The following is a 243,793-nucleotide window of genomic DNA, read 5'->3' on the forward strand; positions in this document are numbered from 1 at the left end:
CTTTACATTTTCCTGTCTATCATCTGCTAGTTTCTTCACCTTAGAATACATATGGCTGTAATCTTATTGCTGCACCAAAATCTATCTAGTTTGGTTTATGAGACAAAAACACTTTCTCTTTTCATCTTTGTGACTAAATCAATAACTTTGTGTTTTCACGTTTTTGTTATTCATACATCATCCACAAGTTATAGTGTTCTCTAAACTTTGGTTCGTTACATAATACATATACATATAGAATACATACGAGTTATCATTCCTTTCTGTTAAATAATGGAAGCTAACTTCCAATTTCCCATATGTTAAAAATTACCCCGTGTCAATTGAATCAGAACTAAAAATTAGTATTTTCACAACTATTTATTATTGCTGTTACCAGAAATAAAAACAGCAGACAAACAAGAATGCCATGATATTACTTGCTGTTTTTGTTTGTCTATAAAACGGAAACTCTATTTGTTTGTCCGTTTGTTGATGCTTGACGTGTGGGGTGTGATGTGGTGGTACATGTGTATGCGCGTGTGTAGCATGACATGTATGAGGTCTGTTGGGTATGTGTGTGTGTACATGTGTACGTGTGTAATATATAGACTTTGTCCAGACAAAAAGGCCTTCATAGAAGTATAGACAAACACATACATTCATGAGGTATTTTAATTGCTGACTCTACAATATTCTATTTAGCGCCAAATATGGGCTGTTTTCATATCTTTAGTAAAGCTAAAAATGAAAGTTTTTCAACATGCAGTTTTTAGTAATATTTAAAGACGCTTGATAAAAACAAGACAGAAATCCAGCCAGTATTGAACTTAACTGACTGACATTGTATAAAAAGGTAACTAAAGGGCTTGAAGAGATTGCACGCTGCAGATACCATAATGCTGCATTTATGCACTCAGTCCATTTTATGTGCACTATGTAGAGCTTTTTATTAGCATTAGTAATGATCAACAAAATGATGTTTTTATTGCATGACAAACCAATAATAAAAAATACAAATCAGGAATTATTGAGTAAGTTGAACAAAAGTGCCTTAGGAGATGATAATCTAGTAGTATTGTGGAGGAGCCAAAAGAGTGAATTGAAAGCCGTTGTGACAGAAAGTTCATCAGTTGTAACATATGATGGCGGGTGTAGTATGTTGGTGTAACTAAATAGAAAACAATGTCATATATATGAAAGAATAAATACAAATATTTTGAGCATAGTTTACACAGAATTTTGAAACGTAACACAAATGCAGAAGCGAGCAAGTTTGGAATAAGGCAATATGTTCAAAGATTTTGTATTGTGATTGATAGAAGTGTAGTGAGCTGTAATACGTGATCCATAGGTTGCATTGAGTATTATATTTAGTCCAGTCAATAGTCTACTGGACTAAATATACCAAACAGTCTTTCCTTGTGTTGTTGACCTACATACAGCTTGTGTGCAAGTGTGTCAAATGCATTTGAGTAGGTTCATGAGAACATTACTCTAAATTACACTAAAGTTGTGAGCTCCATAATAATTTTTTGCTCAATGCATAGACCTTATGATGGTGGATGTAGTTGGGGTCACGGAAGAGAAAACCATGTCATATGTATGAAAGGATAAATATAATTATTTCGAGCATAGTTTACGGAATATTTTGAAGCGAGCAAGTTTAGGATAAGGTAATATGTTCATAGATTTAGTGATGTGATTGGTGGAAGTGTGGTGAGCTGGAATACATGATCCATAGGTTGTAGAACTACAGGAATACATGATCCATAGGTTGTAGAACTACAGGAATACATGATCCATAGGTTGTAGAACTACAGGAATACATGATCCATAGGTTGTAGAACTACAGGAATACATGATCCATAGGTTGTAGAACTACAGGAATACATGATCCTGTAGTTTGTAGAACTACAGGAATACATGATCCTGTAGTTTGTATTGAGTATTATAGTTAGTCCAGTCGATAGTCTACTACATAACTATAACAATCAGTCTTCCCTTGTATCATTGACCTACATACTGCTTATGTGTAAATGCGTCAAATACATTTAAATCAGTTCATAAGAACAATACTCTAGAATACATTAAAGTTGTCTGCCTCCATTGTTATTTTTGCACTATGCATACTCTCCTGCTAATCCTTGTTTCAATAGGAAATGAGGCTATGAGGGAAACATGACAAATTGTAATATTAATGACATTTTCAGTTCAGTTATTGTTATACATGTATATGCTGCACCTTGTAGCAGTAAAAGCAGGATACATGCAGTCCTTGACAAACTAAGTTGAACAAATACTCTATTGCACTCCAGCAGGCATGATAAATGTCAGTTGGGAGTTGTCTTCTACCAATCACAAGAAACATACAAATGTGCGTGATACCGTGTGCCATGCAGATCTGTAGCGTTGTGACTGAACGGCTGGCAATGACATATATACTAAGTTTTTACACAGCGATAGATGGTGTAACGGCTCCTAAGCACACCGGGGTCAAAGGGCTATGCTGGGCCGACAAGCCGCTCATGTTTTATACAGCCCTGTAGTAGAGTGATGCCTTCTGTCAAGGCATATGAAGCAACAGAAAACCAAGACCTATGCTAATGCACAAGTTCAACGCCGTTGGTCGCTGAGGCCGTTTCCATGGCGAAAAGATGCCGCATCTTGCGGATGTTTAGTTTCCAAACAGCAACACTGAATCACAACTAAATGAGAACAACATGGCTGTTTCCACGTTGGCATTGCAGTGCCACATGGGGGAAGATCGCTACTCTATTGCTGTGTGAAAACTTATGTAATACCAAACTTCTTAGTAGAATTTTTGTATTTTGCAAAGAAATACAAATTTTTAAAAGCAATCATAATTACATTGTCGAATCCTAAGGTTGCCTTATTATTGCTACTTGCTTCATCTTCTTTTCTAACAATCATACTTCATTGAGGTTATTATTGATGGAGTTGTTTCCTCTCTTATGTGGTTGGATTAGTATAAGCATAAAAGCTATTGGCTTACAGCATCTGTGACTCTATTATGTCATTTATTGCAATACTTGGCTCGGCCTTATGAATGTAAGGTTAGACTAAGTACCAGCGTCATGATAACAATGGAACTGGGAGTGGGTGCTCTCCTAACAATAAATTTATGTTTACATGACTAAAAAACCTTTTCATAAGCTCTTGTGCCAGTGATGGAATGTTAGCCATTCCTACATACTGAGAAAAAGTTTTAGCAACAAAGACTTTCCTTGACAAGGGGAAGGGTTTGCAAATATACCCGAAAGATGAAAGGAGAACTAAGAAGGTTCCTCAGGTTAAAATGGTTTCTTTACCGATATTAAATTCATGATAGTAGCTAAACCAAAATCCATTAGATTAAAATCCTAAAGCTAATGAGTAGCCAACTCCAAATGTAAAGGAGAAGGTATTCAACAGTGCGGGCCATTGGAGGATGAAATGTGCTAGAGAATAGTTATAGCACTATATTAGACATCTACCAATAACAACAGTTGTCATATTTTGGTGGGTTACGCTGACTGATATCTAGACAGCAAAAATAAGAAAGATAACGCTTCTTGGGACAGCATACTAACTGGAAAAGCCCTCTTTACAAGTCAAACAGTATCAACAACTCAAAAAACACTGAAGTCTAAACAACAAAAGTCTAAAAACATGACACCACTATTTAGCCCAATTATAATATTTATATAAATATAATTGACTGTGAATAGAAACTACATATTGTTCTTAATCCATTTTGACTTCTATAAAAATCTACTAAACTAAAACATCCAGGTTACCAGTATTACTCAGAGGCACACCTGCAACACGTGTCATTGCTGAATGTCACCAGAGTCTTGGAGTTACTCATGGTGGTCGCAAATGAATTCAGTGTTAATCCAAGCTATTTACCGCGGCATCTTTTTGCCAACTTTGTGTAGTGTAGCTTTTTTCTTTGACGAGTTAGGATTCTCGGTGACCAACTTATACATTTTGGACATTTAAAACAAATCACATGACTGCAGCCAGTCCCAAGCAATAAAGCGAAACAGGGTTAGTTTGTATGTTTCTGTGAGTAGGTGAGCTGCTATTGATTGGGTGCATGCGTCATTTACTCCGCTCTTTTACCTAGTAAGTAGGTTGAGTGACTATACAACCCTTACCTGAATCAATCATTCACGCAGCCCAAATACTAGCGACAGCGAGCATCTAAAACTCAAGGTTTGAAAGTTGCTATGAAAGTCAGGTTGCTATACATACAATGATACCTTAGCCTTAATGTTTCGGGAAAATATTTGATGAAGAAAGTTCCAAGGAGTATTTGAAGATTTTGTAAGTATATAAGCCAACTATTGTAGAGTAAAAACTCTCTCTTGAACAAACTAGTACAACACTAAGATGAAGGAACACTAGGCTGTTCAGTATACTGATCGTTAACTTGATCTAGAAGCTTCTAAACATGATTTACAACAGCAAAAGCAGTGAGCTGAAGAAAAAGATATTGCGCAGAATTTCTTTGTGTGTTTTTAGTTTTCTGGGAGGTGGGGTGTATGATCTTGTGAAAAATAACTCTGCTTCCTGGCAAAATCATACTTAGTAAAATGTTATAGTTGTAGCGTTGCGTCGACACACTGAAAGCTGATTTTATTGAGCACTGCCCGAGAGGAAGTACTTGTGCCGACCTGTAGGTACCTTGTAAGTAAGGTCATATGTTCCAAAGGTGATAATATAAACTATACACTAGGCTGATAAGGTAGGGAGTTGTCCCAGCTAAGCAGGCTGATGCATGTCTACATCTGCCAGTCTTGACAGACCTGTGGAAAGGGGAAATTATGGAGACTTTCTGACCAAAGATTTTTGAATCAAAATTTCAGGTGCGCCTCATACTCACGCACCGTGTACTAAGTTTCCATACAGTAATAGTGTAGCGACACCTGGGTGCGCCGGTGCTGAGGCGTTACGTTGGACCGACAAACAAACCATGTTTCTATGGAGCGCTACAGTAGAGCGACGGTTGTGTGACTAGATTAGAGCATTTTAACATATGAAGCGACAGGAAAGCAAGACCTATGCACACGAGTACGACGCCATTGGTCGCTAGGACAGTTTATATGACACGAAGATGGTTGCTCGCGAATGTTTCACTTCCAAACAGCTACTCTGAATATGACAAAATGAGAGTGACACGGCTGTTTCTATGATGTCATTGCAGCGCCATATGGGGCTGTATCGTTGTGCTATCTCTATATGGAAACTTAGTAATTGGGAACTAAGAATTCCCCCTGGAGACATCAGTTTGAAGGTTTGAAGGTTCTCGCATAGATTCACAAAAATCCTTCGAGACTATTCGGAGAAGACAGCAGCAGGAAAGTTATATATTTTGTCAACAATCATGCAGTTTCACCTGTTAGCTGCAGCTATTCCTATGAGATGTGCAAAAACTAATTGTGAACAAGGAGAGGTGGTGTAGAAGGGATGAAGCTCGCTATCAAAGAGAGACCTTATTTGTTTGAAACCATTTCTGTAGAAATCTCCACCGGAGACACAACCTTAACTACTGTTCGAGGTTTTACTTCATCGCTTATCAGTTTAACAAGATTGGCCTCATAGCCTGAGTAGCTCAAACTTGTTTATTGAACGAGTAGTAGGCAACTAGTGTATCTAACAGGCAGTAGAAAACCAGTCTATCATATAAGCAGTAAGAGCCTGTGTATTGTACAAGCAGTAGAAAACCAGTCTATTATAGAGGCAGCATAACCACAGCAGCACCAAGAATAATGACAGCTATGATTCTGTTTGGGGAGAGCTTTTTGTTTTTGCCCAAAGTTCTATCTACAACAATTGAATGCAAATGATTTGGTGTGAAAAGGTATTGCGCTCCAGTTGACAGTCTTTCATTGAGGTAAGCAAGCTAGTCGCTTCGGGACATGGCATTATTACTGGCCCTTATCTGTAAACACTGAGCCATCGATAAGTTACGCAAGCATACATACTAATAGCATTTGTTAACAAGACTGATAAAGAACAAACGGGCAAGGGCTTTACGTCCTTTTCACATACGCTTTTGGGGTCTCCGATGACAATGGCGATTGCATGCATCAGTTGTGCGCAGTTTGTCGCTGGTCACTCGACATTAGGATGTTTATCTAGATATGCGCCTTATTTGTAACTAGTCCACTGGGTACTTGATGTCCTGCTTTTGATTCAGTTATCTCCTCTACAAGCTTGTCAGCAATCTTTACTATAATAAGAGCCGTGTACTAAACTTCATCTGTCCGAAGTTACGCTTGGAGGTTAGAAAAAAGAATGTTTTCAACTGGATTCGAACTCACAACTTTTCGGCTTGCAGACACTGTAACATCTGTCCCAATTAATTGCCTTACTACATTTTGGAATAATTGTATGGTTAATTATTACACCTGGCAATCTTTCATGGTGCATGGAACTACCAGTGTAGTAGTACCAATAACTTTCATTTCTTTGCCAAGCAGATTCCTTCAAGTTGTAACTGGAAGACATGTTCCTAGTTCCTGTTGATCAGCTCACCCCTTGTTGTTGGTATGCATGCTAATAAACTGAGTTTCGTTCGAGGTCATGGTCGGTCATACTATGATAAAAGGGCAAAACAAGAAACTGGACTCTAGTTTTTGTAGCATTAACTGTTCTATCATGCTTCGAATGGGTTCGAAATTGCTTGCTGCCGACAGATTTGCACCTTACCATTTCAATGAATCGGAGTTGTGTGAGCGTTTCTATGATGTCAAAGTAATCTCACAGCATATGCCTTCACACAAATTCAGCAGAGCGAAGTGTCGAATGCTTTGGATTTTACCATTTTTATGATTTGGAGTGGAAACAACTCCGAACTCATTCGAAACATGGAAACACGGTGATTGAGTTTTGCTGTTTTTTTGAGTCGACACAATTGAGCTGTTAGGTTCTTAGTTTTTAGTATAGTTATTGCCACAACCTACACTCTTGTCAATAGACAACATACACCTATCTACACCAAGTTTACAATTTATCCTCTATGCTTTATGGCAAAAACCTCCTTTTTCCCATATTTTTAAAAGTAGTTTCTATTCTAGTTTTTTATGGACAAGTTTGCTTCCTTAAAAAAAAAGGAAACTGATGATAACTGGTAAAGAGTGGCTCCTAGTTACGGTATTATGTCAAGGAAATTACTGGCAGCAGTCGGAAAGTTCGGCAGCTAGTCAGTGCCGAGGCACCATAATATGGCAGATAATAGCAGTGTAGAAGGAGTTGTTCTTGTTGTAATATTATTATTACTAATACTCTGGCAGTCCGATGATAGTGAGATCATCGGAACAAAACAGAACATCAGCAGCTGTAATAAATAAGTGAACAACTATTCAGACATGCAGTAAGGCAGTTGATTGGTGCAAATGGTTTAGTGTTGGTTTACCAAGCTAAAAGCTTTGAGTTTTAATCCCGATAAAAGCAATTTTTTTCCTAATCTCTAACCAACAAACAGACAGATAGACAAACATGGCTCTTATCATAGTAAAGAGGAGTACCCTGACAGTCTCTTGGGCTGTGAGAGATCATCATGTGTAATAAATATCTCCACAATTATTCGACAATGTAGTAAAGTGGGGCAGGTGAGGTGTGCCTGGTTGCCAAGTCGAATATGGGAGTTTGATTCCAACGCAACCGATGCATTCTTCTCCTAACCTCTTGGCATGGCTTTGGACAGACAGACAGATACGACTCTAAAGGTTGTGTATGACTAAAACCCTCCTCTATATCTGCGCTCCTCCTATACCTACCGTATATATTCTGACACTGGTGGATCGAATGTTTCGAATGGTTCGAAAGTCAAAATTTTCTATTTATTTAGGTCATAAGGTTAGGCCTACAGAAATCTTTTCTTGATTCGCATTCCATGCATTCCATTTGTACTATCGGATGGGGATGGTTGGTTAGACACACTAACAACTTCTGTTGGTTTGATGGTTATTAATATACTTTTTCTACTCATGTTTAAAAATAGAAATATGTTTAGAATTTTTATCACAACAAAATTAATGATCAGCAGTTTTGTAATAGCTTTCTCATCATACTTCTTTCCTAGCCCTTCCTAATCTTTTGTGTTAGAGGTCTTGTTCTCAGCCTGGGTACCAATGGGAAAGGACCTGAGTTTATAAAGTTTTCGATTGTCAATATTATTCGCAATTGCATATAGAGTATGTGCTAAACATCACGTCACAATGTTCAGATCCCGTCACTTCCAGTTTAGCTAAAATTACGATTGCTTGGGATATGTCTTTAGTTTAATTCCAAAGTTTCATCAATAGTATGGCAGTACTAATTTTTGAGATGTTGCCAAAATACTGAAGGCAAGCGAGCCGAGAAATGATAAATGGCTGTTGACAGGACATTAGTATCTGACAACACTCAGATTGAGGCTCTTCGTAAAGAAGAATAAAACATAGACTGGGTTAAAAAGCTTCTCAGAAATGAGAGCTTTACACTAAAACTATTTGTTTTTCAGTTCAGAAAAACACCATCGACTCAGTGTACTACAATAGGTGTGTCTCAGCGGTTACCTCTAAAACATCACCTTTTGATAGAGTGTGAAATAAGAACAAGTCACTCTATTTGAGTTTTGTTTTCGTTTTTTGTTTTCTACAAACTTGAAGCATCGAAAGGATATTTACAGTAGTTCGAAAGAAATTGTGCGCGTCTAACTGCTTTCGCTCCAGCAATCACACCGTGTTTATAGAAACTGGCGAGTGGCAAGCATTTCCTGATGTTATTTTGCTGGAGGAGTAAAAGAGCTAACTTGGACAGAAAATGCTAAGATATATTAGTTTATACACCAAAGACATTTTTGTGGCTCTCCATGACAGAGCTGTCAGTCTGAATACCTCATTAGCATATACGCATAGCAAATAGACAGGTTGAGCACTTGAAGTACACAATACTCCTGAAATAGAACAGCCAGTTAGAACTTAGGAACTATCATTAGCCATGAGCTCCTGTAAGGTGTGCTGGAGATAGAACCGTAAAGTCATGTATAACAACTTATCAAAGTTGTTATCAAATGTCCAGCTGCTATTCAAAACCTACATAGTTATGATTTTCTCTATTAAAATACTGTGACATCCTGTTTCCTCTCTGATTTCCAGTTGTACTCAGCTATCACAGGGAAGCTTTATACAAGTCAAAAGATGAGCGAACAATGGCATACAGTCATACTTCCTTGTGTTTGAACATGCCGTAATTGTCCTCTCTTGCCAGTTTCTTTCACAAAGAATTAGCTCATGTTACATGTAGTGATAGGATTACTATAAACATCCAGCTGATAATATAGTCAGCCACTTCCTTGACTAACGACATGTATATGATTTGCTTAGCAAGTTTTTTCTCATCATTCCAACAGTGTCCCCTTTACGGCAGCTGTTCTTAACCTTTGTTCGGTCGGACCTAAAGGGTTCAGAGAGACCTTCTCAAGAGCTCGGCGAATGTAGCACATTCTATTTACTTACACAATATAATATTGTATAGCTTCAAATATAAAGGGTTTGATGGCTGTATATGTGACATTGGTAAAGGTCAGCGCAAGGTTGGGATACGTGCAATGCTGCCTGTTCTATAAGCCGTAGGTTCAAGCCTCCCCAGATGCACTATTTCATTCCTAAAGTTTCAGTGAAATGTTACCCTATGTTTTAGAAATGTAATTCTGAACAAGATATAACAGCAGCTGATAGAGCAAGCAAAACATGACAGAACATCAGCAGAGCTCATCCAACCTGGTAGTTGAGAGACATTATGTACCAAGGAGTGCACCACGACCCACAGCGAGGAGCAGGTCCAATATAAGTCAGCCAAGGGAACAGTCGCAGGTGACAAATCAAGAGCTAGTCAGCCCTGGATTGTCTTCCCTCAATTCTAACACACCAAATGGTTATACAGCAGATAACTCCATTTCTGAAGTAAGAATCTGTCATGCTCTCTCTTATTGTCTTTCAGTATTAATTAAATTTGGACCAATGGTGGTCATGCTTTTGTGTTGATCCGTTGATATATAGTAGAACAAATGCAATCTTACTGAAAATTTATGCAGGCATTTGGCATCACAGACAATTTACATTGCTACTTACAAGATGTGATGCCAAGAATCATTTTTTCATTATTTGTTTCCAAATTGAGACATGAAAAGTGACCTATGTATCCTCTAGTCATAGGGCTGTCTACGGAACTTGTTTGAAGGTCTGCTTGATCCATATTTCTAATAATATATTATATTTGATAATTTGATTTAGACATTTGGAGAACAATTCATGAATTTTCCTGTTATTACCCAGCCCTGATTATTAAGAGGTAGAGATGTCCTGATCTTGGTATCGGTACAAATATAGAAATCAAATACATGCACCTGAATCAGGACTGACTGATATCTTCTTAAATAAATTTAAAGCTTGAGACATTTTTACCTCTACATATCCACTACTGATCGTGGTAATAGAATCTTATCTGGGCAGCATATCTGACAAGCTCAGCGTACAACTTTTTTGTTTCATTTAGGATATAGATTAAATGTTTTGTATTTCCGTAATTAGAGTGATAAAAATAATTCCAACCAATCAAAAGCAAAAAATTTTTTGTAATACTTTTCTTTATTAGCATTATGTAATTAAATAAATTTAACTATTTATTCTTTCATAAATACTAACGAATGAAAGAATTTATACTTTATTTATATTTTATGTGATAAAATATAAAAATAAAGTTTACATATGTAATATTTGTATTAAAATAACCATCCAATCGTGCAACACAGAATATCTGTACCAGGGTAGGTTTTTGAGCGTCAGTGGATCGGATAATTATCGAAATCAGCTTCTATATGTTTAACTCAGACATCTTCATCAGGAACAAAACATCCCACTGTAGCTAGTTAAGACTCTCACTGTAACTAGTTGCTACAGTGACAGTGAATTGCACTGTAGCTAGTGCGAAATCAGCTTCTATATTTTTAACTCAGACATCTTCATCAGGAACAAAACGTCCCTAACTCTCACTGTAGCTAGTTAAGACTGTGTCTGGGGCGTATATCAGCGAGGATCACAGGTCATGTAACTTGACAGATGTTGAGCCCACAGTATCCCTCAAAAGTTACACTAACTTATTGAGGTAAAAACTAGGAATATAGGAGGGGCTGACACAAATAATATTGCATCATGAAATCCTATGCATGGGATAAAACCATCTCACGCTTGGGTCACCAAATTGTTTAATTGGGGTCTTGTTTAATTGGCGTCGTAAGGTCACAGGCTATCTGCGATGGAAAAGTTCTTATATTTTCTAATGAATTCCACTTTTATTTTTGTTATGAAGTCATTATCCTGTATAGCTAGTCTATTATCCTGTATAGCTAGTCTATTATCCTGTATTATCCTTTATAGCTAGTCTATTATCAGGTATTATCCTGTATAGCTAGTCTATTATCCTGTATTATCCTGTATTATCCTGTATAGCTATTCTGTATTATCCTGTATAGCTAGTCTCTTGTCCTGTATTATTCTGTATAGCTAGTCTCTTGTCCTGTATTATCCTGTATAGCTATTCTGTATTATCCTGTATAGCTAGTCTCTTGTCCTGTATTATTCTGTATAGCTAGTCTATTATCCTGTATTATCCTGTATAGATATGGTCTATACTAATCCTATCATTATCCTGCATAGCTGTTACTATTTTGTGTTCAGTTATTGTTTAGTCAGTCAAATGTACACACATACGCATCCTGAACTCTCACCTGTCTTATATATAATACATACTACAAACAACTTAACAATCTCCGAATTATTAGCAGCAGTAACTAGCTCATGGTTCTCTAGACTCCCTCAACTGGTATAGCTACTAGTCAACCATGATGCTAGAAACCAATACGAAGGGTTTTATTTTAACACAAACGATGAAGTGGTAAATATACTAGTATTTATCCAGTCTGCAGATGTGTCTGAAATGAATATTCATGCTAAGAATGTGTGTTTCCATATATTTGGCATCAACGCGAATCAGCAATGCTTAGCACAGCCTATGGCTTAGCCAAACAACACCAAAGCATCCTACTAACAACATGGTGTCTAACATTAGTATAAAACTTGAAAAAATTCAAAAGGGCTTTTCATACATCGACCAGCAATGAAGGAGCATCTTTAGCTATAACACTGTCAGAAATTGTTTCAAATCATTACAGAAAAGATAACTCCTTAGAATAATTATAAAAATGTGGGGAATTCTTGAAATTATGCTATTTCTCATTTTTGTCTCTTTCTTACAGAGCTTTATGTATGAAAGGAGCATGTTTGCCTCAAAACAAGGCAAACATACAACTAATCTAGTGAGCATACGTAGAGTGACCAACAGAGAATATCCATCATACACAATCTCCACTATAACATTTTTTTAGATATCATCTTTGGCAGAAAGCGTAAGTTCCATGCCACACCTACTAGACCCCAGTAAACTTCCATATCACCAGCGCTTTATGCCAGAGAGTGACTCAGGAATGTACAGCGGAAGGGCAAGGTATACTGGCTCAACCACGAGCTATGGTGACACAGACAGAGAGTCTATAGCAGGTGAAAGTGACAGCCGATATCGAGGAGAGCTATTTCAGCCACAAGCTCCTCCACGTATCGTGCAGCGGCAAGTGAGACAAATGTATGGAGAGGTACATCCAAAAAATTTAGCGAGTGACGATCTTCCAACGCCCTCCAGTGGCGATGAACTCGAAACGATGAGCGAAGCTTCCATTCCGTCATTCACAGATGCTCCGCGAGTTCGACCCAGAGCAAGCCTACGAAGGAAAAAACTTGCTGAAATAAATGGTGGCTTTGTGAGTGAAGACGACTCCAGTATAGCTAGTCCAATTGATAGAAGCAAATCTATGCCGCGAAGCATCCTGAAAAGTCAAAACACTGACATATCTGACGCTGAATCGCTCGCTACGAGCGGAAACTTTCGACGAACTGCAAGTGGAAGAACAGTACGCTTCGAACACAATGACAAATCAAGGTCAATTCCTAAAAAAGTGATAGACTATGAAAAATTAGACAGTGCGGACAGCGGTTCAAGCAGAAAAAAGAAAGGATCGACTTCTGATCCGTTTTCTATAGTGAAACCAGTAGGAATAAAACCAGCGAGAAATGACAAACGACGGTCTTCAGGCAGGAGTAGCCAGAGAGGAAGTCAGAGAGGAAGTCAGGGAAGACAGAGTCGTTCTTCATCCTTTGATCGATCAAGGTGAGACAAGACTTATTCTAAGAGCAGCGTTAAGTACAAATTATCACACTGCAGCAACAGGAAGCATTGTGATAAGCAAATTAGGATGTAAGACCCTGGTGTGTGACATAGAAAGGTAATTTATTTCAAGAAAAAAGCCTTTTGCTATAATTTTAAGGGTATATAACTCCAAACAACGTGAATATATACATACAAAACTCAATGTCAAGGGAAAATAATTTTGAAGTTCAAAACAGTCTGCACAGTTGTGGTAAGAAAAAGCTACAGTTAATGGGAGCTTACCAAGCAACATGGGAGTATCGTGTTTTACAGATCGACTGTATGCATCCCATGATAAAGCAGCAATACTCAGTTGTCTTCTCTTTATTTGAACCCTACATGTAATTACAGATCTCCAGCACGACGATCAAGCAGTAATACATCTGACAAGGGCAGGCCACGGTCCAGTAGTAGAACTAGGCAGTCCCCTACAGCGCAGAAGAAACCTGAGCCATCCGTGGCAGTGAAGGGCGAGGACGTTAAAATCCAGGTAAACTTCTCAAGTAATACCATCTGCAGTGTCTTGTTTTCCGAAAAGTTGCATATATTTTTTGACTATTCAGAGTTGATAGCTTACAACATATCGGACAGTGAGACATCGTGAAATGCTGGTTCCTACTATTCTGTTTAATTTTTCTAGGAAGTTTGGCTCATCTTTAAAATATTACTATAATTTTATAATGCTCCACTGGTGACATGTGTCATATTGACAGATGTGTCAGATGATGCGTGTGACAGGTGACATGTGTGACAGGCGGCACATAAGCTTTAGTTTGAGATGAACCTTGTTGTGATTGGACAATATGTTATACATAAAATTTATGGAGCAGAATGTCATTCTATGTACTTGTCTACAGATGCCATTCTATGTACTTGTCTACAGATGCCATTCTATGTACTTGTCTACAGATGCCAGATCGTAGATCTGATGGTGTAACAAAAGACCTAACCAAGATGGCTGATAAGGCAGATAAACAGAAGATACTCAAGTGGTGCCTGATAGTCGGTGTCCCTGTGGTGCTGATCGTTATTATTACAATCGTAGTTGCTGTGTCAATACGAGGGTAGCGTATAACACGCACCTTGCTCTACAATTTATAATAACTACGCAAGCAGTTCACTCAACATTTACACTGTATAACTGTGATTAACATGCATTCCAAGATATTTTTTGTCTATTCAGCTTATAAGATGTTAACAGATATGCTATGGTCTGCCAGTAAGATACGGTTTATAAACTATATTGCAGATATGACGGGTCAAAGTGATGTACAAAAGCATTTGTTTGTTTATAATATATAAGCACATTCTTATGAGCGAATATAATTAAAAGCAATAATATAATACCGTAATACAAATTAAAAGTTATTAAAGGAATCAGTTATTTTATCCAGCCATCTCTGTTCCATTAAAAATGTGATCTCATCAAATTCTAGTAGATTTTATCCGAAAGTATAGATATTTTTCCATCATTTAAAATTTTGCTTGTGACTTTAGGTGTTCTAACTGTCAGGATGTTTCAAGGTGTTCTAACTGTCAGAATGTTTCAAGATTAAAATTGACAAAACTTGATCATGGTAAGAATGCTCAGAAACAAAGGCACGCCCAAAAATGGCCTAATCGGTCTCCTCAGCATCAGGTACATGATTACACAGCACTCAGAGGAAAATAATGGGTCAAATCTTAACCAAGCTATTTGTAAATCACTTGACACGTCTATCGAAATGTCTCTGAGAGTATATCTGAAGTTTTATTCTACAATCATGAGAATATGCTAAATAAAATATATGTTAAGAGAGACGTGTAACATTGTAACTTGAACGCAATAGCCTATGTCAATAACGAGAGGAACAGGCAGCCGCGCAACTATTGATGTCATTTTGCAAAAAGTCTGAGCACATCGTTTTCTCCTGAATGTTTAACAGTGATCAAAGTGTCGATACTAATCTTTAACCATCCTGGCAGTTAGACCCCGTGAAATATCAAACAAAATCTCAAATGATAGAAAAATATCTATACTTTTTAATAAAGATCTAGAATTCGATGTGATCGCACCTTTAAGCAAGCATTGCCCTGAGTCTCACCTCTGGAGGAGGCGTCTGACTATTGGAGTTTATCAGAGAAAACATAATCAAGGAGGACATCGTGTTCACTTGTGGGTACCTGCTCTTGTATCTGTTCCGCGAAGGACAAGGCTATTGTGATGGGGTAGCGGTCCAGAAGCTTCTTGTGTCGCAGAAGATACGTGTCATAGTAGCCTTTGCCCCTGCCTAATCTTTTCCCTGATTGTGTGAAGGCGAGTCCTGGCATGAGCACCAAATCTAAACCACCTAAAAGTACAGAATGCGTTTATAGAGGTGGAGAAGTTTATTGAGGTAGAGTTTAGGTGTCTGTAAGCGAGGTGATGATTGTGTTGCTATGCAATGCACTGAACATATAATAATTGCATTAATTATTGAGTGGCCGAGGCCTAGTGATCTAGGTCTAGAACACCTGACCCTGCCATCAACAGGTTAGGGTTTGATTCCCAAAAAAGGTCACTGGTGACAGGAATGACGTCCAACCATAAATTGCTATCTCCAACTGCCCGTGTCTCCAGTCATTAAGGTTCCCTTGACACCAGACTCAGACATGTTCAGTCAAGACCACAGAGCTATTGTTTGTGTAATGTTACTCTTAAAAACACGCACAACCTCTGCTTGCGGTTAGCTAAACCGCACCATACTCGACCTTCGAAGGATTGCTCACACATTTAATACAAAATTATATCTGTACAGTGTACACTAACATCTACCCAATCTGACACCGATGTGAACTTCACTCATTAACTCTAACTTACGTGAAAAATAAGTTTAAATCTCATCTAATCAGTGTGTTTGTTAACAACGTGACAGCAGAAGAAAACTCCCAAATGTTGCCTCAGCTGCTGAGAGACACACGTACGAGTTCTAGTCAACAGGAGGCACTAACCAGACTTCTTCAAGGTCTACTCCTAAATCTAATTTTTATCAACAATAATAGAGTACCTAAACCTAGTGAAATACTGCAAGCCAACTGAACCTTGTGCTCAGGTGAAATTTGGAACACCAGTTAATTCCAATATCCAGCCATTAATTATGGTAAGACAACTCCTGAACCAACAATAAACAAATACGTGCAGAGCCTATAAATGCATGGTAAATAAGGTGATGAGCTGATAAAGCTTTAAAAATAGAAACTCCAAAAAGCTGGTCGGTTAACAAAGATTTCATTAGCTAAATTCAGTTTAAGGCAAATGTTGCTCCAATTTCATGTCAAAATCCTATAGCACAACTGAAGAAGGAACCAAAATCTTTCCATGTATGAAGTTTTATAAATAGACTGTTATTACTCTCTTCTGGTAAATTCCTTTTTGTGACTAATGTGCATTGTTTATTTAGCAGAGGAACAAATTTAAGGTTGGATGAGTTTCCTGTCACCACAAGTGGTTTTTTCAAGGATTAAAGCCAGCCCATTGTTTACAGATAAGGCGATTTCACGCCATCAAGGACCATCGCAGTTCCCTATAAAATCAACTTTACTACTGCACAATAAATAATCACAACATACTTGAACTTAGTACAGTCGATCCGCGCTTCTTCGAGATTAACTTTCCCAAATTTTCAACTTGTACAGACAATCTCTGCAATTCGAACAATTATCCATCGTGTCTGTCCAAAAAATAACACCGTTGACTGGCTCGGTGTCTCGCGTGACAGATGACGAGAACAACGCACATGCCTGAGTGTTGTACTGTATGTCTCCTTTATTACTATTACTGCTATTAATTATTTAGAGAGGATATTTATTTTCGGAGTTTCCCTCCATGGTCAAATTTGTAGCCTAGTGTCCGAGATAATATAGAATGTGCAATGTACAGTACAGCACTAAACTTTCAATGTCCGGACATAGCCCATTCTGCATTAGTCTGAACAAATGATGGTCGACCGTAATGTAATAAATACTACTTGCCAGACAATCTGGAACAATCTAGAATCTACCCACCAGACTCGAGAGCATTTTCACGTGTATCAGCATCTTCCTCTGGCTGCGGGATATTCCACTTGGTTTTGGGAAGGGCAGCGAGGTCGGCCATCGAGTACAACTGCAGCATCTCCATATCTCTGCTGCCACTATCATACCTTGGAATGAAGCAGGTTTTATCGCTGTCAAAAATGTCCTTGAGTAAGTAGGTGGTATCCACCTCATCTGGCATCGGCACATAGACAGCTACCCTTTTACTCTTTGCATACAGTTCACTCGCCTTCACCTACCAATTGCGCATGAGAAAGTAACTCCAAAATATGCAATGCACTACAGTGAATTAGGGCAGATTTACTTTAAATTCCAACAACTCACGAAACATCAAAGTAATGGCTGCCATTACCAGTACCAAGACTCTGAGTATAAGTAGTTAGTACTAGTTACTGACAGAAGCAAAAAAATTTGTCGGCATTAAAAATAGCATTCTCACCTTAAGAGTAAAATGTTTCTGCCTATGATATGCCAATCACATTACCATGTGATAGCTCACCAAATTTCTACATGAACCATTTCGGTTTTTTAGAGTAGCGAACTCCACCACACAAGCAGACCTTGCTTAACACTTAAAAATTGAGCTCACTGAGAGAGCAAACCCCACGCTAGCAACAAATAAGTTGCAAGGAAAAAACTAGTTTATTATTGAGTATATGAGTTATAAAGTATGCAGCTTGTGAAAGTTATGGCACCAATGTAAAATAGCACAAAAAGGTTCACTCTAAAGTATAACACACACATTGTTGAGTTTTCCAATTGTGACAATTTCAACTGTAACTACCCTTTAGATTTTATTTTAAAAAATTACCTTTTCTGTGATGTCTTTAGATTTTTCTTCTCTAAGGGTTGCTGGTATACCTTTCAGAGCAAGTTTCATCTGCTTTCTTAACACCTGCTTCGCCTGTACTGACATGACAGCAGCAGGATCTTTATCTGATTCTACCAAAGAAAGAAACAAGTAAAATCATGAAATGTGGATAAGCTAGAAACGAGGTGGTGAGATGAGGTGGAGAGACAAGGTGGAAAGACAAGGTAGAAAGACAAGATGGAGAGACGAGGTCGAGAGACGAGGTCGAGAGACAAGATGGAAAAACGAGGTGGAGGAACGAGGTGGAGAGACGAGGTGGAGGAACCAGGTGAAAAGACGAGGTAGAAAGACAGAATGGAGAGACAAGCTAAAGAAACAAGGTGGAGAAACGAGGTGGTGAGATGAGGTGGAGAGACAAGGTGAAAAGACAAGATGGAGAGACGAGGTGGAGAGACGAGGTGGAGAGAAAAGATGGTGAGATGAGGTGGAGAGACAAGGTGGAAAGACAAGATGGAGAGACGAGGTCGAGAGACGAGGTCGAGAGACAAAATGGAGAGACGAGGTGGAGAGACGAGATCGAGAGACAAGATGGAAAAACGAGGTGGAGGAACGAGGTGGAGAGACGAGGTGGAGGAACCAGGTGAAAAGACGAGGTAGAAAGACAGAATGGAGAGACAAGCTAAAGAAACAAGGTGGAGAGACGAGATGGAGAGACGAGGTGGAGAAACGAGGTGGAGAAACGAGGTGGAGAGACGAGGTGGAGAGACAAGGTGGAGAGACGAGGTGAAAAGACAGGATGGAGAGACGAAATGGAGAGACGAGATGGAGAGACAAGATGGAGAAACGAGGTGGAGGTGAATGGGAAATAATCGCTAATAATTTCAACTAGAGCAAGCACCAGGTGAAAGAATAAAAGTCTACCTATATATAGGCCTACCTCGAGCAACCTAATCTGGTTAGTAATAGATAATTTCATACTCCATTAATGATCTCCATGGCTATAGGGAAACACTAAAACAATGATGTTATCAATTAAAATTTGTACAGCTATAAAATAGAGTGCCACCCTTTTATTGAATGCCACCTCATCTGACTGTCACTGACAATCTTTGATCTTTACGAACCCATAATATCAAGTGATCATTAGAAAGGTGTCCACAAAACCATATTGTTAAGTAATCGTTTATATCAATAACATTTCATTCTCTCATTGACCAACTTCAAAGCTTTTCATCTTTTTTTCGTTAGAACTTTGAAACCAACACCATAGAAATAATTAATAACGGTCTCAGGCTAATAGTAGTTCCTTGTTTAGTGTGGTTTTGATACTTCCTAGTACATGTATATAAAATGGTTTACATTTACGATAGTAGATGAACAACTAGTTTAAGGCTAAAGGTTGGGTTTAGCGAGCAAAACCTTTACCTGCTGCACTTGTACTAATACCACAAAATGTTTGGATGCTAATATCGACTAGTTCAAGAGCGCAGTAGAAAGGTTGAGGTCAGAAGACATTGTGGAAGGTATTGGACAACCAAAAGATGTTCATTCCATTGAAAGCAACAATCAGAATGCAGATGACTGAACAACCGATGCAAATATTTTTGTTTTAAAAACATTACTTTTTGTTTCTGTATGTAATATAAGTATGGTTCATTTATGCCACTTGTTTGTGAATATAAATTTGTAGCATTTGATAAATTATCATTACATAACTTATAAATTTGCAGATTTATAGCAAATTATTTGATAGCATCATCTGATCTTACAATGAATCGACTAGTTGAATAGACAATAAAAAGCTAGTTTTGGCTGCAAACTGTAGCAAACATGTCAATGGGTGCAATGAACTTTAATGCAACATTGTTAAATAGAGATATAAAAGAAAATATGCCTTCAAATTTAGAATGAAATAAAAATTGAATGCTCCAACAAATTGCAAAGCAGAATACAGGCTATAATATCATCACAGGTTAATTTCAAGCAATAGATATCAGCTGGTACACATATTTCTCGGTTTCTCAATGCATATTTATCAAAAGATCTTTGACAAAGTGGAGGTAACTTAGCAGATTGATTGCATCCAAAAGGCTTAATATCACTCCATTGATAGAGAGGGCAAAATATAGGCAACATTCGCTTTACCTGTCAAAGGTCCAAATTTATTTTCCCGAAATTCTGATGAGCCATTTGAAAAATACAATGCCAGCCTCTATTTGAACGCCACCTCCATTTGACCGCCACTATATAAGAAAGGTTGAAAAATAGACTGCCACGGCGCTCAATTAGAGGTTTTACAGTATATATTACTAGCACAGCTTCACACTCTTAAACTATGCTGAAAGAAGTTATTTCTGACAGGTGTCTTAAGATCCATGAGAAGATATCACTAAGCAGAAGATCTGAAAACTTAAACTACTCTCTAATATCCCAATGCAATTCCTGAAGGGAAGAGACAATTTAAAAATATTTTCTCATATAAAATAATGAAAGAGATAGATGGCTGGGCTTATGAACTTAAATGAGACTATTTAATAAAGCCCACTATTCTACTCGTACTGGAGTCAGAGGCTACTTAACAAAGCGTAGTCACTGTTCATCGGTCTTAGGAACCTTACTATCTATAATTATCATGTTATTCTCGAAAACATATATTTGCGTAAAAAGTATAGAGCTGCATCGCGCTACATCTTTTCAGGATATATTTTAGGTAAGCTCTGAATACCGACCAGATATTCAAGTTCTTTATACCGTGCACCCCATCATACAGCGTTAATCCCTTTCAGTGTGTTGGCATCGTGAAATGAAAATTTCACTAAAGGGGTATAGAAACCCATAATAATTATTTTATGCAAACACCCTTTGGTAGAAACATCCAAATTGTATATATGTACTGTACATATTAAAAATTAATAACAAATTAGTATATTAATCTTAGTAACTATAGTTACCTACAGTAACTTTAGTGTATTTAGTGGTTAGAATCTGCAGTAAAATGTAACATGGCTAGGTACAGTACTGTGCGAAGCTCTTACCTTCAAGGCAGACGTATAACACAAAGTTTGAATGAAACTTAAATGAATTTAGCTTACTAAACACACACTTGAAGCTAAATTTTAGTATGTATTTTACCAAATTAATTGTTAATTTTGTCATTATCTCAATCTCTATTACTTGTTTCCGATCTCATTTTCACTATAGCTTATAACGAGTAATGCTGAATTGAGGAGGAGAGGGAGCATCGTATCTCTTTCAGGCATGTGGGAAGGATTTCGGTGGATAGCATATCAACATCTTCGCTATTATGATGTGTGCAGCACACTGACCGCAAAATTTGTATTTTGAGCAAAACTTTTGTTGATGTCGCATATCGAAAAATTTTTGTATGAAGGGGACGAAAAAACATTGTGTTTCACATCGAAAGGCGAAAAAACTGTAAAACAGAAACGTCTAAACCAGGGGTAGACTCTTCCTGCTTTGGGGTCTGATGAAGCATGGTGAAATCACCAGAATACTTTGATTTCACTAATGTATTACGGTAATGTAAGTGCTCACTATAAGGGTTCCCCATTCTAATTGTGTGCTCACCACGAGAGCTGGCCACTCAGAGTAAACCGTTCAGCGAACCCAGCACCAGGTATCCAGGAATAATGAGATATATTATTTACATTCGATTAGAACTCGAACTCATATGCTGCAACCTAGCCAATCTCACAACCTTACCAAGGAATAAGAATACTCAAATGAATATATGCACTATTTGTACCTAATGCAGGTCAACCAATAACTATTGATCTCAAACACCCATATTTTCACCTTGTTCCTATTACTGTGTTTATCTATAAACTTCCTTTGCTAATCAGACCTTCCTGCAAATAAAAACAACGCCTTCGTTTGTTCAAATAAAAGATAGCTGTATTTGCATGTATTTGCATATCTATCTGTTTTTGGCTCGCAGTACGGCTTGCTTAATAGAAAACCATGGCAAGCAATCAAGTAACTTAAATGTAGCAACAACAGTTGTGCATAGAAGCTATTCTCGTTCAGGATAAAGCTTACATGCTTGTTCTAATCAAATTACGAGTGACTAGTGACAAAAAATGTGTTTCTTGTTTACTAATGGACGAATTGGTTTTTATTAAAAATTCTCACTCAATATAATCTTATTTGTCTTGCAAATGCACTAATACTGTATGAAAATTCATAAAACACGTCTAAATATTAAATAATAGCATTTTTATTTTTATATTACATCGCGTTCAATTACGAAGGATTATCTCGCAACTGCAACTTAGGAGTACATGGAGCGGCTACAACAACTGTAATTTTGTAAAACCAAAATACATGTACGCAGCTTACGTCTCGTCTCTTAGGCCAAGTTCTAGACTACATCGCTCGCCTCAAGGTACAGCATGCCTCCAGTAAATATACGAACATCCCTGACAATAGCAGTAAAGAAGAAAAGAGATACATAGGGTATTAAATCGATGAAGGGTTCTTTTTATTTTGTATTCACACGATTTTCGTTTCGAGTGATAGATGACATCTTATCAGGAGTATATTTTTCAACCAATGTTCAGTGAAAACACCACTATTGCATTATTATTTACCTTTTGTATTCCATTATCTCTTCATTGATCTATCAGTATGCACAAATTCATACCTGCCAACTCTCACGCATTGGGCGTGAGACTCACGCAATCACCCCAAAGAAAAAATGAAAATGCGTGAGAAACGCGTGAGATTTTTGCCCCATTTTCCACATTTTATATATACTATCATTGATACATCAATTGCCCCAAAACCAAATCTCACGCATTGCCCCACTTTTGGGTTGGCAGGTCTGTGCACAATCTCCATAACTGTAGACGTAATTTCCAGGAATTATAGACGTGAAGTAAATTCTACTCGACAAGGATAGACAACTCCCAACTCAAGAGCGAGTTCACACAACTTGATGAGTCAATAAACAGACTTGTGGGTGAGCCGATAAACAGACTCGAGCGTGAGCCGATAAACAGACTCGAGAGTGAGCCGATAAGCAGACTCGAGAGTGAGCCGATAAACAGACTCGCGGGTGAGCCGATAAACAGACTCGCGAGTGAGCCGATAAACAGACTCGATGGTGAGCTGATAACAGACTCGATGGTGAGCCGATAAACAGACTCGATGGTGAGCCGATAAACAGACTCGATGGTGAGCCGATAAACAGACTCGATGGTGAGCCGATAAACAGACTCGATGGTGAGCCGATAAACAGACTCGATGGTGAGCCGATAAACAGACTCGATGGTGAGCCGATAAACAGACTCGAGAGTGAGCCGATAAACAGACTCGATGGTGAGCCGATAAACAGACTCGATGGTGAGCCGATAAACAGACTCGATGGTGAGCCGATAAACAGACTCGATGGTGAGCCGATAAACAGACTCGATGGTGAGCCGATAAACAGACTCGATGGTGACTTTTCTCAACTATTACACCCTAGCAAGCCAAGCGCAATAATTCTTGATGTTCGGTCAATAGCACTTATAGTGAATGCAGCTATGATACGCTGGCTAATATCACAATGCTAAAGTCAGAAACAGTGACAAGAATGTTATACCTATTTGCTTTTCAACTCAAGCAGAGCTTGTTTGTAAAGAACGCAGTATCTTTATTGGTGTTATATCTCTCAGTACCAAGCAGTAACACAACAACATTGATCAAACTGGCAGGTTATATAGCAATCCCAAGAAAAATCCACAAATTGATTGGCTGCACAGTAATCAGGTCAACCAATTCCACAATAACATATTTCGAATACAAAAACGATAACATTTGTCACTAACTAATCACGCAATACGAGTATTAATAATTTTTTGTTGTGTCTGTATAGTAACATGCAAATCTTAGAACAATATGGTAATAAATGGTTAACATAAAAAAAAATTGCTAGTATCACACATACATACACTCTACATTGAACAAGTGTTAAGCGTGCGCCTTATAAATGACTATTCAAATTTGTCTGAATTGCGATGAACGTAATATAGATCCGTTGAGTTAGCAATTTGAAGCTGCCGGATTATAGGCTTAGAAAAGACGTCATCAACTCTTGCGCATTCTGACGTCTACAATTACGGGTACACACTGATTGACAGCTCATTCGCTTTTACAAGCATGAAGTCGGGTCTAAGACCATTTGCCCATCGGTAGATCCTATCGGGGACGACAGTGACCCTCTCGGGCTACCAGTCAAAATCGATTTTTGAGTGCCAGTAGTCTCACCAACCACCTCAGCCCTTTTTAGGGCTATCATTTCCGTTTTAAGGGTTTTGTTCTGCGACGACAATGGTGGAAACTCGGTGTCGTAATTGTCATCCACTTTTTTTATTACACTGTCCCCTCCTAAGGCAGAATTCTGTCCCAGAATGGCTGATAGCTTATCATTGTCTGTTTGCATTTTGTTGAGCCAATAATTTTGTAGATGCATTGGCTTCTTTCTTACCCTAGAAGGTCGCTGCTTTACGTCAGGGTTGGTTGGCTTCACTGACGTTTCCGCGGCAGGGGGTTCGGGCTCAAAACTAGTTGCTACCTCTTCTGCACTTCCCACAAAGCTTGGTCTGCGAGCCCGAGCATTCTCTCCCGGAGGAGCGCTTGTACCAGCTTCCTGGTACAGTTTAATCCGGCCTTCGTGCTGTACAGACAATTTTCCGTTTCGCTCCATTTCGTACGTTTGATAGGGCAGAGATTTTGTAATGCGGTAAGGCCCAACATACTTGGGTTGAAGTTTTGTTCCTCTACCTTTTGTCTTAAAGTATGATTTGAGCCAGATTTGATCACCTTTGACAAATTTTGGCTCTTCTTCACTGTCATCCGTCCGAGGTTTGCATTTTTGATGCTGTCGTAGTTTTATGTATGCGGTCTGCATGTCTTTTTGTAGTTGTGCAGCATACTCGTCCTCTGTAAAATCCAACCCGGTTGGGTAGTTGACCAGGAGGTCATGCGGCAGTCGGACATTTCGCCCTAGCATCAATGAGTTGGGCGTCTCTCCAGTGCTTCGATGTGGCGTAGCCCGTATGATCCGCATGATTTGGGGCACTAGGCGATCCCATTCCTGGTGTTCTGACTCGGCCAGCATAGCCCTCAAGGAATTTCCCAGTGTCCGGTTCAATCTTTCCACTATCGAATTTCCCTGGGGATGATAGGGAGCGCAACGGGTTTTCTTGCAGTTCCATAATTCACAGCAGGCCCTAAATAGAGCTGACTCAAACTGTGCTCCTTGGTCCGTGTGTATTGTTTCAGGGATCCCAAAGTAGCTAAACACTCGCTCATCTAGAACCTTAGCTACTGTTGAGGCCTGCCCATCACGGATTAGAATGGCGTCGTACCATCTGGTGAAATGATCTGCGAGGACTAAAATCTGGGTGTTACCGTCAGTAGTCTCTGGCAGGGGCCCACATAAATCTACCGCAATAACCTGCCAGGGTCTTCCGGCCCCCAGCTTGTTTTGGGGATCAGAGTGTCGGTGGCGTGCTGGTTTTGCTTTCTGACAAGCAACACATCCATTCACCCACTTCCTGACATAACTCGTCATGCCAGGCCAAAACCAATTTTGGCGGATTATGGCCAGGGTCTTATTAAAACCAAGATGGGCAGATTGGTGCGCGGTCTGTGTTACCTCTGCTTGTTTAACACGGGGACATATCACCCTTGAGACTCGTCTACTTTGATAAGGCAACTCTACGTGCAGCACACCAGATTCGTTTAATTTTAGGTGCTCCCATAATTTAACTAGCTTTTCTGCCTGCCATCCCAGGTACCGGTCTGAAGGGGGTTTCTGTTCCCGGACCCCATGATACACATCGCCAATGTGCTCATCCAACTCCTGAGCCTTGGCCAAATCAATTTGCTGTCCCGCTAGATGAGTGGATACTGCATCAATGCGTACTGGCTGCATTTGGGATGCTTCGGGAACAAGGTAGCGTTGGCATTGCTTGCAATCTTGGCAGATCTGCCGACTTAGTCCGTCTGCATTATTATGTTTCAGCCCCTTGCGGTGCTTCAAGGTAAATTCGAATTCCGAGAGTACCTCGAACCATCGGGCTAGCTGACCTGTCGGCGTTGAAGCTCGCAGTAACCATGGCAAGCTGGCATGGTCAGTGCGTATCTCAAATCTCCGTCCATATAGTTGCGGACGGAAATGTTTTAGGGCCTTCACAATAGCCAGTAGCTCCAGCCGCGTCACACAATAGTTCGCTTCTTCCGGTGAGTGCATCTTAGAATAGTATGCAATTACTCTCTCTTGACCACCTTGTTCTTGTGCCAGGACTGCTCCAGAAGCCACTTGGCTTGCGTCTGTATCTAGAATGAATGGTTTCGAGTAGTCCGGATAGGCCAGCACCGGCGCAGTTGTCAGATGATTCTTGAGAGTCTGAAAGGCATGCTGACACTCGTTGTCCCAGCAAAATTCTGCTCGGGTAGAACACAACTGGCTGAGTGGTCGAGATAACTCTGCATAATTTGCAATGAACCTGCGGTAATACCCACAAGTGCCCAGAAAGGCCCTGACATCAGACTTATGCTTGGGCAAGGGCCATTCGCTAACAGCTTCAATTTTGGTCGCATCGGTTTCCACCCCATCAGCGCTCACCACATGCCCCAGGTAATGTACCCTCTCCCCGAAAAGCGTGCATTTAGATGGCTTCAGCTTTAATCCGGCAGCCTGGAGTCTGTGAAAGACCTCTTCTAAGCGTTCTAGGTGAGTGTCAAAATCGGCAGAGAACACAATTATGTCATCTAGGTAGATCAACAGTGTGCGCCAATGCAAGCCCCGTAGAACTGTTTCCATTAATCGTTTGAATGTAGATGGTGCTGAGGTAAGGCCAAAAGGAAGAACTTGCCACTCCCAAAGACCGGATCTAGTAGTAAAAGCGGCAGCTTCCTTGGCAGAACTTTCTAGCTCCACTTGCCAATAGCCACTGGCAAGATCTAGAGTACTGAACCACTTGCTACCACCCAAGGCATCCAAGCTATCATCAATTCTAGGGAGAGGGTATGCATCCTTGGTGGTGAGTTCGTTCAGCTTACGGTAGTCCACACAGAAGCGCCAGCTGCCGTCTTTCTTTTTCACCAACACAACTGGGGAGCTCCAAGCGCCATGGCCCTCCTTGACTAAGCCATGTTCCTTGAGCTCTTGCACTTGCTTTTCGATTTCTGCCTCTTGAACCGGGCCATGCCGATAAGGCCTTTGTTTGATGGGTCGTGCATCTCTAACCAAAGGAATGGTATGCTGGACAACAGCTGTCCTTCCAAGATCATACTTGCCTGTACTGAAAATTGACTGATTTTTCTGCAATAACCCCATTGCCCTTTTTACTTGGTTATCGTCCAACCTATGGCACCATTGTTGAAAAGCATTCTCAAGGTCTTCCGGAAGCGCTCCGTTGGTCGGCCCCACGTTTGGGTTATCTTCCACCGCCCCAACTATGGAACAGCTTGCGATGACCTGTCCCGACTTCAGCTCAATTTCCGCATCTGAATAGTTCATTATGCGTATACAGACATCTTGATTTTTCGGTTGATGTATGGATGAGGCCACTACTAGCCCTGGCAGCCCACCAGTGTGCTCTATACACGCTGCCCCATGCCTCCAAACGCGATTCAACCTAGCTTGAACGAGCTTCTCACTACGGGGTGGAATGGATGTAGTGTATTTGGCCTGGACCTTGACCTGCAAGGGCTCTCCGTTGGCAGCGCAGCAATCGATCTTCTGTCCTTGGCAGACCAGCTGATTGTTCTTGAAATCAATCTGGCAGTTAAAGTTCTTGAAGAAGTCAAAACCCAGCAGGATATGGTTATCTATTTCGGCAATGATGAAGTTCGTTACAAATACTTCATTGCCCAACTTCAATGTGACTTTTGTTGTCCCTTCCAATGGAATTCGTTGGCCATCTGCAAGCACACCCTGGCCTTCAACAGGTAGGGGGTGGGTGAAGGAAGACGGGGGTAGCTGTTGTAGGACTCTTTTAGGAATTATGGATCGGGAACAACCACTATCGAGAAGAAGCGTAAATTTTGTCTTTCCCACCTGAGCCCGAACATAATACGATGTGGCCTCGGAAGGTTGACAGAAACTAACTAGTGTGTCACCCCTTAGGTTTGGTTCAGCTTGTCCGGGGCCTATGACTGCTGAACTGATTCGTTTCCCGCCTTCTTTTGTCTGCAGTCACGAGAAATATGTCCTAAACCCTGGCAATTGTAGCAGCGTATGTCCTTGGTGGTTCGAGGCCTCCGGTTAGCCGCCAGTCCATTTAACAGCTCACGCTGGGAGGTTGCCAACTATCTTTGTGATTCCACCAATTTCTGGGTTAGTTCCATTTGCATGGAAGCAAATTTATCCAGCATTTCCTTTTGAGAGTTGCGAAACTCTTCAGCCTGCAGCTCTATTTGCTTCTTCAGGTCTTGGACGTCCTCTGTCTCTAACCGGTGGATCCCTACATCGGCAGTTGTCATTGAGCGATATTTATGAATGATATCGACTGCCTCTGCGAGAGAACTTGGTGGTGACAACCGTAATGTCCATGCCAATTGTGGCATTGTTGACACTGCACACAGAACTTCCTGTTTCGCTTGTTGATCCTGTTGATCAGTCGTTAAATTTGGGTACGCCTTTTTCACCAATGTCATTACTTTTTCCCCAAATTTATGAACGCTTTCTTTAGGTTTTAACTTCAACCCCCGCAAAAGAGTATTTGCCATATCTGTAGTGAGTCCATACTGCGATTGTAGCTTATCGTACACTTCCTCACATGAGTCGCCATTAGTTCCCATTGTAGCAGGGCCCTTTAGGGATAGCCGAAGACGTAGCTTCTTCTCAGCATCACTCCATCTATTATGTTTAGCAATGGCTTCATAGCTAGTGATGAATGTGTCTACATCTTCTGTTCCATCAAATGTGGGTGCGGGGATTGGATGATGTGGTGGGACAGCTGCCTTCATGTGTGGTCGCCCTATTTCTTCCTCATCACCACTGTAATGGTCACGACACCCCCGTTCCATTTCTAGCCTCTCTTTCTCTAACCTTTCCTTTTCTAACCTCTGTCGTCGAGTGCGTGTAGGCATTCTGGGTTCGTCTAGATTGCTCTAGCAGAAATATCCCACCGCTGCCACCAGTGAAGTAAATTCTACTCGACAAGGATAGACAACTCCCAACTCAAGAGCGAGTTCACACAACTTGATGAGTCAATAAACAGACTTGTGGGTGAGCCGATAAACAGACTCGAAAGTGAGCCGATAAACAGACTCGAGAGTGAGCCGATAAGCAGACTCGAGAGTGAGCCAATAAACAGACTCGCGGGTGAGCCGATAAACAGACTCGCGGGTGAGCCGATAAACAGACTCGATGGTGAGCCGATAACAGACTCGATGGTGAGCCGATAAACAGACTCGATGGTGAGCCGATAAACAGACTCGATGGTGAGCCGATAAACAGACTCGATGGTGAGCCGATAAACAGACTCGATGGTGAGCCGATAAACAGACTCGATGGTGAGCCGATAAACAGACTCGATGGTGAGCCGATAAACAGACTCGAGAGTGAGCCGATAAACAGACTCGATGGTGAGCCGATAAACAGACTCGATGGTGAGCCGATAAACAGACTCGATGGTGAGCCGATAAACAGACTCGATGGTGAGCCGATAAACAGACTCGATGGTGAGCCGATAAACAGACTCGATGGTGACTTTTCTCAACTATTACACCCTAGCAAGCCAAGCGCAATAATTCTTGATGTTCGGTCAATAGCACTTATAGTGAATGCAGCTATGATACGCTGGCTAATATCACAATGCTAAAGTCAGAAACAGTGACAAGAATGTTATACCTATTTGCTTTTCAACTCAAGCAGAGCTTGTTTGTAAAGAACGCAGTATCTTTATTGGTGTTATATCTCTCAGTACCAAGCAGTAACACAACAACAATGATCAAACTGGCAGGTTATATAGCAATCCCAAGAAAAATCCACAAATTGATTGGCTGCACAGTAATCAGGTCAACCAATTCCACAATAACATATTTCGAATACAAAAACGATAACATTTGTCACTAACTAATCACGCAATACGAGTATTAATAATTTTTTTTGTGTCTGTATAGTAACATGCAAATCTTAGAACAATATGGTAATAAATGGTTAACATAAAAAAAAATTGCTAGTATCACACATACATACACTCTACATTGAACAAGTGTTAAGCGTGCGCCTTATAAATGACTATTCAAATTTGTCTGAATTGCGATGAACGTAATATAGATCCGTTGAGTTAGCAATTTGAAGCTGCCGGATTATAGGCTTAGAAAAGACGTCATCAACTCTTGCGCATTCTGACGTCTACAATTACGGGTACACACTGATTGACAGCTCATTCGCTTTTACAAGCATGAAGTCGGGTCTAAGACCATTCGCCCATCGGTAGATCCTATCGGGGACGACAGTGACCCTCTCGGGCTACCAGTCAAAATCGATTTTTGAGTGCCAGTAGTCTCACCAACCACCTCAGCCCTTTTTAGGGCTATCATTTCCGTTTTAAGGGTTTTGTTCTGCGACGACAATGGTGGAAACTCGGTGTCGTAATTGTCATCCACTTTTTTTATTACAGACGTAACCTTTCATCAATCGTATAACTTTCGCATAGCCAAATAAACCTCTTGCAGCCAAATCATCTTGTAGGCAAAATCTCTCAAACCCTTACAAAGTGATTTGCCGTTAGTGATCTTTGTTTATGATATGAAAATAAATGGCCTCTATTTGCAGGCACATTTGTTACAACATAGAGTAAAAATATAACGCATACTTATAGATATACTAGCTGTGCTGCTTGGTGTTGCCTGGGTATTAAAAATCAGCTTATAAACAATGAGCAGTAATAAGAGTTGCCTGCCACTTGTTATTAGCCTGGCAGATTGCCAATGGAAAATTTTAGTAAGCTAACAAATGACAATCACTTACGTAAGCACCCTGCGTAGTACGCAAAGCTATTGAGTATTTGCTCCCATATAGCGACTTATATCGGCTAGCTATCAAATCAATCTTTGGGGCCTAATAGTTGCGGTGTCGGATTGGTGAACAGTAGGGTTCGAGATCAAATTTTCTTCAGTACAGGTTCTAAATTCCAAGATTTTAATAGCTATTGCTCGAGGGACACACATACATACACCGATACTTTGAAAAAAAAAAATATATATAGATGGAAAGTAACCGCATGAAACATACACACTGGCTAGAACATTGGCGCATGAAAGCAAACTGTTCCAAGACAGATACAATTTGGTTCAACTGCAACTCAAACCAACTTCAAGTCAGCGAAGAAAACAAACATTACCAATTCTACTAAAGCTTTAGGTCTGACCCTAGACTCTAAGTTAGCATTCAACACACAAAAAGAAGAATCAAAAGCGATATTGGCTAAAAAATGGAGACTACTTCACTCGTTCATCAATGCAGGGTTAAAGCCATACTATTCTAAAAAGATACTACAATCAATCATAATGTCCAAAGTGTGTTACAATACAGTCATACTTCAACTTACGAGCTTAATGCGTTCCGAGACTGAGCTCGTATGTCAATTTACTCGCATGTTGGTGCAATTTATTTATATATAGAACAATTAAATATATATTTATTGGTTTCCATACTCGGAAAAATGCAAATAAAACACTCAAAACAAGATATTGTAACAAATAGAACATGTTGGTTATTTTCCTAACTTACCACTTGCTTTCAAAAAGCAACAAATAAAAAATAATGCAAGGAAATGTGTTATATTAAAATGTAAAATTAAATACATACAATAGCAGCTAACGCTAGCATTTGCCAGAGAGAGATATATAAGCTATCCTTCATTACAACAGTTGACTTTGATAAATTTAGATTTTATCAAAGTCTTAAAAGACAAACTTGGAAGCAAATCTAAAAGCAAACTTTCATTTTTAACTTAACGTAATTCAAATTTCTTCGGCGTTCATAGTTTGAAGTTTCTCGCTAGTTAGCTAATTTTTCCTTTGTTCCGCTTTCACGACTAGCCGGCCGTTTTAAGATGAACCTATCTAAGGACGTTTGCCTTTGTCGCCCTTTCAACATGTTGCGATTAGGACGAACCCAGGTGTTGTCACAAAGGTTTAATGCACGACCACGAGCCAACTTGTCCGAATGTCTATTTTTATAGTTTTGATAGATAGCAACGGCCTTTTTAAATAGCGTCGTTTCAGTTACGCTGTCACCGGCCAATTGTTTATCTTATATCCAATGGCTGAGCGGTCTCTCCATCAGCATTGGTTAAGATCGCCGCGCCGTTTAGAAACTACGGTTAGTACTTTTGCGAGCTAAATGCCCTGAATATAATCCTTCTGTTTGATGATTGTGGATGTATTTCTGTCATATTGCTGAGCTAGCTCAATCATGCATACACATTTCGCATATTTTTCAATAACTTTCCGTTTAATATCAATTTTTATCATTTGCTTTTTCTTTGCATTATTTTTCATTTTACTGGCAAACTTTCGGTCTACACACAGTACTTTTAATTCACATAACTCTGCACTAAAAAGCGTGCACAAAAACACGGTACAAAAGTATAACCTGAGCAGTTGAAAAATACAGATTGATGCTGTTGTCATAAAACACCTCCGGCATACTTGGCAACTGGCTCACGTGCTCGTATCTCAAATATGGCTCGTATGTTAGTGCTAAAACTTGCTTAAAAGCTGGCTCGTATTTCAAGTTTCTCGTACGTTGGAGCACTCGTAAGTTGAAGTATTACTGTAGTTTTATATGGGATCAAAAAGCTGACATCTCTCTCCACAGTTGTTTGAAAGACATACTAGGAGCAAAGACTAATCCCTCGATAGAAGCACTCCACCATATCACAAACATACCTACTGCTGAGTCTCTAAGCTTCAGAGACATATACACATACTGTAGAATGGCAGTAGGACAGAGTTATTTCGCAAAAACTATGTTATCAAAAAGAGCCAATTTCAAAAGAAGATATATTTTCACATTGAAAGCCTAAATGGTAGAAACACAACTGTAGCAGATATGTCAGCAAGTCATTTTAGAAGATCCACTATTCAAAAGCAACTAAATAATGATCGATAAAACTCATCTGATAACAGGACACTGCCCCACTGGTTTATTAAAGGGCCTAGAAACAGATCATCTGGAGAAAAACCCTATTCCACTTATATTACCAAGGAGACAAATATCAATTTCAACCCGGCTCTTCACAGGTCACACAACCTTACAATATCACTTATACAAACTCAATTTAACATTTACACCAACATGCACATGCCTGGATGAAGATAAAACAGTAGACCATTACTTATACAGATGCAACAATTACACCAACCTAAGAAATAGAATATTTCCTAACCCTCAAAACTATCAACACCTGCTAGAATTTATACATGAAAGCTACGATTCAATTAAAAACATAATTAACCCGCTGCAGATAGACCATAAAAGTAAACATCAATGATACTCACACAGTCAGATAATACAGACCATATTCCAATTATTAAATAACTATCGATCTCGCCACAAACAATACTCATAGAGAATCTAGTCATCAGACATGAACACTTGTATATAGTATCAATCAATTTATTTTTGTATAAGTTATCCCGCATAACTTACTTGAAGTCATCCTCTCATGTCAATTTTTTTTTACACAAATCATCTCAAACTAAACATGAATTTTTCACTACTATCTTGTATTCAGGATACTTTTACAGTTTCCATTTTATTTGATAATATACCTGCAAATAGAGGCTTTTTGCTATTTTGTTATTAGCAAAATGAAAGATTACTAGCGAACTTTCTCCCCTGTGTCTATTAGTTAATAGCCTTCAACATCTTAGCGGAGGGAAAACAACTAAAACTTTAACGCGACTTCGGCAATTACCATTACATGTTTATGTGCTTCTATTCGGTCTCTGGACGAGGGAGACAACCTGCTCTTCAGGAGCAACCTACCAAGCAATGAACTGAACTTGGTGGTGCTGGTGCAACATTAACCACTGATGCAATAATCTGAAAAGTTTTGTTGATGCAAATGTGTTTATGCCTTTTATGATTGCGTTATATTGAATACTGTTATGAGTGGTTTGGTAGAAATTATGGAATGTATAACTACTGTAATCCAAACCTGCACACACCCTCAGTGTTGAACTTGCTTTGTCATCTTATTCTATTTAGACTATGTCTAGTTTGTGCAGGTTTGCTTGTGTTAACTAAATTGATTGTTACTGCTTCAGGTACTAGTGACTGGTGTTAAGCTATTATAAGCAGTACTGATATTTACTAGTAAATCTTCACTTACCACCTCTAAGTCGAGATCAAGTTTTTAGTGATGTTGACAACTTCTCATATAATTGTAGGTAATGTTTTAAAAATTAAATCAACTTTCTAGATATTTTACAAAGGTCTTTGGCGTGTCCATCTTCTCTTTTGACAATCAAAAGTGTCTAGGCGCTCACAGCCTGACATAGGTATTTGACCTTGACCTTTATAGCTGGATAAACTGACTAACATCCTGCAACAAACATTATTGATTAGAGTTATGTATACAGACCTTCATCAAGTTCAACTAAGATTGTGGAGTTATCTGCTCTATCAACCTGTTTTGGAAGCTCTTGAAAAGTTGCAAATGGGGTCTATCAGTTGGTTCGCCAATGATCATCGCTTTACGCTGGCTAGTTGGCTTGTCAATGTTATTTGTTGACAGATTATAAACGACCTATTATCAGCACACTGTGAAGGAAAAGAAGGCCAATTAGCGGAAACAAACGAACTCTGATGGCTCTAGGGTCATATTCTCCAACTAGCAGCTATGCAAGCGACGGCAGTTTCTATAGTGTCAGGAGTGAGATCATCAGCGGACTAAATCTGTAAGTTGCTTTTCTTATCTTTTTATGACAAAATTTGCACTAACAGTATTTTAAAATCATAATATTATTGACAAAAAGGCTAAAACAGCCAATAAATGTTACTCAAATGGTTGTCTATGTTCGTTAGCTGAGTCCCGTATGCTCGACTCTCGACAGTCAATCGAGAGTGCTAGTCATATTTCTATAGTCTAGTCATATGCTAGTCTATAGTCTTATGCTAGTCTATAGTCTAGTCATATGCTAGTCTATAGTCTAGTCATATGCTAGTCTATAGATATCGAGGTTCAGCAATTGATATAGTGAAGGAGAAGAGGCTAAGCTGATGATGGGAGAAGAGGCTCCAAATGTAGAGAAAAAGGCTCTGAAGATGCGAGGGGAAGAGAGCTCAGCAGGTGGTAGGGAAAAGGCTTCACACGCAGAGGAGAAAGAAGCTCCACAGGCAGAAGAAAGAGCCTCAGCCAGCAGAGGGAAGAGAGTCTCAACAGGCCTTAGGGGAAAGAGACTGAGTCATTGAAGCTGTTCTCTTTTATAGATGTATAGCATGTAGGAAGGCCAGCCTGTGGGGTGTAGGTTAAGTGTTAAGGCTCAATGCTTTATGTCAAGTGTGTGGAGATATCTTGTTTGCTCCAGCTGATGTACACGATGTAAACATGAGGAAGCTTGTAACTTACTCCTGGTATTCCTTGTAACGTACTCCAGATCTTTATACATTTGATTAGTCTCCGATATCTCTAGTGGTTTTTTGGCAGGGCGACCGATTGGTCTTATGAGATGGATTTCATCAACATTGGAGTTTCTAATTTGTCTGTGGTTGCATTTCTAATTACTGGATCCTGTGATGTTTTGGGTGTCATTTGGTTTGTGGGCATTGTATGTACATCTTGTGGTCTGTCTTCACTCCCTGTTCAAATAGATCAGCTTGGCTATTTCGTTTTGGGATATTTTCATACCACATAAAGTCTGCTGCTGCATTCAGATTACTTTTTGTTCCTGTAGAGTGATGAGAGAGAGAGTTTAGTGTGTGTTCCTTATATTGTGCACCATACTAATCGTGAGGCATAATTGCAGGTGCAGTGCGACTGCTATGGACTGAGAGGGGGCCAAACAGCTAGAATACTCAGTAACAAAAGCCACGTGTCATAGATTCTGGGCTTAGCTGTGCATATCTGCATATCTAGTGCATGTAGATGTGCATGTAGTTATATTATTATTATTATCCGCCTTTGCTATTGTTTCTGATAATTCTATTGTGTGTGGCTATCACTTTGTGTTATTTGCGTTCATATAGATTAGTTTACTTTGACTACTGCATAGTTTATTCGAATATGCTCTGTGCATGATCACTGCATGACTCATCATGTATTTCTCATGTTTGCTCAATTGATGTAGAACGCATATGTCCATTCAAAAATTTTGTAGAAGTTTTGCTCTGTTTATAAGCAGGCAGCATTCTGCAGCGAGACTCATTGTTATTTCCAAAGTTATTCGATCAGGTTAGTTAATATTGTGATGAGAGGCACATAAATAAACTTACTTTTATTTCAATGACAGATCGACGATCATCTTATCTACCTGGTGACTCATTGCATCAGCAGATGTTTACGGCTCACTTTTGATTTTTGAATTGCTTTGGTAATTGCCTCAGCATATTGTTATGTATATGTTATGTGATGAATTTAAATAAATGAGTTAACAATGAAAAAAACCTTCGAAATTTATCCAATATGTTTTGGATAATTTTTGCAAAAACATTTCAACTGTTTGCAAATATTTTCAAAATGTCAAACTAAAATAAATAACAAAACTATTTAAAAAACATTAAAGCTTAATCAGAATATCTTTCACTTGTTCAAGTGGGTAAGGCTTTGCAAAACTAACTCCTATCTTACTTTAGGAGTTGCCTTTCTTTGCTTAGATAATTAACTCTTGCTAATACAGAATGTGAGAATAGTAGAAAATGGAAATAGTGTTTCAAGCTTATACAAAAAGAGCCATCCACATAGAAAAACTCATAAGCATATTTCCACAGAGAACTTGTTGGTTTTTGATCACAAATAGCATTGCTAGCTCTGTTTACAACCGTCCACTTAGTATCTGTTCTCAACAGATAAAGGTATGCTAAGAGCTATATGTCAAACCATTGGATTTTATTGACTAACTTTTATTGACTTCTTTGTTGTTATGTTTTATGATTCTTGTACGGCCTAATTTGGAAAACATTTCGGTTTGAACTCAAATTATTCACAATAAAGTAATAATAATTATATACCATATTTGTATAATAGGAACTTCTAACAATATCAAGGTTAAAGTTTGTCATGTGCCTGAAGAATGCTGGACGGAGGCTCCTTTAATATAGCTGAAGCATTTACAATAGGGCACATGTTTATATATAATGCTCACTGGAAGCTTGACGAAAGGTACCTTTAGCCATGCTTCCAATGTAGACATTTGACAAGGGTTTACTTGACTTCAGTTATACATGTACTTGTAGCAATGAATTTAAGACAAGTAAGTTTAGCGTTCTTGGTAAACAAGAGCTTTTTGGATACCTGTAGTTGGTTTTGGGGTTGTGGGAAGAAAACTCCGAAGAAAAAGTATGTTTGTGTCTAAAGTTCTTGTAATAACAAGAGTTAAATATGAATTGACTGTACAAAATGTGTTTATTATATATAGCATGTAGGCTTATATATATAATTCTGTGTATATTAAATATAATATATATAATGTGTATATAATACATTTATATGTAATGTGTATATTTTATATATGTATATATATATAACTAGCTGTGCCACCCGGCGTTGCTCGTGTAATAGAAGAGTCTTTGGACTGAAAATTGATTTGTATTTAACGTATAATAACATTTGCCATTATAACTTTCAAACTTTATATCATGAGAGAAGTGTGCCGTGTAGTTGAAATAAATTAAGAGAAAAATAAAAACAACTGTAAAGGTTTTAAAACTTTGTCAAACAACTGTACCTTTCAAGCTAGTAGCCTGGCATATTGCTAATGGAAAACTCCACTAAGCTAGTTAATAAGGTTAGGCTTCCAATGACGGTAAGCCATGACTTTGAGTCAGTATTGTTGTCCGGCTCAGCTATTCTAATAATAGCTATAGCCGTATTTCCAACAGACTTTGAGAAATATATAGTAGATATGCTTAGGTATATTTATAAAAATGATTGTTTTATATCTAATGTTTACATGTTAGATATAAATGTAACATAATATATATAACACATTACAGTATACATGATATATGTGAAATATGTATACATGTACTTTATACATGTATAAATTTAAAAATGTGTATATTTTGTTTGACAGTGGAGTTAGTTGCAAATTGTGATTAAAATTATAAGGTTTCTGCAAGGGCTAGCGATATATCTATTGAAAGGTTAGTACACAGGTAAGTCAGCTTGTCTTCACCTCATAGAGGATAGCACATAGTCATGTATGCTATAGTTCTTCATGACTTTATACTAGTAGTACCAAATTGATATACAAATTTGTGGTGGCAATTATTAATAAAGTTGCTCAGTTTTTGAGTATTATTGTTTATTTATTCCTATTGCATATAGCACCAAACACGCACACTAACACCGCTATCACTGCACACAGCACTGCACACTGTGGAGTAGGCAATACCTCCACTGCACCGATAATGCAACTACGCATGAACAAATAGTTGTACTGCATGTGTTCTGTGCGCTGCGAAGCAGTAAAAAACTAAAATTTCACAATGCGATTACATTTATACTGCATGACTGTGATATGCTTATTACTACTACTACTGCACTGCTAATGCAACTACATAGACACCCGGGCAAAAACTTACTGCAACTGTGATGTATTTTACATCTGCGCATCAGTGAGTACTTATCACTGCGCAGTTATAATTTCTCCGCAATGGTCACACCCTGTTTGATGTTTATTTAATGATGATTTGTAATATTTGTATAGGTCAAGTGTAAATGTATAAGAAATATTAACAAGTCAAGTGTAAATGTATAAGAAATATTAACAAGTCAAGTGTGAATGTATAAGAAATATTAACAAGTCAAGTGTAAATGTATAAGAATGAAGACTAAACAGAAATTGTGACATGACACAATTTTTAGTTTTTTCCTGTGGCAATTGAGTTTTTTATTTCTAAAAACCTAAAAACAAAATAATCTTCAACACAACAATTCATATAAGCATGAAATAATTATCCTCCAAAAATTTTCACGTTTGATACTTTACAAAAAAATTAAAATTTGCTTTCAAATTCTAAATTTTACAATAATGACATAGCGCCAGCTAATCAGAAATGTACAATTACTACAGCAAATTTACAAATGTTTAGTATAGAATTCATCAATTTAACATTTTATTATATTGAAAGTAATTTAAACTATTTTAACAATGGCCAATCTCAAACCTGGCCATGTCTGGAATACAAGAATCAGTACCTACAAACAAGCTTACACTGCAAAGAGAGTGGCTGCAACCACTGGCCCTTATATTCACAACATAGATGCTGGTAAGACTGCCCTGTGCTCCAAAAACCCTCATATACTACTCATAACACTGTTTAAACTGCACCTAGTACCCAAGCATGTTCTCAGACTAAACTACAAGATACTATACTAATAATTAATATAGTAATTACGCAATTATACTGATACTACCACCAGTGTTACATTTACTAAGATAACAGGGTGTACGGTTAATATGATAAGGGGTTCATGCAACCTGCCCGACATACCTGTACGTTAAAAATGCTCTTGGACAATGTTTGAGAATGCTAGCTCAATTCAATTTATAGCACTAGTGACAAGCTTTGCTCCTCTGTAGTCAGGCTTGGCGAGTCTTAAATTTCAAGCAGGTTCTCTGCACACTGTTTATCCTATGTTCTACAAGCCCCTCTATCACATATTGCTAGTTTTTAAATAAGAAAGGAATTTCTTTACTTACCCATGTTTATAAATTTAAAAACCAATCTACTAAAAGTGCATGCACTCTTTATTCAACTTGAACATTAAATGCTGTCTTTCTTAAGCAGTACACGATGGAATAATTTTATTTAATTTTTTTTGCCAGAATTACGTGAAATATTAATAGGCCTACAACATTATTTATTAGCAGTAAGTCAGGGATTGCTAGGAATTTTTTTCATTTTCAATGAAAGTTGCTCCACCCTTGTCATGACAATAAACTGTGAACTCATTCATTAAGCATTCTGCAGCTTCTAATCTGATAGATTGTGGCACATTTATATGAAAAATGAAGGTTTCAACCCTTATTGTGTCGTAAGCCACTGAAATGGCTTTTAGCTTTGTGTTGCTCAAAGCCTTAAGCCATTTAAATGGCTTTCAAACACTTGATAGCTTATCATAACCTGGCCCATCAAAAGAGAGTTTCTGCGTGCTAATTGTCATTACCCAATCAAAATAGGATATTGTAGCTACTCTACAAGGAATGTGGCTAGCATGACTCATAGCCATTTTGCTGCGTAAGCGCATTCAAGTCAAGTTATGATTGCCAATTGAGTCTGGCATTGCATGACAGGCCTGCTTTGTTACATTAACTGAACCATAGGTAAGGCCCGGAGCTCTGGCAGTCTGCTCTTACGACTTTACTTTCGTGTAGAAAATTTGAACGTCATGAAACTTTTATTATAGCAAAAACTATTCTACAAATTGTGGAAGGTGATTGATTAGCAAAGGTGGTGGAGTTTTGGTCTCCCAAGCCGGATGTCATGGGTTCAAAACTTGTAGAAAGAAATTTTTTATGAAACTCTTAATTACTGCCTGCATTATTTCTTTAGTGCACTAGTTTCAAGCAAGATGAGTGTAAAATGCAATAACTCTACATGGTTTTATAGACACACAGCTGTTTGTTGTATCAGTAAAACAACAATATAGTGGTAACAGGGTAGTAGTAGTAACAGGGTGGTAGTAGCAGGGTAGTAGTAACAGGGTAGTAGTAACAGGGTAGTAGTAACAGGGTAGTAGTAACAGGGTAGTAGTAACAGGGTAGTAGTAACAGGGTAGTAGTAACAGGGTAGTAGTAACAGGGTAGTAGTAATATTGGTCGAGGATACAACTTGTTAAATTTATACCAAAATCAGCAGGAGTACTCAGGAGTTAGTCATTTTAGGTTAGGTTATAAAATGCAGCTGCCAAAGGTTACATTGTGTTACGTGCTACATCTTTTTGTTACGTTTTACATTTTTTATGCTACAATGATGCTTTATCAGGTTTGTTCTTGAAAACATAAGAAACTCTTTTGACTTCAGACAAAATGCCAACAAAATGACAAAATTAATTATGATAAGCTTAGATGTCATATCTCCATATAATATAAAAAGTATTTTTAACATATTAAATAAGCGCATAAAAGTGAGAAAAGTATTTCAGTATGGTTTATACGTTGAATGACATTACAGAGATTTTAGCGTATCCTGGACAGTATCACATTCAAGTTCCTTTTCATGCTTTACACATGCTGCATAGGTACTAACCACACCCAAGCCACACCTAAGTCTATCAATATACAAATTTTCAGTTTGGTGCTATTCTATTTGTTGGTATTTCATGTTAAACGAAATAGTATACTAGTTGAAAATACAATACAAAATTTGTAATAAAAATTAAGTTATAAGCAGACATAAACGGATCACCCACACCAATGATATACAGCCCCCCCATTTACTGTATACCTATCATTGTCCACACCATACATGTATTTTGTCTTCTTAAAAGTTGAATCATGTTGTGGTTATATGGATATCAACGTTATTTTTGCTGATCTAACCTTTACACGACATTCCAATTAATTCTTTAATCTCTTCATTAATGGCTTCACATGGTTCTGATTCACCAACACTTACAAAATTGTTTCTGTTAGCCAATAATTGGTATATTTTATGTTCAATGTCATGCAACGCAATGATGATATGTATAATAACATGATATTTACTATAAATTACACTATGTAATGTCATAATTAGACATAGGGAATAATCAAGAAGTAAAAATAGTAAGAAATACTGGGAAAATACTTAGGCTACCTATTAGGCATTAGCTTAGCCAAAATGTCGTCACCGTTTAATGAGAGTTGTCAACTCATATAATTTAAGTTTTCCGGTAACAATGGTAACTCGCAAAGCCCGCCCGCTACCTCCCGTGAGCTCTAGAGCTTTTGCGAAGCTTAACCAGGAATTATAAATAGAGATACATTAACTGACTTCAGTAAGCGCACGGCGCAATTTCGGTAGCGCCAGCGTGTTAACTATTTACTTTTGTCCTTTTAACTAATATTTATTAAGATTTACCGTAAGTACATTCAAATCTCTATCTCAATATCTTTTCTATGCTGTATTTTTTTAAATAAAATATGTTGCGTTTTGCAATTTTATCTGCTGCCAATCATGGCTCTAATTTTTACTTCTATTTTGATCTTTTGTTTTCTTGAATGTTCTTCATAGCTATTTAATTACCTCTGATCACTGGCCATCACTGGGAGCAGGTGGAGTGTCTTAGGAGGAAGCGGTGTGCTACAGCGTTATTACTTTATTACAGCGCATTTCTGTTTAGCGATTATGTATTCTGGTAGTAGGGCTACTCTCATGTTACTCATAGTCCTGGGCCAAAGGCTGTTATGAAGGATCCTGGAGGCTGTATATATACATGTATATTGATGTGAGTTCTCCACTTCAATATATTTTGATATATTGAAGTAGGCATGATATATTCAATATATATAGGCCTACTTCGATAGATAGCTCAATTGACATTCTTTTGTCTTGCGAGTATCCATCTAGACGTTTTTAGGTATTTCCACCATTCAATTGTAACCTTTTTATTTGGTACTTTTTTAATTTTCATTTTGTTTATTATTTGAAGTTATTTTGTTAGTTTATTTAGTATGCCCACGCTGAGATGAGTAAGCAACGTTTGGTGGTTTTGTTTGCTCATTATCTCATACTCTACTGATTCCTCCATTACTAATTCTATTCCTTTCTTCCTCTGATTGATCTACACTAATCTTTTACTCCTATATTCTTTGCTAGGTCGGCAGTCTTTTGGCGGTGTTCCTATGTTTGTTGTAAGGTTCTTTTCTGCTTTCTGATCATAATGGCTAGCTACATACCTTCAAATGAGATCTTGACTTGTTGGAGTTTGTCATCGTCTAGTATTTCTTCCAGGTTTTTGTGAGCAGGTGCTATTTGTAGATTTATAGTTTTGAGTTGTCACTGCTTTTTCGGCTATGAGTTCCATTGGAAAGGCTTGTTCTACAATGAGATAGCATGCAGTTTGGGACATTGGTGTACGCTTATCAGGCTGCTCTATGCGTCTAATAACCCATAACACTAATATTTTTTGAAATAAGGATAGTAGTTTAGTAGGACTGGTTTGAGGTTGTGAGACCGCTCCAGTTTTTGGTTGTTTACTGCAGTAACGCTAAGCAGTTTAGCATTTGACTCACTCAATGTGTTGCCTGTCCTTGTCTACATGATTGAAAACATTAAAAATATTTTGTGCATGATGTTGGCGGCCATTCTTTAGTTATTCCACATCTTATCTATGCCTGGACTTTCCATTCTGCATAGTTCTTGCTGTTCTTGCTGTTCTTTGGATTATTACTTTGCTAAACTTTACACTCATTGACATGAGTGTAAGGCATCATTGTTTGGTTAAAAACAAACAATAACGACTAGCATCCATCTTCGTTGGTTTTTGTTTGGTTTGTTTTTATCCTATCCTAGCTTTTATCCTTGTTCTTGAACATGCTTTTAAAGAATGGTTTTTATAATTTAAGGTGTTTCTTGACACCAGTGGCCATGAATACATCCTCTGTACTGACAATTGGTTATTGTCTTTAAAGTATTCAACCCTTCAATTGCTGCATACATTCTGTTCAAGCCATTCAAGGTCTTCAGCATTGGTCTTATCTCACTTTCTAGTTTTCTCAATCACTTTCTCAACTTTCTCTTGTTCCTGTAACTCATCCATGATCGCATTACTTTCTTACGTTAGTTCCTTTGCTTTCTGTTGTTGTAGAGTTCATTTGTTGGTATTTACTTTTGTTGTCTAGATAATCGAATGGATTTTTATTGTCATGTTTCTTTATTAGGCTTTCTTATTTCTTCCCTTTCTTATTAGGCCTTAAAGGTTGACTTGCAACAAAATTCACATTACAGTTATTTGATATCAACAAGTTCACCATGTCTTACTCTGATGTGTTGTAAGTTCAAAATATGTGGAAATGTGATTACAAGCTCTTAAAAACTCAAAAACAAACGGTTAAAAAATGGCTGTAGGTTGGAATCCCAAGTTATTTCGATGGCATACTCAACTCGAAATGGTTATTGTTTTGAGGCAAATAAAAGGCTCAATATAAAACGTCTTGTAGCACTAGTTTATGATAAACACTTCGGGTTCTACCGAAAGCCCTTATCAAATATAGATGCTCGCTACTTTACAGTTTCGTTTCAGCTAGGCCAAATCATAATCTGGTCATGTGACCCATACTTCCTGCCAAATGGCGCGAACAATTTCTGCAGCATTTTTTGACCATCACAGATGACCAGCGGGTTTTTCATGTTTATCAGAGGATGAGATGCACCCCCTCGAGCTAAGGTTAAAAAATTAAATTATTTTTTAGGCTAAGGTTTGAGATATCAGTGCTCAAAGTGAGAGTATTACGATTATAATGAAACAGACGCATAAGGACAATAGACATTGAATGCGTGAAGTATATTTGTGAAAATATTTCGACGGATGAGGTTGCATGAAAGTGTAAACAGAAGCACATCGTATTCGATTATGTCCCATTTGAGCCGTTTCGAAAAGGGATTCCAATCTACGACATTTTCGTGATGGCTGCGGTTTCCACATGTTTTGAACCTGCAACACAGCAGAGCAAAACATGGTGAACCTTTTTGGTACTAAACAACTGTAATGTAAATTTTGTTGCAAGACAACCTTAAGATTTCCCCTGCAGTTTTTTTTGAGGCTGTCACCAAAGTATTACGCATTCTCTGCTCTTGATCTTCATATACACATTTTTACATGTTCTGTCTTCACTATCAATTCTTTAAATTTTCTTTTGTTTCTTGCAGCTTTTTTATTTTATGCTTAGTCTGTTCAAGTCATAATCCCACAATGACATTCTGACTCGATGGTTATTTGCAGTTGTTCCCTTCTTGAAATCACGAATTCTACTTTGTTAATGCAGGTTGTTTATCTGCTATTTTAAGGCTCTCTTTCACATTGCTTTTTGCGCCAACTTGTCTTACAAGTGTTTGTGAGTATATACTGCGTAAGCTTCTTTTAAACGAACAGTATTTTAGTAAGTCAGCAAAAATAGGATTAGAATACTAGCAATCATATTTTCCTAAGCTCTTGCTGTATATTTTCCTATAGCGAAAGAGAAACAAACTATCACAGTTTAATGACCGTGCAAAGTATCCTTGATGTTATGTATAGGTTAGCATTTGAAAGGCTAGACAATTTTTAGTGATTGTTTCACTTCGGCGTGTTACTGACTAGGCTAATTAGGTTAATGTGAGCAAGAACACCATAGTAGGTATTGGTACTATTTTGCTGATTTTTGTTGCTTCTGCCATGGAGCCCCTGTCACCAATAGCATATTTTTGCCTGGATTTCCTTTTATTTCTCTAGCTATAAGTTTTCATCTAACGCTCTGGATTGGTGCAACATCCATGTTTCTGTTTTACTGTTCTGTACTCTTGCTTATCTCGCAGCCTTTGCTTTGAGCAGCCCATCATGTTTTTATGTGCTTCGAAGAATGGCATCGCCTCCGTAAGTCCAACAAGATCTTTAACAATTTGCAGATTGTAAACATTTGCTCTACAAGTAATTCACAACTGATGTTTTCTGTTAAGCTCTGTAAACCGCTCCCCATGCTTTAGGTCTACCATTTCATAAATTTAAAAATGTGTCCCAAGAAAGTGTGAAATGAACAATATGAGTTACGCTGCTTACTACGTGCAGCATTGATGGAACCTTCAAGATATTACCAATGTTTTATAACACACTATATAAAACCAATGTATTTGCATATATGCATCTTCTGGTCTACCATATATGATCAACCTGGTTTTTTGCAGGTACCATTTTGTTCCATTAACTTCCTTGTATCCAAGCAAGATAGGTAGAGTTTGTTACTGGTATTTTATAGAATTCTACATGTGCTACTATCTCATGCACTTCTACATCAAGTTTAAACTTGAGGTAGCTTGACCACTAAAAGATTCGATATAGTAGTTGTCAGTTAGATTAGTTGTCAGTTAGATTAGTTGTCGGTTAGATTAGTTGTCGGTTAGATTAGTTGTCGGTTAGATTAGTTGTCGTTTAGATTAGTTGTCAATCAGTTTCACCAGGTTTGTCAGTTTGATGCAATATGATTCTATTTTGACTTTCACTTTCTATTTTAATTTCCTGTTTGGATATTTAATTGAAACTTTGCAGTTATTTTTATAAATACTGGTACACCTGGCAGTCCGTTGCTCCAGGAGAAGTTGTCACCATGTACGTAATTAATTCTGAAGTGGTTAGCGAATTGGACTGTAGATTGGAGAATCTGATTTCAATTCCAATGCGATGCTTATAAGTGTGATAAGACACTTAGTGTGTTATTCTTATTATAGAAAAGCATATTAGTTGGATTCAGAGTCGTACTCTCATTCAATCTGTCACTTCCACTGTTGCTTATTTTTTAACATAGCTCAACAACTTTCATCCTTCATTTTGTGTTTGTTTGACATAATTGTATACCCTAGGACACTTATGTATTCGCCTCATCTAACTTTCGCATTTTCGCAGAGTCATCCTTTCGCGAAAATTTCATGAGTGAAACTAAACTATCATAACGAATGAGCGAAAACGCGGAATTAAATAGCTTTGTTCATTGATACTGTAGAATGGAATTTTATAACGACATTTATTTTAATGTTTTTAACGACCACTATAGCATCGTTAAAATATAAGCCAACAAAAGAATTTGACTGTCAAAATTTATTACGTTATTATTTTGCAATTAATTATGATTATTTTCCCATTAATAATGATTTATAATGATAGGAACTTGATGTCAATGCACACGCATTAGTAGCGTTATTGTTTGTTGGGGACATCAATCAATGCAGTGAGCACCGCGTATTGAAAGAAAATAAGGCACACTGACACTCACAGTACTACACAAGCAGCATGGCTCTGGAAAGGTTTGGATTCGCCACTGACACCTCTTCAATAACTTGTAATGATTCAGAAGATGAGGCAATAGAGAAAGAGTTAGCTCTGATTAATAACACTAATAAAAAAGGAAGAGAAGAAGTTATAATAACTACACACTGTGCTAGTATCTGTAGCTGTAGTATTACTAGCAGCTGTATCATGTATGTATTTGTATACAACTTGTAATTACTGTAATAAAGAAGTTCAGCAATTATTAGCAGCAGTTGAGTGTTTGGGAAAACGTTAAAATTAATACCTATACACAACACTGCTGATCGTTAAAATTAAAATACGTTAATATAAAAACAAGCTAAATTGTGACAAAAATGTTAAAATTTTCAGCGTAATTAAATTCCATTTTACAGTAGTCCAAGAAACCAATGGCAGCAAGCGATCAAATTTCATTATCGATCTCGGCCATACAATTCTACCTGCGGTTCACAATTACAAACTAGTCCCAAATTGGAATTTTTTTCTTATCGGCGAACCGAACCTGAAGAATATAATTATGTTTGTTCCACTGCATTTATTTTCACATCATTATATTTTCGCACTCACCAGAGCTGCGAAATTAAGTTGGAGCGAAATTTTACTCTGTATGCTACTCACGAAACTAAATACTAGCGAAATATAAGTGTCCTAGGGTATGCATGTGAGCTTTACGAGTTGATAGTTATAGCAGTTAAAATCTTTAAACAGTTATGCAATTTTGCATCAGAGGCAAGCACAGGTCATCTATGTGAAATCCATTATATATGTCATTGCTAACTCTTGCTGTCATTTTATAGTTGTAGGTGGTGTTTCAAGCTCAGTGTCAGCTTTGAAACATCTAACTCAGAGTGACAAGGATAGGGCAGTGTTTCGGAGGATGCCTCCTACCGGAGACCAACTCGATGGCTCTAAAGCTGCCGCGTTGGTGAAAGAGAAGATAAAAGCTCACACTCTAATGGTCTTTAGCAAATCCTATTGCCCATACTGTATCAGGGTTAGTTGTTCACTATATTATACAACTCTGATCTCGCATGAAACCACCCTACTCAATCGAAATGCTTTAGTAATAGGTTGCTTTGGGCTGGTCTCGAACTTGTCCCATTCACCTTGGGTTGCAATGCTCTACCACTTGTACTGCGTTTAAATGTTATACATGTAGAATAATTTTTAGTATGACAAGAGTGTAATATGACAAGATGTTCCATGACATTAACAAAATCTCACGCGAGGAACGAGTTGAGCAGACTCACTACAGCCCACTTCAAACAACTACAGAATCAATTGGCATATATTAGAACTTTGGTTTCCAGTATAAATGCACCATGATCTACTTGATTACAGACTCAAGAATCTGTCTTCGTATGCAATACAGTATACAGTATAATGGCAAAAAATATGATAATTGTCCTTAATGAACACGTTCATTGAGGACAATTATCTTCAAATTGCATTCAAAAGACAAATACCGAGATTTATTATCTATATATAAATCTCAGCGTTTGTCTCTTTGCCTTTCTGTTACATTTGAAAACCCTGTGTACAGTTATAAGACTTAAAATCAGCAATGAAAAATCCGCATGGCACTGGATTTGATCTTGAGACCTCCAAATATAGAGCCGGCGACCTTTATCATTAAGCTACACGTAATACTGTGGATTCATTGGGCAAGTAGTCATTACGTCGGTTAAGATACTCGTGCTTAAAGCGCCTGTTTGGGGTTTATAGCTAGCGCTGTTGACGGTTAAGCGTGGCCATTGTTAAGCTAGCCTAAAATGTGGGTAAATTGTTTTAGTAAAGATTTTTGTAAAGATCTATCTTTACAGGTGAGTTACTCAAATTCATTAAGCAGTTATTCTATTACCATTCTATTATTATGTGATTCTAGCATAACGTATCAACATATAGTGCACCCCGCTGTGACCCCGGTTATGATGTCCGTGTTATACGGGTTTTCACCTTACGATGTCACACAATGATTTTTGTCTCCTCCATATTACATCTACAAATATTTCTCTCGGAATTCAAATTTGGCAGTGTAAGTGCCGAATCCATCGTTTTTTTGACGTCATCAAATCGTTTGCACATGCGCTCGTTCACGAAAAAGCTGCCATATTTGCAAAAAACAATTGTTTTTCTTTTATTTAATAGTACTTTTTGGTGTTGTTTTGATACTATAATAAAAAATTGCGAACAAAAGCATTGTTTTCAAAAATTCATTGCAAAAGCTTCGTGTTTTTAACGATAAAATTGTCTATAAAGATGGCCGACAACGATAAAATGACGTCACGAAAAAAACAAAGGATACATCGGAATAACGAAGGTGCTGATATGCTATTTGCCAAACTCCCTCTCACAACGCCTGAAAGAGAAACGATGATCACTCTCTCTTTGTTCAACGTTATTCGTGATAAGTTATAAAGAAAATAAAACCGGAAGCAGATAGTTTATACAATTTTAGATGATGAAATAATTAGTTTAGGTAAGTAAAAGACATACTAAAACTTGGCTTTAAGTGTGTGTTTACTGTTTAGTAAGCTACATTTATCTAAGTTAAGTTCAAAGTTTATATTATAATTATGTTTCAACAGTAAGAACTATCTACCATACGTACTGCACATTGTACTTCGTAGTGTTACATTTTATTGCAGATCATAACCTCTAAATACACTACTAAAGTTACTGTAGGTAGCTATAGCTACAGCGGTTTGCGTGCTACTTTGTTACTAATGATTTTTAATATGTACTTTACATATATAAAACTTTGATGTTTTTTACTAGGGGTGTTTGCATTAGATAACTGTTATGGGTTTTTATACCCGTTTATATGACAGTTTCGTCTTTTGATGCTAACACCAGAACAAATTAATGTCATATGGCAGGATCCACTGTATAGCTGAACATATCATTCAGCATATCACAATATCGATGTTAACATAATGATGATGACAGCTGCTCTCAAATATTAACTGGGGACATTAGGATGGTCATATATACAACATACTGATAGGGAAGATAGATTGGTTATAAATCGGTCTTATCTAGAATATTCTTATCACGCAGTATTTGATGCGTGAGATTATAATTTAAAATGCAAGTCACTCTTTGTATAATAGTGCTGAGTCAAGGTTGATCTGAATCTTACACTCAGTTCAGATATGAACTTCTGCAATTGGCAAAAGTTTGATTAGACAAGAATGCTTGTGGCTTTGTCATCATTTAGCCAAGAGTGAAATGCATGTTCATTCCTTCTAGCACTCCTATTGTGATGTTGAATGGCTCGAAATTGACCCATTGAACTATAAGTAGCAGGACACGTTTTCTTATTCGTTTTCTTATTCGTATAAATTTGACAGTGTCTTATATTTCCTTGTTGTCAACCTAAATGAATATTAGCTACAGCAATTACGGTGAGCCCTACTTGCATTCTGTATTTTGTGTTAGCAAGGGCAGACACATTCTTCTATAGAACTTTGTTACCCTATGTACTGGCCACTCCTCACACATACAACATATTATCGTTGCTATAATCTGCACAGATTTTTATAACAATTGATACAAAATAAAAGAAAAACGTGAAAGGTGTCTGTACCATAGTTGTACTTTAGCATAATATTAAAAACTATGGAGATACTTGTAAGTAAGGCAGTTCAATTTGGTCACATCATTTTAGTGCTGCTAATTGTTAAAGATGATCTTGCACAAAATTCAGTAGATGTTGTCAAAAAGTATTAGCATTTTTTATATCGCTGCGATTGTTTGATGTGACCTGACAGTCAGGATGTTTGATGTGACCTGACAGTCAGGATGTTTCAATATTAAAATTGACAAAAACCTATCGCAGTTGAAACTTTCAGATCAAGCAATGGTGAGATTATGATGTCTATATGTCTGGTGTATGACATCTATAGTCGCATATGTATGATGTCTATAGTCGCAAAGAAACCGACAAAATATAGATGCGTAACGCTGCGTCTTGAACACAGTATACACAATATATACAATACACAGTATGCACAGTATACACAATACACAGTATACACAATACACAGTATACACAATACACAGTATACACAATACACAGTATACACAATACACAGTATGCCTCCTGTATACACAATACACAGTATGCCTCCTGTATGCACAATACACAGTATGCCTCCTGTATACACAATACACAGTATGCCTCCTGTATACACAATACACAGTATGCCTCCTGTATGCACAATACATAGTATGCCTCCTGTATGCACAATACACAGTATGCCTCCTGTATGCACAATACACAGTATGCCTCCTGTATGCACAATACACAGTATGCTTCCTCTATACACAATACACAGTATACCTCCTGTATGCACAATACACAGTATGCCTTCTGTATACAAAATACATAGTATGCCTCCTGTATACACAATACACAGTATGCCTCCTGTATGCACAATACATAGTATGCCTCCTGTATGCACAATACACAGTATGCCTCCTGTATGCACAATACACAGTATGCTTCCTCTATACACAATACACAGTATACCTCCTGTATGCACAATACACAGTATGCCTTCTGTATACAAAATACATAGTATGCCTCCTGTATACACAATACACAGTATGCCTCCTGTATGCGCAATACACAGTATGCCTCCTGTATGCGCAATACACAGTATGCCTCCTGTATGCACAATACACAGTATGCCTCCTGTATACACAATACACAGTATGCCTCCTGTATGCACAATACGCAGTATGCCTTCTGTATACAAAATACATAGTATGCCTCCTGTATACACAATACATAGTATGCCTCCTGTATACACAATACATAGTATGCCTCCTGTATGCACAATACACAGTATGCCTCCTGTATGCACAATACACAGTATGCCTCCTGTATGCACAATACACAGTATGCCTCCTGTATGCACAATACACAGTATGCTTCCTGTATACACAATACACAGTATACCTCCTGTATGCACAATACACAGTATGCCTCCTGTATACACAATACACAGTATGCCTCCTGTATACACAATACACAGTATGCCTCCTGTATGCACAATACACAGTATGCCTTCTGTATACAAAATACATAGTATGCCTCCTGTATACACAATACATAGTATGCCTCCTGTATGCACAATACACAGTATGCCTCCTGTATGCACAATACACAGTATGCCTCCTGTATGCACAATACACAGTATGCTTCCTGTATACACAATACACAGTATACCTCCTGTATGCACAATACACAGTATGCCTCTTGTATGCACAATACAGTCTCCGTACATTGCATAAATGAGATAGATAGTAGTAGTAGTAATACTAGAAGGTTACTCGGGAACTTAGAATGCCAAACTGAGGTATCTAAACTGGTTATGTGTATTGTATGACCTCGAAGGTATTATATTACTTGCACATATCTGATGTGATCCACATATATCTGATGTGATCCGCATATATCTGATGTGATCCGCATATATCTGATGTGATCCATATATCTGATGTGATCTACATATATCCGATATGATCCACATATCTGATGTGATCATAGATATATAACCCTAGATTGGGCAATAGGGAAAAAGCCTGTCAGGCCTATATAGCATGACGTTACATCAGTGTATTGCACCTAACGCTTGACTGCACTGTTGTTTACAATTGGAGCTAATGAGGAGAAGGTGACAAAATCACATTTATTTTCACATAAAAACTTTCTTGGACTCATAATCCAGTGAACCAAATCGATTCTGTGATAATATCTGATAACCACCATAGATGTAGATTAAAACTATAAAAGTTATCAAATATTGCACACAAATCATAAGCCATCAGGGCTTTATTTGCCACCCCTCTCCTATCCCCCTTCTCTCTTTTCCCCTTCTCCTAAGAAGAAGGGGGAAGGGGAAAAGAGAGAAGGGGGATAGGAGAGGGGTTGGCAAATAAAGCCCTGATAGCTTATGATTTGTGAGCAATATTCCATAACTTTTATAGTTTTAATCTATAGTGGTTATCAGATATTATTACAGAATTGCTTTAGTTTACTGGATTATGTATCCAAGAAGGTTTTTATGTGAAAATAAATGTGATTTTGTCACCTTCTCCTCATTAGCTCCATTGTAAACAACAGTGCAGCCAAGCATTAGGTACAATACAATGACGTAACGTCATGCTATTTAAGTCTGACAAGGCAACCAATGGGAATAGCTATTATTGGCCAATGTAGGTTTATATATCTATGAATGTGATTCACATATCTGATGTGATCCACATATATCTGATATGATCCATATATCTGATGTGACCCACATATGTTGTCTTATATGACCAAGCAGTTGCACATATATCTAGTATGACCAACATAGAGTATATTTGCTGTGAACTGTTCATGTCTGGTATGTATGTTTGTATAACTTTTTATTGCAATTAAAAATAGAATGCTGTTTTTGTTACATGCCATAAACAACAAACGAAACTACAGACATCAAGGTATTATTGAGTGATTTGTAGGAAAGTGTTTTAAAAGTCGGTAATCTAATAGTAATGTGAATGAGTATGGATAGTGAATTGAAGATGTGGTAACAAATATATATGTCCCACTTTTGTTTGGTATACCCCGCATATGTTATGTGGGGTATGTAGGTCACATACTTATGTGACCTACATATGTTTTGTGTGACCCACATATGTCTTATGTGACCCTTCTATGTCTTGTGTGACCCGCATATGTCTTATGTGACCTACATATGTTTTGTGTGACCCTCATATGTTTAATGTGACCTACATATCTTTTGTGTGACCCACATATGTCTTATGTGACACTCCTACGTCTTGTGCGACCATCATGTTTTTAATAGACTTGTGTTGTTTTTGTAGCTCAAGGAGCTTTTCAAGACCCTCAACTTGGAGTTTGAGGCTCTCGAACTTGACCTTATCAGTAAGTGTCTCTGCCATTGCTGAGGGTAATTGCCAGAGTAACTAGTGCTGCAGTTATTAACCCAAACTTCCTAAAAACATACTTGAAGGAAGTTTTAGTGTGTATTTTAATAAACTTGACTAAAATTTTATCGCTTATCAGTTTGCGAACGGTTTTTACTTTAACAGATGACCCTGAACTGAGATACAATCGACAAATTTTAATTTCGAGAAATTATTGATGATATCGTATGGCGGAAAACAAATTCACCCTAGTACGGTGAGAACGAAAAATCATGTTTCATAAAGTTAGGCGAAAATATATTTTATAACAGAGGCATCGTAACGCGTGGGGCGCAATGTATCAATTAATACGTCATTTAGCATGCGCAATCGAGAAAAGAGTATACAGTATATAAGAGGGATAGAATTCTAAGTACTGTAGTTCAGTGGTTAAACCATAACTGACATGGCTTACTCTCATATTCTCTCATAGCTTGTTAGATGATGTTTAATAGGCTGAATGCCAAGAAAAACGCTTTCTCAAAAAGTTCGATAACAACGCTAGCTTGTGATTGAATCATGCTTTTTTGAGCTCATTTTTCTCAGCGTTCAGCTTATTAAACATCTTGTAATAAGCTACGAGCAATATTAAATAGCTTATTTACCTTTCAGAAAAGACTGAGATTATTTTGAAGGCTGAATTTAGAGAATAATGGGTTTTATTTAAGACACCCATCTCTATCACTTTAGCTCAGACTAAACATACCCAACTTCCGTCCCTAAAAAGCTAGGTTACATCACATAGTTATGGGCGGAGCTTGTTGTGTCGTTTTCGAGACCGGTATCGAATTGTTGTAAAAAGTCGTCATGACTTTAAAAGTTAGTGAACCAATCTTTATTTTGAGTACAAAATTTGAATCGGCGTGTCTGCTTTACCTAGACAAAAACGATAAAGCTGTTCGTGTCAGTTATGGTTTGAATGCGTGGTTAGAAACTTGCGATTGCAACCTCGTGAGTTCAAATCCAACACGTAGTGAGCTTTTTCTTCCAAGATTCGTATAGCTGTAACTGGACACATTGATTCACAGAATCACAGACGACACACAAATTTTGAGATTTATATACATTGTAGATACTAGCATTCTACTAACTGCGTTGAACTGACCACCTTGTGGCTCTGCAGAATAGTCTTTACTGTCATAAACGCTCTGTTCTATCATAGTAAAAAATCATTATCCTGCGAAAAAGATTTATGTGTATATAACGTAAGTTATACATACACATGTACGTGTATCTGCTGTCTCAGCGTTTATCTTTTTGTTAGTTAACCCTGTGTCCAGTTATAACCCTGTGTCCAGTTATAACCCTGTGTCCAGTTATAACCCTGTGTCCAGTTATAACCCTGTGTCCAGTTATAACCCTGTGTCCAGTTATAACCCTGTGTCCAGTCATAACCCTGTGTCCAGTTATAACCCTGTGTCCAGTTATAACCCTGTGTCCAGTTATAACCCTGTGTCCAGTTATAACCCTGTGTCCAGTTATAACCCTGTGTCCAGTTATAACCCTGTGTCCAGTTATAACCGTGTGTCCGGTTATAACCGTGTGTCCGGTTATAACCGTGTGTCCAGTTATAACCGTGTGTCCAGTTATAACCGTGTGTCCAGTTATAACCGTGTGTCCAGTTATAACCCTGTGTCCAGTTATAACCCTGTGTCCAGTTATAACCGTGTGTCCAGTTATAACCGTGTGTCCAGTTATAACCCTGTGTCCAGTTATAACCGTGTGTCCAGTTATAACCGTGTGTCCAGTTATAACCGTGTGTCCAGTTATAACCCTTTGTCCAGTTATAACCCTGTGTCCAGTTATAACCCTGTGTCCAGTTATAACCCTGTGTCCAGTTATAACCCTGTGTCCAGTTATAACCCTGTGTCCAGTTATAACCCTGTGTCCAGTTATAACCCTGTGTCCAGTTATAACCGTGTGTCCAGTTATAACCGTGTGTCCAGTTATAACCGTGTGTCCAGTTATAACCGTGTGTCCAGTTATAACCCTGTGTTCAGTTATAACCCTGTGTCCAGTTATAACCCTGTGTCCAGTTATAACCCTGTGTCCAGTTATAACCCTGTGTCCAGTTATAACCCTGTGTCCAGTTATAACCCTGTGTCCAGTTATAACCCTGTGTCCAGTTATAACCCTGTGTCCAGTTATAACCCTGTGTCCAGTTATAACAATTACAATCTAGCAATGCAAAATCTGTACAGGATTGGATTTGACTTGGGAACCTCCAGATCTAGAGGTGTGAGCTTAACAAATAGACTACGAAACCCAAGTGATCAATGATTGCCATTTATTGATTATGATTGCCCATGACATTTATTACATGGGTTAAAAGAAGACTCACGCTTTAGCGTTTGGGTTTATTAATTAGCCCAGTTGATAGTTACGCATAACATAATGGTTATTGAGCTGTCTGCAAACACGCCATTGTTTTAGTAAAGGTACACGTACTAACTTACGAGGTAAGTTACTCAAATTCATTGGATAATTATTTTACCCGCGCAACACCAGGCATTCAACTAGTATATATGCGTATATGTTATGAATAGATTACTCATAGGCCTGCTAATGTATGCTCATAATTATTTAAAGGTGGAGGCTCAGAAATACAGCACGCGCTCCATGAGCTCTCCGGACAGAAAACAGTTCCTAATGTCTACATAAAGGGCAAGCACATTGGTATGTTGTCTCTCTTTGCTCCACTTATCTAGTTATTCGCATAACTACCTAAGGTGAGTTCAATATGATGCGCTCAATTCAGTTCATCACGTCATATGCTCCAAAGTCACTCGACTAACATGCTCTTATCATTGTTATCGCAGTTTGTGTGATGAGGGAAGTTGATGTAATGATAATAGTGTTTAGACCAGGGGTCGACAACCTTTTCCACTCAACAAGCCATTTGGACCCATTTTCCACAGGAAAGAACGCAGTGGAGCCACAAACCCCCTTTCATATTTTAAATTAAAAAATACATAAATACCACATGTAACTTTTTTGTTAAGCTTTTAATGTTTTTAATAACTTTTTATACAATGTTTACATCGTAAAACATAAAGTTGTGGCATGTATAATGATTTAACTGCTGAGAAAACAAATTTACACTTTTGCAAAGAACAATTAAATAATTTCGGTGGTTTTATTGGCGCATAAATTGTTATGAAGTGTACTACCTGTATTAGTGTTGTTGTTTGTCAGATATTGCAGACCTAAGTGGCTGGTCAGCCTTACGAGATTTATAATTGTTTAATTAACCCAATTCATTGACATAATATCAGAAGGTATCTCGTAGCGATTTGACCTTCCGATTTGGCCTTCCGCGCGAATCCGTAAGTACGTTTTTTTCGGTACTTTTATGTTGCAGTCACGTGACGATCATGTGATAAGGTACTAATAATACAAAATAATGTAAATAACGACGCTTAGAGAGCAACAATGTTTGATTTATCACCATACTTACCATTTTTTAAATTATATTACAAAATCTGGTGATAAAATTTCTAAATTTTCATGAATTACCTACTTGGCATATGGTAATAAAAGGAGAAAATTCCAAAGTCAGAGGGAATCGCAGCGAGGGGATGAAAGGGCCGCATGCGGCTCCGGAGCCGCAGGTTGCCGACCCCTGGTTTAGACGATACTAAGGGTTCACAAACTGCTCGCATATATGCCTGACTAAAAATCCCAATCATTTGCTTTGATGGTAGTACAGTGGAACCTATTACAGTGGAACCTCTACTGTAGACCTCTATTGTAGAAAGACTACATACGAAATTTTCACGTTGCAAAACCTCTTTTGCTAGAAATCTTGCTTCTGCTTATGAAAGGTATATCCTGATTTGAAAAGCCGAAAGGTCTTCCATATTTTAACCCATTTTTTGTTTCATGTTTTGGTCTGTTTGCTTCTTATATGTACAATGTGTTGCACTTGATTTTATTTTCTAGCAAACGTCAATAAATAGCAAGTGTTTCATTTTTATTCATTATATAATTTGGAGTTATCATGTATCACATACAGAGTAGGACGACCTTTATTTTTAGCAATTCTCACTGTGTTTTTTGTATGATGACATACCTAGTTTTCAGTTCTTGCCGATGTAAATGAATCTTTCTACCTATGTTCTTTAAAAGATTTATTCTGAGTAAAAAAGAATAACAATACACCACCTCTTCTGACGCTGTCCTCCACTTCCTCTTCACTTAGCCTCGTCTATATGGCCAATGCCAAATGGACAAAGGGACACCGGTGTAGTTGTTATTCGTTATTTTGTAGTTCTCTCTCCTTTCCATATGTAATTTTGCTATTTATTATGCAGTAATATAATTCTTACATCCATTTTTTACAGCTTTTCCCCATTAAATGTATGTATAACTTGTACAAATGTTATACCTGAGTCTATATTGGATTGGATTAGGGCATTCATATAGTAAAATCGGTTTCTACTTACATGTACAAAATGGCTTCTGAAACGAATTCATTTTGTAAGTAGAAGTTCCACTGTATATGAAAGACAAGAGTTGACTGTTATAAGAGGTGTTTTAGAGGATATCTCAGATTTTGCCATCAGTTACCAGCAATATTCGTGTTTCTTGCTACATGAGTCAAATAAAGCAAGTGTAATTGGCTTTAATTACAATAAGAGCAGTGCCCACTCATCTGTCTGACTCATCTGTCTAAAGCCGGCGTGTTTTAAAGGTTTCCCTGCACAGGAATCAAACCAGGGGCATTAGGTTCATGGGCAAGTACACTACCACAGCACCACTCAGTCACCCTACTACTTCACGGGATAATTATGCATGTACTGATACTCAAGACGATCTCTCATAGTGCGCAGTACTGGCAAGCCTCCTAGTGCCCTATAAAAATAGCTTTCGGCATGACCGTGATTGGAATTTTTCTACTACTTATACATTTCTAAGTCTAACATTTTGACGTTGTAGTGCTTTTCGGATGTTTAGAGTCTAGACATACCCACTATCAATGCGACCTCTATGAATTGGAGCTCATGTACCAGTCTATCCTAATATCTTGGCAAAAACTATGACGTTTCTCCAACAACTTTAAAAGTTCCCAAAAACCCTACACATATGCCCTACCTCTAGTAAATTGAAAAATGTCTTATTTTAATATTTTCATTCTGTTGATAGCTTTGTGATTCAGTAATGCCTTCAGCATCCACCCTTTAATTTTCTAATTAGGGGATTAAGAAGGTCCTTCCAGGAAGTATTCCAATATGAGGAAACATAATTTTAAATGCCAGCTTTTAGTTAACATGAGCCATTGGTATCTACTTCTAATCCCAAAGGTAAAGCCTTGCGCTGTTACATCAGCTTGTGCCGTTCCGTCAGCAACAATCATCGCTTGATAGGGAGCGCAAGGTCACTGTCTTTTGCTGCGAGTTCTACGTAACGGCGCTTAGCTCATGGGAACTGCTTGCTCTTGTGCACCAGGAAAGGGTGTTATCGGTCAGCGAAATCTTTCGACAGGTGGCAGCGATGATGTGACAGCTCTTCACAGGGACAACAAACTTTTACCTCTCCTTGAAGAAAGTCATGATTTCCAGTATGACGTGATCGTGATTGGCGGTGGTTCCGGAGGACTCTCGGCTGCAAAGGTATTTACTGTTTGTCTTGTTATTAAAACAATATCAATTGCTCTGAGGTAGTATCACACCACCTCCTCTGTATCGGAGTTGCCTGTTGTCTCAAGTACTGCCACATGCCAACTCACAGATGCTAAAGGTCTATATTGGTCTATATATAGGTGAGGCTCCGTAGATCATCTCAAGCTGTGGTTTACGCTCGTAAAATATAGCAGATAGTTTTTACTACCTGAACATTTTTGCTTATTGGTAAAAAGCATCAAATGACTGTTGATAGAGAAGTAGGTAAAAACATTTTTCCTCATGCAGAAACACGTTCACGAAAGAAAAATGATCGATTGTATTATTGACTTTATAATTTATTCCCTTATGTAGTCCGCAAATGTCCATATTAAAAAATTCTGATATATATTTTGCGCCAGCAACCAGTATGGTGTTAATAAATAGACGAGGAATAAATGGAGAGATATTAACCTTATTAATATATTATATATGATATTAACTTGATTTACACCGGTCAAGGTCGTTTAAAGCAAATTAGACCGTGAGAAAGCGAAAACAAAAAATAGTAAATTATGCAAGGTAAAGGTCAGTTATAAAGTGTGGAGTCTGGGTATACCAAACTTGCTAAAAAGTGTTCTGAGGTCTAATGAATATGAAAAAAATATACTTTTTTGTCTTTGTGGTGTTATAAGAAGTAATACTTCAATAACGTTTAGAATGTTGTTATAGTCAAATATATATAGTTTTATAGTCATAACTGCGAGAGAAGTTTTGTGACGAGGACCTGCGTTCTTTGGTAATATCCGTGATATTAAATTTAGCGGAAGGCAACAGAACATTATAATACCCACCAATGGAAGTTCATTAATTGGTCAATATTTGGTTCTCAGAGAAAGTTCCACGAGGAAATGGAGATTTCATGCAATTTCCTGTAAATTAATTTGTGTCTGCAGTGACTTTCTATGACACAACACGCTGATATGTACCTGTGTGATGCTCTTTTCAGCTAGCTGCGTTTGAAGTGTTTATATACATTTGAATTAGTTTGTTTTAATATTTTCATTCTGCATTGTTTAGTTGATGGCATTTTTCTAATCTTGACGTTGTTTGGCTACAGGAGGCAGCAGCTCTGGGTAGGAGGGTGGCTGTGTGTGATTTTGTAAAACCGAGTCCTGCTGGAACTACTTGGGGTGAGTGTGCCATCACAGACATCAATACTGCTTTGCCTGTGCTTTGAATGCCTTGGCTATCCTATTATCAGTTGTTTTAGAATGGAGGAGACTACCCACGCTTATGAGCAGTACATAGGCACTTGTAGGTACACTTATAGGCACAGTACATAGTACTTATAGGTTAGGTTATACTGTTAGGTTATTTTAGTTGGGATAACTAAATATATAGTTACAAGAGCACTTAATTTTTTTGTCTTCTGCTTTTTAAACTTGTCACACCGTTAGACTGCAGTTACACCGTTAGACTGCAGTTGCGCCATTATAGACTATGGTCACACCACTAGACTATGGTCACACCACTAGACTATGGTCACACCCATTGAACTTAAAACCCCTGGAATGGCAATCACGTGGCTTTTACGTTGATAATAATACGTAAACGTATGCGCCATATTGGAGAGCTAATCGAATGCTAGTTCCGTTTGTAAACAAACGGTGAAAAATGACAGAAATGTACATGTTGAATAGTTATTTTCCAGCTGGGTGTTAATGAAAGCTACTCCTACACAACGTTTGCAGTGCCCTGATAGAAGAAAACCTATTTATAACATATGGAGTAGGATATATCAAATGATAAGTAGATGTATAATAGATTTTCGTGGACCATATTACTCATACAAACTGTTGTATTACAAATGCATAAACCCAGCAAATGATATATTCAGGCAAATAACAACTGTTCCATTATATTAAAATTTATATTACATATGCATAAATGCATATGGAAAAACTTAGCACATGAAGTATTTCGATAAAAACAACACATAGGTATGCTGCCAAAACAGAAACTGTTTTCAAGATTTAAGTGATAATAGCTTATGAATGTATGATATGTATAATACAGTATCTGTAAAAGATGGAATGAACTACTGCAACAACTAAACGGAAAATAAAAACCGTTGTAATAGAGAATAATCAAAATAATGCAAACAAGGAAATGCAGGAATTAGTGTAATCAGATGATTAAACTTATACATACACGTTACAGAAACTGTGTAAAAAGAGATATGTATAGAAGTGGATATTGAGCCAAGGTGCATCAGTTTCTTAGAACTAAATTAGATTAGGAATAACAGCACAACAACAGCTGCAGATGACTATTACAGTGGTTATATTGTTACTGGCCTTTAAAAAGTACTACTTTAGTATTGTATGCCACAAAGATGCACCTTGCAGTTTGAGTGCAGGATTTTAGCATAATGATGCTGTCGGAGATCATAAAACGACCGAATAAAGTTTTTCATCAATGACGCAGTGGTTGGATATGCCATCTGCCGTATCCGTAAGGTGTTTCCCTAGGCATAACACATCACTAAACCTTACACTACTGATAAAATACACCACACAATGGAGTGGATCTGGCTTTGTATGAACACGAAAGTATTGATCTGCAACTAGCAGGATCCTGATGACATCGTCTGATGGACGCACCAATCCTCCATTGTTTTGTAGCTTGAGTAGAGTATAGAGATGTCGGTACTGGATATTTGACTTAGTGGTAACCAGCAACTGACGGCCAATGTCATGACAGCACTTTAGTTAGCTTTTGCACAATGTAGCCAGCTATATAGACTATACTGTTACCTATAACAGAAATTTGACATCTGAAATCATTGAGTTCCACAAACTGATCAACTTCTGGAGTAGCCTGTATGATGAGAATCTCGTTTTGAGCAGTAACATTACCTGTCTTACTAGCATCTGATTCTGCACCACATTTGATGATAAGTTTGTGAAGGTAGCCTTAAACTGAGTAACAGTAGGATTATTATTCCAACCCCCTAAACAAAATCATCAATTATAACAATTACATAAAATCAACAAAAATGAATGTCTTATTCACATAAACATAGTACCATTAATAAACAACCATACAAGTAATAAAATAAATGAAAATAAAACAGCTCAAAATGCTACCATATCGCTAGGTAAAATGAAAATGTAGCAATTTTCACTGGAAGTCATTCACACCCATCTTAGGCATAAAGCTTAATGGCTGACTTGCAACAAAATTCACATTACCATTATTTGATATGAAAAGATTCACCATGTCTTACCCTGTTGTGTTGTAGGCAGGGTTGTTAAAAATCGATGATTTTTTTAAATCAAAAAAATCGATTTCTGTTGTTTTATTTGATTTTTTTTAATTTAAATCGATTTTTTGATTTTGATTTTTTGTTCCAAAAAGATGTTTTGTGTTCTAAATTGCAAGTTATTGCTATCAATTTGGAATTTATGATTTGCAGGAGTATTATGTAGTTTTATTACAACAACTAGGAAATGAAAAAAACATTTACACAGTTAACATTTGATAAAAAGGACAGCATAATTTATGCGTTGGACATTAAATCCCAGAAACGAAGATGAAGAATCACAGAGAACAGATCACACAACTGCTAAGCTGCAGACATATTCATAGGCGCTTGCTGTGGCAGCTGTCACTGTTTTGGGTGCTGTTTGTGGTTTCTAATTTTTTTTTAGATATAGCTACTTTAAGTTGAGCAACCTTGCAGCACTGTGCTTGACAATATGGTTTTAAATTTAATCATTGAAAAGTATCATTCAACATTGAAAAATATTACCTTTAAATGGCTTCAGTCGAACGTTTTAACCTGCTGTTAAAACATGGATCATTGAAATGTTCGTGGCAGATAAGTGCTCAAGGATCAGGCTTATTCACTCTTCTGCGGTTGCGATACCATTGTAAATAACGAGAGTTCTCAGTTGCTTTGTTTGGAAATCTAAAAATTAAAATGAAACTGTAGTAGTTAGTTAGCAACAGTAGTAATAACAATAGTATTATTACTCTTATCTCCTTACTGCTAGCTAGATCCAGGTACAACAATAAATAATATTATAAGCACGACAAACACTTCCTTCAAATATAAATATTTAGAAATAACCTAATGGGTTGTAGTTCCAAAATATTAATATAAAAAAAATTCAAAATTTAAATAACAAAAAACCTTCGTTCTGAAGGAAGAACATTTCACTCACTAGCTTATAAATTTATCTAATCACCGACAAAATACAGTCAAACTCGTACACTCAGTAGTGACACTGATCGACTCTCACTCACCCAGTGACTAGTGTAGTAGAACTAACTAGTGGCAGTACTAACTAGTAGTAGCACAACTATTAGTAGTCGTAGACTTGAGCAATAGTAACAGAACTAGTAGTAGAAGTGACTCACTTGTGAAATGTCATGCCTTTTCCTTTAAAAGTCCATTCTTGCGGTTTTTGCAGTTCATGGAATAGCAATAGCACTGTGCACCTACACCCTTATCTCTCGTACATAAATTATTAGTAGCAATCTCAGTAGTCTGTTCCTTTGATTGAGCGGTGTATTCGTGACCTTCCATAGCTGTTAAATCTGAAATTAGATTTCTTTCTCACATTAAACACAATGAAGTTAACTTGAACATTAACTGATAATGGCGTCGACCGGATTTCCGTACTCGCGAATGACCTCTTGCCATTCCAGGGGTTTTAAGTTCAATGGTCACACCACTAGATTATGGTCACACCACTAGATTATGGTCACACCACTAGGCTATGGTCACACCGCAACTGAATCGATGCTTCTCAAGTGTCCATATCTCAGCGAAGTTCTTAAAAAGTTACCACATTCTTTAAAACCAAATTCAGGAAGTTGCTTCTACCATTTTTTTTATGGTTGCCTCATTTCATAGCCCTATTATAGATTATAATCTTATTGGAGCGATTTCACGTTGATTGGGACAAATACTTCTTTGTGAAAATCTATAGGCATATACCATATGCCGTAGGCATATATGCATATGGCTATGGTATATGCCGTAGGCATATACCATAGCCGTAGGCCTACTGAGAATTTGTGGGATAGATGATAAGGAAGTTAATAGCACATAAAAATGACAGTTTTCATAAAAGGCTAAAAACGTTTACAAAAGTTCTAACTTCATGAAAGCTATTAGGATGTGACAATTTTTGCATTGGAACTTTATAATATGCAGTATGCAACATACAATATGTAAGATATAGTACGTAATACACAGTACGTAACACACAGTACGTAACACACAGTACGTAATACACAGTACATGATACACAGTACATAGTACACAGTACATAATACACAGTAGGTAATACACAGTACGTAATACACAGTACTTAATACACAGTACGTAATACACTGTAGGTAATACACAGTACGTAATACACAGTACTTAATACACAGTATGTAATACACTGTAGGTAATACACAGTACGTAATACACAGTACTTAATACACAGTACTTAATACACAGTACGTAATACACAGTACGTAATACACAGTACGTAATACACTGTAGGTAATTAAAATATGATTATAGTGCTCAAACAGTTGCCTGTTTGTTTATGTTTTAAAACATGGAATGTTTAACGTTTATAGTAGATTAGCAAATGCAAGATTACTTGACTCACAAAGTGTCAGAGACACCATTTGGTGCCATCGAGGTTCACATCGGTTATGTGTATAAAGTTTGATCAAGCCAAACATTCAATTTGTATATACGATGGACAATCAATACGATGGACAATGCTCACACTGGAGTCAATTTGTTCATCAGCACTTGACAGTCGGAGCGCTAATAGCGTTGTGCGCTGTATAACTTTAACATGACAGAATAAGTTTGAAAATGGGCTAAAGAGCCATGAGTCCTTCCATGCTTTGAACATATCCTTCCTAGGAGTTGTCATTCCTTTGCGGAAGTAATAATACATAGCAAGAGCAGATAACTTGTAACTCCAACATTGTAATACCAAACTTATTGTGGCCTGCAAGGTACATTTGGTTTACCTGCTACATTACGGCCAAGCATATCAGGCACTGCTGTTGAGCAATTCCAGTTATTTGTTACTAATAATAGCAGTTAGCAGTTTATTTTAAGACTTTTTGCATATAATTGATTAAATTTTTATTGAATTTATTTGTTAAAACTATGGTAAATTAAGTTTTACTATGCTAAGCATATAATATCAATCGTGGAAGAATCATAAGGTTACGGATTTACATAAGTGACGGTGACATTGACTATAAGATGCTTGAGAGCTCCCTATGTGAGCTCCCTTAATGTAGCCTAGAACGAACATGTAGGGAACTCCAAAGCGTCTTATAAAGTCACTGTCACCACAAACCCTAATTCTTCAATTCTAGAAAATATCCATTCATAACAATTAGAATAACAGTTGGGTTAAACATGATACATTTCTGTTACAATCAAGCTTGTAACGAATTTATCTAATAACTGAATTGCCAGCATCATTTTACATATCTGTTGTGTCACGCTTCAGGGTGTGATTGAGCTGATAGCCCATTTTGAACTATCTGTTGACAGGCCTCGGAGGTACCTGTGTGAATGTGGGGTGCATACCAAAGAAACTGATGCATCATGCAGCCCTTTTGGGTGAGTATCTCATTTTTTATGTTATTGTTTTCAATATAGTTTAGGTTTCAATGGTGACTGCTGTTCTAGCCAGTATTTTCTCGATAAGACTGAATCCGGTGTAGCCATGACTATTTACCTAGTTGACCTATTTACTTAGTTGACCAATTATGCGCTGCTAGCCACTAGAAAAATAAAATTGCAGTTAGGAAAATGTACAAAAATGTGCTTTCACATTTTGTTACACCTTGTTTATCTATACTTAGGATTAGTGGGAGAGTTTGTGTCCAACAGCCTATGTTGGCTTGGCTACACATGCAGTGTTTTTGGAGTAATTTATTATATTCACCAGTTTCAATACGTGGATGTTTGTTAGTAGGACTTGCGCATCATTCACCCATTTTTTACTTCACTATTTCTTTCCATACTGAGTGTATTAGTGTTTCAGACAATTACTAAAGACAAAAGCATTTTTGTCACAATAAATATTTTCGCTTTTCACCTCGTACAAGTACAGAGGTGTGTGAACTAGGCTGGACTCTTTTGTTGGATAACTAAAATTCTCATTTACAATATTATTACTCAGTGTGAATTCAGTCAATAGCCATAAATTATATATTAAATTAATCGTCATTTGTTTTGATTTCAAGCATGTAGTCTAAACAGTTCTAGAATGATGTTTTTGAATTACTATGTAGGCTAACTTCTGAACATTTCATTTTGGCGGTTGAATTTTACAGTTTGTACAGTTATTATTACACCATTATATTTAAAGCTTACTTTATCGCTTATTTCAAGTCATATGCATAGTCATTCCAAAGCATAATTTCACAACTATTCGGTTTACATATTTGAAATCGAGACAAAATGAGGATTAATTTAATATATAATTTATGGCTATTGACTAAATTCACAATGAGTATCAATGTTGTAACCGAGAATTTTAGTTTTCCAACAAAGGTGTCCAGCTTACTTTGAACATCATTGTAGAAAGGGCTGACACCGACTACCTTGAATTGCTAATATCATGAGACAATATATAACCAGGGCAGTTTGCGCAAAACGTTAATTTTATATAGAGAAATAAAAATGGGCAAGACTGCTCACTCAGCGTTGGTTTACTTTATAATGTTGTCATGGTTACAACAGTGTCTCGCAAACAGGTGGGCTCCTCTCCTTCTTAAAGGCTGGTTCACACTATATCGCCGTATCTCGGCATTGCTGCCACAATACGTCAGTGATCATCGGTGCTAACGATGTTCACACAATCACAAACCTATCCACATTTGCATCAGCAAATACTCTGGGACATAGTGTTCCCATTTTTCTTTTCAATTTTTTGCCAAGAAACTTTGTTTTCGTGTGCTTGAATCAAATACCAATCTCGCAGCAACTATCATAAATGAAAATAAATAAATCAATCACGCTCTCCACCATTGCAGCTTACTATCGCTAAAATCGTTCACATTGTGCAGGCGGTTCTCGATGTTCTGCGAAATATCGGGAAGTTTGACAGCTGCAAACTTCCCTATGAGTCCGTGCTACTTCATCGATGCCATTGGTTTACGGTTCATATTGTCGATAATGAACGCTGACAACCGGCGATATACTGTGAACCAACATTTAAGGAGTCTTTGTGATAACAGCAACAGTTGCCCTCTGAACCCTCTACTTATGTAGTAGAAGTTGTTTCAATTGTCTGTAGTACACACTGTGTTTCCATTGTACAGATTCTGTGGATTTGGAGTTGTGCCCACGTTGAGTTCCCTTGCGATAAGTGCTTCAATGGACATTCACGCATTGCGGATTAACGAGGGCATTTTAATAAAGAAGGAATTTTACATCAGAGGTCATAGCACCCTCCAGTCTCGCTCAGCAGCACACTTCCGAAATAGGATACGGTTGAAGTGTAAAAATGTTTAAAATGGAATAGCTTGCGCGGCATTTTTTGCGCATCATTCGCAAGAGACGTTTACGTCTTTCGAAAATGTTAAACATTGGATACAAACTGGCGAGTAGCAAAACCCGCTTGACTCGCCGTTTCCTCGCAGATGATGCGAACTTGGGGGTTGTCTGCTCCATAGAATCATAGTAACTCGATGAATCAGATGTACATTTATGCTGCTGTATGACCACTGCAGGTCACCATCTGAAAGATGCTAGAGAATATGGATGGAATGTAGACTCGGAGACTGTCAAGCACAACTGGCAGACATTGAAGACAGCCGTGCAGGACCACATCGGGGGTTTGAATTGGGGCTACAGAGTGCAGTTGAGGGACAACAATGTGAAGTACCTCAATGCATATGCCCAGTTCCTCAGCAGCAACACTGTTAAGGTTGGCATGATTATATGAGTGATGATTTAACCTGCTAGTAAGTGTCCACCAGCCAATGAATAGAGCTGTAGGCTCCTGCAGTGACGACAGACTCGTTTAGTTGTTTGCTTGATGATGCAATCATCAACTTTTGCTGTTGATGCAATCTTTCCGTTGGCAACATCTATACATAACCAAACATTTTGCCATTAAAAGTGTCATGAGCATTCAAGGGAAGGAGACTAATGTGACTAGAGTTGGTTGACTGGTCAATGATGAAAAGTTGATAAAGATTCGTCTCACATAAACAACTAGAATATTTATAAGAAAGTTGGTACAGCTTGTAGTGGTATAAATTCATTTTAGGACAACTGTGGCTATTATAGCATCAAACCAACAGTAATCTACTAAAAACAATAAATGGTTACGTCTCGATGGTTTTTGCTTAATATGTCTCTAGTCTAATTTTCCATATATATAATCAGAGGAGTTTCATAAAATTTGTACGTTTTTTCTTTCAAGACTTTTAGGCTTAATCAAACTTTTACAGGATTCTAAGTAGGAGGATTACCATATCAGTTAGTAATCATTAGTATAGTCGTACCTTGACATACTAGCTTAACGCATTCCTGGATCGAGCTTGTTTCCCGATTCTCTCGTATCTCAAATCAATTTTTCCTATATTAAATAACTAAATACAAATTGCCGTTAAACTTCTAATTGAACGCCATGTCGGTCTTCTTTTCAACCCTTCTTCTATGGTGACAGTCAAATAAAGGTAGCGTTCAAATAGAGGCTGGCATTGAATTTTTCAGATGACTCGCCAGAATTTCTGGAAAAAAATAAAGCCCTTTTACTGGTGAAGTGAATGTCGCCTATATTTTGCACTCTTTCTTGCAGAGCCACATTAACCCTTTTAGATGCAATAAATATGCTAACTTACCCCTCCAACTTGTCAAAGATCTCTTAATGAATATTCATTGAGAAGCCGAGAAATATATCTACCAGTTAATATCTATTGCTAGCAATTATTTAACCCGTGATGAAATTATAGCTGTGTCCTGCTTTGCAATTTGTTGGAGTTTCAATTTTTATTTCATTCTAAATTTGAAAACATGTTTTATTATCTCTATATTTAATAATGTTGCTATAATAATTTTATAACTATGTTTAACAATGTTGCATAAAAGCTCATTGCACTCATTGATATGTTTAATACAGTTTGCAGCTAAAACTAGCTTTTTATGCGCAGTTGAAAAGGAATAAGAGCGTCGATCCATTGTAAGATCAGATTACTGCAATGATACTATCAAATTATATGCTATAAATCTGCAAATTTATAACTTATACAACAATAATCTATCAAATGCTACAGATGTATATTCATGAATAAGTGACGAAGACAAAACATACATACTTATAATACATGCAGAAACAATAATTAACGTTTTTGAAACAAAAATATATGCATCGTTTGCTCGGCTAGCTGCGTTCCGATTGTTGGTTTTTATGGAACGAACATCTTCAGGTTGTTTAATACCACAATGTTGTCGGACCTCAACTCATTTTATGCACTGCTGGACTAGTCAATATTAGTGTCGAAACAATTTTTTGATCAGAGCAAAACTTACGTGTTACATTTTGCACAAATGCATCGCGTAAATCTTAACCGTTTTTCACATACTTCGAATTATCATGATCGCGTTAAACCAGGAACTACTATTAGGCTTATACAGTTATTTATTTCTATGGTGTTGTTTTCAAAATTTCAACGAAAAAAAGGAAAAGCTTAGGAGTTGGACAACGAGAGAATTAATTGTTATTGATATGAACAATTCATTGTTAGTACGATTTTATGGAGAAAGATCAAATAATGTCAGTGGCGGTCAAATGGAGATGGCGTTCAGTTAGAGGGTGGGGCTCTATTTGTCAACCCTTCTCCCATAGAGGCAGCGTTCAAATAAAGGCGGCGTTCAAATAGAGGCGGCGTTCAAATTGAGGCGGCGTTCAAATAGAGGCGGCGTTCAAATAGAGGCGGCGTTCAAATAGAGGCAGCGTTCAAATAGAGGCGGCTTTCAAATAGAGGCGGCGTTCAAATAGAGGCGGCGTTCAAATAGAGGCGGCGTTCAAATAGAGGCGGCCGTCAAATAGAGGCGGCGTTCAAATAGAGGCGGCGTTCAAATAGAGGCGGTGTTCAAATAGAGGCGGCGTTCAAATAGAGGCGGCGTTAACTTAAGGTTTTACAGAAAAATTTTTAATTGTTCTAATCCGTCGCCTTCACCTACAAAGTAACTTATGTCTATGTACTGGTTATGTTCCCCAATAATATGTAACATTATTATGTACAATACTGTATGGAGTTCTGAACTTCAAGACAAATGGTATCGGCTAATGGTAGTGTGAGAGATACTTCATGGCACCACGTTCAGTACTCAACACTTTTGTGACATAACATAAACTTTAAACTTGAACTCAATTGAACTCGTCCAACTCTATACACACATGAAAATAAGTTTTAATATTACATTGCACTAAACTTAATTCTAAATTGGTTTTATTTTTATTTTTACATTTCTTCCGTCTTGGCTCTTCTTTTACTTTCAGCCGACCCATTTAAAACTTTTTCAAACTAATCCGACGAGAAAGACCGAGCAGTACTGTTCCTGTAAGCGGCCTCTCGTATACTTGGCCACCCATCAGCTGCATCAAGAACCGCTTTGTATGCTCGCATCGCAAATTTGCCTCGTATTTGAAGACCAAAATTTGCTCGCACTTTTCCTCATATCTCAAATTTCTCGTATGTTGGGGGGACATTCGTATGTCGAGATATGACTCTACTAAGTTATATAATACTAGAAATATAATTATATTCAACTTTAAAGGTTGACTTGCAACAAAATTCACATTACAGTTATTTAGTATCAAAAGATTCACCATGTCTTACTCTGCTGCGTTGTAGGTGCAAAATATATGGAAATGTGATTACAAGCTCTTAAAAAGCTCAAAAACGAACAGTTAATCGCCGTCATCACGAAACCGCCATAGATCGGAATCTCTTTCCAAAATGGCTCAAATGGGGCGTAGTTGTACAAGATGGCTTCTGTTTATACTTTCACACAACCTCATTCGTCGAAATATTTTCACAAATATACTTCACGCATTCAATAAAACCATGTCTATTGTTCTTACGTGTCTATTTTATCATCATTGTAATGCTGTCACTTTCAGCACTGATATTTTATAACCTACCGTGCAAATCCGTTTAACATTTTAACCTTAGCTCGAAGGAGTACATATCATTGTAAGATAAACATGACGAGCCTGTTGGTCACCTGTGATAATCAAAAAATGCTGCAGAAATTATTCGCCGAAGCATGGGTCACATGATCAGATTACGACTAGACAATTAGACCAAGCCGAAACAAAACTGTAAAGTAGCGAGTATCTATATTTGATACGGGGTCTTCGGTAAAAGCCGAAGTGTTTGTCATAAACTACGAGCTACGAGAAGTTTTATATTGAGCCTTTTATTGGCCTTTCAATTCACGTGAGAACATCACGTGACAAAGCCTCCTCATTTGACCAAATGTAATGACTACGTCAGAGAAATAAACTGATTCCAATCTACGGCAGCTTTTCGTTTTTGAGGTTTTAAGAGCTTGTAATCACATTTCTACATATTTTACACCTACAACACAGCAGAGTAAGACATGGTGAATCTTTTGATACCAAATAACTGTAATGTGAATTTTGTTGCAAGTCAACCTTTAAAGATGAGGTTGTGTTCTGTATTATTTTACGTGTGTTGTTTGAGATATCTTGTAGGACCTCGGCTATCTTTAGTATTCCTATCTAACGATCTGGGGGTGTACCTTGCCAGTGTGCAACAGGCACATTTTGCTGTTAGCCAGAATTATGTGTGTAACTTTCATAGGCCTAGCAACCCTCATATTAGTTAATGTGAACAGATCTGTGTCGTATGTATTAGAGTTGCCCTGACGTTGCTTTCGATTCCGATAATGTGTTAAGTAACTGAATCGGTATCGGTTGATCTTTTTTTAAAAATCTGAAACTTAAGACACTTTTTACAGATCAACTATTTAGCAGAAAACAGCATTATAACCTGCTACACTAATAAAGATCATCAGCTGCTAGTTCCGTACTCTTACCTGATGGATTCCGGACCTGCCACACTATTTATTTCACGTCTATAGCCTGATCAACATCAACACTGCTGAGGAACCTTTTTGCTTTAGTTAGGAAGTGGTCAAAAAGTGTTGTATTTCCCAATTATAGTGATGGGGTTTATTGCAGCCAACCACGAACAAGATAACAAAGGAAGGAAACAAAAATGCAGTGTAATATTTCTATTTACTAGTATTACTAAAGTAATCTGAGCAGCCGATGCATAAAGTTATCTATCGGTTTCTTGATCCTGATGATACATAGCTTGTTTGTTGGGTTGCTCTTATTTGGTTTGGTTGTGTTGTGAATGTAATTTGTTTCTCTCTTTCATTATATTTATTTACACATTAACCTTTGAAGTTTGTCTAAATAGTTATGGTCCTGCAGATCACTTAATGAGCTAGTTCTTGTGAGTAAACTATTGCAGGTCTTACTATATTTAAATTAAAATACACTGTTCTTTCGCAGGTGCTGCTAATGCTGTTGTTGTTGTTTTTGTTGACAACAACAATTACTTTTATTAATTGAAAACCACAAATTACTATTATTACTTACAAATTACAAGAAACGTGGACTGTTTTGTTACTACATGCTCAGTATGTCAGTATGTGAATATATATATATATATCTCTTTTTTTCCAAAAATAAATACATTAATATTTTTTTTTGCATTGTTTGTATTTGCATAGTAAAATGAACAACCATCTATGCAACACAAAAGATCTGAATAAGATTATTTTTTTCAATAAGAATCGGAATATCAGGTCGGTATCTGAATCGGCTGGTGAATTTAGAATTGGGGCATCTCTAGTATGTATACCATAGAAGAATAGACATGTAGCCATTGACCTAATTTAATTTTGTAGACTGTGAATAAAAGAGGGAAGGAGGAAGTTATTACAGCTCAAAAATTTATCATAGCCACTGGACTACGGCCCAGGATTCTAGACATTCCAGGCTCCGAGTTTGTCATCACAAGGTAAACGGGTTTAACGGTTGTATTTATTTGTATAATACAATAATTATATCATGGCTTGCACTGGTACTGCCAGCCATACTCACATTAATTTCTGTTGTTCACGCTGCTCAGACTGCCATGTTAATGATGTGTTAACGCTATGTTAATTTAACATTGGTTAAGATTAGGGTTATCACAAAGGCATGTTAAATTGATTGGCTCAAGCGTGTCCTCGTACTGCAGTACTGCAGTACGAGGACTTAACGAAGCTGATCATGAAAGTTTAAAATAAACAGGCTACCTGTACAGGTAACAGGCTGTAACAGGCTACCTTTTGTGTTTCTATAATGCTTGGGCATCATAAAAACAACACAAATTATAGCCAAATGTTGACTTTGCTAGTGTAAATGATTCGGCTGTTACCCTTTATGGCTCGACAAAGAAATAACTCTATTTAAAGTGTTTTTGCACAAATATATTGTATATATTTGTGCAAATATACACATGTTACGCAAATACATACAAATGCATATATTTGTGCAAATATATAAATGAATACAGTCAATATGTGTGCAACAAACAATTGCATATAATGAGACTTTCATGTGCTCTGCCACTCGCTGGGCTCCTTATACCTATATCGTCTATATAACAATGAAAAACGTTGATGGTGCAAAACGTAGATGGTGTTATCATTTGTAGATTACACACAAGTTGTAATACAGTCTTTTGTGATATAGATAACCTCTTCAGCTGCGCCATATTAGTCTATCAATATTTTCTCATCAATATTAGACTGTCAAATGATGTTAATCATTGCTATTGTAGCGATGACTTATTTTCACTTTCATACTGTCCTGGCAAAACACTCTGTGTCGGCGCGTCCTATATTTCCCTCGAGTGTGGGGGCTTCCTCGCTGGCATCGGCCTAGACGTTACAGTCATGGTTAGGTCGATACTTCTACGAGGCTTCGATCAGCAGTGTGCCGAACTCATCGGCAAGTACATGGGGAACAATGGTGTGAAGTTTCAGCGACACTGTGTGCCAACCAAGGTAGGTGCTCCAAGCAACATAAACACTTGAGCTTATTCGGTTGTTTATGCCTTCTCGAAGTTATGTTTACGTACAGACGTACAGAGGCTTCTGTCAGTTTTTTCTGTGTGAGAGCTAACCTTAACTCTCTATAGTAACAAGTTAGTGTGAAGGTCGTCACCCTGACTTGCTTCTCTGCCAAAATCAAATAAACATTATTTGTTACTAATTAGTAGTTTGTTAAGTGTTTATTATATGAATTATGGCAACACATAAATGTGAAGCTTAGGATGTTTTTCTACCCACGAATATTAATAAATATCTACTGATATTTGCCTTTTTAGCAACATAACTGTACTTGCACATTATGATGAAAAATCCGATAAAAACAAGTTTATATTTGTCAACAATTTTGGCCAAATCTAACTCGACTTGTGAACACGTGTACGTACTTTTGTACGTACATGTGGACCCCGTCATACGACATTAATTTGTTCTGGTGTTGGCCTCGTCAGGCAAAAATGTCGTATAAATGGGTATAAAAACCCATAGCAATTATCTAATGCAAACACCCCTAGTAAAAAGCATTAAAATTTTATATGCGTACTGTACATATTAAAAATTACTAACTGTATAGCATATTAACCATAATGACTATAATTACCTACAGTAACTTACAGTGGTTATAATTTGTTACTAATATTTAATATGCACAGTATAATATACAGTCATGATGTTTGTTCATCTTGCACTCGACTCGCATTAGATAATTACTATAGACTCCTATAGCCCTCCATAAGACATTTTCGCCTTTTGATCCAACACCAGAACGAATTAATGTTGTATGATGGGGGGTATTTTTATCATTAAATGAACAGAGTGCGTACCCTAGAGATGTCAATATCATGTCTTGCCCTTTCCAAGGCACTCTAAGCCATCTACACAGGCAATAAAGTGTAGGGGAAAGTAAGGCTTGTGTTTGCTGTGACTAATGAAAAGAAGCAGTTTCATCTAGTCAGAGTTTCCAAATTCTTAGAGCGGTTGAAAAATCAGCCAGCAAAAATTCACGTGGCTAAAGTTATCTGGCGGAAAATTAACTGGGCAAATTTATCTGACGGAAAATTGGCAAAACTTAGTGTCATGTACTATGTACTTATGTACGTATGTACTTATGTACTATGCTTTAACCTTTTCATCACATTAAATTCTCTGCAACTTTGAGGTGTCAATTAATACATTTCATAGTACATACCTCTGCACCTAGGAGATTTAAATAGTCTGAGAAACAACCATATTGGCCTAATAAGGTAATTAAATGTATGTTCCATACAACCACAACTTTAGGCTCTACAAAATTGACTCAAATGTTAGTCTAAAGCAAAAGGCAATCACTCATTATCACGGTTTCCATGATGCGCGTGATGTGCAAATTTGAGCCAATTTCGCGAGTTAATCGCATTGTGGAAATTCGCAAGCTAAGCGAGTTGTGCGATTCGTAAAAATTTATTGAATAATTCAAGCTTGTGGAATAATGGAAACAGTACTTGCGAATGATGCCCATTAGAATACGGCGCCAGCTATGCAATTTTAAACATTTTTAATACTTCCGTTTGTCCATTCTCTATTGAATCTTGTGTTTGCGGCGCTAATACGTGCATCGCTAAATATTAACTTATAGCGTACAATTCCTTAGCTTGTTTCAACGCCGGAGTTGAAATACGTTGTTTGCGACGGAGTCAATCCGCATCATGCAAGTCATGGAAACGGTGATTGTTAGAATATTGGCCTGCACAGACTCAGTCTGAATTTAATTTTCTGTGTCTCTGTCATCAGTTCCAACTCCAAGTTCCAACTCCAAGCCTAATATATAAACCTACACTTATGCTTTCAGCTGTTCCAAACATTCACTGATTTTGTTTCTGAAAGATTTTACTCAGACCTTAAAACATAATGTACTACTGACCCACATAACCTAGCAATCTACTAGTATGTCTAATACTATGATGTAAGGATGATATGGCTATTTTGGTATGCAACTATAAACTTACTTCATGAATAAATGAATACTAGGAAACTCCTGTACTATTCAGTTGGTGTAAAATATTTACTGTTAATTATATTAAATTTGTATTGTAAAATTATATTTGTCTGTTACTGTCAATTATTCCCATTTTTCCTAAATTTTTACCTCTACTTCTTGCCGGCTGGCAGATATTAATTTCGCTCCTGGCAAAAAGCCATCCCTGTAATTATGTTTAGCAAACCGAAATATGTGTCTGTATGCGATTGGTAGATAGAGAAGCTAAAGAGTAGTACGGAAGACACGCCTGGTCTCTACCGAGTTACATCCAAAAGCACCGATGGAAACGAACATGTAGAAGAGTACAACACTGTGAGTTAAACATTGACACCTGCCAATGCTGACCACATATCTTTACAACCACTAAACAGGTGGCGTAGCTGACAAGAGCCTTGTCTTGCAGATACTCATGGCCATCGGTCGAGAGGCTTGCACAGATGACCTTGGATTAGAGACAGTCGGTGTCCTCTTGGACAGCAAGAGCAAGAAGTTGATTGGTTCAGAGGCGGAGCAGACAAACATCGCTCATGTGTATGGCATTGGAGATGTGCTGCAGGACAAGCCAGAGTTAACACCAGTCGCTATACAGGCTGGGAGACTGCTTTCCAGGAGACTCTTTGGTGGCCAGAAAGAGCTAGTAAGTCAAAAACATGTTGCACATATCTTTACTGCAAAGTATCTGGATGGTCCATCACCTAGCTTCAGCTGCCAAGCAACTTGCTAGTCCTTGAGAACCTTTTTGCTGCCAACCTTTTTGCTCATAGGCTACGCCTATTTTCTTTCATCAAACACATGTAGCAGCTCATAGCAGTGCTATTGCATGCTTGTTGCTTCCCGTGCCCGATTCTCCCACTTTTGTGGACTTTGCTTGTTGGATCAGCTACATAAATCTGGCTTACTCGCTTTGCAAATCTCTTTGTTGTGTCTTTATGGAACTTTTGTGTGATATTATGGGATTACTTACGCTCTTTTATATGAGATTACCTGCGCTCTTGTGTGTGAGATTACCTGCACTCTTGTGTATGAGATTACCTGCACTCTTGTGTATGAGATTACCTGCGCTCTTGTGTATGAGATTACCTGCACTCTTGTGTATGAGATTACCTGCGCTCTAGTGTATGAGATTACCTGCGCTTTTGTGTATGAGATTACCTGCGCTCTTGTGTATGAGATTACCTGCACTCTTGCGTATGAGATTACCTGCACTCTTGTGTATGAGATTACCTGCACTCTTGTGTATGAGATTACCTGCGCTCTTGTGTATGAGATTACCTGCGCTCTTGTGTATGAGATTACCTGCGCTCTTGTGTATGAGGTTACCTGCGCTCTTGTGTATGAGATTACCTGCGCTCTTGTGTATGAGATTACCTGCGCTCTTGTGTATGAGATTACCTGCGCTCTTATGTATGAGATTACCTGCGCTCTTGTGTATGAGATTACCTGCGCTCTTGTGTATGAGATTACCTGCGCTCTTGTGTATGAGATTACCTGCGCTCTTGTGTATGAGATTACCTGCGCTCTTGTGTATGAGATTACCTGCGCTCTTGTGTATGAGATTACCTGCGCTCTTGTGTATGAGATTACCATGGACTACTTGTCTCTACTTCAGACTGACTATTCAAACATAGCTACTACAGTATTCACTCCCCTCGAGTATGGCTGCATTGGATTGTCTGAGGAGGAGGCCCTCGCCAAATATGGTGCAGAAGACCTAGAAGTCTACCACAGCCACTTCACACCCCTCGAGTGGACCGTCCCTCATCGCGAGGAGAATGCCTGTTATGCAAAACTTATATGCGTCAAGTCTTTAAAGGTATGTGTTGTTGTACTGTTTGTACATTTTTAAAGGTCGACTTGCAACAAAAATTCACATTACAGTTATTTGTTATCAAAAGATTCACCATGTCTTACTACTCTGTTATGCTGTATGTGCCAAATATGTGGAAATGTGATTACAAGCTTTGAAAAACTCAAAAACGAACAGTTAATCGCGCCCATCATGAAACCGCCGTAGATAGGAATCAGTTTATTTCTCTGACGTGGTCATTACATTTGGTTATTGTTTTGTCATGTGATGTTCTCACGTGATTTGAAAGGCCAATAGAAGGCTCAATATAAAACTTTTCGTAGCACTAGTTTATGACAAACACTTTGGGTTTTACCGAAGACCCCGTATCAAATATAGATGCTCGCTACTTGACAGTTTTGTTTCGGCTTGGTCTAATCGTCTAGTCGTAATCTGATCATGTGACCCATACTTCGCAAATATTTTCTGCAGTATTTTTCGATTATCACAGGTGACCAACAGACTCGTCTTGTTTATCAGACGATGATATGTACTCCTTCGAGCTAAGGTTAAAAAATTAAACGAATTTTCACGGTAGGATATAAGATATCAGTGCTGAAAGTGACAGCATTACAATGACGATGAAATAGACGCGGAAGAACACTAGACATAATTTTATTGAAGTGTATTTGTGAAAATATTTCGACGATCGAGGTTGCCTGAAAGTGTAAACAGAAGCCATCCTGTAACAACTACGTCACATTTGAGCCGATTTGGAAAGAGAATCTAAACTACGGCAGTCTCGTGTGGCTGCGATTAACTGTTCGTTTTTTAGCTTATAAGAGCTTTTAATCACATTCCCATATATTTGGCACCTACAACACAGCAGAGTAAAACATGGTGAATCTTATGATACCAAATAACTGTAATGTGAATTTCGTTGCAAGGCAACCTTTAAGCTGGCTCAGTTTTAGACTGAAAGTTATTTGTGGTATTGCGACCTGCTTGAGTCAATGTCTGCAGGAATAATGAGATTCTAACTTTGATTTTAAATAGTCACACTTCAACTTTTCGAAAACTCTAAAAAACCTAAAAAAATTATGACCATTTACAAAAGTAATCAAATGAATTATTAATTAGTTTTATGGTAGAATCATTTTTGTTACATTATGTATACGACATCTTATGAGGTATGTAAAAACCTCACTCAAGTATGTAAAAACCAAAGCCTTCACCACTTTTAAACCTGAGTTATCCTCACGAAAGATTCACCGATTGAATGATCAAGTAGATAACTGAAAGACTTCTAAACCATAGATGTCTGTAGGGGAATCATTTTACTGAACAAAGAGAGTTCACAAGTGTCGTTCTAAGCTCAGATGTTTACTATAATATGATGTTCCATTGACATCTATGAGTTTATAAAATGGCGAACTTCCCTCAGTGTAAGTACTTACAATAGAAGGCTAGCCATAGGCCATGGCCACTACATTTTAAAACGCTCAAAGGCATACATTATACCGTAGCATCGTATTGTGACGATGTTTTCTAGTAGTTCAAAATCGATATCAGAAACATTTCTATGGTATAATAAGGTGGGTGTAATGATCTTCATCTGATAGACAGCCACAGTTCTCTGCAAATAACCAGAAGGTTAGGAGCAATGAGATTTGAAAGCCAGCACTAAATAGATCCTAATGTAGGATTTGAAGTACAGTATTTGTTAGTTGAATAAAGTTGCTACAATGATGCGCCAGCGTTTGCTGTCGAGAAGAAAACTTCCAACATAGTCAACAGGCTTAGTATTAGAATTAGATGGTATAACCGGAAGGAGATGGGACTCAATCCGTAACCTCTACCAACTCACAATCAGTCATTATTCTATGTCATGCATTAGTATCCATGATTGACCAGCTGGAACCATTCCTGGTTTGTTCCATCCTCCCTATGTTAGCTATGGCAGACTTGTTAAGATTAACATGACTGCAATATTCAGCATTATAGCTATTTCGTTGTTGGATAATAGTACAGCGACATTGCTCTAACCTTGTCATGGGCACTTTTATTTGATTATGTACCAACAGCTAGTACTTAGTGACAACAGGTACTTAATCACAGTAATCAATCGATTACGCTATCTCCTTGATTTAACAAATGCTTAAGAAGCAACAATACTAACATAGCATGTATATTTAAATAATATCCAGGGTTGTATTTAAGAAAGTAGTATGCAATGAAGTAGGTAACAATCTCAATGTGTTGCCAATATGTGTCTGCTCAGATACAAATTGTTATAACAATGTGTGAGAGCAATACCTCGAAGATCGACTATGATCTCTGCTTAACTCACTGCAAGCTGAGACACACAGAGGCTGTGCGTCTCTGCTTAACTCACCGCAAGCTGAGATACAGAGGCTGTGTGTCTCTGCTTAATTCACTGCAAGCTGAGACACACAGAGACTGTGTGTATTTTTTAAGAGCAATGTTGCACAAACAATGACACTGTAATCTTGGCTGGACTGTCTTGAGTCCAGTTGCAAGGTAACCTTGACGACTGGAAGGAAGCGTGCCCAACTGCAGAGAGCAGTTTAAGGTTGGATGTCACTCCTTTCAACACTAGTGGACTTTTATTGGAATTATACCCCAACCTGTTGTTTGCAGGTCAGGGGGTCAGGGGGTCAGGGGGTCTAGACCACTAGGCTTCAGCTGCTCTCAATTATAATACAGGTTTTCATAAGAGAATGGAAGTAATAAACAGTATAACTATATTAAACTCTACTGGTTAAAAGCAGCAGCAATGCAGCTTTCCATCTGCCAAGCTGCAAAGAAAGACGACATTCGGTTGCATTCATCAACACTGAGCAGTGTCGCTCCTTCTCCACAGTGAATACTAGTGGAACTGACTAAAGAGATTTGGTGTGGATTGTGGAGCCTTTTCCATAGTCTTATAGCAATAATGACCTGTTGCTTGACCTAACGGAATGCGACTCTGACTGCTTCTACTGCACTAACAATTCCTAAACACTTTTATTACATTATAACAAGTTTATGAAATTTTTACTTCAGCTGCAATTATTAATCCGTCGTTTGTGAGTTTCCCCACCATCGACAGCCTCTTTCAGCAATTTTATCAAATAATATAGGACGTGATTATTTGTTGGATCAAAGTTGGTACTCACCTCACTTGCTGAGATTCAGTTTAAACACTCTGTATGCATAAATAAAAAATTTGTGCTATTGATCTACTCAACGTTCAACTTACAGGAAAAGGTTGTTGGATTCCATATCTTGGGTGATCAAGCTGGTGAGATAACTCAGGGCTTCAGTGTCGCTATGCGTTGTGGTGCAACGAAGGCTGACTTTGATGCCACTATCGGCATCCATCCTACGTCTGCAGAGGTGAGTGACGATTGGTCACGCTCTTGTTTCATAATTGTTGAAAATTAGTAGGCCATTTGTATCTTATAAAGCATAACTTTTAGATTCATAGATGCCTTTCCGTTGGTCTGGTGCATGCAACCTGCAATTATTTTTCTGCTACCTTTCTCTAGTGGTTTCTATTCACCAATATAATATAAAGAGAACCCTTTCTATAACATATTTATTTTAGTGTTATGGGTGATTATCTTATGTATTTATCACAAGGTATTTTAATTGTGGATCGAATTAAATGAAACACCATGGACCGTGGACTCTCACCATACGATTTTAATTCATTCCAGTGTTGGCATCATAGGGCAAAGATTTTGTAAAGGTGTATAGAAACCCATAGTGAATATTTAATGCAAACATCCCAAAATCGTGTAAAAATCATCAAAATTTTATGTACGGACTTGATATATTAAAAATTAGTCACAAAATAATGTGTTAACTTTAGCAACTAAAGTTACCTACAGTAACTTTAGTGTATTTAGTGGTTATGATCTGCAATAAAATGTAACGTTGCGATGTAATATGTGCAGTACAATCGTAGAGAGTTCTTACTTTCAAGGCAGATGTATAACATAAACGTTGAATTTATCTTTAATGAATTTAACTTACTAAACACATACTTACAGCTAAGTTTTAGTATTAGTGTTTTTAATTATTTTACTGAATTTAATTTTTACATTTCACAATAACTAATAATGCCGAACTGAGTGAGATCAGGAATCGTATCTCTTTCATGCATTGTTAAAGGGATTTCGGCGAATAGCATATCGGCATATTTATTATTCTGACGTAATTAGCTCATCGACTGCCTATATGGGATTTTGAGAGAAACGTATGTTGATTTCGGATAGTGAAATATATTTCGGATGGAGAGGGCGGAAAATCGGATGTGTTCTACATTGCAGGGTGAAAAAATTGTATGGCAGAGTCATCGTAACCAAAGAGCACACTGTATTCTCATTTTAATATTTGCTTCCAAATATGGCGATTTCAGCATTGGAAGCAAATATCAGAATGGAGTGACTTCAAATGTTCGACTGTAATCTATATGCATTGTGTATAGATCTCAGTATAAGTCGTCTGTCATTCTTGTGTCCAGTTAGCGATTAAAATCCAGGAATGAAAAATACGCCTCGCACTATATTTGAACTCAAAATGTCTGCAGACAGGTGTGCTAACCTACTATTGCTACGTCGTGCCATACAATGCAATAATTGTGCACATACTTATGTAAAGCTTGTGAAAATACCATTGGCCAGCTTGATGTCATCTCGCGTAACACCAGTACACGTTATGTCATTACGCCTAACATCATTGCATCAAGCTCGCTTCACGGCTCTTACTATAGTAAAGATTTAGACTAGCTTAAGTTACTAGCTCAAGTTACTCAAATTCATGGTTAATTATTTTATTACTCGTGCAACACCAGGCATTTGGCTAGTTGTAGTTTTAAATTTAATAACAAAACCATGAAAACTAATAATTACTACTAAAACTACTTATAACTGAGATGCTGACACTGTATACCAGCAGCAGTAAACAGGCAGAGTAAGTTGAAAACAGTGGGAAGAAACTATGCCAATTTATTGGCATATTTTGGTGATCTGATATACCATGTATATGAAAGTTTCCTCCCGACAGCAAATATCCGTAGCTGAATACATGTCTATAGCTAAATAAGTTAGATGTATGGCTTTGATGTTATGACAGCTAATAGTAAAGGTGTTGGGTTGTATAACGATAGTGCTAAATAAAACTGACTATTTATGCATTTAACCTATCGTCAGCTATATTTAGAGCACAACATCTGCGATGAACTAAGGTTCACTCAGTTTGTGCAGCTTGAAGCTATCAGCTCTTGAAGTTATCAGCTCTTGAGTTGTGGTGGGTAAACTCCATATTGATATTTTGAGTAGCAGTCGCTAGATGTTTCTACTTGTATATTTTTTAACACATATGTAGATAATACTGTTATAGATGTTATAGATTTATATATAGGCTACTTCAAATTATATGTATTCAAAATTTGTTAGAGCTTTCAGCCAATTACTATAGATTAATAAAGTTATATTAAATTAAAGCATTTAAATCATGGTGTCAGTTATGTAAATTCTGCATTATCCCACGACCAAACACGAGCGAAGCGATTGTTTGGGAGGTTTATGATAAATGCATATGTGCACACAACTCACGAAAGTTATTCATCAGCGGCCGTCGTAAACCCTTGTACTGAAATCTCATCAACAAATTTAACCATTTTTGATGGAGTCGTTTAAGTAGAATAACGATTCAAAACACATATAAACCTATTTAAATATGTTACCAAGTTTTTATCATTTGTAGAAAATTTTCTAAACCTTACCCATCTGATCGGATTATACATGAATAGACCGATTAATTTGGCCTAAAATCGTTATTAAAACTTGACAAGCCTTATTTTTTAGTACTTCTACGTTAGTTACAGAAACCTTCGGCAATTCGACAATGCTGTAGACTGGTGAAATGCACATATTTTTCTCGTGGAATGCACACGTCTTAATGGTTCTACTCTCTGTCTCACGACCTTCTCGGTGTTTCGTTGGCCTGTCTTAATTTTGATTAAAAAGGTTTGTCAAAGTTTTAATAGCGATATCAGGCCAAGTTAATCTGTCTATTTATAATCCGATCAGATGGATAAGGTTTAGGATATTGTCTACAAATTTCAAAGACTTGGTAATATATTTAAATAGGTTTATATGTGTTTTGTATCGTTATTATACTTAAACGACTTCATTGAAAAATGGTTAAATTTGTTGATGAGATTTCGGTACAAGGGTTTGCGACGGCCGTTAATGAATAATATTCGTGAGTTGTGTGCACATATGCATTTATCATAAAGCTCCCAAACAATTGCTCCGCTCGTGTTTAGTTGTGGGATAACATCTGCGATGAACTAAGGTTCATTCAGTTTGTACCTCTTGAAGTTATCAGCTCTTGAGTTGTGGTGGGTAAACTCCATATTGATATTTTGAGTAACGGTCGCTAGATGTTTTACTTGTATATTTTTTAACACGTATGTAGATATTCCTGTTATAGATGCTGCTAGTCTGAGCTCATCCCATCGTACTAATATTTACTATTCATTCTTTGTAGATTTTCACCACTCTGGACATAACCAAGTCTTCCGGAAAAAATGCACTCAAAACTGGTTGCTGAGGTTAAGCCCTGCTGTCATTCCTTCTAAGCTATAATTTTGAATTGTTAGTTTAGAAGGACGACAGCAGGGCTAGTTTGTCCCGCCTCGGGACAACTTCATGAGGTGGCAGTCTTTCAGAATTTCATGTTGAAATTCCTAATGACGATGTCATGTGTAAACTGACCATGTCAGCCATTTGATATCTGATACATTGAAAGGTCGCTACCTTTATGGTTATATTTTGACTTGGTGTCTTGTCATTCTTAATTCTAATAATATTATAATGCAGTGTATCATGTTGTATTATATAATTGTTATGTTCATGTCAATTTAATCTGGATTCCCATCCCTAATTGGGTGATTATTATCATATATGCTGTTGAGTGTTTATAGTAAAAACATTTTCGTTTGTCTAATCATTATGGACCATGATGACATATGATAATAAATACAGCGTACCACATTTTGATATCAGTGTCAGTGTTGCACAGATGTTCATCAATACCAACAGTGAAGGAAGGGGATCTACATTATACGGGATGTTATTTAACCCATGTAAATCATAGAAGCTATTTTTCACAACGAATGCTGCAAGCAACTCTGCTATGGTTTCAACTACAATATTTTGTGATCAAGAACAGAACTTTCACATATTTTATGTGGTACTTTTGTACTTGTCATGTAGATTGCAAGTTTGCAAATATCTCATTTGGTTTGAAACCATTAAAATGCTGTATTTTACCAGTATACCAATTAGATGTTATTCACTATCTTTACTGTTAGTATCTATTGGGAAAGAGGTCAACCACCCTAGGTAATCTCCCTAGGTGAACATTTTGAGAAGTTTGTATCAGTTTAATATATTATCATACAGTAATAATAAATACTTATTTATTATTTAAATTTTGTAAATTGGTATCAAAGGGTTTTACAATACTAAAATGAATACGCTTATGATTGACTCGGTGTAAAATGGTTTGCCTCTTGCCCTTGGCTTAAATGTACGCCAAAGCAATTCATGATCCCAAATAAAGTGGCACCATTTGCCCGAAAAATTAAACTTTCTGAAAAGCAATGTTGAGCCAGCAAATTAGACTTCAGGCCTGTATTCCCTAGTTGCAAGTTAAGGCGGCAAATGTTAGGCGACTAGTTAATAACACCTGGGCGTTTGGGGCGTAGTCAGCGTTTGAGGGCGGTGTAGCCCCAACAGAGTTCGAGGCGGCACCCTGAAGCTCTGGACCTTTTAAGCGTCAATAACCCTCAAAGTATGCATAAATGCAAAAAACTGTAAGCATAAAATATGCATAAGTATATTGTTTATGGTTCGTGGAAGGCAAACTTTTTCTTTATTTAGCGAACGATAATACGTTTACGTTATATAACTTATGACACTACAAATTTCTGTAACGAACATTGACAGAACAAGAGCTATTACTTTTTTTTATTGCAATAGTTCTTGTTCTGTCAATGTGTCCATGGCAAAAATGTTTCACAACTGATTCTGTATCTATTTCAACATCTTTATATATGTGTAATATTAGAAGATTATTTAGACAAGCCTGCCCCGTAGTGCCCTCCATCGGTGTTTTCATTTGGCTATGTTATCATAAAAAATGCAAATTTGGGGGTTTTCTTTACACACTCGCTATAAGCAATAAAGTTTAGTTTCTTAGTTTTAACAAAGTCCTACAAGATCGTTCATTTGGCGAGTTCATGACGAAGACAACGCCGATTAGTTATTGGAAATTCCAAGTGAATTTACTTAGACTGTAATTCTTAGTACTTCGCCACTAAAAATAGTAGGTACTAAGGCCTGAAATTAGTCGATGTTTGCCCAGCAGAGGAGAATTTCAGAACCACGGAGTTTGACTAGCGGATCACTCGGTGTAGGTAAAAAACTTTTACTGATTCCATTTCGTTTTTTTCTGTCATACTACTTTCTTTGCTACATGCTGCTTTTAAACCTTTACAACTATTTGCATTCACAAAGTAAGTAGATCACAATTTTGCTTATGTAAGTGGATATTTTATTTGTTGTAATCAGTGATCATTTAATTGTCTAAGATGCCAATAAAGCTGTCACAATGCTTACAGAAGAAGCTCAGTGTGCTTGAAATAGATATATCGATATTTTTTGTTTTAGGCTTACTGTACTCTTTTTTTTAGTTAGTTTACTTGCTGTGGTACCTTGTTGATTGCTTTTTGATTGATTGATTACCACAATAAAGATTGCTCATGTATATATACTTAAGCATGAGAAGACAAGACCCAAACTTTTAAAGGCTTAATGAATTTTTACTTTACAGCTGTTGAGACAGCAGAGACTATTCGAGATGGAGTAATATGAAACACTCCTATCCTAAGATCTTACTCCTTTATTTAATAAAATATTTAACAAGCTATTATTCACTTCCATGTCATTAAACTCCTGAACAATATAATTTTGAGGGTTCCGACAGCTTCATCTTATTTTACAAATTTTAATTTTACAGGTCACTTTACCAAACATGTATTATCAGGGAAATAATGAGGCATCTTTAATTCTTGCAATACAACACCCACCGATTATATACCAGCCGGGAGTCAGTCCTCGTAAAATTGCTGCCAAGTACCACATACTATGTACAGTACTGCACTTCTCAGGTAGATTACGATTGGGGTGAAATAAACGAGTCAAGTTTGGTCAAAAATCAGTGTTTACAGCTAAAAAGAGTCATAATTGGTATGTTGTATTATTAATAGCTCTCTTAATGTTGCATAGTCGTAGCCTTCAGCAAAACTGAAGAACTAGAACTATTCAGTAACTTTATATACAAAAAACATATTTACACGTTCAAGAATTTTCTCACAAAATAAATACATTATCAGTAGCTCATAAATTTAGCAGTCAGGATTTTAACAACAGTGTGTATTTTGTAGTTGCATTTTAGTAGTATTTTTGCAGTTGTGTATTTTGACCAAATAGTAGCTTTCGTCAAAAATTTTAACTCGCGAATATGGGGTCAGGAAAATTGGCAATATTTGCAAAATATCGACCGGAACATCTTATTATTTTGAGTCGGGTTTTATAACAAGTGTTTGCTCAACATCCTTATTCACAGACATGCATTGATATGTTTAACAATGACTTTTAAGTAACCGTAATCTTGCATTTGATTAAAAGTTGTATACACATAAGTGTACATGAAAAGCCTCTTTCTGGTGACAGAACTTGATTAACAGAATGAGCTTTTATTAAAGCTAAATTTACAACTTTGTAAATTTCCAGGCTGTGTAAACAAGAAAGTTTGTGCTGATGCATTTGACAATATGTGACTAGCAAGTTAATGTATTGGTAAGTCTATGGTTGTAATTGTATTACCACCAGTAAAAGCTAACCCAGAACATCAAAAACCGATACAGGCTTCAATATTTGTGTAATCGACTTTGACAATGCTCTGCATATGCAGAAGGTGGATATTGTGAGGTCACAAAGTAATCATCATACTTCACTTATACTTATAACAGTACTCGGTAAGTATTACTAGTGGTGACCTTATTTTGTTCATGAAATTTTACTACTGTATAATTGCTTTGAATAAATTCTAGTGTTTGTTGGTCATCTGTCATTCATCTGTCTAGTTACAACAATTAAAATCTAAGAATGAAAAATCTGCATCGCACTGGATTAGATCTCGGAACTTTGAAGTTTACAAACAGGCGCATCTCGCTATAACGCTCAACTGTCCTTATCAATTTTTTAAACTTTAGTTGTCCTCACCTGATATCTATTGGTCCGACATTTTCTTTCCCGCTTTGCATCGGTTCGTCATATCGAAGTTGTATTACTAGTTCTAATTCATACAAGCTAAGTATGTACTTTTCATTATTTAATTAATATCACATTTTGCGTTTGTTTTTCTTTTGGAAGTTTTTAATAAATGCTTTATAAACGTTACCTTTTTTTTAGTTTGTCATTTTCAAATGTGTCATTTCAATTTAAATTTTTTCAATGTCCGGTTCCACTAGCAACTATTCCTAAGATCAATCTCTAAAAACTGTAAAAACAAAAAGCGTTTCACATGGACAGTTGTATGTTGCATTATCTCAACTAGGAATTGCCTCTACACGCTCTCTCCATTCGATCAGACGAGGTACCCTCATGTGATAGCTTCAGTGATATCTTCAGATGCTTCCGATATCTCACTTTTACGTTTGTACCAGTATAGTTGTATTCAAAATTTTAATAGATAAGTTCTGCTGTAACCTTTTCATACACACAATTTTGCGTTCTCATTGTTATTGGTAATTCAACATGTTTTTGATTTTTATTATGTTTTCTCAGTTCGTATATTGTATCAATATCAAAGAATTTTTCATAGTAGTAGAACAGACTATATAACCATTACCTGCTAACGATTTCACATTTAAACAAATTGACAGTTGTTTTATTTTTTGCCGTAAATTTTTTAACTGCACAAAACCCTTTTCTCATGATATGAAGTTTAATAGTTCAAATGGTAATTGTTGTATATGCTAAATAAAAAAGTCATTTCCTGTGCAAAAACCTTTTTATTAATCGGGCATTTATCTAGTTTTACTATAATAAGACATGTTTGTCCGAATCTACGCTGAGAGTATTACAGAAAGAATTACATCAACCAGCCAACACACTACTATCTGTGCCACACGTCCACCTTTACACATCGAAGAATAACTGTGCACATAGTTATTACACATGACAATCTCTCACATTGTATGGAACTGCCCGTGTACTAGTATATGTAATTTAGACCATTAATCAGCTAGTAAGATACATGTCTATTAAGATGCATTATTATTATAGCTGAAGGTCAGGGTTGTGATGCATTAGAATTGAACTGCATCATTGCAGTGCAATATGCAGTAATTTTTCAGTGCATTACGACTCTCCATTGCTCAGTAGATATTTCCTGCAGTTGCGTTCCTGCTGCAAATTGTCCACTGTGATCTATTGCACATTTACTTTCATGGCGCTTTACATGTAACCCAATGATTCATGCAAACTGCGAATGGAATGCGTATTCTTCAAAATTTTAAACTGCACGTGTACTGCAACTGCGCATTAGTATGAAGTTTATACTGTGGATCAACCAACACTTCTAACTAGTCTGTACTGCATTGCGCAGACTGAATTTTTAGTGTCAGTGTTTTAGTGTTATTGTATTTAACAAACCTGCTATAATGCCAGCTCTAATGGCATTTCATGTGATTTTGCGGTCAATTAGAATTATGCAGTAGACTGGCAGGCCAGAGTTTGACATCTGTGGCATAGAGTGATGACATGATAAGTCATTGAAATTCCCAATTTTGACCTGTTTTTGTACAAAATATCAGATGCTATGTTTTGCAAGCTCATCAACTTGTGCTCTAACTCCCATATCATTTCAGATTAGCGAGTCAGGCATTGGCATCATTCCAATCCATGAAATTAGGGTCTTTGTGTTGTATTTTCATTTAAATTATGTATTAAAACCATAATAGATTTTAATTTCTACCATATAAACCATACTAATTGTGTTTGCCCACTTGTACTCAAATGTGAGCAGTATTTACATCTTGTGATTGTACTGTAATTGCAATCAAATAAACTCAATACTATAATTATTATATTATTATAACATTGTGATGAGTTTCGCGAAATTGTACTGTGTGTCTATATACAGTGTCGTGAAAAATTCCCTACTACCTCTAGCAGTGCGAAATGCGCACTAGCAACACTCCCACTGCATGGAGGACTGCACTCAGTGCAGTAGGTAATACATCCACTGCATTAATACTGCTTACTTCGCATTAGGAAATAGGTGTACTGCGTACTGTGCAGTAGTAAAAGTGTGCAATATAGTTATAATGCGTGGCTGTAACATGATTAGTACTGCTACTGCAATACTAATGCAACTACATTGGTAGTCAGGCAAACATTTACTGCAACTGCAATGCATTTTACATCTGGACATCAATAAGTACTTATCAGTGCGCAGTTATGACTTTTTGTAATTGCCACAACCCTGGTAATGGTTGCCATGAGCTAATTTGGTTTGCAATGCCGAATTGGTCAGTTTTCAAAATAGTCATCAGTAAATCATAAGTATATTCTGCTGCAAAACTGCTCTTAAATTAAATGAAAATATTGAACACACAGCAATTTTTTTTACGTTATTCAGTCTCTGTGGTGAAATTTTTCAACTCATGTAGAATCAAAGAAACCAGAGAGAATCTCAACAAACCATTGATCTTTATGTCTAAAATTGCTAGTTTGGACCATTTATGTCATAACAGTAAGGCTTTGGTGACATTTTGGATGCTTTGGATGTTTCAGAACTTTGAACTCTGCAAAATACACTGAAGGAAAGTTGACAACTAATGCCTAATATAGTAGACAGTCCTTTAAGTGACATACTGATGTAATCACTGATTATTGTTAAAGGTTATGTTTTCAAATACAAAACTATGATTTGTATTATAAATTTACCATTAAATCATCGAGTTGAAATAAATGTATTACTTCTTACAATAATTTGAGAAGAAGCTCTGTGCATTTTTTTCAGTGAACAAGCGCTCACCGCATGCCACTCATTCCCGTATAATGAATGAGTGCTGTCAAGTTATTTAAAGCACCGCATTCTGCACCGGCTGACTTTGTTGCTGTTGTAGGGATGAATATATGAGCTATCTGGTAGACAGTTTTTACCAGCGCCTGCAGGATTCTGACTTTGATTATATAAGATTGACAGCTGCTGACAGGTATTCCTCATTTACTACAGAGAGAGCGTTCACACCTTCAAAGGCAGCTGATATTGTCACACCTTGAAAGGTTTGTACATAGTGTTGCTAGACTTTCATGGCTTGGCTGAAGCAACATCTGCATTCTAGTTATAACTCATAACATTCTTTGGCTTTTATGAAACTTTTATTTGTTGTTCTGTTTGGCTCCACAACCCAAGAGCTGTTTAAATTGTTGCGCAGGTCAGATGATGTGCTACGTGTCTCATCAGTTTTCATTCAGACAAGAGTTTTAAGGCTTCACAGCCAACCAGGTTTTTCCAGTTTTTATGCTTACAGCTAATCTTTATATTTTAAGAAATAGTTTTTATATGATACACTTTCTATTGTTTTAATAATTAGTATGCGTAACCCTGTTTATCTTCGTCTCTATCTTACATCTTTTCCTCTCTTCTCACTAATACATCTTTTACATCTAAGAGATTAGTTGCAAAAGTTGCTCAATTGTAATTAACTGGTATTTGAGATGCCTCGGCTGGCATATTTACTGCGATTATATGGTTAGTTGGGAACATAACTCCTACCTTGTCCTGCTTTATAAAATATACGAAAGTCTAATGCTGAAGGAGCTCCAACTCAATTAAAGCCAACCAGATTAAGATATTGGGTTTCGCGGAGCAGTCAAGTTCAAGATTATTGCAACGTATAGATGAAAAATTCGTTTGTTTATTAGTGCGACCATGAGTATTCAACAGACGTAAAAAGATGGTTTTTACTTATCAATTTGAAAATTTCATATGTTAACTTGGAATTCAGTAGGCCTATGTCTAGAAAAGTTGAAGTGGTGTAGGTAGGTTGTCGAAAGGGCAAAGGTTAGGTGTAGGTACATTGTCGATAGTGAATTAAAGTCACCTGCCAAACTCAATATTTATCAAATAATTAACTGCAACTGTTATGTAAAGCTTAACTGTTTTATATGGAAACAAATTGTTTTATTTAAATAAGAAAATAAAGTATATCTCGCTCCATATCCTTCCAAATCTCTTTTTAATGTAAATCTTTTTTAAGATAGACAACAAAAGGGCCACAAATAATACTGTCATTTAATAAACAACACTTCAGTTTCTAGACCCTGCTTTTATAGCAAAACAAGAAACATACATATATTCAAGCTCTGTTTGCCACAATCAAATTTTATATCATTTTGCCAAAACAAAATAAAGTAATTAGTTTCTTTTTCACTCAGAATTCAAAGCTTAAAATTGCGGTCCCCAATTTGTAAAATTTCCGGTTAAGGATGAATGGAAAACATGGTAAACAATGATCTAAACATATTCCTGCAGCTAACGCTAGTTTTTCTACACAAGGCCTCAGGTATTTCTGGTAAATGTATTTCTATTTTAGAGAATGGGGTCGGCCTTTTTGTTGAACTCTAAAAATAATAGCAATCTTCTTTTGTTGTCAGTCGGTTCCACTAAACTAGAAAGAATATTACACACGACGTCTACTACTACTACTACACGGTACTTCAAATGCATTGACTTGTGTGCAGTTTTAGCTGATTTCAAAGAATTTTAAATTGAAGTGCTGACAAAAGCTCTGGCGATTACAGTAAAAATACCGCATGTACACCAGCTGAAAAATTCTCGGCAACATTCAATTGCTCGAGAACACGCAAAAATTTCGTCGTGGAAAAGTTCAAAATGTTAGTGCGTGCAATAAATAAATTTTGCACTGTTATGCAGGAACAATACTAGCACGCTAGATGTGGGAAAACTCTTACCGGTGTTTTCGATCAGTAGCGTTAGTAGCATTGGTATGAGGAATGGACAGGATGATTAACACACAGGATGTCTTCGCATATCCTAAGTTATCAGCTACACTCATGCATTGCGACCATGATCAGCCATTCACTCATTTTTCTCAATTTTCAACTTCTTCTGATGGGCCGGAAAATAGTTAAAAATATATTTTTGTTGCAAAAAAGCTAGAAAAGAGCTAAATTGTCAAACGTGAAACTAAATAAAAAGCAATGAGCTTGAATGGGCAATGTACGGAGCTAAGCTAGGGAAAAAGGACTGATATTTACAGATGCCCACAAAGCTAAATTGCATGGCATTGTGGACTTTCAGTATTGGCAGTATATACCACGAGCCAGCTCTAATGCACATTTCATGTGGTCTTGTGGGTGAATTAGAATTATGCAGTGGGCTGGCGGCAAAGTTTGACATCTGTGGCATAGAGTGATGACATACCGGTATATGGCATATAGTGATGACATACCGGTATGTGACATATAGTGATGACATACCGGTATGTGGCATATAGTGATGACATACCGGTATGTGACATATAGTGATGACCACAGGTGTCCTTTAGCGGGGATATTGCCGAAGCTGAGACCGGGCCGTAGTCTACACACACAAAAAACAACAAAGGTCCACGTAGTTATGAGCAAAAACAAAAGTATCCACCCAAATATCTCACCAATCCGATGAGCAGCACACACAAAAACTAAACCAATCGACTGAGCCACCCATCATGTCAAAATATTCCAAGTTTCAAGCCATGTCTTGCACAGCTCACCTTATGGTTTGTCAAAACTTGTCCCAAAGTCCCTATTAATTTGAGACTGTCCAATATCTGTTTTAGAAATGGTCGCCGCTAGCCTAGCCTAACGTCCTGATTCAACATCTTAGTAACTATCGGGGCATTGCTGAGTGCTCCCGATCCTTTTGAGTCCCTCTTAAGTTTTGTTTACAATAGTGTTAACCCGATTTTTATTGGTTCTTGCATGCTTAAGAGAGACTCAAAAAGATCGGGAGCACTCAGCAATGCCCCGATAGTTACCAAGGTGTTGAATCAGGACGTTAGGCTAGGCTAGCGGCGACCATTTCTAAAACATATTGGACAGTCTCAAATTAATAGGGACTTTGGGACAAGTTTTGACAAACCATAAGGTGAGTTGTGCATGACATGACTTGAAACTTGGAATATTTTGACATGATGTGTGGCTCAGTCGATTGGTTTAGTTTTTGTGTGTGCTGCTCATCGGATTGGTGAGATATTTGGGTGGATACTTTTGTTTTTGCTCATAACTACGTGGACCTTTGTTGTTTTTTTTGTGTGTGTAGACTACGGCCCGGTCTCGGCTTCGGCAATATCCCCGCTAAAGGACACCTGTGGTGATGACATACCGGTATGTGACATATAGTGATGACATACCGGTATGTGACATAGAGTGATGACATACCGGTCTTAGTCTGTTCCAAGATCTTTCCAAACTCACCCCTTTGGCCATACAAAAAGGAAAAACTAGACCTAACTTTATAATTTGTGGGCTGCACCGTAACTGGGTTTGCACTGACAACTTTTCTCCCTTTTCAGATCAATTTTTCTGGATTTATAGACTATGATTGCAGTAATTTGACAATAAGTTGACGGGAGCGCTCATCTTCGACGTTCATTTACAATGATTTGCTTATTTTTTCTAAACAGCAAAGTCTATTCTGCAAAGTAAGACCAATAATAAATATTTTATACGCCTACAATAGTGCGGAACGAAAAGATTTTTATTATAAAAAGGGCGTACCATCTTTTCGTCATTTTTGTTTGTATCTAGGGGTCAAGGATAGGATAAAAGCTTACTTTTAACGATACTCCAACTCGCGACATTTCAATTGGTAGACCGAAGCTGTAAACACCTGCATCAGTTGATTTATGAACACTTGCGCAGCTATACCTAATCTTTGTTTAGTTGACACGTCTGACGATCTGTCAACAGCAGATCAGGCAGCAATCAACAGCAATCACGGCTGTACTATCTATCACGACATACTCGAATGTCATGGAAATAGTATATATACCTAATAGATATATCGCTATACGCGAGTCGTTTTTTTGCTCGCAAGTGCGACGAGATAGATTAATATTCCATATTACAGTATATATATTTATATATATATATTGTTGCCATATACATATACAATATATATAAATATATATATTGTAATATGGAATGGTCTATGTCGCAATATTTATATATATATCTATATATATTTATATATGTCTATATATATGTATATTCATATATATACCTAAATTTATATGTAGGCCTATATATATACGATATACATGTATATATTTTATAAATACGTATATATGTAGATATATAAAAGTGGAGAAATAACTCTGACTCAGACAAAATATTAAAAACTGCTGGCATGTAAGAACAACAATAACTCCTGTAGTCATTAGATCATTACGTGCAATAACACCTGCATATTAAATGTGGCTTGCCCAAATGCCGGCAGCAATCAACAGAAGTGAGTTGCAGGAAAGCGTGGCAATCGGGAATGGTTAAAATCTTGAGGCAAGTGCTCAAATCTCCAGGCTTTTGGTAGGATATATCTACCGTAAAGCCTGTATCTGAACCCCACTTTTATTTGAATGCTACTTCTATTCGAACGCCACTATTTGACATTTTTTGTCTTTACAAACCAATAATAGCAAGTGATCAGTAGAAAAGTGTCTAAAAAATCGTACTAACAATGACTCGATTATATCAATAAAAATTAATTTGTTCGTTGTTTTTGTTCGTATCGAAGTCCGTTTTCCAACATCAAGTCTTTTTACGTTTTTTTGGTTAAAACTTTGAATGCATCACCATAGAAATATTTAGTAGCTTTATCTGGCTGATAGTAGTTCCTTTTTTAACGCAGTGTCGATACTTCGATGTATGTGGAGAACGCTTTCGCATTTACGATGAAAAATGTGCTACTACGTATTTTGAGGCTGTTTTGATTACAGGCAATTACACGTGTATTCTAAAGTGCATCACGTAAAAGTTTGATTATTTGTAGTATCGACATCAATATCGACTAGTTCAGTAGTGCAGAAAAAGAGTTAAAGATGTAGTTGCGTCAAATTTAAGTTGATCTTAAAAGAAAGCATTTTTTTTTCTCTATCAGTTGATATGTTGTTTGTTGTGTTACGCGATCGCATTGCCAAGATATTTGAAGATTAAAACCGAAAAAATCTGATCGCCGTAAAAACGCTCAGGCCACAAAAACGTGCCCAGACTTGCCCAAAATGATGTCACGCGTTAGGCAACCTGTCTCCATCTCTCGTATTCACATCGGCTATTTGCGATAAAAGTCTAGTCTTACGCGGCTCTATTGGCATATATCTTATTTTGTATTTGCTCATGTTGGATAGAATAAAATTTTAAATCCTGCTACAGATGCATTATTATGAATGTTTCAAAGGCCTCAAATAACGAAAATTGAAAATTTGTTCTACTCACTTTCTCCAAATGTTGTGTAAACATTTGGGTACCGACTACCAATTCTACCGGTCTACGGTAATTCTGTCAAGTCACTATGTAGAACGCGGTCTTTGTATCAGCAGCTACCCATTATACTAACGATATACCGCCTCTTATAAGCCCCACCCACATTATGCCTGTCGCCTATCTTTGGGGCAGGGCTGTATATCATTGCCTACACCGTCTACGTACTAGTTTCTTACTAGTAGTATTCTTACCGAATACTACCGAAGTGAAATAAGCAAGCCACGTCTTTGAAAAGAATATAGACAGGGGTAGAGTGTTAAGGATGAGAAGTCTGCTGCAAACTGGATTTGAACTCACCTTCTCCAGTTCTGCGGACATCCATATACCATATCCAATTCACTACAATATTCTGCAAATCATGCTTTGCATTATCTTCAACAATATTATTTTATTATATAATTTTTACAAGCAAAATTATTTTCATCTCGGCATAAAACTTTTATTAAAAATATTCATCAAGTCGTGGCCACTCAGATAGTATTAGCTGATACAATAAGACAAATTCATCTACTGCAACAAACTCAAACAAAACATCATGGCTTATGCAGCACGCATTCATGTCTCTCTTTTCACTTTATGGCAGTTTCCACACTGACAAAGCTTCTTCGGCTGGTGGGACGACATAAACATTCTGTAATCAGTAAAAAAAAGCAATAAATATATGTCATTCATAGATATGTCATTCTAAAGCGTATCTATTGACAGCTTCCAAATTGGGAGTTAAATAGGTTGCGAGTGTAATTTTAAAAACGAATAAACATTTAATAAAGGCACAAGCAAGCCAAGCTAACGATTCGAAGCTTTGGTTCTGGAAATTAAAGATTTGCAATGATCAATCGATTTTACCCACTTCCTATGAGTGAAAATAATTGGTAATCATGACTAATTTACCAAAGAAAATTCGAAAAAAATATTAAAGCTAGGTAAAACGGCAGATAAGCTATGAAACGATGATTGGAGATAGCAAAGAATTATCATTTTGTTAATTAGTAAATGTATTTATGACTATAAAAATATTATATTTACTCAAGTATAGAAGACTCTAAGTTAATTTACCTCCATTCTGTCTTCCTCTGCAGCGAAACGCTGCTGACGCCTGTCAACAGCCATAGGCTGTCTACTCCAATATTTTACTAAAAGTTGCTCAAATAACTCTGAGTCGCAGTCGCTATACAAAACTATGTATAACTTAGTAATTGTTGAAACGCGTTGAATCAGTAACGTTGAGAATTCTCTAACGATGAGATTCTTCGAGATCACAGACAACGCGTTTTACGAGTGATAACATTTATTACGGCCTATATAAAGATTTCGCGCTCATGATTGGCTAACGAAGCGACCTCATATTTATCGCTCGTGGTTTCGTTTCAGATACCTTGCTTGTGACGTCACGAAATAGGCACCCACTGGAACGTGAGCTTTTTAAAAGAGGGCCTCATTCAAACGCATATATCTCTGGACAGGTTTGGTCTACAAAGACAAAAATGGCATCAAATTGTAGCTGATGTTTTAGCCTTTTATGGGTCCTAATTTCATTAAATTGACTTTTTTGACGCAACTACTTCTTTAAGGTCAGCGAACACTGTGAATTGGCAGGTATTGAACAGCCAGAGGAATACAGAATGGTTCCAAACGAAAACAATCAGAACGCAACTGGCCAAGCAAATGATGCTAATATTTTTGTTTTAAAAAATGTTAACTTTTTAAAAAAAATGCTAATTTTGGTTTCTGAATGTATCATAAATAGGGTTTGTTTATGTCACATGTTCTTGAATATATATATTTGCAGCATTTAATAGATTATTATATAACTTACAAATTTGAAAATTAATAGCATATTATTTGATAGGATCATTGAGGCAATATGAACACGGCTTACAATTGGTCGACACTCGTAAATTTTTGTTGTTGCACATAAAAGGCCAGTTTTAGCTGCAAGCTATAACAAACATACCAATGAGTGCAATGAGCTTTTATGCAACTTTGTTAAAAATGGTCAAAAAATGAAAATATGCCTTCAAATTTTTAAAATGAAATAAAATTGAAAGCTCCGACAAATTGCAATGCAGTTTATAAGATCATTGTAAGTTAGTTGCAAGCAATACATATATATTCAGTGGTAGAGGCATTTGTCAGCTTCCCCTGTGCATATATATTCAGTGGTAGGGGCATTTGTCAGCTTCCCCGATCATATTTATTCAGTGGTAGAGGCATTTGTCAGCTTCCCCTGTGCATATATATTCAGTGGTAGAGGCATTTGTCAGCTTCCCCGTGCATATATATTCAGTGGTAGAGGCATTTGTCAGCTTCCCCAGTGCATATATATTCAGTGGTAGAGGCATTTGTCAGCTTCCCCGTGCATATATATTCAGTGGTAGAGGCATTTGTCAGCTTCCCCGTGCATATATATTCAGTGGTAGAGGCATTTGTCAGCTTCCCCAGTGCATATATATTCAGTGGTAGAGGCATTTGTCAGCTTCCCCAGTGCATATATATTCAGTGGTAGAGGCATTTGTCAGCTTCCCCGTGCATATTTATTCAGTGGTAGAGGCATTTGTCAGCTTCCCCGGTGCATATATATTCAGTGGTAGAGGCATTTGTCAGCTTCCCCAGTGCATATATATTCAGTGGTAGAGGCATTTGTCAGCTTCCCCGGTGCATATATATTCAGTGGTAGAGGCATTTGTCAGCTTCCCCGGTGCATATATATTCAGTGGTAGAGGCATTTGTCAGCTTCCCCGGTGCATATATATTCAGTGGTAGGGGCATTTGTCAGCTTCCCCGTGCATATATATTCAGTGGTAGAGGCATTTGTCAGCTTCCCCGTGCATATATATTCAGTGGTAGAGGCATTTGTCAGCTTCCCCGTGCATATATATTCAGTGGTAGAGGCATTTGTCAGCTTCCCCGTGCATATATATTCAGTGGTAGAGGCATTTGTCAGCTTCCCCGTGCATATTTATTCAGTGGTAGAGGCATTTGTCAGCTTCCCCGTGCATATATATTCAGTGGTAGAGGCATTTGTCAGCTTCCCCATGCATATTTATTTAAAGATCTGCGACAAGTTGGAGTTAAGTTAGCAGATTTCTTTAACCCAAAGGCTTCATGTCGCTCCGCCCGAAGGAGACTGCAAAATATAGGCAATATTTGATTCGGCTGTGAAAGTGTTAAATTTGTCTTCACAATATTCTGACGAAGTGATTCAAAAATACAACCGCGCCCTTTATTTGAATACCACCTCAAATAAAACGCCACTCTAAGGGAAGGGTTGAAAAATAGAGCGCCATGGCGATAAAATAAAGGTTTTACGGTATATACTTATATGAATCTCAGCGTTTGTTTGTCTGTCATTCAAAGTGTCCAGTTATAGTGATAAAGTTATATGAACAAATTATTCGCTTTGCACTGGATTTGAACTCAAAACCTCCTGTTCTGCACACAGACCTGCTATCTATTACACTACGCGTCATACTATTGGCCATACTATTGAATGGTTGTACACATCATACTTATTACACCTGCCAACCTTTAATGCCGATTGGTTAAAATACTCATGCCTCACAACCAGCGCGCCTAAAGAAGGTACCTCCGAGGTGTACTATCGCTATGGGTAACCATCCGAAAGCTTTGTGTAGCTTTGACATTATGGTTTTACAAGTGCGAGTGTTTGCACTCACACACTTGTAAAAGGCTGTCAAAGCTACAAAAAGGCTTTTGGACGGTTGCCTACAGCGATAGCACATTCTTTGGAACTAACCTCTTTCGCTAGCCTGTTTTTTAAGTTTCATAAACCTTTCAACTGTCAGTATTAAAAGTAATTGGTTGCCTGACACTTTGCCAGCTCAAAGAGTGATGCTGACAGAGCAATACTGCAGTGGGACTCAGTCATGGATGTCTGGCTCTCGCGGCACCAGTAACATGTTTACCTGTAGCCTATGCATCCATTTGTGTATTCTAACAATGTTTGATTGAGAAAATTCATATTTTATTATCTTATATATTTTCTGGCGAGTTCTGATTCAGCAGTTAACGCGCAATAGATTGCTTGCCAGGCATTCTATAACCATATCATAAACATAAGATAAAGCTCAGCAATGAATAAATAGTGGAAATTAGTAGCTTTCTGTACAGAGCATGATTCTTTCCCAGTTTCACTTCCTAGCATGTTTCACCCTACTAAGTAGATGGAGACGGAGTATATGCTTCTTTTTAAATGTATACTTAATAGTGGTCCAAAGGCTAGAATAGTGGGCTATCATTTCTCACTCTATCTTCATTACCTGCACAGTATTCTGATAAGGAGCTATTTCGTTGGAGCGTGTCTGGTTAGACTGTTGTCTCTCCCTCAGTTACCAAGGCTACTGCTGGAATACTCTCACAGACATCTCAAAAAGCGGGATCTGTAGACCAAGTTCGCGCTGTGAGTACCACTTCATTTATATGTCTACTTGCTTTGTTATATTATTTAGTAAATAATCTTTTATAACTGCTGTACTGTTAACTGCAGGCCTTGTTTTTGCTAATTCTTCAAGCTCGTATTTGAAGAAAACAAATCGATATTAATATATTGTGTTATACTCTATTTATGACCTTTTTTTCCATATCCATCGTTTTTTTTACGTCATCACCCTGTTTGCACATGCGCTCGTCCATGAAAAAGCCACCATCTTTGTAGAATAAGATCATCATTCTCTTGAATAATAGTATTTTTCGGTGTTGTATTGATACTAAAATAAAAAATTTGCAAACAAAAGCATTGTTTGCAATAATTAATTGCAGAAGCTTCGTGTCTTTAACGATAAAAGTTGTTCATAAAGATGGCAGACAACGATAGAATGACGTCACGAAAAAACGAAGGATTCTTACTAAATAAAAACTAACATGATTGATGTAAATAAGTTTTTTCAAACTAACAAACGCCAAAATAGAGTACATCAGCTGCTAGATACCAGATCATCACACAACTCCTGTAGACTAAAGGAATAAGTTCTATAATTTAAGATCTAAACTTGTGCTACAATTTTGTTTTGTTTGCCCAGAATTAGACAAAGTGGTTGGTAAGCCCATAAAGTTTGAGTTTCAAATAATCAAACCAATCATAATGAAGACTGCGGTTTCATAAATATTGATACAACAGAAATTAGCTTGATCCCTAGTCGAGTTAACATGGGCCAGTAGTTTAAATATAGGCCTACTGTTTTACCGTACAATGGCTTATTACCGTACACTGCTTCTACAATGGCTACTCATTTATAATCACAATTGTTTCCAGTTTGTGGATTTAGAGTTGTGCTCACGCTGAGTTACAGTGTAATAAGTGTTTCAATGGACATTTGCATCTTGTGGATTAATGCGAGCTCTTTTTTAAAAAAGATACAGAATTATATTTCAGAGGTCATAGCGGCACACTATCATCTCGCCTATCAGCACGCTTTTGAAATAGGAACAACTGAACTGTGGAAAATGTTCAAAATGGAATAGCCTTCATGGAATTTTGTTGCGCATCTTCCGCAAGTGCCATTTCCATCATTCACAAACATAAAACATTCGATAAATATTTGTACTGGTTTCGTCACATTAGTAACGAAACCTACCTAACTTGAGGGTTTTAGCCGTTTTCATCTTGCGGATTAGCATGTATGATGTAACTTGCATCATGGAAGTATATTGATCTTATCGGACTCGACCCTGTTAGGGCATCAATTTGAGCATTATAAGACAACAAAAGCATGTTAAAGCTGATGATATATTCTTATAATAAATGCTTGCTTGTAATTTTTAAATGGTTTGGAAGGATCCAAGAGATTTGAGCAAATAGAAAAACTATATGTAGATACAATAAGCAGTAATCTGACAAGGCAGTACAACTATATGCGTATTTGTACTGTCAAACCATGACATATGAAGTTTATCCATTTTAATATTTGCTCTGTATGCTAAAACCATTGTATATTGGAGCAAATATTTTAATTAGAATACATTGTATTATATTTAATTTGTTCTACCGCTCTAAAACTTGATAATGTTTTATGTTAGGCAAGTGCATGTAGCTTTAAAAAATACAATTTATTAAACTATGTAAAAGCAAAACTTAATATGAAAAACTATATTATATTTAAGAAGTTAAAGACAGGCGAATTAAGGTGTAGCCTTTGGTAATTCAATAAAGAGCCGGTGTACAGGCAGAGGTGCCGATAATAATGTAGAGCTAAGCTTAACTAGAATATTCTAACTATAAGTATATTCTATATATTATAAGTATATTTTATATATTATTAAGTATATTTTATATATTTTAAGTATATTTTATATATTATAAGTATATTCTATATATTATAAGTATATTCTATATATTATAAGTACATTCATTCAAATTCTTTATAATGTTTTGTTTTATCTTGGATATTGTTTGCATTTCATCTATAATTATCACGGCCAGTCTTTGCACTTTCACTACATTCAATCTTCCTAACATTTTCACTGTCTCTTTCACGATAGCAACTGGAGGACATGAGAGATTTTTTAAGAGATCAAACCAAATTTATTTGCTTATGTTAACCTATGATTTTTGCTCAATTCTAAGGAAAGGATGACCACTACTACCACTTACATTACTCTTCTTGAGGTCTTTGATTTGTAAACTAAATAGGTATGAAGCACAGCTTAATATTATCTGAGCATCATAGAATCACACTATGTCAAGGAGAACTGTGTAAGTATTGACTGATTTACAAAACTGCAAGGTTTCGACAAACATCAAATATTATAATTATACCAAAACTAATGTTTGTTCAAATTTTACATCATGTGTTGGAAAACTCAGATATTGAGGGATCATAAATTGAGATTTGGCTGTACTTGACAAAAGAAAACAACTCTATACATATACATAACAATATGACATTTTAGATTATGGCTATATTAATAAATATATTGAACAAGATAGACCAACTACATGTATATTAACACATTCTATATGACAAGATACAACAAGTGCATGTATATTCACACATTATATATGACAAGATACAACAAGTGCATGTATATTCACACATTATATATGACAAGATACAACAAGTGCATGTATATTCACACATTATATATGACAAGATACAACAAGTGCATGTATATTCACACATTATATATGACAAGATACAACAAGTGCATGTATATTCACACATTATATATGACAAGATACAACAACTATGTCTATTTAGGCAACACACTAGATATGACAAAATAGAATAACTTAATGTACATTCACACATTATACATGACAAGACAAAACAACTGCATGTATATTACGGTAACACATTTTATATGTTAAGATACAATGACTACATGTATAGTTACACATTATATATGACAAGATAGAACAACTCCATGTAAGTGCTCACCAGGATTCGGTAGATCAGCAATACTACTAGCTATCTATTGAGCTCACTCAGGTCTGCCTCTCAGTTTTAATGACTAGTCAAATGTCTGTTGTGTTTGTAGTGATTTCATGCCATGTGTGTTTGATCTGTTTGTTGACAGTGTACAGAGGCTTGGCATAACAATGTTTGGCAAGATGAAGCAACTCCCTCCAAAGGGAGATCCACCTGGATTTATAACATCTATTGAACCTTTGGTAAGCCAGGGTGCTGTGTGCTTGTGTGCTGAGTTTGTGATGTGGTGTTGAGCATTGCGTGTACTAGCTGCGTGTAGAATACTTCAACATAATGTTGTGTATGGATATCCCTCTCACCCCTCTGATACAGTGTACAGTTAGTTACAATTAGTTTACATATACATTTGAAGAACTCTCACACCATATTTAACTAAAACATATTCAAGAGTACCTCTGTTATTCATAATGCTACCGAGATAATGGAATACAAGCCATAGAGCTACTACAGCATCTATATTAGTTCTAGAGCTAGAATATTCATGCTAGTCATAGAGCTATCACAGCCTCTATACTAGTTTTAAAGCTTCAATATTTCTATAAGCTCAAGCGTTTTCTCTTGCTCATCAGAAAGTTGTCTAAGCATTTGCACTAACCAGAGAGTTATGCAAGCATTTGTGCTAAACAGAGAGTTATCCAAGCATTTGTGCTGAACAGAGAGTTATTCAAGCACTTGCACTAAACAGAGAGCTATACTAACATACTCATGGCTACATCGATATTCCCATTAGACTGAAAGCTCACTGATTACTCACAGAAGACAGAGAGTTTAGAGGCGCTGCATGCAGTTGCTGCAGTAATCGTACTCTTACACTTCGAGAGTATATTTTTATTGTTTTTCTCAGACCTACCTACATTATCTACTTACATGGCGTTTGCTCAGAACATGATTGCGTGTCTTTAGGTCTATGGACTGGTCACAAATCTACATCATTTGTCAAGGGCAGATAATTTCTTGCAATGCTTTCGTGATTTGTGCAAGTTTTTTGCTATATATGGTGTAATAAACTGATTAATATGAAATTGTTGTGAGTTTAAAGTCATCGGCCGTCAGCAAACACAATTTTATAGAACCATCACCAACCTTGCTCATAGCTTAGAGATGCTCCAGAAACTTGTGTTTCTGAAACTACATCCATGACAGGCTAGTTAGAAAACTTCAAATTTCTGATGACTATCTCGTCCATGATGTATGGGCAATCTGCCTATGGAAAGAGGGAGGGTTGACCCTCAACGACTGGAGATATGCCCAGTTGTAGAGAGCAATTTAATGTTGGATATCACTCCTGCCACCACCAGTGTCATTTTATAGGAATTGAACTCTGAACTGTTGAACTCTGAACTGTTGAACTCTGAACTGTTGTTTGCAGGCCAGGGGTTCTAGACCACTAGACCACGGCTAGATTTTAGAAATAAAAAGGCATTTCTTATTTTGGTCACCATAATATCATTAACTTCAGCAATTTGAAATAAAACTTCAAAACAAAAGTCATAGCACTGAGATGGTGGATATTTACATGCATATTTACCTGCTTTTGTACAGTCTAAGAGCTGTATAGAATAACATGAGTTTTAATTAAGAGGGTAGCTGGTCAGCGCTACTGGCCTTGAGTTGGCAGCATTGTTAAATTCCGTCAGCAGTATATCTAGTAGTGGGGTTTACAGCCTTTTTACGCGTATGCGGTATGTTTGAAGCTCCGTAACGAAGCTAGTTATATAATATATGGGGGTCACAAGGGCATTAGGTAAAAGTTGTAAACTAATGATAGCCGGCAGCAATTAAGGCTGGCATTATAAATATCCACTTGAACACATGCAGCTCTCTGAGTACTGGATATATAGAGAGCGGCTGTAGCGGGTGGTCTAGAGTGCCTGACCTGCAAACAACAGCTTGGGGTTCCCTTCCCAAAAAAAGGACACTTGTGGTGACATTTGATGTGCGACCGGGCATGACTCCTGTTGTCAAGGTTACTTACCACTGGACACTGAACCAGATGTACAGACAGTATCACAGAGCCATTGTTTGTGTAACAATCTTCTTAAAAAACATGCAGTAAGCTAAGCAAACACAATCAATCGTCGAGGGATTGTGTTCACACTCTGGAAATAGCTTGTCAAGCGTAAACTAAAGCTACTTTACTATGCTGCTTCTGCTTCTCTGTTTTCATTGCTAGACCACCTGTTAGATCACCTGTTGTTATATAGATCATATGGCAGAGTCATATAGTTAGTATTGATCTATGTATCGGTGATTAATTAATCCAAGGGGAAAGTAGAATCATAATTTTAGTAGGTTTCTTCTCAGACCAATAGTAGTAATAGTAATAATAATAACGGAGTCATTAATGTAGCAGAGATCAGTCTGCTGTTGTCTTGTATTGAAACGGAATAACCTGGTAATAAATTTAAAAATCATGTAAAACTACAGATAATTAAGTACATTAAGATTCGAATGGTAGAAACCTATTAGTCAAATGAACATATTTATTTGCAATTGTTAGTACTGCAATATAAATTTGTGGGGCTGTCACAATAAAAACACCGTACGATAACTTCTTAAAGAAAATATAGTTCTATGTAAATCTTTAACAAACATTATATCGAAGAATGTATCCATCATTTGATTGTAAAGTCAATCAGAACAGTTAGAAAATTGTCGAAGCAAATGGTGTTCACTCACAATATCATATTGAATAGATGGCTATTAATAGCCTTTATGGTCACTTTATTATAGGCCTACCTTCACAGAATACTGTGAGGGTTACCTCTCTAGTGCATATCCACAAAAGTTTATAGCATATAGCCTGTGGAGTTTATAGCATGTAGCATGGGAAGTCTATAGCATGTAGCCTATGAAGTGGTTGCAATGAGCTTCTGCATATGCATAGATAATTCTGTTATTTTGAATTGCCTTTGACAAAAGGCCATATTTGTAAACGGTAACTTTTCAATTGCGATGACTAAATCCATGAAACCCTCAATTTATGCTTCATAGTTATCTATTAACTAATAGTATATTATGATTGATTTTTAGCGATTACACTTTTCTCATTTCTGAATAACATTGTGTGACCATTTTCATTCTCTTCACCATTTCTGTTTCCCTATTAATATACTTCTAAATGGAAAATGATAAGCGAGGCGATTTTCTTTTATATTATTAATTCCATCGGGCAATGCCAGAATATACTAATTCCACTAGAAGGTAACTCTGTAGCCATTTGCGCTACGATTTTTTTAGAAAGTTTTTTTGAATTCGTATTTAAAAATTACTTAACGTAAACACACTGCCACATATTTTATTATTAGCCGTACTGCTTGAATGTCTGTGATAGAGAACATGTGAGCCTCAATAAAGTCCGTATCAGCGTGGAAACTTGAGTTTGAATTGATGCCCTAATCACAAACATACAATTCTGTTGTATGTTTCAGATTACTTTACAGCTCAGGCAACCAATCATGTCTCCTAAAACAGGTCTAAAAAAATAATTGGCAGCCATGGTTGCTCTATAGATACACACATCAGGTCAGCTGTTGTCGGTTAGCGAGCACAACCACCTTTTGTTGTTTCCTAATTCTTGTATCATGGTTGTCATGGTTGTAAAGCCTCAGTTTTTGATAGACTAACATGCAGCACAGCAGCCGGCTGATCATCAACAGTTTAGCCTGAGGGCAATGTTCTGTCTTTTTTATCAAACGGTTCCATAATTTGCTCTAGAATAAAGGAGACATTCAACTGGTTTTGTGTGCAGTAGTGGTAAATAACACTGTGTAGATATGAACATTGTACATACACGGCTCAGTTGTCAATTTTTCAAAGTTTGTCAAAAAACACAGTTGTTGTTCATCAATATTACATAACCAAATTCAAGCATTAATAAATAAACAGCAATACTGCAATGTTTGTAGTTTGTGTTTACTCAAAATTTAAATTTTTTGTTAACTTCTTACAGGTGGTTGATATCGGTGAGGATATACATTTTGAAGCGAAGGTCAAAGGTCAGAATGTTGAGCTGACTTGGCAAAAACAGAATGAGGAGCTAAAGAGTGGTGATCGTGTCACCATAAAATTTGACCGAGGCATTGCCAGGTTGGAATAACTTCTGAAAAGAACTTCCTGTTCCACAGCTTAGGCATCCAATTGTACTAATTTTATCATTACCATTGTTTCCATGAACTGTATGAGTTTTAGAGACTACAGTGTTGTGCAGGTGTGCGCTCTTGAAGGGTAATGGATTGGACCGTGGAGCGAACACGCTTTGCGTCTTGGAGAATTTATATTTCAGATTTGAATTCTCTCTTCATTTGTTTTCTAGTATTATTATGGATAATCCAAGCTATACTGCTGTTAAAGGAGTTGGATAATGCCTATTAAATTTCACCAAAATGTCATTTAAAAAAATCGATATGTGTAACAAATTCAACTAACTCACCAAAGATGAAAAGTTTCTTTGGTTGAGAATTCTACTCCGGCTTTTTTACAGAATGACAGTGAACTGTAGCTTTGTTATTTTTCCAGCTCTAATAATCTAATATTAATAATAAAACTATATTAATAATATAACTATATTAATAATATAACTATATTAATAATATAACTATATTAATAATATAACTATATTAATAATATAACTATATTAATAATATAACTATATTAATAATATAACTATATTAATAATATAACTATATTAATAATAACTCTAATAATAATCTAAGTTTTAGTGACAGTTACTGTGTTTTCATGCTTTGAATGGATTCGGAGTTGCTTCCACTCCAAACCATAAGAACAGTAAAATCTGAAGCAATTCTGCGCCGTTTCGTTTCACTAAGTTGGTACGAAGGCATCCGCTGCTAGACGACTATTCGACATCATAAAATACTCACCGCTGATGGACCCGAACTGACAATACACGGCTAAAATTTCTCTAGTGGAGGTAAACATTTCAGCCCCAAAAATTAAATTGCGATCAGGCATCTTCACTTAGTGCAACCAGTTGACTACCCATGAATTGAAAATTGACCGTGACCCAAAAACGAGTCTACTTTAACATGTTTTGAGGGATACATCACGAATTTTGGCAAAATCTATATAGTGAAACTCTGAATGGTTGAAATGGTAGAGTGCGAACTCCTCAGCAGTGGGCAACTCCGATTCAATTCGAAGCATGGAAACACAGCGTGTATGTAATTAAGTTTACATACAATTATTCTGCATGTAGTCTTTATATTTTTTTTCTATTTATCTTCTCTGTGACATCTATTGCTCTATGCGTCTATGTGTTCTCTGTGTCTATGCGGATAGCTTTATGCTTTGCCTCACCTGCGCATCAAGTAGAGCGTCATCTCGAGTACATGCGCTGTATGGATAACTCTCTGTTCTTCTTAGCCTGGACATCAAATCGGCTACAATGGAAGACTCCGCCAACTACACTCTTACTGCGAAAAATGAGTTTGGATGGAAGTCTGCTACCGCTAGTTGTCTTGTGAAAGGGCAGGCGTCAGCATCTACCCTGATTGTAAGTAATTAAAGAATCATCCAGCTTTATGTTGCCTGCTGATAACTATAATGTGACAGTCGTAGAAACACATGCTCACTGTTTTCATGATGTGGTTTTCCGCAAGCTGGGAAAAACCAACAAGTCAAGTGGGCTTTAGCACTTGAAATGTTAGTACTTTAGGACTTGAAATTTTTTGTCGAATGTTAAATGCTTGAGAGAGAGGAAACATCTTTTGTGCATAATGTTAAAAAAATGTAGCATCAGCTATTCCATTTTAAACATTTTCGACACTTCACTCGTCCCATTTCGATTTGATGAGACAGGGGTGTGCTGCTATGACCTCTGGTGTAATATTTCTTTTTTTTAACAAAGCGCCTGCGGCAATCTATAACATATATCCATTTGTTATCATGCGTGATTTATTCAACGATATTTAAATACGTTAACAGAATTGTAACAACATTTTAATATTAAATTTTTAAATATAAATTATGCAAAAATGAGTTAGTAGGAATGAACAAGAGACATAAAATAACATCAACATAAAATAGACTTGGTATTTATTTCAAAAAACAACCGACTGAAGTTTGTGAAATCTGGTTATATGCAATTTACTTAAATCGCATGGATACATTTCTGCAATTATATCTTCAGCAGAATAATAACTAGTATGTATATTGCAGTTTATGAAAATTAACCCAGATTGCAACGTAACGTTTGCAATTGCTGTTGTTCAAAACCTTTATAAAGCATTGAGACAGTTCTCTGCTACTACTGTACATTACTAGCCATTAGAAACAAAGTATCGTTTATGTTGTTGTATTATGGTGATGCTTTTATGTTGCACTCGAGTTTCAAAGTTCTGAGATACATGATGCCTTATGGCCATGATGCCTTATGGTCGTGATACATTATGGTCGTGATAAATTATGGCCGCGATACATTATGGCCGTGATACATTATGGCCGTGATGCCTTATGGCCGTGATAAATTATGGCCGTGATGCCTTATGGCCGTGATACACTATGGCCATGATGCCTTATAGCCGTGATATATTATGGCGGCGATGCCTTATGACCGTGATACATTATGGCCGTGATATATTATGACCGTGATACACTATGGCTGTGATGCCTTATGGCCGTGATACATTATGGCGGCGATGCCTTATGGCCGTGATACATTATGGTCGGGATATATTATGACCGTGGTACACTATGGCCATGATGCCTTATGACCGTGGTGCCTTATGGCCGTGATACATTATGGCGGCGATGCCTTATGGCCGTGATACACTATGGCCATGATGCCTTATAGCCGTGATATATTATGGCGGCGATGCCTTATGACCGTGATGCCTTATCGCCGTGATGCCTTATGGCCGTGATACACTATGGCCATGATGCCTTATGGCCGTGATGCCTTATGGCCGTGATGCCTTATGACCGTGGTGCATTTTGGCGGTGATACACTATGGCCATGATGCCTTATGGCCGTGATACACTATGGCCATGATGCTTTATGGCCGTGATGCCTTATGACCGTGATGCCTTATGGCCGTGGTGCATTTTGGCGGTGATATATTATGGCTGAGATATTGCTGAGCGCCCAACTAACTTTGTCCACAATTGCTTAAAATGTCTTTTCATGTCAGTTGCACTTTCATGAACTTGTAGTTTGAGTTACTCATATCTAGAATTGTTACTGGAAAATCTCTCGCTCTTGTCTTTTCAGTTAGCAAGAATACTCCGAACTTTGTAACAATTATTTCCTGCAATGCAGTTTGGGTAATAATCTCAGAAGTCTTGAATATCCATGGCAGCAATGCCCAGTGATGATCCGAATTAAAGAGCTCACTCAGGGGGTAGTGACCTCTCGCAGTTTCCTTCCTGAGGCATAATTGGGTAGTAATATTAATTTGGAGGCAGTTGTATTAATGGATAGAGAAGTAATTGGCTGATCACTGGTATTCGTCTGTGTACACATAACATCTCACTCAAGGTTTGTTCGTTACACTTGGCTGTTTGCTCAATGTTTATCTGAGAATACTTGCTATCAGCGGAGGAGTGAATACTTATACTTCATCAGAGGTATGGGTTTGGACAAAACCGCGCTTGAAATATTTTATTTCTTAAACAGGCCTAGTTTGTTTTGGAGCAACTTTGAGGGTAAAAGTTTAATCCTTTCAGTGATGTGAGAAGAACATCTCACAGCCAGTTAGTAGATGTTGAAGATTTAAAAAAAAATTCTATTTTTTATGCAATAAACACGCACACCGGATGCGGTTTTACATGAATGAAGAAATTATTAAGCTTCCAAAGTGCGCTGAATATTTTTGAGATGGCAGTTATGTTAAGGTCAACAGGTAGATGATGGTTATGTCAAGGTCAACAGGTAGATGGCAGTTATGTCAAGGCCAACAGGTAGATGGCAGTTATGTCAAGGTCAACAGGTAGATGGCAGTTATGTCAAGGCCAACAGGTATATGGCAGTTATGTCAAGGTCAACAGGTATATGGCAGTTATGTCAAGGTCAACAGGTATATGGCAGTTATGTCAAGGTCAACAGGTATATGGTTACGCAATGGCATTTACAGTGTCAGTTTAAATGTTTACTTGTAAAAGAACACTAACTATAATTTTAAAATGTCTATAATTTTGGTCGAGTTCTGATTCTTGCTTTTCGAGAATTGTGTTAACATGTAATTCTAGATACAATTTAATTGTCTATCTTTGGAATAAGTTTTCTTAATTAAATTGAGCAGCCGGTTCAAATCGAATACCTAATTATGTTTTAAACCTTAATCATTGCAACTCTCAAATGGTTGACTTTGTATCACACAAGACTCTTTAATGAGAAAAGTAAAAATTATAATATAAAAAGGAATCCTAGGTGGGTCAGATGGGTCAGCTAAAAATCAGGAATATAGTGAAACTACTATTTACAATTATCTCAACATACAAATTTTTCAACATACAAATGTTTCAACATACAAATGTTTCAAAATACTACGGTATGTAACAGCTGAAAAAACGTTAGTCTGCAGTCCAAGTTTAGCCAACATGACTTTTTGAAATTACTTGAAACAGTTTTTTGAGTGAAATTGAAGAGACAGTTAAAAATTAATGAGATATATAGGTCAAGTTAGTTTAAACTAGTTTCTGTTAAAATAAATTAAAGTAGGTTGTCTTGTATCACTATGACCACTTGTGCCTCTAAACTCATGTATTGCTCAGGCTAGACTTTTGTGTTTGCACCTCTAAGGCAAGTTACAATAAAAGTTTTTTTTAATTATTTTTCATGAATTTAGATTCTTTTGAATAAACCTTTCTGAATAAAGGTTCTGACATTTATTTTTTTACATCTGCTTTTAACTCATCTCAATTTGGTAAAAAGTTATATCTTTTGTCTGAATATGTGAAGAGGTAGAAGTTTTCTTTTCAAAGCTCAAAATAGCTGGATACTTTTTGTTTGCATACTTCTGTTTCTTGTCAATAAACCTGTTCATTAGTAGACATCTTGCTCGATATTTTTTGAAATCCGTCAGACGCGTCCGACGGTATCGTTTTGGCATCGAACAACTCGTTCGTGCACTTATCATATGTATTCAGCAGACTATTACCTTTGCAAACTAACTATAGTAATCACCCAAACCTTGCCAATGCATATTATCGCACAGCGTTATGCAAAAAGAGCTGTTTCTTTTTTCTTATACTTTACGATTCTTTATTTTATTTTTTCTAATTTGCTATTTATCTATCATGGCATTTTTATTAATTAATATTCTATAATATTAACAACAAATAAGAAAATCTTAGTCTTAAATTCCATGAAAATAATTGTATCTTTTCAAGTTTTGTTTATACACGAAGTTGTATTGCGAGAAGACAACCCTCTAATTATTTTTCCAGTTTCTGGCAAAGGCTGTTCTCTTTTTGACTGCTTAAAATATAGTCTATGACTATTTGGAATGGGTCTTATCCAATGTATGCCAGCTACAGCGTGAAACAGATAGGCCTTGTCTAATAAGTATCAGCTACGTATCAGCTACGTATCAGCTAAGGCCTTGCAGATATCCTCTATTTATTGCCACTTAGACCATTTGCTGTAATTGAACCACTGAGTTAGGATGAGATTAGATGCTGAACGAGGCCACTAAAGTTACAGGTTTCTGTTATTCCGTGTTAGTTAGCTATCACAGAAAGAGTGCAGATAAGTAGAGCTTGCCCACTCTCCAGCTCCAATATATGTTAGGTTTATTTGGGACAGATGGAATTAAACAAATAAGCCCTTTCATCATTGATGCATTTGTGCTCATTTTCTTTTCTCTGCAAGTTTATATATACTTGCACACATATAAGCCATAACTATATATGCACCTAGCTGAGACGCTACCCCTACAGGTAAGCCAATAATAAATTTAGAATATCACAGATGAATTTGAATATACTGGCCTGCTTGGGGTTGTGTTGTCTATTTACTAATGTTACATAAAAAACTTACTTCAAGTTGTGTTGTCGAGTTGCTAATACTGCATATGGAACCTACTTAGAGTTGTGTTATCTAGTTGCTAATTCGATGTAAGAAACTTACTTGGAGTAGTGTTATCTAGTCGCTACTACTGTTTATTAAGCCTAATTGAAGTTGTGTTATCTAGTTGCTGATGCCATGCATAGAGTCTACTCTGAGTTTTGTGATCTAGTCGCTGGTGCTATGCATAGAATCTACTTGGAGTTGTGTTATCTAGTTGCTGGTGCTACACATAGAATCTAGTCGAAGTTGTGTTATCTAGTTGCTGGTGCAAAGCATAGAATCTAGTTGGAGTTGTGTTATCTAGTTGCTGGTGCAAAGCATAGAATCTAGTTGGAGTTGTGTTATCTAGTTGCTGGTGCTAAGCATAGAATCTAGTTGGAGTTGTGTTATCTAGTTGCTAGTGCTACGCATAAAATCTAGTTGGAGTTGTGTTATCTAGTTGCTAGTGCTGCGCATAAAATCTAGTTGGAGTTGTGTTATCTAGTTGCTGGTGCTACGCATAGAATCTAGTTGGAGTTGTGTTATCTAGTTGCTAGTACTACGCATTGAATGGTGTTAAAAACTGTTTATGTTCAGTTTCAGCAATATTTCTGGCTTAAACATTTATTATATAGTAGTGCAAATATATATATATGTATATGTATATATATATATATATTTATAGTAGTGCAAAAGTTGAGTTTTTCACCACTAGAATTATTTGATAAAAAAATTGGAGTCAATACAATCTCCTGTATAGTTTTTGTATTTACAATTACCTTGTAAAAACAAAAACAATTACCTTTTTTTTGCTAAAAGGTTTTATTGCTTTCAAACTTGAACTTACTCTTAATTTTATTAGATTTTATTAGGAAGTATTAGTATTTTTTATCATTTGCGATTATTTTTGATGTTTGAGGTGGTGTGATTGCCAGGATGTTTCAATATTAAAACAACAAAACTTGTTCTTGGTTAAAATTGACAGATTCAAACAAAAATGTGAGTATAACGTCTATACAGTAGTTGAGTATAACGTCTATACAGTATATTTGAGTATAACGTCTATACAGTAGTTGAGTATAACGTCTATGCAGTAGTTGAGTATAACGTCTATACAGTAGTTGAGTATAACGTCTATACAGTAGTTGAGTATAACGTCTATACAGTAGTTGAGTATAACGTCTATACAATAGTTGAGTATAACGTCTATAGAGTAGTTGAGTATAACGTCTATACAGTAGTTGAGTATAACGTCTATACAGTAGTTGAGTATAACGTCTATACAGTAGTTGAGTATAACTTCTATACAGTAGTTGAATATAACGTCTATACAGTAGTTGAGTATAACGTCTATACAGTAGTTGAGTATAACGTCTATACAGTAGTTGAGTATAACGTCTATACAGTAGTTGAGTATAACGTCTATACAGTAGTTGAGTATAACGTCTATACAGTAGTTGAGTATAACGTCTATACAGTAGTTGAGTATAACGTCTATACAGTAGTTGAGTATAACGTCTATACAGTAGTTGAGTATAACGTCTATACAGTAGTTGAGTATAACGTCTATACAGTAGTTGAGTATAACGTCTATACAGTAGTTGAGTATAACGTCTATACAGTAGTTGAGTATAACGTCTATACAGTAGTTGAGTATAACGTCTATACAGTAGTTGAGTATAACGTCTATACAGTAGTTGAGTATAACGTCTATACAGTAGTTGAGTATAACGTCTATACAGTAGTTGAGTATAACGTCTATAGAGTCTATATGAGACAGCGTTAGACAGCTGTGCAACTAGTGACATCATTTTAGCTCGTATTCTTGCTAAGCTTTTTTTACTGTCATCAAATTTTGTCGATTTCAATCAGGATATTTCTATCGGAATATCCTGGCAGTCAGATCACCTCAAACATCAAAAACAATCACGAATGATAAAAAGTTTGCATCTGATTAAAAAATACCGATACTTGCTGATAAAATTTACCAAAGTTCTGTGTAATTTCACAGAATCGGTTAACACTATATTGACAGCCAATTCTCAGATTTTCTTGCCATATGTGGCAAGTCATGTTTCACACGCTGGTTGCCCCTGAAGCTTAGCAAGTGACAGATGGTCTAATCGATTCACTCAGTGATAGCTTATTTCTGAATACATTACATTACTCCTAGAAACTGAGCTATGCTCTGAGAGAACAGTCTATGTACAGTTGAGACTGTTAAGTACCATTGCAACGGTGAATGGTCACCTACTGACTGGTATGTTAACACTGTTGGATTTGAAATGCTGAATGGTTTAACTCTTTCATACATTACTGATATGTCTCAATTCTCAAGTACCAGATATCCATGATGTGATGATTTCTTTGTACTTACCAAAAGATGCTATTGCAAAGTCTTTGAATTTTTTAAACTTTTGTCAGAAGAGATAAGATGTAGAAGACGTAAGCTTAGTAGTTTCAAGTCTTCCTTGTGTAAATTTGTGTTTTTATGTTTATGACATCACATGGCAAGCATTTTTATTTATTGATATTTTGGTGACACCATATGTAAAAAAATTTTCTTAGTAAAATGATTATACACTACATAGAATTGTATTTTCTAGTCGCTGGTTTATACTCCAAGAAAAGTATATATATACAGGTCAACCACTTATCACACTTACATACACATATACACTTATCACACTTACATACACATATACACTTGGTCAAGTGAAGTGATCATCTTATGGACCAAAACAGCTCCTTCAAGGCTACTAAAACTTGTCTTTAGTTTGGTTCACAATAACTGCACGGTCAAAAATAAAAATAAATGGTATTTAATTAATTTTGTTCAGACACTATTTGATAAAAGTGATCTGTTCAAAAATTTTCTAACAGCCTTCAGTAAACCTCTAATAATATTTTATAGAAAATAAGATGTGGTTTTGAATTAGTTTTATCAAAAAGCCAACACTGTGACAATTAAAATGATATATAATTTGGTATAATTGTGTAAATTATTGACTATAGAAAAATCAAATACAACTCACAGCTCATTGCTACCCAACAAAAGATTGAGGCGGTTCCATACTTTGTATCACCACTGTATATATATATATATATATATATATATATATATATATATATATATATATATATATATATATATATATATATTATATTTAATGTTTTAGACTACAACAAGAATGGAAAAGAAGGTTATATCAACCGAGGAAGATTTGGGGCCGACTGAAGGACCAAGTTTTAGCATGCGGCCTCAGAACATCACGTGTATAGATGGTGGGTTGATAGTTGATTGACCACTTAATAATACCCTAGGACACTCTTATTTCGATAGTATATAGTTTCGTGAGTAGCACACAGAGTAAAATTTTGCTGCAACTTAATTTTGCGGCTCTGATGAGTGCAAAAATATAGTGATGTAAAAATAAATGCAGTGTAACAAACAGATTAGATTCCTCAGGTCCAGTTTGCTAGTAAGGAAAAGATTTTCAATTTTGGACTAGTTTGGATTTGTGTGGGCGAGATCGAGAAATGTGTGGGCGAGATCGATAATTTAATTTGATCACTTGCTGCCATTTTTTTCTTGGACTATCAATGAACAAAGCTATTTATTTTCGTGTTTTCGCTCGTTCGTTATGATAGTTTAGTTTCGCTCATGAAAATTTTGCGAGAAGATGTCTCCGCGAAAATGCGAAAGTTAGATGACGGGAATACATAAGTGTCCTAGGGTAGATCTGTGAAGGCCTTTCAGTAGTTCAATAGTTCAATAGTTGAGTGATTGAAGCTGCATTTGCTTCAACTGATAAATTGGGAAGTTTTGCTAATACCTGAATTGACCAATCATTGCAAACAACTTTTGATGGTCAACATTTGATTGAACTTAAGATGGATCATGTTTATTTCTCAAGCAACCATTCTGTTACGTAATGGATCAGAAAAGACGCCAAAACCCAGCAAGTTTAGTTTCATGTAATCACGCAAAGGACCAGCTTTACTTTGAGCCACTCACGACATAAAGTATTTTTTATTCGTAAAATTTGTGTAATCAAAAAAACTAATAAATTTTAAATTGTTGGACATAAGTATAATTTTTGACCTATTTGTTGGTTCCATCAATGAGGGCTACAAAGCTAAGAACTTGTTCTTCCATTGCCCAAATTCAATGACATCGTGAATTAAGAACCTTCACCTTTACTTTCCAACTTTTAATTTTAATCATTATGCTTTGAAAGTCTGTCCAACTCTGCGATAGATGTTCATAACATCTCATAAATTTATTTTAGAATGTATGTACTATGTTATCACACCATTCTAAAGGTAATAGAATGTATGTACTATGTTATCACACCAATCTAAAGGTAATAGAATGTATGTACTATGTTATCACACCATTCTAATGGTAATAGAATGTATGTACTATGTTATCACACCATTCTAAAGGTAATAGAATGTATGTACTATGTTATCACACCATTCTAAAGGTAATAGAATGTATGTACTATGTTATTACACCATTATAAAGGTAATAGAATGTATGTACTATGTTATCACACCATTATAAAGGTAATAGAATGTATGTACTATGTTATCACACCATTATAAAGGTAATAGAATGTATGTACTATGTTATCACACCATTATAAAGGTAATAGAATGTATGTACTATGTTATCACACCATTCTAAAGGTAATAGAATGTATGTACTATGTTATCACACCATTCTAAAGGTAATAGAATGTATGTACTATGTTATCACACCATTCTAAAGGTAATAGAATGTATGTACTATGTTATTACACCATTATAAAGGTAATAGAATGTATGTACTATGTTATCACACCATTCTAAAGGTAATAGAATGTATGTACTATGTTATCACACCATTCTAAAGGTAATAGAATGTATGTACTATGTTATTACACCATTATAATGGTAATAGAATGTATGTACTATGTTATCACACCATTCTAAAGGTAATAGAATGTATGTACTATGTTATCACACCATTATAAAGGTAATAGAATGTATGTACTATGTTATCACATCATTATAAAGGTAATAGAATGTATGTACTATGTTATCACACCATTATAAAAGTAATAGAATGTATGTACTATGTTATCACACCATTCTAAAGGTAATAGAATGTATGTACTATGTTATCACACCATTATAAAGGTAATAGAATGTATGTACTATGTTATCACACCATTCTAAAGGTAATAGAATGTATGTACTATGTTATCACACCATTCTAAAGGTAATAGAATGTATGTACTATGTTATTACACCATTATAAAGGTAATAGAATGTATGTACTATGTTATCACACCATTATAAAAGTAATAGAATGTATGTACTATGTTATCACACCATTATAAAGGTAATAGAATGTATGTACTATGTTATCACACCATTATAAAGGTAATAGACCAAATAAAAACAAATAATGAATGTATTACAAGTTATTGGATTTAGTAATCACCAACAAATGGATTTTTTTCATTACATACCAAAACAAACATGAAAATACAAAAGTCAGGAATTATTGAGTGATTTGAAGTAAAGTGTTTTAAAAGTTAATAATCTAATAGCAATGTGAGTCTGGATAGTGAATTGTAGGTTGTAGTAACAGAAAGTTTATAGACTGCAACATATCATATAAGGTGAATCCCTTTCATAAAAACTCAGCTCTACGCAGTTGACATGAAACATAAGATTCATAGCATTCTTTTCTTCAAGTGAGTTTTATGAAAAATGAGAGGTGTGTTTTTTATATCGTGTAGGATTCTTAGGCTAAATAATCCTTTCACCATATTTTATTAAAAAGGTAAAATACTTAGATTTCTATTGATAATTTGATACCCACAGTGCCCAGAAATAGTCGAAATCTTATGACTTTTTAGTGAGCGAATTTCCTTTCATTCTAATGAAATGTGAATATGACAGGAAAGGTTGTCTTTTATAAAGGTCATTTAAATATTGTTATTATGTTACAAATATGTTAAGTTATAAGTAACAAACACAATACAATTGCACTTAAATGGCTGATGGGTGTTTATCATGAACTTTTATTGCATTTTACATTGCTATTAAAGGCATCGGATATATTTGTGTTAAGGTCATTTTTAAATCTATTCACTAAAGTGAAATGTCTTTGTGAAGCAGATCATTGATGCGCTATTTGACTGTATGATGTTATGTTAGAATTTTATTGGACTCATATTTCTGTTAGGCAGCGAGAACATAGAATTTAGGTAATTTGAAGCAGTCATTTGCGTCTAAAATAGAATAATACTAGGCATAGAATAGTTATGGCTGAGCCTCAGTTTTGTGAATGTATGGCGAAGAAATTTGAGTCCATCAATGCAAAAAATATTGTATTAAAATATTTAAACTCAACAAGATTCAATGTTGCTTAAATTTTATTTCTCTTCTATCAAACCTATTTAAATATTACACAACAGCACATAAAAACTTTCATATTTTAGCTGCATGAAAAACATAAAAATGGCCAATTTTTCAAATCTCACTAATATGATTATATAATTAATTGTGTAAAGAGGATTAAAACACGTAGTAAACAGCGGAGAGAGCCAAGTCTCAATTTGATTTAATGGGTTTGAAAAATCATCATTCAAAACCATATGATTAATGTTTTGACATACATAGCTTTAAGTGGCTTTGCCAAATATGGTGGCAGTATGTTGTGTTCTTATGTCATATGGGTACAGTATGTTGTATTCTTATGTCACAGGGGTACAGTATGTTGTGTTTTTAGGTCACATGGTTACAGTATGTTGTGTTCTTAGGTCACAGGGGTACAGTATGTTGTGTTTTAGGTCACATGGTTACATTATGTTGTGTTCTTATGTCATATGGTTACATTATGTTGTGTTCTTATGTCATATGGGTACAGTATGTTGTGTTCTTATGTCACATGGTTGCAGTATGTTGTGTTCTTTAGGCGGTTCTTGTCTGATTGAATTCACCATCAACCATGACGTGATGCCTGAGATAAGGTTTATCAAAGGAAAAAGAGAAATCAAACCAGGCAAGAAGGTAAGACAGAATTTGTTTGGCTGTTTCTATTTTCTTGTCTCTCATGTCGACCGAGGATGCTTCATTTGGTGTTATGCATTTCAGTTGAATATTAACAACAACGGGATGCTAGCAATGCATTGCTGCTACCACAGAGATTGGCTTAGCTGTGAACGGCGCAACACATGATAATGCGAGCTGAATGCGCTCAAAAATGATGCTGTCTTCCTAGCTACATAGATTAAAAACATGGGAACACTTGCCTACACAATGCCTTAACAATGCACAGCATAAACATTTGTTGTGAACACACACACTGATGCTAGTAAACGATGTATTGTATTGCGTTGCCAAATAAATTAACCAATGATATTTGACCTCGGCCAATGAAGGCCGAGGTCAAATTCTGTTTTGGATTCTGCTTTAATTTAATTGATATGATCATTATCATTTTAATTAACTATTATCGATCACCAATGATTTGTGATGGCCCCAATAGTGTTTGTGAAATAGCAAAGCACTATCATAATGATAAAAACTAACTTATTCCAAAATAACAATTGGAATTCATGAAAAGAATCGAACAGAAAAAGCTTCAGCTTTCACTAGATGTAATCTGTTAAATAATTATCATCACACACCCACCCACGCACACACCCCCACCCACACACCCACGCACCCCCACGCACGCACACACACCTCATTACAGACAAGTATACATGTGTACATGTAGATAGTTGTTTGTGTGAAGCCCTATAGGCTTCATTTGAAGGTGTCTCACAAACACAATCAGTTTTCTTCAGAAACTATTAAAAGGTTATCAAACTATGTTTTGGGAATCAACTCTTTTGACTAATCACAAATAATCAGGTTTTTTGGCAATGTGTTAACTGCCCGATTGACGAATATTCAGTACTTTTCTGTCAATTGAATTCCTGATTCTGAATTGTCTTTATCCTGGATATGCACTACCGTATATTGATGACAGATAAACAGTATGTCAACTACATAAGCAATGAATGAACAGCATCTTACGCTACCTTTACAGCGTATAAACGTTGTGTTACACTACTTTGATTACATTTAGCCTGGCCTTGTTCTGCCCCCTCAACAGATATAAATTGTCTAATGTCCATAAAAATTGTATAACAAACTGATCAAATTTTCTTACAGTCATGAGTAGGTTTTGTGACAATTTTATCACCCAACCTTTTGCTGGTCCGTTTTGACCATACACTAAATTCGTATTATTCGAATCTTGTTAGCATCGCTGTTGATGTCTGATTTTGGCCATCTGTTAGCTGAGAGCAATTTATCTTTCCTACTGTATTTGACATCTGTATAATCAGGTACAGTTCGACATTGATTCTGCCTCCAAAACAATAAGAATAACGATCAACCAGCTGAAATTCGCTGATGAAGGTAAATACAGCATTCAACTCTTGAACCCAGATGGACACAGCAATCACGATGCTTCCTTTAACATCTATGTTAAAGGTAAGTCGACAGGGACTATAAATTTTTATATATGTTATAGTTTTGTATGGTCATAATGCTAGCACATTCACAGAAAATCATTGTATGTTCACAGTGCTTTCACAATCACAGAAGGTTGTTGTATGGTAGCAGTGCTAGCACATTCACAGAAGGTCATGTACTTTTACTTATTCAGTTATGTTCAAGTTTTTCTGTATATTAATGCTTTTTGGCCCTTGAAAAACATATCTATTCTTCAACCTATTTTAAATTGCCATCAATAACAATACTACTCATACATTTCTATACACTTATTAAATCTCATGATTTTAATACCCGTTATATATAATGTGTCACTTTATTATTTTATTCAATGAATCAACAAATTTTCAGCTAGTTCTGTTTTGAAATTGGACATCTCTGATGAGTCGCGTTGCATGTACTTAATGATGTTTGCAGTTTTGTAACTAAAGATCTTTGATAAGTTATAATGAAAGAGTGTGATTGATCACGCTGAACGAACAGCATGGTGCTAGAATTATATGTCTGACCTTACAACAGCATTGTTAACATGTGTGCTCACAGTTTTTGACACGTGAAATTGGTGAAAAATGATGCAGAGCTTCAGGCAAAGTAGAATTGTGTTTTTGTAGTATTTTATTTCGTTTGTATCAGCAATTTTCTCATTTTCCAACTCAAATCTAACCATGAAGAAGATATAATACGATAGGTATCTTTTCTGTACTGAAAAAAGGAGTTATGCTATCAGCTGTTAACTGCTAGCCAAGTATGTATTACGTTGATGAGGGTACATACAATAGCTGATGATATAAAGCTGTCTATGTTTTTCTTCCATTCATGGGAGATGGGCTATTGAAGCTATTGACATTTTTCTATGTAGATCCAAAAGATTCTAACCTCGACTTCCGGTCTCTCCTCAAACACAAAGACTACAAGAAGAGAGGGAGTGGTGAGGATGACCCAGACTGGGGCAAACTCAAACACCGTAAGTGTACGCTTTTGCTGAGCTGAATTCTTCACTAACACTTAATTCGTTCAATCTTCAATGTGGAGTTGTCAGCACATAACAATAACCCAACTTCCTATCAAGGTTTACTCCTGTAATTTCTCCAATCTTTAATAGGAAGTTGTCAGCTCATAACAATAACCCAACTTCTTACCAAGGGTTACTCCTGTAGTTTCTATAATTTTTAATAGGAAGTTGTCAGCACATAACAATAACCCAACTTCCTATCAAGGTTTACTCCTGTAATTTCTCCAATCTTTAATAGGAAATTATCAGCTCATAACAATAACCCAACTTCCTACCAAGGGTTACTCCTTTAATTTCTCCAATTTTTCATAGGAAGTTGTCAGCTCAACAATAACCCAACTTCCTAACAAGGGTTACTCCTGTAATTCCTTCAATTTTTGATAGGAAGTTGTCAACACATAACAATAATCCAACTTCCTACAAAAGTTACTCCTGTAATTTCTCCGACCTTTCATAGGAATTTGAAGCGTTCGTATTTGAAGCCATCTGGTTTTATGTTCCTGTCTTAAACTGTGTGACCAGTTTACATACAGCATTTCTTTTTGTATCAGGAGAAAAGGAAAGCTCACAAGAGGTAAATCGTTTTCTACGTCCTGTACGGCCAAAATGTCTGGAATGTTCTATGATGTAACGAGCATCCTGCCAATACATTTTAATAACGCTCATTTCTTTTGTGCTTATAATGTCACATTATAAATGTTTTAATTTCTTGAAACATCACTGACCTTACGTTAAACATTGCGCTGCATGAAACTGTTTATTAGAGATGACGTGAGGTTTGGCAGAGATGAGATTTTCTCTGTGTGCATCTTGTATGGGCATATCTGTGACACTAAACTCTTTGTTGTGATGACATCATTGCATTTCATTCTTCGCTTTTATATCTGCGAAATGTTTCTACCTGAAAGGTTTATTTATTAAATGCAAATTAGATATCAGCTTGACCACTCATCACGATATCACATCCATCAATGTACGACTGTAGTTGCTATCAGTTCAAAGCGATATACATTGTAGAAGCAAACACAAATTGTAAATACAGGTATTCCTAGTAGAACATAAACATTCAGTGAAAATGTTCCTTTATAAAATATAAGAAAGTTTCACTCTCTTTCACTCTATGTTTCACTCTATGTTTCGCTCTATGTTCTACTCTATGTTTCCTTCTATGTTTCATTCTAGTGCTCATTTTATGTATTACAGGAGGGAATTGACTGGCCTGACCTCAAACACAGGGAGAAGAAGAAACCTGTAAGATTCTAACTACATAATTAAATTAAGTTGTCTAAAGATGCTGCTCACTGTGTCTTCTGTGTATAAACACTCATAGAACAGTTTAAGCTTAACAAGATAGTTCAGCTGTTTCTTATTTAGTACATCTATATATATATTACTTATTTTATTATATAAATTATATTATGTATATTATATATTATATATAATGTATAATATAATATATAATAATATATATATTATAATATTATATAATTTATATTATATAATATTATAATAAATTATTTTTAATTTACTATAATATTATATATTAAATAAATATTTATAATATTTTATTTATTATTATATTATTAATATAATATTATATTATATATACATTATATAATATTATATATATATATAATATTTAATATATATATATTATGTTATATATTATATTATAAAAATATTACTTTATCGAATATAATTTTATTTCAAACAAATGTTTTCCAAATTATCTAACCCGAGAATCATAAAACTGGAAAAAAAGGCTCCAGCTAGTCAACAGCTGGTCAACCCCTGAGCTAGTCAATATAATCAAATAGGTGGTTTGACAATAAAATATCTTGGAATATGATGAAGATTTGCAATTAGTCAGAAATATTAGCGTAAATATTTTTTTACCTTTTGAGATTTTGTTTGCTGTTTCAAGTGGTCCGACTGCCATCATGCTTCTAGATTAAAATCGACAAAACTTGATCTGCGGTTGAAACGCTGATAAAAGACATGCCAGACTTCCCCAAAAATGACATCAATAGTTGTGCATGATGTTTATAAGAGATAAATATGCAGACTCATCAACGTTGAGTACTCATATGTTTACACAGTATTTATAGGAAAAACAATTAGACAAGTTCTAACCAACCTATCTGTAACATCTATAGCAATGTATCTGAGGCTATATGTGAAGTTTTATTCTAACAATCATGAGTAAATACAAAATAAAATATATTTCAATAGAGACTCATAACTCTCAAACTTGAACGCAATAACCGATGTCATAACAAGAGGGACAAACAGGAAATTCACCTGTTGATGTCATTTTTGGAGCAATCTTTTTTTAGCATTTTACCGCCATCAATTTTTGTTGATTTTAATCTTGAGATATCCTGACAGTCAGATCACCTGAAACAACAACAGAAATCTCAACTGATAGAAAAACATTTATACTTTTCTGGTAACATCTACTAGGATTCCATGTGAGTGACCCTTTAAGGAGAATTCAAGATGAGTTCAAAGTTCAAGATGAGCTCAAAACTATAATTTATAAGGAAGATAAAGGTCGTCAGCAAATAGACATATATTCGCCTTTTCAAATAAAATTTCTGACTTTATCTTAAACTCGCCTTAAATTATCTCTGGTAATATCATCATCGCCAATCAAGTAATACATACAGTATATATATCATCAATGGTATATATATCATTGATGATAGTAATTTATTACTAATGTATTTAGAAAAGTTAACTAGTTGAAGACGTTATTGAGGTAATGTTCATTTACTTTGGAGTTGTGGACAGGTGAATTTCGTGTTTGCTCAACATAACATGCTGGTTGGTTGTGCAGGTTGTGCCATCCTTTGTGTCTCCGCTCAAAGACATCACCGTAGAAGAAGGAGTCGATAAAGAAGTGATATTAGAAGCAGAGTTTTCTGTCAAAAATGTTCGAACAGCGAAATGGCAAAGGGTATGACATTGATTACAGTTATTCTATCAACTTCCTCTAAGCATAGCTGATTTACAGCTATTAGATCAAAGGGCTTATGGACTTATGTATGCAGACATGCTGACCTGACTAGGTTACAATTGCATTAAATTAGTCAGAGTTGTCTGTCCTTGCTCTTTTATTTTACAATGCAAAGTGAAGGTCTTTCGCAATCTAACTTTCCCTCTCAATATTTTTGTCGTTCCAATTGTCACACACCTGGAAAAACTCGCAGCCTTTTTCACAAGCGGGAAAAATTTATCAAAGACTTATAGTGGTGTTCTAGATAACCTGACCACCCTGGAAATTGTGAATATTGTTAGTCATTGTTAATCGTGGTAATCCAATATAACTGAATAATACTCGTGAATTATAAAATAAAACTATGTTAAACCATTTACCACTGTGTTGAAGAAAATGGTGGTGTTTATGAAAAACCAACCTCGTAAATACATATAAATAAATAAAATGATAAGCATGCATAATTATTTTGGGAGAACAAGACTATTTGTTGTGGTGCAAGCACGGCCTATGGCAATAGAATTGAGCTTTTAAACTTACTCAATTTCGTTTTAGTGCGTAGAGAAAACTTTCCGCATCATTTTGATATGCAACATCACCTACTAGATATGATGTGAGCATCATGAGAAAGCATATAAAATAACTTTGATGACTAAATTGGGAGTCAGTTTATTTAGAATATGCTGTAAGTCAGTCAATTCTGAATTTCACTGCGAATGTTTAGTTATAGTTGACTTTTACCAATAATATCTTACAGCAAAACTCACTGTGTTATCGGCAACAACTCTGTAAAAAATTATAAAATAGCCTAGCTTAAGAATTTTCAAAACTTACATCTGCTTTCTCTAACATTTTACAATTTTACTCTGATGGTGCTAACTACTTATCATTTTATTCAATGATAATGATGAGATCAGTTAGTCAGAAGTTGAAATCTGGGAACCCATCCTAATCATGCAGCGCTTTTTTCCTACTCGGTTTTTCACTGATTAAAATGATCTTAAATTGGATGCTTGAATTTTGAAAATTTCATTTAGTAAGTGTAAGGGTGCCTTGTAAGGGTGCCTTGTAAGGGTGCCTTGTAAGGGTGCCTTGTAAGGGTGCCTTGTAAGGGTGCCTTGTAAGGGTGCCTTGTAAGGGTGCCTTGCTTTTTCATAGTTTTATGGTACTAAGACTTTTTATAGAGGTCAATTGTTTCAGCTAGTTTGATTTAAGAAAGGTTTGTGAAAATTTTTATGAAAAGTTAAAAGGAGATATAAAAAATACGATATATCCATCCGTTACCAATATGTTTCACAATTTGACAGAATGGATTGAGGATAGAAAAGGTAAGCCATCAAGACTTATGTGATAGTATATTAAGTTGGCATCACTTCTTGTTTTCCATTTGCTTCTGTTTGGAAGATTATTTCTCAGACTGATTGTTATATTATGTTGCTGTCAGCTCGAGAGATTGTGTCTGTGTTAGATCTGTCTGTGGTTTTTCATTCTGATATCTGAATCTTGTGTAGGTAAATATGTGCATATAAATGACAGAGTTGGCAATAGTGGTTTTAGGGTTTTCTATACTTTGCTTACTTTCTGGTTTCAGGTGTTTCTTTGCCTTTTGGCTTCATTCTCTCTGCTAACTTTATAACTTCAGGTGCTCTGCCGCCTTGTGTCTGCTGCTACATCTATTTCTAGGCACTCCATGAATCATCTATCTCTAGGCACTTTGTGAATCATCTATCTCTAGGCACCCTGTGAATCATTTATTTCTGGGCATTCTGTGAATCATCTATCTCTAGGTACCCTGTGAATCATCTATCTATAGGCACCCTGAGAATCATCTGTCTCTAGGCACTCTGTGAATCATCTATCACTGGGCACTCAGTGGATCATCTGTCTCTAGGCACTCTGTGAATCTTCTATCTCTAGGCACTCTGTGAATCTTCTGTCTCTAGGCACTCTGCCAACCTTTTATTTCTCTTTCCTTGCTAATCTGTTTCTGAGCACTGTGCAACCCTTCCCACTCTTAGCCATCTTGCCAGCCTTCTATTTTCATGAACTCAGCTAATCTGTTTCTAAGGATTCTACTATTCGTTCGTCTCTAAGCTCTCTGCATAGTGTCCAAACACTACTAATGTTTTGTTTTAGGCTCTCTGTTAGTGTGCAGTTTTCAGACACTTCTCACTGCATGCACTCTTCTGTTTTTTGTCTCCTAGTGCGTTGTGTGTGGTAAAAAAACTCTGGCTCGTAGCTCCCATAAAATCATTCAGAAATCGATCACAAAAACTCGATTTGCAAGTCGGTTTGCAAATCCTTGGCGTAAATGCAGCTTTACCGTGACTTTCTGCTTCTAAGCATCCTATTGGCCTATCTCCAGGCACTTTATTGGCCTATCATCAGGCACTCTACTAACCTCTGTTTTCCAGACAATTTATCAAGAGTATTTTGACCCTAGAGACTTGCTGTTGTCTAAAATCAAACTCTTCCTTCCTCTCTCTTGCATGTCTTGCATGTCAGAACTGTTATTGCTAGTGATGATTACTGAGTGATTTAAAAAGCTAGTTGCCAAATTCGCCAGGAAGCGCTACTAAAGAGTAGTGATAGTAAACTTATATCTTTCTTTTGTCAACATTATACCAAGATGAGAGCATTCTGAACTCTCTACAGTATATACTGACGCGTGTTGAAAAGTTTTTCACTCCAGACAATTTAATCAGAAACTCAAGCTCTAGTTTTAAAGCATAAAAACCCTTTGTGCTAACTTTTATAACACATTAAACTGTCATATGTATCTGTAGCATAGGCACCTGAAAACAAAAATTGAGGAGGCAATGTTACAAAAATTAGACAAGTTAAACTGTTTTCTTCTACATTCTGTTTTCATACTAAACTTGTGTTTAGCTGATCCTTCCTGCTGAGGGTTGGATGACTAGTTTAAAATAAATTTTATTAGTTCAGGTATTCTTCTACTTGTGAAAATATTTTAATTCTGGAAATACTAACTTGCTCAAACTAGCCGGTATTGTATGTAAAATCTTGTCTTTGTGTAAAATCATCAAATGGTAAATATCCAAACCAAACTTGTCAATGCAGTGCTGTATATGCAATGCTTTATATGATGTCAAGCAATTTATATTTCAGTGCGCTCATTGGGTATGACATGTCTGTTTCAGAGCTTGCAATGTAGCGTATCTGACTCATAACTGATTCACATCTGACTCATACCTGACTGATAGCGGACTCATAACTGACTCATACCTGACTTGTATCTGACTCATAACTGACTAATAACTGATTCATATCTGAATCATACTTGACTCATAACTGACCCATATCTGACTCATACCTGACTCATATCTGACTCATAACTGGCTCATACCTGACTCGTATCTGACTCATACCTGACTCGTATCTGACTAATAGTTGATTCATAACTTACTCATATCTGACTCATATCTGACTCATACCTGACTCATAACTGACTCATATCTGGCTCATAACTGACTCATATCTGACTCATAAATGACTCATACCTGACTCATATCTGACTCATATCTGACTCATAACTGACTCATATCTGACTGATACTGACTCATATCTGGAAAGGAACAAAATCAAACAAAGCTAGATTAAATCTGTAGATTTAAACATATCTACAACAAATCTATATTAAATTTATTATATCTACCAGATCATTACTACCATCTATTGACTTCAACTAACTGAGATTTCAGGCTTCAAATTCACCATTTAAGGGAGGTAACGGAAACTACCACTCTCAAAATTAGTATTTTGATTGCGACCGGTGACTTTGAGTTCTTCAATCTGAATGTGTCACTCAGTTTTGTGTCAATAGACTGTAGTAGTCATTCATGAGCTCACTCTTGCTTTGAGCTAAGTAAGTCTAGAATATGTGCTCCATAGATTAAATTCACAAAGTCATCTTAATGTCTCTTGTGTGAATCTTTAAAGAACCGAATGGAGGTGTTCAAGGGCTCTAAAGATGAGATAATTCAGGAAGGCTTTTTCCATAAACTTCACATTAAAAAACTTGGACCGAAGGACAGCGGAAATTACACTCTTTCTTGTGATGGAGTTGTTACGTCATGCAATCTCTTTATCAAAGGTAACTTGTCATATATTCAAACCAAGAGATTATTGGAGACTTCTATTTTAGAGTAAGGATTGGTGTTCAGCAAACAACAAGCTAGAAATAAAAATCAGCTAAAATACAGCTGAATACAGCTAGAATAAAAAGTTATATTTTGGTTAAAAATCAGTAGAAAGGCAACTGTGAGCCGTAATAGACGGTTGTTCGTGATATATTTCTTGCGTGTTCACTGCAGCGTGATTATTAACTTTGCTCTGAGAGCGTTCAATGAGCAGTTTGTAGGCGTTTCGCTAACAATAAGTATGGCAACTGCCAAAGATGACCTTTCACCTTTTCCCATGTGAACTAGTGACATTATCAGAGAGCTGCGTGTAAATTTTTAAGTAATTTCTGGCTGTCGCTGGACCAGAGTCACTCTCTCTACAGGAAGGAAATTGTGCCCAGCGAAAAGAAAAGGTCAAGACATGCTAGCATTTTCATTCTGTAGCAACGGATAAGTCCAATAGATAAGTTTGTTCATTCTCATCCTTTAGATGCTGCCATGGTGCATCACTGGTATAGCGCAGTGCTTTTACAGATGTTGTCTTTGGTTCTGTAAGTGTGTCCAGTTGTAAAAGAATCGACCAAGTTCCTCTACTTGCTTTCTAAGAATCAAACCACATGAGTACAAGGCAATGAGAATATATATACATGTATTTCACAAATATAAATGACTACAGTTCAAGATGTAATAAACATACAATAAACTGCACAGTTTGAGACTTCCAGATGCTCTGATTTCCGTGGCTCATTTAGACTTTTTTATAGTCTTCGTGCGATGTTAAGCCTCATTCCTCGGTCACAGAGCCAATTCAGTAGCCGACTCTCAACCGAGGTGACAATCGGCTCTGCTCCGACTCTCACTCTCCAAGGCCGACCCTCGACTCGTTCGACTGAGTTGTTGGCCGATTGCTAGGTCTAGGGCTGAGAGAAAAAGGTTTAGTGACTGGCGCTAGACTGAGCCTCGCCGCCGGTCCAGAGTCGGTTGCTATCCCTCTTTCTTTCCTCCTCGCGGCCTTGGGCCCGGCAATCGACCGCCACACACTTAACACTCTCCATTTCTATAGGGTTGACGATTTAGTTGCACTCGGCCCAATCCATGTACAGGTTGTACCGGAATACATGCATTACTGGTAACTGGTGACATGATAAACTAGTGACAGCACTTTGCAGCAATCTGCAACTGTATTTTTTCGCATCATTTATCCATCAAAATGAATTTGAGTAGCTGAAGCTAGCAACACTAGCAACTGCGTGATTATCACTGCGTGATAATCACGCAATCAATCACGATCCTCAAGCGAGCTAGTAGTAACCAATAGTATTTTCTCAATCGTTTCAAGCGTGCGTATTTTAACCGGTGTAATGAATATGGCCTCAAATGTTTCATTGTATAGCAATGTGACTGCTTGGCCTAGTAGTAAGCACACAGACCTAGTAGTAAGCACACAGACCTAGTAGTAAGCACACTTGCTTGCAGACCTGTAGGTTCCGAGTTCAATTCCAGTAGATTTTATGTAATCATAATTTTATTGCTATAACTGGACATCTGAACGATAGACAAACAGTTATATATATATCTGTGAGAGTTATATTATATACCTGTAGATCGTTGGTTTCCTAATGAATGCGGTTAAACAAAAAACCTAATTTGTTACAATCCGGTGAAAATCTGGAAGTATTTCTATCATACACATTAGTGTATAATGTATGTACTCACTTTGTCTGTTTTTAGCCAAGCGTAAAGAGTACAAATTTGGCAAAAAGCTAAGAGAGTCATACACATGGAAAGAAGGCAAAGAGGCGGAGCTTGTCTGTGATGTTGGAGAGTCCCAGCAGGATGTAGTTTGGAAAAAGAACGGAGTGGAAATAACTGTAAGGAAAATAAGTACACACAGTTAACGTATAAATTCTGTTAACAGTGACTATATTTTATACAAGAACACACAGTTAACATATGAAGGTTGTTAACAATAACTATATTGTATTCCAGTGTACACAGTTAACATATGAAGGTTGTTAACAATAACTTCATTGTATACCAGAGCACACAGTTGACATAAGAAGGTTGTTAACAGTAACTATATTGTATTCCAGTGTCCACAGTTAACATATGAATATTGTTAACAGTAACTATATTGTATACCAGAGCACACAGTTAGCATAAGAAGGTTGTTAACAGTAACTATATTTTATACAAGAGCACACAGTTAACATATGAAGGTTGTTAACAATAACTATATTGTATACAAGAGCACACAATTAACATATAAAGATTAACAGTGACTTTAATGTTTTCATACTCTTTACTCGTTACCAGCGGCGACGAGTGAAAGCCGACCCTGTGGTAATTTATCTTTCTTCTGATTGGACCTTGATGCGCTTTTTGTTGATAGAATTGTTTTGCATGGTTATAGCGACAAACATCCACTTTCTATTTTTGGCATTTAATTTAGCTATTTTTGTTGCCATAGTGATATTTATACTATCTTATAAAACTTAGTTTATGTAGTTGTTAGTTAGCAAGTCCCTCTCTAGACTTTATCCCACTTGGATTTATTTTTTCTTCACTCTTACCATTTGACTGAGTAAGGCTTTCAGCAGGGGATGTGAAAGTATTACATCCAGATAATATTCTGCCTGTTACCTTCTCTTCAGTAACTACAGAGTCAATCCGCTTTTCAGCTGTTTTGTTTCCCCATTTATCACTTTAGAGGTTCACTTTTATTTGTGTCATTTTCAGCTCATCATGTCTATTCTCCATAAACTAACTAGCGCCACTCAAAGAAGGACTTCAATCCATCGTTTTTTTGACATCATGTCGTTTGCACATGCGCTCGTTCATGGAAAAGCCACCATATTTGTAACAAATGATCGTTTTTCTTTTATTTACTAGTACTTTTAGGTGTTGTTTTGATACTATAACAAAAAATATGCAAACAAAAGCATCGTTTTAAACAATTCATTGCAAAAGCTTTGTGTTTTTAACGATAAAATTGTCCATAAAGATGGCCGACAACGATAAAATGACATCTCAAAAAATTGAAGGATAGTGAAGTGTTATCTTTAGCAAGCTTAACAAATCTCTTTGCAATACTTATTATTATTATTATTATTACTATTATTATTATTATTGGTTTAGTTACAGCTTATGCTGGTTTTATTTCCTGCCATCAACCTGTGACCTGTGTCAGCAGGCTGTGGTGGGCAGGACCTTGCTGAGGATGTTAGCCAATCCTAACAGCGCTGTCTGTTGTACCATTGAGTATTTCTTCACGTCAACATTGTTATTATTATAATCATTATTATTATTATGCTCTGCTATTTTTTTTTAGTCCGAGAGCAATCTAATAAGCATTCACCAGAGCGGGACGTCCTGCATACTCAAGGTATCAGCAGCCCAACTAGATATGGCAGGCACATACGAGTGCGAAGTATACAAGGATGTGACCTCATGCAAGGTCACAGTTGATGGTGCGTATCTATTGCAAGATGTTCATAATATAAAACTTCCTTTACTCTTACAGTAGACACCGTAAGAAATTTGATCATCGCTGTGGTCTAGTTTTGTTTAAATATTGTGAATTAATGCAGTCTTTGCAATGTGAGATTAGACCACAAGTCAAAAACATCCCTAAAATATTTGGTATGATTTATTTTATGATTTGCTAGTGAATGTTGTGGGTATTGGTTGCATTAAGAACCCTCTCGTATGCTTTCATTGAAAATTTTTCTTGCATCTCAAAGCAAAAGTTTGCTTGGAACTTTCCTCATGTCTCAACTTTCTCATGTGTTAGGACACTCGTATGTCGAAGTATGACTATACATGAAACCTTTGAAAAAATTTCATTTTGTCATTTATGCCGAGTATAAAGATGAAATGCTATTGAGTCATGGGACCTATGACTGCTGGGAAATATTGCTGTTGATGGACAACTCCGAATTACCAAATTTAGAATTACTGACTGAGTTTAGTAAACTCTCCGAAGATCATCAGTGTGCAGACGAATACCTGATTCAAAATTTGTTAGAAATACTCCTTTGTCTGTGGACTGTTTTTAGAAATGGATTATGAGTTTGTCCAGAAGCTATCAGAGCATGAGGTCTTACAAAATGATGATGCAGAGCTCGTCGTTCTAGTTAACCATGAGCGAGCGAAGGTGTGTCACTCATCTTTTCTTTTCTCCTATTAGTCTTTTGTATTCTTATTTTCTCTACCAGTGATATTAGCAAATTCTTGGAGTTATTTTCTCTATGTATTTCAAGTTTTAAGCAAGCAGATCAAATTCATTAGCAATTTTAAACCTTTTCAAAAATGAATACAATACGATGTTTGAATATTTCCTATAATTCTCGCGCCATATTTGTTACATTTACCATCTTCTTATAGTCGTACCATATCCTCAACAATAATATAAAATAGACGCTCCTAGAACATAAACAGTCTGTTCCTAGAATATTTAAGTTATATAGATTTTACGTTATAAGAACTGTAAAATACATGTAACCTGCCTAATCCTTTCCAAACTCATCCATTTGGTCCTTCAAATGAGAAAAACTAAACATAACCTTTTAACTTAATGACTGTCCATAACTATGGTATTATTGGTTTGTATCGACAACTTTTCTCCTTTCTCTTATTAAATTCTCTTGGTTTAGAGTACAAGATTACAGTAATTTTGCATTAAGTTAAGGGGAGTGCTCACTTTCAATGTTAATTTAAATTGTTTATGACTGAATGAAACACAGCTCCCTTTGGTTCGAGTGCTATCTGCTATCTGCTAGTGAAGGCGGACAAACTAAATATTTTACAAGTTTTTTATTGACCGACATTCCAGAATCGCCCTGATTGATTGGATGATTAGATCTTTAGCAAAATCTCTCTGATTATTTTACTGGGTACACACAGCTTTGAATGTAGGTAGCTTTAGGTGTCAGTAAGTTTCTAACATAAATTTTACCATGTTGGTAAGTCTCCCACATAGATGACAGCGCTTATAAAACACCTGATATTGCATAAAAGTGTTTTTTCAAGTTTTAATGACATTTTTTAACAATCGCAACAGTGAAGACAATTGTTTCGATACTGTCAATACTATATCTATCTTCTATCTATATATATATTTCTCAAAGTCCGTCTGAATGTCGTATATCTGTCTGTTAGTTTTCCGGCTATAGCTATTATTAGAACACCTGAGCTGGACAACAATGCAGACTCAAAGTCATGGCTTACCGTCATTGGAAGCCTAACCTTATTAACTAGCTTAGTGGAATTTTCCATCGGCATTATGCCAGGCTACTAGCTTGAAAGGTACAGTTGTTTGACAGTTATAAAACCTTTAACAATCGTTTTTATTATTCTCATGATATGTAGTTTGAAAGTTAGAATGGCAAATGTTGTTATATATTAAATACAAATCAATTTTCTGTCCAAATACTCTTCTATTACATGGGCAACGCCGGGTGGCACAGCTAGTTATATCTATATATATACATATAAATGTGAAAGTTTGTGTTTCCCTCCAGTTGTAGCTATCATTAGCATGGTGTAGCTGGACAATGCTGACGCAACGTAATGGCATACCGTCTTTAGAAGCTTAGCGCTTAGGTATTAACTAGCTTACTGGAAATTTCCATTGACATTGTGCCAGGCTAATAGCTTGAAAGTTACAACTGTTTGGCAAAGTTTTAAAACCTTTGCAGTTGTTTTTATTTTTCTCTTAATTTATTTCAATTACACGACACACTTTTCTCATGGTATGTAGTTTGAAAGTTAGAATGGGAAATGTTGTTATATGTTAAATACAAATCAATTTTCTGTCCGAAGACTTTTATTACCTGGGCAACGCCGGGTAGCACAGCTAGTTATAATATATATGTGGATAAGTGAATGAAATAAATTTAACTTTTACCTTCAAGGTATTAATCATTTGTTTTGTCTTCAATAATAACTTTCCTAGTCATTTTTACACTCTATTAAAGTCTACGCTTATAGAATGCTTATAGATTCATTCAACACACCTGTTGGAGAGTGTCTTTTATCAATGTGTGTTTGTTGCTTCTTGGTTGAGTTCGTTGTTTCATCTCTACTCACACTATTACTACACCAGGTGCGCTGGTTCCGCGGTGCAACTGAGAGCTCTCGTAAGGAGATATTCAAGTCAGAGAAATATGAGCTAGTAACAAACAAACTGCACCGTACTCTTCGTATAAAGAATTGTGCGAAGGCTGACACTGACACCTACTGGTGTCTAGTAGGAGACCAACAGTGCTCAGCTCCTCTTGCTGTCGCCTGTAAGTATTACTTATGTTCATTGGGTTAGATAGTTGATTGAATCATATAGTCTAACAAACCTACCTGCTATAAGATACAAAATTCATCTATTTAGATACAGTCATACTTCGACTTACGAGCTTAATGCGTTCCGAGACTCAGCTCGTATGTCAATTTACTCGCATGTTGGTGCAATTTATTTATATATAGAACAATTAAATATATATTAATTGGTTTCTATACTCTAAAAAATGCAAATAAAACACTCAAAACAAGATATTGTAACAGAAAAAACATGTTGGTTATTGTCCTAACTTACCACATGCTTTCAAAAAGCAACAAATAAAAACAATGCAAGGAAATGTGATTAATTAAAATGTAAAATTAAATACATTCAGTAGCAGCTAACGCTAGCATTTGCCAGGGAGGGAGATATAAGTCTTATTCTTTATTACAACAGTTGAATTTGATAAATTTGGATTTTATCAAAGTCTTAAAAAACAAACTTAAAAGCAAACCTAAAAGCAAACTTTCATTTTTCGTAATTAAAATTTCTTCGGCGTTCATAGTTGGAAGTTTCTCGCTGGTTAGCTAATTTTCCCTTTGTTACACTTTCACGACTAGCCGGCCGTTTTAAGGACGTTTGCCCTTTCAGGATGTTTGCCATTGTCGCCCTTTCACCGTGTTGCGATTAGGACGAACACTGGTGTCATCACAAAGGGTTAATGCACGACTACTAGCCAACTTGTCCGAAAGGCTATTTTTATAGATAGCACCGGCCTTTTAACTACCGGCCTTTTCGCCTTTTAACTACCGGCCTTTTCGCCTTTATTGAAACATCGTTTCAGTTACGCTGTCACCGGCCAACTGTTTATCTTTTATCCAATGCCTGAGCAGTCTCTCCATCAGCGGTCGTGAAGATTGCTGCATCGTTTAGAAACTATGGTTAATCCTTTTGCAAACTAAATGCCCTGAATATAACCCTTCGGTTTGATGATTGTAGATGTATTTCTGTCATATTGCTGAGCTAGAGCAATCACGCATACACATTTCGCATATTTTTTCAATAATTTTCCGTTTAATATCAATTATTATCATTTGCTTTTTCTTTCCATTATCTTTCATTTTACTGGCAAACTTTTGGTCTACGCACCGTATTTTTAATTCACATAATTCTGCACTGAAAATTGCGCACAGAAAACACGGTACAAAAGTATAACCTGAGTAGTTGAAAAATACAGAGTGGTGCTGTTCTCATAAAACACCTCCGGCATACTTTGCAACTGACTCACGTGCTCGTATCTCAAACATTGCTCGTATGTTAGTGCTAAAACTTGCTTAAAAGCTGGCTCGTATCTCAAGTTTCTCGTACGTTAGAGCACTCGTAAGTTGAAGTATTACTGTACTATTCCCACAACCAAACACGAGTGAAGCGATTGTTTGGAGCTTTATGATAAATGCATATGTGCACAGAACTCACGAAAATTATTCATCAACACTGTCGCAAACCCTTGTACCAAAATCTCATCAACAAATTTAACCATTTTTCAATGGAGTTGTTTAAGTATAATAGTGATACAAAACACATATAAACCTATATAAATATGTTACCAACAAAAACATGCACATTTTACTAGTCTATGGCATTGTCCAATTGCCGAAGGTTTCTAATATCTTTCCGTTTTTAATATTTTGCAAAAGTATTTAGTTATAAGAATAATTATTCGATTTTATAAAATTATTATAAGACTTAATTTTAAGAATAATCATTCGAATTTATTTATCCGAAGGTTTCCGTAAAAACGTAGACCCTTTGAGGCATAGACCGATTTACAGGTACGAAATTGTGGTACACAGTTTATCAGCCCATGTTTTTTTGTCCAATTACTGAAGGTTTCATTAAGTTATTTAGAATGTTAGCCAAAATTCTTTACATCTTATGTACAAGCTAGGGTCGAACTACAACGCCCCTTTATGACGAGAACATTTTTTTATTTTGCTCCGGTTTGCAGAAAACTTCCAGACGTGTGAATGCTGATGCTCCCTTTTTGTTACAGATCGCTATCAAAACCATTCTACATTCAACACAACCAACTTTCAAACTGTGTATAGTACACAGCAGCTTGCCATTTTACTTCTAATATTGCATTTCTCCTATTGCTGGGGAGAGATATAAACATATAATCTTTTCCTTTCATTATTGCTGTTTGTTGTACATAATAACACCCAGTACATTACAGCTACCATTGCAGTTATCCTATTGCACTGCAGTGCCATTTGACTGCTAATGTTGCATTTCTCAACCAGCAGTACCTTTTCTTTTTTCCAATATCACTTTGGTCGTGGGTGTACGACAGGGGGATTTTTAGTATAATTTTGTCCAAAGTATAGTGAAATCTGTCACAAAACACTGATAGATTTTTAACGATGTATTTGGCATGAGATTGTATTTATGACAGCTATTTATGACAGATACTTTTGGAAAAAGTTATGTTATTTGGTTCAATTCATTAACTTTCAACTTTTGGCATCTATACCAATCCAAACAAAATTTAATCAAACACTATTTAAGATTATGTGTACATTTTTTAATTTCAAATCTTAGCAACAATATTATTATTCTCTTAAAAAAAAGTCATTTAAGAAAAACTTAAAAGTTGCAGGTAAAGTTAGTTCAAGTATTTAAAACAATGACTTGTATCTGCTATCAAGGAAAAGGCTATATAATAGTTCACCGTCTATCATGTCAACAACCTAGACAGTTGATTGAACTATGATATGAGACAGAATATTTTTGGGTTTTTTAGCGGATGTGCGATTTATTGAGAGGTTGTCTCCTTCCTTGATGGCTGTAGAGAAACACCAAGCTGTGTTGGAGACTCTTGTAGAGAACCCGCATAAGAAAGAAGTTTGCTGGCTGAAAGATGGCAAACCTGTTACAGATAAACGATATCAGATTAAGGGTGATCTGGTTCTAAACATGCTCGGCAGGTAGGAACAAGGCCATCAGGCACATCATTGTTAGGGAGTGTCTTGTAGTGTCAATGGTGTTTATATGTATCATTAACAGATGCTATGCTTAAGATTAAAGTTGGCAGCTGTCACACAAATCCTTGTGTGACAGTTGCCTGTAAAGTGTGACAGCTGTCTGTGAAGTGTGACAGCTGTCTGTGAAGTGTGACAGCTGCCTGTGAAGTGTGACAGCTGTCTGTGAAGTGTGACAGCTGCCTGTTAAGTGTGACAGCTGCCTGTGTAGTGTAACAATTGCCTGTGTAGTGTGACAGTTGCCTGTGTAGTGTGACAGTTGCCTGTGAAGTGTGACAGCTGTCTGTGAAATGTGACAGCTGTCTGTGAAATGTGACAGCTGTCTGTGAAGTGTGACAGCTGTTTGTGAAGTGTGACAGCTGTCTGTGAAGTGTGACAGCTGCCTGTGTAGTGTAACAATTGCCTGTGTAGTGTGACAGTTGCCTGTGAAGTGTGACAGCTGCCTGTGAAGTGTGACAGCTGCCTGTGAAGTGTGACAGCTGCCTGTGAAGTTTGACAGCTTATGAATTGTATATAAACAGATGCTAGTACTCACTTATTTTTGTCACTTATTATTTTTGTATTTTTTAGCCTAATTATATTAATAAGTAGGGTAATTGTTTTGTTCAAAAATGCATTTATATTTGAGATATCTTATTTATAAGTATAGTCTTTGATATTGGGAAATTGACAACAATAGTCTAATGCTTGGGCCATAGTTCTACAGATACTCTCAAAGTTGTCTGCACATAGCAGTTCCTCATCCAAGAACATCAATCTGTCACGAGCTCAGAGTTCTATCAGTGCATTACAGTTTCTAACCGCTCGGGATGCTTGGTGTGAAAATGTCTAAATAAAAATATCATGGTTCTCTCCCATGAGTATTATAAAAAGTGTGAATTGCAACATCTCTTGCATTAGTATCGCATGAGTATTACATTATGGACTACCTAAGTAACTTTAGGTTTATTTTGACTACATGTAGCAGGTGTTTGATAATGAAGTGTCACCATATTCTGATCTGTTCATTGTTTGTCACCCTGCTGATCTGTGCCTACTGTAACTACTGTAGTGGTCAGATGGACAAGCAAAACTGGAAGGGAGCTAAAGAGAGCAACCTCTACAAGTATCTCCTCATCATTGAATCGTGTGAGAAAGTAGACTCGGGCTCCTTCACCTGTCGAGTTGGAGATGAGGAGTCGGTTGGCACATTTACTGTCACAGAAAGTAAGGATACCGAAGGCTATAAATAAATCGAAAGCAATCATGTTGTGTAGAGAATTAAAGATTTCATAATATAAAATTATACAATTGCTGCGTGAAAAATCAACAGCAGAAAATACTAAACTGTGGCTACACCATTATTACATTTATGTGTTCAAAATGTTTTAAAAGTTTTTGCTTGTCTCATTGGCTAGTTTTGTTATCAAAAATCCCAATTTTTAATTTTTTATAGTAACCAATTATGATATTTCTACACTAGTGAACAAAATAAACCGGACTTACAACTGGCTGTTTAAAATTCCATCTTTATCAAACCTACAGTGATGTGTCAAATAAACTGGAATCATTTGTTGGGAAATTAAAATTCTCAGTTACATTATTGTTACTCTTTGTGAATTTAGTTAATAGCCATAAATTATATATTAAATTAATCCTCATTTCGCTCTGATTTTAAACATAAAAACCAAACAGCTGTAAAGTTATGCTTTTGAATGATTATGTAGGCTAAGTTCTGAAGATTTCATTTTTTAATTGTTGAAGATCACAATCTGTTATTGGCTTATTGCAAGTCATATATACATAATCATTCACAATCATAATTTTACAACTGTTTGGTTTATATAGTTGACCGGCCTTGACCTCAGGACATAATAAGAACTATTTTAATATATAATTTATGGCTATTGTTTAAATTCACAATGAGTAACAATATTATGAGATTTTCAGTTTTTCAAAAAAAATGGTACAGGTTATAATTTATTATTTACGACTAAAACAGAAGAGTCATTGAAAATAGTTTTGAATGTTGTTGAATAATATTGTTAACAGAAATCCCATCTAGAGCATATTAGGGGAACGTTAGCACGTCTGGTCAGCCTGTGGTACCACCTGTTCAACATGTAGCTTCAGTCCCATAATTATGTGTACTTCAGAGCATTCGTTATTGAATTGCTTGCTTTTAAGTTTTCTGATTGGCTAACTTTAACATAGCTCAAGCCTGCTTTTATTTTCAACTCTTTTTCGTTGTCCAGGTTTAGCGCCACCAGTACTCGACATGTCCCTTCTTCTCGAGATGATAACTGTGAGAGTGTCAAAGAGATTGCATCTTTCTATTCCGTACAAAGCTAAACCAGAACCAACCGTCAGTTGGATGTTTCAAGGCTCCAGCATTCTCTCACACATGATAACCTCTCAAAGTATGTCAGTTTTCATAGCAACCAATCGCTGTACATTTTCTAACCGGTGTTTGTTATAGAAAGTTTATTTACTTGAGAGTTCAGCTACTAACAATCAAGATTGGCTTGGCACCGCCATGATATTACATCTGAAGGTTTTAGTACACTTTTTAACTAAATATAATACATTGTCTCTTGAGTTTGAATGATAAGAATTTCTATTTAAAGATTGCAATTGTCTTTAGTCAGCAGTTTTGAAGATCAGTTTTTTTTAAGGAAAGACCTAGTTGATGACCCAGAATGATGTCAGGTCTTTAATTTGACAGGATAGATATAGATACAGATGTGGTGATCATAAAGGTACATGCTTGGCTCTCACAACTCAAAGTTTTCAATTTATGACCAAATTTTAGGTTGTTTCAGTGTTACTAAATTGTGTCTCAATAGATGTGCAGCTTTTTAACAAGAAACAAAAGAGATGTCAATTCTCATGGTTGCTCAATCTAATATCTTTTTGAAACATTATATTGTACGAAGTAGCCATGTTTGACACATGTGACAAGCTAGTATAAAGTAGTCATGTTTGACACATGAGGCAAGCTAGTATAAAATAGCCATGTTTGACACATGTGAAAAGCTAGTATGAAGTAGCCATGTTTGACACATGTGACAAGCTAGTATAAAGTAGCCATGTTTGACACATGTGGCAAGCTAGTATAAAGTAGTCATGTTTGACACATGTGGCAAACTAGTATAAAGTAGCCATGTTTGACACATGTGGCAAGCTAGTATAAAGTAGCCATGTTTGACACATGTGGCAAGCTAGTATAAAGTAGCCATGTTTGACACATGAGGCAAGCTAGTATAAAGTAGCCATGTTTCACACATGTGGCAAACTAGTATAAAGTAGCCATGTTTGACACATGTGACAAGCTAGTATAAAGTAGTCATGTTTGACACATGAGGCAAGCTAGTATAAAATAGCCATGTTTGACACATGTGAAAAGCTAGTATGAAGTAGCCATGTTTGACACATGTGACAAGCTAGTATAAAGTAGCCATGTTTGACACATGTGACAAGCTAGTATGAAGTAGCCATGTTTGACACATGTGACAAGCTAGTATGAAGTAGCCATGTTTGACACATGTGGCAAGCTAGTATAAAGTAGCCATGTTTGACACATGTGACAAGCTAGTATAAAATAGCCATGTTTGACACATGTGAAAAGCTAGTATGAAGTAGCCATGTTTGACACATGTGACAAGCTAGTATAAAGTAGCCATGTTTGACACATGAGGCAAGCTAGTATAAAGTAGCCATGTTTGACACATGTGAAAAGCTAGTATGAAGTAGCCATGTTTGACACATGTGACAAGCTAGTACAAAGTAGTCATGTTTGACACATGTGACAAGCTAGTATAAAGTAGTCATGTTTGCCACATGTGGCAAGCTAGTATAAAGTAGCCATGTTTGACACATGAGGCAAGCTAGTATAAAATAGCCATGTTTGACACATGTGACAAGCTAGTATGAAGTAACCATGTTTGACACATGTGACAAGCTAGTATAAAGTAGCCATGTTTGACACATGTGGCAAGCTAGTATAAAGTAGTCATGTTCGACACATGTGGCAAACTAGTATAAAGTAGCCATGTTTGACACATGTGACAAGCTAGTATAAAGTAGCCATGTTTGACACATGTGGCAAGCTAGTATAAAGTAGTCATGTTTGACACATGTGGCAAGCTAGTATAAAGTAGCCATATTTGACACATGTGGCAAGCTAGTATAAAGTAGCCATGTTTGACATATGTGACAAGCTAGTATGAAGTAGCCATGTTTGACACATGTGACAAGCTAGTATAAAGTAGCCATGTTTGACACATGTGACAAGTTAGTATGAAGTAGCCATCTTTGACACATGTGACAAGCTAGTATAAAGTAGTCATGTTTGACACATGTGGCAAGCTAGTATAAAGTAGCCATGTTTGACACATGTGGCAAGCTAGTATAAAGTAGCCATGTTTGACACATGTGGCAAGCTAGTATAAAGTAGTCATGTTTGACACATGTGACAAGCTAGTATAAAGTAGCCATGTTTGACACATGAGGCAAGCTAGTACAAAGTAGCCATGTTTGACACATGTGACAAGCTAGTATAAAGTAGCCATGTTTGACACATGTGGCAAGCTAGTACAAAGTAGCCATGTTTGACACATGTGACAAGCTAGTATAAAGTAGCCATGTTTGACACATGAGACAAGCTAGTATAAAGTAGCCATGTTTGACACATGTGGCAAGCTAGTACAAAGTAGCCATGTTTGACACATGTGACAAGCTAGTATAAAGTAGCCATGTTTGACACATGTGACAAGCTAGTATAAAGTAGCCATGTTTGACACATGAGACAAGCTAGTATAAAGTAGCCATGTTTGACACATGTGGCAAGCTAGTATAAAGTAGTCATGTTTGACACATGTGGCAAGCTAGTATAAAGTAGCCATATTTGACACATGTGGCAAGCTAGTATAAAGTAGCCATGTTTGACATATGTGACAAGCTAGTATGAAGTAGCCATGTTTGACACATGTGGCAAGCTAGTACAAAGTAGCCATGTTTGACACATGTGGCAAGCTAGTATAAAGTAGCCATGTTTGACACATGTGGCAAGCTAGTATAAAGTAGCCATATTTGACACATGTGACAAGCTAGTATAAAGTAGCCATGTTTGACACATGTGGCAAGCTAGTACAAAGTAGCCATGTTTGACACATGTGACAAGCTTGTATAAAGTAGCCATGTTTGACACATGTGGCAAGCTAGTATAAAGTAGCCATGTTTGACACATGTGACAAGCTTGTATAAAGTAGCCATGTTTGACACATGTGACAAGCTAGTATAAAGTAGTCATGTTTCACACATGAGGCAAGCTAGTATAAAGTAGCCATGTTTGACACATGTGACAAGCTTGTATAAAGTAGCCATGTTTGACACATGTGACAAGCTAGTATAAAGTAGTCATGTTTCACACATGAGGCAAGCTAGTATAAAGTAGCCATATTTGACACATGTGACAAGCTAGTACAAAGTAGCCATGTTTGACACATGTGGCAAGCTAGTATAAAGTAGCCATGTTTGACACATGTGACAAGCTTGTATAAAGTAGCCATGTTTGACACATGTGACAAGCTAGTATAAAGTAGTCATGTTTCACACATGAGGCAAGCTAGTATAAAGTAGCCATGTTTGACACATGTGACAAGCTTGTATAAAGTAGCCATGTTTGACACATGTGACAAGCTAGTATAAAGTAGTCATGTTTCACACATGAGGCAAGCTAGTATAAAGTAGCCATGTTTGACACATGTGACAAGCTAGTATAAAGTAGTCATGTTTCACACATGAGGCAAGCTAGTATAAAGTAGCCATGTTTGACACATGTGGCAAGCTAGTATAAAGTAGCCATGTTTGACACATGTGGCAAGCTAGTATAAAGTAGCCATGTTTGACACATGTGGCAAGCTAGTATAAAGTAGCCATATTTGACACATGTGGAAAGCTAGTATAAAGTAGCCATGTTTGACATATGTGACAAGCTAGTATGAAGTAGCCATGTTTGACACATGTGGCAAGCTAGTACAAAGTAGCCATGTTTGACACATGTGACAAGCTAGTATAAAGTAGTCATGTTTCACACATGAGGCAAGCTAGTATAAAGTAGTCATGTTTCACACATGAGGCAAGCTAGTATAAAGTAGCCATATTTGACACATGTGACAAGCTAGTACAAAGTAGCCATGTTTGACACATGTGGCAAGCTAGTATAAAGTAGCCATGTTTGACACATGTGACAAGCTTGTATAAAGTAGCCATGTTTGACACATGTGACAAGCTAGTATAAAGTAGTCATGTTTCACACATGAGGCAAGCTAGTATAAAGTAGCCATGTTTGACACATGTGACAAGCTTGTATAAAGTAGCCATGTTTGACACATGTGACAAGCTAGTATAAAGTAGTCATGTTTCACACATGAGGCAAGCTAGTATAAAGTAGCCATGTTTGACACATGTGACAAGCTAGTATAAAGTAGTCATGTTTCACACATGAGGCAAGCTAGTATAAAGTAGCCATGTTTGACACATGAGGCAAGCTAGTATAAAGTAGCCATGTTTGACACATGTGACAAGCTAGTATAAAGTAGCCATGTTTGACACATGTGACAAGCTTGTATAAAGTAGCCATGTTTGACACATGTGACAAGCTAGTATAAAGTAGTCATGTTTCACACATGAGGCAAGCTAGTATAAAGTAGCCATGTTTGACACATGTGACAAGCTAGTACAAAGTAGCCATGTTTGACACATGTGGCAAGCTAGTATAAAGTAGCCATGTTTGACACATGTGACAAGCTTGTATAAAGTAGCCATGTTTGACACATGTGACAAGCTAGTATAAAGTAGTCATGTTTCACACATGAGGCAAGCTAGTATAAAGTAGCCATGTTTGACACATGTGACAAGCTTGTATAAAGTAGCCATGTTTGACACATGTGACAAGCTAGTATAAAGTAGTCATGTTTCACACATGAGGCAAGCTAGTATAAAGTAGCCATGTTTGACACATGTGACAAGCTAGTATAAAGTAGTCATGTTTCACACATGAGGCAAGCTAGTATAAAGTAGTCATGTTTCACACATGAGGCAAGCTAGTATAAAGTAGCCATGTTTGACACATGTGACAAGCTAGTATAAAGTAGTCATGTTTCACACATGAGGCAAGCTAGTATAAAGTAGCCATGTTTGACACATGAGGCAAGCTAGTATAAAGTAGCCATGTTTGACACATGTGACAAGCTAGTATAAAGTAGCCATGTTTGACACATGAGGCAAGCTAGTATAAAGTAGCCATGTTTGACACATGTGACAAGCTTGTATAAAGTAGCCATGTTTGACACATGTGACAAGCTAGTATAAAGTAGTCATGTTTCACACATGAGGCAAGCTAGTATAAAGTAGCCATGTTTGACACATGTGACAAGCTAGTATAAAGTAGTCATGTTTCACACATGAGGCAAGCTAGTATAAAGTAGCCATGTTTGACACATGAGGCAAGCTAGTATAAAGTAGCCATGTTTGACACATGTGACAAGCTAGTATAAAGTAGCCATGTTTGACACATGTGACAAGCTTGTATAAAGTAGCCATGTTTGACACATGTGACAAGCTAGTATAAAGTAGTCATGTTTCACACATGAGGCAAGCTAGTATAAAGTAGCCATGTTTGACACATGTGACAAGCTAGTACAAAGTAGCCATGTTTGACACATGTGGCAAGCTAGTATAAAGTAGCCATGTTTGACACATGAGGCAAGCTAGTATAAAGTAGCCATGTTTGACACATGTGACAAGCTAGTATAAAGTAGCCATGTTTCACACATGAGGCAAGCTAGTATAAAGTAGCCATGTTTGACACATGTGGCAAGCTAGTATAAAGTAGCCATGTTTGACACATGTGGCAAGCTAGTATAAAGTAGTCATGTTTGACACGTGGCAAGCTAGTATAAAGTAGCCATGTTTGACACATGTGACAAGCTAGTATAAAGTAGCCATGTTTCACACATGAGGCAAGCTAGTATAAAGTAGCCATGTTTGACACATGTGACAAGCTAGTATAAAGTAGCCATGTTTGACACATGTGGCAAGCTAGTATAAAGTAGCCATGTTTGACACATGTGGCAAGCTAGTATAAAGTAGTCATGTTTGACACATGTGGCAAGCTAGTATAAAGTAGCCATGTTTGACACATGTGACAAGCTAGTATAAAGTAGCCATGTTTCACACATGAGGCAAGCTAGTATAAAGTAGCCATGTTTTACACATGTGACAAGCTAGTATAAAGTAGCCATGTTTCACACATGAGGCAAGCTAGTATAAAGTAGCCATGTTTGACACATGTGACAAGCTAGTATAAAGTAGCCATGTTTGACACATGTGGCAAGCTAGTATAAAGTAGCCATGTTTGACACATGTGGCAAGCTAGTATAAAGTAGCCATGTTTGACACATGTGGCAAGCTAGTATAAAGTAGCCATGTTTGACACATGAGGCAAGCTAGTATAAAGTAGCCATGTTTGACACATGTGACAAGCTAGTATAAAGTAGCCATGTTTGACATATGTGACAAGCTAGTATGAAGTAGCCATGTTTCACACATGTGACAAGCTAGTATAAAGTAGCCATGTTTGACACATGTGACAAGCTAGTATAAAGTAGCCATGTTTGACACATGTGGCAAGCTAGTATAAAGTAGCCATGTTTGACACATATGGCAAGCTAGTATAAAGTAGCCATGTTTCACACATGAGGCAAGCTAGTATAAAGTAGCCATGTTTGACACATGTGACAAGCTAGTATAAAGTAGCCATGTTTCACACATGAGGCAAGCTAGTATAAAGTAGCCATGTTTGACACATGTGACAAGCCAGTACGTATAAAGCTTTCTGTAGATTGTCAGTAACGGTTGAAAAACCTGCTTAGTTTTTAAGAGTTAATTTAAAAGCACTTGGCTTATTATTCTATAGAATTATTGACATAATTATAAACAGACTTAATTTAACTATGACAGAATTGTGGACACATTTATTACACACGGAAGTATTATAACACTATGAATTTTTATCTTACAAATATTTTTCATGAGAGAGAACTATAATGAAGCTATTTGAAACAGCTTACACCCTTTGGCTTTTTTGCAAACTTCTGTTTGTCAATGAATTAGTGCTACCATCCAAATCTTCCATTGGGTCTTGATAATGCTCATGCATGACTACCTGTTCTGTTTGTAGCTCGTTTTTGTGTTTTTAGCCTCCTCATTAATAGAGTTTACCATAGAGTCAGCCTCCCGCACAGACTCTGGAGTTTATAGGATAAAGGCTGTGAATCAATGCGGAGAGTTTGAGAGGGACATAAATGTTCTTGTCATCGGTACGTGAGCTTAGAGCATCTGGTTACAAATAGCTTACACGTTAGATTGTTGGAGTTGTCTTCTTGTGGTTATTTTATAATGTTAAATATGATCTGCTGAGATGAGAATTAGGGAGCTGCTTTAAGTTAATATTACTACAAATATATGTATATACACGTATATTTTTATATATACGTGTTTATATATGTACATACTTGTATAAAATTTTCACTCTTGTTAGGGACACTGGAATATCTATTGTCACTAGCAAATATAAAAAGTATTGGGTATAAAAAGATTTTAAAATAATATTAATGTTTTTGTTTTTAAATGCTTTAAATAGCTCAAGACTTAAAGTTTTGAAGCAAAGCTGAAACACAAAATCTGTTGCTTTTATATTCAGAGAAATATCGTAACGGCATGAGTTACAAAAGCATCTTGCAATGGTTCCTTATTTACACAGGAACATGAACTTTTTACATTGTTCAATTGATATATAATGATTGAAACTCATTGTTAAAGTTATCGTATCTCTTTGTTTATTTAGCTAATGTCACAGGAAGTGGACTCTGTTGCAGGACTACAATCTCTTAGTTTAGCTTATTTCTTGTGGTAAATGTAAAATTATATAATAGGTTAGTAACTTATCAAAGCTCGAGTTATAACATCATGCTATTGGCAACGCATGGTAATAATATTGTGGATCTGGGAATCCTGCTTTTAGTGCTTTTTGTTTCAACTAGTTTTTGTTAAACCCAAAGGTTTATATAATTTTCCATTTATACACCCAGCACTGCCTGGCTACACTTTGGTTATAAGAGTTATAGTACATCATTGAGATGAAAAACAGTGTCGAGGTCAAAAATAAATGATGCAACAGGAAATGACAAAGCATCTGCTGGCAGCATCAATTGTTTTAATGCAACTAAACTTACACTTTTTGTGCCCGTAATGAACTTATCAATGTTTCTTGAGTATCATTGATGAGTATTTTACTAAAATGAGATGTTTTCAGTTGTAGCAAGTGGAAACATCTCAGCTAGCAATTTATTTCTTATTAAAAACCTCTCAAAGTTGTTTAAAAGTAGTAACTTTTTAGCTTTTTATTCCAATCAAAGAATTAAAACAGGAGTTTGTAATAAATGCACTAAAGAATGGAATTATGCCTAATGGATATACAGTAACAGCAAATCTATTGTTTTGTTTCAAACAGATGAAACCTGTCACAGCAATTAAAAAACTGAGTGGTTGTCTTTTTTAATTAGCTGCCTTTGCTGCTTCATGATTGGTTAAACAGAGACAAAGGCATTACATCATCGCTTAGCTATGATAGCTTAAGCATGATAGCTTTAGCGGAGTTGTCCTCCTGTTAAAACAAATTCTGCTGAACATACAATTGTCCTTTTACTCCCACGGAAACAACTCCTGATGAGAAGTGTTCGTGTCAAGTACTTGTACAGTGAATCATAACAGCACCATGAAATTTGTGGTATAGTTTATTACTGTCCAATCAAGGAGCAGTTTGTAGAACATGTGACGTACTGAATAACTCTATTGAGCTAGCGTGAATCCTGCAGTTTAGAGGTCCAGTATTGCCTTAACATGTTTCCCCTACCATGAGCCAAAATAAAACTTGATATTCACCCAAGTTTGTTCTACAAGCAGTTTGTTAGAATAGAATAGTTTTGTGTGTTGTTTTTGTTGATGAATATTATTTTTTGAAGAATTTATTTACAAAAACAACACAACAAATATTTTACTCTAGCTAAATAACTACATCAATCTATGTTATTGTATCAGTGTGTACCAACACAAAAAACCACTATACTAGAATGTCTACAATGGAGTACCATAAAACGGAACTACTAGAATCCAAGTTATTTTCACTTATTTTCATAGACAAGGCTGGTAAGGTTGAAGGCTTGACAGTTGGTGAAGTCTGGGCTGACAACGTCTTTCTCAAATGGCAGCCTCCTAAAGATGACGGGGGTTATGAGATTAGCTACTATATTGTGGAGATGATGGATGTTAAAGGAGGCAGCTGGAGCAAAGTTGGTAAGTCGTCTTTCCCTTGTCTTCTCCATAAACTTAATGTTCTATCTGCTTATATCCTTTCATAAATGTAACCAGATCATGCTTGTCTTATTTTCTATCAGGTTTTGCAACAAGTACAAATGTACAAATGTACAACTTGTACAACATGTACAACATGTTGTCAGGTTTCAGCTGTACAACATGTAGAGCTGAAAGCCTCCCGTTGCATGGGTAATAAAAGAGTTTTTGCACAGAAAATTTATTTTTAATCAATGAATACAACATTTACCATTTTAATTCTTAAACGAAGGTGTTTGTTTATTTCTGTGTGTGTCTGGCCAATGCATAATTAAAGAATTTGAAAGCTCGAGGCATAGGTAAAACAAATTGTTGAAAAACGTTTCTTACTTCTTACGATACATACATTCATTCATGATTTAAAAAAGCTTATAAACGGTAGCAGGTAATGTAGTTGCCCTTGGCTAAATTTCTTTACACAATGAATTTGAGTAACTTAAGCTAGTAACTTGAGCTAATATTTTAATCTTTACTATAATAAGAGTTGTGTCGGTCTGAAGCTCAGAGCGTTAGGAAAAAAATTGCACCTCACGGGAATCAAACCCATACATTCAAATGCGAGGAATTTAAAATCAAGCCCACTACCACTAAGCCATGCAACCACGTTGCCATATTTTGGAATAGTTGTGCATACAACCATACACATCATGTGCTCTCATGGCGCACTGAACTGCAAGCGTGTGATTTTAATCAACCTCTTGTCGCTGTTAACTGGACATACAGCAAACACTTCAATTTATATATATAGATATATATACTTTCCTAGCAGCAACTGAGATTGTAACACGAATTAACATAATATTCGCTGTTTGAAGGTTGTTGTAGAGCCAATTACCTTTTATTTATTAAACGTAGCACATTAACATTTTGAACACACAATCTCGGAAACAATCTAATTGTAACATCTTTTATCACTCGTGGACAATATTCGTTAACCTCATTTCTCACCACAAATGACTTGAGTAGTTTTTTGCAAACATTTGTTATAAATTAAGTTGTTTCTTACAGTAGTAAGCAGTAAGTAGTTACTTACTAAGGAAGTTTTGTAATTTACTGAGCATATTAGAAGCTTACACCATAGATAATGATTGTTTGTGAGAGACAATTTCTCTGTAATTCAGTTTCCTCTTCACATGTGAAAATAGCCTAGATCGTCAAACAAACCACAAAGTTATTTATGAAATGCGTTAAACTGTTAAATCACAGTAATGTAGGAAATATGTCTATGGAATAGGGAAATATGTCTGGAATAGGGAAATATGTCTATGGAATAGGGAAATATGTCTGTGGAATAGGGAAATATGTCTATGGAATAGGGAAATATGTCTGTGGAATAGGGAAATATGTCTATGGAATAGGGAATAAATAAAATTGTGTAAGAGAATAACTTTACATATTGTGTATAATATTTACTCAAGGGTATATATATTACAGGTCAGTGTAAGGAAACTGAATTTCGTGTTAAGAAACTCACCGAGAATGCCAAGTACAGGTTTCGAGTTTGCGCGCACACTCTCGACGGACAAGGCCAATGGGCGGAGCTCGATAATGATGTCACCGCACGAGATCCCTATGGTAAGCTTGTCATTAATATGAACTTGAACCTTTATAAGAAGCTGAGAGGTTAGTTGCAGTTGAGACTAGGATGGAACTCTTGCGAGGTGCCCAACCCGGAGACAGTTTGTTCAATCTTGATGTGATAAAATGCTTGAGAATAAGAGAGTTCATCCGTCTGTGGTTGCTTTTACATGAATGGCAAGTTTGGTAAGAGTGGAATATAGTCTTGCTATTTCCTTCCCTTAAACAAACAACTTTTAAACTAATAAGGGAATGTAAACCATAAGCAGGAGTAGAAGTTACTATTTGCTAGAAATATATAACACTTTGATTCTTATTAATAATTTTTTAATGTAAAAAGCACATAAGACCATTAGTAAACCTTACACTATGTTTCTGTAAGGAAGTACAAGTGTGGATGAACTATAGTGGCAAGACCACTAGGTATCAACTTCATCTAATACATAATAATAATAATAATAGCGATTACTATTAATTTATTATAATAATACTACTGTCCCTGGTGATTTCCGAATGAGAGAGGAGTTGAAAAAGATTGGGAAATACCAGGACCTAGCATCGGAGATAACCCGGATGTGGAAAACAACAGAGCAAGCCATCTCCATCATGGTAGAAGCTCTTGGTGGCAAACATCGGGTGACTGATTGAATGGCTTTACTGAGAGTTGATGTGAAGAAATGCGCTGATGCAGTAGCCTTGTTAGGATCGGCTAGCATTTTTAGGAAGGTGTTGTCCATTCTACAATAATAATAATATTAATAACTATAATGAAGTAGGTGGAGAAGTATCAGGATTTGGCAGAAGAGTTGAGGAAGGTCTGGAAGACATCTGTGGCGATCGTTCCTTTAGTGGTTGGGTGTGGCTAAGTGGTGGCTAAAAATAACTTCTAGATTTTTAATTTCTTTCACTAGCAAAGAATTAATAACAGTCAACAAGTAATTTTATCATATCGTGAACAAGGAAGTGAACTTCTAACAATTCTTAGTTCACAAAACTTGAGATTTTTCTCAGTATGAAATAGATTTTAGTTTATGTTCAGTGTAAAACTGTTCTAACCTACTTTCAACAATAGTAATACTAGCTGTATGAAGATCAAATGAAAAGATCAAAGGAAAACAAAGGAAGTACCAGCAACTGGCTTATGAACTTTGTGAGCGAAAGCCAGGCTTCAAGGTGGAGATCATCCCAGTGGTCTCTGGATACTTGTGTGGACATTCATGCTGAAGGAACAGATAAAAATGATACTCAAAGCTGATGAGCAACTAGTACATATGACATGGGGAGACTTGCTGAAACTGTGTTAGCAGAGAGCGAGGGTATAGGTAGGAAGGTGCTGTCAAACACCATCCCAGCACACTATGGCATTATGAAGATGCCAACAAATTTTGGTGGCACCCCAGAACAAGGCCTTAATCGGCTATATTTAGGCGGTAATAGCTTTGGCTTGCACTCTGCTGTCTAGGAACGTTTAATAGCAAAATTCAGTTTGTATTTTAGTAAAGGAGATCTGTTTGGTTTGTGTTTCACACGCATTTGTGTATAGACCTGTTATAGTAGTTTCTTGGTGTTTAGCAATGTTATTAGCTACATGTAGATTGCTCAGGCAGTAATGGGCAGCGATGGGCAGCTCTGTTGATGTTGGTATGAATTGTTCTTAGTCATCTTCCTTTGTTAGATCCTCCGAGTGGCCCTGAGAGTGTGACAGTAGAGGACTTCACTTACCACTCCGCAAAGTTAACCTGGGGACCACCAAAGACTGATGGAGGCTCACCTGTCAACAAGTACATAGTTGAGATGAAGACAGCATCAGAGAGCAGCTGGACAGAGGCTAGTATATCATTCATTCAGTCATCTATACTCTGTACAATTGTATAATGACACCTAATACTAATCATCTAATCTAATACTCTACACACCATGTGTGTATGTCTGTCGGTGTGTATGTCTGTCTGTGTGTATGTCTGTCTGTGTGTATGTCTGTCTGTATGTATGACTTGTATTGGCATTGATAATCATCAACAAAATAAGTTTTTTTGTTATTTGCTGACAAAAACTAAACGAATGAAATCAGGAGTTATTGAGTGAATTGAAAAAAAGTGTTTTAAAAGTCAGTAATCTAATAGCATTGCAAAGGAGTGAGAATAGTGAATTGAAGGTTGTAGTAACAGATAGTTCATGAACTGAGTTCATGCTGGTGTCACGGAATAGAAAACAATGTTGGTCATATGTGTGAAAGAATAAATACAAATATTCCAGACATATTTTACACAGAATTTCTAAACCTGTACCACAAACGCAGAAATGAGCAAGTCTGGGATAAGGCAATATGTTCAATGATTTAGTGATGTGATTGGTAGAAGTGTGGTGAGCTGAAATACTATGTTATGTTAGCAGTATTTTAATATTAAAACAAACCCTTTAATCATCTGAAAAGTCTATATTATGTATAATACACTTTTGACTTTTCTACTCCCGCCTCCTCACTCCCTTTTTTGCACATTAAACATAAACTGCAATGGCTGGTCTTTGTCATAAACCCATGGGGACTCCTGGTTGGAAATGTACAGATTACAGCTCAGCACAATAATGAAGTAGTCAAAAACATTTCTCAAACTATAGGTCTATGGACGTGTATGTCTATGCATTTAAAACCACATTCATCTGATCTTTGTGAACAGGTTTTTTTGCAAACAAGTTATTCAACTATTTTTGTTTTGCATGACCTGAGATATTTCAGTCTCCTATAAAATTTGGTTAAATCAGATGCTCTGATAAGTTTGAAATTTTCTATAGAAAAACACAAGTTGAAGTTAATAGCACAACATCATAATATATTTATAGATGCTATCTGATTAAGGCACGATTCATAGTTTATCTTTCTTGTTTCTTTTTGCTATAAAAACAATGAATCATCATTTGTATGCGCTTTTCCCTGTCCTACTTTTTATTTCGTTCATTTGGAGTTGTCTTATTTTATATGTATTTTTAGGTGTCTTATTATTTAACGCACTGTCTATCTCCTTAAATTAAGAAAAACTGCTCTAAATCTTGTTCACATGCTTATGTTTGTCTGTCTGTCCGTCCAAATATCTGTCTCTAATTGGGCATTACATCTGAATAGTTAGTTTATGTTCGCTTGTTCAGTTTCTTCGTGCTTATTCATGCCGTTTTATGCAAGAAAAGATGTTAATGAAGCTAACATAGCATAGCCCATCTTACTAAAGATTGTAAAATTCTGAAGTGGGCAAACCAAACTGAGCACCAGTTACAAGAACCCAAATAAGTCATCTTGTAGAGTCCTGATATCAACTAGTATGCTTTTTCACTACAGTAGTTTGGTATATCACTACTGCACATTTAGTGATTTTTAGAACCTATTTTGTATAGTACCATATTTGCTTTGTTTTAACTACTTCAAACACATCTTTTTTGCAATTTACAAATGTGATGATAATTAAAGGTAATATGTTAAGTAGCCCTTTAACCAATCTTCTGTTTCGTCGCATTAACTTTGAGAAGAGTGAGTCTTTTTCACGCAGGTCTTGAGTCAGCCAGTTTAATAATTATAACAAAATAAATAAACATTGAAGAAGGATGGTGTTTAGATAAAAAAGAACTTTAGGTGATTCTTTACCAAATTATTGCATTATAAAATATTTAAACCTATATTTGTTGCTTCAGAATGACTGCTTCTTATCTTGAAACTGAACAGTAGTATCGTAATATTAACAATTTAATTTTATCTAATATTACTTCTTTACGCAGTCCACATAATTTCTACTTAGCGTGGTTCTACTTTAACTTGGCATTTCTACTTTACACTTCATGCTACGTGTTTGTCTCACACATATAATATAATAAATATAATAGATATAGATAGAGTTTATTATATCTATGGTCTCACTCTCACATAAAGAGATGACATAAAGTCAATGACTTAATCGTCAACTACTAACATTAAGCTTGGCCTTACTCGGGGTTTCTTTCACTTTCAACTCAAATTGTTCAATGGTGAATATCCATGAACATGTTCATTGAGTACAATTGTACTTAATGCATACGAAGATGGATTCTTGAGTCTCTATTCTGATAGATTGCGGTACGTTTATACAGAAAATGAAAGTTCTAAATGTCAAATGATTCTGACATTACTTGAAGTGGACCTGCTTTTATACATTAATAAGCCATAGTGAGCCCGCTCTACAACTTTTCCCAATCATGAAAACTTTTTGAACCCTGCAGAACATCACTTTTATTATAGTGACATTTTTTGGTCTACCAAACCGAAGGTCACAAGATCGAGACCAGTCGTTAGCAATCTTTTACAAAGCATTTCATCTACCCAATCACGAAAAATTTTTAATCCTGCAGAACATCACTCTTATTATAGTGACATTTCTTGGTCTACCAAACTGCAGGTCACAGGATCGAGACCAGTTATTAGCGATCTTTTACAAAGCATTTCAACTACCACATATATCATTTCTTGGTCTACCAAACTGAAGGTCACAAGATCGAGACCAGTCGTTAGCGATCTTTTACAAAGCATGTCAACTACCACATATATCATTTCTTTAGTGTGACTGTTTCAAACAAGACTACGTAATCAGAGTTTTATAATATCCAAAATTGTTTTGCAGCTTTTTATTATTTTATGACATAATTCGCCTAGTAACTTTTGTGCAGACGACTCCATAGTCTGTGTGTGTTTAGACATCTCATGAATTCATGTTATTTCAGTACTCAAAAGTCAGAACTCAATTGTGAGTCAGAGTGGTATTACAACGGTTACCTTGTCTTGATTGATCTTGTGGCAGGACTAAAAGTGCCGGATTTTAGTAGCAAGATTTGAATGGGAAGAGACTGTCATCCAGTTTAGATTTTAAAGTTTGAATTAAGTGAGTTTTATCGAAAATGCTCTGCAAAGTTTTTGTTTTTAGTGGGTTTGGCTACTATGCCCTAAAGCAGCTTAACTCGCTGTGTTTTAAAAGAACTGCTGGCTCAGAGCCAGAAAACAAATAAAGGAGTTTAAAGACGTGGTTGCCGTCTTTCTGTTTCATCTGATAACATTTGTTTGCATTGTTGAGCAGGTGGGAAATACAGCAAGGTGTGGTTACACAATAGAGCAGCTTAAAGAAGAGACTGAATACCAGTTCAGAGTTATAGCTGTGAACAAAATGGGCAGCTCCGTACCGTCCCAAACCTCTGGCTCTATTCTTACAAAGAAAAAACTTCGGGCTCCAAGGGTTCGTTATTGATCTTTGCCCGTATTTGCAATTGTTAGTTGTTCTACATGTAAATTATACACATTTAAATACATGTATATACATGCATGAATGATGTAGTCATATTTGGCAATACTTGTAAAGTGGATTGTTATTATTGCTAGTACTCCGGCAGCCCGGTGAGAGATCGTCATGCATAATAAGGAACAGTACAATTATTCCAAAATGTTGCAAGGTGGTTGATTGGTGCAGGTGGTACAGCGTTGATCTAGCTTGCTGAAAATCATGTGTTCAAGTCCTGTTAAAAGCAATATTTTTTCTAACCTTTAAATGTAGCTTCGGATAAATGTATGAACGGACACGGCTCTTATTATAGTAAAGATTGCACGAACCTTTTTAGGAAAAGCAAATGCCGAGTGTCCTGACATTTCATGGCCTGTTAGTTCATCTACTAGTTAAGCTGCGATTAAGGGTTCTATTTCGGTCATGGAATTATGGATCTTTCTAGAATACCCTTCTCGAGCTGTATTAGTATGTTACTTGCCTGCTGAGCCATGCTTGTTCCTCAGTCAGCCCTGCTGGTTCCTCAGTCAGCCCTGCTTAGCAAAGGCTATTAACACTGGTGGTATATAATAGTATGAGTATGCTAGCAAATTCTGGCACACACTGTATTTCAGTAATTTAGGGTTGTCCCCTCGACGATTTCTCGTAGACCATGTGAATGCTTTAATGATCACATCACTGATGCAATGCGGATATGATGGGAAACCTTCCTGATGCCAAAATTTCCCGATATTTCACCGAGCATTTGCACTAGTCTGTGCATTTTGCACTATTTTGGTGATAGTGATTGGTTGTCACAAATTGTGGGACCCATATTTCCTACGTTATACCACAGACCAATCACTGATGAAAACGATGAGTAGTAGCAGATAGGTTTGTGAGTCTGAGTAATGTTGATGTATAGTGGGAGTACTGGCAATATACTGTGATACGGTGTGTAGGGACTACCACGCTTGAGAGCAATTGTACCCAGGCTAACTCATAATCAACCAATGAGCATGTTTACTTTTCTGTTTTTTTTTCAGCTGGACACGCGTGACTGGAGTGACCTTATAAAAAAGAAAGGACAATCCTTCAACCTCACCTGCCAATACTCAGGAGTCCCCCAGCCCACGATTGAGTGGTACAAGATGGATGAGGTAGGGTTACGACTTGGCCATTAGATTGGTGAACAATGTAGAACAGGTATTAGAGTACAATAGAGTTAAATCATACCTAGACTAATACATGAAAGAGCAAACAGTAATGAAATGATAACTACCAACAGTGAATTGTTCTAGGATGAAGGAAGAGCTAGAGCAGACTACAAAAGCAAAATCGTATTACAACTAAAAAGGTGACTGCTGACTAGATTTTACTGAGAGGAAAAAATAGCTATGAGTAAACTAGAGTGAACTTCATGTATGTGAGAGTATACTATACTAGAGTAAACTACATGTATGTGAGAGTATACTATACTAGAGTGAACTACATGTATGTGAGAGTATACTATACTAGTGTGAACTGCATGTATGCGAGAGTATACTATACTAGAGTGAACTACGTGTATGTGTGAGCACACTGTACTAGAGTGAACTGCATGAGAGTATACTATACTAGTGTGAACTGTATGAGAGTATATTTTACTAGAATGAACTGTATGAGAATATACTATACTAGATTGACTGTATGGGAACATACTATGCTAGAGTGATCTGTATGAGAGTATACTGTACTAGAGTGAACTGCATGAGAATATACTATACTAGATTGATCTGTATTAGCGTAAAATAACATGACTTGAAAGCCAACCATAAAGTAACCAGTAATAGAGTGATAATTTTAGTAACTGAATTCTCTCTTTAGACTCTTATCTCATGTCAACCATAGGCTGTGGCAATTGTTTATCGGCACTGTACAACAAGCTTAGCAACTGCTTTGCAGCAAGAAGACAAAACCCAAAAAGAAGTGGTAAGATTTTAAAATGTAGAGATGCACTGATTGAAGAATATAACTCCGAGTTAACTAACACTTCATTCCTCTTCTTGTCATTGATAACCCTAACAAATGCTGCATAGCATTAGTTTCTGTATTATTTTGTAGTTGCATGGTATTGTCAGTAGGCAGTAAGCATAGCTTCTAGTAGTTGATACAAATCACATGAGTAAATTCTGAAAGACTGGGGTAAGACCTAATGTTGTAGTTACTGTCAAGTGTTCATTGCAGAAATAGTTGAAGTGTACTGAGCAATGCGCTTCCACGTTCACAACTCAGACTATTAGTATATACTGAATAAATAAAGGATAAGTTCAGCTCTTCAGCTACTAACTTCATCTCAACATCGTCTAACTTAAGGCTGCTGTTGCTAATTATAGCTGACGCTTGAGTAAGGAGGTTCTATTACAACTGAGTGCTCTAGGCTATAAAGTAATGGTTTATTGGAACTTTCAATAAATAGATCTGACTTTAGTTTCACTTAAGGGGAGATAACTTTTTGTTTCTTTTTAACAACCTCCAGATTAACAGGGGAGAATAGAAGTCAGATCTAGCAATTTTTTTACACTTTCTGCCAATCGATCCAAAGATCTTTTGAACTACTGAACAAGTGATAGGCGCAACTGTGCTAGTAGGTTGAAGCGCTGTGTATAACAATGTACAACACCTCCTGTAGTAAATACTCAGTGTCTGCGGGTTGCAGTACTGTTCAGACGTGTTACTGTAAGCAGTCTTATCTGTATATGGTGAACAAAGTAGTGGATGATTTGAAAGAAAATAAACCCAATAAGGCCAAAATGCAGGAAATGCAAATATATTATAAAATGGTCAACAAGAAAATCGAATATTGCGACCTGATCCAGTAAATCATTTTATAACAGTGCAGGGTAAAAAAGGTTCCCATTATCTACACTAGGCATGACCAAATGGTAGATTTCAATCCAATCATGAACCCTATTAATTTTTTTCTAATTTATTCAATATTGATTATTTTGACAAAACTTCGGAATGGCTCTGTTTTGCCTTCTCATCTCTAAGATGTATCACATTGTTTGCTAAGTTTTTACAAAACTGTTGAAATCATGCAAATAAACATTGGCCATTGATTACGGAAAACTGTAGATTTTGATAAGATATAAAATTAAGTGGTTAGCAGCTGAACACTGTAGATCTTTAATTCATCAAGTATTTCTACAGCGACTTTCTCTACTCCTGATCCCAGACTAATCCAATTTGTGGTTTGATAGTGCCCTATTTTTGAGTGATTATCTTTTTTCTCTCCTATCTTGCTTGTTGCTTAGAATAGACCTACATAATGTGTGGCACACCTAATAAGGTGTGTTAGTTGTACACCTAATAAGGTGTGTTAGTTGTACACCTAATAAGGTGTTTTAGTTGTACACCTAATAAGGTGTGTTAGTTGTACACCTAATAAGGTGTGTTAGTTGTACACCTAATAAGGTGTTTTAGCTGTACACCTAATAAGGTGTGTTAGTTGTACACCTAATAAGGTGTGTTAGTTGTACACCTAATAAGGTGTGTTAGTTGTACACCTAATAAGGTGTGTTAGTTTTATACCTAATAAGGTGTGTTAGTTGTACACCTAATAACGTGTTTTAACTGTACACCTAATAAGGTGTTTTAGTTGTACACCTAATAAGGTGTTTTAGCTGTACACCTAATAAGGTGTTTTAGCGGGAGTCGTGTAAGTTGACATTGTCATAATGTTCATGTCCTCTTCTGAGTATATTTGGCAGCCAGTGCCTGTGATTGTGGAAAGAATTGATAGTGCCTATTAACAACTACCAAGTCTATTAAATGCATGTTTACATATGCATGCATATGTATGTAATATATATGCATATGTGTGTAATATATATGCATATGTATGTAATATATATGCATATGTATGTAATATATATGCATATGTATGTAATATGTACGCATATGTATGTAATATATATGCATATGTATGTAATATAAATGCATTATGTATGTAATATAAATGCATTATGTATGTAATATATATGCATATGTATGTAATATATATGCATATGTATGTAATATATATGCATATGTATGTAATATATATGCATATGTATGTAATATATATGCATATATATGTAAGATACATGTATATGCTTATGTATGTAATATATATGCATATATATGTAAGATACATGTATATGCTTATGTATGTAACATATATGCATATGTGTGTAATATATATGCATATGTATGTAATATATATGCATATGTATGTATTATGAAATGTATTAAAAACTGCAGCATTTCAAATTTACTACTTCTGTGTATAACTTTTCATTGACATTGGTACTCATACAAAATGATATTTTTCATTACATGCCAAAAACAAAAATAAAAAGACTGAATTCAGGAATTATTGAGTGAGTTGAACAAGTAAGTGTGTTTTGAATGTTTGTAGTCTAATAGTATTGCTGAGGAGTCAAGGTAGTGAATTGAAGGTTGTAGTAACAGAAAGTTCATAAATTGAAACATATGATAGTGGATGTAGTATGTTGGTGTCACAGAATAGAAAATAATGTTTGTTAGCTATAATAGGTGTGGAAGAATAAGTACAAATATCCTGAGTATATTATGCAGGAATTTGAAACCTGTATAGTGACCAAAAGGGAATAATGTAATGAGTTTATCAAAATGGTCTAATAGTTTCTCACCTGAGTCCAAAGAGCTGCCGTGATAATATAATGATTCAGTGATAATAAGTAATATATAGACTATTAATGATATAGTGGTAATAATATAGTGATTTATTTTTATATAAGTTCTGATTAAAGTTTATTACCCAGGTATAAAGGTTATACAAATATAAAGTTGTATAACTATGTTTATAAATATAAATAGTATAGTGATTTGTTTTTATATAGGTTTTGATTTAATTTATAACGTCAAAAGGCATCAACTAACTATAGTAAACTCAAACAGTTCTATCCTTGTTGGGCCTCAGCTGTTTTTTAAGCTGGTGTTTGCCCTGTTAAAAAGAGCAGCATGTTGTATTGCTCACACCTTTTGTTGTTATACGTTTAGCCTGTTGACCCCAAGTACATCACAACTACTGACAAAGAGACTTCCATCTTTGTCGAGGATCTGGTGAGGCAGAACAGAGGAGTTCATAAGGTGATAGCAAAGAATGAGCTAGGAGAAGCTTGGGCTTCGGTAAGTTCAGTACTCAATGTGATATTCTCGCTCACCGCATGGTCCTTTTATGACTGCACTCTTCAGATAGTCTTGGTGGCGCGTTGCATGTCACTTTTATCACTTACTGTCTTGTCCAACTTTTTTCCTATTTAAATTTTGCCCTTGAGAATTTATCTTGCCTTGATCAAAGTTCATACATGAATTAGTTGTTAGCTTCCAGCATCAGTGGGACATTCTCCTACTGACATGCATAGATCTCACATATTCCTGACACTTGACTGTTTGTACACGCCGCAGACTTTACTAAGGAAGTCATTGCTATGATGCGAATGAACACGGATGTTAAGTTAATCAGTTGTAAATAGCAGAATTTATTCTAAACAAGTTTTCATGTGTGACAATCACTGGCAGCCACTGACCTGATTGTTCAAAAACTTTAATATAGCTCAGAGAGACTAGGAGTCAACACATCTCTTTTGATACGATATTTTATTACAATCTGTGCCTAAACAATTAATAGCCCTTTTCATACTCCTTATTTTTAATTTCTGCAAAAACATTTGAAATATCTAATTTTTAGTGGAATCTAAATTAAATACATACATTAGGTAAGTCATTTTATTTGGAAAGTATTATCTTATATTTTATACTACTTTGGTTATTCCGTTTTATAAATAGACCAACTACTTAATTCCCTCATAACTCTACCTTCTGAGATATTATGTTAGATCACACCTTAGACTCACTATTATATATTGTAAATATTTTACCGAACGACTGCTGATTCTAAGTTGACAATAATCAGTGACAAGTATTTCATAATAATAATAATTTGACAGTGATCAATGACAAGTATTTCTAGATAGTAGCGTTGTGCTAGCACACCTTAGCCATTTAAGATTTGACAAGTGAACCTACGATTTGCTACAATAATTAGTTTTGCTAATAAAACTTTGAACTGATTATTATAACAAATACATTTACAAGTGACTGCAGTCCGCTGTAATTGCAAGGGTACTGATGCTCTGACACGGCTATATAATAATTAACATGTTATCAGCTTAGAGCTAAATAATAAAATATATTATGTTGATGAGTTTATTACAAACCCTCCAAACATTGAAAATTAAGCACTACCAGCGCATTAAACAGCCTATATTGTCTCGGACACATGCTTATAGGCTACAACATGGTACGATATGCGTATACAGCATACATGAGAGTAATATGTATGATTATACCTGCAATATGGTACATTATAATATTAATAACAGTAATACTAGTAAACACAAATTACAGTCCAACACTCACTAAGGTGCATGCATTGCTCGGGCCATCTCTCGCGAGAGCCACCTGTCAGTCAAAGCTGTTGTTCTTCAGGTCGTTGGGCAATCGTTTGAACCAATGATAATTTGAAACATTGGAGAAGTGAAGTCCGAAAAAGAGGGGGTTGGCTGTGTTTAAGATATATAAGATAATATGTATAAGATATGATGTGTAAGATAATATGACCTTTAAAAATTGTCAATTAGAAACCAAACCAATGTGCAGTTGCTTTCATTTTATTTTCCCTTTTAACATGAATACAAATTTTTGAGCATTTAAAATGTTTTAGATGACTTGATAACTTGATGACTTGATAAACGCTTGACTAAAATTGTTATTTGAAACATAAAATTTAAAGACTACACAAAATTAAATTCTTTTGTCAATGTTTTTTTAAGATTGACCTAGTTGTCCTGGCTCCACCATGTCGACCAGAAGGGCCGCTGGAAGTTAGTGAGATATTTGCTGAGAGCTGCAAACTTTCTTGGCGCCACCCAAAAGATGATGGTGGCAATGAGATCTTAGGCTATAGAGTGGAGAAACTTGACAAGAAGACTGGTAAATGGGAGAAGGTAAAGATAGCATAGATTTATCAACCTTAGTGATCTACATAGATATATTAACCTTAACGATCTACAAAAATGTATTAACTTCAACGATTTACATAGATGTACATGTAATAACATTAATTATCTACATAAATGTATCAACTTGTACAATCTACGTACATAGATGTATTAACCTTAACAGTTTTCATAGCTACGATGTTGTATTCTGTTACACTAGTACACATTTCTAGAAGCTCTTCCGTTCTTGCTAAAATCTGTATAGACTAACTTACATGTTGGAGAATCTATCAACTCTTAGCCTTGGTACCCGGTTGTATTGCTACTATAGCTAGTCTATGAATACAGGTCAAGTCCCTCAACTACCCCACCACCTCCTTCACTGTACCCAAATTGAAGAAAGGCTCCAGCTATGAATTTAGGGTTTTTGCTGAAAATGTGCATGGAGACTCGGAGCCCCTTGTGTCTGATGGCCCAGTCACAGCAGAGAACCCATTCAGTATGTTTCATTGGTTTACATGCCTACACAATGTATGAAAGCACAAGCTATTTTGATTTACTAGATATTTGAGCTGATGTCTTTTCATGGCAGACCCTTTAGCAAATTCAAACCTGCAGCCCCTAATCTAATTTGTACAAGCTTTTATCTGAAATGTCATGCTGACTGCAGGAATATGCACAGACCTCGCTCAGTATTGTAACTACAAACAAATACTACCATCTTTTAGCAGTGTTGTGATTCTACAAATTATATGTTTAATAAAAGCACATAAATTATATGAAATGGAATGCATCAAAATTAATTTTAAAGAATTTTTTAAAAATTTCAGATACACTTTAGTGTTGGCAAAGTATTGCTATCAACACCATTACTGCCTTTGCACTGTTGTAATTAGCTCAGATTTTTAATGGCTCAAGAAGTTACTTTAATAGGTTAACACATGACTAAATCATAGCTGATATTTGACCTTTATCTTTCCAAAATTTACTAATTTCAGTTAAAGATCCTTGATTCAAGAATTTCCAATCTGACTTTCTGGCACTTACTACCGTGAGAATCATACTAGGTGCTAAAGAAATTTGATGTCAAGGTCACACTAAAAGCATGGTTTTTGCTGGAGTTGCAATCCCTTATTTTTCAATGCATTCAGTGAATAAGCTTCTATGGGACAAATAGCTCTCTAACAAGCTGTGGCATTTGAATCTATAAATTGATCTCTACAAGAAGAAATACCGTGAATATTTTGCAAAATTTGTATAGCAGCCTTAAATAACAACGAGAGTACCTGTTCAAACATGCCGATTAACTTAATCTGCTGCAGGTGTGGCAGATGCTCCTGACAAGCCAGAACTAGTAGATTCTGACAGAACCTTTATTGAGATAGAATGGCTAGCTCCGTATGATGGTGGAAGCCCTGTTCTTGGATATATTGTGGAGAGAAAAGAGGTCACTAAAGCCAAGGGAGTCAATAATAGTTGGGTTGTCTTAACTCGCACCCCTACTAAGGTAGGTTTACTGGTTATATGAATTTGTCTCAGATTGCTTTAAAGATATTAAAAAGCCTTTTATGGCTATACTGCAAAAACTATTATGATCAGCAATAAAACACTGATGTCTACTAAGGTAACTAACATAATATATGTGTGTTGAATCTGCACATCTGAGAGGTCATTCAAGGGTGACTTAATGTTTTTGTAAGAGCTTCAAGACAAATAACAAGTTTAAGAAGTTATTTTGTAATTAACTTCCTCCGCATTGTAATACAGTATTATAGTCTAGTCTCTCAAGTTGGGTACAAAATTTACTTTCTAACTACTAATATCACCATTAACAACTCGATTGTTAATTTCTACAGTTTGGCAAGTTTTTTGTGAAATATTTTTTGATTCAGCGTTCAACTTTCTTATTATGTCATGGCAATTTAAAAAATATTTGAGTGTATTCATAGCAGCAGGCAATTACATATTTTCAATACATCTTAAATTAAAACGAACATTCTATACAAATCTAATAGAGAATTCTAATAAGAGTCATGTGAAAACTTGGAATACAATGGCCAGTTTTATCAGTGCAAGAAATCATAAAGAGAAATGTTCTCACAACATATCAGTGAGGTACTGCTAATACCTTTGTTTGTTGAATGCCATTGATCTTTGTTTTCACGCAGGACATATAGTACTATGCATTCAGCATTGATCTCTACATCTGTGTAAGACATATTACCATGCGTTCACCATTGATCTCTACCTCAATGCAAGACATATTACCATGCATTCACCATTGATCTCTACCTTCATGTAAGCCATATTACCATGCGTTCACCATTGATCTCTACCTCCATGTAAGACATATTACCATGCATTCACCATTGATCTCTACCTCCATGTAAGCCATATTACCATGCGTTCACCATTGATCTCTACCTCAATGTAAGACATATTACCATGCGTTCATCATTGATCTCTACCTCCATGTAAGCCATATTACCATGCGTTCACCATTGATCTCTACCTCCATGTAAGACATATTACCATGCATTCACCATTGATCTCTACCTCAATGTAAGACATATTACCATGCGTTCACCATTGACCTCTACCTCCATGTAAGACCTATTACCATACATTCAACACTGATATGTACCTCCATGTAAGACCTATTACCATGCATTCCACATTGATCTATACATCTGTGAAAGACGTATTACCATGCATTCACCATTGATCTCTACCTCTGTGTAAGACATATTACCATGCATTCACCATTGATCTCTACATCTGTGTAAGACATATTACCATGCATTCATCATTGATCTCTACATCTGTGTAAGACATATTACCATGCGTTCACCATTGATCTCTACCTCCATGTAAGACATATTACCATGCGTTCACCATTGATCTCTACCTCCATGTAAGACATATTACCATGCGTTCATCATTGATCTCTACCTCCATGTGAGACATATTACCATGCGTTCACCATTGATCTCTACCTCCATGTAACACATATTACCATGCGTTCATCATTGATCTCTACCTCTGTGTAAGACATATTACCATGCGTTCATCATTGATCTCTACCTCCATGTAAGACATATTACCATGCGTTCATCATTGATCTCTACCTCCATGTAAGACGTATTACCATGCGTTCACCATTGATCTCTACCTCCATGTAAGACATATTACCATGCGTTCATCATTGATCTCTACATCTGTGTAAGACATATTACCATGCATTCACCATTGATCTCTACATCTGTGTAAGACATATTATCATGCATTCACCATTGATCTCTACCTCTGTGTAAGACATATTACCATGCGTTCACCAATGATCTCTACCTCCATGTAAGACATATTACCATGCGTTCATCATTGATCTCTACATCTGTGTAAGACATATTACCATGCGTTCATCATTGATCTCTACCTCCATGTAAGACATATTACCATGCGTTCATCATTGATCTCTACCTCCATGTAAGACATATTACCATGTGTTCACCATTGATCTCTACCTCCATGTAAGACATATTACCATGCGTTCACCATTGATCTCTACCTCCATGTAAGACATATTACCATGCGTTCATCATTGATCTCTACCTCCTTGTAAGACATATTACCATGCGTTCATCATTGATCTCTACCTCCATGTAAGACATATTACCATGCGTTCACCATTGATCTCTACCTCCATGTAAGACATATGACCATGCATTCATCATTGATCTCTACCTCCATGTAAGACATATTACCATGTGTTCACCATTGATCTCTACCTCCATGTAAGACATATTACCATGCGTTCACCATTGATCTCTACCTCCATGTAAGACATATTACCATGCGTTCACCATTGATCTCTACATCTGTGTAAGACATATTATCATGCGTTCACCATTGATCTCTACCTCCATGTAAGACATATTACCATGTGTTCATCATTAATCTCTACCTCCATGTAAGACATATTACCATATGTTCAACATTGATCTCTACCTCCATGCAGGACATATATTACCATGATACAAAAGTGAAACCAATGAAGACCTATGAATACCGAGTAACGGCTGTAAATGCTGCGGGTAACTCCAACCCCTCCCCATCTACAGGCACAATACAGGCTAGACCTATGGCAGAGGCTCCAAGGTACCACCAGCTGATTACTAAAATCATTGATTTACATATTGTGATATAACATTTTATATGCGTTAATATATAATAAAATGTACTACATCATAATATATAATATAGCACCAATGAAGTCTGTGTTCAGGAGATTTGCTAAGGAAAGTTCTGTCTCTAATATTGTAAAAGCAGTACAGCAGTATTTATGCAGTGCTGTTTTGGATTGTGGTTTGGTAGGCTTCCTGTTACATTTGCCTATTAAGGTAGCTCTGGTAGAGATATTGCTAATACTACTGCTACTACTACCGCTGCTACTACTATTATTACTACTACTACTACTCCTACTACTATTATTCCTATTACTACTACGACTGCTACTACTCTTACTACTACTGCTACTACGACTGCTCATACTGCAACTACTCCTACTACTACACCGTTACTACTAATGTTACTGCTACTACTATTACTACTGCTGCTACTACTACTGCTTCTACTACCACTGCTACTACTACTACTGCTGCTACTACTACTGCTACTACTACCACTGCTACTATTACTACTACTCCTACAGACTCAACAGTGTATGTAGTAAAGCTTTACAATGAGCCAGTTAACTTTCAGATTTCTATAACAAAGTAAAACTGATTAAAATCATTAACATTTGTATACTCAATTGTCACAGGATAGATATGAGCTCACTCTTTGGTGCTAGAGATATGAAAGTCAGGTCTGGCGAGCCGCTCAAGATTACATTGGGAATGTCTGGATGCCCGAATCCTGTGGTAGAATGGAGAAATAATGATAATGTGATAACTCCCAATGACAGGGTAAGGATAGACAGTCTGAACACTTTCCTATGAAAGTACAGAAGTCAGTAGTTATATTGGATCATAGGGTTATTGACCCTGGTCTTTATATTAGCTGACTAGCTGGAGTTCACCGTTGCACGATGTTAGCTTCATCCAAGTTCAAAGATGAGTTCAATGATGAACTTACACAAAATTCTAGTAGGCTTTGTCAGAAAGTGTGGATCTTTTTCTATTATTTACGATTGTTTTTAATGCTTGAGGTGATCTGACTGCCTGAATTTTGCAAGATTAAAATTGATAAAACTTGATCACGGTTAAAACGCTCATGTTCAAACGAAAGTGCAATTATGACGTCTACAGTTGCACTTTAGCAAAGAGATAGACAAAGTAGAGACGCATAACGCTGCGACTTGATGCATAATGTGCAATAGCCAATATCAATAACGAGAGAGACAGGCTGCTGCACAACTAGTGATGTCATTTTGGCATGTTTTTTGTGGAAATACATTTTTAATACTCTTTTTCTTCTATGTGTCTAAATGACCAGCTATTTGCCCACTCCCTCTCACATATTTTATGGTATTAGTGATAGATCTATAGTCATTTTTACCCCTTGATGGATAGTACTATTGTTGTAAGGATTGGGCAGCGAGAACCCATCGTATCCTGAACGATAGTATCAACCGCGCTGCAATAAATGCATCACTAAGCATTGCATTTGTTGTTACATTTTATCGATGCAATCACTTCTACCCAATCCGACATCAAAGGTAAGTGACCTGTTTAAAGTTGTTTTCACCAAAAACCTTTTTGGGTATTTTTGTCCAACCAGTTTGTTGTACAACTAGTTTGTTGTACAACTAGTTTGTTGTACAACTAGTTTGGTTGCTAAGAACATGGTATGTCAATCGCACTAAACAGACAAATCACTGGTTTGATTCATTGTAAGTAAATCATGGATTCTATCGAGTTACCATCACAAATGAAGACACAAAAGCTTGTAAAGCAGCTCATCTCTTCTACCCAAATCAAGATTAATAAAATCACAAAAATCACAAAATAGATTCCACAGCCTGAACACCGTGACATAGGTTTTTCTGGTCTAGACCTAGATGACCTTAGTCCTGTTTCTGGCTGCCTATACAGACTAATACAGTAAATAGTGGTAAATTTGGCAGAAAGAGAGAGAGCAATCTAAAGTTGAATGCTCTTTCTGCTTTCCCCCAGTGTCCTTTTCAGAGAATTGAACCCCAGCGCGTCATTCACATGTCAAGAAATAAAGACACAGCCACGTCTGCTCCCTGCTCTCTACAAAAGGGTTAAGAGGGTCACCAATCTTTGAATTTTGCTTTACACTTACATTTACGAAGTATAGTACCTATTGCTTAGCTTGTAGCAGCTTATGCTTTTAGCCTCAAGCAGTCTATTTCATCTATGACTCACTTATAGGTTAAGTTGGAGCAGGACGATGAGAGTATAACTTTATCCATCGATAAATCCAATCGCTCAGACGGCGGCAGCTACACCATCAAAGCTGTTAATAAGCATGGGGAGAGCTCTGAGAGTCTCAATGTTATTGTGTTGGACTCTCCTACAGCGCCTGAAGGCCCACTCGAGGTGAGTTTATACTTCAAACTACGGATCCTTCCAGGCTCATTGTTTGTCAAATAAATCTACTCAAATACAGAATGAGTCAGTCAGACCAACTCATGTACATAATGAAACTGCCTCTTCACAAATTGGTACAATTATTTATAATGAAACCTTTCATATATTGTCACATGTCTTGTCAGCTCAGCAGATGCAGACCTGCTGTGATCTCCCCTGTATATGCAGACTTTGTTATGGCTACTTCAGCAAATACAAAAATTTTATTCTCACGATGTAGTTCTGTTCTCGTCAGTAGTTCTGTTAATTTCTCTTTTCGTAATAATGTTTTCCATTTTCAGATAACAAATGTATTTGCTGACCGGTGTACTCTTACATGGAAAGCTCCGAGGGACATTTGTGGAGCTCTTGTCACAGACTACGTGATTGAGGTGGATGAGGGCTGTGTTGGTGAGCAGTTTTTCAGTTTATACGTGTTAAAACTTTCCTTTTGGTTGTTAACAAATAATTCTTCACCAGACACTTCTCCTCTCCTGTGTTCCAGTTGTAACATTTGCAGACATCTAGGCAATTTCGGATAGCCTCTTTTTGTGTTTTTAATTCAAATGAAATATATATATATATATGTGTATATACATGTATATATACTTTATATACTAAAGACATATATATGTAGGTATATAATATATACCTTCAGTATATATATTATATACAAACATATATAATATATATACTGAAGATATATATTGTATAACTTCATTATATAAATTACATAGGCATGTGTATAATATACGTTTATAATATATATACATATATATATATATATTATATAATATATTTGTATATATACACTAATATATATACACAAATATATATAGGCTATATACTACAGTATATATACAATAGATGCAGTATCTACAGCGTTTTGCATAGAAGTGCTCAATATTAAAATAGAGCTATGTAATGTAATTTTAGTTTTTTTTCATTTTATTTATATATTTATACCAGTTCTGCTTTCCAATCGAGGTCATGGCTTCATGGATATCTTGTAGGTAACTGGGTGGAGAGAATGTGTACTGTGAATGGCACGAGTGCTGTGGTGAAGGGTTTGAAGGAGGGCAAAAGGTACAAGTGCAGGGTCTCTGCTGTCAATGTTTACGGAAGAAGTGAGCCACTGGAAGGTGACACCATTACTGCCAAAAATCCCTTCGGTGAGACCTCAAGTATCTATCTAACCATTTAGCTGGGTTTCAATCGTGTAGAGGGTTGAGCAGTCAATCTTTGTATGACATATGAATAGTTTACGTGCTCACAGCTTCCCACTTTTTGCTATATATTGGGTTTAATTTGATTTCCTCAGATAACCTTTAACTTCAAAAAAATATTGCAACTTAAAAATCTACAGAACTTTCATATCATGAGATAAGTTACAATAGCAGAACCAAAGTCATGCACCATCATCCCACCAATTGCTCCTACCATCAGTAAAGAAACAGATGCTGCTTAAAAGTCCAAACACACTAGGCGAGTTTATCGCCTGCGTCATGAGGAGGGCGGAGATATCGCTGGCAAGTGCCTAAACACACTTGAGAGATTCACCGGCATATGATATAGTTGGCGCGTTCACAAGCTGCCAATAAAGTTCCTTATCGTTAGTTTCTTCGGAGTTATTAATAAATTTAGATAGGTCAGTACGGCACCGTCTAGGCAGCGACGTAAACAACTTCCGTTTTTTTATTAGGCTTATCTCACTTTCACGGATTATACACTACAGGAAGATATAAGAAAAAACAATTATTGTATTTTTAATAGTAATATTTTACGTTTTTTGTATATAGTTTACTTTATAGTTGTTCTTTATATTTAGTATATTAAATATTTACCAGTCTCAAGATGGTCAGCCTGCGCAACGATTGACTTCAAATGTTGGTTTTCAACTAGGATTTTTTGTAATTTGTGTGTGTTATGTCGTACAAGACTGGGAGTGCTTTTCTCAAATTTATGAACAGTTCAGTGTTCGTTCTGATGATGTTTCAATCGCAGCAAAATAGCAAATTGTTGCTGCTGTACGTTGGTGAACATCGATAAGAAATAATTACCCGCCATAAAATTGCATTCAGGGGAAAAATCAACCAATCGAAATGCATCTCGCTAGCTATAAAGTTGTTACAAGAATGTCTAGCGTTATCGCTCAGCATGAGCTCGCTGAGTGATTTCTAGCACAGATTTACGCCACGCAGCGCGAATCGCACTAAACACCGCCTAGTATGTTTTCACATTTAGAATACATGTGGAGTGTGTCGACTGTTTGTATAAGGCCAAAGAGCACGCCCAGCAAACTGGTAAAAGGAACATTTTTCTACAATGTTCTATCCCTGATTATTGATTATCGAGCACGCCCAAAATAGAGGCTGTTCAAACAAAAGTCCGCTAATGTAGTACTTCTACTTTTTAAGGTCATTAGTATAATTAACTCACTCCAGGTCGTACTAGGAGTAGTACTTATACGTAATCTATTCTCTTCATTCGCAATCCTTGGTGACAAACTAATTTGGTAATATCAGATATTTAAAGTTGCTCAAATGTCGGCAACACAGAGTGCATTTTGGCTATAATGTCGAGTAAAGTGAGGACCAATAAAATCAGATATCAGTGAGATATCAGATTCCGTTGAGATATCATATATCGGAGAACTATAAGATATCGGGGAGATATCAGACATCAGTGAGATATGGGTTTTTGAATAACATTTAACTCTTGCTCAGTTTGTATATGACTCAGTTTGTTTGCTTGGCACAGTGTTTGGAGAATAGTAAGGAAGTAAGGCTTTACTTTGATCATTTCTATAACAGACAAAAGATACTGAGTAGGTGCCTCATCTGCATATTTTAGATAGGCAGTATTTGTCAAGGTTTGGTCTACTTTACAAGTGTGCTTTTGGATCTTCTCAAGGTCATCCACCTTAAACAGTTGGTTGAAGTTGGTGTTTGTAGCAGATACCGTACTCTTTCCTATGTAGACCGGCCTTCAGCTCCTGGCAACCCAGCGATCACAACCTTTGATGAGTTTTCTACATCATTGTCATGGAAGCCACCTTCTTCTGATGGAGGAAATCCAATCCAAGGATATCAGGTATAGCAGGTTTTTTGTTCTCCATTTAAAAAAACCATTCTATAAATTTGCTGATGGTTTGAAGGTTTCCCTCTGTGTAACAAATCAGTTTGCTTTAGCTATATCTTCTCCACATGCTGTTTCCTGTTTTCATTTGTCTGTTCTCCTCTATAGAAACTACTAATTAAACATTCTGTCTGAAAATTTGTATGTTGTTTTCCTTAATACTCCTCCAGGTTTTAAGCAAAAAAAGATTTTGGGGTCACCAACCTTGAGGGGCGTCAAAGTCAAAAAAGACTTTTTTGTGTGATCAAAATGTTGCTAAATGCGATTTCGTATTGAGATTACAAAAAATTTGGCCAATATGAAGTTTGAACTGATGGCATTCAGCTTATTGGACTGATGCTTTAACCCACTGAGCTAATCAGCCACCCGCTAAAACCTCATAATAATTGTGCCAATCAGAGATAAATAGTGCTCATTTCTACCTTTGTTCCGTGTATTTGTTCGAAACGTACTAGAACATTTAAATAAAAATCAGAAATTGAGGTTGCATTTTTTCCCTGTGTTGCCCGAGCAAGTCGGCAATACAGGGTTTGTCTGCTAGTTGTCTTGCAACTGCTCTTTTCCAAGCCTTAAGCTCTCAAATTAAACATTTTAGCGGCATGTGGTGACCCAATATTAGCGAGAGAAGATATGGATATGACAAAACATCTACTCAACTGTTACTTTGCACATTTCAGTTGAATATAAACTTTACTTCAGATGCTCAGTTACATTTACTGAAGTTCTATTTTCATATTTTGTCCAGGTTGAGAGGAAAGAAAAGGGTGGAGAATGGCAAATAATGACACAGGATCTGGTAACAGACACGAAATGCACATTGCCTTGTTCTAAGGGCAAAACTTATGACTTCCGTGTGGCTGCAGTCAATGATGGCGGTCTAGGAGACTGGAGCAAAACTGTTGGACCACATCTCTGTCGAGAGAACATCGGTAAGTGTGTTGCTTAGTTACAAACTAAAAAGCCCCCTCGGTAGCACTTATCGCATATATACACAGAAACCATATACATGTATGTCCTATTTGAAAAGTTGTAAAGGACTTGAATGGATATCTTGGTTACGTCAGATAACCAAACAGCTAAAAAGCTGTAAGAGCTAGTGGACCTTTCATCTGTAAACTATTGTGTGAGCAATTTGTTGAAGACTGAGTGTGATACCTGCTTAGCTTTTTGCTAAGCAGAGGCTGTGTATATGTTTTTTAGAGCATTTTTCACAAACAATGGCTCTGTGATCTCGGCGAGAAACATGCCCAGTTGCGGAGAGTAATTGAAAATTAAATGTCATTCCTGTCACAACCGGTGGCCTCTTTGGGGAGTTGAACCCCAACCTGTTTGTAAGTCAGGTGTTCTAGACCGCTAGGCCACGACTGCTCTATAAACTTTTGGAATATTGTTATAGGTAATCACGAAATGATTATGGATCAGTAAGACAACTAAATTATGGGAAATATGCAAACTGCGATCAAACTACATAGAGTAATGACAGATATGACAGTCAATATGACAAGCAGAAATTCACCAACAGATCAAACATTTACTATGAAAGATAACAAACTTGGCTTGACAGATAAACTCAAAACGACAGATAGCAAAGCTTCTATGTCAGTTTTAGTTCTTCAAGAACTAAGATCGAACTAAAACTGTTGTGCAAATAATAACAGATAACACAGTCAAACCTCGATAGTACAGTCAAACCTCAATGGTACAGTCAAACCTCGATAGTACAGTCAAACCTCAATAGCACAGTCAAACCTCAATGGTACTGTCAAACGTCAATAGCACAGTCAAACCTCACTAGTACAGTCAAACCTCAATAGTACGTACTGTCAAATCTTGATAGTACAGACGAACCTTGATAGTACAGTCAAACCTCGATAATACAGCCAAGTCTCAATGGTACAATCATTCTTGATAGAACAGTCAAACCTCAATCGTGGTACTAAACATCAATCCAAAGATCACCTTAATATACAAATCATACAAACTACCAAATGAAATCTGAGTAAATCTTTGTCAAACATTCTTTATCCATGTTCTGTATGTTCTGTATGGCCAACACTCTGTATCTCAGTGACCAGGAAAACCCCATTTTATTTTTTATTTCTCGATTCTGTTGGTTTCGTACATACAAATTAGCTTTTGCTTCATCGCCAAAGTCTCGTTCAGGACCAATGTCTCATGTATGTCATGTGAGGTACTGCGGCCTGTTATGCAAGCTTGTGCAGGTGGGTGATTGATGGGAATCACGATAGCTATGAAATTGCAAAATGATGCAACCAAATCGTGTGCGCACTCCACAAGAGCATTGTCCTCCATGGTTGTGCCTAGCCGTGCGCTTGCTACGCTAGGTGAGCACTGCTTTGATTCAAGTGCACAGCTTCATCGCAGACTCATTATGTGGTTTTGTTCCTCTATTGCAAAAGAGATAGGTCAAGGACTTTTTATTGTTAGTAAATTAACGAAATCTGGCTCCTGTTGCTCTTTCACCATTTCTATGAACCTTTCAGTACAGATTATTCGATACTTATCTGTATTACCTAGTTAGCCAGGTTATTTTATAGATAAATTGAATAATCGGTTAATTATATTATTCGGTTAATAATATAGATTATATAATATTATATTATAGATTATATAAATATATATTATAGATTATAATATAGATAAATAATCGGTTAATTATATAGAGTAACCGATTATTCAATTTATCTATAAAATAACCTGGCTAACTAGGTAATACAGATAAGTATCAAATAATCTGTACTGAAAGGTTAAGGTTAAATAATCGGTTAATTATATAGAGTAACCGATTATTTCAGATTTTTCAGATTTCCGATTCATGGACAGATTTCTGAATCAGCTAGGTAGGTACTTAGCGAGTTTCATGCAAACGCTCCTTTGTTGTATCTTAGAGTGAGTTGGGGTGACCCAGACTCACTCACACTTGCCTAGACAATATCATTCTCAACATGACTAAAAAAATTGCTAGGGATTTCATAGCTTGACAGAAAGCCATTGATGTACAACAGATATGTTACTACGACAGATAGTCATCATGATTAATGATAGTGATGATAGTAATGCTACTATGACAGTTAGCCATTGCAGTATTACATGTAGATATAGTACTATGACAAATAGCCATTGCAATATTACATGTAGATATAGTACTATGACAGATAGCCATTGCAATATTACATGTAGATATAATACTATGACAGGTAGCCATTGCAATATTACATGTACATGTAGATATAATACTATGACAGATAGCCATTGCAATATTACATGTAGATATAGTACTATGACAGATAGCCATTGCAATATTACATGTAAATATAATACTATGACAGATAGCCATTGCAATATTACATGTAGATATAGTGCTATGACAAAAAGCCATTGCAATATTACATGTAGATATAGTGCTATGACAGATAGCCATAAAAGAATTGATGATAACTATGGAACTATGACAGATAGCTATTTAAAAAATTACATGTAAATATACTATGTAATATAATTATTCCATTAATTATATCCTGGAATAAAGCCCTGGGGGGCACATTATAAGATAAAATAAGCCCTTGGAATAAATAGCCTCTAGAATAAATGACCAGGGGGCCATTTATTCTAGATGGCTATATAACTAGTTAACTCATAGCCCCTGCTCTTCTTCAGCTTCAAGTTAGTCAAATTCAGAAAATAATAGAGCTGACTCTTTATGTTATTAAGAATAGCATTAATATGCTCTTAAGTTCCCCGTTCTGATGGTTATTTTCAGTACCTAGCCAGTATTGCTACCATTTGAGAATCATTCAGAGTTTTTTAATCAAGTGCAGCATTGTCTCTCGATGTTGATGGGGTGATAAGCTAATGTGCTTTGTTTGACAGACCCAGCAGGTGCCCCTGGAACTCCTAGCATCGACAAGATCACTCCAACCAGCGTAGACTTGTCATGGAAAAGACCAACCGATGACGGAGGGGCACTTAATGGTTACAGTATTGAAGCTTTGAAGGAGGGAGAGAAAGAATGGGTGGAAGTAGCAACTACGATGGAGATGTAAGCGAAAATTGGGTCAATAGACAGCAGAACATTCTAGACTATTTTAAACTCCGTGACAGTTTCTATACAACCTTTAGTTACTGCTTATAATAAAAATTTGTTACCGGTATCTTTTAACTATGATATCATATATTCAAGTTGTATATATTGTATTATATACAACTTGTATTATATATATCATACTTGTATTATATAACAATTCATGTATATAATACAAGTATAATATAATATGCATCCTTTCTAAACCAACATTTATTTATCAGGGTAACTTCAACAACGGTGAAAGGCTTGCAGACTGGTGCCACCTACTCATTTAGAGTGCGAGGAGAGAATGTAGCAGGGTTGGGAGAGCCAAGTAAGCCAACCAAGCCTGTGGTTGTTGAAGAACAGCCTTGTCTTACTACGTAAGTTCACTGCTACCGTTGCTAAGCAACAGTCTTGTCTTACCACAATATTATAGTTCAGAGCTGCGAGTACCGAAGCTTGGAGTTTGCATCTCAACTGAAATTTAACCTAATAAGTTTATGGCAGGTTGTTGAACACTTTCTGATCACACAGTTCCACTGACCATAAATTCATAGTACCTGTTATTGCTTAGTGCAACAAATCTACACTATTTTCGCTTTTACTGAATTCGCTGGCAATAACTTAGCAATTAATTTTTTACATTACATAAAATAATATTGTTGTAATACCAAGGAACATAGAGGTATAGCTATTCAATAAGTTGTATGAGAAATTCATGAGCATTTTAAATCTAGCTCAAAAAGCATTTGTGTCACACACAGGTTTGACATGGATGGTATAAAGGATGTGGTGGCAAAGGCTGGTACTACACTGAGAATAGAAGTGCCTATCACAAAAGCTCACCCTGTCCCTTCTGTCCTTTGGTCGGTTAACGGAGAGTCTATTGATGACCGGGCTGTTTCCAATGTGAGTGACCTAATGTATTTTGCTAGATTTCATTGGCCCGCTTGGTCAGTACACCTCATTTCATCGGTCAGTACACCTCATTTCATCGGTCAGTACACCTCATTTCATCGGTCAGTACACCTCATTTCATTGGTCAGTACACCTCATTTCATCGGTCAGTACACCTCATTTCATTGGTCAGTACACCTCATTTTATTGGTCAGTACACCTCATTTCATCGGTCAGTACACCTCATTTCATTGGTCAGTACACCTCATTTCATCGGTCAGTGCACCTCATTTCATTGGTCAGTACACCTCATTTCATTGGTCAGTACACCTCATTTCATCGGTCAGTACACCTCATTTCATTGGTCAGTACACCTCATTTTATTGGTCAGTACACCTCATTTCATCGGTCAGTACACCTCATTTCATTGGTCAGTACACCTCATTTCATCGGTCAGTGCACCTCATTTCATTGGTCAGTACACCTCATTTCATTGGTCAGTACACCTCATTTCATCGGTCAGTACACCTCATTTCATTGGTCAGTACACCTCATTTCATTGGTCAGTACACCTCATTTCATTGGTCAGTACACCTCATTTCATTGGTCAGTACACCTCATTTCATCGGTCAGTGCACCTCATTTCATTGGTCAGTACACCTCATTTCATCGGTCAGTGCACCTCATTTCATCGGTCAGTACACCTCATTTCATCGGTCAGTGCACCTCATTTCATCGGTCAGTACACCTCATTTCATCGGTCAGTGCACCTCATTTCATTGGTCAGTACACCTCATTTCATCGGTCAGTGCACCTCATTTCATCGGTCAGTGCACCTCATTTCATCGGTCAGTGCACCTCATTTCATTGGTCAGTACACCTCATTTCATCGGTCAGTGCACCTCATTTCATCGGTCAGTGCACCTCATTTCATTGGTCAGTGCACCTCTGTTCTCTCTATTTGAAGATGAACTTACTCAAAGCTTTAGTAGATTTTAACAGAAAGTATCGGGAGTTTTCTCCCATTTGTGATTGTTTTTGATGTATTAAGATGGTCTGACTGCCAAGATGTTTCAATATTAAAATCGATAAAACTTGATCACAGTTAAAACACTACGAAAAGAACATGTCGAAATGATGTCACTAGTTGCGTGGCTGTTAGTCTTTCTGGTTATTGATATCTGCTGTATTGCGTTCAAGTTGATGAGTTACGTGTCTTTATTCTGTCTACACAGTCGATCTCTTTGTAATTATAGACATCATAGTCACATTTTTTATTGATCTGAGTACTTTAACCGTGGTTGAGTTCTGTCGTTTTAATCTTGAAACATCCTGAGAGTCAGATCACCTCAAACATAAAAAACAATCACAATTGGTAGAAAAATATTGATGCATTCTGATAAAATCTACTGCAATTTTGTGTAAGTTCACATTTGAAAGCGAAAGTTTTGTACAAAGCATCATAGATATCTAGAGCAACCCTAGATATCTAGAGCAACCCTAGATCTGCCTACAATCTAGCGCAAGGTTTCTCTCTGCATTTGTGCGCCACCCTTTGTACAAAGTTTCACCTTTTTAACATTGTTATTACATGGACTAGTAATAATGTCTTCTCCGTCGCTATGTTTCCATGAGGCGGTTTATCTTCAAGTTTGCATCATTCGCAAGATGGAAACAGGCAAAATCCTGTGAGTCAAGCAAGATTTGTTGTCAAGCAAGTTTTTATTAAATGTTTCATGTTTGCGAAAGATGGAATGGTATGTGCGAATGATGCTCAAAAAATGCGGCACAAGATATTCCATTTTAAACATTTTTCACATTTTAATCTTTCCCATCTTAAAATTGTGCTTCCTAGCGAGATGAGGAGTCTGCTGCTATGACCTCTATTGTAGATTTCCTTAGATTTTTAACACAGTGCCCGCATTAATCCAAAACATCCGAATGTCTATTAAAACACTTATCGCATGGTAACTCTGTGTGCACACAACTCCAGATCTGCATCGTAAACATGATGAAACATATATGTAGCTTAAGCCCGCATCAGTCAGCTTCTAGTGCAATTTCATCTAGTAAGGAGTGGCTAGGTATGCTAGCACTCCATTGTTCTAGTGATTGTAGTCTCCGGTACTGGATTATGCCAAGTCTTTTTCTACGCTTTTAGGTAACAAAGACTGAGGCGTTGCTAACAATCCCGAAATGCAGACGTTCTGACACTGGTAGATACACAGGCTCTTTTACAAACTCCTCAGGCACTGCAGAAGTATCTCTCAAGGCAACAGTATTGGGTACGTCACGCTCTTGTCCGTACCAGAGGCTAGGCTGAATCTGAGGCTAAGCTGTACGAGCTGTTATTATGGAATGTAATGAAATTTTCTGTTTGACTGTATCAGTGAAAATGACTAGCTTAGCTCTGCTTATCCATTTAGTTATTGTTCATCGCTGTGAATTTTTATTCATTAGCTAGTAAGGAATTTCAATATTGCTTTAAGGTATCACTTGTCATGTTATAGTCTGTCCAGAACATAAGAAGGCTGACAGTTTTTTTTTTCCACATGAGCTGATATAAACTTCGTTGTAGGCAGCTTTAATTTTTGATGGTCAAAAACTTTTGAATATATTATGGAGTAAATACTCCGTCAGATAAAATAAATGCAAATTCATATTTAGCATTAAAAAGAAAATGTAAACAATAAACGCTGTAACTCTTTCACTACGGAATCTTTTGCTCATTCTGACGGAATTAATTTATGGCAAAGATGCTGACGAACATTCAGCATTTTTACTATAAAACTAGAGTTTCTGTCTTGGAGCTTTGATCTTAAGTTTTTTGGAATCATATTTTGCACAAGAATCCATGCATTTGCAAACAAAAGCCGTGTATAATATTTTCCCCTAGTTTATTGAAACTGGCTGCAGAAGAAAAATGCTATCATTTTTGCAATTTGATCAAAACGCAGACCAACATTCTCTAATATAAAAATATAATTATCAAAAATATCTGAGGCCCAACGTTGAAGATTTTCACCGGCAGAGATACGTTTAGGTCACTGTTTATAATTTTTTTCCATCCATTCTAAACCGAAAATTAAAAAAATTGGAAACTGTGATAGTATGCTGTGAATTCTGAGTAAAAAAAAAACTAACTGTTTTTTTTTGCAAAATGATAACTCAATATCTTAAATTTATTGTGGCAAGGTTTTGAGTAGATCTGTTAAGTCTGTGATCTGTGGTTAATGTTTGTGTATAGGCACTAAGGTGAATCATATATAAAGAGTTTCCGTAGTGAAAGATTTGAAGAAAATAAATTCCTGTCATGCCCTGAGACACTCAAATGCCTTTAATTCTTTAAGACTGTTTCAGCAGCGAGTGCAGCTGTCAGTTCAGCCGGTTTGCTTTGTTAGCCTGTTATGTATCACCTGTCTAGAAGGTGCTACTTCACACACTCTCTTGAACTACGCAGTCTAAAAATAATTGACAGATGCACCTAGTGCCCCTAAAGGACCAATCACATTTAAAGACATGATGGGAGAAAGTTGTGTACTAGTATGGAAGGCCCCAGAAGACAACGGCGGTAGCGAAATCACCAACTATATAATTGAAAAGAGAATCTCCGGAACCCCCAAGTATGATTTATTGAAGTTTGAATAGTAAACTAGAGATCACTAAAGACTGGTTCACACTATATCGCCGTATCTCGGTGTTGATGTCACAATACTTTGGTGATCGTCGATGATGACAATGTTCAGACTATCATAAACCTATCCGTGTTTGCATCAGCAAATACTCCTTATTCACATCTTCATTATTTTCTTTTTTTTGGTAATTTTTCTTGAAGGAATATCTTTGTTTTTGCTCAAATCAAATACATGTACTAGTCTCGCAGCAACTATCATAAACAGAAATAAATAGATTATGTTAGCCATGACAGCGAATCACCTCCACTGAAATATTGCACATTGCACAGCCTTTCGTTGATGCTCGGCAAATTATCGAAAGAGCTTGACTGCTGTAAACTTTTCCCGATACATCCATGTTGGTTCATCGATGTCATCGGTTGAGGATTCACATAATCGACGGTGAATGCTGAAAGGACAACTCCAACATACAGCGATATAGTGTGAACCAGCTTCTATATGAGACAAAAACATCTGAAATAATGAATAAGATCCATGTTGAAAAAGGCCATCATATAACAGTGAGCATACTTGGGAAGTTTGAGTGTTATCAGATATGGATTTCAGTATTTGATGTCTTCTAGGAGTCAGGTCTATTACACTATGTTTCCATTGTGCGAACGATGCTGATTTGGAATTGCGCGAGCATTGAGCTACCGTGCAATAGGTTTGTCTGTATTTGTTCATGTTGTGGGTTGGCGCAGGCACTTTGTTAAAAAGTATTGGGAGTTTTACGCAGACACCAAAGTTCCACTCATGGAACTGCTCAAATCCAAATAGACATGAATGGAGTGTTGAAAATGTTTAAAATGGAATAGCTTGCACGACATTTTCTTACGCATCATTTGCAACTGACGTTTCCATCTTTCGCAAGCATGAAAAATTCGGTAAAAATTTGCGCGTCGCCACAACTCTCTTGACTAATGTGTTTTACTCGTTTCTGTTTTACGGATGGCACAGATTTGTGGATTAACTGCACCATGAATACACAGGAATAGTAATAGTCATTTAAAAATACATAATTGTACAAACTGATTTTGCTTTGATGAAGAGAAGACAGATTTAAACGAGGTATATTGTGATCAGACCAGTTTTAGTAAGTCGTACTTGTGTAATTAGTCAGTGCTCTCTAGATATTCCTGTAAGCCTACTGAACAGCTTGATAATTTTATTAAAAGTCAATTTAAAGTTTCAAATATAGAGTATTTGCTCAATTTTGCCTGGAAAAATACAATTTAATATAAGCAGCTACCAGAATGTGGTGAGCTACTGTGTGCCTTCAAGCAATATCAATGCATTTTTTGAATAAACTTATTTCTCTTATAAAATTTGTCTAGCCTCGAGTAGCCACATAATTGGTTTTTTACTCTTTGCAGATGGTCTAAGGTGACGAGTTTCATTCGAAACCCTCACTGTTCAGTGAAGAACCTTGACATTGGTAAAGAATATGACTTCAGAGTTTGTGCAGAAAATGAATTTGGAGTTAGTGAGCCTCTTCTTACCTCTGACCCAATTCTTGCTCGACATCCGTTCAGTATGTAAACACAACCTTGCAGTTTGGTGATAATCAAACTTATGTCTGTAATAGCTCACTAACCTTTTTTGCCTTAGTGGGATTAAGGGGTTAATGGGTAGCCCTTAGTGGGATTAAGGGGGCAGAGGAGTAGCCCTTAGTGGGGTAGAGGGGGCAGAGGGGTAACCCCTAGCCTTTGGTTGACAACTGTCATATGTGAACTTCATATATAAAGTTCGTTCTAAACTACCTGTGCAAAGATGTTTCAGGCTGGAGATGGTAGACTTGTTGCCTGGCCTTGAATAGCTTGGAGAGCTGGTAGAATTGTGTAAAGCAAGTGTGCGCGCGCAATCCCTCGAAGGTTGAGTATGGCATCTGCTTAACAGAGGCTGTGCGTCTTTTAAGAGATATGTTACACAAACAATGGTTTGTGATCTTGGTTGGACATGTCTGAGTCTAGTGGCAAGGCAACCTCGACGACTAGTGACATATCCAGATGCAGAGAGAAATTTATTGTTGGGTGTCATGTCATTTTTGTCATCACCAGCAGCCTTTCTTAGGAATTTAACCCCAACCTGTTGTTTGCAGGTCTGGCATTCTAGACCACTCTAAAACATTCTAGAACATTCTAGACCACTAGGCCATGACAAGTGAGACGGGAAGCACTGTTAACATATGTTTAAGGTTCTGGTGATAAGAGTTGGTTGCTAAAAACAATGTAATGTTTATTCATCAGATGGACTGGTTTACTAAATCCAGCTGAAGTTTAGCAATAGAATAGGAACTGTGTACATCCTGAATCAGTTTTTAATGACAACCAAGTCTGTGGTCCTGAACTGACCCATGGTTTTGTTGTACGAGACATAGAGCATTAACAATTATTCCAGCTAACTTTAACAATCTCATCAAGTTGTTTTAGTGCTTTAGTTCATCAGCAAGTGCGTACTCTCATAAAAATAACAAGACACTTGACTGAAGCATTGAAGATGTGAGCTTGGTCTGACCTTTACTGAACTCCTAGGGTTTCAGACTAGCCTCAATTTTGGACAGTTGTCTCATTTCACTGTGAACGATTAATGTGAAGAATCTATTTAAGAGAATATGAGAATGCGAAATGAAAGTAACTGGTTTTGCAAATGATACAAATAATACGAAAATAAAAACAAAATTTATGTTTGTCCAGCGAATGCTCAACTTGTTTCACAATATATATGCCACACAGGGTCTGACAACTCCTTGCAGTAAAGCATCTCCTTGTGTCACAATATATATGCCACACAGGGTCTGACAACTCCTTGCAGTAAAGCATCTCCCTTGTTTCACAATATATATGCCACACAGGGTCTGACAACTCCTTGCAGTAAAGCATCTCCCTTGTTTCACAATATATATGCCAAGTAAAGCATCTCCCTTGTTTCACAATATATATGCCAAGTAAAGCATCTCCCTTGTTTCACAATATATATGCCAAGTAAAGCATCTCCCTTGTTTCACAATATATATGCCAAGTAAAGCATCTCCCTTGTTTCACAATATATATGCCAAGTAAAGCATCTCCCTTGTTTCACAATATATATGCCAAGTAAAGCATCTCCCTTGTTTCACAATATATATGCCAAGTAAAGCATCTCCCTTGTTTCACAATATATATGCCAAGTAAAGCATCTCCCTTGTTTCACAATATATATGCCAAGTAAAGCATCTCCCTTGTTTCACAATATATATGCCAAGTAAAGCATCTCCCTTGTTTCACAATATATATGCCAAGTAAAGCATCTCTCCTCGTTACATCTTGTCATATTGCGAGTGAATCAATGACCAATACGAAATAGATGCAATAAACTGCATGCGATAGTGAATTCAGTACATACTAGACTAGGATGAAGAGCAAATATTATACTTGATACAGGGCTGTTCTTAAATGTTGGTAGTTGCTATAATACCAACATAGACACCAACCAACATAGGAGCATAGACATATACAAACATGCTATTCAGATCCTCAGCAAGCGATAAGCAATGTTGGAACATAGACACCTTACCCGATGTACATGCTGCGTTATAAGCTACACTATTCAAAGGTTACACAGGGTCTGACAACTCCTTGCAGATAAACCTGGTAAACCAGGAGCACCTAAGAGCACTGATACTAGCCTCAGTTCCATCAGCCTCAAGTGGGATCCTCCCCGGAATGATGGTGGAAATCCGATTGCTGGCTATCAGATTGAGAAGAAGCTTAAATCAGATGAAAACTGGGTCAAGTATGGTCACTCGCTTTATTTGTCGTTAGCTAAGCTGGTTATTATTTTGTTATTGTCTGATGTTTATCATACGATGTCTTTTGTTTGATGTTGATCATTCGATGTCTATCGTTCGATGTCTATCATTTGATGTTTATCATACGATGTCTATCGTTCGATGTCTATCATTCGATATCTATCGCTCGATGTCTATCATTCGATGTTTATCATACGATGTCTATCTTTCGATGTCTATCGTACAATGTCTATCATTCGATGTTTATCATACGATGTCTATCGTTCTATGTCTATCATTTTACATTTATTTAAAAAAATCTATATGCTAAGTAAATGTTTAGCTATAATTGTTTAGATAAACTGTTGTGTAAGGTCAGTGCAATGTGATAAAATATTACATAAGGAGTTGCTTGCTCATTTTAACAAGAAGACGATTGTTAAGATTACTTATATGTAAGCAATCTACTGTTATTCAGGACATATTCACATTTTGTTCTCTGAAGTGTCACCCAAATTTTGTTACAGATATTTTAGTTAAGGAATCATAAATGTCACCGATAATGCCATCTTTGTCCATATGATATAAATGTTAAAAGACTTTGAAGCTGATGTGTATGTCTGTGTACAATAACTGACTAGAGATAATATTAGGTGTTGATGTAGTTATTCATTGTAAGATCTCATGACTGAAGCCATTTATGTAACTTTGGAATCTGATCGAATGGCAGGTGCAGTCGCTCAGCAATTGCTGACACACAGTTCACGGCCAGCAATCTTATCCCCAACAAAGAATATGAATTTAGAGTGGCAGCGCTGAACGAGGCAGGTTTGAGTGAGTGGAGTGACAGCTCTGACCTCATCGAGGCCAAGAACCCTGAAGGTATGTGATATTTGTAAACTTTTATCTTCCTTAGCCTTTAATCCAATGAAATACCAAGTTTGGAGTCTGTGACTTTACTTAGTCTTCACTATTATTTATTTATTTTAGTTTCATGGTCTAGTTTGCTTTGAATGGCATTGACAGGTGACAGTTCACATCTCTGTATCTAAGTGAGGCTTGAAGCTGTTGACAGCAATATTTGGGAAATGATCTTTGCAAAACTGAGTTTTAAAAAATTGAGGCAAAACTCTGTTTGAGACTTTAATGAAAGTTTATTTAATTATTGATTAATCAGAATTGGAGTTATCTGCTCATCAATGGTCATTGCAATTCTTCGTTTAGAAATAACATATTAGAATCTGTTTGACTTAAAAAGTGAATACTAACAAAGGTTTTAGGTAAATTTAAGAATTTCAATGTTATAATTCTGTCCAGATTTAGAATACCGATTTAATTCTGATTCCACTAATAGCTATGAGCAGAACATTAAATAAATCTGCTCACTTTTATGCACATCTCTTGCATTATATTTTAATGCAAAAAGGGATTACTAGCTGCGCTTTTGACAAAAGATGGTTATGAGAGCAAAAATAGGAATAAAGTTCAATTAAATAGTTTTTTATACAAAGACACCACAAACTTGCTTTTTATCCAAAGACTTTAAACCAACTCAAACTCTGACTATCCAGAATGTGTCACTCTTTTTAACCAATAAAATAAAACATTGATATCCATTCCATTTAGACTGATTATCAGTTTAAACACAAAAAAGAGTCACTTTGTTACTATGGTACACTCCATCTATAGGTGTGCATAATAATTAGTAGTAGTTAAAATTAATACTAACTAATAATTGCTAATTAGTATTAATTTTAAATCATTCTGGTGTAAACACCTATAAATGCTGTTTCAAACTGATCATTTTGGGAGAATGAAATATATCTCCATTGTATGTCCGATGCTATTACGAGGTATGCTTGGTCAAATTCATGTTCTACTCGGTTGATGACAAACATACGTAGCATTTCACCGATCTACTGTCAGTATCTGGGGCAAAGCCGTTTTTACAACCACTGTCCATTTTACACCAAACCAACTGCATTGAGGTGGAAGCAACTCCTATAAACCGTTTTGGTGTAAATGAAACTTATTAGGTAACGTATGCTGCAGTTGCCTTGATAACAGAATGAATGTCACTCTATAGTTTAGTATTTATGCTAGACGATATTCCTATGACTCATCTGCACCTGATGTTTTAGTCGAACCAACTATCGACGACTCGCTGATACAAAGGACGGTGAATGCAGAGGTAGGCAAGGAGTTCAAGGTTTCCATCCCATTCAAAGGAGGCCCGATAAAAGCAGCAGATTTCTCTGTGGTAAGTGGAAGTTCATTTCAGGGAATTAGTAGCTAATTGTGGATCTGTTCTCTGGCACTGTTTCTAAACCCATGGTTCAGAAATTTTTTTAAAACGTTATGTCGTTTTCGGGAGACTGTTTCAGACTCGAAGGTTCAGAAACAGAGCTCAGGGCCGAGTGGACATGTTCCTGTTTCTTTTTTGCAAAAACTTTAGTTAGGCAACTACCTGTCACAGTGAAGATTAAACTGCATTGTTGGCTTGATGGAGAGAGCAATTTAAGTTTGGATGTCTCTGCTGTCATTACCGCTGACCCTTCTGAGAATTGTTCACAGGTGCTCAAGACCGTTAGCTCATGTGACAGTAGTAATGAAGTCAGGTTAGTTTGCTCATGTGACAGTAGTAATGAAGTCAGGCTAGTTTGCTCATGTGACAGTAGTAATGAAGTCAGGCTAGTTTGCTTCTGTCTATGTAAAATCTAACACACTAGAGAAAAAACAAAAAGAAAATAATCTGTAAAAAATCTACATCTAAAAAGGAAACTACTGCGTACATATTTTACAAAAAAAAAACAAGGTTTGTTTTCTGATAGCCAGGTATGGCACAGGTATGGCATAGTTATCTTTCAAAAAGGTAAAGAACAGCGCACTGAAACCTGCAATATCATCCGTCTGCCGTTTATAGATATAAATATGTAAAGAACTGAATAAGCATTTTCCATCCAAGCTCTCTCAACTTCTGTTTCCACAGAAAGTATTAAGTTTGTGTTATCTCACCACATAGGTCATACATTGACGTGTAACACTATTAGCACGTCTGAGCATTTTCATATGTCAGGTAAAGATTAGAACTAAAGAAAGGTTAAGGTAAAGATTAGGCTGAAGATATGAGATATTAGCTAGTAACCAGGCTAACTCTCTAAAATCTCTATTAATAAATCATATTTTGGCATTTTGTGTGTCTTTGCGTCTGTGTGCGTGCGTGTGTGCATGCGTGTATGTGTAAACAGTACGCGTTTCCGAATTTTATGGTTGATTTCATTCAAACTTCAATTGTGTCTCCATGCCTGCCGCCATATTTCCAAAAATATTTGGTTTCAAAACTGTATCTGGTTCCTGATAACCAGTTCCTCTCAAACTCTCATCTGATCAGAAACTCAACAACAACTTCACACGCATTAAAGACAATCGCCCTCAATGAACACGTTCATGGATTGCTGTCGTGACACAGTGTAGCAGTTTGCCCTAAAAATCTACATGCATGCTGCAGGCTATCTGGAGATATTAGAAATTGAAGCATCTCTGAGTTATGCCTGGCTTAGTGCTAGCTCATAGCAAATCTCTATTTGCAATAGTTATGGAGGTGTCGGTAGGCCAGCTGTAGGTACTCGTCACTGTTGTTATATGGATGTATAACTTCGGCTATGCACTGGTAATCAAAACAAAAATAAGAAAACAAAAACCAGGATTTATCGAATGAGTTGAACAAAAGGGTTTGAAAAGTTAGTAATCCAGTAGTATTGCGGAGGAGTTAGGATAGTGAATTGAAAGTTGTAGTAACAGAAAGTTGATAAACTGAAACATACGATGGTGGATGTAGTATTTTGGTGTCACGGAATAAAAGACTAAGTTTTTATATGTGTGAAAGGAGAAATACAAATATTCCAGACATAGTTCATGCTGGATGTTAAACCTGTAATATAAATGCAGAATATGAGCGAGTTTGGAATAAGGCAATATGTTCAAGGATTTAGTGATGTGATTGTGTTACTGTTGCTATGGTGTCTAACCGGCAATACATATTAGCTAATTTGTTAATAAGACACAATGGCACACTGGTCTGAATCGAGCAGTAGTTTGTTTGATACCTTCTGTAAATTCCCTCTTGAGTTTGAACCTGTGAACCTTTTTTTCACTACATGCTTGTACATATTCTCTGTCACATGCAGAACGGCTCACCCATAGAGAAGTCAGATAGATGCGTGGTGAAAATTCTAGATGGAGAGGTGGTGCTGCTAGTCAAGTCAGCAGTTAAAGCTGATCATGGAACATACGGTGTCACACTGACTAACAGCAAGGGTCAAGCAGTTACATCACTCAAGGTCAATGTCCGAGGTTAGTTTAGTCGATTTTCGATCTTTAATTCTTTAAAATATTTTACTTGGTAGTAAAAGTTTTATAGTTTGCACATCCTACCACTTGTTTTGTTGAGTATCCAAGTCCCTGATGCAAGTATTCTGCAGTATTTTTTGCGTTTTCACGCTTGCGTACTCACACGTGGTTAACTTTTTTACAGTTTTTTTTGTACTTATCAATTGTAATTAAGAGGTTTTTAATTCAGATGAATTAATATTCCTTTTACAGAAATGCATACTTGGACTTGTGATCGCATATTACAGCTCACTACAAAATATCTGCTAAAAATATCACAAAATCTTTGAAGACGTTGCTTAATAAGCAATAACTTATTCGATTCCGCATTTGAGGGACAGGTTTCAAAATCTTGCATAAACTATGTTTAGAATGTTTGTATTTCTCCTTCTACACATATGATAAACATCATTTTCTATTTCATCCACGCCAACATACTACATCTAACATTGTATGTTCCAGTTTATGAACTTTCTGTTACTATAACCTTCAATTCACTATCCAGAGACCTTCACAAGACTATTAGATTACTAACTTTCAAAATACGTTTGTTCAACTCAGGCAATAAGTTCTGATTTCCGTTTTTTCATGGTTTTCTTTTGGCAATGAAAAACATGTTGTTGATGATTACTCATGCCAATCATACGTTATACATACATTCAAGCGCTAAATGTGAATTGCCGCAACTTTTAAATAATTTCCAGTTTGCTATGACTAAACACCCTACATAGAACTACTGCTCCCAATCATGTATAGTGAGTGTTTAAGCTCAGTTGTAAATGCTGCTGGATGCTTTGCAATAACTATAGCTTTGCGTTGTTATATAGGAGCTCCAGGAATGCCGGGTGGTCCTCTTGAGGTGTCAGATGTCACTGAGGAATCGTGTACATTGACCTGGAGAGCACCCGTTGAAGATGGTGGCTCTTCAGTCACACATTACATCATAGAGAAAAAAGACAAAACATCTAATACTGACTGGGAACCTGCTCAGAAGTTCTGTCGAACTACAAGTCATCAGATTTCAGACCTAACGGATGGTAGGATGAGAAAGTACAAAACTTTGTACAAAACTTAGGCTTGCGTGTTGAGCCAATATATAGTCAAACATTAATATATGAAAATAATTTTATGATTTTGGGCTTATATGTCAAAACTGTCATATGTTGGAAGAAACATTGTTAAAAGACTACCTTGTATTTTGCTACAAAATACAAGGTAGTTTTTTGTACAAATGTATTTTGTACTTTTGTACAAATTTTAAGTAATCACATATAGTGTTAAAGCAAATGTACCATATATACAACCATATATACAACCATATATACAACCATATATACAACCATATATACAACCATATATACAACCATATATACAACCATATATACAACCATATATACAACCATATATACAACCATATATACAACCATATATACAACCATATATACAACCATATATACAACCATATATACAACCATATATACAACCATATATACAACCATATATACAACCATATATACAACCATATATACAACCATATATACAACCATATATACAACCATATATACAACCATATATACAACCATATATACAACCATATATACAACCATATATACAACCATATATACAACCATATATACAACCATATATACAACCATATATACAACCATATATACAACCATATATACAACCATATATACAACCATATATACAACCATATATACAACCATATATACAACCATATATACAACCATATATACAATTTAGTGTAAAAAGTAGAGGGATAGTCAGTAAAAATAGGGTTTTATTGTCTGCCACAAGAGAAAGTGTAAGAAGGCTCGTCTAGCTTCAGTGATAAGAACAAGTGGTAATTCACACCTACTTACAATAGATATAATATAAATTAACTTAATTTTGATATTGCTCATTATTTTTATATTTTACTTATAGTTTTTATCATCATTACATCAGCGCTTTTTACTCACATAACTGTAACGTTTTGAAAATTATTGGTGGAAAATTGCTCCATGTGGAGGCAAATGTTTTTTCAATTTTAATATTGTATGTTGAAAAGTCTGTAGGTAACTGTTTGATCATAAGACAATGTTTGGCTGTATAAAGGTTTTGTCAGGCTTCACTACTGTAGCTGTTGACAGGTCTGGCAATTTCATTTCATTAGAAACCTTTATTTCAAGTCCAATTTGATTTGCCGTGAAATATACTCATAGAATTACAATTTGGGTTTCTTTAGCCCTCAACATGTCACTGAGACACTGAATAATACCTACTACATTCATATAGCATGTCTACTTACTCCTACTTACTTACTCCTTCTTTCAATTAAAATTGCTCAAAAATGTTTTTGCATGGTATTACATAAAAATATTGCATTTAAATACTGATAGATTTTTTTCATTATCGCAGACAGCACTGTCCCTAGATAAGACACTTTACGTTGGCAATACGCAAGTCTGTGGAGATGTATGTAAATGTATGTATTGAATAATAGAAAGTGGCAAGTGAATGCAGCCTGTGAGCTACCGTGTCACATCCTGAAAATTTATGTGCCTTGCTGCCGAGTCATCATAATAGTTTATGAATAAAAAGTACATCTCTGTTTAGACTTGTAACAAACACAACTGTTTGTCATTTAGTACACCGGAGTTAGCAGTGATAGTCACAAGACTTCAACTGGTGCAGTTATCTGTCATTTGTGAGTCGTCATGACTGAATGTGTTCTTTTCAGCTGCTGACAATCATTCTACTAATTGTAATGATGGAAAGTCATTTTCCGATCATATAGTTATTTAAACATGTAATGTTGTTTTTTGTAAAAAAAACTCTTTCTTTGAAAAAGAATTAATTGATGTAAAGTTTAGTTATAGTACTCTTAGCTTGAATATCATATAGATGTAATAATTATATTACTTTTGTTTCTGTTTTGGTTTCTCACTGATGGAAGTTATAAAATCTCTAGAACCTTTGTAGATGTTGTTTTTCGAATTAAGGAAGCCTGTCTTTAGGGTTTCTAGAGTGGATGTTGTAATTATGACATAGTATTAACACCTGCTCTGTGACTTACAGGTCACTCCTATGAATTCAGAGTCAGCGCCTGTAATGACTACGGAGTCAGCAAACCTCTTCTTACAGACAGAGAAACAAAGATTCAGCCTCAGTATGGTGAGTGTTCACAGCAGTAGAACTTTTTCACTTTCCTTTGCATTCTATAGTACATCCACATATGTCTGTCATAACATCCCTATGTCTATTATAACATTCTGTATGTCTATTATAACATCCATATGTTTATTATAACATCCCATATGTCTATTATAACATTCTGTATGCATATTATAACATTCTTATGTCTATTATAACATCCATGTCTAATATAACATCCCCATGTCTATTATAGCATCCATATGTCTATTATAACATACTGTATGTCTATTATAACATTTTGTATGCATATTATAACATTCCTACGTTTATTATAACATCCTATATGTCTATTATAACATCCCATGTATTAATCGTAGTATTAAATATCTTATTTTGTTTGCACATTTGATAAGACAAATCACTAAAATTGTCTCACGAATTTCATTATATACTGAAAAATCAACTCAGTATATGTAAGGATAATGCTTCAACTCATGGTCAGATAACTACAAACACTTTATTTGTTTAAAATACTTGGTTTAGGGAAAGCCAGCCATATTATCATAACAATTAATTCAATAGTTTGAAAACTTCAAAGATATAATTTATTGCTGTGAGCAGACGATTTCTTAGCTACTGTGTTACCCAACACAAGTAAGCCACAAACCATCTAGCCATTGTTACAATAGATTTATTACATTTCTGCAGTTAAAGCGGACAATCCAAGCAAGGTTGCTTTAGTAGACATGACTAAAAACAGCGTCACTTTGAGCTGGGCTAGACCAAACAGCGATGGTGGGGATCCTATTCAGGGATATATTATTGAGTACAAAAAGGCTGGTGATCACTGGGCCCCTTTCAACAGGAAACCTATCTCAGATCTCACAGCTAAAGGTTTGTACATGTATTTGTGGGCTGATTTTTTTCAGCAGGAAGGACTTGTTCAGTTTTTCTATCACTTTCACTGCTGGCCCCTTAATTGAGTCATTGTTCCGAGTTGCTTTAAATCGTATCAAGGTATTGCAGGTATGGACGGAGTGTTGGTTTGCCAAGTTATAATAGTCTTTCTATTATAGTCACTGATCTCGAATACGAAGAATATGAGTTTAGAGTGAGAGCCAAAAACAAAGCTGGGCTCAGTGAGCACAGCAATCCACTCAAAGTGCAAGTTAAGCCCGAGTTCAGTAAGTAAAGATCCAATGTTATTATCATAGTTATCTGTGTATGAACAACTAACTTAACTTGTACTTGTTTAACTGCAGTACATGAGAGCAGAATATTTTGTGTTTATAAGACCAAATCTGTCAACCTAATTATTTCAACTGAACAATTTCTTTTTTCATGTCAATTTCAGTGGCTTATCTAAATCTGGCCCACCCTCTAATAAACCATGTCTTATACCAACTGTAATATAGTCAACAGACTTGTATCAGCTTTAGAAAGTATCAGCTATCCTTCTTGTGTACGCATCCTGTACTATCCTCATGTATTCGTTAAGTATACCTGAAAACCAATGAATACAACAAATATTTTGATACATTGGCTTCAACATTATTTCAAGTCTACGAATGAAGCAAACTACCTTTTCATAGCATTGTTATCTTTACAGCAACAGCTGGCAAACCTTCTCAGCCTGTGGTTGATGAATGCGGTAGGAACTTTGTTAGCATGACATGGCAAGCACCGAAGAGTGATGGAGGCAGAGCTATATCTGGATATAACATCGAAGCTAGACAAGGTTTTGATGGTCCTTGGGTAAGATGTCACATCTGCAATATGCATTTAGGAGTAGATTTTGGTGCATGATCGCTAGAATGCACAGCTGTTGTGATGTCATCACAGGCTTCGCTATCATTGTTTGTGATAACTTTATTTTTTCCTCCGCTTTTCATGCAAAATTGAATGTAAAAATAGATAGCGTGCGTGTCATTCTAATAAAAGATTTTATGTTGCCAATATGTTATTTTATTTTGTTAGGTTTGCGTATGCAAAAAGGTACCTTAGTAAAACTGAAGCTTATTTTTTTGGGTTTTAGCAGATTTTTACCCAATCTTTTGTGCATACTTAATACTTGTCAAAACAAGATTAGAAAATATCGAGTTGTTTCAAAAGAGGCAAGCCCAGGAGCGTTAACAAAATATTCGTGGCGGTGGCAGGAGGGAAGAAAAACATAGTGTTTTGACAGTTTTGACAAGCGCGAGAGTTTTAAGAGACACAAACGCTCTGGGCTCATTTCAGGCAAACACAACAGATTCAAACTGTGAATGGAAAATGGAATGCTTTGAAAATGTAATGCTTCACAAATGGGAAGCTACCGAAAATGTGAAGCTGCCAAAAATTGGAAGCTGCCAAAAATCGAATGCTGTGAACATGGGATGCCGCAAAAATGGGATTTTGTGAAAATGGGATGGTGTGAAAATCTTGTTACGCGTTGAGTCTCTGCACATACACTATTACTGAGATTTTTGTATGGTTTCTCTTATTCTGCTAAAAGTGGATGACAAGCTGCGGCAGACTGATTAGTAGGAAGTATTTTATTAGCTTTATGTTCAGTTTTAATTGTTACTTTTGTTGAAATTATATGATATAGCAATAATATTAGTGGAGAAGCTATTTTCTAGCTCTTTATATTAGGTTATTATTTAGATATCTTTGTCTTGTTTTTTCAATAATTGTGGATTGCTGTGAAAATTTATCATCAGTAAACTTAAAATTATTTTGTTAATTGTGCTCTGATGTTCCACCTAAGTATACCCCTTGTATTGGCTAATTGAAGCTATGTACAATGAATGTTACACAGCCCATAAGTTCCTCATAACTGTTGCTCACAAGCTCTCATCACATAAATCAAATCTTCAACATCTTTATCTTCTATTAGGTCAAGGTCAATGACTTTCCTGTGAGAAATACAAGCTTTACAGCCACTCAACTACCTCAAAATGTGTCCTATGAGTTTAGAGTGAGTGCAGTGAACAAAGCTGGTAGCGGGCAGCCCAGTGACCCAACCGCATCGGTTACTCCTAGGGATCCAGATGGTACGTGGGCTGGTGATTTTTCATTCGTGTAGCATTTTTATTTAATGTTTTTAAGGGTACAATAAATGAATAGTTTGGTACTGCTATCTATTTCATCTGAGTTAACACTCTCATCTTTACTTGTACATAAAATTGACAAATAACCTCATGTGCCAGTATATTAAAACAGCTGGAAACATATACTTAGTCGTTATAGCTGTACAGCCCGACTAGATTTAATTACTGACGAGACGCACTCCTTTGACTTGCTCACAATAAATGCTACATAAGGAATGGTTTTTCATATAACTATATGACTATAACTGTATAACTATTATATAACTATTATATAACTAGATGAATGCCCGGTGTTTCACATGTAATTATAAAGGTTTTTGCACAGAAATTTTACTTTTAATCAACATATACAACATTTACCATTCTAACTTTTAAATTAAGGTGTTTGTTTATTTCTGTGTATGATATAAGTTTAATTAATTTTATGCTATGTATATATAAATTTATAGTATTTTGGAGAAGTCTGGATACATGTTTTTCTTTAGTAATTTAAGCGTGCTGGTGTGTGAAGCTTTGGTTTTTTAGTCAATCGCTATTGTGGCTGCACGTACAATAAGTATGTGCACATTCATTTCATAGTATGACTAGTAGGCTGTGTGGTGCAGTGGATAGCAGCACGCCTGTCTGCAGAACCAGGGTTTTTTAGTTTAATTCCAATGCGAAGCGGTTTTTTCATTCATAACGCTTTATCGTCATAACGCTTTACTGGACATAGGGATGACAAATGACAAACAAACATTTGATTTATACATATAGATTACATTGGTTGGTTGGTCAGCCTCCTGACAAAGCCTCCTTACCACAGCTTGTTTAATTTCTCTCCTTGCAGCTGATTTGCTGCCTGAATTTGACAAGAAATTTGGAGATGTGTCAACTTCAGTTGGAGAGACGGTTAAAATAGTGGCACAGTTTTCTGGCAAGCCAAAGAGAGTGCAGTGGTTCCACAGAGGAATAGAGATAGACCATGGCGGCCGGTACCAGGTAGGAGCAGGTTGATTTATGGTTATTTTTCTACTTTGTGAATGAAGGCAGCTCATGTTATTATTAATATTTTAGTGTTGCTGACATGCGTGCTGCCTCTTTACTCTTTTTTACTAATAGCCAGTATGATTTGTCATCTCTTGTGTTCTACCACTTGTCCAACCCTGTCACACTAGCTTATTAGATTATTATATCTGTTTCAGTTTATGAACTTTCTGTTACTACAACCTTCACCTTCACTACCTTGATTCCTCGGCAATACTACAGATTACCAACTTTTCAAACACTTTTGTTCAACTCACTCAATAATTCCTGATTTCTGTCTTTCCATTTATTTCTTTTCTCTTTTGCCATGTAACGAAAAACATCATTTCGTTGACAATTACTGTGATATTTTATTAATGTATTCAAATTATGCGAGTCACTTCTATGGAATATTGCGCATTCAGTAGTACAATTCTGTTTTGTAAACAGAAAGCTGAGAGAGGGAATCTAAAATTACTCTGACAGAAATCAAATTATATGAAACTGATTTCTGTCTAAAATTTTTGAAAGCTTTTCAAGTAGCTTGGATCCTGCATATTACTTGTTTTAAGAGGCTGCTATGACCTGATGAGTTATGTAGGAGTTCCTACTCATTGAGTGGTTGAGTGATCTGGGGCTATGGTTATAGATTGTAATGGAGGAAAATAGGTGTGTTCTCATCATCAACGATGTCCAGGAAGGAGACACTGGTGATATACAATGTGTTATATCTAACCATAATGGTTCAGAGACTTGCAGTGCCAAACTCAAAGCTAATGGTAGGCTTGTTATGCCTCAGCAACTCATTCAATTTAAATTTGAATTGAATTCTGCTTTGAATTCAAATAAGTTGTTAACAGACATATCAAGCATGACTAGGATAAGATAATTATCGACTCCTTATGGAAACCACTCATATCAGTTCTTGTACCTATTGGAAACCGCTTGAATCATTATTGTACCTTATGTAAATCATTTGTATCAGTTCTTGTACACCTAATGGAAACTGCTTGTACCAGTTCTTGTAATTTATAGAAACCACTTGAGTCTGCTCTTGTAGCTTCCGGAAACAACTCTTACTAAATGTTGCGAATCATAAACACTTAGTAAAATCATAGCTATTTTTATCAATACCTTTCCAATTTTTATTTTTACAGCTTCCATTGACTTTGTCATTTAGCTCACTAGTTATCTGGCACATGTGGCATCAACTCCAGTTATCTCTGGTTATATTCTCTATCTAGATATAATAGATAAACTCATCGATTGGTGAATTTTTCACTCCATTGTTCCTTGGACTGTGATCAACTTGCCATAACTCCATTGAACAGTCATACTAGAAATTGCTTGCATGGTAAGATAATTCCGTGTTATCATTCCTGCTGTATTATTTGTTAGCTGCGCCGTATCTGACCTCTTCTATTGGCACCCAGAACGTCAGCCTCGGTGACTCTCACAAGATTAAACTTTCTCTCGGTGGTACTGGTCCTTTTACATACAAAGTGCTGAGGAACGGGCATGCCATACCAGAGTCTGACAAGCGTGTTAGAATCTCTGGCAATGATGACACTTTCAAACTCTCTATTGCCGGTAATGACATCACATTTTATAGTACTTCACTCAATGATAAAAAACGCTGCTTTATAGCAGGAATATTTAGAGCAGTTTGCTGTACAATCTTAACTATTGTAATTGATTTTGCATGAGTATTGCTAGCAGGGGTTGTACAGAGAACATCGGAGTGAATTTCTTCTCTATATCATGTCACATTTTCACCAAAACTCTTCATGGAAACCATCTATCTCAGCATACCTCTCAAAAACCTCTGTTTTAGAAATCATTCGAGAAGACAATGCTGATTGGTCAATAGAGATAAAGAATGATGTTGGAACCACTAATTTGCCATTCAATATGAGGGTAAAAGGTAAATAATTGTGCTTGTGATGTCTGTGAGGTGATTGCAGTGCAGGTATGCTTGTTGATAGCAATGATATACAGCCCCCACATAGGGCTGTATATCATTGTTGATAGTGGTAGGGGTAAAGTCAAGAGAAAGCAACTCTTCACTTAAGGATCAATTTAATAAAATTCACAATTGAAACTAATTAAACAGCAGGTTTAAAATGAGACAGCTTTCTCGTTAGTTTCTGTTTGTTGCAGATCTGTAAGCTGAGTTCTTTTTGATCACCATTCATGGGTGATCAACACATACAAATGTATGCTTTTTGGTTTAAGTTTTGGTATATCATTCTGAGTGCCATTTTTTAATACTTTTTATGTTGAGTTCCAAGTGGATGTAGATATAAAGAGATATATGCAGTTGAATCTGAGTAGATTTACATGCATACTTGAATATACGTACATGAATATTCTTGAGCTATATATTCATGTACATGTGTACATAAATGTACATGTATGTGTATGTATCAGTGAGTGTCAGTTTCTAGGTGGATATCCATATACAGTATGTAGACTTATATATATGTGTATGTATTAATAAACATTTAAAAAATACAAGTTGTAGTAAAAGTACAAAACGCAAGGCGGACTCGTATACTATATCAAATATCATTGTTTTGAATATTTCTATTTTTTAGCAAAGCTTACTTTTACCTTTCTGCACTTGTGATCATTAGAACAAAACTGCAGTAGTTTTGGCTAAGAAATCTGTTGTATAGTCAACTCTTAATAATAAATAATAATAAAAATAGTAGTAATGATAATAATAGCAATACTAAAAGAAATAATACTAATCAAAATTACAATAATAATAAAAATAATAATACTGGAATGCTAGGACATCTAGACTACAGTCTTCTCTTGTCACCCTTGTATTACCAAGTGACAGTAATAGTGATGAGATGATAAGCCAACAACTCTCTAACATTTTTGTGGCTGTAAAATCTTAATTAAAGTGAAAGTGTATTGTGTGTTACCAGTACATTGTGTGCTGGTAACTCTCTACTCATAAAATTATGTATAAGTTTGTCGTCATTAGTCACTAGTGATGCGAGTGATGACATGAGATTGCAGGTGTTTGCTTGTTGCTTTAAAATCATTTGCTAATATTGGAATTTGGAACCAAAATACATATCAATCCTTACTTCCCACATGAATCTTTTGTAAACGAGACCCAATCAGCATCATTTTTAGATGATTCAGCGTCTCAAAATGATGAACAAGATGTTTTACTAGTTTATCATTTATTTCACAGCTCCACCTTGTGCCTGCAGAGGACCTCTTAAGGTCTCTGACATTACCAGCTCATCCGCTAATCTCTCATGGTTACCTCCGAGCAATAACGGAGGTTATAAGGTCACACACTACTTGATCGAAAGACAGGAAGTAGGCAAAGGCTATTGGACAACTGTAAGCTCTCAGGTGTGTTGGTTTTGGAGCCTCCTGAATATTACCAGCCAACCCTTTCATCTCTATCGCAACTAATCTGTGGATAACGATGTGCACAGTCAATACACTTTAAAATATACTGTTAATCAATTAAGTTTAAAATAGCGTTTGATCTCTTTACTTTATGACTTCACTAAAAATTTATTTTTTAGAAATACATTTGAAAGCTATCATAGCATTGGTTCCATCACAATGGACTTCACTTTTTATTATATCAGATTAAAGTTTTTGTAAAAATAAAAATACGATAACATCAAGTTAAATTCTTTTTTAGCTAAATAAAAAATTTTAGTATTCTTCCCTTCCTACTGGCTTATCACATTGTTTTGCGATCAAGTGAACAGAGGAAGTTTGACTATTTTTAGTGAGCGAAGGTAATGCAATGGCGGTTTTTAAATTGTCAAGGTCAGTGTTGATGAGATCAGTTGCTGCTTTTAGCTCGTTGGAATACCCGTTAGAATACCCGTTAGAATACCCATTGGAATACCCATTGGAATACCTGTTAGAATACCCATTGGAATACCTGTTAGAATACCCATTGGAATACCCATTGGAATACCCGTTAGAATACCCGTTAGAATACCCATTGGAATACCCATTGGAATACCTGTTAGAATACCCATTGGAATACCTGTTAGAATACCCATTGGAATACCTGTTAGAATACCCATTGGAATACCCGTTAGAATACCCATTGGAATACCCGTTAGAATACCCATTGGAATACCCGTTAGAATACCCATTGGAATACCCGTTAGAATACCCATTGGAATACCCGTTGGAATATAAACTAAATACAAATAAACTAAATGTATAACAATCTCACCAATCCCAATAGCCCTAAGTCTCTTTGGGTGGAATAAAATGAAGCAAAAAGGGTAAAAAGAAATTGTCTAGACTAAAATATAATCTTGTTCTATCAATTAGGGCTGCACAGATCCAGAGTTCACAGTTCAGGGTCTGACAGCTGACAAAGAGTACTTGTTCAGAGTGTCAGCTGTCAATTCCAATGGTGCTGGAGACTATTTGACTGCCTCAAACCCAATCGTAGCTCGATATCCATTTGGTGAGTAGTTATTATTGGTATATTTTATGAGCCTCTACTCCACCTTGCCTGTAAATATTATAACATACTTAGGAAACTAGTAGGTAATCCACATTAATTGACATTATTCCAATTATCTGATAGAAGGTTTTCAAAATTGGTTTAGTTTTAATATTTTGTTTTATAATTTTGTTTAATTCAAAGTGTTTTCATGGTTTAAAATGGCTTTTACCAGATTTGGTTTTAATGTAAGTAAGTTTCCTGAGCTATTCCTAAAATTATTTGTCACTAGTATGTCTGCAGTTCGGTGCACCATGAGAGTTTGTCAGTTGTAATAACTATGCGCATAACTATTCTTAAATATGAAAAGGTGGTGCAGTGATGGTGTGCTTGGCCGCTACGCCGAATGTCTGAGTTTAAGTCTCGTGTCGTGTAGTTTTTTTTTCAAATCTTCAAGCGAGGTTTTGGACACACTGTCACAGTTCTTATAGCAAAGATCATATAAAATTGTTGTGACAAAATTACCTGCCATGTTATGAACCTGGACAACAAACTGTTATACCCGTTAATAATTATTAAAAGCTACTGAGGATGTGGTAATTTCAATTTTGTTGTAAGGAAAATTAAGGGCATATTTACTTGCTGGGCTACCAGACTTTTAGTTTCTACAAATGTTCATTTAGCGCGGATAACTACACTGAAAATTAGTGTCATATGAAGTACGAATGAATCTTTTATTTAGACTATTAATTTTATAAAAAGGAGCAGAGAAGTCACTATGTCACATTTTATTGCGGCTTTTCGATCTTACTTGTGTATTATCTAATCACCATAGAATACTTCGCTTCAATTTCAAGAGTCACATCACTCCTAAAACCTTCTCCTACAACTGAAGCTACTGTTAGAGCCAGGTTTAGAATATGAAGCAAATTAGGGTGGTTGTGCGAGTAATAAAATAAATTATTTTAAGATAGTTTAAAACATTGCCAGATTTTTAATACCAGTGACTGCTTGCGAAACAATCACATATCTAAGCTGGACCAGCTTTGTAAATTACAGTAGATGCTCCTTCAATGTCAATAACCCATTCTGAGAATGTTTATATTATAGGGATTTTATGTTGAATCAACTGTAAAATACATGTAAATTGCCCAATCCGTTTCAAGATCGCCTCAAACACCGCTTTGGCCCTTAAAAAACTACACCTAATTTTTCAATTTAATGACTGTACACTAACAGTTGTGTTACTGGTTTGTATCGACAATCTTTCTCTTTTTGCTTTTTCTCGTTTACAAAATTCCATTCCAAAGTATTCATTAGCATATCTTACATTGATAATCAATTTCAGATAAACCAGGAGCCCCTGGAGCACCTGTCGTGGATGAAGTAGGCGGAGACTTTGTTAATCTCTCATGGGACAAAGGAAGTGATGGTGGCGGTAGAATTCTTGGCTATATTATTGAAAAGCGCGAGGCCTCTGCTGAGAGATGGACGAGGGTCAATCATGAGCTAGTCAAAACCCTCTCATACAACATAATAAATCTCATAGAAGACAACAGTTATTATTTCAGAGTGATTGCTGTCAACCTGGCAGGAGAAAGTAAACCCTCAGATGAGTCTGGAAGAATAGTCGTGAAAGATCCTAAAGGTTGGTAGCCATATAAATACTGTTTTTGTGTATTTAAAACACTAACAATCTTGTGGTGTTTTTGTGTATTTAAAACACTGTAACAATCTTGTGGTAAGTTCTGAGATGTTGTGGTAAGTTCTGTTTAGTAATAAGTTTTTCCAAATTACTTAAATTTCAATGTTCGGTTTTATAATTATGTTCATACAAAAGTGTTTTTATCCTTAAGGTGTGTTTAAAATGGCTTATGCAAGACTCTGTTGTGAGGGGATGTTTCATGAGCCATTTTCTAAATGATTTTCATCACATAAAATTGTTATTGTGTAGGTACACTTAAAATTGGCCCAACCAGTAAAGTTTAGTTTAGCTAGAGCTGGACTTGTGTAGGTTGTGAAGTTGCTGGTTCAGACTCCTTCTAAATCCGTTGTTCTCCTGTTTGCGTACCATGAGCGGCATCGTGCGGCTTGCCACAGCGTTTGTGTATGGCCGTCTGTGTATCGTGTTTGTACTTAAATGAAATCCAACAATCATCTACCAAAATTAGCCCAATAGAAAACATGTCCACAGCCCACCCTGAGCTTAGTTTCGCTTTGCAAAAAGTTAATTTTTTTGTTGAAATTTCTTCTTCGCTGTAACCAGTCTTGTCAGACACATTACAGCTAAAAAGTTTTTAATAATTGTAGAAATATAGACTTTCGGTGATTTTTATTGAACAACAGTATTACTGAGAGTGTTTATTTCATTAGTCTCACCTAGTCTCTCAGAGATTGCTTTGTCTAAATATTGGCATGAAATCTAAGTTACTAGTTGGATGCTGACTTTGAAGATTATGTGAATTGCAGCTGCCTCATTGCCAGTGTTCAAGTCACAGCTGGCAAATGTTGAAACAATACAAGGGAAGAAGATAGAATTTGAGTGTGTAGTAGAGACCTCTCCACACCCTGATGTCTCATGGTATGCATTTCTCTCTTCATCGATTACAGCTGCTAGTTTTCTAGTTTTTTGTCTACTGGAACATCGTCAAACAATATAGTAATACAGTTACTTGTCAGCTAATATAGTTCCATTGTAGAGTACATTTCTCTCCAGTCATTTGAGAATTCAGTTTTGACTAAAAGATAGTTTATAAATAATACTAGGTGAATGCCCGACATTGCACGGGTAATAAAGAGGTTTGTGCGAAGAAAATGTTATTTTTAATCAACATATACAACATTTCCCATTCTATCTTTTAAATTAAATTATTTGTTTATTTCTGTTTGTGTCTGGCCAATGCATAATTAAAAAATATTCAAAATCTCGGGGCATAACTAAAACAGATTGTTGAAAAACATTTCTTACTTTTTATGCTACACGATTGCTCAGGATTTAAAACAGCTTATCAACAGTCACAGGTGATGTAGTTACCATCGGATAAATTTCTTTACCCAATGAATTTAAGTAACTTAAGCTAGTAACTGGAGCTAATATTTTAATCTTTACTATAATAAGAGTTGTGTCAGTTTGAAGCCAGCTAAGACCATTAGGAATTAATGATTGCACCTCACATTAATTCAACCCGTACATTCGTACGCAGGAGTGTGAAGCCAATCGTACTACTTAACCATGCAGTCACCTTGCCATGCTTTGGCATACTTGTGCGAAATAATCATTACACATCAGTATCTCTCACGGCGCACTGAACTACATGTGTTCATACTTGAACCAATCGCTATTAATTGGACATACGACAAACACTTGATTTTATATCTATAGATATCAATGTTGCCAAATATAATATTTGTTTTTTTAGTCTAGTTTTTAGTGCAACATAATTGTGTATCATAGCTGTATCTGCGCATAATTACAAAAATCCAATAAAAACTAAGCTTGTATTTGTCCAACAAATTGGTCAAATTTAACATGGTTTTTGAACTCAAGTATTCATGTAACTGCATGGAAATAAATTGCTGGCTTTTGGAGCATTAGTGAAGTTTAAATATTTAGTTGGCCTGCCCTTGTTGTCAATCACAGAATAGGATGAAATGGGTGCCAATTAAATAGGCTATATAAAACAGAGTGTTTACAAACTTGCTTCTCGAATATGTATAGCATGTCTGAGATAATAAAAAAGTGAGTTTATGTGAAAGTTGACGAAAATTACGAAAACAAATTTCTACATGGTCTTATTATGTTCACCGCTGTAAATAAAACATTACTCTATACATTAAAAAATCAACTGTGTATCAACTGTGTATCAACTGTGTATCAACTGTGTATCAACTGTGTATCAACTGTGTATCGGCTCATAAAAACTCAGTGAGTACGAAATAATTCAAATAGTTTAGCTTCAACAGAAGATCTTAACCTCTTCATTTAGTGTGCAATTTTCTCTGTAACTCAAATTTTTAAAGGATTGCCAAAAATAACTTGCTCGAGGGTTTACTTGTCACTTGCAAAAGTCACTAGCCCATCAAATGCTAACACTAATTTTTTGATTTCAGCAGCCATTTTCAAGGCCACCTTATTACAAAGAGTTGTTCAAACCTCTGGAAAAAAAGAATATTAGGAAGTTCAATCAAAATTTTTATTTAAAATGGGACAATTGGTGATACTTGTAGATATGCTTCTTTAAATGATGTCTAACTTGACCAAAAATGATAAAATTAAATTCATTAGCTTATTAACAGTAAAATAAATCAGAATTTATATAGTTTTGGAGATCTTTTTGTAAAAACTTGAACGTTACTTAAGCCCAAAACTAAAAACGTGAATTGCTGTTTGTATGTCCCGACTGTTATGTCCTTGGAGATAAAATTATTTTTGAGAGTGCAGGTTTTTCTTCTTGAAGAGTATCTAGTTGAGCAGACAGCACCCAGCACACCCTAACAAGTTTTGCTTAGTCACCAGAACTAAAAAGATAGAATTAACAGATAACTGCCCTAGATATAACAGTTGTGAATGTTGTACAATTGAGAATGTTGCAGCTACAAAATGTAACTCACCAGCTAATTTCACCAGCGTGGTCTAGCAACTACACTATTACCATTTGTGGCAACAGATAGTGCTCTTACAAACCTGATAAATCTAGGTAAGCTGTACATAATGCTGGCAATAATACATAACTTAATAAGCCTGAATTTGCACTTTACGACATGTGAGTTGACAAGCCTGAACAGGTACGCAGCAATGGCATGTGAGTTGACAAGCCTGAACAGGTGTGCAGCAATGACATGTGAGCTGACAAGCCTGAACAGGTACGCAGCAATGACAGGTGAGCTGACAAGCCCGAACAGGTATGAAGCAATGACACGTGAGTTGTTATGGCAGGTTCAAGGGAAGCAGAGAGTTGGAGGATAACCATCGTGTAACTATTTCTTCTGAGGGTGACCGCTATAGCCTCAGCATTCTCGATGCTCAAGGAGAAGATGAGGATGACTATTGCATCAGGGTCAGCACTGCTGCTGGAACAAGGCAGAGCAGGGCCAAAGTGACTGTGAGATGTAAGTTATTATTGCCTTCTGATTGAAAGAGCCATTGGGATTATTCATATGTCCTGAATCAAGTCTCACGAGGTAAATTCCCTTCGTACCTTTGACTATATTTAAGGTAAGGTGGCACCACACTACTTATGATTGTCTTACAACAAAGTTTCCAATAGATGGCGCGACATGTGAGCGAATCCATGACGCTAATGCTAAAGTAATTTCCAGCATACAACATTTGAAGTTCTTTGAGTAATTATACGTCATTATGTATTCAAAGGAGAGGGACAGTAAAAAATCCAAAACAAACTTAAAAATATAAAAGCAATAAAAAGTATTAGTTAAAATTCTCTTATTTTATATTAGAATATGTTATGCCATGAATCAATCTCTATCGATACTTCCGACAATACTCATTGCCGTGCCTGCATTCGAGTCTATATATTTTATGTCTATATATTAAAATAACAATGAAATTCGCTTTTTATTGATTCTGTGTACTCTGGTGCGCTGTGAGCGATCGTCAGGTGTGATGCCAAACTACACAATGATTCTGAAATTCTGCAATGTGGTCAATTGGTGTAGATGGGAGGGTGTGGGTCTGTCAAACTATTAGGTCATAAGTTCAAATCCCGTTGACAGCAATATTTTCTCTAACATCAAAGCGTGGCTTCAGACCATCAGCCATGACTCTTACAGTAAAACTTACTTTATTAATTTAATTTTTACATTAATTTTATACTTCTAAATTTAGTTTGTTGCACTTTTCTATATAATGCATTTGTCCTAATGCTGCAGAGGTTGTTGTAAGTCTTTGAACTGAGGAACAAATTAAATAATTTACAATGTATCCTTACAGAAATATTTGCTTCAATATACAGTCAATCAATATTCTACCAGTATTGTAAAATCCAACCTATGTTTATGATTATTATATATGACTACTAAGTACTAACTAACTAGAAATTCCACTGTCATACAGCCCACGACCAAAGAGATGGCCAGAGATATTGGCAAAAAAATAAAGGGTACTGATGGTTGAGAAATGCAATATTAGCAATCAAATGGCTCTGCAGTGCAATAGGATAACTGCAATGGTAGCTGTAATGTACTGGGTGTGGTTGTTATTATATACAACGATAAGCAATAATGAATGGAAAAGATGTTTATATTTTCCCCCTGCAATAGGAGAAATGCATTATTGGCCAATATTAGAAGTAAAATGCACTGATATTCTTAGAATAATCAATTTTATTAATATAGTAATAATAGAAAACCAATACACAATTTTGTTTACATTTCAAAACGTCATAGGTAGCAATATTGAGAAGTTGTGGTATTTATATAGTTTTTTAGAAAATTTCTTTAAAAAGTGTTTGGTCATGACAAACAACAACAATGAAAGGAAAATATTACACGTTTATGTTTCTCCCTTGCAATAGGAGAATTGCAATGTTGGCCAATATTATAAGTAGAATGCACTGATATTATTAAAATAACCAATATTGTTAATATAGTAATACAGCAATAATAGAAAACCTATGAGCGTTCACGCGTCTCGAAGATTTCTGCAAACTGCAGCAAAATAAAAGCTGTTATAAAAGTGTTATAAAGCTGTAGGCCTAATTTACTGTAATGTATGTAATTCAACAACAATAAAGAAATATGTTTATTATAACTCTGAAATGCAAAATTAGAAGTAAAATGGCAAGCTATAGACAGTTTGAAAGTTTGTTGCGTTGAATGTAGAATGGTTTTGATAAGCGATCTTTAACAGAAAGCAGTAGAAGCATTCACGCGTATAAAACTGTAGCAAAATAAAAAATGTTTTCTTCATGAAGGGGCGTTGTAGTTCAGCCCTAGCTTGTACATAAGTTGTAAAGAATTTTGGCTAACGTTTCAAATAATGAAACCTTCGGTGATTGGACAAAAAAGCACAGGCTGATAAACTGTGTACCACAATTTCGTACCTGTAAATCGGTCTACGCCTCAAACGGTCTACGTTTATTACAGAAACCTTCGAATAAATTCGATTACATGTAAAAAATGCCATAGACTGATGAAATGAGCATGGTTTTCTCGTGAAATGCGCACTGCTAAATAGTTCTACTATCTGTCGCACGGCTTTATTGGCGTTTCAATTTTTGGTCTTAACTTTTATTAAACCAAGCTTTTCAAGCTTTTTGTGGCAATTTTCGTTCAAATAAATCTGTCTATTTGTGTATAATCCGATCAGATGGGTAAGTTTAAAGATAATACCGACAATTTACAAAGACTTGGTAACATATTTAAATAGGTTTAAATGTGTTTTGTATCGTTATTATACTTTAACGACTTTACATTCCGATGCTTAAATTTGTTGATGAAATTTCTAGCCAAGGGTTCGTCTCATTGTTGATGAATAATTTTCGTAAGTTGTGTGCACATGCATTTATCATAAAAACTCCCACACTTCGCTCCGCTCGTTTGCTCGTGGGATAAATGCCCTGCATTTCACGGGTAATTAAAAAGGTTTTCGCACACAAAATTTACTTTTATTCAACATATACAACATTTATCGTTCCAATTTTTAAAGAATTTTTAATTGTTTATTTCTGTGAACTGTGTTTATTTCTGTGTAATTTACACTGTACCGGCTGCTGTGCCTATTACAGCTCTATATCAATTCTAGTCAGTTTAAGCATTCTTCTTCACGCATGGGCATTCTTCTTCACGCATGGGCGCTTACTTTTCTCTGGCTTCGCGTGAAGCGTCGAAAACGAATATTTAATTCTTAAACTTTATTGCTATAACAAGATTTATAGATAGACAGACAAACAGACAGAATACAGACAAACACTGAGATTTATATATACATGCATAGATTATTATTATTATTAAAATATTTTGTATACATTGCATTTATTCTACGAATATGATTGGCTGGTAAACAAGTACATTATATGTATTCTATGAATATGATTGGCTGGTAAACAGGCGCACCAAAGATCCTGCTTCCTAGTCGCTTTGAGTCTGCAACTGCTTTTGAGAAAGGGGAGACAATAGTCTTGAAGATACCATTCCTGGGTAATCCCAAGCCTTCCTTCACCTGGTACAAGAATGGTGATGCTATCAAAGATGAAAGTCGCTGCAGACAAGAGGTTAGTTAAACGGATACACTTGAACTCTGCAGTGATTGGCTGCCAGATGTCACTGGTGTCATATTATCATTCCTAAAGCCTGTGTTCCATAATTATACAGTCTCATTTATTGTTGTACACTCCTTGTGTGTAGCGAACATCTAGGTATGTGGTATAAAGGGTTTACTCATCTAATATGCGTATAACTTGTTCATCTAGATTAGCTGAACTGAACTAATAGAGTTACTAATAGAGTTACTAATAGAGTTACTAATAGAGTTACTAATAGAGTTACTAATAGAGTTACTAATAGAGTTACTAATAGAGTTACTAATAGAGTTACTAATAGAGTTACTAATAGAGTTACATTTGAATACCTTCTGAGTGTGAAACCACTATCTTCACTATTTTTAATTTTCACTATTTTTATCTCTTTAAGATATTTAGGCTGGTTGAGACAATATTTCAACCATAGAGTATGCAGATAAAACAAACTGGATAGCATTAAATTCATTCAGTTTTAATTTAAAAATAAGTTTTATTGCTAGCCTGAGGTAGCCTTTTGCTAGCCTGAGGTAGCCTTTTGCTAGCCTGAGGTAGCCTTTTGCCTACACGTTCAAATAGTTTCATGAGGCAAGAGGATAGCAAGACACCTGAACCTCTCCAACTGTTCCCATTGAATACTTTGATTCAACTGTTTTCTGTTCTATGTTGACGCTTCTCCTTCAGATCTCCAAGAGACACGTGTCACTGACCGTTAAGTCTGCTAACAAGGCAGACGGAGGACTCTACAGACTCAGCCTTGAAAATCCACTCGGCACTGACTCTTCCAGTATGGAATTCACAGTCAACGGTAAGGCTATCATGTACTGAAGTTGCCTTTTCTTTCTTGTTGTCAAGCTCTCATACTTTCCATGTAAGCCATATGCCATGCAGAGTCGTGAGCGTGTCCTTGTATACATAAACTAGAAAAATACTCTGCGTTGCACAGGTAATAAAAAACAGCTTATAAACATTACCTCACACTACATTACCTGCAACCATTTGCAAGCTGTTTTATTACCCTTGCAACACCGGGCATTCATTTAGTGAGACCGTGAGGCTAGCTGGTAATCGTTACGTTTGACTCAACAACGTTATGCGTATTTTATTTAATGAAATAAATTTCTTCACTATTATTGATCACTATGCTCAGTTGAACGCGATAGTTTCATAGATAAACTTTGTGCCCCTAAAAATGGAGGTTACGAGATCAAATTCTTACCATGAGAATTTTTCATTCCTAGATTTTAGTTGCTATAGCCGGACATACACACAACATACAGACTTTAGTTACTATAGCCGGACATACACACAACACACAGACTTTGAGATTTATATATATATAGATTGTCTGGTCCTTATTTGGCATTTATCCTGTGAACCTAAAATTCTGTTTAAAAGTTTGGGGTGCGGTTTAGACATACGCAAGCTAAAATTTAATCTGTAAACTTCTTACTGCATGTAGAGTTAACATCGTTTACAATGCACAAATGTTAAAAATAATAAAATAATTTATTAAACAATAAGATATTAGGATATATAGTACTTGTATTTGAGAAATGATGTCATTAGTCATGGTCACTGTCATGACATCTCCAGCAGTTGATTCCATTTGTTGGGTTGCTTTACGTTGATGCCAAAACTTTGACAGCATTTCAGTTGAGTTTCCAATGCTGCATTCACAACTTTCTATTTAAACGCAACTTCGTATTTTGCCCCTCTAGATGCCATGAATTAAAACTGTGCTCAATGATATGGTACTTGTTTATTGTGGTTGGCTGAAGGCGTAACAATCTCCGCAAAGGTGAAAGCACAAATTGGTCGGTTGCCACGTGGTCATCCAAGGGTGAGCTTGTGACAACAGACAGACAGTAGATTTGGCAAATCACTCATACGGTTAGGCAAAATTAAATGTGTGGAATGAATGAAAAACCAGCTTATACTACCCAAAAACAAAAACAACCTTCAAAGCTTGTGGTGCCGCTTACGCATGATGGTGGCTTATACACGAGGATTTACAGTAAATACACTAGCTAGACTTGTTTGGAGATACTGGTGAATCGGCAGTTTGGACTGAGACGAGTCAAAAATAAACTATGTAGTAGCTAGCGATTTGGCTCACTCAATAAGAGAAACCGCCTGGTATTCTACCTGTGTGTGACTCAGTGCACAATTATTGACACAGAGCTAACCGTACATCTGGCTAGTTGAGCTTGTGTTACTGAGAAGCACTCAAACACTAAACTGACTCTCTGGGCTATATTAGCTTTTTTTATACCACTGTGTTTTCTTCAGTGTAATTTCAATGCTAGCTGATAACTTGGTTGATATATTCAGCTTTTTGATTGGTCTATCTCCTTAGATGTGTTCAGCTTGGCAATCTATTAGAAAAAAACACAAACTGTAATACAGAACAAACTTAATACATAAATATAATCTGTAACATTTTCTAAGGCAGCAAATTTACTTTTAGTAATTATTCTGACTCCTTACCTCATCGTCTTCTTCTACAAAACCGATTCAAGGCGAAGATCTTTGCGAGTTACGATTTCCTTATTTGTGTTTGTCAGTATTTTTCATCTTTCATCTGAGGCATTAATTTTAAAGTCTCCTTTTACTATGTTCACCTCCCCGAGTATTTCTATCTTCTAATCTGTTGAGGTGTACACCCTTCTGAGAAAAACAATGAATTTCCAGCGCTTTGTGAATTTTTTCCTTGGACTTCAAAGTGTAGTTTTTAGGCCCTTGCTCGGCAGCGCTGGTGCTATGAATACTCTGCAATAAATATGATTTTACGCAGACTGCTCTCACTTTCAGTCACAGCTGAGAGAAGACCCAATCAGTTACTCCCTTGGCTCTCTTTAGGGCCAACATCAGTTAGCAAAAGGGTTCAAACTTCAGATCAAACTTCAACTTATAAATGGATTACAAATTAATATCTACTAGACTTATTGCTGCTGCCCAGTCAAACTTTGTTGGATTGCCGATACTAGTGTGCTCCTATATCTGCCGCCTGCTGGTTTAAAAGGCATACTAGGCTGAAAGTTTCTGCTAAACACTTTCAAATTAAAACATCGGATTCAGTTTTATTCGGAGTAACACACAGATTTACTGTTTCTCTGCTTATTATCAACTAGGTCACTTAATGTCAGTGTGAAAATGTGCAGGTTGGAGGCCATAATAAAATGTTTCCTAAACCAAATGAGTCATCATTTTTAGATTCTTTTTGTGTTCATTGTACAGAATACCTTTTGTTTGGTTTTCATGTAAAACATTACAAAGACCATCAACACCACGAAGAATTGGCCCGAACACCAAACAACGATTGGCGGAATGCTTGTAACAACTAATGACTAAGCAATATAAATAGTAAGGGTCCACTAGCCTTCACTTGTTGTCATCACACAGAATAGCTAGTTAGTGTGTTCAACTGGTCAAAAATGCTCTGATCCAAGGATTTGACTCGGCAATAAAAATTATTGAAAAGCTATAGATAGTTTTGATATGTATGCACTATCACAGTTCAGTGTTGTTACTGCCCGCACTATCACAGTTCAGTGTTGTTACTGCCCGTGGACAAGTGCAGCTAGTGCTCTATAAATAGCTTAGGATGAGTCATCCCCCCATCTTATGGCTTAATTACCAGCAGGTCAACTGAGTTGGCTAGTGTTAACTCTGGTTCAGTTGCTAATAAAGCTGTCTAATTGAAATGTTACATTTGCTTTTTGCTTCTTATTACAAGATGTAACAAGTTTAAATCAGGCGTACTGCATTTTCTTGTTATTTAAGTTTCACTGTGAAAATGTGAAAATATGCAAAAATCTGGTTTGACTCTGAAGTATGTTAGCAGGTGTGTAGCAGTCTGAATACAATGTACTGTAACTTATGTTCTTTTGGTTTTCAATACTTTTCTCTCATATTAAACCTAGTGTTAGCGGTATAGCATAATCCATACAACCACATTGCAGACACACCTGGAGCACCCCATAGTCTTGTGGTAGAGCACGGTAGTGGCAGTGATGTGACTTTGTCATGGCTGGCTCCGCACGACGATGGTGGTAGCACCATAACAGATTTTCTAGTGGAGAGAAAAGAGTCAGATGGTGACAAGTGGATTAAAGTTAACACAACAAGGTAGAACAACTCTTAAACACTATATAATTTTTGGCTCTTCTAAACATATGCTAAACATACGCTGAAGCTGGCTAGGGCTGCCCGGGGTCAAGGACAAACATTATGGAGCTTTGATATTTCACTTTGAAGTTACAGTTTCAAACAAAAAATTTGAGTTATATTTATTTCATTGTATTAATATATTAATACATATGTTAATATGAATATATTAATGTATATATTAATATATTACTATATTAATATATACATAATATGTATATATCAATATATATAATACAATGTATATATTATTATATTCGAATCTATTATTATATTTATATACTTGTAAATTTTTGAGGTGTTGGTAAAACCAGGGCCAGCAACTTCTATGTATTGGATGACTTGCTACAGTATTGTTGCATGACTTACTACAGTAGTTTCTGCTACTAATTTCTACTGATTTCAAGTCTTTTTAATGTCATGTAGAGTTTTAAAAGTTTTATTTTTATGAAGTTTCATTTACTTTATAAAATGTTTTTTTTGTGAATTTAAAACAATCACACGCAGAATTTAAAATGAGGTTTCAACAATAGGAACGATTAATATACGCATATGACAGTTGTATTAGTTTTATGGGTCCATAAACAAAAATTCAACGAACTATGTTGGCTCCTATAAAGAACTTCACTATATCTCTATAATGCTGCCTAGAGATTAGAATAGGCCAATTAGATAAAATAATTAGCCTGCAGGAAAACGACAGCGCTGAGACCAATTTTCATACAATGTAGAGCTCCAGAGTTCTAATCTGCTTTAACTTTTGAAACATTTATTTTATTTAGCCGAAGCAAGGTTGCAATCACAAAAGTTCATCTGAATGATATTTCGAGTGCATCTCCTTTTTAAAACAATTAATTTATTTTTTTTTAAACTACAGTAAGCAATTTTTTTACATTTAGGAAATAAATTAAAGACAAGTTTGGTTTTTATCTACTTTTATGAACTTAAATGGCATCCGCAGGTCAGTGCTTGTTGACCAGACATCACTTCCTGTTGTAGGTCCAAGAGCCTGCTCATACAAAGTCTGAGTATCGGCAAGTCCTATGAGCTGAGAGTCACCGCTAGCAACTTATATGGTTACGGCTCTCCATCACATTCAGTGCCAGTCAGCATCGATGCTGATAAGGTCAAGTCCCGCTCTGTCGCTGTCGATTCCGTTAGAGGAAAGAAGATTCAGGTTGATGACTACGACAAATTCTGTGAGTTGAGAGCCGGCTAGTGCATTAGCAGTAGCTTGATAGGATGCAAGTTCTATAGTAAAAGATTTGGTCTGCACTGGTATTGAACCTGTAGTCTTGCATGGCTGCTTCCTAGTCAAACAAATACTGTGCATGGCATTGGTTGGCAGTTGAAATTAGATGAAGACATTTTTTTAGTGGATTCTGTAGCAAAAAAATCCTTTTTTTAAAATGAATTTTGTTTATTGTGCATGTGAATGCTTTACAAAACTAATCACCAGTGCAAATTGGTCCAAACACGGAACTACTAGTTTGATTAGTGGAATACTTGTAACGACCAATCACCAAGCAGAATAAATAGTAACAAGTCCACTAGCCTTCATTTGTTGTCATCACACAGAATAGTTGTTGCGTTCAACTGGTTGATAATAAATATTTATTTTGTAATTTTCGTTTTTCAAAAAGGCAATGCCGCTGATCCATCCAGTAATAAGGTACATCTACGTATGAACAATGTTAGCCACTGTAGTGGTGAGGTACATCTATGAACAATATTAACTACTCCAGTGGTGAGATATATCTATGAACAATGTTACCTACTTTAGTGGTCAAGTACATCTATTAACAATGTTACCTGCTCTAGTGGGGAGGTACATCCATAAACAATGTTAGCTACTCTTGTGAAGGGGTACATCTATGAACAATGTTAGCTACTGTAGTGGTAAGGTACATCTATGAACATTGTTACGGTACCTACTTTAGTGGTGAGGTACATCCATGAACAATATTAGCTACTCTAGTGGTGAGGTACATCTATGAACAAGGTTAACTACTCTAGTGTTAAGGTACATCTATGAACAATGTTACCTACTCTAGTGGTAAGGTACATCTATGAACATTGTAAACTTTTTTAGTGGTGAGGTACATCTATGAACAGCTTAAATTACTATTGTGACAGGATAAATCTATGAGCAATTTGAAATATTTGACTAATAATGCGCTTCTATGATCAAATTCAAATAAGCAATACATTTATCCCTGAATTTACAGATAAGGACATCTGGAGCCATGGTAAAGCATTTCCTGCTGATCTAAAAGGGGACAAAGTTGAAGACTATTACGAAATACTTGAAGAACTTGGCAGGTCTGTAGGTTCATGCGTACTATCGGCAGATCTGTGCTTTATACATTACAACGAGAGGCAATTGTGTATGCGCCCAAGTATCTATGGTATCTATGAATACTGTACTCATACGCTTGTTCATATACTTGCAAAGTTATGTGTATGTTATCAAGACAGCTACATGTATTTGACTTTTCTACAATAGCATATGTTCTCGAAGATGCATGTGTTTGTACACAAATCCCATATATATATATACATCATATGCAGCAGACCTATAAGCTAGTGCTTGCTATATGTATGCATAGACTTGTACCAATGATATACAACCCCCATAAGGATAAGCGACGGGCATCATGTGGGCGGGGCTTAATGATCGAGCTCTGTTGGGGTGAACCCGAATACGGCACCCGAACAAACAAATATGCTGAATAAAGCCTCTTGTAAATTTACAAATATTTTGAACAATAGTGGTTATTTTACTGATTTGGTGGTTTCATTTTGTTGTAAAATAAATATAGTTGCCCAATATTGTCACCGTTATGGTCAGTCAGCTGCCATTCACAAGCGTTTGTGATATTAATAGTCGCCATTTTAAAATGGCCCAAATTTGGTTTTAGATTTAGATTTTGAGTATGAAAACTACACTGCACAGCTTTGCTTGCTGTCCCATCTTATTGGCCAGGTAAAACAATGTGACAACGATGAAAGACTGTCATTTTATATTAGGGGTGGCAAACTATTAATAAAAAATAGGGAAAAACGGACGTTGTTCGGGTGATTTCGGGTAAATTATATTCAACTTTAAGCATATATCACGATCCCTAACAATCTCAAAAGTGGTGAAAATAGGTAATTTGAAATGTTTTATTTTTCGTGGATTCACTTTTTTGATTAGGTATCACCCCTACACTGTAGAAGTTCAAGGTTTGCTACTGTGAGCCGCGGGTCTACTGACTGAATGAGCTAATGACACGATAACAGGGAGTCGTGTTGTCCAAAACCTAACAAGGCAACACGACCACCCCGCGAGAACTGTTCTAGCCCCAAAACCCAGGCTAGCACAGCACAATCCTAACAGAACTCGATCATTAAACCCCGCCCACATGATCCCCGTAACCTATCCTGTGGGGATTGTATATCATTGCTTGTACATACATGTATATACATAATGTATGTGCATACACAACTGCTATGCTCAGCGTATGTCTGTGCGCAAGCATGTTGACATATGCTGCACCTCTGCTTGTCCTCTGTCGTATTTTCTCATTCTAGTATAATAGGTGCTTCTAATAATAGATGCTTATACAACGTAAACATTCTGTTCCAAGAACGTTTACGCGATAAGGATTTTACGTTATAGAAAATTGCCTAATCGGTTTCAAGATCTTTCCAAACGCCCTGGTCCTTCCAAAAAGAAAAAATTCTATAAAATTAACTTTTTAATTTAATGGCTGTACCATAACTGTGGTATTATTGGTTTGCTTCAACAACTTTTCTCCTTTCTCTCATCAATTTCACTGGTTTTATATATAGGACTGCAGTGATTTCACTATGGGTAAAGGAGAATGCACACTTTCAATATCAATTTACCTCCAGTTTTTTTTTTCTCGACAGCAAAGTCAATTTTGCAAAAGGAAAGCAAAAACAATGTTTTATATGTCTAATATAAAGTAATACAAAAATATACCTTTACTATAATAAGAATGGTGTCTATCTGTGCGTCAGTCTATCTATCGAAAAGTTTCAAGGTTATGATAAAATATAGCTTTCAAAGATACTCCAATGCTTGGCATTCAGATGCAATCGATAGACCGACACTCTAATAAGTACACCGAATGCGCGGCTACTTATTATCTATGTTTTATCGACAAACCTGACGATTTCTCAAGGTGAACTAGACTGTCAGAATAGTAGTGTATATATAGAGATCACATTATACGGAGTTTTCTCTCTCAAATGTGACAAGAAAGAAAGCAATATTTTAAGGCTAACCGTGAGATGCGAGTTATTATAATTGAATTTGAGAGCTTGCGCCGACCTCACACTTTACATTATATGAAATTTTTTACGTTGTAGGAAACAAAACCTGAACATAAATTGTTTATGTTATCTGGAATTTATGTTAGAAGAGGTATACATCATAGGAGTGTCTAGTGTATTTCAACTCCTCGATAATCAAATCCTAAGTAGAATATATTTTTCTTCATAAATTTATCTTAACAGTAATATCCAATTTTCTACATCAGCTAGAATATATGTATGTTTAGCCTTTCAAGTATTTTTTTAAACAAAGTAATATATAATGAATTAGATTTATATATTTAAACAGGTTAAAAGCTAAAAAATGTTACAAGTAAACAAAATAATGTTAAAAAGCGAAATTTAATGTGAATATGTTAGTTTTCAGGTTTGTATTTGGTACTTGTCAGCTTGAGCCTCAGTTTCAGACAGACCAGCTTGAGACATACAATGCAGTGTAGAGCAAAACAGAAATAGCTAACAACCAATCAGGTTACAGCACAGGTGTCAATTCATGACTCGTACAGGTTAATAAGTGGAGTAAACAGTAATAACGGCCTTGCCTGTTGCCCCATTGCGTCACAAATGTCGTCAGTTGCTGCATTGCCGACAGACATTGCGTCACCATGCTTATTGTGTATTATCAATCTCAGCAGAATAGTCCACCAATGGAAGCAATGGCTACTATTTATCATTGACATCAGAACTGCTAGAATTTAGCTTTGATTTTAAAATGAAACCAACCTGTAAAACCAGCACTTTTACATAAGTGTATGTTTTATGGGTTACAATTATCATGTTATAGAATATTTTTAAATTACACATTATCGTACCACTGCTATATAATCATACTAAATGTACTGCTATTAATATTATCAAGCATGTAGATCATTTTCAAACTGATGTTTTCATCTTTAAAGATGTTCTAGCTGGATTCACATTCCTTCTTTCATTGCAGATCTGTGATTCCGTAAGATTACCGCTTTCCTTTTTTTCCACAAGCTGATTATAATTTCTTGCATGCCTCTTATTATCCTTGATGTCTTTTGGTTTTTCATTATGTTATTTATTTTATAGACATTGTTTAGTGGGTGCTTTGAGTTGTTGAAGGAAAGTATGAGACTAGCTTTTAAAAAAAATTGCGGCAGTGATTTTTAGTCTTTGATTTATCTTAAAATCAGTTATAGATTTGCCTCCCTTGGTCTCCATTTTGCGCATTAGCATGTAAAAATGCAAGCAACAAAGATTTTAATTTATGAGTGCACTTTATTTCATATATGCATACCTATATAGGAAACAATTGAAAACTGTTGCTCGATTTTAACTTATAAGTGTACCAAAAGTAGAAAGTTTTGCATGTACAAATTTTGATATTTTGATATTTTTCGATATTCAAATGAATTAAAACACACAAATTCAACTAGTTTCAAGATTTGCTGACTTTCAAGCTATAACAAATAGCAAGATTCTCTTTTTGTATATAAAACATAGTTCTTTATTAAACAGTTTTTCAAAGGCATCAAGAAACAAACAGTGAATAATACTGCAATGTGTTGCCCCAGGCATTAGATCTAAAGTGAATAGTTGGCTACATAATTATAACAAAAACTTTTACATTTGTAATTGGCCTGTGATACTGCTCAAGGCTTCCCCGGGCCAGACATTTTTTTCTCTCAAAAAATCTTCGCCGAATTTAAGCAAATTTAATCTGTCCTTAGCACTTTTTGCAAATTGCTTGGAGACTTTGCTGCTGTAAATGTTTCTCAAAATGTTTAAATATAACTTTATATAAGCATGTTTATATTCGAAGGTTTATTAATTAGTAACCATCTTCTCCGAGATGTTTTGACTAAATCATATTATTGCAGTGGTGCATTTGGAGTTGTCTACCGGTGTATAGAACGATCAACAGGTAGAGTGTTTGTGGCAAAGTTTGTGGACACATCGAATTTAGCGGAGAAGCAGGCGATCAGGAACGAGATATCAGTCATGAATCAACTACATCACAGAAAACTGATCAGACTTCATGATGCCTTTGAGGATAAACATGAGATGTGCCTCATCTTGGAGTTGTATGCTCTTATTTAACTATTAAGTATAATGACTAGTAATACATTACCGTATACTTCATGATGCCTTTGAGAATAAGCATGAGAAATGCCTCATATTGGAGTTATCTGCTCTTATTTTACTCCTAAATGTTTTGACTTATATAATATCAGACTCCATAATGCCTTTGAGGATAAGCATGATATGCGCTTCATGTTGGAGTTGCCTGCTGTTATTTAATTATTAGTATAATGACTAGTTACACATTTTAGAGTTTATGACAGATTCAGATATGTGGTAGCATCTACCTTAGACAAATACAAACAACACAATAGATTTCAGACCAGAACCCAGATCGTAGTTTACTGACAGCGAAGCCAAATGCTTCCAGTATCTACGCTTCAATTTTCAATCATATTTACATACTTATATATATATCGTTTTAAATTACTTGAGGTTTAAAATAGAACTCCAAACTCTAAGAATAAGCAAATTGAAACTAGAAGCTTTTATGTTTAAAATTTCTCATGTCAGCTATAACGTTGTTTCATGCCCGCCAAGCTGCGATCGATGGTTTTTATCCATCAATCGCACGGCCACGCTTGAAACAGCGTTATAGCTGCCACGATAACTTTTACTCATAAACACCATATAGTATATATACAAAGTGTATACATATAATAGGTCAAGCTTATGCTTCGCTGTATCAGGCAAAAGAGGGTGATTAAGTGTTTTCCATTTATATAATGCTAGTGTAACTGCACATGTAAACTACATCTAAAGCAAAACTTCATATAAGAAGGCATAAAAACTTTAAATGTTATTTTGTTAGTTTGTTTAGACATGACCGGTAGAATTCTCACATTACACAATTGTACACTGGTATTTAGCTTGTATCCTTGTTTAGTCTGTCGGGAGGAGAGCTGTTTGATCGAATCGCCGATGAGAACTACAAGATGAGTGAAGGAGAGGTCGTCAAGTATATCAGACAAGTTTGTGAGGCTTTAAGGTACATGCATGAGCTCAGCATCGTCCATCTCGATATCAAGGTATTTACTTGTCTTTATTCTCAGTGTTCATATATACTCGCTAAGCTGGTATGCTCTCCTTTGGAAGTTTCATGTCAACTTCCAGAAATCTAAAATTTTCTTCGCCTATTAAAAGAATTTTAACTTAAATATTTATAAATAAGTATTAAGCCTGGCAAGGCTAGGTATTTCTTTCATTTTTAACACAAATTGTTTCATGATAAAAATCAATAAATGCACTTATTGAGTTAGGTTATTTTTAATGCATACAAAAACAGAATCTTCAGTTTCTAACCAGATAAATGGTGGCACGGTTATATTGAAAACGAGAGTTTCAAGATTGCCGCCATATGAGCAATCGATAAATTATGAGACATGTACATGTAAAATGCAAGTTCTAAAATTGCCAATTGAGCCTGTCATTGCTATAAGTAGACCTACTTTTACACATTATATAATCCATAGTGAGTCTGTTCTTGTAACTCCTTTTTCACCCAAAAGTTTTAAAATGTCTCAGAGCACGGCTCCTATTATAGTAAAGATTACTTTACAACATTTCAATGTGACTGATTAGCTTAGTTGGTAGTGTGTTGGTTTACCAATCTGAATGTCTGCGGTTTGAGACCTGTTCACAGCAAATCTCTGTAGTATATTAATATAATATTAATATAGTAGATTAATTCAATTCACATTAATACAGTAGATTCATTCAATTCACATTAATATAATTGAATAATTCAATTCGCATTAACATAGAAGATTAATTCAATTCACATTAATATAGTAGATCAATTCCATTTGCATTATTATAGTAGATTAATCCAATTTGCATTAACATAGATTAATTCAATTCTCTTTAATATAGTAGAACAATTTAATTGTCAAATATGAGTCATAGTTTTGACTTGATAGTTTCTAGCCAATTAGGAGCATTCTTGGATTGTAACTACATCATTTTTATCTGGTTGATGAAGGAAACTATGGCCACTGATCTAGCTCAACATTGTCTCTGAGTTTATTTTTACATCGTATTGCTCTGAGTTTATATTTATATCACATTGTCTCTGAGTTTATATTTATATCATATTGTCTCTGAGTTTATATTTATATCATATTGTCTCTGAGTTTATATTTATATCATATTGCTCTGAGTTTATATTTATATCATATTGCTCTGATTTTATATTTATATCATATTGTCTCTGAGTTTATATTAATATCATATTGTCTCTGAGTTTATATTTCTATCATATTGCTCTGAGTTTATATTTATATCATATTGTCTCTGAGTTTATATTTATATCACATTGTCTTTGAGTTTATATTTACATCATATTGCTCTGAGTTTATATTTATATCATATTGTCTCTGAGTTTGTATTTATATCATATTCCTCTGAGTTTATATTTATATCATATTGCTCTGAGTTTATATTGATATCATATTGTCTCTGAGTTTATATTTATATCATATTGCTCTGAGTTTATATTTATATCATATTGTCTCTGAGTTTATATTGATATCATATTGTCTCTGAGTTTGTATTTATATCATATTGTCTCTGAGTTTATATTTATATCATATTGTCTCTGAGTTTATATTAATATCATATTGTCTCTGAGTTTATATTTATATCATATTGTCTCTGAGTTTATATTTATATCATATTGCTTTGAGTTTATATTTATATCATATTGTCTCTGAGTTTATATTTATATCATATTGCTTGCTATGGCTATGAGAGTCACTGTCATAAGACATAACTAACAGTCTAGTGCCTACAACTTTGTATAATTCATGTTTGTGATACTCTACCGTCCTCTAATGAAGATCATATTTTTTCTAATTTACCATTGTCTTTGTCTTTTTGTCACTTTTATTTAGCCTGAGAACATCATATGCGAAACAAAGAATAGTGCAAGTATAAAGCTAATAGACTTTGGTCTAGCGTGCAAACTGGATCCAAATGTACCCGTCAAAGTCTCCAGGGCTACAGCTGAGTTCGCTGCTCCTGAGATAGTGGCTAATGCTCCTGTTGGATTCTATACAGATATGTGGTCTGTTGGAGTTCTTGCATATGTGTTGTAAGTATATATACATACCATGGCAACATTAACTATCTATTGCTGACTATCTATTTCCTAGTGATGTTGACTGTCCAGTATACAAGGATTACTGTAGTGTGACCTGTTTTCAATGTCACTTAATAAACATCACTTTGCTGCAGTGCAGCTTGCATTTTCTATTAAGTATAATTTGGATTTCTTTGTTCACGCATTTCTATTTTATATACCAGGTTGTGTTCACTTACTGTTTGCAAGTAAAACTTAATAAACAAGTATATTATGCTAACAAACTAAATTAAAAACCTTATTTTATCAATAGAAAACTGTTCATTCAGTCAGTGTATGTGGTCCTCTATATGCACTCAATAGTAGGTAACACCTTGCTACGTATTTGCATATTAACAATTCCGTGAAAATTATTCACCATTACAACGCTATGTGGGCTCGAAAGAGAGCCTACCTGGAGTCATGTATTTTATTATATTAATTAAGTTTGATTAGAGGTATTTGGTTTAGTCCACTCTTTGTTGGACAATATCTGTCAATATAATGAGAGCAATGTGGCTAGTGGTTGGAATCTTTCGTGATCTAAAACTGTCAGAATCTGTAGGATCTTTCTTTGGTGGTAATTCCTTTATTACTGACTTCATGTACAGATGGTTACTTTCATTGCAGAAATTTATAGCCTGTGATTCTAACAATGAACACCACGCCGTAACGAATAGCCTCTGGTTATAAAATATGTCTACGGTTTCCAGCTAAAATTAAGTAGATATGTATTTTAAAATGAACTTACACATTTTTTGTATTTTGGTATTTTTCTGTCATTTGCGATTGTTTTTGGTGTTTGAGTTGATCTGATTGCCATTTGGTGTTTGAGTTGATCTGATTGCCATTTGGTGTTTGAGTTGATCTGATTGCCATTTGGTGTTTGAGTTGATCTGATTGCCATTTGGTGTTTGAGTTGATCTGATTGCCATTTGGTGTTTGAGTTGATCTGATTGCCATTTGGTGTTTGAGTTGATCTGATTGCCATTTGGTGTTTGAGTTGATCTGATTGCCATTTGGTGTTTGAGTTGATCTGATTGCCATTTGGTGTTTGAGTTGATCTGATTGCCATTTGGTGTTTGAGTTGATCTGATTGCCATTTGGTGTTTGAGTAGATCTGATTGCCATTTGGTGTTTGAGTTGATCTGATTGCCATTTGGTGTTTGAGTTGATCTGATTGCCAGGATGTTCCAAGATTAAAATTGATAAAACTTGATCAAAATTTAAATCATTATAGCTGATCGCGATTAGAACTCTCAGAAGAAAAATGCGTTCAAAATGGCGTCACTAGTTGCGATAGTTGATATTGCCTATTTATTGCTTTAAAGTTGCAGCGTTACATGTCTCTATTCCGTTGGTCTGTTTGCAAAGAAAACATCATAATTACGCATTTGCTTAGTCTGAGTGCAATGAGTCTTTACCTGCAATCAAGTTTTGTTGAAATTAATCATGAAATATTTTGGCAATTATATCACCTCACACACCAAAAACAATTGCAAATGATAGAAAAATGCCAATACTTTCTGATAAAATCTACAAAGATTTTGTATAAGTTTATCTTTAAGTCTGCCAGAAGCTTTTCAATCAACTTAGAATTACAGGCTATGTCTTCTCCTGACCTTAAGGCTATGTCTTCTCCTGACCTTAAGGCTATGTCTTCTCCTGACCTTAAGGCTATGTCTTCTCCTGACCTTAAGGCTATGTCTTCTCCTGACCTTAAGGCTATGTCTTCTCCTGACTTTAAGGCTATGTCTTCTCCTGACCTTAAGGCTATGTCTTCTCCTGACCTTAAGGCTATGTCTTCTCCTGACCTTAAGGCTATGTCTTCTCCTGACCTTAAGGCTATGTCTTCTCCTGACCTTAAGGCTATGTCTTCTCCTGACCTTAAGGCTATGTCTTCTCCTGACCTTAAGGCTATGTCTTCTCCTGACCTTAAGGCTATGTCTTCTCCTGACCTTAAGGCTATGTCTTCTCCTGACTTTAAGGCTATGTCTTCTCCTGACCTTAAGGCTATGTCTTCTCCTGACCTTAAGGCTATGTCTTCTCCTGACCTTAAGGCTATGTCTTCTCCTGACCTTAAGGCTATGTCTTCTCCTGACCTTAAGATCAAATTTGGTTAATTTTGAAATCTTCTGAGACTTCCTAGAATGTATTCATATCGGTTTTATGCTGTCTTTTTCAGAAATCAAATACTACACCTGTAACAACGAGTTTTGATAGATTATCATGTAGTTTCTATCTCACTCAGGCTCAGCGGTCTCTCTCCCTTTGCCGGTGACAACGATGAGGAAACCTTACATAATGTGAGTCGCTGTGATTGGGAGTTTGATTCGGAGAACTTCTCCTCTGTTTCTGGTCAAGCCAAAGACTTCATCACACGTTTGCTTCTCAAAACTGGATCGTAAGTAGCTAACTTCTTCCTATAAGCAGTCACCTCACTCATCCCACCCTATTAATACTTGTGTGTAGGAGTGAGGAGTAGAAGAGATGAGATAACTCTAAAGTAACAAAAGTTGTCAGTTCAATACGCTGTAATTAGTCGCTGTGTGTATCAGAAGACTACTGATACACACAGCTAGCAGGGTAGTTAGATTAGGATGTAATATGGTGGTACATATGTTGAATATATATATATATACATCAATTGCTGCCTGATGAATGCCACGCATGAAACAACATTGTAGCTGCCATGAGAAACTTTCGTAATAAAAATTGTCTAGTTTTAATATACTCAACTTTTAGAGCTTAGACTTCTGTTTTAAACTTAATTACTCTGAAACAACATACATACGTATGTTTATATACATATGTATATAATATGCATATGTACATTATATAATATCTATACATATATATTATATACATATGTATATATATACGTATATCTCTTTTTTATTATTCATTTCTATTCATTTAATTTTAATTTCTATTCTATTTATATTCATTTAATTCATTTATTGTACATGTGTATACATGTACATGTGTATACATGTACATGTGTATAAATGTACATGTACACACATACATACACATGCGTATACAAGTACATGCACACATGTACTTGTATACACATGTACATGCGTATACATGTTAATCTGAGTTAGATTAGACATCTTTATCACCAGCCATTGCATTTTGTCAACTGTTTCTTTTATTGCCAAGGTTTCACTCCAAGTCGCATGCCTTTAAAATAAATGCAAAAAGATAATAAAACCTTTTTAAATGGGTGTTACTTTATTCATTTGACTTTTAGGATACAACTTATATTTTATTTAATTCATTCTACAGCCAAAAGCTTAATGATGAATACTTCAAGTAATAACATAAACACATCACTAAAATGTGTTATATACATCTGCATGTATGTGAAAAACTGAAGATAAATAATTGATGTCTGACTGTAGCCGACAGCAACGCTTTTGACACACAAAAATATTTAGGAATGGATTAACTTTGTATATCAACACATAAATGTATTTGCAAAGTTGTATTATTTGCTATACTTCCTAGCATAGACCATATTCGCATACTAACTACATGCAGTAGTGGGAACAAATGATGGTGAGAGTGTATTACAGTATTTAAATTCATATCATTTATCAAATTTTTGTCGTTTTATCGTAATCCAAAATCAATCAAACAGAGTATACTACAAAAGACAGTCTATTACAAAAGACAGTCCACCACAAAAGACAGTCGACTACAAACAATAAATGTGATAGATTAAAATGGTTGTCTCTGACAGGAACAGGATGACAGTTCATGAGGCCTTGGAGCATGAATGGCTCAAGTCAGATCTCCCTGGTCTGGATAAGAGAATCAGTGGTAACAGATATCTCGGCGTGAGAACTAGAATCCACGAGAAATATGTGAGTTTGTCAGAAATAATCACACACTCCGTGCCTCAGTGTGAAGCTCTCATAAACTTGTCTAGTTGTGGCTGGTGGGTGGCTAGTTAATGAGATGACGTGATAGTAAAATGTTTCGTCTGACCACTGTATTATGAACAGCGAGATCAGATGTATCACAGACCAGCAATAGGAGGTTTATCTGTATCACAGACCACCAATAGCTTTATTTGTATCACAGACCAGCAATAGGAGGTTTATCTGTATCACAGACCACCAATAGGAGGTTTATCTGTATCACAGACCACCAATAGAAGGTTTATTTGTATCATAGACCAGCAATAGGAGGTTTATCTGGATCACAGACCACCATTAGGAGGTTTATCTGTATCACAGACCACCAATAGGAGGTTTATCTGTATCACAGAACAATAATCAATATCATAGCATACCAATTTGGTTTATTATTATATACCAGTTCTATTTGTACCTCAGACCGCCAATCAGAGGTCTATTGACACTACAGATGACCAATCAGAAGTTTATTGACACCACAGTTGACCAATCAGAGGTTTATTGACACTACAGATGACCATTCAGGGGTTTATTGACACCACAGATGACCAATCACAAACATTTTCCTATGTTTTAGGGCATTGATATAAACTCAAGGCTTCCAGCTATAGGAATCGTCTCCAACTTCAGCTCAATCAGAAAGCTCAGGATGAACGAATATCACATCTACGTGGTTGAGTTTGGTGTGTGCTTTTCCATGTTGAGCCTTTTAGGGGTTACCCTTTCTTTTTGAGTACAGGATGGGGTTATTCCAAATCTTAGTGTACTTATAGTTACACCTGGTAGGCTTTTAAACAGTTGTTGATTCATATCAGCCTCTATACTTCAACCTCTAGCATAAGATATGCATTCACCTGGCTCCTTGTCAAAAATAATTGCTGTATTTTCCAGGCATATTTATATATTCATCTTTTGCCATAGGCATGGCTTGTTCACTGAGCTGGTTTCCTACAGCTTCCGTTGTTTGAATTGGTTAGCAAGGTTGCACTAGACCATTTGGTACCAGAATTTCTAAAACAGCACATAGCTTGCTGTGTTTCTATCTCTAACAACCACCGAAGCTAGCGGGCCATGGGTATAACCTCTCTGTAATTGTATATTATTATAGGCAGCTAACAATCTATTGTTCATTTTTCCTTCTACACAATACCTCTTTATAAATCTTCTGTTGAAAGCTTAGAAGAGAACAATCAGGGAGTAGGAAATAAATGTCAACTTCATTTTGTTTGACAATGTGAACTGGCAAGAGAGCATTTGGCAAAACTAAACAGATTATATCAGTACAAAATAGAATTAGAGAAACTACTGACATATAACTCGAAGCGCACCTTTTTCAGATCGAAGAGAAGCTGCTCCTAGATTCATAGTGAAGCCAGGCTCATCTGTCGTCCCAGAGAACAGCACAGTTCATTTCCACGCAGCCGTCATCGCTGCGAGTGACCCTATCGTCAACTGGTATTTCGGAGATGTGCAACTCACGCAGAGTGTCAAATACATGCAAAAGTATTCCGGTGAGAGTTGTCTTTTCTTTAGCTTAGCAGTTAACCGTAATTTATATCTCCATTCAACTTGTAACTGAGCTGAGTAGATATCTGCTATCATACACAAACAGCAACCATAGACTGCAAAAGAGGAGTGCATAATTTTCCTGTTATACCGAGAACTCTTTTCACATTTTGTTTCAGGGCATCCAAAGCTTAGAAATCAACATGTAATTTATCTCGCCGAATCATCTTGTCAAATCAGTTGTTGCATTGTTATTAGTCTTATCCTTTAAAGATGGGCTTACACAAAATTTTTGTAGATTTTATTAGGAAGTATTGATATTTTTTTATCATTTGTGATTGTTTTTGATATTTGAGGCGATCTGATCACCAGGGTGTTTCAAGGTTAAAATCTATAAAACTTGATCGCAATTAAAATGCTCAGATCAATCGAAATTCGATTATGATGTCAATAAATATAGAAGAATAGAATAGAGGCACATAACGCTTCCACTTGAATGTAATAGCCGATATCAACTATAGCAATGATAGCAACTAGTGACATCATTTAGCACGTACAGTCAAACATGGATAACTCGTCCACGGATAGCTCGAACACATGGTTAATTCGAAGATTTCCTTTGGTCCGTTCCCACGTAATGATAAATTGCTATAGATAACTCGAACTCAACACTGTTAATTCGAACTGTTTTTTTGCCCAACAGCTACCGAAACGGTTGTTTTCGCTTTAGAAAATCACTTTATTCAAAGCCATAGAGGTAAACTTCATCTTTTCGTAATTCATAAGCGTCGTTATTACCACCATCGGCAAAATATTTTGTCAACGACTTTTCTAAAAGTTTGGTGAAATTTGATTTATACTGCGATACGATGAATAGCACGGGCTAACCGGGTCACGCGCGCAAGGATTTTCGCCACGCACATACAAAACAAAAATCGCATGTTGTTTTGTATGTGCGTGGCGAAAATCCTTGAGTGCGTGACTCGGCTAGCCTGTGATGAATAGTTTTCCGACGTTGATTCTGTGTTGAATCAACGTCGGAATGTTGAATGTTTAAAACGTCTTAAAAAATGTTGTAATTAAAAGTATACGTTGTCTGAGCTACAAAAAATTATTCATCGTTTGACCTAAACACAGAATACGTGTGTACATTCAATAAGTATCTATTAAAAAAGCGTGAGTGATATAGAATGTACCGTAAAACCTCGTAAAACTTCTAATTGAACTGCCTCGGAGTGTTGCTCTTAACGAATCCCAGGTAAAGTAAAGTAATCTGCATAAACTTCAAGAAAAAGCGGCAAAATTGATCGTGGGTAAAACCCCAAAAGAAAAAAATGTCTTTTCTTTTGAGCATTTCAACAACGATCAAGTTTTGCCAATGTCAATCTGAAAAACGTCCTGGCAATAACATCACCTCAAACAACAAACCAATCTCAAGTGACAGAAAAATCTCTATACTTTTTCATGAAAACGTTTTAAACTTTACATTAGAAGCATTTAATTTGAAACAAGCCATTTGTGCTTTTGATTTATATTATAGTTTGTATATGTACATGTATCTACTAATAAATAAGTAAATATATGGACTTGTGACAGTGCTCTGATAACTTGAACGCTCTGATAATTCGAACACTTTTGCTCGGTCCCTTGAAGTTCGAGTTATCCATGTTTGACTGTATTTTTCTTTTGAGCATTTTAATCGTGATCAAGTTTTATTGATTTCAAGTTAGAAACATTCTGGCAATCAGATCACTTTAAACATCACAAACAATCACAAATGATAAAAAAATTTCCATTACTTCCTGATAAATTCTACCAAAATATTTAAGTTCAACTTTAACCGCTTTTCAAAGTTGTGTCGCTTTTACATTTCTTCTGTACTTCCAAACTGGTTTTGCTTTTGAGTTAGATTTTGGTATTGTACAATAATAACTCACAAGTCATTCACGCAACTCACAAGGTTTGTGTAATGCGTAATGTGTAATGTAAGCGAACCTCGACGACTGAAAACATGCAAAGAGTTGCGAAGAGCAATTTAATGTTAGATGTTCTTCCTGTCATCACCAGTGGCCTATTTTGGGAATTGAACATCAACCTGTTGTTCACGTGTTAAGGGTTTTAGACCGCCAGGCTACTGCTGCTTAAGTTGAACTCGTGTGCAAAGTTATTTCACATGTTGCAGAATAATAATAACATTCTTTTTAACAAATAGTGATTTAATGGATTATCTATTGAATGAATTATTTATTGAATGTGTATTGAATCACAAGTCCAGGTAATATTATCATGCTCACTTTCGATAACACCTTCAAGGAGAAGCTGAAAATCATGTTTATTCAATAAGACAAACTATCTTGATGATCATGTTGGGCAAGCTGATCTGGGAACAATATCTAACATGCTATTATTAGTGTCTGAAATCAGAGCTATTTTAACTCTTTACAATTTCAACCCCAGGCAAAACCTACGGGCTCAAAGTAAGTCGAGTACGTAAGTCCGAGGATGAGGGTACTTACTCCGTAGTGGCCACCAACTCATTTGGCAAATGCGAAACTTCCTGTAAGCTGGGAATTGTGGGTAAGTATTGGTTTCTGTTTTTTTAGCAGGTTTCACCAGCCTAGACTGATATTAGTATATTGTTTATATCATGACATAACTGTCACTCCGTGATGACTCAGAAATGTGGCACAGTATATTTTCATTCTTATAAAGTCAAGCTATCAATAATTATATTATTAAAATATTTATTAAATATTGTTTAGCTTAATTTCACAGATTTATTGTTCTATATTTTATTGTAATTTGTATGAGCTTTTGTACTGCAACCTAGAAAAACCGTTTTGTAGCAATCTAGTAATGTGTGGCTTACTGTCACTTTTAGCTGAAGCTCCCATAGAAATCCCAAAAACAGAGCTCAATATTTCCACAAGAAAAGTGGTGTTGAAGGAAGTGGAGTTGCCCGTATTTGAAAGGAAACCTTTCTTCTCTTTCCCATTAAGAGAAAGATACATACAAGAAAAGGGCACATTCAAACTCACAGCTACTATAGATGCGGATGTGTTACCTGTACCGCAGGTATGTTCAGTCAAACTGATCAATATAAAAATTGTGACTCTTCACTGCTGGGACTAAGTTTGTATTACCATGTGACTCCTCACTACTATGATGGTAGTACCACGTGACTCCTTACTCCTATGATGATAGCACAGTGTGACTCCTTACTACTATGATGGTAATACCATGTGACTCCTCACTACTATGATGGTAGTACCATGTGACTCCTTACTCCTATGATGATAGAACTGTGTGACTCCTAACTACTAGGATGATAGAACTGTGTGACTCCTTACCACTAGGACTATGATGATAGGACTGCATGGCTCCTTGTAAAAAAACTACATGTTTGAAATGCAACAATAACAGTTATTTATCATCACAAAATTTACTATATACATTCTGAATGTTCATATCTTTATGAACTGATGAACAGTAATCACAACTGCCTTTTTAAATATTTTACAACATCAGTAACTGACATTAATTCGAATATTGATTTTATCTAAATAGACATTGCCAACTATGGACAAGGTTTGGCAGGCTATCGTTGCTCAAACCCTTAATGGAGTTGTCTTCTCACATAAAAGCAACCACTAATTGCTGCCATAGTTAGAAGAGGCGTGACACAGCAATTTCAGCAGTTTCAAAAAGTTGCATAACTACTCGATTTGACTTATGCCAATATCTATAATAGATTTGCTTCCCTTTATTAGCCCTCTTCACGATTAATTGTTAAAATTCTGACGACTATGCCTTTAATTACTGAGTACTTTATAAAAGCATACTAGCTGAATGCCTTGCGTTGCCCGGGTAATAAAAGTCTTTGCACAAAACTTTTTATTTATTTAACTTATAACAACTTATTCCAACTTTCCAACTTCATACCATGAGAAAAGTGTTTTGTGCAGTTTAAATAAATTAAGAGAAAAATAAAACAACTGTATAGGTTTTCAAACTTTGTCAAGCAACTGTAACTTTAAACTTCATATTGAAAAGAAAAATTTTTGTGCAGATCAAATAAATTAAAAAACAAAATAAATATAAAAGTGTTTAGATGTAAATGTAAAATAATTAGCAAGTAATAACTAAATTAAGTCTGTTTTGCTACGATTACACTAAAAGCTGATTTGGTAATGATACAATTAATACGAACTGAAAAAACAAAATAAAAACCCTGAATATGTTGAATTAATAATAACAATTCTTGCATAGAAGGGTGTGTATAAAAAAGGTTACTGCTTCACCAGAAGCTATTCATCAAAACTTTGAATACGACGATACTAGTACCTCTCGACACTGTACAAATGTAAAAATGAGATATCGTACTGTCTTGGTATGACCGAACGAAGAGAGAATGTAGAGGCTATTCCTAATCGAGATAATACAATTATTTGCATGAAAAGTATTGACCTTGACTGTGATTTAGCAATCAAACCTTACGAAAAACCGAAACTAGAAATTCACGAAAGCGCGAAAAAACATCGCGTTTCATAGTTACTAGAATTTCAATTAATACGTCATTTAGCGTGTGCAATCAAAAAAAGGGTCTATAGAGGATATAGTAAGAGCTATGAATTGTAAGAGCTTATGTAGTCTCATGGATAGAGAATTGGTTGGTAACCGTGCGGTTGCATTCTTCGTGAGTTTAAATCCAGCAGATTGCAAATTTGTAATTTCAAGGTTTTAATATCTACAGCTGTACATACCGAAGGACAGACTACAAACTTTGTGATATATATATAGATAAGTCTCAATATTTGTCCATGTTAGTCTCTTGGTTTCTTTCGTCGCTGTGTCCAGCTATAGCTATTAAAATCTTGCAATTCAGAATTCCCATCATACTGGAGTTGAATCGCAGCAATTGCAAATGCATGTATGCATCTAACCACAAGGCTAAACTGTTCTTATTTAGCTCATCTACAGTATGAAGTTTACAAAGTTATGGTGGTCAATGTCGTACATGTTATGGTGGTCAATGTCGTACATGTTATGGTGGTCAATGTCGTACATGTTAAATAAAAATGAATTTTCTGTGCAGCAGCTTTTTTTTCTCGGAGCAACATCAAGCGTTTATCTAGTATATACGAGATATACATATCTCATATGCATAAATCTCAAAGTTTGTCTTTTGTTTGTTCTCCGTGTGTCCAGTTATAGCGACAAAGTTTTAGGAATGAAAAACCTTCCGTACACTGGATTTGAACTCAAAACTTTTAGTTTTTCAGACTGGCATGTATCCAATACCCTACACTGCAACTGGTTGTACTATGGAATAAATTGGTACATACTCATTACACATGCCAATATCTCATGGCTTCAAGCTAGACCCTTCGTCTAGCATTGTGCTATAGTTGTAGGTTAAGAGAAAAATGCTTAAACTCTCATAGCCAACAAGACTATTGCAATCAATATAGAGCTGTAGTAGGCACTGTAAAACTAAAGGATTGTTTATTTCTGTGTAACTAATAGTGTACCAGCTGGTACACTATGAGTTACACAGAAATAAACAAATACCTTCATTTAAAAGTGAAAATGGTAGACGTTGTATATATTGATTAAAATTACATTTTTTGTGCAAAAACCTTTTTATTACTCGTGCAAAGTTGGGCATTCAGCTTGTAATTTGCTACAATAGACAACAATTTGAAAAACCTTGCTCAAAAAATGAGATGCGATGATATATTTCATCAGCAAAATGAGTAAAAGTATTGAGCACATCCAAACTTCAACTAGCTGAGTTGACAGCTAGTTACGATAATGAAACTATTTGTGTTTGTCCCTGAGCAGTTGAGTGTTTGGCCTGAGCAACTGTTCCTGAGCTCGTGTTTGGAACTATTTGAGACTTTTACGAAAGAGTTACATTGAATTTAAACAAACTTCTATCCCATCATCAGTTGTACAACATGTATTGTTTTTGTTGGTGTCACTCCTTCTTTAAGCAGATAAAAGTCAGAGTCTCTGAGTACTCACTCTAATACATAGATGCAATACGAAAGCACTCCTCTAATACAAATACGAACACAACCTCACTCATCAAAAATATTTCAACGAATGAGGTTGCATGAATGTGTAAACAGAAGCTATCGTGTTCAACTACGTCCCATTTGAGCCGTTTTGAGAGGGATTCCAATCTACGGCATTTTCGTGATGGCTGCGATTAAATTTTCATTTTTGAGCTTTTAAGAGCTTGTAATCACATTCCCACATATTTTTTACCTTCAACACAACAGAGCAAGGCATGGTGAACCTTTTGATACCAAATAACTGTAATGTGAATTTTGTTGCAAGTCAACCTTTAAGGCCCTTGGCTAACAATATTAAAGTTATACATGTAGTTATATACGTATCATGAATTAAATTTATAGTACATATTTCATAAATCGCTAAAATGTACAATAGGTTTTCACTTTCGCTTACGTTTCAATAATTTTTGTCTCACTCATGCAATATCAAACATTTACAAAACACGAATAATGCTGAGCTGAGGGAGAGAGCAGGCATCATATCTCTTTTTGGCGTTGTGGTAGAGATTTCAGCAAATAGCATATCGGCATTTTTGTTATTTCTTATTCAACACACCGACCGCCAAATTTAAACCGCGAGAGACGTTTATGTTGATGTTGTATGATGTAATGTTTTGCTTTACAATGTGAAGCATTGTGTTCCACATCGTAAGACGAACAAACCATTAAACATAACCTGTCGTAACCTGAGGTGCGCTGTGCGTCTTTGGTACTACAGCTAGAGTATCAACTTCAGCACAATGTCTATTATTGGTTTTCAACACTGAAATTATTTGTCTAAAAGGATTTGGATTTTATTTCAGAAAATATTTGTAAAATCTTATATTGTTTCAGAGTTATCCTATCTTGTTCAATATAACTTAGTTTACATCCCAAGCCTGCATATAGAGACATTTCAACTAGCTGTACTACCGGATAATTTATTCATTGTCATGACAATTGTAAAAAACCCGTCAACTGAATTGATGAAAAGCTATTCACTGAGAAAGCAGGTTGCTGTATCACACCACTAACATTCAATTCAAACCCTGCATGCTGCTTTTACTAGCCTTTGTACGAGTTTGTTTCGACTGTTCTTTATCAGGAGATTGCTCATTCTGGCTTGCTAGTTTGGCCAATCTTGTTCTGAGATGCCTTGACAACTAATTGCTGTATGTAGATCCAGTGGTTGAAGGATGGAAAAGATATATCGGCCAGTGGAAAGTACAGCATAAGCTATTCATCTGGTCGATGCTCACTAGAAGTGTCTGAAGCACATCTTAGCGATGCAGGGAAGTACACCTGCATAGCGACTAACAAGCTAGGAGAGGCAGAGTGCTCGTGTCAAGTGCATGTGAACGGTAAGCCTATGCCGGCCTGGGTAAGCACTGAGATCTAGTTACAATTTAGTGAAATACAAACTCAACAACTTGTTTTGAGGTCAGCTGTGCTGACACAATTTAGAAGCTTCTTAAAGAACCAAGTTCACAGTTCTATGTATGGCCGGTGTGGAAATCCTTTCACCTATATGCAATTTGTAAAAGTTAAAAACACATACGGTAATTACTTGGGATACAAGCTTAAGGATATACAAGAGATTCTTGAGATGCAAGACTCACTTGTATCTAAAATCAATTTTTTCTATATAAAATAGCTAAATACAAATTAATGAGTTCCTTCCTGTCGTAAAAAAACACCTTAAAAACAGGAAATTACCATAGAAAAACATAATTTCTAACAATTTATAATTGCTCTAATTTACCACCTATGCTCACAAAGTAACAAATACTTATCTGGTAATTAGAATCTGCAATAAATGTACCATTGTTAAGTACAGTACTGTATGGAGTTCTTACCTTCGATACAGACGGGTAGCAGTAGTTTCAGTGGGAGGGACTTGACAACAACCTATTTGATGACACTTCTCTGACATTATGTAAAATAACATATACTCAAAACTTAACTTAAATAGTTTAAACTTAAAATGACTCAGCCGACCTTTTTAAATCCTTTTTGATCTGACAAGAAAGACAGGAGCTATGCTATTCCCGTAAGCGACCTCTTTCACACTCGGCCACCTAGCGGCAGTATTGAGAACCGTTTCTTATGCTCATATCTCATATTTGTCTCATATCACAAAGGCAAAGGTTTGCTCAAATTTTTCCTCGAATCTCAAATTTCTCGTATCTTGGTACACTAGAACCTCAAAGATCTTATTGCACCACAATTTAAGCATGTTTTTTTGGTATATAAAACTTATTTTAAATATTATATACGATGAATAAATACATGATTTATTATTTGAAGAAACATTTATAGCGAGACAATAGGTTTAAGAGAGACACATAAGGTGTACTTGATCTCATGAAGATCTATAAATCTGCTATCCATCTCCCCCCTTTCTCTCCTTCTTTTTCTCTCTCTCTCTCTCTTCCTCTATCGCTCGCTCTCTCCCTCTCCTTCCTTCTCTCTCTCTCTCTCCCTCTCTTTTTCTCTCTTTCCCTCTCTTTTTCTCATTTTCCCCTCTCTTTTCCTCTGCCTTTCCCTCTCTGTCACTCTCCTCCTCTCTCCCTCTCTCTCTTCCCTTTGTTTCCTATCTCTCTCTTTCCTTCTTCATCTCTCTCTCCCACTCTTTTTCTTTTTCTCTCCCCCTCCCTTTTTTCCGGTCAGATCTAAAAAAGATAACGATTTGTGAGTTTCTAGCCGCAATTCCTAAATCGGTTGCGGAATGTACACGTAAATTAATTTCGGCGCCTACAATATAACTGCGCGTTAATAAGGTCGTTTCTACGCAACTACAAAACTGCTAATGCTAGTTGCACTGAGTAGTTGTAGTAGGCTGTTGTTGTTGTTAATGGTTTTTAGTATACTTTTGAATAGAGCTTGTACATTGATAATATTATTACGAACTATTACGTATGTACTACATTGCAAAACGGTTATTTTGTATGACTACAGCAGGTTTTGGCTTGCCCACAAAACCGTTTTACTTTTTCTTCTAATTACAATACAAATTTGAACCTGACTTTTCAGCAATTATTAGCCTAGCTACAAAACAGTTATATTTCTATTAAATACATATTGGAACCTGACTTTTCAGCAAATATTAGTCTAGCTACAAAACAGTTATATTTCTATTAAATAAATCCATTACGTCCATGGTATTACTGATTACATATAATCGCCAACACAGTTACACAGTTTTCAAACCGAGTTAGGAACTACGGGCTAGAAACTCACAAATCGTTATCTTTTTTAGATCTGACCCTTTTCCCCTCTCTCCCTCCCCAATCCTCTCGCTCCTTCTCCCTTCCACTCCCCCTCTCTTCCTTTCTCTTCCTTCCCTTCTTTATTTTTCTTTCTCTCTCCTTCTCTCTCTCAGTCTCATTGAAAATTTAAAAATTGCAGCTGATACTCCCATCACTTGCTCTAAGCAATGGACAACCAGAGTTCTATGTGTGTGGTCTATTTTGTGATAGTGCTTCACAGTTAGTCTGTGTGTGTGGTCTTACTGTGCCATTGCCATACAGTTAGTGATCACGTTTCAGAATCAGTGCGAACTTCTGGAAGCCGACGAGCTGCAAGTGCTCAGCCAGGTGCAAGAAGCCACATGACCTCGAGTGCTGGCATCTCGCTGCGCACAAGAAGAGGAAGTGGTTCCGGGTTGGCTAGCAGCGGCCTTCATGGCAGTAGTGGTTCAGAAAGCATGCAATATTCTCGGTCCGTGGACTCATATGGAGTCAGGGGAGATTATCCCTCTAGTGGTGGTTACCAACGCTCAGTCAGTAGTCATAGCTACCAGCGATCCAGTCAGGATGTGGGAGGTCAGCGTGCTGCCTATGGTGGTGCCAGCATTGCTCACAGTTCTGGCAATTTAGGCTATCACAGCTCTTCACTTGGCAACCGTCAAACTTCTCTTGATGCTGACTATGAGAATATTCTTGGAGAATATCTTGGCTCTAGCCATGGTTAGTTTGTGTTTGGTGGGCGCCCTATTGTTGTCAGATGTGTCAGCATCTCTGTTGAAGTCCTGTCCTCCATTGTCTGTTACAGGTTTTAGCTCTGTATATCATTTTATGTGCTTTTGTTGTTTGGTTCATTAATTGTCTCTAATTCAAGTCTCTGATATTTTTGTCAACCTTCTGTTACTCCCTCTGGTCTTCCTCTGGGTATCATTCTGTGTATTTTGTACTGTGCTTTTTCCATATTTTTTGCCTTTGATTATGGCCTAATGCTTGTCTTTTTGTGTAGCTGAAATGTTTTGTCCAAGATCGATTGGGTTAAAAATGTAATCTTGGCTGGTTTCAAGCTAGATCCGTGTTACTTAGTGTTTCCTTTGTCCAAAATGATGTTGCAGTTGTCTTTTGGTCTAGTGTAGGTTAAAACGGCTGACACTCATTGTTTTGATGACAAGATCTGGTCAAATTTGTACTTAATCATAAAAGTGCATCGTTTGCTTTTATGAGCAGTATTCAATACTCTACTCATGGTCTTTCTTCTATTTAAAGAGCAGGTTTCATATGATGATTTGCTTGTATTGTAGCAAAAAATTCTTCAACATCCTCAACAACACGGTCAACTGAGCAAATTGGAAACTCCGTGATGACATCAACACGGACTGTGATGAAGACTTCATCTGTTCTGGAGATGTAATCATAGTGTTCTCATATTTGATTCATTATTTAAGCTTCGAAACTCGTCTGACTCAGTCTTAAAGCTGACTATTTGAGACAGATAGCTTTAAAATATCAAACATTTCATGACAGAATGCCAAATTACAGAATAATTTCTCACCGAGATACTAAGGATTGTGTGAAAGGCCATGAGATTTGTCTTCTCTCTGTTTAAATGGTTGTGTCGTGGCGTTTTATGCATCATTTTAGTGTCTTCTACTACTTTTCATGCAAATTCTATAAGCTTTGATGTAGTGATTGAACTGTTTGTTCAGATGATTAACTTTTTATAGCTTGAGGATGTCATTTGGTATGAGCAGCTCAGTGCAAGTATTTTGTCAATGTATGGATAGTCAGTTATAATCAGGAAATGTGATTCAGAGAATATGTCTCTTATCCTTCACCTTTGCTAATAAACAATATGGAGTGAGATGATGCTGCCTGCTGTGATAACAAAATTGTAGTCATCAATTCCTGAAAGTTGACTCGTATTAATTCGTTAAGTTGGGCCGCGTTTAATTAGTATAGCGTAACCGTTAGCAAAAGATGATATGATTTCCTTTAAAAGAGGCAATCTATGAAAGACTCCTGTTTCATTGAATTCATATAAATTGTCACTCCAGTTTAGTAAGAACATCTTTCCACCAATTCGACTTTGTTAGTGTAAACTTGTTTATTACTGTTTTAGTCTCCCCAGGGAGGCAGCAAATAAAGAAGGCGCACTGACATTTGCTATAAGATGTTATTACAGCTCAGGGAAAGAGTAGCAGCAATTGTAGAGTACATTAGAATTATCCAAGAACAGCAATTCATCTTTAGTCTTTTACAAATGAACCAAAATCTTTACTACATTATGCATAACCACGCCCTGCCAAACAATAAATACAAGGTGACAAGAGGTGACACGTGTCTTTTCAATGTAAGCCTGACAAAGCTTGCAACAATATAACAGAAA

The 243,793-nt window shown here is 36.2% G+C and overlaps 5 protein-coding genes and 1 long non-coding RNA gene across 6 annotated transcripts; 4 read left to right on the forward strand and 2 right to left on the reverse strand.

Annotated features, from left to right (window-relative positions):
- The first annotated feature begins 9,803 nt into the window (after positions 1-9,803).
- On the forward strand, positions 9,804-14,361 carry LOC137387149 (protein SON-like). Its single transcript, XM_068073465.1, has 4 exons — positions 9,804-9,938; positions 12,419-13,254; positions 13,645-13,783; positions 14,203-14,361. The coding sequence occupies exons 2-4, from the start codon at positions 12,449-12,451 to the stop codon at positions 14,359-14,361; spliced, it is 1,104 nt and encodes a 367-aa protein (XP_067929566.1). The 5' UTR covers positions 9,804-9,938; positions 12,419-12,448.
- Positions 14,362-14,440: 79 nt separating this feature from the next.
- On the reverse strand, positions 14,441-22,442 carry LOC137387150 (5-formyltetrahydrofolate cyclo-ligase-like). The gene is made up of 4 exons (XM_068073467.1): positions 22,310-22,442; positions 18,158-18,288; positions 17,317-17,581; positions 14,441-15,623 (listed from the first exon to the last, which is right to left on the reverse strand). The coding sequence occupies exons 2-4, from the start codon at positions 18,260-18,262 to the stop codon at positions 15,397-15,399; spliced, it is 597 nt and encodes a 198-aa protein (XP_067929568.1). The 5' UTR covers positions 18,263-18,288; positions 22,310-22,442; the 3' UTR covers positions 14,441-15,396.
- A 13,752-nt stretch (positions 22,443-36,194) lies between these two features.
- LOC137388599 (thioredoxin reductase 1, cytoplasmic-like) lies at positions 36,195-85,990 on the forward strand. Its single transcript, XM_068075079.1, has 15 exons — positions 36,195-36,212; positions 48,135-48,331; positions 54,217-54,277; positions 56,908-56,994; positions 59,803-59,930; positions 61,039-61,111; positions 66,514-66,582; positions 68,703-68,899; positions 73,930-74,042; positions 74,850-75,075; positions 77,348-77,446; positions 77,538-77,771; positions 78,744-78,947; positions 82,185-82,319; positions 85,485-85,990. Exons 2-15 carry the CDS (start codon positions 48,215-48,217, stop codon positions 85,545-85,547), a joined length of 1,806 nt encoding a protein of 601 aa, XP_067931180.1. The 5' UTR covers positions 36,195-36,212; positions 48,135-48,214; the 3' UTR covers positions 85,548-85,990.
- LOC137388637 (uncharacterized) lies at positions 62,522-64,570 on the reverse strand. Its single transcript, XR_010977976.1, has 3 exons — positions 64,347-64,570; positions 63,736-63,894; positions 62,522-62,737 (listed from the first exon to the last, which is right to left on the reverse strand). It is a non-coding gene; the product is annotated as an uncharacterized lncRNA (long non-coding RNA).
- A 15,946-nt stretch (positions 85,991-101,936) lies between the features above and the next one.
- LOC137388203 (twitchin-like) lies at positions 101,937-243,263 on the forward strand. The gene is made up of 80 exons (XM_068074707.1): positions 101,937-102,041; positions 105,158-105,251; positions 109,022-109,158; positions 110,455-110,588; positions 110,691-110,712; positions 112,756-112,759; positions 118,297-118,363; positions 122,055-122,149; positions 123,478-123,625; positions 124,506-124,610; positions 125,210-125,232; positions 125,862-125,909; positions 127,498-127,617; positions 131,617-131,770; positions 133,530-133,669; positions 135,130-135,268; positions 135,857-135,954; positions 137,905-138,088; positions 140,876-141,059; positions 142,165-142,319; positions 143,348-143,512; positions 150,356-150,475; positions 152,355-152,510; positions 154,002-154,142; positions 155,821-155,972; positions 159,236-159,391; positions 160,459-160,572; positions 164,477-164,605; positions 166,312-166,485; positions 166,828-166,978; positions 167,802-167,986; positions 170,498-170,637; positions 171,302-171,446; positions 172,878-173,045; positions 173,378-173,486; positions 174,089-174,247; positions 176,056-176,168; positions 176,959-177,142; positions 180,105-180,273; positions 180,540-180,680; positions 181,065-181,209; positions 183,359-183,482; positions 184,676-184,820; positions 186,248-186,405; positions 188,495-188,645; positions 189,371-189,522; positions 190,782-190,900; positions 192,828-192,993; positions 193,857-194,066; positions 196,111-196,206; positions 196,897-197,082; positions 197,265-197,372; positions 197,798-197,943; positions 199,067-199,223; positions 200,110-200,261; positions 200,935-201,064; positions 201,684-201,875; positions 202,120-202,209; positions 203,500-203,666; positions 204,621-204,759; positions 206,087-206,386; positions 207,208-207,319; positions 209,675-209,847; positions 212,806-212,969; positions 213,678-213,801; positions 216,959-217,124; positions 218,163-218,362; positions 219,392-219,485; positions 223,355-223,558; positions 224,443-224,584; positions 226,448-226,647; positions 228,926-229,078; positions 230,423-230,546; positions 231,178-231,283; positions 231,938-232,111; positions 234,564-234,683; positions 234,988-235,181; positions 239,346-239,526; positions 241,714-242,133; positions 242,709-243,263. Exons 2-80 carry the CDS (start codon positions 105,180-105,182, stop codon positions 242,816-242,818), a joined length of 11,394 nt encoding a protein of 3,797 aa, XP_067930808.1. The 5' UTR covers positions 101,937-102,041; positions 105,158-105,179; the 3' UTR covers positions 242,819-243,263.
- On the forward strand, positions 228,354-228,797 carry LOC137387043 (pleckstrin homology domain-containing family O member 1-A-like). The gene has a single exon (XM_068073322.1). The coding sequence runs from the start codon at positions 228,354-228,356 to the stop codon at positions 228,795-228,797; it is 444 nt and encodes a 147-aa protein (XP_067929423.1).
- Positions 243,264-243,793: the final 530 nt, after the last annotated feature.

The sequence above is a fragment of the Watersipora subatra genome, chromosome 2 (genome assembly GCF_963576615.1).
Source record: "Watersipora subatra chromosome 2, tzWatSuba1.1, whole genome shotgun sequence".
NCBI classification, from domain to species: domain Eukaryota; kingdom Metazoa; phylum Bryozoa; class Gymnolaemata; order Cheilostomatida; family Watersiporidae; genus Watersipora; species Watersipora subatra.

Coding starts and splice junctions, on each gene's coding strand:
- LOC137387149 (XM_068073465.1), top strand. CDS start 12,449: ATGCCACACCTACTAGACCCCAGTAAACTTCCATATCACCAGCGCTTT. Junction 13,255..13,644: donor TCATCCTTTGATCGATCAAG/GTGAGACAAGAC, acceptor ATGTAATTACAG/ATCTCCAGCACGACGATCAA. Junction 13,784..14,202: donor GCGAGGACGTTAAAATCCAG/GTAAACTTCTCA, acceptor ACTTGTCTACAG/ATGCCAGATCGTAGATCTGA.
- LOC137387043 (XM_068073322.1), top strand. CDS start 228,354: ATGTCTTCTCCTGACCTTAAGGCTATGTCTTCTCCTGACCTTAAGGCT.
- LOC137388599 (XM_068075079.1), top strand. CDS start 48,215: ATGCCTCCTACCGGAGACCAACTCGATGGCTCTAAAGCTGCCGCGTTG. Junction 54,278..56,907: donor TCTCGAACTTGACCTTATCA/GTAAGTGTCTCT, acceptor AATTATTTAAAG/GTGGAGGCTCAGAAATACAG. Junction 56,995..59,802: donor CATAAAGGGCAAGCACATTG/GTATGTTGTCTC, acceptor ATCTTTCGACAG/GTGGCAGCGATGATGTGACA.
- LOC137388203 (XM_068074707.1), top strand. CDS start 105,180: ATGTTTGGCAAGATGAAGCAACTCCCTCCAAAGGGAGATCCACCTGGA. Junction 105,252..109,021: donor TAACATCTATTGAACCTTTG/GTAAGCCAGGGT, acceptor AACTTCTTACAG/GTGGTTGATATCGGTGAGGA. Junction 229,079..230,422: donor TTGCTTCTCAAAACTGGATC/GTAAGTAGCTAA, acceptor TGTCTCTGACAG/GAACAGGATGACAGTTCATG.
- LOC137387150 (XM_068073467.1), bottom strand. CDS start 18,262: ATGTCAGTACAGGCGAAGCAGGTGTTAAGAAAGCAGATGAAACTTGCT. Junction 17,582..18,157: donor CTAAAGACATCACAGAAAAG/GTAATTTTTTAA, acceptor CGCAATTGGTAG/GTGAAGGCGAGTGAACTGTA. Junction 15,624..17,316: donor TGAAAATGCTCTCGAGTCTG/GTGGGTAGATTC, acceptor CTGTACTTTTAG/GTGGTTTAGATTTGGTGCTC.